This window comes from Melopsittacus undulatus, chromosome 5, assembly GCF_012275295.1.
Source record: "Melopsittacus undulatus isolate bMelUnd1 chromosome 5, bMelUnd1.mat.Z, whole genome shotgun sequence".
NCBI lineage: Eukaryota > Metazoa > Chordata > Aves > Psittaciformes > Psittaculidae > Melopsittacus > Melopsittacus undulatus.
Window position 1 is genome coordinate 68,438,260 of NC_047531.1, and position 256,459 is coordinate 68,694,718.

The 256,459-nt window shown below is 38.5% G+C and overlaps 1 protein-coding gene across 2 annotated transcripts; it reads left to right on the top strand.

Annotated features, from left to right (window-relative positions):
• The first annotated feature begins 111,717 nt into the window (after positions 1–111,717).
• On the top strand, positions 111,718–243,472 carry SYT1 (synaptotagmin 1). 2 transcript variants are annotated; one of them, XM_005147910.3, is made up of 8 exons: positions 111,718–111,904; positions 145,078–145,262; positions 158,290–158,412; positions 161,600–161,767; positions 165,437–165,604; positions 188,544–188,661; positions 235,961–236,094; positions 240,375–243,472. In XM_005147910.3, the coding sequence occupies exons 1-8, from the start codon at positions 111,733–111,735 to the stop codon at positions 240,579–240,581; spliced, it is 1,275 nt and encodes a 424-aa protein (XP_005147967.1). In that variant the 5' UTR covers positions 111,718–111,732; the 3' UTR covers positions 240,582–243,472. The 2 variants fall into 2 exon arrangements, with proteins under 2 accessions (XP_005147967.1, XP_012984185.1); XM_013128731.3 differs by having other exon boundaries at positions 158,299–158,412.
• The last annotated feature ends 12,987 nt before the right edge of the window (positions 243,473–256,459 follow it).

Sequence of the window (256,459 nt, forward strand, 5' to 3'; positions counted from 1 at the left end):
AGTCTGCAAATAGCTAGAGAATTGTGAAAGGAAGAAGAGAGCTGTTGGTGCTGAACCAACGATGTTGCTTGGTGGGCACAGAGCAAGAAGCATTAAAATGAAAGTGAGAGATATGGGTAGCAGCTTCAGAAATTGATATGCCTTTTTTAATAGGTTCTGTTTTGCTGCTTGCCAGAAATCTGAGCAGTATGTAAGCTGCCACTTCTTGGATTAGTAAAGCAAGAGATAGGCAGTAATTTGGTTTTGTCTGTATTTAAACATGCTAGAATGTCATATTTCTTTTTAATAATTCTCTTTAGGAGAATTAAAAGAGCAGCATGAATAAAAATTACAGTATGCTGGATCTCCAGGATGCTGGAGAGAGACTCTTTCTTCATCAGGGACTACACTGCTAGGATAAGAGGCAACAGGTTTAAGCTTAAACAGTGGAAGTTCATGTTAGATACAAGGAAGAAGTTCTTCACTGTAAGGGTGGTGAGGCAGTGGACCAGGCTACCCAAAGAAGTGTTAATTGGTCCATCCCTGGCAGTGTTCAAGGCCAGGTTGGACAGAGCCTTGGGTGACATAATTGAATGTGAGGCATCCCTGCCTGGGGCAAGGCTGTTTGAACTAGATGATCTTAAGGTCGTTTCTAACCCTGATCATTCTATGATTATATATGAGAGAAAATGTGGTCTGATATACCAAGGGTGAATTATCATCTTTTAGCATACATATCCATGTAAACCTCAGAATAAGTCTGTTTAGGTTTTTCTCTTACTCTCTACAAGGTTAACTTTGAAGGGATGCATTTAAATGCCCAGCAAATATTGAAGTTGTTGACAGTATGAGTTTAGCATAATATAAAAAGGTTATCAGAACATCTTGTCTACAGATTACACTGCTTCATCTGCTGAAGGGCTGATACTCAGCGTCAGGTTTTATGGGTGAATTGCTTGCTCAGATTACTGCATTTTTGTAAGGTAGAATTGAGAAATAAATTTTAAAAACCCTCACGCCAGACTTGCAGAACAAAAAGACCAGCAGTGTTATATAACGTATAATCACTTCCTGCAGTGTCTGTTGCAGCAGGTTCTTTCGTCCTGTGATAAAAGCAATTAGATTTTGAATCTCCAAACACTGGAATGCAGCCGAGTGTGTATCGAAGGTTCTGAAGTTCTTCAAAGTGTTTGCAGTTAGATGGCTTGTGTTAGTTTCATAAAATACTCCAGCTATTAATGTAAAGATCTGTGTTATCTTTCTAGGAAGGACCTGGAGACTGATTAAAAGCCTTCACTGTGCTTCTAAATAAGTCTTGGTCTATAGCTGTAACAAGAAACCTAAATATGACTTCTGAAACCAATTTTGCTACAAAATGTTTTCTTAGCATTTCACATAAGCCAAGAAATCTTTTCTAAATAGTGTTATAAAGCAACTCATGGAAAACTGGATTAATTTTTTTTTTCCTAAAATGACTTAGAAAATGATGGTAGTTTTCTATCTGTTTTTGTAGAAAGCCTGAAAATATTTGGAATTAAATCTGGTAAAATGCCATGTCAGCAGTGTTGGTTGTTTCATTTGAAGCCTTGACAACTTTCACTTATGAAAATTAAGTTACACTCTGGTGTTAAAAGTTTTTAGGGTTTTTTATTGCCAACAAAACTTAGTTGTATTTTCATGTGTTCATAGTTGCAAATGTAGGCTTCATGTAAAGTTTAAAAGTTCTACTGTTTTGTAAGATAATAACAGAAACATACCCAGCAGTCACAAAGCAGGAATGGCAAGCCCTGCACTGTGAAGATTCTTCCCAGAACAGTTCCTGTGTGGCAGATGCGGTAAAGTGGTTAAGTGTCCCTATATAGTGTGAATACTTTCAGCTTGTCTACTTTAACCATCTGTTATAAGTGGAGTCTCTGCAACATTTGATGTTCATCCACATCTCTGTTGCATCTCTCATCTCATTTATACAGTAGAACCACAGTAATTTCACTGTGAAATGGGTGTTGGTAGAGGAAGAGCCATACATTGTCAGTGGTAGATATAGGGAAAGATGTTAGTGCTGCCAAAGAGTCTGATGATCATTTGTCATTCCTGCCTTTGGTAAAGAGTTGTCATAAGAACAGAAGCTTGGGTTGATTCAGATAACAATTTGTGACTGTATTGTCACTGGCCCTATTACCACCGTTAATAGAGTTTCTTTCATGAAAAGAGAATCTTTTAGTGCCCACTGTTTCATGTGATTATTTATTGATCACAAAGTTATGATACTGACCTAAGTGGGGTTGATTGAAATATCAAAGTGGATGGCTCTTTTGGCATTAAGCCAAGTGTAAGGGCAAAGCAGAAGCTGGAGAAAGCTGTTGTTGAGCAACAGGAGAAGTTAATCCATCAGGACTGAGAACCAAGAAGGGCAGCAAGACAAGTTTTGTGCAGTGCTAATAGAAACAGAAGCTGAGAGTGTGTGAAGCATTATGTAGCTGCTAGAGAGATGTAGGGGTGCTTGAGCAGCAGCTAGCACTTATGAGCGTTAGTAGCTGTTCTTCAGCCTGTGTATAAGTTGGGTGTAGCAGAAACACAGTATGTCAGATGAAGGTGTGGAGCATAAGCAAGAAAAGACTAGTCAATTTTCTGATGGAAAAAGGACCACAGAGCCTCTGTAGAGTTGAAACCCTTGGATCTTTAATCTGTCAAGAACTGAAATTTTGAGGAAGCCACAGCTGAGCAGCACCTTTGAACATTAGACAACAGGTAGCTATATACAAGAGAACAGAGGCCAGAAAAAAACAGCTTAACTGCTAGTATTGTAAAAAAGACTACCAGAATCAGATTCTGCAGTAAGTAGAGTCCTTCACTTAGTAGAGAAATCCCTAGAGCTGAAGACTCTGTTTGCCTTTAACCATAAGGATCACATGGTGGGGATGGCTGAGCCACAGACTGAGGATGCACACAGGGTCTAAATACTCGTTTTTGGCAATAGTGGCCAAAGTAACACTGCAATACTGAACATTGAAATAATTAAATACTGTCTGTCAAGACCTAAGAAAAGGTTGCAATCTACTTAATAACTGTAAACATCTGTCCAAATGGCAGCTTCCTTATATACGTACTCTGTCTTTACATACCGTGCTGAATAAATGCTCATGTGTATGAATAAAGATGAGAGAGTATCTCCTGCCCCACCAGGAAGTGTGTGGTACAGCCAGTATCTTTTTCATTATGTTGGTCTAAATTTCTCCCTTTTTATAAAAAATGGCTCATTATCTTCATTTATATTTTCTTTTTCATTTCCTGTTTCAGTAGTTGTTTCCTTTCCCTTAAGAAAACCAGAGGCATGTATCATTTCCCACAAACTTACTCCCTGTCCTGTTTTTTCCTCCAAGGTTTTAGAGGACACATCTGAGATCTATTTTTTTCTTAAAGCCTTAGATTGTTTTAAAGCCTACTAGACTGTTACAGTCCAAAATGTGAGTGCTGGTGGGTATATTTTTGTGTGGTGCTCACCATGTTACCTGCATTCTCTACACAGTCTGAGAGGATTTCCAGAAAAGAGGGTTGATAGAAATACTTACCTTCCCTACCACTCTATGTTCTCTTAACAGACTTTTAATGAAATTTGCAGTAAAGATGCCTATAAGTACTGTTTTAGGTTTGTTTTCTTTTTTTTTTATTTATTAGAGAAATTTTTATTCTGGATTTTGATTTGCAGACTATAAAGAACTTCTGAGCCTCCTTTCATTCATATTTTGTAACTCACTTGTCTCTTCACAATCACTTCTGCCGTGATATGTGTACTTCTTTATCGTGTAATACATATTGGTTTTACTCTTCTGCACTGTTCCCCATCATTTCGTACTGGCAGGAAGGCAGGGTATTGGGTGTGAGGGGAAGAATGCTGTCATATAGTATATGGTAATGTAAAAGAGTGCTATTTAGGAGGTTGGGGTTTTTTATATATATGGAGGTGTATTTAAAATTAGTTTCTGTTTTGTTATAGTACAGGCCTGAATTCAGCTAGTAATGACCTCAATAGCGCCTGTTTTAATGTAATCCCTGCTTGCTGACTGCTGTTCCAAGAATAAAAATTTAAGCCAAAAGATTTAATGAAATCCTTTGGGATTAGTGCTCACTGGGCTGGGGAAATTGCATATCAACCTTTTCTCTGTAATCTAACCGTATGACTTGGTATTTGAATAGGAGGGTGTCCAAGAGAGACAACTCTGAGTTCATCAATAATTTACATTTTTGTAAGTTACAACCTTGATATTTGGGATTCTGTTGCCATAGCAATCCATCTGGGCCTGAAGGGATAGTGTTCTAAGTGGTGGTTGTATAGGGATTCACAGTGTGTGCTTTAAATCCCTTCCAAACTAATCCTCAGATTTGTTTTGTGACTTATTTGAGGTTTTGTCAAAATCAGTGTTACAGTAAAAAGTTTATGCTGAGCAAATTCAGCCCATAAAATATTAGGCTATGCATATCATTAAGGACTGTAAAGTTCATAGCGTATTGCATTTTCTGTTTCAATAAGTGAAGCAATTAATAAATGCCCACAACTCCATTTTTTTTCAAAATACATTTAAACTTTTGTACATTATGCAACTAGAAATTATCCACGCACTGTACTAGTTATTAGCTAATCTGAACTTCTTAATCGAATGCTAGCCTCATTTTCCCAGATGTCAGTTCTGTTGTTTTACAGGATATCTGTCTATTCATAATACTTTATAACTTCCACTTTCAATTAATCTGATTTTCTCTCTTATCACAGAATCACAGAATGGTTTGGCTTGAAAAGGACCTTAAGATCATCTAATTCTAACCCCCCTGCCATGGGCTGGGACGCCTCACACTAGACCATGTTGTCCAAGGCTCTGTCCAACCTGGCCTTGAACATTACCAGGGATGGAGCATTTATCACTTCTTTGTCAACTCGTTCCAGTGCCTCACCACCACCCTTCCTTTTATCTAACCTGAACTTCCCCTGTTTAAGTTTAAACCAATTACCCCTTGTTCTGTCCCTCCAGTCCTTGTGGACCCCCTTCAGATACTGGAAGGCTGCTATGAGGTCTTCACTCATCCTTCTCTTTTCTAAAGCAGAGGATAAGCTCTTCAGTTTCCATTTTCATCTCTAACACTACTGGAGTTAGGTTTTGAGGCAGAGCTGTGAAATTCAGCAGGCTGAACACCAGCTGCTTCTTTTCTGAAGCTGGGTTTATATTTTCTTATTTTGCCACCCAAAATTATTATTCAAAATCTCCTATATAGTCCACGTAAATAAATGTTCTCAGGTTTGAAAGATGATCAATAAAGTCCCCAGCAAACCAGCAAACCTAGGCTGTTTCAGCTCTTTCAAAACCAAAGCCCTTCTGAAACTGATTTCTAGAGCTTTTAGTTCTGTTAACAAAAACATTGTCCACCTGTGCTCCCAAACTGTCACTAACCATAATGACAATGTATTAGCAGCTCTTTATTATTCCAAAGTAAAAAGATTCAGTTTTCAAAATTATTCCTCAGTGTTTGAAAAGAGAAATACTCAAATAGCAGCCATATGCTCTACTAATGACTGTTTAGCCCATGATCCTGAACAGACAAAAATTGTTTCTTCATGGAGCCTGTGGAAGATCATACAGTTCTTTCTAGCTGTAAAATTAGTAATAGACCAAAGCAACTGCAGATGGCCTAAGAGATCTTGAGAAATCTTTAATTACCATGCAGCTTAGCTTTCGTCTTCTCCATTGCAGTCCACAATGAATAGTGAAGCTTGTAATAGAAGGGACTAATTTTTGCCATGATTCTGTGATGCTAAAAACGTTCTTTGTCACCTTTAATAAATGTAAATTTACTCTAAATTAAACAGGAGTTTCCTGAGAAAAACAGCGAAGAATCCATTCCTTGCAGTGCAGCAGGGTTTTGTACTGTGAGCAAAGACATGGATGTATATTCTTAAATTCAGTGTGGTCGACTGCACTTTGTTTATTTTAGAGGTCCAGTTCTTCTACCCCAGCTTAATGGGACTGTTTTCATAACTAGTTACTGGTAAGGGTGACTGTAAAGGAACAGGCAGCTTAGAATTAACTAAGAAAGCTTTGTTTTGATTGCTTTTGCATGTCCTTACAACTAACCGAAGTTCAAGCTGATCATTTACATGATTACTTACCCTAAAATTACATGCCTTAAAGTATCTTCTGTAGATACCATTTGTTAAATATGGATTATGCTTCAAAGGGATATTACAAAATGTATCCAGGCATATCAAAATGTGTCTCTGTTGGTATTTCCAATGGCTTCATTAGGAAAAGTCTTCCCTTGTAAATATTACTGAAATGAAAATGAAGCTTTGGAAGATACTAGTGGTATGACAGATGCTATTTGTAGCTGTGGAAATATAATTGTCACTGCAGGGGCTCTCCTGCACTGAAGACCCACAGGAGTCTATAACCAAGGGTAAATGAATTAATCTTCCAACACATCTCATAAAAAATAGCCTGTGTTTAATAGTAAGTGATAGAAACATAGTTTAATTTCTCTGGTCATTTTTTGATCTTTCTCTAGAAATGCAAATCTCTCCTGTTTATTTCTCTTTATATATTTTTAGCTCTGCAGATCCTTGAAAAGAGTGCTGCTATTCAGTCTCCTAGATAACTGTTAATTTTTATAGATTGGGTTTTACTCACTTATTCCAGATCTGCATTATGCTTTTCATATGTTTTAGAAATTCCATCTGTCAACTTCAAGGGAGCAGGCGGGCTGACTCTGCACTTAATGAAGCACCACACTTATTCATGGTTTCACTTACACTTGTTTCTCTAGCACATAATCTATATTTTTGTTCAGTTATTCCCAATTAATACTCAAGTAAACATCTGTCTGTCCTCTCCTCTCTTCTCCCTGTTCCTTCCTTTCCCTCCCCTTCCTTCTCTTCTGTTTTCTTTTTTTTCTCTCTTTGCAGCAGAAGGAAATAGTTAAATCTTCTGAAAGGCTAAGTAATAATATGACACAGCTTGATACAGACAGCTTAGAGAAACAGGGGAAGATTGAGACAGTGTACCGCAGAGGAGGTGTGACTCTGAGTGTTAATTTCTCTAAGGCACTTTCAGCTAGCTACCTCTATTCAAATGCAAGATGTACACAGAGACCTGAACCAAAACCCTGGCTCTCAACCCTAGGAGAAGGTTGGGATTAGAGCTTTTAATTGAAGCCTATCTCTGAGTATGTCTGAATTTCAGATCCTTCAGTTTAGGAAGGCTTGAATGACAGGGGGAGGCAAAGTTTTGGTTGAACCAATTCAAGTGGTATTTGAGTACAGAAGTTGAGATTAGGTCAGTCATAACCTTCACCAGGATATTGATACAGCTAGTAAGGAACACTAAGCTATGTAGTGCCTGTTAAGACTACTGTCAGATGTATTACAAGCTCTGGGATAGAAATTAGTTGATCCCACAGCTGTGTTTTACACCAGCATCTGAATTATTCTAAACCTTTTGGAATTAGGGTTTCATGTATCATCCATCTAGCTTTGCATTGGTCAGGTGCTCCAGAACCCATCACCAGTGTCTAGGACATAACAAAATAGGCTATAAGATAGAAGAGTTCAAAAAGATTTAAAACTTAATAACAACATAATATTGTATGCTTAGGACACATGGACTATGGAGCCCCCAGCTCCATAGCTTTGTTACCTAATGGGTTTGTTCAGCAGAGTGACATGCCAAGTGAGTGATGTCTGGGACAGAACTATACAGAAGGCAATATGATTTTTTTTCTACAAAGAAGGGAAATTTTGTTTTTTTTTAATCAGTTATGTTCTGAATCCTTTATTATTTGGGTCTTGAAGGATGGTTAATTTAGAGTGAGATGCTGAATGGAACAGTGATTGCCTTTTTAAAGACTACAGTATGGCTTGATGTGATGTAGTCTGACAATTTTAGGTACCAGCAGTTTCATGTTCCTCTGAAAAAGTGGATGTAAAATTAAAAATGCATTTACCTGTCTCGGTAACTATACATTTGGATCTATTTTTCAACTGCATCAGAATTGGTCATCTTCCCACTTAAGTGCCTTCAGTTTCATCCTGCCTATTTTCATGGTGGTGTTGCCCTTACTGCCCATGAGTCCCAATTTTCTTCCTTCTTTCATGCAACCTTTATTCATGAAAATTGTTAATAGCAAAAAAAAAAAAAAATACAAAGCTGGTATGCTGTTTTCCTTCAAATCCTGCCTTAAACCTTACCTCCATTTGGATGCCTGTAAACTGCCCAAGAAAGGCTAAGCAGCTGGTGTGCTGTGATCAGTGCTTCTTATGCTAATTGTCTGCATGAAACTGAGTGAGGCATCGAGCACCCCTCTGCAGCAGGTCCCACTTTCCTCCAGAAGCAATATGGAGAGGCTGTGGCTGTTGTTGGATGTACGCATTATTTCATCCTAAACACGTCAGTGTAATGAGGTAATCCAGCCAAGATGCAATACAGCATGAGAATATAAATTTGACCAGAGGATTGCCAGCCTCACAGGCGTGAAATCCTGCCACCTTCCCCGAGTGGAGAGCTGGAGGTGCCCAGATGCAGTTCAGATGCCCAGAATTTGCTATGAGGTTTCAAAAGAGATTTGTCCCCTGAGTCTATGGCTTTCCTATCTCTGCTGCTATTGTAATACCTAGGACTGGAAACTGCTTTTTCAGGAAAAGGAGCGATATGGATTTTCTCCTCTGGACACTTTCACAAAAAACCTGAGGCTTTAAATCTTGGAGTAAACCAAAACTAAATGTGAAATTGTCAAACTTCTTTGACACAAATGAAATGAGGTACTTTTGTATAGATGATAAATGCATGTGTTTGTTTTTCTTACAGAAACGTGGAGTCCTGAATAAACAGAGAGAAGAGAGTTAAGCACATACTCTGTATTGCGAACAGTAAGTGACCAGATTACAAACTCTGAAACCGAACACTCTTACTACTTCCATTTCATTTTTGCTTGTTTGGGTTGTTTGGTTTTTTTTTTTTGTTCACAGTTCTTCTAACACACATAATAAATCAGTGCAGTGAGCATTTCTGCCTCTTATCCAACTCACTTTCATTTCACAGGGCTAGACGTTTATTAATCCTATAATCATTTTAGGTAAGAGGCACAGATAATCCACACAATGTGTCTACAGCACTGCCTGTACTGAGAATAGTTTTCTTCTTAGTTAAAGTGAATCATAATACTAGAATGTACCAAGCTAAAAACAATATTGCTGTTATTATTATCACATTTGTTCACACCTGAGATTTTGCAGAAAAACAGGTTTATCAGTGTAATCAAATCTTGTGGGGTCAGCACACAAATAAGAGAGTTTTATGGGTTTGTATTAACCACTTAATCACTGTCTAATTGTGCTGAACTACCCTGGTCAGAGCTGTGCTGTTCACTGCACAGTATCTTCAATCACAGTGCACATCAGGAGATCAAGACTACTCAGTGAGACAAGAAAATGAGCCATGGTTGTGTTGTGGACGATATTTCTGTCGTTCTTTGAAAGAAATCTCAGATTGCTGGTTAACTACCAGTCGTGATACAGTACAGAGCAGACACTGCTTTTGTTGCCAATCCTAAGCCATATGCCCTGAGTAACATAGCAGGTTATATGGGTGTGCTGCATTGCTGGGTATTAAAGCTAGCAATATAGTTGGAGAACCAAAGCAGGTGAATGTATGTGAAAGCATTTCTATTAACAGTTTTAACAAAACAGTTCATCTGTGCTAGGTGTTAATAGAGCTTGCCTTTTTGTGGAAGAACACTGTGGACAGTAAGTTATGTGCAGAGAATATGTGCTCTTCAGCACCATTCTGCTTCTAGAATGTACATTTGACAGTATGTAATGCAGCAGAACTGAAGGAATTTTATTGCCACGTATGAAATCTCTCTTCATGTAGCTAAACTGGTGTATGGAACAGACCAGGTTTTGATAAAAATAAATCTTGAATATTCTTGGCAAACAGTAAAAATAAAATTTTGGTGGAAAAGAATATGTATAAACTTCTTAGAATCTTCACGATCCTTGGCAAAGTTTGAGCTTGCTGTTTCTAGTACCAAATAGGTGGTCTGCAGACCAAGAACATTGCTGGTGTTGTTGGGTAATAATGCATAGAATAATGCTATATGCCTGTATCTGAGGAATTTGTGAAGGGTTGCAGCATAGTGTAACAGGGGTCAGCTCTTGCAATTTTTATTTGACATATGGAAAGATATGGTGGAACTTTTGGGAGTTGTTATTTAGCTCATGGGGATACCTTCAACTAAATCAGTTATGCTTTTCCCCCAGACCTTATGTTTTGGCAGCAGATGACTGATAGTTACATGCATAAATATTAGCAATTCCATGCAATTTGTATAACTCAACTAGTGTATGTATACAAAAACCAGTAGTTGTTGTAGACCTGTTTGTGGAAAGTAGATTTCACTACTGCAGACACTCCAAAACTTTCTCCTCACTTGTATTCCTGTGCCAAGTGGCCAGAACCAACAGGCGGCTATTTCAGAATAGTGTGGATTTATTTGTGTATAGTGAGAAAAAATTAATCAACTAATATTGGTACTCCATCACATAAAATTTTTCTCTCCCCTGCTGGCAGAATAGGTTGACAGAACCTTTTCATAGAGTATCCATCAGTTAATTTTATCAGTCATGCTATTATGATTATAAACTACAAATGATCTAACAATGAATATATAATTACAGAAATGAAACTGTACAGTGGTTATTTAACATTTACAATGTGTAATTTATTTAATACTCTCTTTGGAATATACATGGGAATTAGAATAATAAAACAGAAATAAGATTACATTTATCTCTCATCCGTCATCAGTGAGGAGCAGCTTGATCAGGCTATACATTCAATCATTTAGGGAAGTTCACGTAGGCTACCTCTGGGATCGGTTAAAACACCCATGTGAACTGTATGTTATTCATATGCTAACCAACAAGTCATTCTTCTGACACTAGTACAAAGATATTTTGGATTTTTACTTTAAAATTCTTTTTTTCTCCCAACCTTAATTAAAACCTAAATTTTAAAATGCCCAGTGCTGAGAGGCAAAAAATATTGGATTCCAGATACAGGAAGAAGATAAAATTAATATTGTTCTTATTAAGAACAGAATAAAATAAAAATCATAATATGTACCGTATTTTGTGGGATTTAATTGTTCTCAGGTTTAAATAGAAAGGCCTATATCATTTGGCTTTGATGTTGCAAAAGATTGATGTCATCTTTTGTGGAGGAGGGAAAAAATCTTGAAGCATGTGTTCCAAAAAGAGGTGCCCATTGACCTCCACATAGTCATCAACAATCAGATTTCATCTGCCACATGTTGTATTTTACCAGATAATCGACATATCTGGTGGCTGCTGGTTAATAACAGTTTTTTCATTTTTGTTTAATAAAGGCAAATGGCATAAATTAGGGTGCTGCACAAATGAAGCACTAATACAGGAGGATGGTGACCAGACTGTGTTCTACTGTGAGCAGATGAGGGAAAGCTTGCCCTGCTGAAAATCATTGTATGGGCAGTTTGACTCCATTATATATAGGAGAACTAAATTTATGCACATGAGCACACAATGTTACCATTTTTTAATATCTATTTCAAAAGCTACCATGGTTTATATTTTGCTATTTACTGTAGTATATCTAGACGTGTGTAATGTACCCAAAAAGAAGTAGCTAAATGAAGGGTTCCTTGGTTTGGAAGACAGTTTTGTAAAAGTTGATTTTATGAGCCTTCAAAAAGAAATGACCCTGTGGTTTCTGAATGTTCGCTGCTAATAACAATAATCTTCCCTTGCATTACGATTTCAATCTTTCATTGCAATATAGTAATCTAGAAGCAGCATGGAAGTGCCCTCATTCCCTGTGCTCCCAGGTTTTGTCCTTGCCCATTAAAATTCATGTGCGTGTACTGCAGGCTTGCATAAACCAGTTCATTTGAGTGTTCACACTACCTGAATTCTTTAATGAGGTCTTCCCCTAAATTAGTTTCACTTTTTTTCCCCTAAATTAGTTTCTTTTTTCTCCCTGGGTGGAAGCATGAACTTCTAGTGAATTATACAGCGACACTGGCATAGTGCAAAGGTTTTTTATTTTAGCTGTTTTGGTTATCATGTTGAGACTATTCAGAGTAATATATTCTCTGTAACTCATATGCTTACAGAATTCTGTGCCTCAAAACCTCATTTTTCTTTCCTTTTTTTTAATCGATCTTGTATTACAGGCACAGCTTTTCATTTTTAAATGTGAGATCTCTGACACGGATTTAGATTCTGTACTGCTTTGAGGTATGCTAGTTATGCAACCTAATTTTACAAAATGGCTCTGTGTTTGTACTTCCCTGGGGCTTCAGTTTAGATGTCATCTATCATTTTAGCACTGTGATTGATTACTCTCTACTATTTAATCTATCTGCTGCAGCTTCTCAGATTTTTCTTCAATTGGTAAACACATACTTTTCTGAACACATTTTCAAATGATATGTTTTCCAAGTGCCCCAGAAGTCATGTAATCATATTTTTCTCAGCTAGGATTTTAACTATTTAAGCCATTCAATGGTTTTAATAAATTTATTGGCTGATATTTTATCCATTACTTTTTAGTTTTGCACTGGAAATCTGTGTTGTATTTTCCATTTTTCAATGTCATTGCACATATATATTCTGAAATACAAGCGTTTCTATCAACTGCTTCCTTGTTCAGCAAAAAACAGTAAAAGAAATGAGCATGCTTTTTAAGCATAGGAGTCAAATGCAGGGGTTGCTGCTGCATTAGACTTTAACAGCCTTTACACATTAGGATTCAAAAACAAAATACTTACTAGATTAATTTGCTGGTTGCAATTTCACAAGCCAGCTTCAGTCAGTAGGGTCAGCATGTGCTTGTTTTCTTGTCTTGTATACTGTGTCCCTGTACTGTAATTTGGTATTTTTAGACTTTACATTGAATATCAACTTGGCTATGGCTGTAAATCAGACTTTCAGAATAACACCAAGTTTCCACTTAAAAAAGGATTGTGTTTTTCTGCATTAAGTCATATTATATATACAAATGGCAGCATTTTTACACAGTTACTGGGGAAACTTCCAGGAAGCTACTATAATGAACTGTTTCTATGATCCACATATCAAGGAGATTTTAATACCAAAATGTCTTTTCCCCCACAGTTTTTATTATGGACCTATGTTATCTGTGTTTATGAATGGGGAGGTTGGTAATTTGTTTGGATTTTTTTACTTTTTAGTTACTGACTGCATTTAATATTAGTGATTAAAATCTCTCAGTAAGAAAAATTATACTGTATCATCATAATGCAGCTTTGCTGACGTTAGTAGCTGCTATTGCAGTCCTGTCTCTAAATACAATCAGACAAAATGAATAGACATCTGCAGTGCTGCGTGCTTTTTGGAGGTGGTTTGGTGTTCTTTAAAGTTTTATGAGAGCAGGCTTTAATCAGCACTTACCTTTGTTTTGAAATTCTTAATCTCTTTGCACAATCCTCTTTTAGAGACTGCCAAGTTAGCTTTGGATATATATCTTTGTAATTCCTGGTAGGTGGATTCCAGCCCACATTTTGTTAGAGAATTGGAGACAGCCAGTTCTGTCACTGTTCTGTTACTGTCCTTGTAATGACTCACACTTCAATTAGGAACTTCGAGGACAGAATTTCTTGTCAACTCTGCTATTTTTCATTTATGGTGCATGAAGGTTAACTCAAAAGATAGCTAATGTGATACAAGTGATTACATATAGGCAGGTTAAGGTGACTCCTCAGTATGGAGCTGGTGGAAGCTAAGGAACATTATTTGGCAGTTTTGGATCCTCTCCAAGTATGAGTTTGTTGAGTAATGATTTTCTGTTGCCTTCTTTCAATGTTTTGCACTATAAATCATATTTTGAAGACATATAGCCATCATAAATGTCACATCTTGACAGCTTTTCTTATGAGAATGGAACTCATTCAAATTGGTACTCAGAAATAAGAAAAGATGCATCTTTAAGTTATGAGTGTATTGACATTTCCAAAATACAAAGAAAATAGGAAATTCCATTATTCACTTCTCCATGTAAATAAAAACGTTTTGCAAAGCCATTACTAAAGATATCACATAAAAATATGTTTTATGATATTAGTGTTCCTATTGATATCTGAAGTGCATGAAAATAAGCACTGTAGAATTTTTTGTGCAATAAATAATTTTGAAAATGCAAAATTCATAAGTATGTTAGAAAAAAAAGATCTCTTAGATTAGGATTTTGGAATGGAGGGGGTGTATACTTTTAGAACAGCTAGAAATTAGGAGTGATTAGGGATGCTCTGGAATATATCAAATATATTAGCAGTGTGTCTGCAGTGTGTTTCTGATTCTGTACCTTCAGTTCTGTACTGCAAGATAAAGAGGCAAAGACATGGTTTTGCTGTGAGAGAAGCCTCAGCACAAGTGTTCTCACAGCAGTAGTAACTGATGTATTTCATACTTGTGACTCTTGTAGCTATGCTAATAAATGGAACAACAGTCATCTGTGCTGAAGGCACAAGTTGTTGAACATGGTGGTCATAAAGCTTGTAACAAATAGGCCATATTTACAGTCTCTCCAGTAAAAAAAAACTTTAGTTAAGCCATTGAAGATACTAAGATTGTGTTTTTTTTCCACGAGCCATGGGTCTGAGGTTTTTTCTTAGTTTTCCCCACTTTCCATAACTGCCTCAGTACGTCCACAATCTCGAGGTTTAGAAGGGTATTTTTTCTAATTGAAAGGAGAGGTTTTCATGCAGTCACATGGATCCAGGAGCTGGAGCTTCCAATGATAACTCCCAAACATTTATTGCAAAGTCTGGCAATACTGTGTAAAATGCGTGATAGCCTAGAGGTCTCTGTTAGTTCTGTGCAGCAGTACACTTTGATCTTTCATATAATAGGTCTCACAATACCTTTTCATTTCTAAGAGAAAGAGTGCCTAGGCTGCTCTTACACCATAAGCCTATTTCACTCATCCTTACAAGTTGTGATGCCAAGTGAGAACATTTGGTTTAGGAAGAAGGATGAGAAAAAAGAAATGTCATTTAGACTGTGCAACATTAAACATTTTTTATGGGATTTTGCTCTTGGAAGTGAGTCTCAGCATTTGCAAATTTAGTTTAAATGAAACGCTTAAGACCAACAGAATTTATTTAAAGATCTAATTTTACTTCAGGGATAATAATTTTAAGAACTTTAAAACTGCATTAAACCATTAGTTAATAAACCTCTAGCTATTAAACTGTTAATAGTTTATCCTGTAGATAACAGTGATCCCTTTTGGAGAGTTATGGTCTATTGGGCAAATATGCATTTAGGGAGGTTTTAAAAAGGAAATTACATCTAAACTTTATAATTATATACTTAAACATTTCTAAAGGAAAATAGAATCAGTAGCTTTTTATATATGAAGCCATATGCTCCTCAAAAAGATCTAAATGTTTGCAGTCTATAGATATGCTTGCAATAAGGAATTGTTACATCTCAGTTGCTATTTTATTGTAATTTTTATATTTTCTGTGCAGTTTGATTATTTACAAGCCTCATTGTCTGAAGCTGTGACCTATCAGTGCAGACACTCCAGGTATGCTCTGGAAAACCAATCCACATCCCAATCCTTGTGGGCTAGCTCCATATCCATTTGAAAATAATGAAAGAATTGGAAACCTGACTTGCTTTAAAAAAAAGTTGTTCAAAAAATGGTAGGTTATATCTATAACTTATGTGAAACCATTGTTAATGCGTATATCTTCATATAATGTTTTGCAAGCCTTCTTTATGTTTGTTCTATTTTCACATGTATTTTAAAGACTGTTTCCTCCAGAAGGAATAATTGTAATTTTTATTAATAATCTGCTGAGTGGACTCATTATATCAAATCATAACTAGAATTCTACTTACACTAACTGTGATTTGAAGCATGTGAAAGTGGTGCCATGCTATCCAACTCCATCACAGATCATACACAGTGGCTTTCAGAGCCTTCTGGCATTCACAAGAGTGTGACAGCTGTACCTTTCCATTCATATGTGGGCTGTCCTTCATGGCTGATCAATACCAAGACTTCATTTCCTCCAGTCTCTTTGTGGCACGTACTACCAAGGATCACACTGTTAAGCAGTATCCTGAGTTAGAGTGAAGTTTTTCCTGTTTTTGTCAACTATTTTTAGTGTTATTATTGGAAGTCCTTTTTTCATTAATGTGTATCTCTTGTGTATCTCTAGCACATTTTCACTGTGCTATTCCAAAATCAACTTTACTTAACTAACTTTACTTTTAATTGATTTGGGGATTCTTTTTCCTGTTAAATTGTGCTTCACAGCTTGAGGAGTGCTTACTTAAACCCACTATCCAAATCAAAGAAAAAAAATAGAAGAGAGGCAAAAAAGAAAGTCATGGAAGAAATACGGATATCTGATACTGAAATTTTCCAAGGATATGTTAGTGGACATAAGCAACTTGCTTTAAACCCTCTTGAATAGCTTTCCTTTTAAAAAAGGGCATGGTGGTACATAACTTTCCAGGGGGCTGGAATTCATTCCTGTGGTGAAATTGGTCATATTGTTACTGGCATGAAAAGAATTAGCTGATGCTATCCCAGTGTTGCAAAGACTTGTTAGATAAATGTGTTCATCAGTACCTAATTATTTTTTATATGTGCTAAAAGAAGCTGAGATTATATCTGTTGTTAACCATGGCTTAAAAAAAACAAAGCAAAACAAAAACAAAAAAAACCCTTCCTCGGTGTTTCCTAATCTTCTGATCTTGAAAATGCCTGTATAACACTGAACAAATCCTGCAAACATCAAACTGAGTTTCTTGATATCTTTTTTACCAATATAAACTCTCCTTCCCTCCCCTGTTCATTCTCCTGGGGAAAAACAGCAGACTTTATAAGCCTGAATAATGAGATGGGGCCAGGGAAGAGGAAAGCTCTGGTATAATTATCCTAATCTGCTACATATTATTATGACATCTAGCCCTTTATTGCTTCTCATTCTCCTTTCATTTTTTTGTTTATATTTCTACGTTTCTCCCTTTGCTACTGTTTTATTGGCAGCTCTACCTAAATTTAGCTTCTCTTCTAGAGCTATTGTGACCATACCCTTCTGGTAAAGATCCCTCATTCCCTAGGGTCACCTAATTTGTTTTCTTGTAGCTTCCATAGTTCCTGATCTTCTTAATACCTTTGTTTTCAAAAATATAATAACAGGGATAAAATACATCTTTCACTTACATCTGCTGGAGTTCTGTAACCAGGTTGTGACTGACCTTTCAGAGAGCTACTTGAGCTGGGATGGAACCTGTTCATGTGATCAGCAACGTGTGTAGACACAGAGAAAGTACTTTTTTTTATATGTACATTGCCTCTTCCCAGTGCCTAGGCATCTTACTGTTATACTATAGAACAGTGAGGAAACCTGAGGTTTGTACCTGTTCCATCTGCAAGTATTTGTTTCCTTGACATAAGCTCAGAGCAATTTGGGCATCTTTTCACCCCAGTCGGCAAACTGTCTTTATAGCTTTGCTTCTTCTTTTTCTTCCTATTCTACGTACTGTGGGCATAGGGATATAAAGTTACATTGCTTCAAGTAGAACACACTAAATTTGCTTATACATGATACATGAATACTTTATCTCTGTGCCTTTTTGTTGGCTGTTAAACCCTTAGCTTTAGCATATAGTGAATTCTCCAAATTATCTGCCTATAGCACGATATGTCTGTTCTGTTTGAAGAGCTTCTGTTTTCTGCTGATTAGATATTTTATGAAGAGCTCCAAAATAACTCCTGTATTTGTGTTTCTTTCATTTCTCCTTGCATGCATGCCTGCATGCTCTCGCTTTTGCTCTGTGTCTCTCTGTTGCTTTTTTCCTCTGTTTGCTGGAACATTATGTCCTCAGTTGTCAAATAGCGTTCTCTCAGCTGAAATTCCAATGCTGAATTGAAAGAAATCAACCAGAAGCTCTGGAAAATGTTCCATTTTTACAGTGATACTGAATTTTATGAGTTTCAAATAAAGAAAAGTCTGTTATTAAAAATGCAGTATTAGGCTTGTGAAAAGGAATCTCTCAGATTTAACATATAAACCCAGGAACCTCATGATAACATTACAAAACCTCGAGAGGTTATTTGAATGATCTCCTTATTTCTAGAGACTAAATAAAGCTTTGTTTTATTAATCTGATTGTCATTTTGTTTGCTACAGTATATATCAGATTTACAGCATCTCTTCAACATCAGCTTCCCAGTAACAATGGCACCAAAGTGCAACTATCAGTCAGCTGAGTGATACAGATACAATGCCAAAAATAAATATGGATGATTAAGCAAGTTGTTACTCTTCAGAAACAGCACATCCATTTCTGTGCAGTAGCAATGGGAGATTTGCTGTTGAACAGTCTGACTAATAAACTGGTTTTGTGAGTTAATCTGTTGGTCAGTCAATGAGAAAGAGACAGGTTATGAGTTACAGACTATCATGAAATGCATGGTAGGAGGAAGGCTGTTAACAACAGAACTGTATGACAGTTGCGAATCGTTGCAGCTTAAAAACATCAGGGCTACAGAGGCACATTAAAGCCTTCTCTAAGGATGCTCTGTAAAGTTGATGATTGAGATATGAGTAAAGGCATTTCTATAGTACTCAACACTGCTGCGCTGCCAAGCAGTATGTGGCTTTCAGGAGGTGAATCAGCATACAGCATATGTGTCCCTGTTTAGCCTTGCCTATTCCTAGACATATATTCTGGTTACCTTCTGGTTACCAAAATGTTGCTTTATCATTTTTATTTTCCAGCCTAGGAATATGGTATAAGTGCTGTCACAACTTCTTAGAAGAAAATTGTGATAGGGTAGTTGGACAATTCATTAACAACTCGAAACTCAGTGATTTAGAGTGACCAGAGGTATGCTAATTGATTATATACTGTGGTGCAACCCACCTTATGGAAGTTATCTCAAACTAGGGGTTTAGAAATAACTTTCAGGAGATTCCGATGATATTTGTATGTAAGATCTTTTCAAGTTAATTGAAGTATAGTTAGTACTTCCCATGGAAATTAACAGGAAGAGCAGACAAACCCTGGGTTACAGTAGCAATTTTAGGTGTCACAAACAATCAAACACTCGACTAATACCAAGAAAAAACCCCACCAAAATTAGAGAAGACAAGATATCAAATTGCTTCTAAAAGAAGCATTCATCAGCTGTCATGCTGCTGACTTCTTAAGCTCAGTAATCGTGTTTGGACTTGGTGTAGTGCCAATAGAAAGGATTTGCTTGTTTATTTTTCAGGGACTAGAATATTTTTTAGGCCACATCTAGAAACTGTTATCCTCAGAAAAGATAGTACGCTGCACTGGGTAGAAAGGGAAAATTTTAAGGACTCGCAGTGATAATACCAAAGAGTAAGGATGAAACATCACTGTTGTTTAGATCTAAAAGGGATCTCTGTAGTAGCTTCATTCATTTAACATACCTAATACATGTATTACTACCTTTTACTCCTCTGACTGGGTGCAATCTTTTTGTTCACCTAGAATTTCATGTGATTTGTACCATCGATTTCTCTCAGAAAGGGCAACAGACTGAAATTAAAGAAATAAGGGTGAGCAAGTTGAAATAAGGATGATGTTCCTCAGTAAGTTATGAGTTAATATCAGTATAAAGAAGGAAGAGGCCCAGGAATTGATTCTGAAGGGTAAATATTTATTTACATCTGAAAGGTGTAAAAAACGTGTAATGGAAAAGATATTAATTACAGGTATATTACCTATGTTGGTAAACAAGAGCAATGACAAATTAGAGCTGGAAGAATGAAAGTACAGATTTTGTCAAAATACTGGTAAGTTCCTCCAGATGGCCTAATGAAAAATAGCCCCTAGTTGATTTTCTCTTGTGATTGTCTTGACCTCCAGTATATCTTCTGTAGAACTTCTGTCATTTTCACCCAAAATATGAGTAACCATTCAGAGAGCTTTCCATTTTTCTTCTAGTTTGTGCCTGGTTAGAAAAAAAAAAAAAAGAAATATTTGGCAGTGATACATGGTGTCTGATCAGTAGGCAACAGTTACTGTACTCTGAAATGATGTTGAATGCTGTCTCAGATGTTTTCACAGTTAGGTGTCTGTGGTTTATATCAATGCTTGTTCACAGATTAAATGGTTTCGAGTGTGTTTTGGATGTCTATTTTATTTTTCTTTGTACACCATTAATGAACACCTGTAATTGAGTTGGTGTTCTGGGAAGCTAATAATGGTACGTGCACAGTGCTCAGTTTCAGTACCCTTACTAGAGCATGCCAATGCAGTTTGACTGTGTAAGATAGTGTATGCATTTCTGTGTGTTAGGACTTGATTGTCTCTATTTTATACAAATACCTTTTGTTGGTAAGCACAACCTTCTATCCCTTTTAAATTTTTTTGATAAGAGCTTATTGACAGTTTGGTTGACTGGTCATTTTCTGATGCTGTTGGGTCAGTGATGCTTCTTTGCCGAGTGAAATTTACTGCCACATCACTTTTTTTTTCCACTGGAACAATGAGTTGCAAGACTTTCTTCAGAAGAAAAGTGAAATGGGTTTTGTTGCTTTGCTTTTGGATGGAGTTTCCTATGTCAGTATTGCTAATTATCACCTTGTGAGAGAATAACTAATAAAATACTGTACAGTCCATAGAAAATTCACAATAATTTACACAGTTACTCTAAACTTCACATGTACTCTACTTTGAAGTTCTCACCTTCTATGCTTGTTTATGCCTGGTGCCTTAGTAACTCATATGAATAAGGTGGTCTTCACATTAGCATTTGTAAAAGATAATTAGTTACAGTCTTGTACAGAAATGTCAAATGCTTAAGATTGGTGCCCAGCTGTGCTTCTCATGTATGGAGGAGAATCTGGCAGATACCTGCTGATGAAACAGTGGGATCTGTGGCAAGGGTGTAATCCTGTGCAGAACATACCTGCTGACACAGATCATGGTTGACAGACATGTCCACTGGAAAAATGCTGGCTGGTATAGGGAAGTTTTGTGGGGAAAGAGTCCAATTCTGTTTACTTTTCATGAAACACTTAATTTTCCAAAAGAAATTTCTCTCCTTCAGTGGAGAATAAAGCACATTTCTACTATAGTTCATAATTGTTGCTAGGTAAGATATGACTTCTAGCTAGGTAAACCTTGCTAATAAAGAAGATGAGTCAGTTCTAAAGGGTCTGAGGATCTTTCCTCTGTTATGATACGTGGTTTTTTCCTCCTTGTTTGTTTTTGGTATTTTTTCTTTTATCTCCTGTGCCCCCCCCCCCCCCCCCCCCCCCCCCAATTACTTATGCTTGATACCACAGCATTTTTTGGTGTTATGCTGCTTATTCTGTATGTTCTTTGCAGTTAGTGTTGTATTCTGTGTTTGTTTATTGCATTTGGATGTGCAGGTGGCTGGTTAATATTTGTTAGTGTTTATATTCGCTAACCTTATGAGCCTTGAAACTTGAGAGCTTGAAAAATAAGTTCAAGAACTTTTCATGATCATTGTATGTGTTCCTGGTACCTTTAAGAAGCTGGCTTTCCGTTTCTCAGTCACCACTATAAGATAGGCAGTTGCCAAAGCTGTCACATCCAGGGAACAAAGTCAGGTAACATGTGCTCTACTTCTGTATAGTTGTGCACTCCTCTCCCACTTATGTTTTATTCTTGTGCCTGGCTGTGGAAACTCACCTCTTTCTCTAGCGCTTACAGTGAATAACACTTGTTATCAGGACAAGCAATCAGTTCACCCCCAAGTTACAGTAATGCTACTTTTTAAACCAGCAGCAGAGTGTTGCAGGAGAGCCCATTAGATGGCAATTCCCCAGAGACAGAGCTTATCTGATTCAAAGCACTGTGTGGTGCCTTTGAAATGTAATTACTAAAATGCCACCCATTTACTCCAGTAGAGCTGTCAGGATACACAGGTACATGTTTTTAGCTTTTTAATTAAAAGATGCATATCTGAAGTAACCTAGCAAAAGTAGTTTGCCTAATTAACTCCCTTAGTTCACCATTCTGTCAGTTGCTGGCATTAGTAAATATCTGGTTTCTTTAAGCTTGATTTCTGTAGATGGGTGATTTAGATGTTTATAATTATGGAAGAAGAGATTACTTAATTTCCATGTCTTTTCCCATGATATCTTTTGGGACTTTTCAAGTCGCAGTTCAGCTTAAACAAAAATATTGAAAGAATAAAGAGCAGTTCACACATCAATATGTGAAACTTTGATTTTTTTTCCCAAGATAATGTTTCAGCTACCGACTAAGGGAATCAAAAATGTGAAATAGTATATTCTGTAGCTCTTTTGTCTTCTGCAGGTGACACTTGAAAAGAGGGGGTTATTTCTTAAATTTACAACTATGCTTTTAGAAGTCTACTGTAAGGCATGTTCATGGTCTCTTGAAATTTCAGTACATAAAAGGCAGTCAGTAATGGTCTTTAATAGAATTGGGAATAATATGTAATAGCCCTATGTCAAAAGTCATTATATAGAGTAGTTCTCTGCACTGTGTATAATTATCCCAATTTCAGTGGGGTAACACAGCTGGTTGACATTGACATTGACAGAATGGTCAATTCTTATTGCTTACACTGTTATTTTCTGTTCCACAGTAAAAGTTAAGATCATTCTTTATACCTAAATTAATATTTAATGTCAAAGCTTGAGGAACAAAGGAAATGCTTTGGTGGGGAGGAGACAAAGTTTATATGTATAATTGAAAGCTGCACTGAAGAGGACATTTTGTTTAATGCCAGTTCCCATGGTTACTTGCAAATAATCCCGCAGTTTTAAATACACAAAACTTTTTTTGCAGTCTTACTTCCAGGCAGATAAGTGTCCAGCAGTTGGTTATAATTAGCTATGTAAGAAGTAAATTGTCAGCCTTGATCTTCAAAATTCATCCAAGCCTACATGTTTTACGCCTGTGCATACTGAATTTTTATTGCTTTCACTAAGATTAGATTTCCAGGTTAGGCAATTCTGTCTGGCTTGACTAATCTTATCAGATCACTCTCATAGCTTGTTCTTACCTCCACAAGTTTTATGGGAGGCTGAGAAAGCCTTTAAAAAAAGAAAAAAACAGCTATTGTTTTCTAAAGCAGCATCTATTTTATATTTGAGAGGTTTGCTCTTTTCTCTCAGAGCCTTTTTTTACTGTGTACCTAGTTTTACTAAAACCATTCAGATCATGGAAACCACAGTGATGAAATTGCAGCCTGCCATGAAGGCTGGCCATAAGAGACCACTGTTCTTTTGTGCTTCAGTAATAAAAGCCGTAAATTTATCTCATTAATAATAGTAGCAATATGATTATTTTATTTGTAATACCATACAAGCATGATGTGATAAATAAACAGATAACTTTGACTGCCCAGGTTTTTCTCAATTAAACTCTACCACTGTTTTGTTTGTGAAGCTGCCCTACATTGGAACTGTGCAGTACGTGTCATTGCAGAATGAGGGAAGCACAGCACATAGCTTAAAATTCACAGTGATCACAATTCTGAGCTTCTGTTCTGAAAAAAATCTGACACTTGTGTGTGAAGCATTTTCAGATAACTCTTTCTGTTTAGATATGTGTGGATTTTTTCATGTTTGCACCGTTATTTTTTACAATTTGTCAGAAATAGGCATAACGAGATATCTCATTTCATATTACCCCTATTCATTTCCTGTTCATCTTTCTTGTCCTTTTGTCATCAAGGCATTGTGGTACTGGGACAAAAAATCACCGTTCTTTTTCTTTTTAATTAATACCAGTCATTAAAATATTCTATTTAATAATTTTGTATAATTTTGGTTTTAGAGCTTGATAAGCACTTGATTTATAATTAAATTAACTGCTCTTTTCTCTTTTGCACAAAAGAGAGATCTGAAATAAGTAATTTTTCACACAACACTTTGATTATTTTATTTCTTGATTCAAAAGTCTTAGTATCAGACTTGCTTATTGCCATGAGTTGTGATGTTTTTAGGATGAGGATAAGCTATAAAACAATGAATACTGCTTGGTCACAATACTTGTTCCTCATTTTGCACACTGAGAGAGGAGCTGGTATCAGCAGGTATCTCTGGCAAAGGAAGCAAAAGAAACAATTTGATTGACTCTGAAACTATAGTATCACATAATCATTCACATTGGAAGGGACCTTGAGAGGTGTCTAGCCTGGCCTTCTGCTCAAAGCAGGATCAGTACTTGAGTTTAGCAAGGTTGCTCAGCATTTTCTCCAGGCAAGTCTTCAAAACCTCCAAGGATGGAGTTTCTGCAACCTCTCTGGGCAGCCTGTACCAACACTTAATTGTCCTTTTGTGGAAATGTTTATTCTCACATTCAGTTAGAACTTTCAAGATACAATTTATCATCATTGTCTCTTGCTCTCTCACAGAGCACTTTGTGTACAAACAAATGTCATTATGATCCATAAATGCAACTTAAGTTAGTATTATATGCAATCAAAATGAAAAAAACAGTATGTCATATCATATTTTTACATGAATCCATATACAGAATATATAAATTGAGGTGTGTAATGTATAAAATTAAAAACAGCATTTAAGATAAAGTCCAGACATTTTCTCAATTGTCCTGGTTTGAGCAGTAGCAGTCATTTTTCTCCTTGGTAGCTGGTGCAGTGCTGTGTTTTGACTTTTGGGCTGAGAACGGTTGCTGCTGGCAAGTATGTTTTGAGTTACTGCTCGAGTATTTGGTTTGTCCAAGGCCTTTTCTGAGCTCATGATCTGCCAGGGAAGGAGGGAGGCCAGGAGGAAGGAGAGACAGGACACCTGACCCAGGCTAGCCAAAGAAGTATTCCATACCATAGCACGTCATACCCAGCCTGTAACTGGGAGAGACCCGGAAGGGCTGGAGCTCTGGGGGGATGGAGGAGGTATTGGTCGGTGCTCGGTTGGGCAGGGTGGGGTGAGTTATGGGTCGGTGGCTGGTGAGGTGTTGTATTCTCTTCACTTATTATTGGCTTTATCATTATTATTTGTAGTAGTAGTAGCAGGATTGATTTGTGTTGTGCCTTAGATATTAAACTGTGCTTATCTCAACCCATGGGGGCTACATTCTTTGGATTCTCCTTCCTAACTCTCCGGGAGTCGGGGGAGCAAAGGGGGGGGGGTGAGTGAACAAGCTATGTGTGGACTTGGTTTAAACCACTACATCAATATAAACCTTTAAAGAATGATACTTAAATTTTGTATTTTCCTTTTTTAATTTTAAAGTCTATTTAATTTGGGACTTTATCATGGTCAGTAATTTCACAAGCACGTGTTTTTTCCTCTCCAGTGGAAGAGATTAAAATGTGCACAGATTCTTAGCAAGATGCTTCTGTTACAGCTTCTCAGAGCTGCTGCTTTATGAAAGCTCAACATCTGGCCTGTATTATGAAAAGTATATTTGGAATATTCATTCAAGCAAAATAGAAGTTCTTTATCACCAACAGATCCTTTATCTGTCTGGAAATCTTCCATTCTGAAACCCTGGAAAAACAGACTTAAAGCATGTCTGGATTTTAGTCATATTAGTGAATTAATCAAAGGAGATTGTAAACTTTGCTATCTTGTCTGTTCTTCAAGTAGGGGATAATAAGATTGACCACACAATATGCAGAGTCAGTTCTGGGGGAGGATTATATCATCCTTTCTCTGTCAAAACTCATCAGTCTTCAGATGCATTTGTTACTAAGAGTAGCTAGCTTCTTAGTAAGTCTTAATTTAAAAAGCTAGACAGGGCATCTTCCTCTAAAGAAAAAAAAAATCACTTTCCCTATTCTGCCTTTGTTTTTCTACATCATTCTGTTCCTCTTCACGTCACATTTTTTGTCCCCTTTTAAGTATTTTCTTAGCGGGCTCCCCTTTTTCCTTTTTTATACTTTTTCTTACTTCCTAAGGCTGAAATGAAAATAAGTTTACCACCTTATTTCTCTTGTAAATGCTATTGCGTGTTTAAAGCCCAGGCTTTGTGCGGCTAACTAGTTGCTCTACTGTAAATTCATATTGTCCTCTCTATATGTAATCTGTTCCTGGGTTTACCTTGGAAAGAAGAGTATCTCAGTGTCTTTGGTTTCCCCTAGGTTTTTCAATGCTTCTTACTTCTTTGCGTGTATCAGGAAAGCCCAAGCAAGCTGGAAACTCTCTTTTTCATCTACCCCTTCAACGCATGTCAAAATACTCATAACTTGAAGACTAAGGCCAGTTCACTCTCAAAAGACTCACAAAGAAGCACAGTGTTCTTTGATTAAGTATCCATGATTTGATTTGGAGTTGTTTAGGTTGAAATTACTTAGACAAATTAAATATTTATTAGGAGCTAACAGGTTGCACACCAATACATTTTAAATGGCTTGAAAAACCTAGCCTTCAGGTTATTATTCACATGTCTGAAGAAATGAAATAATAGTCTAATGCGGTAACTGCTAAAGGTGAGAAAACACATGAAGCAGTCTCCAAAAAAATCTGAATACATGAGTTCAGTAATGTCTAAAAATAATCCAAGTGCATTATGTGCTGTCATAACTTATTGTGAAGTAGTGACATTCTTCATATATGAGTCACAACAAAACAGAATGGAAGATTATTGAATATATAAAAAAATTTGAAAAGGCCACCAGTACAGATAAGAAACTTATTTTTTGCAAAGTATTATTTGTGTTGCTGGATTTTTAAATATCCGTACTGAATTCTGCAGTGATATTAGAAACAGGAGACCTCAGGCCTGGGTCTGACATGTCATAGCAGACTTCATTATCAAGTAATCTTCTATGGATGATTCAAGGTGTTATCATAAATAATGCTGTCATCATATTGTTATGTTTCATTATTCATTATGTATCCGACAAGTATGATCAAAGAAAAGGACAATGTTTTTTTAACACAGGAAGCAAAATGCTTTTTCAGTGTTGTGTAGTAATATACAGTGTTCAGAGACTTTCACTTGTCCTCAGAAAAAGATTAAATTGGGACTGTCACTGGTGCTGTCAACCAAATGCACTCTTTTTCCCATTGAGATGCGTTCATATAAAATTGTGGCTTGCAGGAGAGACAGAGAGAGGAGTTACTGCACATTTATTTTTGTGTTTATGAAAAGGCGTGTGTGTATATTAAATAATACATATGTATCTTTACATTTGTCTGTATTTATATGTGTAGGTTCCTGCCCATGAGAAGAAGCGCTTTCTCTTGTTTTGATATTAAAATGCCAAAATCATACACTATAGGTATGCAGTGGTAACAATACTAAAAGAAGTAGTTCTTAATATTTAATGCCCAAAAGCCAAAGTCCAGAATGAAATAATTTACTTCAGGTTTTAAGTCAGACATTAGAAGATAGGAATTGCTAGTAATAAACAAGCCTTTCCACTGGCTTCAACATACTCAATTTAGTTGCATCAGATCCTAAAATAACTGAGGCAGAGGATTCCAGCAAAATGCAGACTACTCAGGGAAACAGCAGATACTCAGACTTCCATTTTGTCCTCATTCCTTAGTGAGATATTTACATGTGCTGTTTGCATCCTTCTCTGAGAATGGGATTGTTGTTATTTTCTGTGGGCTTTTCTGTGATACTTAATATTATTATCTAATAAAAGTAATGGTATGGTACTTGGATATTAAAAAACTTGCAGCAAGCAGCTGAAAAGAGGAAAAGGTTTTAGTTCATTTTATGTATGGGTCAGTAAGGCACATAATGCACAGGGGTGTCCATTCATTTTGCATGTCCTATTAGCACAAGACCTTTAACATTTTGATTCTGTCAGATTGCTGCATTTTTTTGTAGCATACAATGCGTGGAAAACCTCCTTTGGAAGCCCTTAAAACTAGAAGGAGGAAAGACACACTTAACAAATTTCACAGTTATTTCTGGAAGGGAGAAGAGTATTAAGAAACTGAGTACAAAACCAGGTACTAGAAGGGGAGTGCTTGTATAGAACATTGTCTTTGCTTCTGTCTCTACAACTGCAGATACTTTTCTCTGGATTTCTTCCACCTATAAAAGGTCTTGTCTTCACCACACACATAGTCTTCCCTGAGTAATTCATGCTAGGTTGCCACATCCATGTGTACTGTTTTCTAGTCTGTCCACCTGTTTGCTTCATGCGTCCGTCCCATTCTCTTCCTGCCTTCTGTCTTCTCTCCCTTCTCTGGCTCATCTCCCTCCCTGGGCTGTTGGGCTGGGCATCTGCATTTGCACTACTCCAGTTTCTATCCCTTCTCCCTTCCCAGACTCCCTGCCCAGTGTTTGTACTAGGGCATACAAACATATACACTCTGACCAGCCATCCCTTTAGTAGGTGAGACTTATCTTTATCTCTTCCTTTCTTTTTGATTGAAAGCCAAGCAACTCTAAGTCTTTCTTGCTTTTTCACACTGTAAAGCTTTATCTAAAGAAGATGCTTCTATTATTCTGAGTTCCTGGATGTAGTGCTGTGGCTATATTCCTGATTTTTTTTTTATGTTCTACAGTAGAAATCTTTGGTCTTTCCAGTTCTTGGCTGGAACAAGTTGATTGAAAGTGGAAATTTGGTGATAGGGATGTAGCTGCAGATCTTTAGTCTCTACTGCAAATAGATGAACTGAGGATTTGTTTTTTTCTGATAGGCCCATTGATTAGACAGGTTTAGACACTTCACAGAAATCACAGAACCACCCTTGCTGGTGCCAGGGTCAATCTTCTACCTGACCGGAAACACGCAGTGGAGTAAAACTTCTTAAAAGAACTGTGATTCCCCACCCCAAAAAAAAAAAAAGTATTTTTTTCCCACCCCAGTATTATATTTATAATCAATTTGAGGAAGATGTGCTGTGTAGGGATTTCAATAGCTCGCAGGTTTGGCACAGTAAACAGACTCACATAATCGGAAGTACTGACAGCTCTAAAGTATAGGCTTGAGATTGTTGCCTGTCACATAGTGTTTAAAATAGATTCTTGTATATTTCTCCATATGCGAGATTCATTAGCTGTGGATAAAAGATAGACACTTTTTACAGTAAACTTCTGAATTTACTGCTTTATTAAAATCAATATATAAATCATACTCATTAAGCTGGAGGACAAAACAAGAAAAAATTCAATTACAGGATCTAATAGAGCATTATGTTGAGATTTAAATGGCTGCCATGAAAGGATAAATGAAGTATTTGTTAGATTTTCAGTAAGTGACAGTTTACTTCTACTGAAGAACTTAAGCCTATTTTCATAAACTCATTTAATATTGTGCCATCTTTCTTTCTCAAGAAATCTGGTTAGTATGTGTTTACAGCAGGCTGTTTTCTGTTTTGATTGTCAGAACCTTGGAAAATATCAAGGTCAAATATAGAATTGCAAATTAATGCAAAAATGTGTTTAATATACTGATAGATGATCTACTCAAATGCTCCTATTTTTACACTTATAATTTTTTAATTGTAAAAGAGATGAGTGAATTTAATGAGCTGAAAATGATAGCATAGTGTTATTAGTTGGAGTTGGAACAATTTACTTGGGTGATATGCAGGTTTTCTCACAGAACTCTGCCAATATAATTCACTTCAGAACTGGAAAAAATATTATCAACCAAACTGATGTTTAACAGGCCTAGTCCAGTAGTGGCTCAACAGAGGACACCATTCACTGAACATCATAGCAGCATTGTAGGGAAGGAAGAGAATGAGGAAGTCATAATTTAATATAGCTCTTAACACTGACTAGTGGGTATTTTTATAAGGCTGAATTTAGAAAGTATTTTTTTAGTGGTAGATAGTAGCTCTAACAACTTTCTCTATTCTAAGGAAAAAAAGCTTTTTCCTTCATTTTCCAAATCTCCTCTTGAAATTTCACTGTCATGTAGAAGTGTGAACACTGTGTTGACTTGTTACACACACACACACACGTAGACACACACTGTGTATTTTAAGGCATGTTTCAGTTGAGAATGTCTTTTCTATTGAGATTAAAGTGTTTGAGCCCATATGCATGAGTTTTTCTTCTTTCCATATTTGAAGATAGAAATTAAATTTGTAGTTAATTATGTGGTGTCTTAAAATCAAATTATGATGTCTTTCTATATAAAATATCAAGATTATGAACCTATGGGAGTACCAAGCTATTTTCCTTTATTAATTTTTGAAACATAAACCCACAATATTCATTAGAAAGTAACTTGCAATATGTTATCCTACAGTCGCAATTTTGTTGAAGGCTTGGATAGTATAACAGCAAAGGCAATGAGGAGGTAAACGTAAACAGACATGAGTTTGGGATTGTTTTAGTAAAAAATCTTTTTGGAAATTACTGACTTAAATCCTTCCGCCGTCTGAAGGCTGGATGCAGGGCAGTGGGAAGTGACAAAACTGCTGATCCACATATTACAGAACAGTGGGAGGTTAGAAATCAGGACTCGATACCAAACTTTGAACAAAGTTGACAACATTTTGCTCCTTGTATTAGCCCCTCCTTCTCTCTCTTGCACTCTTATTCCTGGAGGAGGAAAATAATCACTTCCTGTGATGAGCTGTTGGACTTGTGAAAACAATTGTCATAAATGAAACCCTGTAACTAGTTTATCAATTTACATTGGTGATTTTAGGTTTTCTTTGACTGTGGGCTCTGAAACTCAGCAAGATGAACAGCTCACAAAAATTCCAAACAGTTAATCAGTGCAGTGCTTTTTATTTTCATCTCATCTACATCCTGTTTGCCATATGTGACAGTGAAGCTGGGATGGAGAACTGTGTGAGAGCATCCTTGTAATGACTGTCTGAAAGTATGGGCTGGTCCCAGCCAGCAGACAGAATGAGGCTGGGCTGTCAAGTCTAATTTTAAGTTAGGGACAGGATAAGTTCAGACAAAATGGAGAGCAGAATCACTTGTACACAGGTGTCTTTTCCTGCTTCCCCCTCAAATAATATGTAATTTCAATTTCCAGGCATACCTGGGTCTCATCCCTCTCCTGTCTTTCCTGAATACTTCCTTCTCACCCATAGTCTTTCATACTATTTCAATAGGAGAAGCTACACAACTGGAATAATCTTAACCCACCATAAACTTAAAACAGTTATGGAGGAAACACCTAGTCAGTCTGTTCTTCACTTTAGATATACAAATTTTACGGAAAGACCTGTTTCCGGGAATACTGTGAGCCTTTGATCTCTGTCATCAACCAAGCTAGCAAGCAAAAACCCAAAGGTGATTTTCTTTGACTGTTTCAGGTCACGGTTAAGCTGGTTAGACCTTGGGGAAGAAGTTAGGCCCAAATTTCCATAGTCCTCATTCTCATGCATGATGCAGCATTCTAAAATGAGAGTTCCACTTGCATGAAAATTATATGATGTGACTGTTAAAATTTCGTGAATTTGTCATAGTATTAATTATCTGATACCATTTTCGTAGTAAGTAAACAGAATTGATTGTAACTTCCCAGGGGTGGTCTGAAAGGATACAGTGTGGTAACTTAATGCTGGTTATCAGTTATTAAAACACAGGTTTGAAGGGACTGCATATGGTACAATGCTGCTTTGTGTCCATGTGTGAAGAAACAAAGATGAGCAGGAAGGAAGAGGGGAGATGAAATCTGCAATTTGGTACACCCCATAAAATATAGCTGGGTGCTCTTTTGCTCCACATTTTACCCAGAGCTAGCACAAGACGAGAGTTTTCGCCCAGTCGGATTTGAGAGCCACTGCTGCTTTCTGGAGTTGCAGGGTGGGAGCAGAAGAATAGGATTCCCAGGGGGCTGGAGCAGAAGAGTTGGAAGTATCTGTATCATGAGGTGTCACTACATTGCTTAAAAAGGTTTGCTCTGTCCTTTCTTCCCTCACCTTTCAGGAGGACACTAGCTACTGCTAAGAGAGGAAGGAGCAACAGAAGAGATGGGAAAATACTGATTTACAGGATATTTAGAAATAAGTTGTACTTCTGAACAGTGAGCACCTCAAGCAGTGCATGAACTTGGTGGGTCATGGTGGGCTGCATGGTGGAGCAGTTTACACTAGATACAGGCTCCTGAATTCTCTATTTCCCTGGCTGAATGGTTAGTCACATAGTCTTTGTCATTGGTGTGTTTTTGAGGATCGTGAGAAGCTACAAGTGAATTCTTGGAGCTTGGCTACTGTTGAAGTCTGGGCTAACTAAAGCTAAGGCTCAAGTCAGAGGGGTCTCATGTAGCCTGGAGCTACATGGGCAGTGCTATGCAGTTGAAGAAGGGCTTGTGAGTGTGAAGGCTTTCCCAGGCTCCAATTATGGTAGTGCAAGTGAAGGTGGATAAAGATTCTGGAAAGTAATTATCAATTCTGAGAGCAGTTTAAGCCTCTCTCAGTTTGATTTGCTCTGAAGTGGTATAGGAGAGCTTACATATCGTCACTATACCCACGCAATAACAGAGGCATTATAACTTTTTTAAGTTCAACCATTATTTCTCAAAGGAATATATAAGCTCCTGCAGCTCTTTGTTGATATGTTTGTTAGGAAGAAGCGCAGTCTCTGCCCAGAGCAGTAGAGCTGTGGTTTCCTGACTTGCCTTTCCTGGCTAGGCTAAATGATATCTTAACAGCTCAGTCCAGGCCCTTTGGCATGGGTAGGGACAGTGCCTCTGGGCTGAAGCCCTGCTCAAACATCCACTGTCTCCATGCTCTGCCACTGACTCCAGAAGAAAGAAAATGTGAAATAAGGTATGGAAACTAAACTGTACTGTTGCTCTAGTGAGAAGTACTTTTGGTGAAAATAAACCAATTTATGTTGTGGCTGTGAATGTGGTGGAAAGAGCCTGGCCCTTCTTCACTTCTGCATACATCAGTCTCATAATGCATATTCATTCTTACCAACAATTAGGAAAATGCAGCTACCAAACAGACGTATCAGATGTATCTGCTTTTGATTGTCCAGTGTAAGACATTTTTATTCAAACCTCTGTTCAGATGCAGGATCTATGCTTAATAGATGCTGCGGGTTGTAAAAGTGCATTGGAAGCACTGTTGAAGAAAAATAAGTGCTTACTGGACATAAAAATTGAATGTCAAGCTAACTGCTGGTACTTTTATTTACAAATAATGCCTTTTTGGTGACCTGAGGCTTGTAGATTTCTCTTTTTTCCCTTTCTTGTTTTCTCATCAGTTCCAACCTGAAATGTGAAGTATGTTTATTATGAAACCGATGTAGTCATTGCTTTGAAAGGAGGATGCTGACAGTGTAACTCCTTATAAACTTATTTGTGTGTTGCTTTGCTGGGAATTTGGACAAGCTAGCCACTGAAGCAGAAAAAGCACAGCCAGTGTTGTCAAATATTATTGGTGCAATGTGCCTTTATATGTGCCTGGCTGAGCAGCATCAAATGGCATTTGACATGGTTCTTTCCCGAGGCCATAGCTTGCTGCATACAGCAAGCTCTCAGTTAAATAATTATGTTTTATATTTATACACACACATGCATCGTGTTTATAATCCATCAGGGTGATTTGCAGCAATTTGTAAAATATTTCTCCACCTTTCCTACCTAATTTTTTCATTCCGTATTAATAAACCACTTTGAAAAAACTGTGGTATCTGTCCTAAAATAGTATCCTTGAGTTAAATAAGCCTTAATGCATCTAACTACGATATACAGCAGTCACAAATATATTTTCGGAAGTACGAAAAAAATCCCTAAAATTAGTGATTTAGCAGCTGTTAAATTATAGAAGTGTTTGGGTTTTTTTTCCCCCAGTTATTTCTTGGATGAAGAGTTTCAGGCCTTTGAGTTTTTTATGAAGCACTGAAGTCTTTCTGTTAGCTATAGTTATGAAGAAATATAAAGGGTATTTGTTGTCTCTGCCCTCAAGGCAAATAGAAATCCAGCTCTGTTATGTAACGTTGCACACAGAAAATGTGGGGAAATGCCACAGTGTATTTAAGTAGAATTATTTTTGAACATGTTGATGCTTTAACTGCATTTATTTTTTTTAATACTGCTTTCTTGTTAGGATTCTTCTGTTGAATGTTTGTTTTGCAATTCGGACAGTATTACAGAGGTGCAATAACGTTGATGTCCTAGATGTGTAAATTTAAAATGAAGTAGATGTTTGCTTCTCATACTTTACTTTTTGTGCATGTCTCCTTCTGTCTCACTAAGTGATGTAAAGAACAGATGTCAGCAATGAAAACAGACATCTGGTACAGGTGTGAAGATTCAGTCACTATTGTAGCTGAATTTTGACTAATCCAGGCCAAATAATGGTGGCACCTTTTCTGCATGCTGTTTTTATTTTTCTGTTCACTTTAGGCTGAGAGGAAAAACACCTACCAATCCATATTGAAACGTTTGTGTTTCATTGATCGCTACCTGCAGGGACTATCCCTGTAATGACTGCTCACCAGCTTGGGGGTGAAAATGATCTCTTTGTCTAGTCTTGTGTGAGATGACACCCCACAGAGGAGTCACTGGTCAAAGCCTCACTGCTACTTTGACTTAGACTTGCCTCTTCAGTAAAATTTTGTTCACCATACCTCCTGCTTGGTGCTGGCAGCAAACAAGGAGATTTTTTACCCCGGCTTATGAAATTGTGGTTTCATTAAAGCTTGTGTATTATGTGTTAACTTGGTAAGAAAAAGCTCCACATTAACTTTAAATTCAGGTGATAGCCTAGCATATTTTATTTTTTTTTTTTAATTCTTCCAAAATCAAATTCTAAAGGAAGGAATATATAATAGATTTTTTTTTTCTTTTTGCAGCTAGAAATAAGTTTAGTGTGGTCACCTTGTCAGAGTATTTAGGGTTTATCATCTTGTCACCTGTCAGCTCAACTGAATTACAAGCTCATAATGGTAGGTGTGCTAGTAGTATATCATATGTTGCCTGTTTAATGATTTGCATTTTCAAGTAGTTTCAGTAACACCGCTGCTACTTGTGTTTCCCTCCTAGTCTATGTAATTGTTTCAGTGTTACCTTTCTTCCCTTGAAGAGTGAAAGATGTAAGGTAAGGGGGACCGGAGGGAAGAGGAGGAAAGAGGAAAGGGTTTGTGGCAGAGAAACTATTCATCATCTCTTTTCAAATGCACAAAATAAAACAGCTGGATCAGAAACAAGAGAAGAAGCCTATAATCTTTTCTAGTTATAACAATATTGGAACCTCAGTTCTAGAATTAGTTAAAAATATTTCAGATGTGAACTTAGTGTTCTCTTGAAAACACTGTATATCCTGATAATTTTTAAAACAGAAAAAAATTATTTTGTAGCCACACTTACTGTGACTCAACATTGTCTGGGAATAGCACTTACAAATGGTGCCACCACTCAGGTTTTATATACAATGCTTGTTTAAAGAGGCGGCAGTGCATTATACTGTCCAGAAGATACCAGAATTTTCAGACAATCTTTATTCCTATCTTCATCTGCCTACCTTCACACCATTGTTGCAGAGTCTGTACCATGAGATTTAATTTTCTTTGTTTTCTAATCACTTAAGAGTTAGGGATGCTTGTGAAGTTGTTCAGAAGATGTAGTGATTTTTGAATATATTACTTCTGAGGGTTTAAAGGAGTATGAATGTCAGTGCACACCGAACATGAGTTTTATGAAATATAACTCTTTAACATGAGCTAAATGGTGCCAACAGTCATCAGTTGAGAAAGTTGTGGATCTAGTACATTCGTTATCATCCAGGTGGAGACCTACAGCTTGTCGGTTGTGGCTTCTTAATGATTTTGTAATTGTATTGAGTTCTTCTGTTCTTTTCTGAGCTAGCAGGCATTTTCCTAAGATGGATCTGATTTAAGTAAAACAAGGCTTTTCATGATCTCAGAATTGATTGATGGCTTGCCACAAATGATTTCAGAGCATGTGAGCAGCACACTAAACAAGATATTCTAGAGAACAATTTTGAGTTGGTCCACTATATTCATATTGATGATTTTTTTTTTGTCCTTTCAAGCTTTTCTGATATAAATGTGGAAATAACTGCATGAAGCACAAACCAGAAGCCACTGTCTGTCTAAGCGCACTACTTAGTGGTGGTCTGCTTATGTTTAACACTTGTTTGATATCTAGACAGCAGTAAGATTAAATCAGGGTTAGTATTCAGTCCAGCTTAAAGCTCCATTGATTGCAGGCTGTCAAATATAACCAGAGTATTGAAAATTGCTTGCTTTAACGGTGTAAACATTTTTCTTTCATTTCAGTAAAACAGTTTACACTAGACAGCATGTAATGGGAAATTTTCTAGTACTTCGTTCAAATATTGTCTCCCATCCAAATCCTCCGATGTGCTTTAAACTGAAAATTGGAAATAATTTCCCAAAACAACCAACATCTTTGCAAATGTGCTTTTTTGAGGATAAGAAAAATATATGAAGTTAATGGTTTGTTTTCTTCTATAGGAACAAAAGCTTTGAGTGTGACTTCCAGGTCTGGAAATTCCTTTCAGACTTGACCTTTTAAGTGCATAGAAATCTTAAGTAATCACTCACCCAATAATGCATCTTGGGGAAATATAGATGTTATATTTATTATAGTAAGTAATTTCTAGTGTCTGAAAAATAAGTTTGGAGTGACTTCCTTTCTATTTTAATTTCAGTCATCAAATTTGCTAGGACTCTAGAATACCTTTTATGAAATACCTTAGAGAAATACATCAGAAGTGTAGAAATACACTGGAGAGGAATGTATTTTTACGATTAAATTTGGGGTTTGTTTTAATAATTCAGGCCAAACAAATTTGGGTAAAGTAAACATCACTCTTTTTATATAACCACTGAATTTATTTTAATATTTGTGAAATTGTAAGATGTGTAATTCTTCATTACATCTAAATATTGCAAAGCTTTTCCATCCCTACATGGATCGACCACGCTTAAGCTCCCTGTTTGTACATCACTCTGAAATAAAAGGTAAAAATACAAGAATGTAACTACCTGAAATACTCTCATGGTAGTGTTACTGTTTGCTATTATTGAAATACATAAATGAATGGAAGAATGTAAAAACCAGTCAGTAAGGACATGCAGTTCTTGAAAGGAAGTAAAAATACCTTGCATGTTCTTTCCATTCAGGGCTGACTTGGGTGCTGGACAGGCCATTGAGTTTTCTTCTATTGCATTGCTTCAGGGTCTGTGAACTTGGGCGTTTAGAGGACTTACAGGACTTCAGAAGCATTTCACACATTCATTAGGGCACCTTCATATTCCTTAAAAGGATGCATGAGAGAATTTAATAGCAATTAGCTTTAGAGATCTCAGCATGCATCTGTAGATTTTGTTAATGCTTGTAAACCTTAAAAACAAAAAGGAAAAGATCACTGCAACTGAATAAGATTAGCTGGCTTATAGGGCCTTCACCTGTGTGAAGTTCATTGTTTGATCATGACTCAGAAGTACTCTGAAACAAAATGGTCTGGCTAGTGATCTCCTTTCAAATAATTACATGTATTTTCTCTAGTGATCAACAGATGATCCCATCACTGTTATTTTTGAGTTCCTAAGCCTTTTCATGTGTTTTGGGATTGTATTGTGTGTTTGCAAATACCAAGGAAATATCTTTGTGACAGGAAATTGTTCTGGACTAAGTGGATCTGGATGCTATGCTATAGTTTGTTACCTGTCTCATAATCCACACTGCATCCATGAACAGACCAAAAAGGAGAACCAGGATTGACAACAGTAAAAGAGATGGCAAGAGAAAGGGTTAAAGCCAATCAAACATTGTGAGCTAAATCTGTTTGGTTTGGAAATCTTCTATACTGTACCATATACTTCTTGTGTGAGGATTAGACAAGTTTCTTGTAGGAAAAAAATGAAAAACCTGAAGAGAAAATAGCCCCACAGAATATTGAAATTTTACTGTACGGACAGTAGGTGGATTTGTAAAGAGACTAAGAGCAAGTTGACTCATAAAATCCTCTACCAATTAATCATTTAAAAACATTAAAATGCTGAAACATGTATGAACACTAAATTGCAGCATCTTATCCAAATTATTAATTTAACAACTTTTCTTAGGTTAAGCCTGGTTTTGATGAACTGATTTAATATTTCAGTACATATATTTATTGCAGTATTACTCAGGTACCCCATTCAAATTTAAAATAAGTATTTCTTTCTTTTTCTTTTCTTTTTTTCTTTTCTTTCAGACTTAAAAAGCAAGTACTAATGGAGCTGTCCATACAGTTATTATAGTAATACTAGATGCTAATTGACAGAGGATTTGGGGAGTGCATATTGAACAGTGAGACACTCTTTAATGGAATTGAACAATATGAAACTGCTTTGATTTAAATTGTTCTAGATAGAGTTTTTTGGGTATTTGCATTTTCTGATTATATTGCACACCATAAAATATTACTTAAAATAAACTGTAATTAAACAGTATAGAAGGGAGTGATGAAAGAAATCTTAAATATTCCTGATGGAAAAAAAAAGGCCTAACATGAAATGTGGAGCAGTTGGCAAGAAATGATTTCTGAATGAATCTATGGTCATTTTAAGCATGTCATGATATTCACCATTATTACCATTATAAATTATATCCCATTTCACAGTAAGAGGAAGGTGGAGGTCTAAGGCTGCAACTTTTAGTATTACAGAAGAAAATCATGTTAGCTTAAATCCAACCATTGTCCTGCACTCTGTATTTTCAGAGGGTTCAGGTAAATAATCTTATACCAAAATCACAATTCTGGAAAAAACTTAGTTTATCAAAGCCAGGTAGAGCTGGTCCTCCGCCCTCTTTCTCTCATTCAGGGAGCAATAGCTGGACCGTTCATGAGTTTCTACTGTTAAATTTGAACAAGAAAATAGGAACTGTAGAAAATGTGCTATTTCTAGTACTATTTCTAGTAAATTGCAGTAATCCACAATACTGTGGCAGTCTTCCTGAAACTCATGTTGGGAGCGCTCTGTGTGCGTATTTCATATGGCAAAATCCATTTGAAATGGGGATCTTTGTCCTTACGCTTTCATTTTGGAGTGAGTTATAGATGAGTGTAATGCTGAGCTCTCATTAAACATGATGCTTCTTTATTTACTTGGAACCCCCACTATAAAAAGGTGGAAGTCACACGCATCAAGCTAGTTTTTGAAGTTTGCACTTTGGTGTGTTGATAACTAAATAACAGATCACCTGGTGGGAGACTTTGATTGCCTGTCAAGGCCAATCAGGAGTCATCGGCAGAGAAAACACTTATTCCAGCAAAGTATTCCTACTATAGATATGGTCAAGTAATAACAAAGACCCTGTGAGATGAAAACAGCCTCCATGCAGGGTGCTGTAGTTGTTAGCAGCATGGAGAGAGTGCTTTTGCTATGAGTTGACTTATCTACTGTTCTGGGAGCACGTTACTCAAAGGCTGAAGTTGGACCTTAATCCTATTCTGCGTCTTACTCAGTTGAAGGTAGGGCAAAAAAAAAGTGTTTATAAATCGAGTTTACCTAGAAAATAATGGTGATAATTGTAATAAATTCTCAGGAGGAGGTAAACATCTGTCTTCCCTATAAGCAATGCAGAAAGGTCATGAAGACAGTGAACATGGAAGGAAGTCACTGCTTGCAAGTTTCTTCAATCAGCATTAAAAGCAAGGTTACCTTTGAGTGTACAACATAGCATTCTGGATCTCCAGCTAAGTCTCCAAGTCAGATGCCTGGCGTTTCATACACTTATTACTCCAGGGTTGCAGGGATACCGAATTCTGTGCTTTGTAACATATGAATAGGAAAGTTTTCTCCTGAATGAAAAGCATTTCTTTGTGATCTTTGTTCCCTACTGAAATTTAAAGTAAAAGTGATTTAAGGTTCTTACAATGACGCTGTGCTTTCTTTTTGTTCTGAGCCTGTTGTAAAACCAGCATAAATGTCTTTCAGCAGAAATTCAATAGCTGAGTGAATTTTGCCTCCACTACTGCTTAATGGAATTTGATTCCTATTGTGATAGTAAGCAAAGAAGTCATTATAGACCAAGACCCAACATATTCAAGGACTATAGAAACTTGAAACAAAAAATGCGGTGCCTATCTGAAAGAATTTGCTGCTGAATTCCACAAGTTACAGACAAACAAGTCTTGCAGGAGTGTGTAGAGAAACAGTGAACTGATTCATCTGTAAGGGTTCCCAGATCACAGGCAGCACTGTGAAAGAAAGGATGACTTCAGTTCTGCCAAGTTGCTGCAACAATTTGTAAAGTTATAGGCAGAAACAAATGGACATCATATGGATCAAGGTTGGCCTGCTGGCACTTTGGGCAGCCAGCACTGCAGTGCTAGTATACATTTGTAATGCCATTATCTAGACCCATATAAATAGCATGTAACAGCATTTGGTTCCTTTGATGCAGTCATTAGGAACTTTGTTATTTTGTTGTCATTTTAAGACAGGTAATCAAGCAAAGCTTAGTTACCATATTTTTCTACAGGGCGGCTGCCATGCATGAAAGTTATAGCTATGTATGATTACTGAAAACTACCTTTTTCTATTAAAAGAGAAGCAAGTACAAGAAAGCCACAGGATGCTGTTGCCTTGAGCAATTATTTGTTTGAGCTGTCCAGGTGGAAAATTGCCTAGAGACTTCATGGTCATTTTTACAGACTGTGGCAGCGTAAAGGTGAAGTTGTGAGATGTCTTAGACTTTGTCACTGTTCCAATGCCTGTTTGCTACTGAGGACAGTTTCTTTCTTGGTGAGAAGGTAAATGTAATGGAAAAATCTGTAAAGTATTCTCATCAATAGGGGGGTGGTGGTAGCTATCGGTTTTTTTAGTGTATAGACACTACCCTGCACATACTGTCATCAAGTGAGAGGGGAATAGTCTGCTTATGCAGTGGATTTCAAAATCTTTTCTCTAGGTTAGTTATTTTTCTCTGACTTCTGTATTAGTTTCAGAACTGTTTGCATAATGTGGGTTTGTCTTCCTGGATTAATAAAAATTAAGATATAAGCATTAACTTTAAATTACTTTTGTGGCAAAAATAAAATCTGGTTTTTTGGAGAGTAAATTAAAAGAACCATGTAAAGAAGGGAAACGGAAAAAATGTAGATGGGGAGACAAACAACTTGGACTAAAAGAAAGAGTTCTATTATGAAAAGTGAATGAGGTCAGTCTATTTTAACTTAAACTTTGTGTCAAATTCAACCAGCTTTCACCCACTGTAATAAAATTTGGAAGGACGTCTGTCCTGAGCTAGAGAAACCTTTTTGGTTTCCTGGAAAGAAAAGTATTTCAGAAAAACAGACTGTTCCTTGTTCCAGTTCTCTTATGTAATATAGTACATAACAACCTCAACTTATGACAACTGAAATTATATACTATCTGCAGAACAATTAACTATAAACAGTATTAATACAAGCATCTGCTGATTGCCATAGCAGTATATGTCATCTTTGCTCTTTAGGTTTAGCTCTTGATGTGAAAATAGGTCAGTTTTTGTTCTCTCCTATCTATCAGAATGTGTGTCAATCAAGCAGGTGATGAACATACGCCTGTTAGGGGTTATATTTAAGATCATCAACTCATTTCATGTGGGCTTCTAAACAGATGGTTTCTCTCGGTCCCCAGAAGAATTATCTGGATTTGAACCACTGAAATAAGTGTGGAAGAATCTGTTTATATTCACCAATCTCCTCAGTCTAACTTCCAACTATAAAAATTTTAAAGGCACAGATTATATTCTCTATGAACAAAGCATATGAAAAATTGCTGTACTGGATTAATAAATAACTAGTGGAATTTCCTTCAATTAAAACTCAACACACAGGCCTGCAGCCTTGCATATTGAGTACATTGTTTAAACCAAAATAGGCACCAGTATAACTTGAGACAAAGCTGTGATATAAAGCTTTCCAGCATATATTAGTGTGATAAATTTTGAAGGTGATTTGCTTTTTATGCCCTTCTTTTCCCGATAGTTTCTTTTAAGCTTTTCTACATTGTTTTTCCATTGGATTTTATGAAGTTTCTCAGCCATTTGGCAAATAAGGAAATAGCGTTACACTCAGAACAGAAATATATTGCCTAAATTATTTCTGGTAATGCAAATAAAATACCAAATTAATCTCATGGATTTTGCTGTAAATGAGAAAGCTCTTCTTTTGATTATGAATACTTCTACTATCCAATGACAGGTATAAATTACACACTGTGATCCACAGATTTTGTTTCCTGATTTAATTTTCTCTTTTGCCTCTCCACTAGCAATGCAATACTCTTGAATCTTATTACTAGGGTTTGATTTGCTGTACCTCTTAAAAGCCATTCTCAGAATCAGAATGCATAGTCACTTTATATAGCTGGATACAGTGTAATATAGACACCAGAGCTAGATTTACATGAGTTATTGAGGGTGCTGGGAGCAATCTTATGAAGAGAAGCATAGGTCTTACTCTCTAGTTGTTTATCCCCTTTAGCTTGATATAGACATGCTATCAATACAATTCCTGTGAGACAACCTTATCGTTTACTGTTATGTGCATTACACATACATTAATGCAAAAGTGTTTCTAAATTGTGTAATCTACATGTATTTATTTCATTGTACATTTATTGTAATATAATAAAGCATCTTATCTTGATTGTTTACGTAAGATCTATCCTATCTAAGCATCAGCTCTGAATATCTGAACTTCTCAAGCATTCAAAGTAGCAGACACTACTGTTGCTGCTGTTCTAATGGAAATCAAATCTTGTGATGGAAAGTAGCTAACAATGACCACAAAATCATTATGCAACAGTGCATATACTTGGAACTGAAGGAAAGAGAAATTCAGTGTATGCTTCTAACTTTAGCACTGATTTAGCCCTTTGTGAGAAGTGTGGATACTATGTTGAAATCTAAATGATAAATCAGGGTATACAAATAAGGGATCAAATACACTACAGTATTCAATGTGCAGAGTGTTCTAGGTTGATTCTGGCAAGAAAAGAACATGGGATTATCCCCTCAGATGACTAGGTCAGATGAAAATGCTTGTGTTGATGACATCCGTGGGGAAGGCAGGGACTTGCAGATTGAATTAATCACCCCATCTTAGATGTATTCCTTATTTACAGTGAAATCAGTTGTGCTCTAGGCACTGTTAAATATATTGATTAAGCTTCTGTTAGTCACAGTGGTGGCTAGTTCAGCTGTAGATGTCTATATGACAGGCGTCTAAAATTAAGAAAGACAAATTGATTCTTCTATTGTATGCTTACATCCTTTTGGCTTCTTTGAAAATATTAATTTATTTACCGTAAGGCTTTCTAAGAATAGCATGTAACTTAAATGTCTTCATCCATTACAAAATACTGTGGCTATTGTAGCCACTGTTACTTCAGAATTCAGGGTACAATTCTTGTGTTTATGTATATTGCTGTAAATCTATATTTTTAACTCACTTGTAGCTAAATTTCCTTTCTTCTTGGTTTGTCTTGACACTGCTTCAGTAACATATGCTGCAATGCTATGTCCAGCACTTAGCTTGCTTTTAAAATCCGATGTCTACCACACCACAAGTGGGCATGCTTTGGACATGGCAAGTATCAAGAAGATTATGACATAAATTGCCCTGTTCCTTTGCATATTCACAACATATCTCTTCTCTCCATCTTCTGCAAGCTGAGAATTTTTTTTTCCTTTCTTTTATTTTGTTCTAAAGCATAAAACATTGATTCTTTAGTCACACCCAGAGGACCTGTTTGCTATGGTGATCACTTCCTTTCTTTCCTCCAAATCTGACTCTTTCCTCATTATTCTTTTTTCTTTCACAGAAGAATTCTATGGTTTAAGGGCTCTGGGCCACAGATGTTCAGTTGTTAATTTTGACACACTAGGCAAAATAACTTGGCCTGATAGACTAGACCTGGCTGTCTGGTTTTTACTGTGAGTTATGCTAAGGTTCACGTTATTGAACAAAACATTTTTTTCAGTATGAAAGGAATCAAGAACTGCTCCCTCCTTAATTCTTAGTTAACTTGGAACATGAAGGTGCTAATGCCTTTTCAGTGTCAATCTAGCTAGTATCACTCATCAGAGTGATCAAGAATATGCTGCTGCCTCTGGAGTAATATAAGTAATTGAGCTGACCTCCAAACTGAACATTACTGGTTGTCTTTGTTTTAAATTCCTCTGTATGCCACTCAGTATTGTTAAGCATGTGTGGTTCTTTAAGATGCTACAAGAAGCAGTACAAAGGTACTGCTCGTGTCAGTAATTGTATAGTACTGGCGATTGTAGTTGAGGATGTCTTTATCTACCCTTTTAAAAAATGCATTCTGCTTGGCAATCTATTTCATTCCCATAAAAGACATGAAATAGACTTGAGAGTCTTTCTTTTAATGAGTTTTCTGGGCTGTAAAGAATGGCCATTAAGATGAAAAAACTGTGACTTAGGTTAAATTAGATTTCTTACTACTCACAACTGAACTCCCTTATGGTAGCTAGACTGAGCTGTAGGAGAAGAAAAAAACAGACCATGATGCATACAGCAATTTTTCATTGTTATTACAGGTGACATATCTAATCTGGCAATATGCAGGCATGGGAAGTTCATATAAATTAGACCAAAAGAATTTCTTTAGACTTTTTCAAAAGCATCAACAAAAGTAAGAGAAGGAACAAACTTCAGTGGGATTTGTGAACGAACATCTTCATCATCTTTACCTAGCAATCATTCAATGCCAGAAGGGGAAAAAAAAGTGTATTGGAGAAAAAAGTAGTTTTGGACCTTTGTTCTGCAGTGAGTCAAAAAACAAATATGACATTCAAGGAAGATTTGTACTAACTTGCCTTAGTTCCTAATATCGTGTGCATATTACAGTCATTTTTCATTTTGAAAAGAATGAAATTACTAACGACTAGTTCAAAGAAGACATTTTTCATGGTGAGCTGGATCTTTCTGGAACAGAGGTGTTTCTAAGAAACTGTGAATTTCCTGCCATCTAAAGTTTAAGTAACACTAGAAAAAGAATTAAAGTTTGTTGGATGCTAAGAACTACTACGTTCTGCTGAACTGAGCCAGTACAGGAGCTACATTTTCAAAGCCCTTCTCTCCCAATTGCCTTTTCTCTGGATCATAAATCTGCCACAGGTGAACATGAAAGTTTCACAGTAATAGCAGTAGGGTGAGAACAGGAAACCTTGTCTCAGGCAGCCTGCCTCTGCAGCGTAACAGGGCAGCTGCAGACTTCTGCCTGTCACTGTCCCTGCATCACAGAGCACTCATGGACCTGGCATGCAGACATCCATCTGCAGCTGTCAAATGATCTCCAACACCTTCCACCCACACACCCTACACCTGATGCTGTCATGGTGTACTGCGGGGCTGAGTCTGTGCCAGTGACAGACAAACTCTTGCTTAATTTGAGTTGTTTTATTAACTCATATTAGTAGGAGAATTATATCTCCACACAGTTGTCACAGTTGTTGGGAGGCTGTTGCTTTAGGGTGTTCAGATGATCATCCATACATACCTCGTGGTCTCATGCACATGCTATTTCCTGTCCCATGCTGTGTTTAGATCACCAACTTCCTAGTCTAAGCATGTCATGGTTCGCTGAATCAAATATCCCATCATTACCCCTTTCCTCTCACACTGCTGGTTTCTCCCCCATGTTAATTCTGAGTAGTGATTTCCAGATAGAGTTTACTGCTTCACATTACTATTTGGTCTCTGCTACCATCAGGCTCAAGGCAAACATGAGTTATTTCCTTCCACCAGCTGCACATCAAGTCAGGCTTAGTTCTGTCTTTTTACAACTCAGTGCTGTGAGGATTAAGGAGTCCCCTCCACACAAAGCCCTGGGTGAGCTTGTCAGGAGGCACCCATGCCCCAGGCTGCAGGGTATTCTGGGAGTGAAGCACTGGGAGTGAAGTAAAGGTTGTGTCTATTGGGCTTAACATCTTAATGTCTTTCCCATAAAGATGGGAAGTTGAGAATGTGGATGAAATGGTTCAAAAGTGGGTTTGTGCCACGTAACAGCCTAATGATGGTGGAAGAGGTGTCAGCAATTAACCTTACTGGACAAAATCCAATACATCAGTCAGTTTTTACCCTTAAAACAGTATATAGCCTCAAAGGAGAATTAGCCAAAGTTTCTGCTAAGTTCTGCAACTTGAAATCAACATGATAGTTAGGTCTTGTTCTAACTTTTTCTATTAATACTATTTGTTTACAAAGTAATCCATCAATCCACGTAGCATCGTAGTTGTAGCATCAAATTGTAGTCCTTGTGTTCTCATCTGCTGTTTCATCAACACAAATGTAAAAGAGCCTGATAAGATTAAATAATATCACGCTGCTAAGAGACTGCTGCTTCCTAAGAAGAATGGAATAAAAAGGACTGGCAATTGCATCCATTTTGGTGGGGTGAAGGACGTTTAAACTTGCAATGAAATGCATCATAAGCAGATTTTTCCCTGCCAAATACTTGCAGCATAGTGGCAGATTGGCTGTCGATATACAAAATATTTTTACCCAGTTTATTTTAAAATAGAACCATAATTTTTTTCCTGTTGAGTGGCACTAAAGCAATATTACATGATGTACGCAATTAGAAATAACTGCAAAGGCTTGAAAGCTAAATGCTAACATGTAATGGCCAAATTCTAAAGCTTTTGCTTCACTTCCGTTAGACAAAGTCACTACTTGTTTCATTGCAGTTTTCATCTTGCAGTTGTAGATTTAAAGCACACACAGGACCCAATTAATAGAACAGATAATTATGTTTTGTCTGCCAAATCTGCATCTTCCATTGCATGTGGTCATCTGTGCCCCAGATAAGTTTTATTTGTAAAATAGCCAAGTGTGAGCATACAGTGTTGGTGTGTGACTCCATATTTTGTGTTTTTTCCATTTACCTTGTCTGGATACAGCATCAGCCCACGTCAGACTTCTCCCTGATGTGATTAAGTTCTTTTATTAGCAGTATTAATTAATTAGTGATGTATATTTTTGATAGATTTGAAACTTACTTTGTCAGTGCAATATGTTACAAGAATGTTCTGTCCCTTCTCCAACACCATCACTTTCTAGGACATTTATACATCTTTGTGATGTTTTTCCAATGTATTTTCACCCTTTTTTTTTTCAGTTAGGTTAGCTTCAGTTGTATCACACCACACTTCTGTAGCTCACTGATATCAGAACATGGATATGATCAGATAACAGGGCTGGCTTAACGTCTTATAATATATGAAGCGTGAAGGTGAAAACTGCAGTCAGCAGCGTCAGTCGAATGGATTAATACTGTTGCTGAAACTGGGAAAAAAATACTAGGGCAGGGTAAACTGATCATTTGCAGTATTTTTTTTAAATAGTTGTTCTCTCTCATCTTAATTTCAGTGATCTGAGAACTAAGGACTGGGATTCATTTTATTCAGTTATAGATACCTTTAAGTCAGGTATGTAAGTTTACAGTACAGACCTCAGCTGGTTTTACAGCCAGTGGAAGGGCAATTCATCTTATTTTATTTCAACCTCTATTATAGGATGGGATGACTCATCTTCCAAAGGAGCTGTTTCTCACTATGAAGGAACATAGTGTCTGTCAGTTAAATTGGGGCAGATGAACTTGCCATTCAGCTTACAGTGTCCACCTCCTGGAAATATAAATCATATCTGAAACTCAAAATACTTAGGAGAAATGCACTGTTAGTTTGCAGAAGTCGAAAGACAAAGTATTTTGGTGGAGTTGTATGTGCACTGATAGTGAACTAAAATTTTTCGCTAATATTTATAGTTCAAGATTTTATTTTTTATGGCTATCTGTTTTTCCCTATGTTTTTTATATCAGGAGGAAGGGAAGATACTTTTCTTCAGTTAAGCAGAGGGTTCAGTGAATGGGTCAGACAAGCTTTTACCCCATGGATGTATGTTATTCTGAAAAAGATATATGGGAAAATGTCAGAAAAGTATAAAATACTTTTGCTTGGTGCTGACATATGATGCCTTCATCTACTGTAAATATTAAGTACTTTGGCCAAGCCAAAGGGAGGTGTTACTTTAAGAAAAGGTATTAGAAGCAAAAAACCATGAAAATTTGATCAGGTGTTTGATGAAGTTTAATATATAGATCATGTTGTTCAGTTTCCTAAAAACTAGTGCCCAATAATTTCTTAAAATGGTATCCCTGAGGGCATGGCTTTATATGTATATTAGATCAGTGTCATCATTAGAGAAAAAACATTCCACAATCTGACATATCTTAAATCTTTCAAAGTATTTTGTGGGCAGTCAGGGTTCACTAATTATTTGGTTTCTCAACCATTTCTTCTCTGTGGAATTTTGATAAGGGAAGTTAATGAAATAATAATTAAAAAGAGTACTAGGATTTGTGTATGACAATAGGAATAAGGACAAAACAAGGGTTACTAGCACTTTGTTTCTGAAATCAATCATATTTATAATTTGATTTTTTTTCTCATGCCTTCTCAGAATAATTTTGCAGTCTCCCTTTGTTTTGGTTTTACAAACCTTCCCCCTTTGTTTTGTTATCACTGAACATTTTTCTCCTTCCCCTTTTCTGCTTTCTTTTCAATTTCCTAAACAGATTATGAATCCAGTTAGAATGAGGGTGAACTTCTGAACTTAGTCTTCTTCAGCTGATTAGAAAATGGGCATAATAGGGAATCTCATTTTTAACAATGGTTTCAGGAGAGTAATTGAATAGCATCTTTCAGCTGGAGATCCCAAGGTACTTTGTAAATGCAAGGCAGTATTATTATTGTTCAACAAATAATAGAAAAAGTGGGACAGATAAATTTAGGCATGCTTTAAAAAATATTCAGCTTTGAAGTAGAGTTCTGAGCCCTTTAGGCACTCAAATTCTAGGTCAAGCTTTACCAAGGTAACTATCTTGAAGCTCCCTCTGAACATGCTGAGAGCTGTAGGAAGTCAGTATCAGGAAAAAAAGGAGGAGGAGAGAATAATCACACATTTGTGGAACAAACAGATGAACTCAATACATAGAAAACCTTCATCTTCCTGATGATTGCATTTGACTTACCAGCTAACTTTTTCATGATACCTCTACCCTCAGATGCTTAACTGTGACATTAGAATGATATTTCAGACACTTCCCTGTTAAGGTCTTGATCAAAGTAGTTTTTCTCAGGTCCCAGAGACCTCAGACACCCAGGAACATTTCATCTCTGCTTCTCTTTAAAGGCATAATGTACAGACCATCCTGTAGATTTTGATGAGCGGAAGGAAGAATAGGGTTTATAACTTAGTCATGAACATTTCACTTTGCAAGAAAGAGAGCTGGATGATTTAAGAATTTAGGTAATCCTGTTATACTTGTATTGGAGCTGTGATGATGCAACAAGTTTGGGGTCCTACAAAAGCCTGAAGCTATGCCTGTGCCCATTCAGCTCAGCCTCTGTTGGGATCATTCAGAGATTATTGTGGTTTCAGATGGGCCAGAAATAGAGACAATTTTAGTATTATCTTGTTTTGTCTTATCACATAAAGTACAGTATGATTTTACAGTGCAGAGTATTTATAGCAACGATAATGTCTCCCTCTTTATGCTTAGAGCACTCAGACAGTTGCAATGCACCAGGTCCTATAAATCTACCATTTATCACGTCATAACTTACAAAATACATTTACATTCTACCCAGAGCAGATGTTGTGTATATAAAGAAGTAGAGCATGCACATACCCAAAACCTTTGCAGAAAGGTTTATCTTTGGTGTAAGAGAGGAAATTTTGAAGTGGTAGACAAACTAGGCTTTATGTGTGTGAAAAGTAATTTCAATATTTTTGATTATTAAAGAACTCTTCACTTGAGGAGAGAGAGCATTTACAAAGATACCAGACAAGCTAAATTAGCCAGTAATGAAATCTTCTCCTTCCATATAATTTGTGTTCTATATGTTTACTCAGCATTTTCAGGTGACTTGTCCAGTGTGAAAAATCATTAACTTTTGGTTCCTGTGTCCCTAGCTAACATCTAAAAGCATGCAATTACTTTTCTTTCCAGATGATGAGAGGAAACACCCTCTTCTTTTAAGCAGTTTTTGGCTTTGAAGGTATTAGAGAATATTTGAATAATTAGAGAATACTTTTTAAAATATGGGGTGCTAAACAGGGAGTCTGACCTGTGTTCAGTCCTGTGTCATGAGGCTGTCACAAAAAGGACTTTCTTCTTAAAGACTAGTATTGCAGAAACTGTTAAATATTCTTTGTTAATATATCAGCATTTGTATGTCATGCCCTTGAATTTGTCAGGACATGTGCCATTGACTGCAGCATGTTCCTCAAATAGTATATGTTTGATGTAAAGAATATATATAGATGTCTTTAGCGTGGTGTGTCTAGCAAAAAAAATAAGAAATAGATTTGATTTTCCCCACCCATATATTGTCCTCCTTTGCTTATGATTTTTTTTGTATGCTTACTTGTTTTGCCTATACATAGCCATGAAACTCAGCTCAACTACTACAAAGGATGTCCTTTAAGATTTAATCTGCATACAAAAATAATCCTATCAGAGAATCAGGTCTGAGTTGAAAAAGTATAACTTGCTGGTGTGTTTCAGAATGAAAGTTAGTTTCATCTGGTTAAAAAACGGTGCATGTGTTGTATGTTGAATATTGGTGAATTTCTTTTTGCATTCTCTAGTTTCTCAAGAAATTAGGGCAGTCATTTAGGGGAAGTATATCCATAAATAGTGATAAAACCTTTTTGTTTCAGTTAGCAACTAAAACTAATGGAATATGAAAATATGCTTCTAATTTTTCTGGACAGCATGAAACAACATTGTATAGGTTCAGCACTTCCAGTCTAATTGCAGAGTGAGATCTCATATCTATATTTCTACTGCAGCATGGTCTTCATTGTCTTCCCAATGTGTACTCTCTTGAACCTAAGTGTTCACACAAGTCATTTACTGAGATGGATGCTTCTGCCCACATCTTTAGGTGGTGTCTCATGCTGCTGTTCCTCTTGTCTAGCAGATCTTGCCAATTTCAGTTTGATAATTCAAGTGTAAATAGCCACATAAAAGCATTTGGTTTTAAGAAAATTTTTGGAGTATAACTTCAAAGTTTACATTATTTCATTTAAAAGAAAACTGTTTGGGTTTCTTTACTTGTTTCCTTCAGATAAGATATTGAAAAAGAATGAAAGTACATATTTTCCCTGAAGACTTTGTAAGACACAGCTAATTTTTATAAATTCCTGTTTTTTCTTATGCAAGAAAAAAAAGTTTTGAATACTTTAATCTAAATCAGTAATGTGATACTAAATCTGACTGAAATCTCCTGGTGGTAATACTTCTTTTTTTTCCACATGGTATTCTTAGTCAATAGAAAATACTCCCTTGTCTGTCCTGGTTGGTTTTTGTTTTGAACTGCTGCTAGCTGTGTGCTTCTGAGTGTTTGTGTTTGCAAATATCTTTGTGTAGAACATCCCTTCAAAGGGATGATGTGTCACTCAAAGCCAAGTGCATGCAGGTGCACCTAGAAGAAGGTGTTTACTGATGTGTCTGCCTCATCATTCACAGTTGAGGCTCACATTGTGAGATTAAAAGTTTAGCAGCTTAAACCTCAAAAATAACGCATCATCAGATAAATTGGCTGGAACTTGAATAGTTCTCTAAATGTTATTATCTTACTGTTGCTGATGATTATGTTAGCAAGTTTTCTGCTGCAGTACTCTGTTTCTAGGTAATAACTAAGGGGTCAAAACTTAAAGGCAGGCAGTATCATGTCTTAATATTGCCAGAATTGCAATGAGTAAAGAAATCATTAATTTAAGCAGTTGAAATCTTCCTGTATTAAAATGGAATAGGATAATGCAAAAGGTTAGAAAGTAATGTCAGCAAATTTGTCTAAGGTTATTTGTAGAGATTGCACATGCTCTACGTTTGATTTCCAGGGAATACTGAGGTAGGGGGGTGCTTGAAATAGCAGAATAATAGAATAATGCTCTGTTCTTAGGAAATATAATTTTGTACTTTTATGCATGGTTCTAATTCTGCAGTCTGGGGTAGGAATCTCTTCAGCTGCCACTTCCGGTGAAAATTGAGATTTTTCAGGATCCATTAAAAAGATTTTTGAACATCATAGAATTAGCCTATTGCAGCTTTTTTTTTTCCCTATGGAATGCTTGGTTTGTGGGTTGGGGGTGTCCACTTTTTAATAAATTCTTTACCATTTGTATAATAAAAAAAATGAAATATATGATTGATAAACTTGCCATTCCTACTTCACGTTCTGGGTGTGGATGTTAGTTTAACCAGCTATTCATTCAGAGGTCTGTGTATTAAACATCCCTGCCGCTTGGAAATGTCACAAATTCCACACAAATTATTTCCATGGTACTACATCTCTGCTATAAAAGCTTTAACCTGACCATGCATTTTGAATTTACAGAAAGGAAAAACATATGGATTGTTATTTAAAGAGTTTTCTTTTATAACACATTCTCTCCAGCTGTTTATTGCCAGAGTTTCTTGAGTTTTTAAGTGCTTTCCATGTCTCTGGGACCCCTTCACTTACCATTTCTCAATATTAAAGGTCCAATATGACTTTTTTGTTTTTTTGAACCTACTATATTACTTGGCTGTATCTTTGCAATAAATTTACTGCTGTTCTGCTAGGTAGAATCTCAACGTATTTGTGCTTTTTTGCTTTTGTAGATAATTAGACAGGAGTTTAGCTCTTGGGAAAGAAGAGTGTAGTATTCTGCAGATGTAAAAAATGAGCATAGAAGTGCCTGAACTTCAGAGTTCTTGAGGAAAAGCTTCTTGCATATTGATTTTTGTCATGAGGAGTCTCTCTTCTCAGTGTTTCTTCTCCCTTAAAAATATCTTTGATTATGGCTCTCTGTGTCTAACCCCTACCACTTGAATGTTAGCACACACACATAGATGTTTACAGTTTATTATATTTGATCTGCTTTGGTGCCATTTCTGAAGGATACCAAGCAATAATAATTCAGCCAGCTTTATAAAATTGGTGGCTCTGACTGACCAAATAAAAAGTCTGTGGCAGACAAAGAGAAGCTAAAGCAAAGAGTGTTCATAAATACCTCTATTCTGCATGTGAAGATAAGCAGATTGCCATACTCATAGTGTATTGTGATCATGAAATTCTTTTTACTTCACAGTCAACTTGTATCTAAATATTTGTAAAGGATTGGTAGAAGAACTGTCTGGATTTTTAATAACGGTTTTCATTATAGCTTGGAGCACTAGGAATGTTCCAGAAGCCTGTGGGATTTAAGGTTGTGCTAACATTTTTTTTTTAAATGGGTGAGATAACCTAGGTAATTATAAGCCTGTCAGTCTGACATCAGTCTCAGGCAAAATAATGGAAATGCAGGTGTGGGACTTGAATAATAAAGTTTGCCTCTGCTGAGAAAAACATATTTTATAAGCATAACTGTTGAGGTACATGAAAAGCAGCTCAAGTTACAGAACATGGGGGCTACCCAAAAAAAACATTTTGGTTTCGTAACGTGTAATAGTAATGGATAGAGCTTAAGTTTTTCATGAACAACAGCAGCCAACAAGAGCTAATGTAATCACTGAATTTATAAACAGGGTAATATAGAATAATACTAAGGAGATCGTTTAGTTTCTTCTGCTCTGTGCAGCTAGAGAATACAAAACATAATCTTATTTTCTCACTATTCAGCAAGGATGCTGGAAACCTGAAGAAGGCTTGAAGAGCCACAAAACTCTTTAGAAAATGTGTAGTCATATATTATCTCAAGGAGTTTTATCCAATTCACTTAGCAAAAGAAATCATTAAGGGAAGGCTTGATATTAGTCTATAGCCGCATATGTGGAGAACAGAAAACAGAAAGCTTAAAACATAGTAGACAGAGATGTGAACAGTTTAACAACTGACAGTAGCTGCATTCACACTGTAAATAAAGAACCATTTTCACCTGAAAATAGCGATGCTGAGTTCTTTAAGACAAGTAGTTTATAAATTGAAGTCATGATTTTCTAAGACATAATCTCTGCTACAAATAGGAATTTCTTCTGGGAATTCCCAAGCCCTTTCTAATACTGCAGGTCAGACAATGTGACAGCAATAGTTCATTCTGGCTTTCTAATCTCTCTCTGTGTCAGCAGAGCAGGTATGGCTTTGAGTTGTGCTGCCAGTCATGTGTGGCTGTAATTTGTACTCAAAGCATATGGTGGTGTGATAGAATAGGCCTCCCTACCCAGTGGCCCATGGAGTGATACCATCCAATTGATTTTTGATCATGAGAATAATACTGAAAAATCAAATGGTTTTAGCACTGACAATAAAGACAGTATTTTAAGTAGTTTAGTTTAATTTAGTTTAGTATTTGCAGGTAATTTCCCATCAAACCTTTCCCTGTCCTGTGAAAGGAGTACTGTGTCATTTTACAAGACCCATTTGATACTAGTTACCAGGCTGTGGTATTAGAATATGACATTTTCACTCCTTTTTACTTCCATGACTTCCAGAAAATTATATAGAAGTTATTGATCACAGTATAAAATTAGTCAAAAGTGTTACAAAGAGAAAAACTAAACGCATTTTACTTTTCTCACAGAAATATTTTATATTATCAGAATTAACACAAGATACTTTAGTTGATTTTTTTTCATTTTTAACCTAATACTTTAGTACTCTTATTTTACAAAGGTGTTTTAAATAGAACCATTGAAAGTATCTGTGTAAATATCTGAAAGTATGTGTATAAAAACAGAAAGATTAAGAACTCACAGCAGCATTAAGAACAAACTACCCCTTATCTTTCATGGTGCAGAGATAATGCAACCATTTGCTTAAACTACAGACTTCAAATACAGGGTTTGTATATCTCCTTCATCTAAAAAATACTGATATGTTTCATTTAATTTACTGTATGGCAAAAATAGATATGTACAATGTAATACTTGATTGTGCCTGTCTCTTTATATTGCAGTACCTTCTAAATGAATCAGAATATAGTCCAAGTTATGAGTTAGTATTTTTAGGAATTTTCTTTTGCCCCATCCAATTTTAGATCATAGAATCATAGAATGGTTTGGGTTGGAAGGGACCTTTAAAGCTCATCTAGTTCCAACCCCCTGCCATGGGGTTTGTATTTGGGGATTGGAACCTTGGTCAACCTTCCACTAGACCAAGTTGCTCGAAACCCTGTCCAACCTGGCCTTGGAACACTGCCAGGGATGGGGCAGCCACAGCACCTCTGGTCAACCTGTGCCAATGCCTCACTACCCTCACAGTGAAGAATTTCTTCCTGATATTTAATCTAAATCGCCCATCTGTCAGTTTTAAGCCATTTCTCTTTGTCCTGTCACTGCATGCCCTTGTAAAATGTCCCTCTCCAGATTTCCTGTAGGCTGCCTTTAAGTATTGGAAGAATGTTCTAAGGTCTCCCTGGAGCCTTCTTTGTAAGAATTCTGCAAGTGGTTGAATGAGTTTGATCTCGAAAAGAACGTGGTAAGTAAATGCACTGAAGTGAGAAAAAAATCAAGAATGTTTAAAATTTATATGGGCTTTATTTTTCAGTCACTTTCTTGGCTCATAAGAAAGGGTAGTTAAATTACTTGTAGTATTAATGTGGCATACTAATTAAAATGTATTTGAGCAATCTGCAGATGAGTTTTAGCCTGGAGGCAAGAAAATCCATCCGGTGGCACACTTGATTATCATTAATAGAATGACACTTTTTATTATCTGAGTTAACTTTTTTTTTCTGTGTAAAAACCTGCCACAATTAAGACTTCGCTCTATTCATGTCACTGGTATAATGACAGCATGGTAGCTCTGGGGCAGATCGAGGCTGTGCTGAAGCTGAGTGCAGGTTTGAGTATCAAGGGGACTGTATTAATCCATACTACTTGGCCCTAATGTCATCACATACATGCAAACTGGTGTGAAGTTTGCTTTGGCTGCTCTGCTGGTATTAACAGACAGAAGCTGTATGAGAGTGAGGAATGTGAAGAGAATTCGCACTTGTCCATGTCTGGTTGCTTTTCAGCATTTGTATACTGCTCAAGTAGGTGGACCTTATGCTTGGGCAGTTGCTGTATTAAGTATAAAAATTACATCTAATCATGTGTGAGACCACTGGCATATTTATCTACTTTGTGTACTCTGTTTACCAAACAAGAACTTAATGAAGAAGGAGCATTAAAGGAAAAACAGAGACCCTGAAAAGGAACAGAAGAGAAGAAGATAATAATTCTGCAATTTCTTGAGGGCTTTATTGTCATTATCATTCCTGAATATTCCCTCCTTGATTTCAGGTTCTGCAGAAGACATGCAAATGTACATCTCAAGCAGGCGTCTCTGACTGGTTAAAAAAACTCTCAAAACAAACGATAAAACCCAGAACAATCCACATTACTATTGTAATATCCATAGCATAGTAAAAAGCATCACCCATTCACCTAACTAATCTCTAAGTAGCAGATTCTCTGTGGCACAAAATGTGATCGTATGAGTGACTATCAGAATTTGATATTTATTGCCTCAGTATGCAAGAATTTTTCTAGGTTCTTCAGCTCTTGTTAGCGCTTCTTCTGTGAAGGGGACAGAAACAGTGTAAAGTAACAGTATTTTTGATGGTATTGTCCTGATTCCATTTATTGATGTTGTTCGTTGAGAGAGAAAAGGGCAGGGGGTTAATGTTAACATCACCAGTCACAGCTGTAGGTCTGGTGCAGGAACTATGAAAGCCATGACAACTTGCAGTAGCTGAATTGTTACAGAACCCATGGAGCTGTGGAACATGCTGTAGGGCCCTGTGTTTTCCCTTCAGGTACTTGGCTTTTTTCATTAATTCTCACAAAAGCACTATCTGAGCATGGAGCTCATGGACAAAGCATTCAAGGGGATATAAATGGATACCTTATGTATAAAACACTAAGGAAGAGAACAGTAAATTTTTAAGATCTCATGATAGCTGTTGATAAAACACCAAAATCTTTGCCATAGGCTGTGATTTGAAGCTACTGGAATGATTCAGACGTCTATTATACAGCAAACATGAAAGGAAAACAGTTTTTCAGCTAAAAACAAACTTATCCATATCAGTACCACAAGAACAGCCCTTCTCTGAAGCTCTCTGAATCACCTCAGTTTGCTGAAAAGTCATGGAGGGACAGGTTCAGTTGTGGCTCTTCTTGCTTTGGGATGAATAGGTCAGGTGACTTCATCTCCGGTCTCCTCCACATCTCTATCTGTAGAAGATACAGACTGAATTCCTGACTCCTCACCAGATATGTTTTATCTATAAATGCATGGTACAGAGACTGCTTTGTTTGCTTGAGCTACAGCATGCTTCTCTTTTTTGAAGCCCCAACTTCTGTGATACCTGTGCTGTGCAAATAATGATATTCTTAATCATCACATTTTACTGTATTAATTATTTTTAAAGAGTAGTTACTATAGTAAGTGACTTCTTAGGCTTTATTAAAAATGAGAACATTTGTTAGAAAAGGCTACCTGAAAATAATAAAATGGAGGAAACAAAATGCAACATGGTAAAGGCTAAAAGGTAAGAAGAGACAAGCTTGAACACTGCAAACTACAATCTAAGTTACTTACAATGCATCTCTGATTCACAGTGGTGAATGTTTTGAATGAGCTGTAGGAAAAGAATTGGGATTGTGTAAATTGACACAAAATTTCAGCTGTGGTGTGAACGTAATGTACATCACAGGTGTGGAAATAAACACACAGCTTACCTTTCAAATGGAGCAGCAGGCAGCAACTTGCAGCATGCTGCTCTCGTGCAAAGTAGACATGTTTGCTTTGTACACCTCATCACCATGTGGTAAATCCTGATGCAGTGTCATGACATTGTAGCTCACTGAAACCAGGCTTGTCAGCACGGCCCTGGGAGTGCATGGCTCTGAATGAAGTGTCTGGCTTCTCGTATCTTTTCATTCTCCTTCCTGCCTGAATAAAAGGGAACAAAGAGACTTTGCTGCGTCTGTATCTCATGTTTGTAGCCTGGCAGGATAGTCAAAGCCATTCATCTGTTTCCCTGAAGGAATGCTGTGGAATTGCTGAGAATAACATGCCTCTAGAGAGCTCAGGTTAACTCTGCAGGTAGCTACAGTGTAACGGCTGGGGAGGTTTACAAGGCCTGAATCAGAGGCAAATAATCCAAAGACATTTTGACATCACTAGGTAATGTCCTCAATACCAAAAAAAAAAACCCAAGAAAAGGCCTAGATCCTCATCGTTCCCTCAGTCAAACATTTGCTAATAGATACAGAAGTTATTAAGATCAGTTGGTAGTGTTATTTGCCTGTTTATTTGTCCTTCATTGTTTCTGTCTGTGATCTAACAGCTCCCTGCCACCAAAGTCAGGAGTATCTATTTTCCCTGTATGTGCACTGATGAGATCTCATAACTCTCGGACTTCCTGTGAGCCAGTACATTTTACTAATCCAGCAAAAATATATGCTATCAGAAGAAGATGGGTAATTTACAGCTGTACTGATAAGGAGAATTACTTCACAGCAAGGGGCTGCTGAACATTGAGGAGAGTGGAAAGAGTTTGTAGAGCCACATAGCCAGGAAAAGGCAAAGGATTAAAGAGGAATGAAGGCAAAACATACTCTTTTCAGAATCAATAAGCCCTTAAATCAGGTCAGTTCATTACAACCCTCCATTTTGATCTTATATATCCAAAGTCATGTTCTTTTCTCTGTTAACTCAAGTTTGTCTCATGAAAGTTATATCCTCTCAATGCAGCATTTTCCTAAACCAAGGAGTCACAGCTTTGGTACTGCCTTACACACTGAAGGTCAAGACAGGCATGACAGTAGAGTCCACATATTTCCCTCTAGCAATCATTAACATTTTTTCATTCATAACCAGATATCTGGAAAACAGTAAAATCATTAGGAAGACAAAGCTTTAGATTCTACCAGATAAAAAATAATTGTTCCTTGTTCTGGTGTCAGCTATGGGATTGCTAGTTAGAGAGTACATTTTTTACACTTGACCATAGGGTGAATGCTTTGCATGCAAATGACCTGTGCTGCATCACTGAAGGAACGGGCTTGGTTTCCACAAGTTCTCTAAGGAGTCCTTACATTGCTTTGTAATTTCCTACCTTTGTCTTGCATGGTTTGCTAACCCTACAGCTTACAAGTTTTTTACCTGCAGACTGGAATGTGTAGTTTCCTGGAGAAAATTTAACAAACTTTTTCCTGTTATGCTGGGGTTTAACTAAGCACTGCACAGCTGCTCGCTCAGGTCCTACACCCGCCACATGGGATGGGGAGGAGAACTGGAAAAAGGTGAAACCCATGCGTTGAGATAAGAATGACTTAACAATTGAAATAAATAATAACAATAATAATAGGGGGCAAACAAAGGGAAATAAAACCCAAGACAGACAAATGATGCACAGTACAATTGTTCACCACTCAATGACTACACCCCAGGTAGTGATTGGTCCCTTTGGGTCACTCAGTGTGTTATCAATGCTATTCTCATACAAATCTGAAGCAGCACTGTACCACATACTAGGAAAAAAACCCCTTCTATCCCAGCCAAAACCAGGACACATTATAAAGTGCCTTGGTTTTACTATTCCTTGTGTTTGTGCATATTCGTACCACTTCAAGAGTGTTCAGCTAGTGTTAATATAAAATATAGGTGAGCCTAAATATGAAATATAGAGACAAGCTCCAGAGGAGAATAAAACCATCCAAAAATAGGTGGATGCTTTACCTTAGTATGAATATTTAGGAATTATAAATTTGTTGCAAGACTGTAGTAAAACTTTTAGATTAATATGGGGGCGGGGGCTCTTTTATAATGGTAACATTTGAAAGTTTTATAGCTTAGACAGAAGTTGTGCATAAGAAGTGAATGGACTGAAATCAAATCTATACTAATTTGTAATCTATCGTATAGTCTTTGAGACAATTTTACTTACTCAGCAATATATAAAATTTCCACATGTGTATGTTAGGCTAATATATGTGATATTATAATATGGTAATATTACCTTGCTAGTATAGTTCATTATGTCATAGTCTGTATCATCAATTTTAGTTTCCCTTTTTGATGTATTCAGATGTGCACCAGGACCCACCTTAGAGATACAGAATTACCATATTGTTTCTTGGAGAATGCCCTTGAGTGTGCTTGAGGAGCTGTCTTGTGTGAGACGTGAGCAGCATTGCTTGCAGAAAGGGTGAAAGTTTGTTTCCAAGAGTATGTAGTAATCCTGTGTTGCAGTGCATAGTTTAAATCCCCAGGAAAGCTCTTCCAACTGTCAGAATCATTGTTCAATGAGTAGCAAGCAGCAGAGATGGGCAGGTTTGTCACCTGGAAGGTTGGTGCTATGTCACTTTACTAAGCATTTTGGTAGAGCTTCAAAGAGGATTTGTGTGGGAGGCCAGGTAAGTATCTAATCTCACTTTCTGGCCTCATGATAACACCAAGGAATGAAAAGCCTTCTATTGCTTCTGGACAGAAGGTGAGGGCAGGGTGTGACATGCTGCAGGGAGACATGCAATGTAAATTACCTAAATTTGGCTGTTTTTTCACAGATGTGTTTATTTTTATAAGTTTATTTCAAGTTTAAATAGGGATGTGGCTGACAATCTAATTGAATATTAAATTCTACAGAAAAATTTTACTGGGTGATCAACCAGGAGAGACAGGCAACATAGCTTTTTATTAATATTGCATGCCAAGGAACATTGTGTCACTTGCTGAAATGAACGGAACAAAATGTTGCTTTCTGGCACAAAACTTAGAAATGGAGAAAATTGCAATCAATCAAATACAGCAACATTAGTGAAACTTGTGTGAAAAATCTAGTCAAAACCTAGGAACGTAACTGTGTAACTGTCTTCCATTATTGCTCATTCAGCTCATGTGCAATCCCATTGTGAGATTTAAGTTTTATTCTCATCACACTTTTAATCAAGACTTTATTGTGAGAAGAATTCCACTGAAATATCCATGAACTGTTGCTTGAGGGCTTTTTTCTTTTTTTCCAGTGATTTTTCTCTCATTTAAATTTGAGAATGTCTGCATGTGCCTACAATGTAGTGCATTTTAATGTATTTACTTATGGTACTCATGTTAGACATAGAAGGAAGTATAAAAATTTTCTTTAAACTTGGTAATAAAGGATAACATACTGCAAAGTTGCAACCCACATTCCGTATCAACAAATGCCTTTTTACACCTCAGGTAAACCCAGCCAATGACAACAGATTTGGGTACAATAGAATTAGGGACACAAAAGAAGAAGCTAATCATAGAAATTATTTATATGCTTACTTCTCAGCTGATGAGTTATTTTGTTGTTGTGGAAGTTACTTGAAATGCATTTTGCTGTATTTACAATTATATGCGGCATTCTCCTAAATAAGTTTAGCTTTATGAATTTGGTAGTAAATAATATTGCCAGGGGCTTTATAGTTCCCATATAAGGAACAGCAGCTGTACGTGCATGCATGCTTTTCTGTGTGTTCAGCTGAATGGACGTTTTTTGACACTATCTTGTATGGTGTATTTTCAGTGTTTCTTCCTGTATAAAAAATTTGCATCACACCTGAGAGGAAAAGAAGAGCTGATATTAGATAAAACTTACAAACAATTCATGCTATATTATTTACTTTTATTTTTTCTTCTTACTTTAATACAGTAACTGTCTGTTGATCATAATTTTACTTTTCATAGAATCATGGAATAGTTAGGGTTGGAAAGGACCTTTAGATCATCTAGTTCCAACCCCCCTGCCGTGCGTAGGGACACCTCACACTAAACCGTATCACCCAAGGCTTCATCCAGCCTGGCTTTGAACACCGCCAGGGATGGAGCAACCAATCCCTGGGGATGCAGCAACCAATTTCTTCATAATGAAGTAAACATCTCTGCCATTTGTAATCTATTTATGGTCAATAGGCTTGGACAGAAATCAAAGCAGTTCATAGAATCATACAAAACTAGGTTGGAAGGGACCTCAAGGGTCCAACCTTTCTGGGTAAGCATGGCCTAGACTAGATGTCCCAGCACCCTGTCCAGCCCAGTCTTAAAAGTGCCCACTGCCTGGGAATCCACCAGTTCACCGGAGAAATTATTCCAATGGCCGCTTGTTCTCATTGTGAAAAATTTTCCTTCTGTGTCCAAATGGAATCTCCCCAGGAGAAATTTGTGCACATCATCCCTTGTCCTTTCCATGTGACTTCTTGTGAAAAAAGGAATCTCCATCTTCTTTGTAACCACCCTTTAAATACTGGAGCATAAGGTCTCTCCTAAACGTTCTTTGCTCAAGGGTAAACCCAGCTCATTCAGCCTTTCCTCATACACAGACTTCCCAGTTTTTGATCATCTTTGTGGCTCTTCTCTGGACCCTCTCCAGCCTGTCCACATCTTTTTTCACATAGCAGGATGCAAAACAGAATGCAGTATTCTAGGTGTGGCCTGACAAGAGCCGAAGGTAGTTGTCACTGTTGAAACTGCAGCCACTTTTTCGGCTATTTGGTCTTGAAAATCAAGAGGACTTAACATCACTTCCCTTTATCCCTGTCTGCAAAAATGTAAGAACAACCATCGTAAGAACAGGGAAAACTGAAATTAAACTGATGAAGAAAAGGTATTAAAGCTGAGTCTCACAAGGCATATCTAAGCCTAGATTCAGTAGATTTTAATAATTCCTGAAGGCCTATGAAAATAAATATGGTTTATAATGCTCTAGGAAAAAACAAAATCACATTTCTACTAAAAGACATCTTGCTAATTGCTGTGGAACAAGTGCTGGTCTCCATGTCACCAGAAGAATCCAAAATAACCATCCTGACTTCATTGTTTTTTACTTGGGATTTTTTCTTAGGGTGAATAGGGACAGCTTATGATCTTACACTAATGAAAGTTATTGCATTGATTACTGATTTTAATTACTCTTCAAAAAGAATACAGTATTACAGTAAGTCATTCAAATACAGAGGAAGTTCTGAGTCTCCATCAGACAATATGTAATATACTGGGATAATTTTTGCTCTGAGTTATGTAAATTTAATATGTATTAGCTCTAATGAAATCAATGTATTTTTTTCAGTTTGTGTGTTTTAGTAGTATTTCAGAGAATACAATATGGCTTGCATGTTTTTAGATTACAAATGTAAAAGGGGACTCTAGAAACAGAACCTATTATTTGCTTCCTCATAATGTCACTTGGTTAAATTAAGTAAAGTTAGGGGTTTATTGCTTTTAAGTAGCTACTTTCATTGCTGTTAAGCTGGTTTTACAAGCACTGAGACAAAAAAAAAACATACTAGTTTACTTCTTTATATTGTACAGAATCCCATAGGACTTTATTGTCCTACAAAATTTTTCTCTCGTTTGAAAGATTATGTTTTATTTGTATAGTCGTTTTATTTGCCAGCTTATCATTGCTGAATAACTCATAGTAGTCTTTCAATTAATTTCTTGTGTGACATACAGGTCCAAGCCTCTACCTCCAAATCAAAGTATTTCCATTAATTTCCATCACTGTTTTGTTCATTCTTTTATGAAACAGCAGGAATCCTTGATTATGGGAAAAACCTATATTAAAACAATACTTTTTTATTTTCATTCTTTGCCATCTCTTTCCATGCAAATTCTACATTACTTTGGTCATATCCTGTTGTTTGCTTATAACTTTAGTTATAAGCTATGTGTGAAGTGGGTGTGTATGTATACATGTTTAGTGTGGCTTCCAGTGATTTCCACTACCTCACCAAATGAGACATAGAGTTTTGAGCTGCGTCAGTCTGGCCAAGTTTAAAACAGATCCATGCATGAAAGTTTATGGAGAACTTTTGCCCCTTGTTTACAACATTAGTAAACACAGATTTTAACAGATGTATTCTTGGATTTTTTTAGATTAATGATGTGTAAAATAAATATAGATATTGAAGTTTTTATTAGATATTTATTAGATATATATAAATTTATTTTTATATATATTCCTTTGCCTTCAAGTAAGATACTTTCACCCACAGTTTACTGTAGCCTTCCCAGAAGTCCATATGTAGCTGAAAGATCGCGAGGTACTAGACTCAGTGATGTGAACACTGTGGCAACAAAAAGTTGAGGTATTTTAGACATGTATCACCAGTCTGCAGGGACCTTTGAGTACTGCTATATACTTTATTGTCTGTCTCATTTAATCATCCCCTTAATGGTTATAGTTTATTGTTCTCACTTTAAAGACCATTAAGTCTGAAACAAATCAATTTTGCATTTTATAATGCACCATATTTTTTTGAAGGTTTCATATTGAAAGATAAATTTGAAGAAAACTATAACAATAAAATTTATTGCTCTAAATTATACTTAATCTTTTGCTATGTATAAGCTGTAATAAATAACACTGTTATTAAAGGTTTAGGGAGGAAAGGTAGGAAAATTGTAAGAAAACAGTAAATATTAAAGTAAAATATATTGGTGTTCATCCTTTTCTTTAAAGGACTAGATGACCATGAATTCTGAAATTTCTTTCCAAATTTTGAATGGCAGCAGGTGAAAGGGTCTTAAAGTCTCTTTTGAAAGATCATTTGTTGGTTAAACTGAGTCATAAAAGCATATGTTTAAATATTTTGTAAACCAGAGGGAAGGCACTCAAAAACATTTAGACAAATTATAGTGAACCTGTCTGCTTATGGCTGGTACTGTTTTATGTTGAAGAAAAGCAACACAATTGTTATTCAAAATATGACATTCTGTCTAGTGATATAATGAAAAATCAATGAAATATATGCTAAATTGTCATCAGATTTTTTTTTTTCATCTTACACAAGGTTTTTTTGGGAAAAGAGTAAGATATGAAGTTCATATGTAAAGTAAGGCAGTCCTACTCAGCAAAAGCAATGCACAATATCAACATTCTGTGCACACTGTGGGAAGGACTAGAAGAAAAGTTCTCCCTCTGGGAAGATCCATATGAACTCTTTTTTGGAGGAGGAGGAAAGATTAACATCAATATTAAAGTTCAGTTGGCTTGGATCAGAAGTCTTGATGATGCATCTGGGAGCAGAATAATGTAAATCACTGCAGGTATAATTATGAAGGTAATTGCAGTGAGGTTTAAGGAGTACCAAAAAAATGAAATTAAAAAATTGCAAAGCAAATAAAATCACGAGCAGCCAAAAGACAGAAGTTTGTGATAAATGGTTCATTTAGACCTGCAGAGCTGTGTGGGCAAAAGTGGATTGCAATCATAGCCATTTAAAAAATGAAAACATTAAGAGAAAAGGAAATTGGACAGAAATGGCATGGAAATTACAGCCTTTGATCTGTTTTGAAGAACCTTTTATGAAACATCATTGTGAGTGGGCAGCCAGTTCTTTCCAATCTCCACTTAAAGCACTTGTGAAAGCTTGGAGACCATGAGGCTGAAATAAATGATTTAGCATGGATTGTGGGAGCACATCTCACTCTGCTGACCTTTTTTTCACTTTCAAAGGAGCACAAAATTGCACTGAATGTTTAGTACAACAATATACAATGTATGTAATATGTGTAATATAGAACATAGCTTATCACAAAGATGTGGAACAGAAACTATTTTCTGTAGTAGCACTGGCCTTTCATTTTCTGTAAGATTGGGGAGTATAGGTGAGGATACACTGCATGTTGGTTTTAGAGATGTGTTATATAGAAGTGCAAACAGGGTTTGCAGCTTATGCTTTTGAGGGCTCATTTAGTCTGAGCTGAGTAAGTCTCTGTCTAAACTTGCCACAAGTTCATTCCTGAGGAAGACTGTTTCTTTTTTCTGTATAACAGTGCATCATTTTGAACCTTCTGAGCTGTCCTGCTGTCTTGAGAGAATTCAGTGTCTCAAGGTGGAAATCTGGTGTATATACAGAAAAAAGAGTTAAATTGTTAACATGAGTAATACACTGTAATTGCCAAAGCATAGCCCAGCTCTGAACTAGCTAAAATTATATTAAGCTCTGGGGCTATGAAATAAAGATCATCATGAACTTGTTCAATCACTATTAAAATATCTGTAATTCTGTTGTAAAACATTAATGTATGGATGTATTTGGCAGTGCTTCTTATTAAATGCCAGTAATCAAAATCAAAATATATTTGGTTAGCTGTCCCATTCTGTAAAGTTTGAGTAATTAGCTTTCAGGTAATTGGTCAGATTAGTAATTGTACATAAAATGATTATCGTCGATGGGAAGAAGTATGTTACATCCTGATTTGAGGGATCATGATTGCTGTCACATAAAAGTATAAGCACACTATTTTACATTTCAGTAAACAACAGCTGGATTCTTCCAAGAATGCCGCATAAATCAGATTCAAGCTGCCTGAAGCAAAATCCCTGTTTATTTTTGTATTTTATTTGTCTTGACTGGGTTCTGTTTTCATTAACATTTTCTATCTGAACTTCTGAATCAGAGAACCTTCTCATTCTGCAGGAAAAGTCAAGTTTTCTTGTAATTTGCAAAATTTTGGGTCTCTTTTTAACATTATCATTATTACGGTGGAAAATAAGATTATACTCTCCATTACACCTAAATAAAGATTGTAGGAAAAATTAATATAAAAATAGTGAAAATGTTTACTCATTTGTAGACTAATTGATGTTTTAATTTTGAATTATCAGGTTATTAAATGGGTTTTGGAGACAGAGCTGTATTTTGCCATTGTGCTGCAGCTGTTGTTGTAATTATTAATCATTTATGGAGTTTAGGTATAGCTGCTGTTTACATCTTAGGCAAATAAAAAATTTCATCCATGCCCTGAAGTGTTCTCAATCTAAAATTAGACAAAAGAATAACAAAGGAGGGAGCTGATTATAGTAGCTCTAAGAGTGGAAGGTTGGAAAGAATAGGTTATTGTTTACCTGCTGTCCCCTTACCCTTTTCCATTTGAAGTGTTTGCTTTTAACAAATTGCAGACTTTTACTGCCCCATCATTCAGACCATTAATAAAGATGTTAAAACAGGGCTGGACCCAGAAGTGACCCCTGTGTTGCAACCACTAGTTACTGGCCTCCAACTAGACTGTGTACCACTGATCACCACCTTCTGTGCCTAGCTGTTCAGCCAGTTTTCAAGCCACCTCACTGCCGCTAATCTGTCTCATATTTATCAGCTTCTCTATGAGGTTTTTATGGGAAACAGGGACAAAAGCCTTACTGAAGTCAAAGTTAGCACTCCTTTCCCCTCATCTACAAAGCCAGGAGTTCCGTCATAGATGGTTGTCAGGGTGGTTAATAATGACTTCCCCATGCTGATTACTCCCAGTCACCTTGTTCCTCATGTGCTTGAAAATTCTGGGATTTCCTGCTTCATCAAGCCTCTCAGGGATTCAGGTGGGGCTGACCAGCCTCTTGTTCCCTGGGTCCTCCTTCCTGCCCTTCTTGAAGTCTGAAGTGACATTTGCTTTCCTCCAGCCTTTGGACACTTCTCAATTGCTGCAGTTGTTCAAAGATTATCAAGAGCAGCCTTGAAAAGGCAGCGGGCAGCCCCCTCAGCACTTGTGGGTGCATTCCATAAGGGAGCATGGTCTTGTGTATGTACAGTTTACTTGATTATTCCCTGACCTGATGTTTTTCCACCAAGGTTACATTGGTACATAACAAGGTTACAAGGTCTCCAGGGCATTGGATTTCTGAATGCTGGGCTTTCTTGCTAGTAGAGACTGATGTGAAGAAGGTATTCAGTTTCTCAGACCTTTTCTATGTCCTGTGTCACCAAGTCCCCTGCCACATTCAGCACTGGCCTAGCCTTACTTTTGTCACCTATATACTTGTGGAAGCTTTTGTTGTCTTTATCATGCCTTGCCAGGTTCGATTCCAGTTAGGCTTTGGATTTCCTAACTGCATCTCTGCATGCTCAGCCAGTATCCTCTCAGGTTGCCTCTTCCTGTTTCATGCTTCTGCATGTTTCATTTTTTGTGTTTGAGTTTTCTTCAGAGCAACTTTTTCATTCATGTAAGCCTTTAGGTTTTTTGTCTTGGTTTTCCCCTTGTTGGGATGGAGCAGTTAAGCTCTTGCAGGGAACAATCCCGGCTCTTGCAACCTCTCCTCATATAACAATGCTCCAGTCCCTTAATGATCTTTGGGGCTCTTCATGAGACACACTGCAGTATGTCCATGTCTCTCTTGAACCAGACACAGCACTCCAGATGCATTTTCATCAGTGCTTTTTTTTTTTACAGATGGTCATAGCAAAGTTTTCAAGTAATGGATGTGTAGAAGGAGATTGTGATTTACATGTGACTAGCACTTTCACAAGTGTAGAGGAGTAAAGTTTGGAAGAAAGACAAGCGAATAAAAAAATAAGTCTGAAGAGTCAACAGAGGAAAGTCAGTGGGGTAGAAAGCACAACTAATTGGAAGCAGCGAAATAGAGCAGAAGGATGAGATACATATATTGGGAAGGTGAGTGGGAGGGTGAGGATGTAGCTAAGGCTTGATAAAAAGTTAATTGAAGGCAATTTTATGTTTATTTCAGCAAATTCTGGTTAGGGAACAGGTTGTAGAAGTGGCAGGTTGTTAGATATAAGATACACCCTATCTAGACTTCAAGATTCCTAAAGTTCAGCCATAGAAAGTGCCTCTAGGGCTTTTAAACCTGCTTTCTTGGGTTGGTGGCTAATTGCTTTGGTACCTCAGTGAGATTCACTTAGAAGAGGGACTGAGTCTAATGACAGCTGTTTCAGAAGGGCAGTTTATAAAGGTTGTTCTTTCAGTGGAATAAACTCTGCTAGTTGTGGCTGAAGTATATTACACAGATGTTCTAAAGAGTGAGTATATTAGTATATCTATCTCTTCAGAACATGGAAAAGATGCACAAAATGAAAACAGGGCCAAAGGGATATTTTAAATTACCAGGTCCTCATGGGGAAGATAAAAGCCAAACTTTGATTTGCTGCTTAAATTATACGTATTTTTATACTGAGCCATTGAACTGTTGAGAAGCTTAAATGGTCCTAATAAGGGTAGCATGAGATTTGAGAAGCTTTATTGTGTAAGAACAGCATCATGTATTTTGTGTGAGCCCTAAACCCTGGTAGGACCACCCTTTATCCTAACTTTCTGGGGGATGGTTGGTTTGTTTTTCAAGTATTTCTATATCTTTTTTCTTGTTACTCTTTTATAACTAACTTGAGAGTAAACTCGAATGTGCTAAACCCATGCCAGTTATTTAGTTCTGCTGCTGTAAGCTTCTTCAACCCTAAATCTCCAAAAAGTGTTTTGGGTCCCTACTGAAATCTCCTCGTTAACAAGTATTACTGCTATGATCATCTCCAGGTAGCAAATGACTAACTTAATAGAATGTCCAGTGCTAGCATGTCTGTTTTGTCTTTGTGAAATGCTGTGGTACCTATTCTGTTGAATTTACAGAATCCACCAACCCCTGCATAATCTTTGGTATCCAGATCGTTAAAAGAGTATTCTACATTAAAAAAAAAAAAAAGAAAAAGAAAGTTCCTCAAAGTTCTGTTTCCAAATGCTACAAACTCTTGTATATTTAGGAATTTTGTGTAATGTGCCCAAATAATTGGCAGGTTAGGTCCCCTACATACTGGAGAGGTGAATTCCAAAGTCTAGAACCAGTAGAATACTTGCTAGTAGTCTCTTGGCTTCCTTTCCTTCCAAAGAGTTGTTATACCATTTATACTGAACAATAATTGCAGTCCTGTAAGTACAGGCATCCATGGTATCTCCAGGGTGAAGTACTTTCTTCTAGAATGTATGTTTGTGTAATAGGTATTAACATATCTTCTGATAGCAAGTAATAGGTAAGTGGAAAAAGATTCACAGATGACAGATTGATAACTAAGGCAATACGGTTCAGCCAAGGATTTCATATAGTTGCATAGGATTATGGGCCGATAGGGAATGAGGTGGATTTCTAAGCCAATTCTTAGTTGCTTATATCTGGCGCTATATGAAAGCATTACAGCTTCTGAATGGAAAATGGAGAATTGCTTTCCCAGTAGCCAAAGACTCACTGTATTTTATTTGTTTTGGTTTTGGGGTGTGATAGAGGAAATGGAAGACTAGGGTCAAACGTTTTTACCCATTCTTACTAAAGTATTGGTTTATGTTAGGGCATTTCATCTTCTTTTCAAACTTCAAGAAGAAAATATGAAAAATAACCTTTATTACCGTTCAGTGATATTTATAGGGATGGTGAAGGAATAGGTCATGAAAAGATATTTCTCAAGCTTTAACATACTGACTTTTTCATTACCATAGCAGGTGGTCATTTTCATATAAATGAAACTTGTAAATAGCAACCCACCTTTTCACATGGATTCAATTACAGTGAATGCTTCCAAAAGCCAAATATGTGGGGGAAATAAAAAAACCTCTTCCATTTCATTCTTTCTCTATCCAAATAAAATGAATCTTTAAATCTTTTTTTTTTTAATATATACTGGTGATAGTCTAAATGCAATGATGTATAAAATAATACTGAACTGCTTTTTTCAGGTCTTTTTTTCTTCCCCTTACTTAATACTGAAGTTATACATAAAATAAGTCCAAGTGAAATTTACTTTTTTCTGTTTATATGTTTCTAAAATATCATTCAGGTTTCTCGCAGACTCATATTGAACTCTGCTGTGCTTTTCCCCTTTCATCACTTAATAGTCTTATAAAACTCCCATCTTCTGGGATGGTCATTGTTTCCCAGGCTGCTGTCTTCTGGAAAACTACAGTTCAATGCGTGGCACTTCATAAACTTGCTGAGAGTTGGATATATCTTACCTAATTTTAGATCCATAAAGGTTTTACATAATATAAATACATTTAAAAAAAAAAAAAAAAAGATAAAATCATTTAAACTTTCTTCTGTAGGTGTCTCCAGTCTGTTTTTTCTCCTAGTCTGCTGTTAGCTCAGACTCAGTACCTAAAATCAAGTGAGACAAATCCCACTCTTAAAGTGCTCAGTGCCTAAGAGGTCTGGCTAAAATAGTAATCTAAGTATTATTGAAGTTACATGAAAAAGAGGCAACACAGTGCTGATTAATAATGATGTCATTATCATGTGTTGAAAATGTCCTGGAAAAGTCCATAGTATTTTATGGGGTCCATAAAAGTTTAAATAAAATATTTCCAAGTAAAATGAAGTGCATCTTGGAAAAGTCTTCTAAGATGCCTGAACAACGTTATAAATAACAATTCTTAAGCACAGCTTAAGGGCTGAGAAGTACACTTTTTCATAGACGTACAGCTTTTAACCTGCATGCCCCTAAGAGCAACAAATGGAAACAAATACTGCTTCTAGTGAGATTCCCTAGCTGAGGGGCATTTAAAAAAATTATTCCACCAGATGAATTTCCAAAGACATTATTCTTCTAGGCAAGTGGAAGCAATGTCTTGACACAGTGCTGTAGCTTCTGTCTTCAACTCATTAGGTTCTGCTGTAAAAACCAGGTAAAATAACATGAAGAGTTTACACAAAATTGGTCAATTTAACTGAAGGTCCTTGAAATTCTTTATATCTGTCTTTCTGTCCAGCAACCTGCTGGCAGACAAAGGTGGCAGTTTAAATCCTTGGCATTTCAAGATCCTTTCAGTCATGTCTATTCTGTTGTATTTATTGTGGTGAAGAAGGATTCTAAAGAATTGTGTATCTGTGGTACTTTGGCAAAGGTGATTCCCAAGATAACCAATATATGTAGTGATTAGATTTCAGTTTCCCTACCAAAAGCATTGCGATTTAAATTGCTGTGCTAGGAACTACCAAATTCTATCTTGCAAGTCAAGCAGATTTGCAATAGTACGAATGCTGGAATGCATAAAGAAAGAGTTCACGATGGCTTAGTGATTACTTTGACGTGCAGTTTGTATCTTTTTTAAATTACTGTCACTAAGCTCAACTGCTGATGGAAAATATGTATGCATTAATTAGTACAAGGACCAATAAGCATATTAAATCAGGCACATTATTTTTTGCATATAAATTATGATATTATGGAGGAAAGGTTGTTGAGCTGGACATAAAAGTGCTAATAGTGATTTGTAAAACAGTTTTTATAATGAAAAGATATTGAAGTTGATGATAAAAGGGAGTCTCAGAAGGCAGCATTTAATATTAGAACTAAAGAACTTCTCTTTCCTCACCCTACACCATAGCACTCCCTTTTTTTCAGCTTCTTTCTTTGTACTATTATAAGCACAAGAGTTTCCCTCCAAGTCCTTCACGCTGGCTCTATATAAAGATTCTGGAGTTTCATTCCAGATTTTTTGGGGGTCCAAATTTCTTGTCTTCAGATGCATGAATGAGCTTAAGTTCCTGTGGTAGGGACAGTTGATATTATTCTATTTTGCAGATTCTCAATACAAACAGAACATGTAAATCTATTGTACTTTCCAGTTAAATAACCCATAAACTGCTACTTGAACTACAGAGATAACTCTAAGTTTCTTATTCATGTTGCATAAAGATTTACTGAAAACTAAGCCATAGGCAGTTTTTAATATTACATTAACTACACTTCACATAATTCTTACCTAACATCTTTCAAACCTTTCTTGGGTAGTGTAAAACAACAATGACTTTGTCGCTAAAGAACAGTATCAATAATATATATGAAGTGTATTATGAGTGGATATGGTTATATTAAGACTAATAGCCAAAGATGTCTATTTGTATTATTTATATGTATATACAATTTTCAATTCAAACCACATCTAGAGCATTTTGCAAGAAGCACGTGACTGTCCTGGAGATTATGTCTGTGTAAAAATTGCTGATTTGCACTCTCCATACTCATCACGTGCTACTTAAATAAAGATTACTTTTCTGAGTTCTTAAAGCTAAGCACACAGAAGCTACCCAAATGGGAAACCTCATTTGGAGTAATGGTGAGAACCCAAAGCATCTGTTCATCTGAAAGACCTGGATGTGTGCAGCATTTCTGAATATTACATTGTTCATTTAACTCCTTGCTCTTTGGCAGTCAATTTGAAAATTAAACCATTTTTAAGATACCATTTTACCCTTGTGTTTCATGAACACAGCTCCTTAATAAACATCATGAAATGACAAACTGGTGAAAGCCAAAGAATGCTGTAGTATAGAAATTCCTCATCTGAGGACCATCTCTGTATTTCTGCCTATAGAAGGATTATATTAAAAATAAATAATAATTCCCTGGAAAAGCAAGGTTAAAGATTAGCTGGGTTTTATTTTCTGATTCTTTCTTGGTTTAAAATCCATTTTAATAAGTACAATAAAATAATTGTAATTGCTTTAAAATAATCTGAATAATGAACATTGTTAATTGCTGTAAGTTTTCAGAAATTACAACATATTGAGGTATTCTTTGTTTTTGTTTTGATTTTATCCTCCCTATTTTCATTTCCTATTGCCTGTGGTTTTTCAAGAACTGTAAATAATTTAGAGATGTTCTAGATTTAGAAAATGATGTTTTAAAAATCTATGATTTAAAGTGTGCCTGGAAAAAGAACATTATTGTACACAAAAATCATTTTCTTGCTTTTGTATTAAAGGATTATTCAGTCAATGATAGACCGTTAGTCTGATCTCAGTAATATACAAGGTTTTAAAAGATATTTTAGTGAAACAGTAATTACGGGCATGGAGGTAATGGAAGCCCACATGGAATTACCAGACATAGTTCATGCCAGATTAAATTGACCACATTCTTTGATGATATAGCTGCTGTTGCTTGAGAGATGAAGCTCGGTAAATTTCATCTATATGGACTTTCTAACATTTAATGTAGAAGCACATTTAAAAAGAGGTCTTAGTTGTGTTGTAAATGTGTTTAAAGCTGTAAAGTGATTAACAAACGGTCAGAAGGGGTAAATATTACAGTGAGCTGTATTTAAAGTTACTGGGTAGCTTTTAGCATGATTGTTAAATGAACATCGTTCTTGAATCAGTATTTTTTTAACAACTGATCCTGGGCAGTCAGAAAATTTAAATTTGCTTCTGGTACATATTGGGGCTTGTAGAAGGAATAATAACTCTAGGGATAAGGAAAACTGAAAGATTTCTGGGAATTATTGGCAATAAAAAAAAGACAGATGTGTTAATTTAGACAGACACAGGTTAAATTCCACTTGAAATGCTATATACAATTTTTGTCATCACTCTTCCAGGGTGGTAAATCCATAGTAGAGCAGATGAAGAGAAGGGTTATTAAAATGGTAAGGAAAAGTGGAAAGCTCATTGCATCAGCAAAATCAGTTAATGATCAAATTCCCATCACAGTTGTCTTAAAAATCAAGGGCTGAAGAGGGACCCTGGAGATCAGCACAGGCTGGAAAATTAATTCCAGTAGATCTCAAAAGAAAACATTCATGCAGTGTTTGAACCCATATGCTATGTTCTCTATGTGCCTTACTATTCCATATAAGAAATTATATGGTGCCAGCTTTGACAATTTCTTTAATCTTAGATTTGTGAAAGCTTTTTATAAACCCATTAAACTTCATGCTTTTGTGTGTCATTAAACAGAATCCTATAATTATAAAATCATAGAACGGTTTGGGTTGGAAGGGACCTTAAAGATCATCCAGTCCTAAGCCTGCTTCCGTGGACAGAGACACCTTTCACTAGACTAGGTTGATCAAAGCCCCAGAGTGGTCTGTCATTTCAGTAGCTCATAGCAGCAAACAGATTTCTTTACACAGTGATGTACCAAGATATTCAGCATCTACTAAAACATACTTAGGAAGTCAATCCTTTAATGACCCATCAAGTTCATACAAATTCTCTGCAATAGATCATTTCTGTAACAGAACAGAATCCAAAGTTCAAGGCTAGCATTTTCACTGCTGGATGATTTGCCTTCTGATTGCATTTGTACAACTTGATTAGTGAAAAGATAGCCGTAGAAAACCGCAGGGAGTTGTCTTCTTGTCATGGTTTGAGCATGTTTTGAGGGTGTTTTTGTTCAAGGTTTTTTCCAGCCAGGGGGAGTCCGGGAGGAAGGAGAGACAGGACACCTGACCCAGGCTAGTCAATGAGGTATTCCATACCATAGCACGTGATGCCCAGGATGCATACTGGGAAAGAGAAGGCTGGGGGGTAGAGCTGTGGAGGAAAATGGAGGAGGGAGCACATGGTGCTCGGCCGGGCAGGGTGGAGTGAGTTATGGGTCGGTGGCTGGTGGGGTGTTGTATTCTTTTCACTTGCTGTTTGCTGTATCATTAGTATTTGTAGTAGTAAATGGCAGTAGGGGTTTTGTGTTATGTCTTAGCAATTAAACCGTTCTTATCTCAATCCGTGGGGGCTACATTCTTTGGATTTTCCTTCCGAACTCTCCGGGAGTAGGGGGACTTAGTTTAAACTACGACATTTTTGGCGCCCAACGTGGGGCCCGAGGGATTGAGATAAGAACAGATCTGAGCGGATTTATGGTCTCTTGTCACAATGCTGATTTATTGGCTCTTAGAGGTTTTTCTCTGGATCTCGCTGTTTCGGGATTTTACCGGGTACTTGGTGTATGGATTGGATGTGTTTGTGTTTGTGTCGGAGGCTTGTAATACGGTGGGGCTCTGGCAGCAGGGGGGGATGGACGTGGCCGTGGACTTGAACTTGTACCAGGCCGTCCCGCTGCTCTTCGCCGTCCTTGTCCTTATCCTCGTCGTCGTCTGTGTGGAGCTGCGTGAAGCCAGGAAGGAGCGGCCCCGGGAGCTGCCGGCAGCTGAGGCTGCCAGGGAGAGCGGCACGGGGAGCCAAACGGCTGTGGCAGAGCAGCGGGAGCAGGCGGGGGAGGAGCAGAGCAGGGCGGTAGCTGAGCAGCGGGATCAGGCGGGGGGGGTGAGTCCTGCGGCCGTTCCCGACCCTCCGACGGCCGAGAGTGTCCCCCGGAAGTCGCCCGCCGACCCCCAGCAGGATGCAGGAGACCACGCAGCACTTCCCAGCAAGGCAGAGGAGGAAGATCTGGACTCGGGAGAAGAGAAGCTGATAGTAGGAGAGCTGGCAAGCAGGGCAGCTACATCAGCCCCAGTGACAAGTGCAGCAGCATCATTTGAGAGTTCTGATGGTTTTGAATGGCTTTTGGGTGCCCTTGGGACCTGCCTGCTGATTGTGATGGTTTTCGGCATGGTGGCACACACACAGAGTGTGTTCCATCCACAACCATTTTGTCTGATCCCAAAAGTTAAGCAGAGTCAGGTCTGGGTCTTGTCTAAGTTTAGACAAGTACATAGGTGCACCAGTAGACTGTTCCCAAGGCTGGACAGTCATGAGTGGCAGGGCATGTGGGACAGTATGGCCAGGTATCTGATCCACTGGGCCCCTCCAGTGCTTTGGAAGCATTGGAGGTGGAAGGCAGCTGTATGGAGTCCCCAGCAGCAAGCTGTAGAACTGCTGAAGGGGACAGTGAATGATTTTGAGCCTGGTGGGCCCAGATACTTCAGGCCATCAGTCCAGAAATGCAACATAGAGATGTCTCATGATCGAGGGGTGGACTTAAGAGTGATGGTGTATTGGAAATGTGAGATCTGGGCATGACGTGAATGGTATGGAATAAGGGGTGGATAATGTCATGGTTTGAGCATGTTTTGAGGGTGTTTTTGTTCAAGGTTTTTTCCAGCCAGGGGGAGTCCGGGAGGAAGGAGAGACAGGACACCTGACCCAGGCTAGTCAATGAGGTATTCCATACCATAGCACGTGATGCCCAGGATGCATACTGGGAAAGAGAAGGCTGGGGGGTAGAGCTGTGGAGGAAAATGGAGGAGGGAGCACATGGTGCTCGGCCGGGCAGGGTGGAGTGAGTTATGGGTCGGTGGCTGGTGGGGTGTTGTATTCTTTTCACTTGCTGTTTGCTGTATCATTAGTATTTGTAGTAGTAAATGGCAGTAGGGGTTTTGTGTTATGTCTTAGCAATTAAACCGTTCTTATCTCAATCCGTGGGGGCTACATTCTTTGGATTTTCCTTCCGAACTCTCCGGGAGTAGGGGGACTTAGTTTAAACTACGACACTTCTCCTTTTGAAATTCCAAGTTCTGTGTTGCTTAACAGTACTATTTCAATGTATTTGTAAGGGGCTGATCAGTACAGCACTTAGCTAAGTGATAAAGAGAAAAAAAGCATTATGACTTATTGGAAGAATACCATAATTATATTTCAGAATACTAGGCTACGCTTACATTTAGAGACAGATTCTTTATTAAGATGTAGTCTGGTAATTTATTTATTTACATTGAGCTGGGCCTCCTACATGTTATTTGTTATCGAGGCTTGCTTCAGAACTACAGACTCCGTATGAATCATATTATGAAATTTGGAAATGCCAGATATAAGTCAATATTTGTGGTGTTTATCTGTACAACTTGAGCCAAATCTTCTTCCAGAATGACAAATACATCTGAAAAAAAGATTGCAATTCAGTTGGCATAAAAAGTTATATTAGACTGAAGCGTTTAAGCCTGGCATTTCTGGGGAGATTGCAGCTGCATGAAGAACAACAAAACCCAGAAGAATAAATAATTTCACACAGATTACCAACCCTATTACAATGCTTATTTATAGGAAAGGGCTTGTGCTTCCTAATGTGCTTTCCATCATCTGGTAGTTTCAGTTTGTTTCACAAATCTTAGAAAGTGGTGTTAGCTGGGGAGCTTGCCCAGTGTTAAGTGCGTTAAGGTTTTCAGAGTCATACATAATAGCGTAGTATTGTTAATGTGTGCATCATGTGAAATACATGGGGTATTCAGACATGGAACTAAAATTTCAGCAGGTGTTTAAGTCACTGAAAATTATGAATTTGGACATGACTGCTGATATAAAAGAAAAACAACCAAAACCATGTTTAAAGACTTGCTGGAGAGCTTTTTTTCTGTTTTGAAAACACTCAGGATACTTGGTTTACCTAATCAGTTCTTCTCTTGTCCTGAAGATTGTGAAGGTTTTATTGTCATTGCATTGTTCAGGGAATGAAGTATGTATGGATGATTATCTGTCTTTATCTAGGCATGCACTGGTATCTGAGATCGCTTGATATTTTCCTACTTGTCTTGAAATTTCATTCCTTCCAATTTTGCTTCTAAAACATCAAATACAAGTTTCAAACCTGAAAAAAAAATATTTCTGAGATGATCACTGTTGTGAGTCTTTCTAAATGCTTCATTTCCCTTCAGAACTGTGTTTCTTCATTTGTTCTTTCTGTCCTGTGAGTTCCCAGGCAAAGTTATTTTATTGAGCTTTCAGTATTGAATTTAATAGCAGCTCAGGCCTTCTGCCAAGTCAGTGTTTTGGGAATGAAATTGTCATTGTTTTTCTTTGTTGCTGAAAAAAAAATATGATGCTGAAGCTTGAAGCCAAAGTCCTTTTATGTAGAATAAATAATTATCCTGACATAATTTGCCATTTGTACATGTGGCATAAATTTTGCGAGAACAGAGCAAGATGGGTTACAGCCTAAAGAATCCTGGTTCTGTTTTCATGGTTTACTTCAGCAGTCATTCTCCTGGTCTTTAACTGAGAATTCCTTGTGGGGAATGAGGTTTCTATGTTATGAACTTACTAGTCTGATGCCATATTTATGCTGGCAAGAAGCCTCATGCTTCCAGTGTTGGACGCTTTAATTGCTGGAAGCAAAATCTTTACCCTTGATAAAATGGTATCCTGGGTTTCTATAAATATAAGGACTTCTTTTCCTCATTTTTCTCCATTTCACTCTACTATCTGGAGGACTGACTATGGAAAAAGCAGCATCACACCCCTGTGTTCTAGCTAACTGGCTGTATATTAATGTCTCATTTAATCATTAAACCCATGTTTACTTCCACGTTATGAAGATGTTGTGCTACACTGCTAGCCATTGTAGAAAACTGAAACATTGGAGATGCTGAAATGTGAAGCAGAGGAAATGAGCTTGCTGGGAAGTGCATCAGGCAGCATTTTAAGATTAATCTGTTTCACTGTGCTGCTGATTTTGCATATTTGTTTTTATGTTCTGACTTTATCTTTCAATATAACATTTTTGGTTTATATTGGCACCTAGAGAGCTATAGATGGCAGCATATTTGTATTATTTTGATGTAAAGATACTGGAATGGGAAATTTGGGAATAAGGTTTTCCATAACACTGTGTGCAAGCCTGACAAAGTCCTTCAATTTCTCTGTGCTTCAGTTACCCACATACAAAAAATTATACATTTCCCAGCTATACAATTCTTCCACTCCCTACAGCAAGCGACTGCTCTGAATAGTTAGGTAAGGGAACTTAAAACATTTGTATTTAGAGGTTTGGAAGAGGGTAATCCTCTTAATATAGACTTTTCAGAAAAGGGAACATTTGTGACTTGTTTATAACTGATTTGTTGCCGATACGTGCAATGACAGTTTGAAAAAATCCCTAGCTTGGTTTGCTTCGCATTTGGGTGGATATATTGCAGTATGAAATATTGAGGGCAAATTTAGATAGGTCTCTGATTGTGCACAGTTGGACTAAAGGTACTGATGCAGTCATTTCTTGATTTGCCTGAGGAAATTTAACTAGGTAGGATTCACTTGTCATGTGCATATACACCAATAATCAGAGTTGGCAAGTAAGAATAGATCTGTACTTTGACAGAAAACTATTTTTGCTGTAAAATGGAAATCATACTTACATGTGGATTAAGCATATTTGATGTGGGTTAAAAATATATGTTCCTCAGATAATTACATTTGTTGTTGAAAGTTTGCTCTAGTTCTGACACAGAACCAAAATATTCTGAAATTTCAAGAGACACTTTACTGCAGATGAGAAATACCTATTGTGAGTTGTTGCCTTGACAATACGAGTGAGAAAAAACAAGGAATCCATGTAAGAAAATCAATTAGAAAAAGATTAGAAATCAAAAAGAAAGACTGATAAATGTACTTGAAAATATGGGTTTCAGTATGTCCTATAACACAGTGAAAACCAGTTGTATCATCTACCCATTTTTCCCTACCCCATCCATTCCCTCCGAAAACTCAGCCCTTTCCCACAAAATCAAGCATCTTTTCAGTTCTACAGGTAGCACCTGCAGATTGAGAATAGTCGGTAGGAATGTACACACTGCTTTGAGAGGACTGAGGAAGAAACAGAGGAGAGTGTTTCAGGGGTGGGAGGGAAACCCGCTGTCACATCTTTTGGCTTCTCATTCGTCCCCGGTGTGTTTTTGGATCACTGGTTGTGGGAGCAGCAAGTGGAAGTGTTTCAGACTTAGCTGAAAAGGACTTTGAGGTTTGTCAAATTCATCTCAGTATGGAAGAGGGGAAAAAAAATCAGCTTGAATCATTTTTACATGAGGAGAGAATTGCTTCCTGCTCAGCACTAGGCAATTTCAGATTGTGGGTCTTAAAAACATACAAACACATTTTCATGGTGTTTAACTGCAGGGTTTGGGTTGCAACTGGTTCAGAGGAATATTTGAACATTCCCATTGGATGTTTGAATAACACAGGATTCATATTTTTGTCTATAGTATATGTACATATGTATATTTTTACAGCTTCAGTTTTACCATAAAGATAACTGAAAAACTTCCTTTGTAAGAACTGTTCAATGTAACAAATCTGCTGAATATAAATCACGGTGATCCTTTTACATCTAGCTGTGATATCTAATGCATCTGTCTCTTAATTAATAGAAGCAGCTGGGAGGAGTCAGGTTGAGCAGAGGGGTCGGAAGAGGGTTAAAGCTGTGTCAGCTGTCTTTCCCCTCATGGCTTTGAACAATTTTGCTTTCCTCGCTGCCTTGGTGCCAACCCTCTGTAATCCTGAGCCATACCTACAGCAAAAGGATTTGCTGTCTGAACACAAATGCCTGTACTTGCCTACTTGCTTCTTACACTGTTCTCTGAAGATGCATGCATACCTGCTGTTGGGTCTGTTCCTTATTGTCTTATTATATTGTCCAATGAAACAACTAAAATATGCAGGAGTAATTAACAAAAGAAAACAAATTTTCTTTATTTTTTTTCTCTCTCAGCCTGCTGGGAGCATACACACAGCCACAGGCTGTAGCTGACCCACTTCTTGATAAATCGCACAGCAAAAATGACACTGAGGCAGCTAATGCCATCTACTGACTAAAATAACACTACCACCAGGATAGTCAGCTTCAAAAGAAGCTGGCAGGGCTGGTACCATTAAAAATAATCAGGACGTTATGTACACCCATGATTAAAGGTAATTTGAGCTTGTGAAGTAAAACCAGATGCTTCAAAATTCAGGATTCATTTGTCTTAAGCTTGTTCTGCAGCAAGAAAGCTAAAATAATCTGTTGTTAGAAAAGCCTTTCAATAACCTGTTTTCAAAACTGCTGAGTACCTTCTCTCCTCTCCCATTGTCTTCAGTGAGATTTATGTCTCCTCAGAATCTCTGAAAATCCATGCTGATACTGGTTTGCTAAAGATACTTTATATGGTGGGACTAATTTAAAACTGAAAAAAGTTGCCCTTTCTCATCCGCATTTGTTGTTGCAGTGAGTTACACCCAAGTGTGTTATAAACCTGATTGCTTTCACTTCAGAGGTGAGACCAAGCTTTCAATTTTAAATACTTCAATATGGAGACATAATCAGTGTTAGGTATGGCTCTGCTTTATGATAACCTGCAAATAACCACTTAATTTAAATATCTTTTGCTGTGTTTGTATTAGCAAATGTATTGCTTCGATGCAATATGCAGTGAAATTTGCATTTGAAGTAAGAGCCATGTTTCCTACTAAAAATCATTCACTGAGCAAGGTGGATTACATAGAAGATATTAGAATCCTTCAGGTTAATAACAAAGAACATTCTCTCTAATAATGGATAATCACCTCTACCCAGTAAAGCAAATCAGTGTGCTCAACTCTTTTCTTAGACAATTAAATTATAAATCAAAGTTTCGTTAAAACAGACAAAAAACTTCAGTATGTAAGTGGGGTGGCGTCACTTTAACTGGTGTCACTTTCCTGTGTGCTGAAATTTTAACGCTTCTGAGGCAAACCCCTACTGATCCTGTGGAGCATACTAAGAGAGGCTGCCTCTAGACAAAGTGTATCTGTGCTAGCTCCCTTTCACCAGACAAAATCCTGACTGGATCACTATTTATTTGACATTTTTTGGTCTATTTTTGTACACCAGATATCCAAAGCTGACGTTTGGGACAGCAACAACATCGCAGCAACTTTGTACATTCCCTCTTATTCCATAGTGGACCTGCATACTTTATTCATGGCCTCTGGGCCGCTGCTTCACTCTATAGCTTTAATACAGGGGCAGTTTAAAATTTTATGTAACTTTCCACAATGTAACCACTTTTTCAGATGAAAAGGAGTTTTGATCATTTTGAGGAAACAAGGTCTTTCGCTGAAAAGGAACGGGATAAAGGAGGTGTCATAATGTAATAGGATATGGACAGGTGTACAAGATCTGATATTTATAGATGAAGTTGTTCAGGTCATCTACAGATAGTAAAGTTCAAAAAATGAATAGAATAGAATTAACTCACAATTTCCACTTCCACATCAGTTTACTTTTCTGTGCCAGAATAGTTTTCATTCCACTGTATTAAATCTGTATAACATTATACCAAGCAGTCTTCATTCCCAGCTTTGTGTAACATTTGCCAAGCTACCTACTACATTAGATCAGAATAATTCTTAGGTTGACTAAAATGCCTTCATGGCCTAATTTAATTACTCTTTTAAATTTTTTCTTCATTGTATCTATCCTAATTAATCCAAGTTTCAAGTCATTATATAATCTTTAACAGTTTTAAAGATATCTCACACTACTTACAGGTGAGTTTTTTCGCTTAACTCTGTTGGATAGTAGGCATTTAAAGACTCATGGAACCTCTTTACAGTTCTCTATTTTATTACAGATTTTTTATTCTGCTTATTTTTATTTACAGTCATTGTAGATGAGAACAAGTTGAAAAGATATGTAAATTTGTATTAAAACATTCTGTAGTTATTGTTAAGATGTTTTTCACCTCTCAAGATTTAACTGCTAATTACCTTTAAAATCAAAAATACATTTTGTGCACAGTACATCTCAGCAGTAAACATGTTGAGTGGCAGAATAATAACTCCCATTTCCGCTTTTAATAGCTTTCAATCCACCTCCGTATAGGGGAGATATGATTTGTATTCAAAATGTCATGGACTGTGCTATTTCACAGGTGTTTACAGAATATCAACGCAGATAGTCTTGCATCGGGCTTCACTTTGTATGAGCAATCTGCTTCTGTTGATCTTGGATTAAGATCTCCAGGGCCTGTGAATAAGTCAGGTTTACCTAAGGCCAGCTAGGACAGTTACAGTGTTACTGCAGTTTGCCTCGAATATCCTATAAAAGTGATAATTTCTTTTTTCATCATAATTTTTGAACAATTCAAATGATCATATAATGTATTATTATGTGGTATCTAGGGTGGTTCTGAAACTCCATGTTTATTGTCTTTAGGAGGGGACTCCTTGGTTTCAGTTGTAGTCACTGGATCCAAAGAGCAATTTCTGTAGAATATACTGTTAATTTTATTCCTTCTATGTTTGAGTGGACCTTTTTATTTTAGAGATCATGGATGAATTTATTTTGAAGCTTTATAAAGAAATATATCTAGCTACATATATAAAAATTAATTACCAACATACTGTGTTAAATGGGATTTTTCCTAAACAGAAAGCATTTTTTTCAGACAAATGTACAACATTTTTGGTTGCTTTTGTGTGAAGTTAAAATGTTGTTTAGTGTTTGCTATGGCTAACATGAAGTTTTGTGTTTCTGGCAAAGGTGAGATTTGATCCACGTTGCTTTAGTAGTCAAAAACAATAGTATGTGGATGGTTATATTGTTTTCTTTATTTTATAAAGTCATTTAGAGTCTCTAGTCAAGTTAGTTATATTCAGAACATTTTGTGGTACTCACAGAGGACATACAGGAGAAAATATTGAAGGTCTCATGGCAGCAATATCTGCAATAGACAACTCCCTGTTGTTTGCTGTATCTAGGAATTTTTAAACAGCTCCATTACAAACTGTGCAGCATGTACAAGCATGGGTGTTTTATTAGCTGTTATAAACTGGAGTACTGGTTTCAGAAAAAAATGCTTGATGTTACATGGTATTGGCTGACTGAAGGATGAAGATTATGCAAAGAGTATTAGTAAAGAATTTGTATTTATAAATAGAATAGAAAGCCCATTTTATATTGCTTCATAAAATTTGATGGCTTTAAATGAAACTTTATGCAGAACAAGCGTAGATGCCATGGAGTGGATAGAGCAAGATTACTCAGTGGGTAGGAGGCACAGACCTGAAGTGGGTCATAAAGATCATGAAGCAGCTAATGGACAGAATCCAGCAAAAATCCCCCAATCTCTGGGACAGAGCAGAAGCCTGGAATGGGGTTTTTTACCCCATGAAGGCTGCGCACCCTTCATAGCTGTCCTTCTCGTCACTGCTTCTACTGCTTCTCCTGCTGTAAGCTGGCACTTGTGTGGTGCCTTCAGTACCTAACCTGCTTGTGTGTGGGGCCCATTTCTGCCAGTTTTCATCCATGCTGAGATGATTACCCAAACCTGCCTCCTATAGCCACTTCAGGTTAGCATGAAAACTAGGGAGAGACTAACAGGATGGGTTTTGTTTAGAGCCCATGAGCCAAAGCCATGTCGGATTGAAGTGAGAACCCAGGAGACCAATGTGGGCTTGAGCGCCTTACCCTCAATGTCACTGCATGACAATGGAAATGGAGAGATGCTGTTTCAGGAAGATTAAAAGGAGCCCCTGAACAACCAGGAGCATGCTATCCCTTCTTCTCTGCTCTCCCTTCTTCCTGGCCCTGTTTCTTTTCCAAGAGAAAATCTGATGCCCAGCACCCCAGGGAGGAGAAAGATGCTCAATGAGAAGCCATAAAGTGACTTCACATAGTTTTAAGGTGACCAGTCCAAAGGCTATTCTCTTTGCCAGAAGATGTCAAAATGTTAAAATTAATTATGATTTCTCTTTCTTCTTCTTTCACTATTTAAATATGTATGCCAGCATATTCAACAATATTGTGCAATAGCAAGAATCAAAACAACACTTCACACTAAACTGCAATAATCAGTAGAATGTATTCTAAGGATGGTGATTAAAATATATAGCCTACATGAGAGAGCCTCAGTTTTTATTTATTCATTCCTTGCAGTTTTTACTTTCCTTCCTGTAACCTTTTATAGAACTTGTGATTCATTCTTTTGTTGCATTGTTTTCCTCTCTTCCATATTTCACCTTTTCTCTTAGAATGTTCTCTCACTTTGTTCTTTTGTTTTGCTGTTCTGTCTCCTGAATTGCTCTCAAGAATCACACCTCTCTGTCTGTCACCTTATTCCATGACTGTTTTACTACTTCTAGCACTTTTAAAGTGCTTTGTTGTTTGGTTTTATCCCTTGATACTTGCCCCTTTCCAGGATTTCCTTTTCTTTTCCATCATAAGTCTTTTTAGATTAGCATTTTCCCTGCAGGTTTTTCTGCTCCATCAGCAGTAGTACTGAATTCCCTCTGCAGTAGGAGGAACAGGAGTGGGCAGATTCTAATTCTGTCCTGAGGAAGCATCACCTGTAAAGAGGCAAGGAAAACCGGCATCTGAATTCAGCTCAGACTTTCCTTTCTCCTGTTGGTGCTGCCAGTGTCAAGGGAAGACCCTGATTTCAGAAGATTGAAATGCAAGTCTGAAACATCAGTTAAGGTCAAAGAGGAATACAACACCAGTCCTTTTAAATGTTCACTGAGTTTAAATGCTAATATTGAGCTTTGTGCGATACAAGGTTGGAGGATTTGATTCCATGCCCATTACTATTTAATTAGTTATTTCTCTTATGAGAAGTTGAATTCTGGTTTCGCTTTTTTTAGCATTTGATCACTGCACGCCACATCTTCTTGTCCAAAGTCTCCTAATAAGTAAATATTGCATAACAACAGAAGATGATGGGAAAAGTTGTGTTCCAGTGGGGTGCACCAAATTTTGGAATATTGCATTAACTGCTTAGCCATTACTTAGTCAAGTCTCCATTGATTTTATATGTTTTAGGTGAATTCTTTGTATGCCTCTTCTTTCTTCTCCAGTGGAGGAAGGGAACAGTAGATAAAAATATCTCTGCCTAGTCAGAGCAGATATGGCTGAAAAGGTGTTTTTTGGGAAGACCACTTCTAAATAATACCAGCCCTCATAAGCAGTTGTTCAGATGCATCCATCTTCATATACAAACCTAAACTGACTTCTCTGTTTGTGTTTATTTTGTTGGGGTTTTGTTTGTTTGTTTTTTAATAAAGCTGTCATCAAATGTCAGAAAATGTTTAGCTTTAGGCAATAAAGTTATTCTTCAGCTTTTAATGGTTATTTTCTGTTCCATCTCTTCTGTGCCTTAGAAACATTTCACAAAGCAAGGCTTCTAAGGTGCCAGCAGCAGACACTGGCAAGGGGTTCAGCAAGCAGGATGTAAAATAACACTTAAATGTAGGTTCATAATGAAGAGAGGATAAAGATGATCGTAGGTAGCAGCTGTATAAGGTGAAACTACATTTCAGTTTAAATGTAGTGACCTACTTATGTCATCATAGGTTCGTTGCCATCCATGCTCTCCACTTCCTTTTGAGGCTTTGTTTCTCTATCAGTCTTCTGGCAATGACAGCAGATACTCTTAGGACTGTTATGATGTGTCCAGGTTAAGAAGGGAATGCTAAAAAAATAGGGAAATATCAAATAAGATCACCATGGAACTAGATAACCTGAATTTTACAGAAGAAACAGGTTGTTCACTCTAGCAAAGGAAGAATAAGATACATATTGAAGAATATTGATGATATAAATACCAGTGGGGGAAAATTAGTATTGAAGATAAAAGACAACTATGACCATGAATAAATGTAGACTGGAGCTTAAAGGAAGCTTGTCAACCATGAGAACTATGAGGTTCAGGAACAAACTTCCTGTAAATGTAGGAAGAGAAATATCCTGAACTGAAGAAGATTTTAAAAGATGTCTAGAAAGAACTACATGGCATTGTCAATTACTGGTATATCACTTCAATTGCCTCATCTCCTAGCTTTTCCTTTGGACTACGTTCTACAAAAATTGAAGAGTTTTTAATGATTAGATAATATTTGAGAGCATTTTTTTTAAATGTTTGTTTACATACAAATGCATTATCTCTTATAAGAGGTCTCCTGGGAAGCATTTTTTGTAAAAGTCTGTCTATGGAAACATCCATTTAACCATCTGCATGTCCTCAAAGATACTTTCACATATTTCTTTTAGTTTCTCTTATGGATAAGTGGGAGATGCTCTGTTGCAACAGTTGGAATTATTTTGGAATCTGTACAAAACCTGAAAATTTTCTCTAAACATCAAAAAAAAAAATTCTCAGTTGTAGGATCTTGCCCATCTGACACAATTCAGCTGAGTTCTTTTAAAGTTGGAACAGTGAACTAAGCTTCACAACTCTCTGAATCAGTCATTCTCAATAATAGCAGTTTTCAGAAACTTTATTCTTTCCCCCTTACTTGTTTTTCAGTGCAATTAGGATGAGCATTGTTTAAGCTTATCCACATGCTCTGATAAGATGTTATGTTTCAGAAAGTGAGTACTTCACTTTTAGGCTGCGGCTCTAATGGTCTCCAGTCTGAAACTCTAGTGCATGAGTTTTTGTGCAAACTGGTCTGCCATTGTGAATGGGTTGCCCTTAATTGTATTGATCTATTCAAAGATTTCCCATATGTAAAAAACTAAAATGCTGCATCATATTTTGCTAGTTTGTTTTCCCTTCCATTTACATTTCTTAAAATGCCTTGGAATTTTGTCACAGTGCCTTCATACATATGCATGACATGCCACTGCAGAAGACAGAACTCTTTATCTTTAGAACTTATGAAAAATGCATTCAGACTTCAAAGATAAATTAGAAATCAAAATTTCTGATTAGATATTTTGGGATTCAAATCATATGAGACCACTAGAATGCAGACAATAAAAAGGTGCTTCTAATGTGTCTTTAGAGAGAGAAAATATCTTGCATAAATCTCAAGCAGCCTTCTAACCATTTGGGAGGCAGGAAATACAAAACATAAGCCAAAATGACACTTTTGCTGCCTACAGTTTGTGGCTTGTGGTAGTTTTAATATTATTGCATATTGTTTCTTTTCTGCAACATCACTGAAGATCTGAAGTATCCTGGAGTAGTCCATGTTCTATACATCATGATTCACTGAAATACAGACAGAAACAAAATATGACATAGCATCATGATTTAAAATGTCTATAAGCATTATATGCTGACATAAATAAATGTTAGCATCAAACTTTGTTTTATTAATACATTTCTAATAAATGTGACATTGTTACCTGCTTTTTCCTGGAAATACTGGTTTTGTTAGCAGGGGGAAACCACTAGCAGTTTTTGTAAAGCTGGAAACTTTTTGTTAACTTTCAACCCTCACAGGTGTACCAATTTAAATTCTTTACAAATTAATGACTTTAATTAGGAATTAAAAATGTAAATCAAATACCACAGCCCATTGCTAATCTGTGCTTACTAAAATTTGCAATAATTTATATTAAAACTATTTTACCTAGCTTCCCAAAAAACAACAACAAAAAAAGAGCATCTTCTATTGTGAAACCTATTATGCTGATAGATTTATTAAACTGCAGTAGTGGGCTACCTGGAGCTATTCATATAAAACAAAAAAAAGTACTGACAGAAATTATTCTAACTTTTGAACCATAAGCATCTTGAGATGAACAAGTAGAAATGTCAGAGCTGCATACCCAAACTTAGAATCTGCAAACAAGTATTAGCATTTTTAGTCTTATTCTTGGTACCCTTAAGTCTTATTTTATTATTTCATTTTCCTGCTTTCAAGGGGAAAATACAAAGTTGTTAAATTTATTAAAGTTGCAAGATCTTTGAACTATGCCTATTCCAGTGCCTGCAGCTTGTGGTATTCATATGCTTCACCATTAAAAAGTGATTCACCAGTTTGCTCTTTCAGTGATTATATAGTAGTCCAGGGAAAGTCTCTCTTCTGTAATTAGACACTGAACCCACAAAAAAACCCACCTTGCTCTGCAGCAGAACAACAATGTCAAAACAGAATCTGCTTCTTGTTTTTAACAATAACAAAAACGTTGTCTGTGTTCAAAACTGTCCTCTCTACTGGGCCAGTTCATTAACAGATAATGGGCTATAGAACTGATGGACAGGGGTAGAGCAGTTGTTGTCATCTAACCGGACTTGTGCACAGCTTTCAACACTGTCCCACACGACATCCTCGTCTCTAAATTGGAGAGACATCAATTTGATAGGTGCACCACTGGGTGGATAAAGAACTGGCTGGATGGCTGCACGCAAAGAGTTGTGGTCAATGGCTCAATGTCCTGCTGCAGACCAGTAATGAGTGGTGTCCCTCAGGGATCGGTGTTGGGACCGGTCTTGTTCAACATCTTTGTTGGTGACATGGACAGTGGGATTGAGTGCGCCCTCAGCAAGTTTGCTGATGACACCAAGCTGTGTGGTTCGGTTGATACACTGGAGGGAAGGAATGCCATCCAGAGGGACCTTGACACGCTTGTGAGGTGGACTGATGCCAACCTCATGAAGTTTAAACATGCCAAGTGCAAGGTCCTACACCTGGGTCAGAGCAATCCCAGGCACAGCTACAGGTTGGGCAGAGAAGAGATTCAGAGCAGCCCTGTGGAGAAGGACTTGGGGGTGTTGATTGATGAGAAAATGAACATGAGTCGGCTTCAGTGTGCACTTACAGCCCAGAAAGCCAACTGTATCCTGGGCTGCATCAAAAGAAGTGTGACCAGCAAGTCAAAGGAGGTGATCCTGCCCCTCTACTCTGCTCTCGTGAGACCTTACTTGGAGTATTGTGTGCAGTTCTGGTGTCCTCAACATAAAAAGGACACGGAACTGTTGGAACAAGTCCAGAGGAGGGCCATGAGGATGATCAGGGGACTGGAGCACCTCCCGTATGAAGACAGGCTGAGAAAGTTGGGTCTGTTCAGCCTGGAGAAGAGAAGGCTGCATGGAGACCTCATAGCAGCCTTCCAATATCTGAAGGGGACCTACAGGGATGCTGGTGAGGGACTCTTCATTAGGGACTGTAGTGATAGGACAAGGGGTGATGAGGTAAAACTTAAACAGGGGAAGTTTAGGTTGGAAATAAGGAAAAAGTTCTTTACTGTTAGGTTGGTGAGGTACTGGAATGGGTTGCCCAGGGAGGTTATGAATGTTTCATCCCTTGCGGTGTTCAAGGCCAGGCTGGACAGAGCCTTGAATGACATGGTTTAGTGTGAGGTGTCCTTGCCCATGGCAGGGGGGTTGGAACTGATGATCTTAAGATCCTTTCCAACCTTAACTATTCTATGATTCTATGATTCTGATTCTATAATGTTTGCTACTCAGAGCTCTGCTTATTTACAAAATCTGTATATTAACTATAGTATTTACTTAGTTCTCTCTTACAGTGCTCATAGCTCCTCCTAAGACAAAGAAGGTGATTACTGCATACAAGTATCCCATTTTTAGCTACTTATAGTTTATTCTCTTTAAACAGCAAAACATTTCAATCATATCTATGTGAAACAACAAATTTGCTATCATCTGCAGTTTTAGATGTGCTCAGAAAATGCTGTCTTCAGGCATTCAAAACAAGAACTGTGATTATTATTGAGTGGCTAATGTGAAAAGATTATTCCAAACATTAACTCTTCTTTTTTCCTCTGCTTTATATCCCTGCCTTACTCAATAAAAATAAAGTAAAACAAACAAACAAAAAATCCCATAGGCAATAAATGTGGAAAGTTTCATTTAAAGGAGGGGATGATAGGCAGGAGCATACAAAACCTGATACGGCTAGCCTTGAATCTACCGAGCAGTATTTGGTAATGATAAAAATGCTTCAAAGTAATATGTAATACATTTACTATAGGGTGAAAGAAGCATTATTCTAACATCAGAAGTGAATTGGGTTGTTTAACTTCTCAGCTTCTTGAATGTCATAGACATTTTAGTATAATTGAATGAAGATTACTTGGATGACTATTACTTTCCCATATTTACAGGGCCTAACTATTATTCACACTCTGTATATTAAGTATGCAATAAAAATGTAGTAGACCTTGGAATATAGCCAAGCGTTGTTTATAATACAGAGATTTACTATACTAGATTAAACCTTTAAGCCTATATTCAGTCTAGTTTAATACAGGTTAGTACCCATCCAATATAGCATACAATGTCTGGTAGTGTTTGGAATCAGATGCTTCAAATGGCATGCAAGAAATCCTAAACCAGCTTGTTGTGGAGCAATCTGTCATATAGGAAATTTCTCCTAACCTTTTACTGCTGACAGTTTGAAAGCACACAAAGAAATGAGACTGTGCAGCTTTCCAAGGGGAGTGAAGGTAGTTTCCAGAGTGAGTGTGGAAGAAGACTCTTTAGGTGAGCTTGCAATTCACTTCCCTAAGGATATATCCAATACCTCTCTGTTTACATAAAATACTTTTTTTTTCTCACTGTCTCAGAAGAGAGGGGTTCTTGGTTGTATATGCCTAGAAACTAATCAAAGAAACTTCTTAAAATATAAACCCAAAAGAGTATATTAACAAAAGTTAAAAATTGTTCCTGGTAGATTTCCAAGACATGATTTCCTTTTACCTTTTCAGTTCTAGTTTCCATTACGAGTGGAAGTCATGAGCTCAGAATATAGCCAATTAAATTTGGTACAGCATCATTAAGCTGCAATACAAAATGAGAGGAATAGGTTCGCTCAAAAGAAACAACAGTCCTTTATTTTCTATGCTGTTATAATGAATTTTCTTACACAAATCTTTAAACAGTCCTGTGTTCAACAAGACAGCCATTTTAGATTAAAATTTCCATCAATCCTAAACAATGGTGCCTTTTGAAAATAACCTGAAAAGAATTGGTTATTATTCACTCCATCTAGACTAAATGAATAGATTTATTTGCTTCTGCTGAAGTGTGAGCAGTTGAAGTTATATTCTGCCAAGTGAACCACTTCCTTAGTCCATTGGATAGACACAGAATATCAAGATCTACAAATGCATTCTAGAGAATATTTATTTTGCACCATAATTAAAATTCTTTGTTGCTTTTTCATTGTTGTTCTTCCAAAAGGACAGTCTCTGCATCAAACACTGTCTCTGTAACTGTGCTGACCCATTCTCACATGTAGGTAGAATGAGTGCTGAAGAGGCATGTTTGCTGGTGAAGTTGCGCTGTCTTCTGAAACTGGGTAATGCAGGCTGACAAAAGCTGTTTCTATTAAGGTAACAACATACTTAGGAGCTTTGCTGACATGTCTTCACTGCAGAGATCTGCTGCATTGCCATGGCCTCAGTTAGATAAGCAAAACTGAATAGAAAAAACAGAGAAAGGCAGGCAGGAAGGAAGGGACTGTTGGAGGCAGGCAGGAAGGAAGGGACGGTTGGAGGAAGGCAGGAAGGAAGGAAGAGACAGTTGAGGAGAACAAGGGGAGTTAAAAGTAAGATAGGGTTTTGCTGCATAGCAAGAGGATTCTGAAGGTGGAGGAGGAGATTTGTCAAAGGCTGTCTAAATTTCACTTTCTGCTTCTGGGACTTATTACACAGAGACTGAGGTAAGATAGAGGGAAAGAATAGAGAACAGGAGAGGGAATGTGTGGAGGAGGGATCTAAAGAGATAAGCTAAAGATAGTCAATGAAGCAGAGAAATGTGATTCTTGGAGTAGCATGGTTGCACACCGGGGTAAGGAAAAGGAGAGCAAAATGACAGCCATGAGCAAAACGAAGAAAAGAGGCTAAAAACACCAAATCACAGAATCACAGAATCCCAAGGCTTGGAAGGGACCTCGAATGATCATCTAGTCCAACCCCCCTGCAAGAGCAGGGTAACCTAGAGTACATCACACAGGAACTTGTCCAGGCAGGCCTTGAATATCTCCAACGTACGAGACTCTACAGCCTCCCTGGGCAACCTGTTCCAGTGCTCTGTCACTCTTACAGTAAAGAAGTTCTTCCTGATGTTAACGTGGAACCTCCTATGCTCCAGTTTACACCCATTGCCCCTTGTCCTATCACTGGATATCACTGAAAAAAGCCTAGCTCCATCATCCTGACACCCACTCTTTACATATTTGTAAACACTGATGAGGTCACCCCTCAGACTCCTCCAAGCTAAAGAGACCCAGCTCCCTCAGCCTCTCCTCATAAGGAAGGTGTTCCACTCCCTTAATCATCTTTGTGGCTCTGCGCTGGACTCTTTCAAGCAATTCCCTGTCTTTCTTGAACTGAAGGGCCCAGAACCGGACGCAATATTCCAGATGCGGCCTCACCAAGGCAGAGTAGAGGGGGAGGAGAACCTCTCTTGCCCTACTAACCACACCCTTTCTAATGCACCCTAGGATGCCATTTGCCTTCTTGGCCACAAGGGCACATTGCTGGCTCATGGTCATCCTCCTATCAGCCAGGACCCCCAGGTCCCTTTCCCCTTCACTCCTTTCCAGCAGGTCAACCCCCAACCTGTACTGGTACATGGGGTTGTTCTTCCCCAGATGCAAGACTCTACACTTGCCCTTGTTGAATTTCATCAGGTTTCTCCCTGCCCAACTCTCCAGCCTGTCCAGGTCTCGCTGAATGGCAACACAGCCTTCTGGTGTGTCAGCCACTCCTCCCAATTTAGTGTCATCAGTGAATTTGCTGAGGGTACACTCAGTTCCCTGATCCAGGTCATTGATGAAAATATTAAACAGCACTGGTCTAGCACCGACCCCTGAGGGACTCCACCAGTCGCAGACCCCCAGCTAGATTCTGTGCCACTGACCACAACTCTCTGCCTTCTTCCTTTCAACCAGTTCTTGATCCACCTCACTACCTGATCGTCAAGCCCACACTTCCTTAGCTTATCTATGAGAATGCTGTGGGAGACAGTATCAAATGCCTTACTGAAATCAAGAAAAACCACATCTACTGCTCTACCATCATCCCTCCACCTAGTCACTTCCTCATAGAAGGCTATAAGGTTGGTCAAACATGACTTCCCCCTCATAAAACCATGTTGGCTGTTCTTAATAACCCTCTCATCCTTGATATGCCTAGAGATGGAGTCAAGAATAAGTTGTTCCATCACCTTTCCAGGGACGGAGGTAAGGCTGACCGGTCTATAATTACCCGGGTCCTCCTTCTTGCCTTTCTTATAGACTGGTGTGACATTTGCCATCCTCCAATCCTCAGACACCTCTCCCGTTTCCCATGATTTACCAAAGATTATGGAGAGTGGCCTAGCAATGACCTCCACCAGCTCCCTCAGCACCCGTGGGTGCATTCCATCAGGACCCATTGATTTAGAGATGTCCAGATTGCATAGCTGATCCCTAACCCAATCCTCATCTACCAAAGCAAACTCATCCTTTGTCCTGACTCCTTCTGGGGCTAGAGGAATCTGGGGCCTCTGGGGAGAGTCTGCAGGAGTAAAGACAGAGGCAAAGAAAGCATTCAGCACTTCTGCCTTCTTTGTATCCTCTGTCTCCAGGGCACCCACCTCGTTCAACAGTGGGCCTATATTGCCTCTTGTGTTAGTTTTATTTGCTATGTATTTGAAGAAGCCCTTTCTATTGTCCTTAATCCGACTAGCAAGATTAATTTCCAAGGAGGCCTTAGCTGTCCTAATTGCCTCCCTACATCCTCTAACAATTGTCCTATATTCCTCCCAAGTGGTCAGCCCCTCTTTCCATAATCCATAGATTCTCCTTTTCCACTTGAGTTTGCCCAGCAGCTCCTTGTTTAACCACGCTGGTCTCCTCGATCCCTTACTTGATTTCCTACTCATTGGGATGCTCTGATCCTGAGCTTGGAAGAAGTGGTCCTTGAATGCTGACCAACTGTCATGAGCCCCTTTACCGCCTAGTACCCTTTCCCATGGGACTTCCCTTAGCAGTTGATTGAACAGGCCAAAGTTGGCCCTTCGGAAATCCAGAACTGTGGCCTTGCTAGGTATTCTATTCCTCCCACACAGGATCCTAAACTCCACCATCTCATGGTCACTGCAGCCAAGGCTGCCATTGACCATCACCACTTCAACCAAACCCTCCTTGTTGGTGAGTACTAAATATAGCAGCGCTCCTCTCCTAGTTGGTTTGTCCACCATTTGCATTAAGAAGTTATCATCAATGCACTGGAGGAACCTCCTAGACTGTGAATGATTGGCTGTGTGAGTCTTCCAACAAATATCAGGGTAGTTAAAATCCCCCATGAGGACTAAGGCATGTAGTCGTGAGGCTACTTCCAGTTGCCTGTAGAAAGCCTCATCAAATCCTTCGTCCTGATCAGGGGGTCTATAATAGACTCCCACAACTGTATCACCTGTACCAGCCTGTCCCTTAATTCGTACCCACAGACATTCCACTTTCTCCTCATCTGCCCCTGGACAGAACTCAATACATTCTAGTCGCTCTCTCACATAAAGAGCAACTCCACCACCTCACTTTGCTGACCTATCTTTCTTAAAAAGGACATAGCCATCCATGAGCACATTCCAGTCATGTGAGCTGTCCCACCATGTCTCTGTAATTGCCACTAGGTCATAACCTTTAGACCGCACACAGACTTCTAACTCCTCCTGTTTATTCCCCATGCTGTGTGCATTGGTGTACAGGCATTTCAGGGAGCGAGCAGAGCACGCTGATGCCACCCTTGGGAGGTGGGAGGCCTTTTGGTCTTCATTAATAGTAGAACAATGCCTCACTAGTTCAGCTACAACCCCCTAGCACTTTAAATCTAACCTGAAGCTCTGGGAGTTAGCTCTGCTAACTCTTGTCCTAGTACCCTTTTTCACCTGCGGGACAGGGTCTAAACTATCCTTTCCCACAAATGAAACAATAGATTGATAGTCCTCCCTAGTCCACCATCCTTCAAGCACTAGCATGTTTCTCTTGGGCTTGTCCCTAACAGGCCCAGTTAAATCCCTTCCCCCCTTCATATCTAGTTTAAAGCCCTGTCAATAAGCCCTGCTAACCCCTGCCCCAAAACCCTTTTCCCCCTCTGGGACTGGTGTATCCCACCTGCCACCAGCAAACCAGGTGTCTCATACAGCAGCCCATGATTGAAAAATCCAAAACCCTGCCTATGGCATTAGTGACGTAGCTATACATTAATCTGCAGAATCTTCCTATTTATCTCTTCACCCTTGCTTGTAACAGGTATGGAGGCAAACACCACTTGCGCTCCAGACCCTTTACCCAGCAGTCCCAGGGCCCTGAAGTCTCTCTTCATTGTCCTTGCCCTCCTTGTAATAATTTCATCACCGCCAACCTGAAAAACCAGCAGCGGATAGTAGTCAGAGGGCTGCACCAGATCAGAGAGTTTCTTTTTAACATCTCTAATACAAGCCCCAGGTAGGCAGCTGACTTCCCTGTGGGATGGATCCGGTCGAGAAATGGGCCCTTCTGTTCCTCTCAGAAGGGAGTCACCCACCACAATTACTCTTCTTGGTTGGGGAGGTTCTAAGGCATGGGGGTGAGTGACAAGCCCTAGGTGACTCACTAGATAGATGCACCTCTCCATCTCCATTTACCTGGCCCTTTAGTTCCAAGACCTCATACCTGTTATTCAAGGGCAACTGGGAGGGAGGAAGGTATATATTCTTCAAATAGAAGAAAGTTATCCTTGAAAGAAGGTATAGTACTTTATTTAATAAGAAACAGATATTAATGCAGATTGGGCTGGGATATCAGGTGATAACAAGGAGTGTATGTGCCTGAGCTCGCCTGCATGTCGATGCTGCTGCAATGCACCACAAGGTGCTGGTTCTGATAATCCACACGGAAGGCCTGTAACAGCAGGTCATGGCTTCCAGTAAGTCAACACATGTACATGTCAGGTGGAAATGCAGCCATGAATGCCTTTTAGGCATTTTGACATATTTATTTTGACATATTTCACAACCTTTGTTATTGACCAGATTCTCAGTTTACAAGCAAGTATCACCCATTTTGTCACAAGACGGCTTGCCATAAGAAATGTGAGTAGGCTTCAGCAGAAAGAAGGAAACTTCACTTACACTACCACCATTTCAGAAATTACTGCTGCTGATACTACACTGAGCTGGATAGTGTCTGTACTATAAATCTAAAAAGTCTTGATTCAAGTATTGCAAAGGACTCAGTAAAATACATAATGATCATGTAACTAGAGGTTCTTGTTATGCTAGGTAAAAAAGTAGAACTACAAAGGCTTCAGGAGTATCTTTTGAGAATTTGAAATGGTAACTTCAGTGTTCCTGTGGCACAGCCATAGATAAGGTCCCTCTGAAGTGAGCTCTGACCAGGGGTCTTGATGCTGTAGGGCAGTTCTCATCTGCTGTAGTGTCTCACCTCGTTAGGTCCCCACTTTGAATCCAGTCCACTCTGTCAGCAGAAAAGGCTGTTGTGTTGAACTCTTCCAATGTCACAGGCAACATGATGTGTGTGGCATCACAGCTTGCTCGGTGAAGTTGCACTAAAGGGCTACATCACCTCCCTGAGTTTTATTCTTTAAACTGTCCCCTGCTTATGATAAATTCATGGGGCTGGAATGGGGATAAACAAATAGCTAGTGAAGGAATCATCAAACTTTAAGTCAGGAATCTGCAAACACAAAAAATAAGAAATGTTTGAGTAAGAGAGGTAAAGAACACCCGTTCAGTCTAAACTAACCAAAAAAGCATACCTTTACACTACATAATTTTGACTAAAGTGCCACCTTGTGTGAAGGCAAAGGCACCCCAGTGCTTCAGGCCTCCTGATCCTCTCCTGCTGCTGCTTCTATTAAAGTCACAGCCTCTAATTTTTTCCCATTGGTAACACTGTCAGCCAGTGCCTGGCTGATACTTTGCTCTTTAGCATTTCTTCTACAAGAGTCGACAGCGTTTCAGAGATGCCACTCTCCCTCTTTGGAGACAACCAGCTGTCACTATATTTTCTTCTCTCCCAATGGTGTATTTTGGCAGTAGTTTTCCTTTGCAGCTGTGAATACAATTTGCATTTGGAGAGTATTGGTTTAGAAAGAGAAGGTATTTAACAGAACTAACAATTATTGTTTTCAAATGGTTAGAAAGGTGATGAAAATTCCTGTCGGTGCTTGTGCTTGTGGATTAAAAACAAATATCACTCGGTGCTATAAATGCTGCTTCTCTCTCCTACTGTGACAGCTGATAATGGCTAACACACAGATGCCACATTAGCCCAGGTTTCAATAGGAAGGGACTTTCAGTGGGGACTTCTCAATGTGGCTCTGGGTTTTTTAAACTATTTAAGGAAAGCTGTCCCTCACGTGTGCAGGGCAAGGCAGCTGCACTTGTTCCTAACTTCTGAGGAGATGCCATGGCTTGTTCTTCAGGTGCTCTGTGAACTTAAAACTGTTGGCTTTATAAAGGGCAGAAGACAAGAAAAAGTGCTACTTTGTGCATGTTAAAAGAATTAGATAACATGCTTTTACATTTGCAGAAATCTTTTTTGTCTAAGTTTAAACAGTTTTAAATTATCCTATTTGGGTTTTGGCAGCAAAAAGTATGAACAGAATGAAGTTCAAATCTATGTTGTTTCAAGCTTTTATTTCATTTTTTTTCCTGACAACTAATAATAAACAAACCAGAATTACAGGCTTATAGCTAAAGGTTTAGTAGTTGCTGCCTGTTTCAAAATGACCTTGAAGCGGTATTCTTCTTTTCATCTTTCTTTTCTCTTTGCTAATGTACTTTCCAGCAGGGCTAATTCCTCTTTTCTTCTCCACGGGCTTTGTTGAACTGAAGGCAAAACTTTTACTTTCATCTCTTCATATTTATGGCAATCTTTTTCTTGTCACACTCAAGACTTTACTGCATCCACTTGCATTCCACTGTGAATGTGCCTTGTGCTCTAAATCACATTTTCTGCTTTTACATCAGAGTGCTTAAATTATCTATTCTATTCTGTTTTCATCAAGTATCAGCCCTTAGCAACTAGATAACAGCCTGATACTGAAGATTTCTTCCTTCACACACTATAATACATCTTTTCTCTTCCAAAGAAATTTCTGGAGCTCATCAAATGGTCATGCTACAGAACAATACATCCGTGTGCTTTCTGTGAAATATCTTTTCTATTCACAGAACTTTGAAATGCTAACTTATTTATTACTGTCTTCTAAAGAGAGAGCAAACAGTTGCATCAATCATGTTGAATCCTTTTGTATTCCCTTTATATAATGTTGGTATAGTCTCTGGAAAGCTTTTTTTTTTGGCTGCATGTTTTTTTAGAGAAAGACAAGGATTTCTTTAATAATTAGTGCTACATTCATTATAGAGGACCAAATTCTTATGAGTAGTTGCTGGCTTTTGATTTCATTCCTGTGTTTACATGTTTTCATGAAGACAAAATGCCATGCCACAAAGCAGAAACTCATATATTGAAAGGGTCTTAAAGGTCATGTTAGGCTCCCTACATCCTGCTTCAGGTTTTACACAGTATCCTCATGCTTTTCCAGAGCAATACACTTTGATTTACAGGTTGCAGAGGGGAAGAAACAGCTACCAGAGGACGGAAATAAAGTTATCACTTGTCTATCCTGGCCACTCTTTCCTCTTGAGCATATGGAGCAGTGGAGAACATGAACCTCTGTCTTACGTCATCCTCCTTGCTGGCTAGGTTTACCAGCCAAGCAGTGATAGCATACAGCCTTGGAGGATGTGTATCATTAGTGCTAAAGCTCCCCAGCCGCAGGTCTGCAATGCCGCACAGTGCTCAGCAGACCACAGATCACATAACAGCAAAACTAATATTGTTTTCTGCTAAAAGTTTGATAAATGTATATTATACACCAGCTATGGTGACCTAAAAATGAGGGAACTGAATGCATAACTGTTTGTCTTTGTTCTCTCCTCTGTGACTAGAGATAATTGCATTTTCTTATGCACATATGATCAGTAAGATTTTTGTTTTAGTTTTTAAATGGATCATGGTTGCAGGTTAGGGTTTGTGACCAATGAATGGTTATAATACGATAGCTGTATATAGAGCTTTGCAATAAACAAAGAGAGAAAAAAGGAAACTGAACAAACACACACACAAAAAAAGCATTATCACATTGAAGCATTCAATTAGACAACATGATCATCCAAGAAAATAAGATCTAAAACAGAACAGATTTTTACCTGCAGCCCTTCTTTTGATGTCTCAGTTGGACAATTAGCTCAATCACCTAAATTTACAGGAAAATTTGGGGTGTGTGAAAATGTGCTATAAGGCATTTAACTCCTAGAGATCTAACTGCAAGAGCAGTACCTGTGAACTGGGTTAAAAAACAATGTTCCTGCAACCATCCTGAAACCAATGAGGTGTTCAGAGTGGTCCAGGTTTAATTATCAGTAGGTTAAGTAACATTTGCTAGAGTTTCCATCCACAAACTTGAAAAACTGAATTATCCTACTTACATGCTTTTGATGAACAGCACATTCCCTCCAACAAGCACTGAGTCAATGGTTTAAAACCAAGAGCACTGTACTGGGCAGAAGGAAGAACAAAATTGGGAAAGCCAGCAGTAGCAATAAATCAGCCATGCCTATTAAGTAGGATTTCTATCTCCCTCAGGTTGTTTTGGCAATAGTGCTAACCTTAGTTGCCCTCCTGCAGCAGTAAGTGGCTAATGAGGCAGAATGGTCTATCAATCACTGCCTCAGTCAGAATGCTACTGCAGACTGTTGTCCAAATTTAAGGTAGATCCATCCCTCAGTCTAAAAGGGCATGATGCTCTGGGGCTTTACCATCCTAGATGAGGCACTCAGGAGGACATGTTTCAGAATTCAGCCCAGGCATCTCAGTTGGCCTCAGTACACCAAGTTTCTTTCAAAGCTATGCTGAACTTCCAGATGGAAGTAGGGAATATGCATGATCTAGAAGGGTCATACCATCAGACAGAGACACCAGACTGCTTTTGTCATCCTATTTGTACAAGCAGAGTGAATCTAGGTTGTGGATTTGATTAGAGGATCCCTGATGCTGTGCATATAAATAGCCCTACTCTTTGCAGCCTTGGGCTGTATCATAGCTTTAGATCAAGCTTCCCATATAATATCTGCGAGATGCCAGTACTTCAGAGTGGGTTGTTCAGCAGCCAGCAAGCTGAGTGAGAAGCTGCCTAATCAGCAGGGTATGCTAAAAGCAGGAGTGACTCATAAATTCTACTCCCCCTCTGAACTGTCGCCAGCACCTTATTCCAGGTGATGTTTGTCCCCTTTCCTGAAGGTGGGCTTGCGAGTACTATATTAAAAAAGCTGAACAATGATGACTCTTCCCTTTTAGAGAAACACAAATGGAGGCAGCAGCTGTAGGATAAGGGCTATCGTTTGCCCAAAGAAATTCAAAGCTACTTCATGTGGGATTTCTCTGGTCTATAGAAGAGATGGGCACATGGCCACACCAAGCATTTCCATGTACAAAAAGCCTGAAAGCTTTAAATTTATGAAAATTCTAGATTATCATTCAGCACTTAACTTTATTTAAACAAAAGATATCCAAGTAGTTTACTTTTTTTCCTTTTGTTTTGTTACTTCCTCATCTTTATTCTGAAGGTTTTTTTCTCTAGTATTGCTCATGCATGAGTTGGAGACAACATTCTTGTGAATGAGATCCTTGCTAAATTGTTCATATACAGAAATAATTCATTGTCCTGGGTTCAGCAGTAGCAGTATTTTTTTCTCCTTCTTGGTAGCTGGTGCAGTGCTGTGTTTTGACTTTCAGGCTGGGAACAGTGCTGATAACACCGATGTTTTTAGTTACTGTTCAAATGTTTGGTTTGTCCAAGGACTTTCTGAGTCTCATGCTCTGCCAGGGAGGAGGTGAGGCCGGGAGGAAGGAGAGACAGGACACCTGATCCAAACTAGCCAAAGAGGTATTCCATACCACAGCACGTCATGCCCCGGATGTAACCGAGAGTTACCTGGAAGGGTTGGAGGAGGTATCGGTCAGTGCTCAGTTGGGCAGGGTGGGGTGAATTATCAGTCGGCTGTTGAGGTGTCGTATTCTCTTCACTTGTTATTTGCTTTATCATTATTATTACTATTGGTAGTAGCAGTTGTGGTTTGTGTTATACCTTAGTTATTAAACTGTTCTTATCTCAACCCATGGTAGCTACATTCTTTGGATTCTCCTCCCCAGCTCTCTGGGAGTTGGGGGAGAAAGGGGAGGAGTGAGTGCATGAGCTGAGTGGGTGGGTTTAAACCATGACATTCATAGAGACATGGTTTGAGTTGGAAGGGACCTCAATGACTATCCAGTTCCAACCCTCTGCCATGGGAAGAGACACCTTACACTAGACCAAGTTGCTTCAAGCCCCATCCAGGCTGGCCTTGAACTCTGCCAGGGATGGGACACTCAAAGCTTCTCTGGGCAACCTGTGCCAGTGCCTCACCACCCTCATAGTAAAGAGCTTTTTCCTAATGTCTAATCTAAATCTACCTTCTTTCAGTTTAATACTATTGCTGCTTGTCCTGTCACTCCATGACCTTGTAAAAAGTTCCTCTCCAGATTTCTGGTAGGCCCCTTTAGATACTGGAAGACTGCTATAAGGTATCCCCTGAGCCTTCTTCTCTAGGTTGAACAAGGCCAGAAATATTTGTACTAACAGTATAAATCAATGCTTCTACTAATACTTTATAAACTGCCCCAGTTTACAGTTTTCAGTTGTTAAAATAATTTCAGATATGCAAAAAGGCATCTTTTAAAAGGATGACAAGACACTGTAGGGGACACGTGGATACTAATCTCAAATTAGGAGCTTTTTCTTTTCAGTAGAAAAATGCTACAAGTTAAGAATTAATTGTCATGTAATTGATTGATAATTTTCCCTCCTGCTGTGTGCAGAAAGCTATGGGGTGATGGCATATCATTCTCAACAGGGGGAAAAAGTATCAGTCATTATGGGACAATTAGTTTCAATTTCCAGTATTCTTCTTCCATATGCTGATAAGATTGCCTTCAAAATGTAAGTACAGTAATTAATGATAAATAGAAAATTATTTTATTTTCTTTTTAACTCCAAATAAACAAATCTAAATGCAGATGCTTCCTATGCCCCCCATGCTTTTCTTTCCTGGACTGGTGACATTCATGAAACAATAATTTTCATGTAGCTGCAATTAACAGAACCTGTCACAGTCAATCAGTTTACATTCATGATTTTGCAGCGTTGTTCCCGATTTCAATGCTGATATTAAATGGCTGAAGAATACCCTGAAAAATCTTTTTCTCAGTATCACAATTTATGGAAGATGTGTATTTCCTCACAAACCCACCATCTGTTTACAAGAAAATTCTTGGACTCAAACCGTCATTGTTTGCTTTATTGACGGGGAAATCACAATACTTGTTTAGTCACCTTATAGCAAGCATAGTAACATATCATTAATGCACATATGGGAGGAGTATACCTATGGTGTATACATACAGAGAGATATATTTGTGTATGCTGAGGTACTTTGCATGTGCCTGATTGATGCCTGTGTGATGAACTACTGGGATTTTTTAACACTTCTGCACCTACAATGCATCTACCTGAAAAGTCTGAATCTTTTATTGCACAGAATTTGCAAATTTTGATCTACAAAATTCACTCACATGTATTTTTAACCTTAGGAGACTTGAGTGATGCATCTTAAAGCTTCAATGCCAAAGACCAACTGTTTACATTTTTCTAAATGCCATCTATATGGTCTTGTCACAGGATCTGAAAAACTAGCTGAACTACTTCCTTCTCCCACCTACAGCCAAGGAATGGAGCCCAAATTTCATGTGCTTGCCTACAAGGATGTAACTCCATGACTTCAGCTGTAACTGTGGAATCTGCAGTAGGTTTCAAAAACATAATTAACTGGTCTTTAAATTTTGTTTATAATCGCATTCATGATGCAGAGAAGGAATGCAGTCTTACTGTGTTCTCCTTGTTTTCTTACCTTTTTGATACTGCAGATCTAATGGAAAAAACCACTTGGTGGTTAAAGTTGGAATGTGGTACTCATTAAATTCAGCATATATGACTGAATATACAGAGCAGATCTTTTTCAGAAACAAGGTGGCATTTTTATATAGTCACTTGTCAGAGTAGAATCACACTCTAAGGTGCCAATTATTTCACAACCTATGACCAAAGCTTAAGTCATGTGTGAGGTAGCACGGAATTGCACATCTCAACTCCCCATGTTTGGTTCCTTAGTGCACATACCATTCTGCTTGTTCCTATTTAATTTTACTAACCCCATGCTTACTGAGTGCAGAAATTGGGACACAGTAGAAGGAAATAGAAGGAAAAAGGGGAAATAGGGAATTTAGAGCTATGACCTACAGATACCAGAACAATATTAATAGCATTCTCCAACACAATTTCTGTTGTGTTACTCCTTATGAATTCTACTACATTATAGTTAATCTCTATGACACTTTTCTAGTTTATAGGCTTTATTAGAGCCATTGATTGGATAGTAACCAAATATGTGAATATAAATTGATTTTATGTAATGTACACAAGGAATTAATTGATATAAAGGGCTTAATAATTTGTAGGGTTGCTCTAAAACTATTTTGGAACAGCAAGAATTCTCTATGGACTGAATTAGAATATCATGCTTAAATGCAGTTGAATGCTAATTTTTTGTATGAATTCTTTTGTCTTATACTGTTGTATAAAGAAAGTCTGTAACCAAATACCAGAGGAATAGAAATGCAGATTACAACTTCAGGAAGCGAGATGTAAGCATAGAAGATGGCAGAATGATCATGTGGGAGGAAATTACTGTAGTTTCTTTCTTTCCCTTATTCCTATTCATAACTAGCTATTATCAGTCATTTTGAAGTGGTGTTTACAGTAGTAGAGGAAGACAGAGGGGTTAAATTATCCATATTCTGATGCTTTGACAAGAAAACATGAAATGTGACAATGTCGGCATCCAGAGAGACAGAGCTGTCTCTATCCCCATCACCTCTAAAAAAGCAGAAGAAACACATGACTAAGAAATATTGTATACTTTGGGGAAAAAAAAGCATTTTCAGAACATGGGCATGGAAACAGAAATTTATGTAGAGAATCTATGCAAGAGATTCATAACTGTTGACTTACTGCAGTGCTCTTTGCTTTTAATTTTTATGTTTCTCTGTAGGCTGCTCTGACTCCTTTGGATCCGGTATGCTCTTCTGCAGTGCAGGAGCAGAAGTTTGAAGTGCAGTCAGAAAATTACAGTTTTTAGCTGGAAAGAGCATAGTGTTGACTTCACTGTTCTCAGTTAAATTAACAGTGGTTTTATCAATAGCTTAAAGGAGTGAATCTGAAAATATAATTTTAAATAGCTTGGTACTGCAAAATATACAGTGATTAGCTGTTCATAGATAACGTATCAGACTGAAGTTCTTTCTGAAAATGCAAGACAAATATTCTCTTGCACAGACTCTGCAGCATATGATATTTTGGACCCCTATATGTTAAACACTTCTGTCATATTTAATAACGTGTGACCAGGAAGCTGAAAGAGAAGTATGTAGATTGTGCCATTTATATAGGGATTTATCCTTTTCCAATGTTCACAGTGTCTATATCCCTTCCAGAACACTCTGATGTTTTGTTGTTGGCTGGGCAGGTAATTTCCTGTGTCATTATATGGTTAGCATTGAAACATGCTCATTGCAGGGGGGTTAGTCTAGATGATCTTTAGAGGTCCCTTCCAACCTAAACTATTCTGTGTGTACGTTGTAACGATACCAATTTACTAAAATGTATTTAATGTGACAGGGAACTAAAAGAGATGCAGGGGGTAATTCGAGGACGGAGGGATTGCTGGGACACTTGTTACGCCTCTGCGGAAGCAGAGACAGGACACCTGGATTGCCCTACCAGATTCTTCATCAGAACATTTTTCCCCATGAAATGTTGGGCCTTTTCTAAAGCAGTATTAAATCTGGATTGCATTGTCAGCCTTTGTAGTAGTGGTGAAAAGGCTGGTTTGATATGACATCTTAACCGTGACCTTCTATTCTTCTGAAAATGTAGTTACAGACCCCTTTTTGTAAAAAGCCAAGGAAGTCTCTTTTCTGAGCTTGTCTTTTAAAATGAATGTCTGTTACTGAAGCTAGAAAGATAGTTTGTTTCAGTAATGGGAAGATGAATGAGTAAAAAATGTATTATTAACATCCCCGAATACTCAAATCTGGGAAGAGGTCATTTATTGTAGATATCTTTAGACATCTGATAATGTTCTCGTCTTCTTAATGATGAATTAATTTCATCAAAAACAGTCTAATGGAATAGGGTAAATTTTCAATGTGTTGTCAAACCTTTCTGTGGTAACACTGCATGCTTATCCTGGATGTATCAGCACTGAAAGCTAGTAGTTTCTTTCTCTTTCAGTGCACAGGAGCTGTAAACAAAAATAACAGAGGAAAACCCCTGTTGTTAACATGTTATATTTTTTCTTTCTTTCTTGGGTACGTTTTGTGAGTACATTCCAAACTAGATACAACTGCTGCGGTGAACACATCTGGGATGCTGAAAAGTTAAGGTTCCAGGAAATGCCATTTAACAATACACATCCCAATTTAATACCTTGCAGGCTTATTGAGGTACAGTGACTAGTTCTATTACAGTTACAGTATAAAGTATTGAAGGAATGGTGAGAGTTACCTCTGAAAACTTGCAGTTCATCACAGTAGCACTATATGTGTACGCTTTGATTGATTTCATTAGTTTTAAGTTTTAGTATGGTAGAAAACTTGAAAGGCAGCAAGGTAAAAGGATATTTTCTGGAAATTTTCTCACTTGGAGGGAATGATTTAGTCAGCATGTGATGTCTGACCTATTTGCTGTCTCACTCCATGCAGTTTATATTCAGCAGTTAAGAGGAGGAATGAGTAAAATTAAATTGTCTGAAATCCGCCATGCAGAAGGAATGTCACTCAGCTTTATTTCCATTAGATTAAGTATTTACTAAGTAATTTTAGCTACTATGGTATACCCACAGGGAAACAATACTGGTTTTGGTTGTGTGTTGTTTTGTTTTCTCCTGGTTGGTTTTTTTTGTTTTATTTTTTGTTTGTTTGGAGAAGTCTATCATAAATCTCCCCATGATTTGCTAGAAGAGGATACACTACCCCGAGTTTTGCTCTCATTCCAAATCCTGAAAATCACCCTGTCACATGAGTCACTCTGAACATGCCACAGGGTTCGCATTAATTTCTGACTCTTCAGTTTATATTTAAAGTTAGGAGTGTTTGGGGGGGTTGGGGGATTTTTTTGTTTTGTTTTTTTTGTTTGTTTGTTTTGTTGGTGGTCATGGTGGGGTTTTTTTGGGGGGTAGTTTTTTTTTGGGGGAATCTTTTTTTTAATAATTTAACCAAGAAAAAAAATCCCATGGGATTAATCCCCCCAAGCTGTCTACATCTTACTTTCTATATGCCAAAATGTTTGCAAAGAGTCTGTTGCCCTTGGAACATATCCTTTAAACTCTGATTTCCAGAGTCTACTCCATGTAATGCAATCATCCATGTCTGAAATCTTAGTCTCCTTTACTCCTCTCTTAAGAGTAGTTGCTACTTTACTACACTCTTAAGTGATGCTTTCCAGCAGGACTCTCACCATCAAGATCAGTACCAGTATACAGTCAGCTAATACTTTGTATGTCTTGCTTCTTACAAATCTCCAGCTTGCACTTGGAAATTATGTGGGTGCCTCAATTTCAGAGGAAATTCCATAGAAATTACATTGAAGTTTGAGCTGATATAGTATTTTTGTTAGTGTTTCTTGCATAGGTAACGGAAGGTTCTAAACCCCTGACCTCCTCAAGGGTTCAAATCATCCTCATCTCTGGATTTTCAGTCAACACTTGCTTATTTCTCTATGGAGACAACAAGCATTACTTCAAAGTATTCCACATATTTGCTCATTGTTTTGTTTCACATGCCTTACAATGATTATATGGCACTAGTATGGATGGGCAGTGGTACACCAAAGAATTGCCATGCTTAGGGAATTTAGTCTACTCTTTTATAGAAGCATGTAAATGAAATTGTACTTTTATGACTACAAATGTACGCTTATTTATGGGTGCATGTTGCACATGAAACATGCAATGTTTCCTATGTAGCACTATAATCATTTTAGTGAACACTGAACTAGAAATCATAATTGAATTCTATGACATTTCATTTTTCAGCCTACAAGAAATTTGTGTTTGCAACTACCATTTCATAAATGGCAGATAATCTGCTAGTATTTTGTAGATCTTTACCTTCAGCAATCACTATGGCATTAAAGTAACCCATTTTGTTGTAAAACGACAATTTGCGTCCAATTATTCAGTATTCTGCAGTCTCTAATAATACCATAATGTTTATACCATTATTGTGGAAAGCAGCAGGGTTACAATAATAGAAGCCATCAGATGTTACCTTTTTAAGGGAGCGGGCATGTGCTCTTCAGAAAATTCTTTACTGCAGAAAGCTTTTTCGGAGACAGGATTCTTTTTCAGCCCATTCACGCCTATTTAAAATATCAGGACAGTGTCATTAGGGTACCGAGGTCAAAGGTTCTGTGGAAAGCCTCAAAGCATTCGTGCATGCCTCATTAGATGTAGTGATCTCTAAGGGCACTGGGATTCTGCAAGGGTTGTTCATAGAGATCAGAGGAATAATCTGTTTTGTTATTTTTCTCCATTTTTTTTTAAATAAATGAAAGTGTAATGCTTCAAATTTGTACTCCTAATATATTTTCAAAATACAGCTTCAAAACTGGAAGCAAATAAATTACATTTTCCTTAATTTTTAATTAGCTGAAAGTCATCACTGCAAATTGTGTCTTCCATTACAAAATAAAATAGTCAACTGCCAGGCCTGAAATAATTAAGCAATATATTATAATTAAGCAATTTAATTTTGATTTAATTATGATATATCATGCAACTTGTCTTCTGATTTAACTGACATTCATTGACAAAATGCTATAATATAAACCAGCACTAATGTTTAAAGCTGATGGCTCTGCATGTTTTGCTTCATAATATTTGGCATTCATCAGAGCATATGGAAAAAGTCTTCTAGGCTAGGGGAGATAGCATTTTATTCCATACTACCCAAATTATGCTCTAGATGTTTTTCCCGATTGTTATTTTGGGAGGCAAGTGGGAAAGTCTGCAGATATCAGACTTGAGCCAGAGTTTATGGATATGAACTGGAATCTTTCCATCGATTTCTGTCTGCTTCAAATGGTGAACTGCTCCCATGTTGTTACAGGCAAATAGATAAGGCTGCATGCTTATGAAATATTTATGGAGCTGCATCATATACATATTCTGTGTCAACATGAACATGATTTTATATTAGTCTAGAGATTGTGAGGGCAAAGGCAGAAGTGATGGGCAGGCAGGGAATACTGCTTCATTCAGTGCTGTATCAATAAAATTGCTGTAAAATATCCACCAAACAGTTTCTTCAGAACAAGGACACCCCCTTATTTAGTTAAAATCTCTTTCATTGTATGGCAGTGTTAGAGAATAGCTTGTATTCCAGACGATGTGTGCAGCCGGCTTGTGTTGCAGACAATGTGTGCAAACCCGTTTAATGGCAAGAATGGTGATGGTGATATAAAAAGATTCATTCTGCCTGCAGTCAGGTCTGCATCTGCTGGTCTTCATGACTGTGGGCTCATGAAAGTAAAGCTGAAGGACAAAAAGTCAATTCCTTTTTTGATTTGGTGATTTGAACACTCTCAGCAACATCCATGAAAACAGTCACAAGGCATGAAAGCTCAATTTTGATTCATTGTATTGCATGAAGTCAGACACTCTTATGCCCCTTTAATTTTGATGTGTTGCCTTTTTCTCCTATGGTGATGTTTAAATTTCTCAGCAAAAGATCAAAGGCCAAATGTTTATGTCTGGGCTGAGAGCAATTGTACACTCAGAGCAGTAATGAATGTTTGTTATCTCTCAAACCCTTTCACCCTCTGGTTTTCTGAAGAAAAACAATGATTATTCAGAGCAATGATAGGATGCTGCAGAATATCAGAACAATGTGTTCAAAAACAATATATACATTTCAGCCAACCTTCTTTCGCTAGCAAAATCACTTTGTGCATGTCACATCATCTCACCTTCACCGAACTGGCCCAAAACTCTTTGCTTTGTAATTGTGGTATGTTGACCCTGGCTGGACACCAGGCGCCCAGCAAAGGCACTCCATCATTCCTCCTCAAGTGGACACAGAAGATTAAATGTAACTTAGAACTTACGGGTCAAGATATGGTCAGGGAGAGAGCACTAATTACCATCATGGGCAAAACAGATTCAACTAGGGGAAATCAGTGTAATTTATTGACAAATAGAGTAGGATAATGAGAAATAAAACCAAATCTTAAAAACACCTTCACCCCATCCTCCCTTTTTCCTGAGCTTAACTTTACTCCCAATTTTCTGTCTCCTCCCCACCAGCAGAGACGGTATGGGGAATGGGAGTTGTGATCAGTTCATCGTACATGGTCTCTGCTGCTCCTTCCTCCTAAGGGGAGCACTCCTCACACTTTTCCGTTGCTCCGGCTTGGGGTCCTCCTTAGGCTGCAGGTGGATATTGGCTCCCCTGTGGGCGTCTATGGGCTGCAAGAGGAGATTCACTCCACTGTGGACCTCCATGGGCTGCAGGGTCACAGCCTGCCTCACCAGCACCACAGGCTGCAGAGGAATCTGTGCTCTGGCACCTGCAGCTCCTCCTTCCCTCCTGCACTGACCTGGGTGTCTGCAGGGCTGTTGCTCTCACATATTCTCCTTCCTCTCTTCCAGTTGCAATTGCTGTCATGCAGGTTTTCCCCCACCACCACCACCATCACTTACTGATGGGCTCAGCCCTGTCCAGCAGCGGCTCCATCTTGTAGTCAGCTGGCATTGGCCCGTTTGGACATGGGGAAAGCTTCTGGCCCTGTACCCAACCACTACACAAACCTTGCTGTGAAAACCTGTTAGAGTAATTTGCACTCAAGGTTTTGAAAAATGCCCTTTAAACAGCATGAAATTAAAAATATGCTGATGCAGGATTATGTTTGTGACAGCCTCTCAGGTATTTCAATATGGCTGCATTTAGATACCCTACAGATGTTCTAGTTTCATGAATACACTGAGACATCTGAATAATTTAAGAGAATATTGTCAGTAGCAAATGTCACACAAAATAACTGGAGGGAAAATTGCCTTCAATAAGTGTAGATAAACATGGATGGAAGTCAATTTCTGTTTAATATACAACCTACTTAAATAGGAATAGGGTTTTACTTTGAGAAGAAATCTTGAACTGTTTTTATCATATCCTTATCACTTTATCTGATATAGAAATTTTGGCTATGATCCACACCTCTGTAGCACTCATAGGAAAATAATTCTGTAAATACACTGTGAAATTTGCATGTGGGAAGTGGTTATTACCCGATTTGATTACACGTTCACACTTGAAGGGGAAAAGGTAAATCTGCATGAGAGCTTTGCAGGAATTTTGAAGTTTTAGATTCTACAGTTCAAAATGCAACACCATTGGAGAAGAACTCAAAGAAATAAAATAATCTTGGCTGAAATCAGCCCTGCAAAAGACTTCATGTCTTTTCTTATAAGTATTTTATGAAGAACATGAAGCAATATGCTGGTACAGTGGTATTTACCCAGTAAGCATGAGCACCAGGTGATATTCTGCCTATTTAGTCGTTTGTTGATGACAGATCCATTCCAGTGACTTTAATATCCTTTTTTCTTTTTCTTTTTCTTTTTTTTTTTTAATTTATTCATTCCAACAGCTTACCCTGGGGTTAAAATGGTGAGTGAAAGCCATCATGAGGCCCTGGCAGCACCGCCAGCTACCACAGTAGCAGCAGCCCCTCCAAGCAATGTCACTGAGCCAGCCAGTCCCGGAGGAGGGGGAGGAAAGGAAGATGCATTTTCTAAGTTAAAAGAGAAGTTCATGAATGAACTGAACAAAATTCCATGTAAGTAAAACTTGATTGATTAAGAAGCTTGTGTTTGCAGATGAGATTTAGCTTGAGATTTTCTTCTTTGTCATTTCTTTAGACGGCATGCTAAATGTTTTCTAGTCAAAACTAGGAAAATCAGAAGCCAAACCTGGTTCAGTAAGCTACTCAGAATTAGCTGGAGAACAGAAAGGGTCAAACTCATTCAATCTGCGTCAATTCTTGATATGTGAGATTGTTTTGGTAATTTTTACTGATGATTTGTTGCTGAATCATCAAAACTGGAATGGCAGAACTTCACAGTGGCCATTGGACCAATAAGTAAATATTTCCTAACTTTGGGTTTCATGTTTATGACAAATGTGTGTGGGCATATTACTTTAAAGCAAAATTTGGCCAGAACTCAAAAATACTTGGAAAATAAGGGAACTGTGTATCTCTGGGGATTAGAAAATGTAAAAGTGTGAAAATGTCTTTTAAACAAGGAAATAGCTCTAATACATCAGTAATATATGATGATAGCCATGTTTTTCCCACTCAAAATTCTGTTAGATTCAACCATAATGTTGTTTGCATGAGTTCCTTTACTGTTCAGAACAGTTTAAAAGTATCAATGTGTATTTCTGTGAAATCAATAGGGTTAAAGTCAGCAGTGTTCTTTTGGTCTTTAATAGAAAGCATTGATTTAAAGTTGAATCCTCAATTTGTTCACATTTATAAAAAAAAATAAGCATTAGCTTATTGCTCTTCTCTATGATAATTCTAAGGTTCTTGAATCTGTTTGGTATGCATTAGTCTGCATACACTGGTATTAAATATACAACTAATTCAACATTGGCAGTGTTGTTTCATCTAATAAAGAAAAAACCTTTTTGCTGCTGACAGAAAAATTACCTAATGATGCAAGCAGATAATTTTGCCACTTTTGTAGACATGATGGTGAAGGCTGTGTGTGCATGTGTGGTTTAACAGCAGGTATTACAGAGTCATTCAATCTGTAATAGTTTTTACATCAGAAGAATAAGTAAATGTAAAATATTTTCAGGGAAGTATTTTAACATATGTAAGAGCTTTCATTTTTAGAAGGTTATAATTTGTGTAACAAAATGTTGTGTGAGTGATTAAAGACAGATAACAAATTAGAATTTTAATCAATTTTTTTATCTCTGAAATGTATCTCAGCAATCTGGCAGATGCGGTTTTTGCAAAATGGAGAGCAAACAGCTTTGCTCTGTCACTCGAAATTCTCACTTGCAAGAATACAGGTGTTACAGTGGTAAGAAGTCCATATGTCATTAGATAGGTAATCTGCACTGTCCAGTGCAGACCGAACTGAAATGAAATCGCACAGTGATACCATGGGAAAAACAAAACCACTAGAAGAAAAAATAATAATAATAATAAAAAAAGACAAGACACTGAGGGAGAAACAGCACTTGAAACATTTGTCTTTTAATTTTTATCTCACTATGCTGTGTAAATGATGGAGATGAAACTTTTATGTAAATATTTTTTTATTTTTAAACTTTGATTTTAACCTAACAAAGGCATGAATGGTTTCCTGTAGGAGAAACGCTGTAATTGGCAAGTCTAGGTAAAGGTCTGTAGATAGAGAGGAACTTCAAATGCACTGCCACATACTTTCTAAAACAACAGTGAAACAAGTGGAAGGTCTAGTCTGGCAGATCTTTCCAGCTAGAAAAGGATAAAACTTTTTCTTTTTTCTGTTAATAAAAAAACAAAAAAAAAGAAAATAACTTAATGCTTGTTGACAAACATGTACAAGGCTTTAAGACAAGTCTTATTTATTATGAAATGAATTGTAATGTATATAAAATATGGTACCTTGTGTTGATAGTGAGACCAGAACATACTGTCCCCATTTCAGAAATCTAGACTCTTATCCAAGATCATGCAGTAATTTTTTGGACAAATAGACCTGGGGTAGTCACAAATCCCATGACAATTGTCTAATCTCCTTCTAGAGGCTGCAGATGTGTTTGTATCTTCCCAGCATCTCCATCCCCAATACTGGGACTGTTTAACATGGCATTCTGTTGTATATATTTATTTTTTCTGATTTTGCAATTTCAAAAAGAAAGATAAATGTTCATTGTGTGGGTTTTCTTAAATACTTACAATCATTTATAAGCTAACACTAACAGATCACCAAATAAATTTATAGGCTACCTCCAAAACATTTGGGGCAGAGGAGAGAGGAGACCTCATTTTCCTTTTGGAATATTGTAACATTTCCTTAATATTTGTTTGGTTTATACCAGTAAGGAGTTGTCAACAAGGTCTTGTTAGCCCATTGCAAAGCTGAGGATTTGTCGTAGAAAAGCTTCAGAACCTTATCTCCTACAACTGGTTGTAATTTTTTGGTGAATCTCTCTTAAAACAGAGCAGAATGTAATTTTTTTCCAACCAAATAATTTTTATAGTGCTTTTCTAGGGATTTCTTTCTGTGTGAGAGAGAATAAGCAGACCCCATTGGGACAGCACAGATGTTTGGGTGTAAGAACACTACCAAGACCATGGAGCATGGTCAAAGTGAAGAGCTGACCCCAAATCTTACACATGGCAGAGGAATGCCATAGTCGGCAAGTTCTCTAACCTGTGCACATCAGTCACAAGCCTGTTTTGTAGTTCATGTACTTTCTCATTTTAAATTTCCGAAGGTCTTGGTTCATCTCCACGTGACAGGGAAGGCTTTGAAAGTTTAGTAGTTACTGTGAAAGGATTTTTTTTTCAGTGCTCTGTTGTCTGTATACAAGGGAGAAGTCGGTTGCCTCTGTCTACAGTGTCTGCAGATGGAAAATAAATCATGATGCTTTAATGGATATATAACAGGATAGCACAATACATACCTATATTGTGATAAAGCTCACCTGCAATCAGCTTGGCTGGAGTGATAGAAAAAATGAGCCATAGTGGGGGCTGATTTACATATAGTCTCCTCTTTCTGTTTTGGGTTGGTTGGTTTGTTTGTTTTTCACTGAAATTGCATAGTCATGCTTATATTAAAAAACACATTCAAATAGCGGAATACATGACAAAAATAAAGGTACAGCAAACTACACCCAACTGAATGAATACTGTTCCTGTTACATGGCTTACAATAAAATAGTAACCTTTTCAGAGTAATATGTTTTGTAGAACACACAGAACTCAGAAGTTAGTCTAATAGTATACACATAGTTAACTAAATAAAAATATCAGGATTCATATAAAGAATTCACTTTGCAAAACTGTAAGATAAGGTCTGTGAAATTTAAATTATACTGATGTTTCCTTCAATAATACATGTACCAGAGAATTCTTATTTTGTCAAAAACTGCTGAATTCAATAGTTTCAAGAAATAAGAAATTCCAGCAAGGGGGCCCATTTGTATTAGTATGCATTTATTTCAAGAGCAGTGATGCAGTATGAAAATCCAGTTAAAATTTTGATCGATGCAAGAAGAAATATTGGCTTTTTCCATTGACTTGTATCTCTTTAAAATAGAACATGCTCCACATTTTTCTGGTGGGAGAGTGTAGGCTTCCAAATCGTTCAGAACGGTTATGTCATAACATGTGTTTCACTTGAATAAAGAAAGTGGGATCATTCTATTACGAGTCAGACAATTAAAGCACAAGAATCCTGTGCATTACTGGGGCATAACTCTGAAGAATTCTTTTCTCCATTATGTAAATCCCTGCATTTTGGTTATGAGGGGCTGATTTGCATAGTCACAGTACAGTTATTTTTTTATAAATACACTGTGTATAAGAGTCACTCTGTCTTTGTTGGTCCTTATACTTTCTCTCCTAATTTATCTCTAATCTACAGAAATTTTAAGCTATTTAGCAGGACGGAAAGGCACCATTTCTGATTTTACACTTTGCATTTTAAACACAGTAATTCCAACACCTGAAGAAAGGAATAAAATGAAGCAGATAAAATGGCACTTACACATCTGAAAACTGTTAAAAGAGTTTGTAAGATACATTGATTCTTTCCTTCCTCCCTCTCACTGCTCTTCCATCTGGGTCTTTGTCTGCAGTCTAGGAAAATGTCTGCCATACCTTTACATTTACATAGCAAGACTATGGGAGTACAAGACCAGGAACAGCTTTTGGCAAGAGGCTTTAAATGTCAGGATACTGATACTGACCAAACACAAATACAACAATGTCAATCAACATTACTTAATAAGCATCTTTGTAGAAGAAAAATGTTGTGTTTCCTTACATGTCAAGAACACGTTCCTGTATGAACAGAAGGCCTCATTCGGCCAGCAAAGTAAATAAAATAGAAAAAGACCAATAAAATTCCAGCATACATCTGACTGAGTAATGATATGCCATTAATGTTTATGGTTCAATATTGAATAGCCGTAATAGCTGAACACACTGAATCCACGGTACCATCATTACCTCGATAATAGAAAGTTATTGCATATTTTTAATGCTGCTTTCTTACATTGTAATTGGATGAGAAGTTACATGTCTATACCAACCTTATTCTGAAATGTTCAGCTGTCTTGCTGCTCTATTTGTCCTCAGCAGCTGGTGCTTAAAAACCCTGAATTTGATTCATTGTGTACCAACTGACTGATAATCCCCCAGACCAGGAGCTCAAAACTGTGTGATGATTCAGGCTAAACCCTGATGTTCTGTGCAGACTTGCTTCATGTTCTGTTTGCAGATACTCAGAGAACAGTTTATTTCCCTCTCCTTGGCTTAGTGAATAACTGTCAAAATAAAATGGGACTGGCAGCTATAGAGGGAACTGTAATAGAAAATGTAAAAGTAACTGTAAGGCTCAGGTCTGATTACATTCTAAATAACAGCTTAGTAAGCTGAGGAACAGAGTTGTAGATATTTCAGTAAATAAGCAAATAAAATAATTCTGGATTTATATATTTACCCATTTAAGTTAGTGTTTCAACATTCAGTAGTCATCCTAGACCCACTTTGTCATTTCTTTTTCCCTCCTGCTCTCTGCTGTTCTGCCCTTTTGCCTTTCTTGATTGACCAGCTGAAGTTTTTTAAAGAGTTCTTAATATCTGCTCTAAATGGCACTAAAGTTTATTTCATCATTTTTCATTCTTATTTGGCATCAAGATTATCAAGAAGATACTTTGTTTGAAATTTGAGGAAAATTGATAAATTCTTGCATAGGGCTTTTCTGAAACTTAGTTTTTATGGTGCTGCCAGCTCGAGCATTTGCAGAAAATAAATTCAGGCTGCTCATTGCACTGCTTCTCCTAATGGTTCCCGGAGTACAAGTGTCACTGGCACAGGGAGCAGAGGGGACATTCTTCTCTAAGTTCATAAAAAAGAAGCAAAATGCTGACAATAAAATGTTTTCAGATTTCAAAACTGGATTAATAGAGAAACATACCATAAAACAGAATAAAGTTCTCAGCAATAGCTATTATTTATATTTCTATGGCACATACCAGTGTTAGTCATCGCCTAAGATCTTCTTAGGTTAGCTGGGAAATAATTGACTCTCTCCCTCAGAGACCTTTCTGTCTAAATATAAGGCAAGTAATAGCTGCCTGTCTGCAGTAAATGAGGACTATGTATATGTTTGTTCATATATATGTAAGTGCACACATATATTTGTCAATACAAAAAGCACTGATCTCAGTGTAGGAGCAGTCTGACATTGACAAACTCTATTTAGGTATCCTGGCAAAGAGGACTTGGAAGGAGCGATTTAGAGGAGAATAAAGAAGTTTTTTTGATGTTCAGGAAAGTCTGAAGAACAGTTCTGGAGGAAGTGGGAAGACAGAAATTGAAGTCTTCTTGTTTTGCTTCCTATCATCAAATCATTGACAGTTGCTCATGCCAAGCAAATACATGCGGCTTTAGACGGGGGAAAGAACAGGGGAAATCAGAAATAAAGATTTATTTTGGAACACAGAATGAGTACAGGAGAGAACTATTACAGTACAGTAAGAGAGGGAGAAAAAAATCATTATTTCTAAATATAGCAATTTAAATGCAAATCTCAGATCACTTTGTTTTTTCCCTGAACCCCCTAGACCCAGAGTTCAGTGATTACATGAAAACCTTTTTTTTTTTCCGTTAAATAGAAGTTTCTAGATCACCTGCTGGTAGGGAAACGCTTGAAGATACTGCCCACACACACCCAGAAGACACAAAAATTGTGAGACAAAACCAACTCAACCCTGTTATTTTATAAACTTAGAATATGAAAATTCCTTCATTATTTTTAGGTGTGCGTCATATTTTGAGTGCTTGAAATTAGGAGTCCTGAAAATACAGCTTTTAAATCCAAAGGATACTGAGTGGTAGAAGAAAGGAATTGAAAACTCATGAAGCAGAACATGGATGAAAATCCTTGTCTGTAAGAATTAGCATGTGGTTTGAGATTCTACTGAATTTCAGTCTGTTGATATTCTAATGATTGATTCTGTCATGAAGAAAAATTTTACAATCCATGATTTATTTTCATATGCCTTCCGATAGGCTCCCCTTAACATGTCCTGTACTTAAACTTTTGCCAGCGTGATCCTCATACAGGACTGAGGTAGAACCCTCAGTCTGTTAGAAGTACGAGCTGCTCTAGCTTGGTGATCCAGAAGTGCTGCTGAAGACTGGACCTGGATTCAGCACCAGCAAGCACATATGTTTGTCAGGACATTGCATATCTCCTCTGATCAAAGCAAGCTGAGCCCACCCATCTAACACACATAGGTCTGAGGGAAGACCCTATTCCTATGCTAAACATTATCTTTGCTCTTTGGACGAGCCAAGGAGGAAAGGAGAAATCACAAGAGCAGACTTCTACAATTTGAACCAGAGTACAGCACCCTCCATCTCCAGCATAGGGGAGCCTGTTACATTCTAAACCCATGTTCTCTTCTGTACACCTTGAGAATGCAGTCTTCTGTCTGACAGAAGATGCTGTCTCTCAGCCAGAAGCACATTGGGAATGTAACCTCAGTGTCAAGTAGAAATATACATTATTGATTACATGTGTCTGAAACATAGTTTTCAGAAACAGCGGTTGGTTTTGAGTTGTATAATATGAAAGAAGGGGACGGAGCAGCCAGTTCTCCTGGAAATTACATGACGCTGAGAACACTTCAGCAAAATATAAGAAAACAAAGAACCCCACTCAGATTAACTTTTACAGCTATGGCAATGAAATCCATCTATAGTAGAAACAGGGGTGAGCACCTTTGATTTGGTGACAGGGTTTTAACAAGGGGTGCCAGAGTACCCCAAGGGTTTCCTCCAGCACATCACTGTGATTATTGTTTTATATGCTACAACAGCTCTGGTAGGTATTTTATTGCACTATAGATATGTCAAGTTGTGCCAGTGCCTTATAAATCGAGTAGAGAATTCAATTTACAAGCAGAAAACTGAACATGGTTGCTGACTTCCTTTCAGTACTGGGAATGTATCTTAAAATTTCATTACTTTGTGTGAGGGAAAGTGCAAGGAAATTATGTTTACATGCATAAAATAAACATAATCTTTGCTAGTCTTTTTCGAACTTACCTGCAGATGAAGTGTCTACAGAAATTGCACATTATCTGTTATAATTCAGTTTGTAATCTTGCTTTGAAAATGAGACTTCATGGAACGATTGTTCTGAACTTAAAATTGAGAATACATTTAAAGATTGATTCTCAGCAGTCTACTGCATAAAAGGAAAAAAAAAAGAAAGCACTTGGGACTATGGTTAATAGATTTGCTTTTTAAAAGTATGGAATAAATGGGCAAGGAAATATAGGGATTATTGTTAAGATTTATTTTTCACCTTTACTTCAGCTACTTGTATCTAGGCACTGTGGCAAGCCAGAAGATATTCTCCTGCATTTTTATAAGAACCAAGAGTAGATAATGAAGCCTCTGTTATTCTGAGACACTAAGTTAGCGTAGCTGAAGAATTGAATGTCATATTTTGTTGTTATTGCTCACTATTCCACTTACAGCTGGGTGAGTTTGCTGCTGAAAATTATCCAAACTAAAGCCTTCCCTGGAGGATTATAAATATATGATACCATCCTTATTTGGTTCACATGGTTTTTTAAAGTATTTAAACTTGTTTAAAGAGAAAAGAATTAATTTACTGATGTATGAAGTGTTTAAGAAACGTGATTATCGATGCCAGACTGCCGATGTGGGTGAAATACTAAGCCACTGACCACCAACAGGAGCTTTCAAGAATGCTGTAGGCCCAAAGCATCCTTTATTGTGTTCCGTTTATCTTTTTAGTCTTGCTTTGTATTTTAAAGGCAAGATCTTGAACCAGTCCAGATCTGAAAATCTCTACTGCTCCCAGAACACACAGCTATTTTGTAAGAGCTGTGGAGGTGGCCTCAAGTCTTCAGAAGGATCTTGGTATGGGTAGACTCTGCTCTGACTCCACAGAAGGAAGCTGTGCTGCTGAACTTGAATGACTGCCTTGTGAAGGCTAAGTTCCAGCTGGCAGCTGAGCAAGCCATCTGCCTACTCCTGTGCAGGTTTCTGAATCTGAAGCTAATCTTAATTATCAACTGCAGCAAGAGCTCCCTAATTTGCTCACAGCCCTATATCATCTGGGGGCATGTTTCAGTACTGTGGCTGGCACTGTTTCCTTATTGCCCTGAGAGCCGCCAAATTGAAAGATGAGGTTTGTCCTTTCAGATGGGGAAGGCATTTCAACCCACATCAAAAAAGGAAGGAGCTTCAGAGATGCTCAGGATTTCTACACTTATGTTTTAGGAATCAGACTCTGGGAGTCAAATTCACAAATCTGAGCTACATGTCTTGATTCTTTTCAAAATGCCACAGAAACAGGAGGCCCAGGTGTATCCTGAAGGAAAAACTGGAGGGAGATGTGTATGAAATGGCACTGATCTCAGACTTCGATATCTAGGGAGAGCTCTAGGTTAGGCTTTTGTAACAGACAGATTCACAGCCTGTAAGCAGTTTCCCCGGACTTAGAGACCTGATTTCTCTCACTTTGAGAGCAACTGTGTCACTATCTTCTGTCAGTGTACAATCTGATGAAGGGCAAGGTAGCTCACTGGAGCAGAGACCAGGCTGAAGGACAGCACGTGTATTTTACTGTGAAATGCCATTGGACAAAATAATCAAATAACACTGGGTATTTAGGGCTTCTTACACTTAAACAGATGTCCCACACTAGGCTACAGCATATGATCCCATGAATCCTGCATTTCTTTCCTAGCTGTACCTGGAGGAAAGGCAGATCCAAGTTACTTTTCCATCTTGATACCTTGATTTCCTTTAGTGTCAGGAAGATCAGGAACTGGGGTGTTTTAGGCTGAAGCCTGAATGATACTCCTCAGCCTTTGCTGGCAGCTCCCAGTTGTCAGTTTAAAGCAGCCACACAAACCATTTGTGTGACACAGTGGAGTAGGGGTGGCAGTTCCTTGAAGAGAAAGAGAGGAGAGTAGACATCACTGTCCCAGTCTTGGAGGGTTTTTCTAACTGGAAACAGCTGATAGAGGGGCAATACATTCTTTACAATGTGGATAATTTTTATACCTTTCTTATAGATAATCAAAGAACTTTACCAGAGTTCATGGTATCTTTGACTTTCTTTCTATATAATTTCACTTGCTAGGAGAAAACTGTTAACAATAATGTGACTTCTGGCTAGGAAAAAATTAGCAATTTTATCAATTAGAAATTAACACGATTCACAATACTGTAAGGGTGGTGAGGCACTGAAATGGGTTGCTCAGGGAAGTTGTGAATGCTCCATCCCTGGCGGTGTTCAAGGCCACATTGGACAAAGCCTTGGGTGACATGGTTTAGTGTGAGGTGTCCCTGCCCATGGCAGGGGGGTTGGAACTAGATGATCTTAAGGTCCTTTCCAACCCAAACTATTCTATGATTCTGTGGCTCTACAATAGAACTGGCACAAGCAGTTTTCTTGCTAACCCAACATTCAGACTTGTTTCTTCCGTAGGTTTCCAACCGCTCTTCTCTTCCAAAGCCAGCTATTTTGTCATGTTTTCTAAGACCTCAGTACCCAATTTTCAGCAAACGTGCTCTAATCTGGAATATAGGATTTCAGGTCTCAACTCTGGAGTCGGTTACTGCTTGTAATATGCCATGGGTGCAGATTTACTTGCAGCATGAGCAAGGGAAGGAAGACAAAGGAAGATAAGGCAAGTTTACTATTTAAAAATTTCAGTCTAGCATGACATTTTAGATTACAACTTGGTGATGGCAATCACTTTATAGGAAACTGTTCCAGAATACTGGTTTCTAAATTCTTTTGTCTCCTGAAATATTTATTGATGAGTTTGAAGTCCTAGGGCAGTGACATGGCTAAGATGACAGTCAACTGAAGAGGACCAGTAGACAAACAAGAAAGCTTAATGTTACCTGAACTCAAAGCATAACATTAATTATGATTACAAAGCATGAAGAAATGTCAAAATTGGCTGATTATTCTGAAAAAGCCATGCATTTATTTCACAGTGATTATATTATACCAAAATATTTATTCACTCTGCTTTTCTTGATAAAAATATAAGTATGTAGGAAGAGACAAAATGGAAGAGGAAAACTACTTGCAAAAATATTCTTTCTATTCAGTTAGTGCATTAACTGAAGTGTTTAAACTGTGCAACATCCTTGGTTTGCAGCAGCTCATTTTTGTTAGGAGCCCACTGACAGCTGGGCTTTGATTCTACAAAGCTCATGGATCTGTCCAGCATTGATACTACTTCTCACTACCATCTAAAATAAGAAAACTAGCAATAATTTTATAATGATAATGACAGGAAGCATTTTTATTCTGTGGAACTGAACATTTATCCCAGTAATTCCTGATAAAAAAGGAAAAGGCAAGATATCCTCTTTATAAGCAACCAACCAATCCCCTAAATTGCACTACATCAGTAGAATAATTTGTGATACCAAATCCCTGAGGGCATAGCAACGCTAGCTGAACCCTGCAGTGCAGGATAAGTGCAAATTGGTGAACAAGTTTATTCTTGTTTTCAAGTCTTTTTCTTGACTGACCTACAGCACTCCTGTAAATAACCTAAAAGGCAACAGAAGTACATTCCTACTTGATAACAACCATGAACACATGGGTGTGCAGTCTGAGTTCAGGTATGGAAATGATACACGGCAGATTTGGGAATTTCAGAAGGTTTAATCCGGTATTTAAATATGTACTAACCTTTAAGCTCCTGAATAGTGCATAAAATTAAATTAGATACGCACAAGCAGTTTGGAGGGTCAAGACTGTAAACATGTTCCTAATATATGCTGCGATATACCTGATGAACTGCTACGTTAATTCATATTTTAATGTAAATTAATTTTAATTCAGCTATGGTCATTTTAAAAGTTTGCAACATGTACCACAAACACATATAATGGTAGTAACAAATTTCTTTTCAGACCTTCATAAATACCAGTGTAATATTTTTACCTTCCATTTCATTTTAGTAGGCTGCTTGCTGAGAGTTTTACCCTCTTTTAGCACATGGCTTATTATCACAACACACATTTTCATGATCATTGTCGAAAAAAAGACAGCAGTTAGGGCAGTTGTTTAGTTTAAATGATCAGTAGGGTGCTACTTTGTGATCATTTGGGATGGTGGGGATTGAAATTTTCCAATGGAAGCAGTTGGAAGATATAATTACCTCACTTGGGATTTGAGCCAACCCTGAAACATCCAGTTTCCACAGCCGTGATTGAGGTTCTTTCCATTTAGTTTAATGACAGTTGGATGAATCTGCAAGGCATTACAATCCTTTTGGGAAAATCCCAGGGGGTCTTTCATCACCACAAAAGCTGAGGACATTGGTTTAATGCTTCCTCCCAAAGTACAGCAGCCCTTGTATCAGCATGTCTCCACTGCTGTTCCCCACCATTACTGGCTCAGGAGGAAGCAGGCCACCATGGTGCTGCTTTCTATGCTTGAGAGGGATCCAGGATAATGGAAGATGATGTTGTTTAGCTTTCTTCTGGGTTTAGGTCATCCATGAGCCTTAGTGAAATATTCAGCTGTTTGGTTGGGGTACTCAAGTGCTGTAGCAACGAGCAGGAAGTGAATTGGATGCCTCACTAAATCCTCCATTCTTTCAGCTTTAGCACTCAGAAGAATATGAAAGACAGCATCAGACTATCACAGGGTTCAAGATATTTTCAGTGGCTGGATCCCAGCAGTACTTTAATCCTTGCAGACAAAATTATAGGGTTACCTCCAATGCTAATAATAGTTCTCTGTTTGGGCTGACTTCTTTAATCTTTCCCTTGGTATCAAGTGGAATTACAAAGTGCTAGGAGCATATATAGTATCAGTCATGTATGATAAGATAGATCACCTTTAATGGATCTGTAAAGGCTGTGATGCCTCTCTGTTTAAAAGTTGATTTTGTTTTGGTTTGGGTTTTGTAAAAGGTAAAGATGAGCTGTAATACCCTTAGGTCAACATAAAACTAAGAAATTCTGTCCATACTTCTAGTTGCTGGGGAGTGTACTTACCATCCAGTTCTCAGACTTAATGAGACTGTACCCAAATTGTGAGGTTGTTGAGTTCCAGCAACCTGTTACTCCATCAGCATTGTCAGAATGAGGATTGCGAGCCACTAGGAGACTGAAGGATCAGTGAGGATTCTTGATGTAGTAAAGCAATACTGACATTCCTTGTTCCCACAATATTTTATGGAGCAAGGAAAATAAAGGGGGGTTGTATCACTACTGTGTATTGACATTTGGGAAGTGGAGAACAGAGAGCTGCAAAATATCTGTGTTCCTGTCCTCGTGCTAGGTGAACTGAAAATTGCCTTTTTGAAGGTAGAAGGAACAGCAATAATCAGTGATTCTGTCTCCAAGAAGGTGCAACATTTGCTTCCACCAGACAGATGACCATTAAAGGCAGTATATGTCTTCACAGCCTCCATGTCAATAGGTTTGAAGTTCTGAGAACTACTGTTACAGAGCATGTTGATGAGATGTATGGCTTGTAGGCATTAGAGGTCACATCTGTGAACTGAAGGTAAATGACAACCATTTGTGACTTACAACTCCAGTTCTTCTCATCATTTTTCGTCTACTGCCTCTTTTCCTTACTTTTTCCTGGTTCCCTCATCATACAGAACTTTCTCCTCTCATTTACACTTCCTAGTTCTCAAGAAAAAATGAAGAAAAAAAAAACCAACACCCCACAGTTTTGCTATGCTAAGACTTTCACAGAGAATATAGTTACAGATGGAAACAGGAAAGTTGAAGTCGCTGGAAGTTTTTTACATATAGCTGAAAGGCATAAGGCTCCCTGCCAGTGCTAGTCTCTGCTCAGTTCTCCAGGCTGTCTGTCTGCTATAGGTTACTTCTGATGAAAAAGAATAAATATAAACCAGTATTCCTCTACTTTTCCCTATACTTCACACAAAGCTTGCTAAGAAGGAGTGAAAAGCTAACATTTTTGCAAAGGAAATTGAATACTGATATTTATTTTTTAGTAACTTCAAGACTAATGTACAATTTTTTCTTGTCACGGTGGCAGAAGTCATGAGAGTAAGACAGCTTAGGACTAACAGCACTCCTGTTAGTAGTAGTTCTTTATCCCATGAATGAGTTGAGTGTTCCTGCACTGAACCAAGAACTGGGAACCTCATATCACTGCTCAAGTGTTTTCTAACTGCTGCTAGCAATGCTACTGGTTGAGCAAGAAACACTGTTGGAAGGAGAGTCAGAAGAGAAGGGTGTTGCATATAATGCTGTGATGTCAGTGGCAGTCAGCAAAACTGTTCATGACCTCAGATAAGCATAAAAAATTGAGACAAACCAGGGTAAATCACAGCATTGCCAAGTTCAGAGACAAGCCAAAGGAAATTTTTTACAGTGCTGACTTCCAGAAGGTTGTTTCCTGACATGAGCTGGCTCAACTTGGAGGCATGTGAGGCCAAGTACTAGCCACTTACAAGGCATATGCCTATCAGAAACTACTTTCATAAAGAGATAAAAGGGCTATCAATCAAAATATAGGCTACATGTTGGCTATAATTAAAATACTTTGACTGCAGAGCAGTTTAATAGTGTTTATTTTGGGGTGGTATTTGTAACACTTCAGTAGTTGAATCTGTGGAAGCCACAACAGAAATACTGGATTTCGAAGCTGTGAGAAGTGACATAAATGACATGAGTTTTGCTCTGGGGAAGGCTTTCTTCTTTTATCAAATGTCATCTGTACCATGATATGCCTGAATGAATATATCTAGCTTCACTTACCTTGGTGGAATCTCCTAGGACAAGACTGCCAACATAAGTTATTTATGATTTGGGATGGGTTGAATACCAGCCGCAGCACAAATATATTACCTTCTAAGTTTACTGCAAATTGCAGGTGATAGAGACAAAAACTTAAATAACAATAAAATTTATTGGCCCATTTTTACAAACTGCCAACTGCATTTCTCATATCCTGTAGTATTCCTGTATGTAGCCATAACTTTGGCTCTGAATCTGCACTGAAAAGAGGTATTGATGTGGTCTTCATTTTCCTCATCTCATCACCTAATAGATCCAGGAATTTGTGACAAGTCTGATTAGAAACGATCAAACTGTCATATCAAAATAAACAAAAGTTACCTACTTTTTGATATTTCACCAAGTAAGTCCTAATTTTCGCTATATTGCAAAGTAATATGCTAGTATCAGTGATCAGAAAGACAAATGTTCACAGATCTATTTCTGAGAAATTTGGCCAAGTCCATATAATGGTGCTGAATTCCTTGATTATTGAAAGTATCATAAAGGCACCACAGGGTTAAGATTCAAATTCTATTAAGTGTTGTGCTCTCCAGTATAGTTGACTTTTAAGGCTTCTTTTTCTCTAGAAGTTAGAAACTTTTCATCATATGTCCTATGCTGTTTGAAAAGTAATTTCTATCTTACTGATCTTATCTAGTTTTTACCATATATAAATTACCATGCTATATTTATGGTGGCTTAAAACTCTGTGCTGATTTAAAGACAATTCACAGGTGCCTGAGTCATAATAAGGCCCTAATACATGATAAAAGTGGTTTGTCATACGAGTACTACATATTGAGCAAACATGGGAGAAACATATGAAGGTAATACAGGAGTAGTGCTAAAGATAATTAAATCAAATTAAATTAAAAAATAAAGAAGTAGTAAAGATAATAAAATAATAAAGAATTACTAATTAGCAAATTAAACAACACATAATAAAGAGTAAAACAAGTAAATGCAATGTCCTTAATACAATGTATATACAGCCACATGTTTGTACCACACCCTAGAAGCTCCAGACTGCACTGAAATAAAAATATTATCTAAAAATAATAACATATTTGACAGTTCCCTTTTCATTCCTTAGGAAATATATGATACCATGACAAAATACAATATCAAGAATCTAGATCTGTATAAAATTTCCCTTCTAAAAAGTTAAATGCTTTTCATTTTAGACTTTTCTTTGTGTTACATATTTAGGAGAAAGAAAACACTATTTTTTTCAAGTCTCTGTTACCCTAAGGCTTTTAGTGTAATGCACAGTACTGTTAACCATCAGTGCACATACTCACAGAAGGGAATATTCATTCTGCTGCATGGGCTTCTGTGACAGCCTGTGCAGGCATAAACCTTGCCTTAATGTAGGGTTTGAATGATGAAAGATGCCTTTTGCAAGCTTCTACAATGAAGTAAATTTCATACTAGCATATAGAAAAATACATGAAAATTACTATATGATTAGCAATTTCACACTGACATTTCATTTGAAAATTAGTTACAACTTACTAAAATATCTTTTTCTATGAATCACTGCACTTACCTTTCCTAGGTTAAAGGAATGCTGTCAAAACCACACAATGTTTTTTTCCTGTGTATTAGTAAATTCACCTCAAGACATAATCCTGCAGACATTGTTCAGCATAGTTTTGCTGAAATTAATGGAACTATTTACAACTGAAAGAATTCAAAGTGGAGCTCTGCCTGTCTAGAAACACCAGGCAGCAAAGAAAATTACTTTAATGGGGCAATTTTGATATTTTTTGTCATTTATGATGTCTTTCTGATAACAGAGCCATCTACGTATATTTTTTCAAACAGCAGACCCAACTTTCACTAAGAGATTATCTATCTTACCTATTGCTCTTTTACTTCGATGTTGTATTTTCATTCTTGGAAGCAGTGGGGCTAAAGAAGGAAAGGGGGATGCTGGTAGTGTTGCTGCCAATTGTATTTTGTAATTGAATCAGAGAGAGTTAGGGTTGGAAAGAACCTTAAGATCATCCAGTTCCAATCCCCATGCCATGGTCACATTAGAACATGTCACCCAAGACTTTGTCCAGTCTGGCCTTGAACATGCCAGGGATGAAGCATTTGCCACTTCTCTGAGCAATCTGAATTCTTTATCCACTGGGTGTCCACCCATAAATCTATGTCTCTCCAGGCTAGAGATAAGGTACCAACCAAGAAAACAGAAGTCTCCAGAATTCTTCTCTCTTTTTCATATACTGAATATTTCATCTAAGATCATAGAATAGTTAGGGTTGGAAAGGACTTTAATATCATCCAGTTCCAACCCCCCAGCCGTGGGCAGGGAAACCTCACACTGAACCATGTCACCCAAGGCTCTGTCCAACCTGGCCTTCAACACTGCCAGGGGTGGAGCATTCACTACCTCCCTGGGCAACCCATTCCAGTGCCTCACCACCCTCACAGTAAAGAATTTCTTCCTTATATGCAATCTAAACTTCCCCTGTTTAAGTTTGAACCCGTTACCCCTTGTCCTGTCACTACAGCCGCTAATGAATAGTCCATCCCCAGCATCCCTGAAGCCCCCCTTCAGATACTGGAATGCTGCTATGAGGTCTCCATGCAGCCTTCTCTTCTCCAGGCTGAACAGCCCCAACTTTCTCAGCCTGTCTTCATATGGGAGGTGCTCCAGTCCCCTGTTCATCCTCGTGGCCCTCCTCTGGACTTGTTCCAACAGTTCCATGTCCTTTTTATGCTGAGGACACCAGAACTGCACACAATACTCCAAGTGAGATCTCATGAGAGCAGAGTAGAGGGGCAGGATCACCTCCTTTGACCTGCTGGTCATGCTTCTTTTGATGCAGCCCAGAATACGGTTGGCTTTCTGGGCTGAGAGCACAAACGGAAGCCGGCTCATGTTCAGTTTCTCACCGACCAGCACCCCCAAGTCCTTCTCCACAGGGCTAGTCTGAATCTATTCTTTGCCCACCCAGGTGTAGGAGCTTGCACTTGACATGGTTAAACTTCATAAAGTTATAAACTTCATAAGGTTCATAAGATGGTAGGAAGAGTCAGTTTGCCTGCTGCCTAGAAGAGTGTCATATCTGCAGTATAGTTCTGGCATGCTCTCATTCCATGAATTTTCTGTAACACAGAGTGTGGCCTGATGTGGAGAATTTTCCAGGAATATAGAGCCATGCCTGTCCCACAGTCAGGGACATAATGGGATTCAACATTTTAGCAATCTGGATGTTACTAAATTCAACATTTTAGCAATCTGGTGAACCATAAGAAAGGGAGAAAGAAGAGAAATTATGAGATGTGGAGAGTCTCTTTACCCTGCATGAATTCAGACTCCTGCCAAGAGCCCTGCCTTTTTATCTTTGGCTTTCTACAAACAGTTATTTTAGGTTGCATCAGGATCAAGACAGTTCAGACTGTTTCTCTAAGGTGGGAATATGCAGTTTATCTTTGTCTAATGCCTTATGGAAGGATGTTGTGATGAACTTTTCATCAAGATCTGTCCTTCTTTGACCTTCTTTCATCTGAGAATAGCTGATTTAAGCACGTTAAGACAGTTTTCCAAGATTAAGTTTCTTATATGAGTTTTCGAGACGGAAATTAAAAAAAATAAAACACTGGGATATATTATTTTACATTGGTGTCACAGCCTGTGGCCAGTATGCTGGGTATAGGCCTCTACATGTTATTTTATTACCTTGTGCCCATTTCAGTTGTCAGTGCTAAAATCGCTTATAGCACAATTTCAGTTGAGAGCAGTAAGCTTTCCCACTGAATATAATGTCTGTGGAATGTTTATTTGCCAGAAAAGAAAAGAGATCCTATAATAAGAATATTTTAAAAGAAATCCCTCAACAAAACAAGGTTTTGATCATGCCTGATTTTGCTGTGGACAGCTCTTGTCAGTAACGTAACACATTTGCAGAAGTGTTTTTTTGTAGTTGAGTTCTGCCTTAATAAATGAGGCTGAAGGATGACTTATGGCTTCAAGCTTTTTTCTTTTTTCCAACTATATCATTTTGCCTAATGAAATTACATTACCTTCCCCAGTCGACGTGGCCTTTGTTGCTGTTGTAATGTATCTGTGGAAACATTATCACTACTTCTGCTTCTGCGAATGAACAATTCAAAAGCAGCTACAGAAAATTTATTTCCTGATTACTCACCTGCTATTAAAGTGGTTCCAAATAAAGGGAAATGGCAGACACACTGGCTCTTGGAAGCTCTTTCCAACTGTAAAAAGAATAGTAAAGCTGAAGCTGCTTTACAGATGCACTATATTTAATTAGATTAGTTTTAATTAGACTGCAGATGCAAAGTTGCATCTGTGTATCACTGCTAGTCTGTTTCAAGGAACATTCAGCCAATAACAAACCACTCCCTCATTTACATTCATTTAAATGTGTTAACCTTTTGCTTGCTGAAAGAATCACTGTGGAATAACATATATATAACTTGGAGATTAATGTGTTGTTGTTATTGTCATGTGGCACCATATGCAGAAAGTAAAGTAGTCTAAGGGACAGTCATGCAAGGGAAGGAAAAAGGAAATTGCGCTAAAGAATTAATTCACTCTTAAATAAATCTTTCTGAGAATTCCATTTATACTTATTTAAATTCCTTTAGAGTACCTATTTTCCAAAACAATCTTTGCAAGCGCTGGCCTTTATTGATTGTGCTTCTACCCCTAATGTTTGCTTATGATCTTTTCATTTGTTCATGCTTCACAGAGCCCATTTTCTTTTTCTGCCTCTCTGTTTTGAGCTTAGCTGATTTCTGAGGAGATGGAGAATTAATTGTTCGTTACTGGTGATGATACAGGTTTGAAAGAATTGTTGATTAGCTACTACAAACTTTTTATTAGGAGAAAGCACAGCTGCCTCTTTAGTTAAGAGCAAAGTACTTGCAAAACGAATTGGGAACCTGGGGTGGGAACCTCATGGGACACAAGTCATCAGGACCATGGTCATTTGTTTCAGCAGACAGACAAGTAATTCCAGAAGTGATTATTCTTCCTATGCTTAGTTACAGTGTTCCCTTTTAATTTTTATTTCTGTTCTGGCCAAACTTGGGGATAATCACTTCAAGTTCAATTGTATTTATATAGCGACAGAAGCAAGAACTCTGCTATGTACTTTAAAATTTGATCATTTTTTTCAGCCTCTTGGATCAGTAGCAATTTAATTAATCCAGTGAGAAGAATGGGGTTTAATTAAATTATTTTAATAAGTGGGATGCAATTTTGATCAATAGGGTATGCAGTGGTTGTTAAATAGCAGTAAGAAAATGTGTGCATGCAGAGAAGCTGCTAAGTTTAACTGTAAATACAGGAGCAAAATATAACTGGAGTGTAAATATGTTAGTCTCAGGAGAGAAGTTTACATGGGGCATGGGGTTAGATTGACCACTAGCAAACTTTAGTGAATATTCTTTGTCATCCTGAAGTCACAGATCATCCTCTCCTGACTTTCCTTCTTTAAAGGGAGAATAATCCTTTGCTTGGACTATGCCAATTATCAAACTGTCATTTAGAAAGCAGTTCAAAGAGAAAAAGCAGTGAACATGGAGTGGTGTCAACCAGAGGGCTGTAGATCAAAGTCAAGTATAGAACTTTTGAGTCAGACCCTGATGACCATTTACAGCAGCAAAGTTAAACAAGAATGTCTAATAATTGATTTTCAGAGCTCGCATAAGGTTCCACTTCTTTTTCTCTTCCCAGTGAGCTGAAGAAGCCAGTGACATTTCAGCACTGAGTTTTCAATATTCCCTTCCAGGAGTGTTTCACTTAGTAGAGAAAGTCTGGCCTGAACATACCTGTAGGATCAATCTGTGCTGAGTGCACTCAGTGTCAATAGAATGCTACAGAAGGAGATGAAGGAAAAGGGTGCTCTTTCTGTGAACTGAGCTCATACAATGAGATTCCATAAGGGATGTAAGTGTCTAGAACATGCCTGTTTTTCATTTGAGCAGAGTAAGGCAAAACTCATACCTACTGCAGGTAATCAAAGGTGAGAGGGGATTCATTTCCTCTCATATCCAGGAAAAAGGACTGACATCATAATTTGAGAAATCTTGCAGCCTGCATTCAGAGTTACATTCCTGGACTTAAAACTCAGCACAGGTGGGAGTCAAGGGGTCTCAGCATGATGAAAAGCTTCCCAGGCTGGCTGTCCAGCAGCAAGCCAGATATAGGGGTTTGAAATTGTAGGTTTTCACCTGAAACCATTAGCACATGCCTCAGAGCAGCAAACTGGTTCACCTGTCCACCTAACATTGGGGAATGAAAATTCCCTCTTCAAAAGACAGATGCCTACAGCCCTTCTTTTCAGGTAATAGGGGTAGGATTAGAACAAGGCTGGATCTTCTGATACTACACTAGTAGCACAGCTCTCCACTTTTTATATATTAATCTGAAAGTTGGACTGCTCCTCCAGGAAATTGAGAGACTTAGATTAAATTCCTTCATCAAGCTGGAAGCTTTAATGTATGACATCACTTGTAACTCATCTGAAGCCATGACATTGTGTAGAAAATAATTCAAACTATAGGCAAAAATGAGGAAGGAGAACAGATTTCTGCTTCCAGTTCTCAGCATTTCGGAATTTTAGAATAAGCACCAATCGCCAAATAAAATAGAGAAGTTGATGAAGGCTCTCCTTTTTCACGGTTCCTCCTCTGTCCCAAAGTTTGCAAAGTCATACTTCACCTCTACTTTGTCAGGTTTATAAAAAACAGGAGATGAAAGTACTAGATGAGATTTTTAGGGAGAGCTGCTGTCTTAAGAGACAAACTGATAGTAGCTGCTTTTGCTGATGGCAAATAAGATCAACAGGACAGAGAAAACATTGGACAAACTACCTGCATTAATCCACACCAGAGGAGAACATTTTTGCTGTCCTTCAGGATGACATGTGTGCTTATAAAACCATTATTTCCAGGATTCTTTCAGATCCACATCATCCCCTAAACTAAAGCTATCAGCTTTGTGTTGCAGGTGGAACACGTGCTTGTGGCCTAGCAGAATACAGGGCCTGACTTGAGCTTGTTTAAAAAGACTGAAGCACAACATGAGAAAAAACATATTGCAGGCATGCTAAATTAATAACTTCTTAAATTGCTACATAGGCAAAGTGAGAGGCACAGCAACAGTGAGGAGTGTGTTATACTTGTACCTTAGAGACATAAAGATGAAGGAAGTAAGAAAAAAATTACAGGTAGTATGTAGGAAATGTGGATTAAGAGATCAAATGCAGTCTGCAGCTTTTTCAGACCTGAAAAGCTGTATCCATACATCAACCATATAATTTTGATATAGATTTCAACATACTAACATAAAATGCCAGACATGTGTCCGTAAGGGTTTTGGTTTTTGTGCCTTCAGCAAGCTGATCACTTTTCCAATAACACAGCTTTCTTAGTCTTTTAGGGATAGCTTTTAATGCCTACTAGGAGCGGTTTTAACTTCTTCCAGCCTGAACAAAAAGTAAGGAAAACTTCAGTGCATAGAAATTGCACAGAATGTTTTGAGGAGAATTGTGACCTTACCTCAAGAATGAAATTTCAACTTTTATATTTATGGAGACCAGAGAAAAGCGTAGGAGTTCTTGTCCTAAAAAGGATAGTCTTCCTTCTTAGGGAGTACAGCTCCAGATTTGATTAGATCTATTAATGAGGTCAAATGATGCTCTTAGGCTGGTAGCTAATGTAAACCAAATCTATCACTTTGGCAGTGGTTTCTGCAACAAAGTTAATGACCATTACAGCATTTACACTTAGCCAGTCAGGAATGTGCAAAAAGGCAGTAGTTAGTAATCAATCATCATCATCCTCATCATAATAGTGTTGCTAAATGATCTTCTGTAAAAGAAGAGCAACATGGCTATTAACCTTAACCATACCTTGAAAATAGATTTCTTCCTCCAAAGGCCACTACTGATAGGTGGTTGCAGCCTTGATAGATTCTTGCAGAATAAAAGAAGTTGAAATGCTGGACAAGGGCACAACCCAGATTTAGATTCTTTGCTTCAGTCTTTTAAAAGAAAACTGGATGCTTAAAAAGATAAATGTCAAAGCTTGCTATATTTTAAATAGCAGATGAAAATAACATTTTGTCCAAGGGACTAGATTTGTATACAGTGAATAATCAATTAAATTTCTTTTTTCTGTATTAGCAGTGCAAATATCTAATAACATACAGATTCCTCAAAACTGTATCTTTATAATATCTACTGATACACATCATAGTGGCAGCCATGTGCTGGTGGAACAGAGCAGACAGCTGCAAAAGCTGCTGTCCATATTTGTGCCTGTGGTGCTTTCTTGGGAAGTTTGGCTTGGCAGGGAAGGAACACAGGGAGTTACATCGTGTGATGCTTGTTGAGGCAGAGGTGAGACATACAGTGCGAATGGGTCTCTCTTTCCATCACAGCACCTGGATGAGGCTTGGGATAGCTGGGCTGTTAATACATACTCCCTTGAAATTTGCAAAGCTGATACCTGACCTGACAAGCAAATATCGTGACCTGGTACAAATATCCTGACAAGCACCTCTGAGTAACAGATAGAAGACATGAAAATGCTTTAGTTTGAATGCCTGGGGCAGGCCTGGGACTATTCCATCCTTCAGCACACACCCCTCAGGCAGACTGCACACTGCAGAACAGCTCGCCTGGCTTCTCTGGCCTGACAGGCATGTGGCATATACCAGTGCAGCAGAGCCCACATCATTATGCCCCCAGTCCCCTAAACCAGTATCATGCATATAATGTTGTCAAAACACCTACAGCATGGATATGGTTTACTGCCCTTTACTGAGCTGAGCATACCCCTGCACAACTGAACCAGTACAGAATTTAAGATCCCTTGGGGAAGTGCACATGTACAGCCACAACCGGCCTCGCTTAGTCCCAGCAAGGCAAGCAGAGTCACCCCAAGGTGAAGTAGCACAGCTGCAAGTCCTGTACCCTGCTCTACACTCTGCAGTTCACACATGGTATGAGCCCTTGCCTGAATACAGTGCACTCATCACGCATTGCTGGCCATGCACCACAGCAGGATCCACTTGCATCCAGATTTGAGAGGACACTGGACCAACACAGTGAATCTTATTGATGATTTCTGTGAACATGCAGTGGCTCGTGCTGGTTGTGCCTGCCAACAACTGCATGTAAGTATTATAGGGCCATTTTTGGTGTTATGGACACCCAAGAAACAAAGGTAATGGACCATGTGGGATTATTTCTATTGTAGCTGCTAGAGATAGGGAATTTAATCTCATGCTGAGGGTTCGGCATGAAAGTGCTCCCCATACAACCATTTATGCGAAAAGTAGACAAGACATGGCTTGAAGAATTACTATTGGAAGCTATCACCTGGAACATCAGAGTAAATCATGGCTGAAATCTGGTTTTTCCGGGGCTAACTGCTATCACCTCAATAATACAGCTCAGGCACTCCTTTTGGATGGTCCTGGCCAAAGAGAGTCTTCTGGTTCTCTGTGCCCTTTGTTTCAAGGCTTGGCCATGGCTATAACCTTGGCTACTGGTTGTTGAGATGCCAGGCTGGTTGTCTGGGTTCTCTCAAAAAAGAAGATGTTCAGGGTCTCAAGAGGGCCTTGGTGAGGTGATAGAAGGGGTATTTAGCAAGGGGCATACACAAGGGAGTGCTAGGCAATGTGCTTGGACAGACTGGACCTGGTAGTGTACAAGCCTGGTGGATTGCTGTAGGATGATGATTGGACAAGGGTACAGCTCTCGTAAGGAGTCATTTAGACCAAGATGGGCATGTACCTACAACGCAGGCTTGGGACTTTGTGCTGTAAAACCTCTCAGACAAAACTGTCTATTTATTTCATCTGTGTGCAGTCTAATCTAGTAAGGCATTTCTTCTGAGTCAGTGCCTTTAGGCACTACCCACACACAAATAAATGTCTATTAATAATGATAATATTTAATGAAAGAATCTTGTTCAAAGTATGTCTATACATTTTAAAATAACAGATCAAGAAATGCAGATATTCAGTTGGTTTCACTGAGTATACACTGTTACCCAGCAAAAGAAATACACATTTTTAGATACATTCCTGTCACAGAAAGAAATACAGCTTCTCATATGAGGAATTACTGCTCACATAATGCAGCTGGCCTACTATACAGTAAAAATTTGAAAACAAAACTTTAATTCTAGCTGGAAGAAGATTTTTTACTTGCTCCTTGATTGTTTTGTAATTGATTTATCACTGCTACAGCTATGCGGTTAATTTTGGTTTTAGTCGTTCTGGACACTGAAGATGCAAAAAAGTTCCCAAACCTATTAGAAATTATCCTTTCTCACTGCTTATCATACTGAAGTGCTGGGACCCAGGGCACCTCTGGACCTTCAACGCTGGTGTTTTAGTGTGCCACAGGGGTTCCTTCTGCATGTGTCTTTGTGTTGCTGAACACACGGAGCTACGCAGCATACACACATCCCAGAGTGGCACTTGGAGTGCTTCCTCTGGTGGGATCCGAGGTTGAAGCTGCACCCCAGGCTGCTGTCTGGTACACTTGCTTGCAACGTGCACATGGCATGCTCCAGCACTTAGCTCACTACACTTGCAGGGTGCATGTCGAGGATCTGCAGCTGACATGAACTTTGCTGCTGGCAAAGACGCAGAAGGGACTTGTGGTCTTGGAAACATTCTGGCAGCAGATGAAGCCCCTGTTGCTTTCTGTGCACTCTACCAGTCAGTAATGTAGACCAGTGCTCCCATGGTGTCTTCTATATGATGCTAACCAAAGTCATTATGTATGTACTGATGTCTGCATCTCTGCAGTTCAGATACTATTACCTACCTCCTTTGTAAGACACTTTGTGATCTACTGATGAAATGTACTATACATGAGCCATTTTTGTTTGAGACTTTCTAAATAAATATTAGATCTCAGTAAGGAATAAAACTGGTTATTACTTTCAATGGGAGCTTGGTGTATTACTCCAATGGTTGTTAATTATTTTAACAAGCCTTTAAACCCAAAACCATCATGCGAACAGCATCCTGTGTTAAGTTTGTATATGTTAACAGACCATTGGCTTACAGACAGATACAGTTTCTGTAGGTTCATCTTGATCACAAATCAGTTCCTTTTTAAAAAGAACTTTATCCCTGCATAATATCTTACTTTAAAATGTGCCAAATAAGCTTTTTCTTCCTTGGCAGTGGAGGTTTTACCTAGTTCTGGAACTTAAAGCATTCAACATACACTATGTACGTCTGACTCTGGTATGTAAGAAATGTGTTTACCGTTTTGAAAATTGAAATACAACAACCTTGGCCCTCATATTTGCAGGGCAAACCTTGAAAATAAGACACAAATAACATTTCCAAATGTTCAAAAACTGAGAAGGAAGATAAAACCAGGGTTCATTGGATATAGTGAATGAGATCAGCTAAGAAAATCAAATATATATAGGCATAATAGTTTTTTTCCCATCAATTCCATTACCCTTGTGTCTTATTCTCTTGATTCCTGACTCCTGGGATCGGTGAGAGTGGAGTATTTTGTCCCTTTGAAAATTCTAGTTCCAAGTCAGAGGGAGTGCATGACTTTTTTACTGGTTTATTTCTTTTTTTCCTTCAGACTGTCAATCCAAGTTTGAAATGCAGCATGCTGTGTGTGTCACAGGGAAAGTGAAGTGTGTTTTAACTAAAAAATACAAGACAAAAGCAGTCATCTCAAGTCTCTACAGATTTGTTTGTCAGAGTTGAGTATTAACTCCATGGATTGTTTTGTCCCTCCTCAGAAAGTACTTGGCCTCAGCTGGTGCTGGTACATACAGTATTTGGAAAGCCTTCAGCAAACCTGTCTGGCTTCCAGGTCTGGTTGGAGGCTCCAGCTTTCTTCATCTTCCCCAGCTGCTCAGTGTGCCCAGTGCTTTCTCTGGCAATTATTTAGAGCCTGAATTAATTTATTTAGTTTTCAAAGCTATATGGCAGCAGATCCATGAACCAATAGGAAACATCAGTCTAAAAATATTTTCTACTTGATTTGAAAGTATCTTTCATCAAAGTCTTTCCTTTCCCTGCACTGTTTTCTGTAGAAAGTGACCAAGAGGTTTTGCTGGAAAGGGGAGGCTGCTGTAGTTGTCACACTTTCCAGTGCTGGTGTCCTTTGCAAGGGATGTGCTGTGCAATAGGGAGCTGGGTTCATGGTTCCTCCTCTGAGGCATTGCAGAGTCACAGAATCACAGAATGGTTAGGGTTGGAAAAGACTTGAAGATCATAAAGTTCTGATCCCCCTGCCATAGACCGGGACACATGCCACTAAACCATGTCACCCAAGGCTCTGTCCAACCTGGCCTTGAACACCACCATGGATGGAGCATTCACAACTTCCCTGGGCAACCCATTCCAGTGCCTCACCACCCTTACAGTAAAGAACTTCCTCCTTATATGTAACCTGAAGTTCCCCTGTTTAAGTCTGAACCTGTTACCCCTTTTCCTATCACTACAGTCCCTGGTGAAGATACTGCATGCCAAGTGGGGGAGAAAACAGCTGCATTTGCTGTAGGAAGGGGGAGGCAGGAGCAGGCAGGACAGATGGGGGCTATGAGAGTATGAGAGGAGAGCCAGCAGCCCCACAAAAGCATGGCACTGCTGGGAAAAGCAGCCACATGCCAGAGACTACAGGAGGGGCCTTTCCAAGGAGCCAGGTGGCCACCAAGAAGGCTATGCAGTGGTGTTTGAGTTGAAAATGAGCCCGAGAGCAGCCGTGACCTGGGGCCTGACACAGCCAGCAGAGGGGAGATCTGTGTTAACTCTCTTTTGCTCATATTCCATTTCATTTTGATTCAGGGGGAATGGACAGGTAAAAAGAAGAGATAATTTCATTTTAGTATTTATACAGATGAAACCAAACATTTGAGCTTGAAGGCTTTTGCAATCTCCTTTCTTCAACAAAACACCTCAGCAGCTTCGCTTCCTCACTTTGGCTGCCTCACCATCCTACCTCACCTGGAAACATCCCTGCCTTGCTTTCTCCCCCATGTGCCTCTAGAGACAAGGGGCAGAGGAGCTGATGAGACTGAGCAGTGAAGAGCTGGGGGAGGGAGGGAGCAAAATATGTTGGAAAGGAGAGAGATACAGCAATGGAGTCAGAAATAGTTCTGTTCTGCAGAAAAAAGATACGCTGTTGGGTAGATGTGTTTTACCATGACAGAGTACCTATCACATGCCCTGAAATGTGAATTAATACAACAGTAAACATAAACAACCTGCAAATTCAAATAGGAGGTATGGGTTTGCCTTCAGGTAAATATTTTAGTCATTTTAAGCATTTTAATTTCCAGCTTTGCGTGCACACAGGCACATCAGATTCTCGTGCAGCCCAAACACCTCAGCTGTATTTGTAGCCATATCTAGTATTACTGCTAAACTCAATGTCAGTTTATTTGCAAAAGCTAGAATGCTCAGCTGTACAAAGTTCACATAATTTTGCATGATAATGTCTAACAAAGAACCTACAGGCAGGAATATATGCAGTGAGTGAAGCCATCTGATCAGTGCGCTTTCACAGACTGTTTTGCATGTGGGGAACTTTCACTGTCAGAACACACATCTCAGCTCAGTTAAAGCTTCAGTAACTTCCATAAAGTATTCATAGAAATAGTCTTATGCAACTGCACATGCTCAAAATGTAGAGGGGGGGAGGGAAATGTCAGCATAAAAAGCATTCATTAAAATACTTCATAATGGTTTCTTCTAGTGATGGGTCTAAGGTAGCATCATTAACTTGAACTACATTAAAAAGATCTGTGGTGGATGTGAGAAAGTGAAAATGATATTTTGCAAACATATAATTAAAGTAAGAGATCATTTGTAACAGTGTTTGGTGTGGAAGTGTAGCATTAAATGGCTGGAGGCTACTATTTAAATAATCACCGTTTGTAATGATGTATTTGCTGGGTTTATCTTCCTCTTTTACAAGTAATTTTACCATGTATCAGCATTTCCTTTTCTTTGCCTTGATCACCTTTGTATTCCTTCTGCTGGGAATAATGGTATATATTACCTGAGTCCTTGCTCTCAGTACATTTTCTTTAAGTAACTTCTAATGAAAGTCAAATTGATTCCCAGAATGTGGCCCCTGGGGAGTTTCTATACAAAAAGCCTGAATATGGCTATATATGGGGTTTGCTTCCTGATAAGAAGCTGTAAGTGCAAAAGCTAAGATAAAAATATGGTTTAGTAAATACAAAATGCTAGTGCTCTCATATTCAGGCTTCCATAACTTCAGATTAATGCAATGCCCTTCACACACAATTATTTGTCAGTTGACTCTTCCTGTTACACGTCATGCCCCTTCCAAAACATAGATTATTAATATTTATCAATTCTGACATGCCGTGGGGCTTCTTTGCACAATAGTATGGAAGCTGCCATTGACTGATAGTCCTTTGCTGTCACAGTTTAAATGGGGCTGCTTAATTGTTTAATTGGGAGTTGTCAGTGGACAGCATTTTTGTTATGGAAGCTTTCACTTTTTAATTCAGCCCCTCTTTTCAATTCTTCCTTAACTTTTCCTCTCTTTGGGTTCTAAGTTAATAAAGTTTCCTCTTACACTGCACACAGAAAGGGAAGAAAATTATTAGCGTAAAGGATTTTATTCTCTTTTACGGACTGCAGCACTTTGATGCTGTTACATGTTTTGTGACTTCCCTCTTACTGTCTTTCCTCTGGAATCAAATGTCCTCTAAGGCACTTGATAATTTTAGATCACCTAACGGGAATGTCAGTTTTAGACCCAAGGTCTGTGCTACTCCAAGCATTTTGTGTAAGGCCAAGTAAGGATATCTTTATATAAAGTCATCATTTGTAGCTCTTACACTGAATAACTCAGTAATACATCCTTTCCTTTGAGTCTAGCATATTCAGTTGAACAATACTTACTGACAGATTGAGACATAAGCTATATTTAGTGCAGTGCAGTACAAGCAAGTCAGTGAAGTGAAGCAGTTGGTCCTGAAGACCCAGCTCCATACTGCTAATTTTGTGAAGGTAATGGTTTGGTTTAGGTTTGCTCCCACGGGTCAATCACCTTTTGTAGTTGCAGTACTGTTAGGTGAGCTCTGGGAGCATATATTCCCATTTGGTCCATTGTGCCCTCCCAGGTCACTGCGTAACATGAGTCCAAGCACGGTATACAGGTATGGTCTGGAGATATGCCTCATAAATGCACTCCTAAGCCTGAACTTATAATGTAAGTGCATTGCAGCTGCTGCATTTGTGATGCTACAAATGCATCAAATGACCTGCAGTATGCGCATGACCCTGGCTAGCATTAGTAGAAGGAAGCAACAAAGAGGGATGAGAGAGCTGACAATTCCTTACCTGCAGCCATGTCTGACTGATGTTCAGCATGAGTGAAGGATGCAAAATAGGTACCCAAAATTCTTTGATCACCAACACAATCCTAGAGCTTGCTTTTTTCAGGACCCTCTTATTGCTTAGAAGTAACCTATATGTTTAATTTTCTGTATATCCTCCTTTTACAATAGGCTTCATTCCTGCATTTCTGAGTAAGTGCTAGAGCATACCCTGTTTGGATTAGATCAATAAGACTAATTCAAGACCTTATTTGTTAACTATTCTACTCAGTAGATCCCCTCATATAGATTTGTCTTTAAGAGCCTTGTAGAATCACTGAATTACATAGCAATTCATAACAGCTTCTTCAAAATAAGTATTCTGTATTTGCCCATAGCAGCAGAGCAAAGGAAATAGCATTGAAATACCAGAAAATTTACACACATATTAATTATCCTTAAACCAATAGCTTTTCCTTGATCACATAGGTGAGTATTGCTTGTTTCAAAGCACCCCCTTGTGCAAGCACTGGGTAAGACAAGTTGTGCAAGAAACTTCTGGCTCTGTCACCTTGGTCACTTGGTCAGGATCTTGTCGTGATCACCCAAGCTGCTTCATTTACCACAGAGGTCTTTTGTTCAGCGGTTCGTGTCAAAGATCTCCTGAGGTTTCAAACTGCGCTACTGAACTTAATCAAACTGTTTTAATACAGATGGAGGTAGTCTTCAAACTGTAGATTCCTTTTGTTGGGCACTTAAACACTGGAAAAATGAAATTCTCTGAAAATCTAGCAGAAGTGTGGGTAGAGTCCAATTAGAATTAACTAATATGCATCTCCAGAGTGAGCCACTGTGCAGAACAAAGAAAGTGCATATACTGTTGGTAAAGTCTTTATAGATATTCACAGTTGGTTAAAGGCTGAAAAATTAGAGACTGTACATGTGAGTCTTCTGACGTGACTAGTGACTGCAGTCATTTCATTCTGGCCTGTCCACCTTGAGATGACTTTACAGAAAACTAGTTTTAAAAACTTACCTGTTTCTGAAATTCAGGCTGCTCGGGCAGCAGCGTGAACTGGGAAGCACAGATATCAAAACTCTCCAAGTCTTTAGAATTTTAGAAAATCCTGTCTGTACTATGTAAAATTAATAACATGTCAAATTATATAAGTAAAGTTTTTGAAAGGAAACAAACAGTGCTTCAAAGACAGTGATAACTGTATGTTTCACTTGTCTTCAGTCTAACAATTACTTTCACTGATTGGGCAATCTGTCAAAGGCAGTGTTCACTGAGCCATCTCCTTGATAGAAACAGTGTGCTTAGATTGGGGAAAAAAATCCATCCTTTTTTTGCTTTTTCAGACTTATATATTTAATTTGACTTGGAAATGTCCAGATTTTGGGTTACTCCATTTTTTTTCCTAAATTCCTTATGCTTTGTTTAATAAAAAGGGAAGTGTATTTGTTCTGAAGAGATAAATAAGGAATTCTGCATAATTCTTGGTGTCTCAGATATTAATTTGATAATCATATAATTGCATCACAAGAGCTATTGGTTGAAATTAAATTACAAACAGATGAGAGTAGACAATGCATTATAAAGAAGAAGCTGAGGTATCTGCAAGTGTTTCAAATGCTCCCCAAGCTACCCTACATTGTTCATGCTCCAGAGAACCAAGGCAGCAGTGCCAGAATACCGCTTCTCACCACAGTTTCAGCAAAAAGGCACCTGACCTCACTGCCTACACAAGCTTTTCATCCATAGGATGAATATGTATATATCCTATTAAACACCCACATTCCCTGTCTCCTCAGTTCCTTGTTTCTCCAAATTTACCTGCATTTGGCGTGTCCCTCCTCTCTTTCCTCCTACAGTGCCATCCTGCTGGCAGAACCCCTTTTCATATTCTTGCTGCTCCCCCTATTTGATGGCATCATGCTTCAAGCGCTGCTGACAAGGCAGCAAACCGACTAGCTGATAAACTTGTGCAGCAGCATTCATTTCTTATCAACACAATTCCTGTTCAGATATAAGTATAGTGTTACTTGTAGGAGAGTCAGTTGTGCTACAAAGTGTTACCATGTCAGCTTTGAAGACAAAACGAAATCATTAATGCGTGAAATAGAGATTTTAAGTTGTGATAAGTGAAGATCTAATGCAACTTTAACTGCAGAGTTGCTGCTGATGACTCCATAAAATACACCCCATAAACAGCTGTTAATCTGTTCTCTGTTTATCTATTAACATTCATTTAGTAATCAGTTCTCATTTGTTCTACATATGGTACAGCTTCCCTTTTACAGCAGCTGCACTCAATGAACATTTGGAAGAACAAAAGTATTACAAAAAATATTGTTTAAATATTCTCCTGCATTATTTTTGTATCTGTCACCAAGGACATTTAAATAAAAGATAGAAAACATGGTCATTAATTCTAGAGTAAGGAAGGTGTAGGTGCTTTTCCTGAACTGGTATTTTGTAGTGGAAGCTCCTGTGACCGTGCTTCACACTCAGCTTATCTCCTTTTTGCAATTAATTTTCTCTGTTTATTCCCTTCTGTGATTCACTGATGTCAACATGTCAAATTTGATTCACTCTTTGGTTTCTCTCAGTATCATATTAGAGACCTTCAGGTAATGCAGTGAGAGCATCTTACAGACCTGATAGATGAGTGCATCTGGAGGTGTTTAGAAAATGTTTACAAGGTCTGAAGGTTTGTCAGGTGTTCTGGTTAAATGTGGGGATCAGTGGTCATTAAAGCCGGTTTGTATGAAGATAATTCCGTTACGGAGTACTTGTGTGTAACTGTTGCTGTAATTCCTTTTGCTTCCAAAAATTCTGATCCTTAACAAGACCATTTTATCATTGCAAGTGTTCTCTGTTACTTATTGATGCTTCAGCCATGGCCAGCATCCTGGACTGAATAAATAAAAGGCATATACACTTTCTTTATAGGAAAGTATAGCTGAGACTATAGCTTTGTACTGAAACTTTGCTAGTGTTAGGGCACAATGACGAATAAGACAAATGCCCTTGGACTGGACACTGCTTTGTCCTTAGTCAGTCTTTGCTGGTGACTTTGACCTGCATCTGTTATGAGGAGTCTGCAAGTCTCTCAGGTACAACAGTGGGCGGAGGAGAAGGGCTAGTCATTAGAACTGACTGCTTGGATCAGATGTCTTTCTAGCAAAGGGAAATTTCAAGTCAGTGCCACCCAGTTCAGCCATAATGGCAGGTAGGTTGGCAAGATGGTTAAAGAAAGTAGCAAGTAATTGCCTAAATGTGCTGAGCATTTTACAGATTTGCAGTGTTCAAAATTGGTTTTAGATGGTTGACTGATCAAAATAGCTGCAAGTGGATTTGATACGTGTCACCAGGCATTGTAAATAGATAGATGCGTTAAATGGGCATTGTGTGTGCAAATGCTCGACTGGGAGGAAGGTGACAGAATATTTTAGAAAGGTGTTTCTGCAAGGCACTCTCATTGAAAAAGGCCTAACTGTGAGAGAAATGTGCTTGTTTCTAAATCTAACCCTACTAACAGTTTACCACCTTCTTTTTGTGTGTGTTTCTCTTTCTCTTCCAGTGCCACCTTGGGCCTTAATAGCCATAGCCATAGTTGCAGTCCTATTAATCCTTACCTGCTGCTTTTGTCTCTGTAAGAAATGCTTGTTCAAAAAGAAGAACAAGAAGAAGGGAAAGGAGAAGGGAGGAAAAAATGCTATTAACATGAAAGATGTTAAAGATTTAGGGAAAACCATGAAAGACCAGGTAAAGTACCTCTGCTTTTCTTGAACTCTTTGGATTACATTTAAAGGTTTCTGTTTGCTGTGTCTAGAAAAAGTTCTTCATGTTGCCTCAGTAGTGGCTCTGTGAAGAGAGGGCTGGTTGGCAGCATCTTCTGAATCTCCTGGTATCACAAAAGATGGATCTGGGTGTCGTATCACTGTGAAAACAATCAGCCAGTTTCCTGCTCTGCTAAAAAAAAAAAATGAGCAGGCATATAATGACTCATCTGGAAGGGGTAAATTTATTGAGAGTATCTTAGTTGTCCCAAAAATAACAGTTTTCTCTGTCCTTTTTCAAAAACTTGACCAGGGCCTAGTACAATGTTTGTATCTTTCTAGCAGTATTTCTGAGCTTACATGATAAACAAAAATAGCTCTGATCTCTAAATCTCTCTTTATACAAAAGCAGAAGTTCTTCAGAGAATGAAACAACAGTATAGAATTACAAATGAGAAGTGTAGGAACAAGGGAAAACAACAAAAAATGAAGAGCACAGGGGCATTCAACACAATGATGTTGGGAGAATTCATTTTGTACTAGAGAGCAGGAGACTAAAGATACTAGTAGCTGTAGGTCAACTGAGTAACTTGGAGGAAAAGATTAGCATAATGCCCTTTGAGCAGCATCATTTTCATAAAGGCAGAAAACCTTGTCCTTCAGATTTGTTTCATTCAAGAGAATGAAGGTTGCAGGACCTGATTTTCAGGGCCATAGACTTGACTAATATGGTCCTGAAAGAAAATAAAGCTTTTTTGACTGGATTTCAGTACTGTTCTGCCTGAAGCAAACTGTTGGGAATAAGCAGGAGTATAGCGAAATAAATGTGAAGTATCTATGTGTCCTCACTGCATTGCCAGATTTCTTAAGGTAAGAAGAGAAAAAGCTATGTTTTTCAAACTAAAAATGCTGAAGAAATTTAGAGGATTGCTTTGCAAAACTTCTTCAGTAGGAGCCAGTAACCGTAAAGATATTGCATGGTCAAGTCTGTGCTCCCAAGACCCCTGATAAGGTTGAGCCAGAGCAGTCCAGGAGTGCTTATCCAGCCACAGAGAAAGGATAAAAGCATGATCAGGAATAAGTAGTTCCTTCCACAAGTTGGGATCTAGTGCAGAAGAAAGCTGGGCTGAAGGCATGTTGATTAGAAGTACAAGCCAACGTTGGGAGCCCAAGGAATAAGGCCACATGATCAAGATTCAATAAGAGAAACCTAAAGCACAAGAGTTAAGAGGCCCATGGAGCAGTCCAGAACAAGTGGTGGGATGCCATTGTACAGTGATGGAGCGGTCACCAGTCTGGTTCATAAGCCAGACTTAAGAGCCCTGGAACAGGTTAGGATGCTTCTCCAAGCACATAAGATCTGATAGGGGAAGAGCAAATCAGGAGAGTGGATGAGGAAGCCTTAAAAGTCTAATGACTAGCTGAAGCTGGGCTGTATGAGTGGAGTCTGAAAGGAGCTCAGATAAGAGGAGGAAATTAATGGATAATCTTCACAGGTACAGAGCCATCAGAGCTATTTCCAGTTTCCATTATCAGACAAGAGGCGAGGTTTTGTTGTTCTTGCTCAGTAGAGTGTGGAAAGAAAATAACTGAAGATGCAGTTTTGTTCCTGTTCATGCTACTTAATTGCAATAATCACTACTAAAATGTCAATTCATTAGACAGTTGTTAACTTTCCTAGTCTACACTACAGTAATAAAGTAAACCTTGGCAAAATTCATTACTTTCAAGGTATATATCAGCATTTTATAGAGACCACTGTGCATACTGTCATGTGAGTTATGAAGGAAAGGGTAAGGATTGATCTGACACCGTCGGTTTTGATTCTCAGACCATAAGTACACATGGCATGCTTACATCTATTTCCCCCTCAGCAATGCATGGAAAATCAGATCATCATTTGTTGTGTTACCCTGGGCTACTCTTGGCCAACTCCTCCCACTGAACCAAGAATAATTTGGAAGAACTGATTATGATCATGGGAAGATTATGGAGAGATGTTTTTTTACATTCTACCAATGATAACCAACCTAATACTTTGTTATAGAACAAATAATGTGCAATTTGATGATTGATATTTATGTGGAATTTGTTCCATATCATGAAGGCTGTTGTTGTATTTACAATATATTATCGTTTTTAATTATATTCATTAGGACGTGGATAAATGACCATGGGAAATATTCTTGGAAAATAAGTATTTAAAATGCAGAATTATGTTATGCAATTAATATTGAGTTTAATTTCTACCTTTTTCATGGGAAAATTTGATAAAAAAATTAATCATGTGTCTCCTGCCTACAAGAAGCTCCATCTTTGAAATATTGCACATATATATATTTTAAAATAATTCCTTTCAAAATATTATGAATAGGTTTTTAAACATATTTTTTTCCCAGATAGTTTGGATTTAACTAGTATGTTTTGTTTTACACAGTTAAACCTAGGGAGGGTAGATTCTCAGTTGATGTAAATGTCAGACCTTTAATAACAGGATCATCAACTCTACCTCCAAGCTTCCTCTTCACTTCTGGGATTTCAAAACCAGGCTATTTAAATTGCCCCCTTAAATTCATACATAGGAGTCTGATAGCGTACAGATTTAAAGTCCTTGGTATTCAGTAACTTTTACCAACTGTGTTACTAATTTCCAAAATTCTATGGTTTTGGTTTTTTATTCTGTATGACTGTTTATTCTAACAGTTAAATCTTGAATTATCAGTGCAAATTTTAATAAACTTCACTGAGCTCAATGTAATGTTAAATGTAGAATATTTCAGTTAAGTGAATTGAACCACTTTAGAGGTTCTGGCATAAAATGGAAAGGGGAATAACAAGAATGCCTTTTTGCTCTTTAAAGGGGTAAATTTTAAAGTTATTTAAAAAAAATGTAATGGAAGATCAAGATGTCTATCTAATGCCATTATAAAGGGCAACATAACGTAACGAAGATCTAAAATATTATCAAAACCCCAAAAAGGTTAGTTCAGTCATTGTTAGGCCTGAACCTGCAAGTGCTAATTATCTTCTGCCTTCATCTGAGAGTATATAATAGGTGATAGGCACTAGGCATCTTTCAAGGCACACAAAACTTGAAAAGAAATAGCCTTTGGTAAATTGAAAGGATCAGCTTTTGGAAATGTAATTTCCATCTTAGTCTGGTTTTGTTTGTTAAAGAGAACTTCTGACCTACGTGTATTAATGCTGACATGGACATCCATGCCAAATCATTATAGACCCATATAACTCGATGCAGTTGAAGATCCTTTTGACTTAGAGACTCAGTTTAACAGTCATATGTGATAACTGGATATTACAGAAAGTGGAATAAAATTTTGTTCTCCATTAGAATATTTGTGTTTCAACATGTCCATTTTCCTGAATATAACTTCAAATGAGAAACTGTTTATAAAATAATACAGATGATGAGCAAATACAGTTGAGGCAAAGTGGGAGATGAGTTGAAAATAAGATTAGGTTTTCAGTCTTGAAACCCATTTGTATTGCAGGCAATGCTTACTTTTTCAGGTAGAGTATACAACTCCAAGGGCCACTGGGAGGATTAGATTCCTTCTAGGGGAGATAAATTGTTAATTAATGCATTACTGTAAAAAGGTCATTTCTCCATGGTTTTTACTAATGTTTGTGTGTGGATGTTTTAATTTTTATTTCTTCCTTCTATGTCCTCCTTGTCTATGTTGTGTCTCATGACTGTTCTGGATTGTCACTTGCGGTAGGTTTATTTTGCTATTTGGACACAACTAGTCTAAAGCTCTGATACATATAGTCTTCTGACAGCTCTGGCTCCTTAGTTGAGATTTATATGTAGTAGCTTTGATACACACATCAAGAGGCTGAACTAAATTGATTTGGGGTTTTTTTGGTTGGGTATGTATTTGGGGGGAGGCAGAAGAAAACAGGTTGTCATTCTTTCTGTAGTTAAAATATTAAATCAAACTGTACTAGAAAGCTCAAGTTTAAAATTGATAGGCACATAAAAATAACTCGCCTATTTTATTTCCCTTTTGTATAAATGTCACCATATCAAAAGTAGTGTGTATTTTTAATGTCTTCATTTCTGAGTGTTGCTAAAATGATTGGTACCTCATAAAACTTGCTGTGGGCTCTTGCATCATCTCAGTACAGTGCCCATGGTTTAAGTTCTTAGTGCTCCACACCAAACTCCTTTAAGTGGTTTTACTCCAGATTTCAGTTGGTGCAACTGAATGACAACTAGCACCAGTGTTTTTATGAGATCTTCCCATCACAGTTTTCATCTTTATAACTTGCCAGTCTCTGCTAATGCCTCTGTTGGGCTCCCACTGCTTTTTTCTTTGGAAAACTCTTGCTTAAGGTCAGCCTGTGGGCTGAGGAAAGGAAAGTAAAGGAATAGACATGATTATTTCAGTTATGAACAGTGGTGTTGAAAACTTACTAAAATTTAGCTCTATTGCTTTGGAAAATAATTATTGTGGTGATTTGAACATTTTATTAGGTAACAAAGCATCTGTGGAGAAGGAGATTTTTTAGCTCAGTCCTCTCTCATTCCATCATGCTAACACACTAGTGAAAGATTTTTGACTTACAATGGATGTGTCTAGTAGATGAAATAGGAAATCTGGGATCAGCTATATGTTCTACATTCTGGAATGAGGAGTATATTCCTGGTTCTGCTACTAACTTCAGTCAGCCACCTGACTTGTCTGAATGTTTGGTTTTCCTTTATATAGGCTTTTCTTTTACATGAGGGTTTATGTGCTAACTTCATCAGAATATTCTGGTTAATGTTCATCTGTTAATGGCTGAACCCAGAACAGGTGCTATAAAGTAACATGATATTGACAGCTGCAACTGCACCCAACCAAACTTCAGCATATAGGGGTTTTTTAGACTATTTCACGTTATGATTTTAGCTATTGAACAGTGAACACTCTTACCCTCATAGAGATAAAACAGTGAAGGAACAATTTTTTTTAATGTCAGGTGCCCTGAAATGTGTCAAAGTAGTATGTGTTGACCTGGCAGAATGAAGACAATACCCAAAATGAAGTCAGTAAAATCCACACTGACATTCAGAGAGCCTGGATTTCACTTGTAGAACCCAAGCCTTTATTGCCAGAAATAATCCAAGACAATTTTTTTGAGGGACAGGAGCTCTGTTGCTGACAGTGGTCTTTTTTATGCAATGTTTGCTCATGTGCTTGCTTGTTTTCCCAGTTGAATGCAGAGAGAATAGTGAGTGTATTTATTCCACAGTGCCACCTTAGTCTTAGCATGCCAACTCCTATTTGTTTGCATCATCAGCCCATGGTGACATTAATGCTCATTATGGCTTATTCACAATGCGGTGAGATCCTAATCCACACTCAGAAAGACACCATGTGCTGCAGAGCCATTGCAGTGTAGAAAATTAGTCAGAAAAATTGGGGCATGTCTTTCTTCTACTATGGCAATCAAAATGGATTGATTGTCCAGATGACAGTCCAATGCATTGGAGTCCCATTGGTACATGAAAGACCTCAGTCTTGACCAATCAATCATCCTGCTTTTTCATCTGCCTCAGAAGACGTCTGTGCAGGGTGCATAAAGCTTCCTGAAAAATGTGAAAATAAGATGTTTATGAGGATACAAAGTTACAGGTGTTTCTGTTCTGCAGGGTTTTCCGCAAAACCCTTTTGTTTTAGATTTAGGTCAGACTTCAGAACCCTGAAAATACGGAAGCAACAGCTGTGAGCTGTAAGGCAGGGCTTATTTGCATTCCTGTCTCTTCCTCTCAGGCAGACCCAAGAAGCTTGCTTCACATGCTTCCTGAGTTTTTCTCCTCCTTTTAAAAAACACTTCTCCTGTCAAATTAATTTATTACTCTTATTGTAACCTATTGTACCATTAGGATGATATGAAGATACAGATCCTACACATTTTCTTACATGTCTTGTTTTCTATACTGAAGGTCTTGCCACTGGAAGCTTCCACTGTCAAGGATGTTTGTCATAGAATAATAGAATGGTTTGAACTGGAAGGAACCTTAAAGCTCATCCAGTACCAACCCTTTCTGCAGCAGGCAGGGACACCTTCCACTAGACCAGGTTGCTCCAAGCCCTGTCCAACCTGGCCTTGAACACTGCCAGGGATGGGGCAGCCACAACTTCTCTGGGCAGCCTGTGCCAGTGCCTCACCACCCTCACAGGGGAAAACTTCCTAATATCTAATCTAAATCTACCATCTTTCAGTTTTCACTCTTTACAGCCATTCCTCCTTGTCCTGTCACTTCATGTCCTTGTAAAAAGCTCCTCTCCAGATTTCCTGTAGTCCCCTTTGGGTACTGAAAGGCTGCTACTATGTCTCCCTGGAGCCTTCTCCAGGCTGAACAACCCCAGCTCTCTCAGGCTGTCTCCATAGGAGAGGTACTCCAATGCTCTGATCATCTTTGTGGCCATCCTTAGGACCTACTCCAAAAGATCCATGTCTTTATGTTCTTTCTTGTGTTATTTTGATTAACAAACCAAATCCTGAATTCTTTATTCAAGACCAGAGTCTACAGGTTCCTAATGAGTGGTGTCTAGGAAGTATGCAATTATTCCTTAAATGAAGTGATTTAAATCACGCTCTAGAGACATTTACCTGTAACCACTGATTATATGGAGAGCTAAACTCTTATACTAAGTGCTTGAAGTTAGTGGGTACGAATAACATACACCAGGAACAGCAGTTCTTATCAATGAGGTATAAACTCCAAGCCACACTGGAAATATTTGTTTACTTTTTAAGCAAAGGCATTTATTCTTTACAAAATGATGAGCAATAAATATGAATACCAAAATAACCTTCAAGGATGAGAATATCAGATAGTTGATAAATTTCTATTTATAGGATGGTCAGAGGATGATCTTATCTCTTTTTAAGCAACTGAGCCAAAAGAAACAGGTCTTTGCCAACTTTTTCTCCATAGATCAATGTGGCACCCAGTAAATCATGTCTGGCTATATTTAGATTAATTTTTCACTGTTAAGTAGATGTAGGCCATGCAGCAATTATATAGCATGAAAAAATTTTCAAACAGAAATAGATGTAGCACTTGGAGTGGTCCTCCCATGTTGAGAAGCCAGCTCTGTCCTCCAGTATGCTTCCATCTGGCCTGCTGCCATTCACTTGTGGAGGCTGAAGAACAATTGATTGAGCAGCATGCACTGGCCAAGCAGCCTAAAACTACATCCTACTCACAGCCTGCTGCTTAGCACAACCAAGCACTGCCATATGGGAAGTGGGGGCAGAACACACCAGCGAACTTGCAAGAGTGCTTACTTCTTTTAGTTCATGCACATGGTCCCTGCATTCAAAGCAGAGCCTTGACCCACATGCTGAACTTCCAAAATAGGCCCCTGGCTGAGATCAGTTACATCTTTTCCCAGGAAATAAGCACTGACTACAAGAAAAACAGATTGATTTGGGGGCTTAACAGCTCCAACTTCAATGTATGTATTCCTATTTTACACTGAATACCTCCAGCATTTGCTGTATATCTTCTGTTGTGCCAGAATAAGTTGGTATTTTAGTATTCAAACAATTCAGTGAGCTGTTAAGCTGAACATGATGACCTCCTATCATAGAGCTCCTAAAGAAAGAAAGCCATTTGAATAACACAACAGACCATTTAAAACCTGGATAACAAGCAATGAAGTAATGTCAATGCCTCACATGCTGAACACAGCAGGGTCATGCTCATCCTGTGCATCAGTGTGGGCCACTGCTGGTGTGTGTGAGGCCAACACTCCTACAGCAGTAATGGCAAAGTAGATTTCACAATGACCAAAGCCTGGCTCAGCCACTGGAAACCCATGCGCAACATGCACTTCAAATTAATTCATGGAGAGAAAGCAGATGCTGAATGAATTAAATGTTGCCTTTCCTTCTGAGGGACTCTGGTAGAGAATGTGTTACAATCACAGGCTTTTCTGCTTCGTGATACAGAATCAGCCAGGAATTTTTAAAGACTTTTGTTTTCTCCTGGGATGAAAATTGGCCAGGTCAAGATTACAGCATTCCTGAATGTGAAAGAAATTGATAAGAGATGCACTACCATTAGTGGAAATGCAGCCATTCCTAGGTGTGGAGGAAAATTTGCCTTTCTGATAAATTCATTGTTGGACATGGCACAGAACATTCTCACTGCAAAATCATATTGTTTTCTTCCATTCAGCTCAGCAGGCATTGCACAAGCCTGAGGACTGGGCATCATTCACATGTTTAAAAATTATCCCATTCACAATGTGAACAAAGGAAATGATTGATGGCGCAAGGCAGAGATGGAACTTGGGATGGCAGCATGCACTGTGAAGCAAATAAATGTACAGGCTGCAATGAATGTTTCCCTTCCTAACGTCTCTTCATGATAATTGGTAACTTGTTTCCTTTAAAGTGAAGCTAGGCCACCCCATGAGTGGAAGGAACCCTAAAAACACTGTTAGTGAAAGCATTTCTTTGCATATGACATTGAAAGACACTTGCAGTCTTAAATAGCTTGTGACATGAACTAGGCATTAATGTTGAGATATGAGGGTAACTGAGACTGGAATCAAAGTGCAGAATACACCTTCATGGGTCTTTGCATCCTCCTGGTGACTCAGACATGATTGCAGCCTCTGCCTCTCTGTACAGGAGACAAGGAAGGACAATTGTTTTGCCAGCAGCTTTATTATCTGAGTCTTGTCTCAGTTCACTTTCCTCTAGCTTCTGCACATGTGCAACCAGCAGACCAGCTGTGCTAAATACCTTGCAAACCCTCTTGATTTCTACACATAGTTTTGGAAGGGATTAAATGAAAGTGTACATAAAGCTGTTTTAATCCCCAGAACCTCTTTTGTGGTTTGTGGTGGGAAGTAATGGGGTAAACCCAGTGACGAGGTACAGGGCTTTTGGAGAAACAGCTGGAAGCAAGGGATGTTCTTAGTATCTGGAGGCAACACCACTGGAGGGAGGCTTTGGCAATTAGGGGAATAAAAAGGGGAGGAAGCCCAGGAAATGTAAAAACCCACTGCAAGATGTAGAATTTGCAGAGCTGCAATTACAAGCAGGTTTGGTTTTTCTTTCATTTTGTAATGCAAAAGATGCAACATCAAAAAAAAAAAAATGAAGTGTTTTCTTTAACAAAAGATGAGACTGTGAAACCATTCTTAATTATGTTATGGAAGTAAAGAAACAATGGGCAGATTCAGCTGTGGATCCCAGATCGCTGTGATTAACACTGTTGTAGTAACCACTACAAAGCAGATGAAACGTAGGTGAGAGTAAAAAATGATTAACATGTTACAGAAAAGGAAATCCTGATGATATAAGTAAATTTATGTCCCTTGGTTCTAGAACTAATTACAGAACTCATTCAAATATGGATTAAATGAGAGATTGCTCAAAAGTTCATTTTGTCTTCCAGGTCTAAGAAAACGTGTATCTTGTGTGGCCCTGTTAAGGGCCCTGGCACAAAGTAACTTTTCCCACTTGCTGATTTCTTTAGCTTTGGATGTATCACCCTGTAATGCATGCATTGGATAAGCCCCTTTTTTTTTGTACATTCCTACCCCTGCTTACATATAAGCCTTCATTTTTCAGATACTTTACGTATGCAGGAGGATCTAGGGGTTTCATTGTTGTGTGTTTCTGCATCTGTTGTGCAGAAATGAAGAAAGCACTTGAGTGAAATTCACAATATCCCAAACTAGAAAAAAATAAATCTGATCTCTGGCACAGTGTAATAAGGCATTTCTGTGTTGCATATTTCACAGAAAAAGCATTTTAAATGTCACAGATTTAAAAGGAATATTAGGAAAAGCAAGGCTTATATTCCTCTGCACTTAAAACCAGGCTTTCTGATTACAGTTGTGTCAGTTGAGGAGGCTTGAGGAAAAAGCTAGCTTATAATTAAAAATATTTTATTGTTTCTAAACCCAGTAAAATATAGCTGCTTGTTTTAATTGATTGTAACAATACAACAGTAGGATCCAATATAGTGTGATACAGTGTGCTATAAATTGAGGGTTGCAATACTGTTCCATTAAATATTGATCTTTCAGAGAATCTCAATACAAAATGAAAATCCCTGCGGGGTGTTTCAAGTACTTTGAAGCAGTCCAATTCTTTTTCCTCTTTGGAATTCAGCAGCTGCATCAAACACGAAACTTCTGGCTTCCTTGACTCAGCTTCTTGTACCTTTGGCCTCTAGTTTGAAAGCAAATTCTTTTCTTGGCAGTATAAACTGTTATGTACAGACTGCTGTAGACATAATAATTTGTCATTTCTTCCCTCCCCCGTGCCATGACCTTGGCCAAATCTAAACACCGCCACTCTTAATGTTTCTTAGTGCTTCAGTGTTTCTGAGTCATGGCCAAGAAGAATCATAGCTCCTCAGCTGATGTCAGTAACATGCAAGGTTTTCCTTCTCCCCAGGAGATAACTCCCACCTTCCAACAGGCCTTTCATAACCTGTAAAGAGTAACCAAGTGCAGGTAAAGTTTTCTGCCTGCTTTTCAAAATTCCCTTGCAAGAAGGATGTTAGTTTCCCATTGTACTTTCAATATAAGAATCTTTTCACATTGAGTTAGCTACAGCTCTGGCATCTCCTAGATTGATCAGCTGTGCAGAAGAGTATATCATTTTCCTAGCAATGGTTATGTCACGAGTGCCTTAGTGCAATAGTCACAAATTCACCATACTGAGAAATTAGCATATAATGTTCTTTTTGTATTCTGCCTTGTATCCCTGAGGAATGGCTGTAGGATATTTCCTCTCAAACAAAATACAGGTCAAAAGTAGATTAAACAGCAGAAATCCAGCAACTACCGCAGAAATAGTGATATACTGGAGTTGTTTATCACTTTTCTGTCATGGAAGTCCTCTATTAAGGCAGTACTGGGATGAATCAGAGCAGTGGGTCTTGGAGTTAACATCCCACTCTGAGTTATTGCTTCCTGTTTTCTCCAGGCTCTGATAAATGTGGTTGCTTCGGTTGGATTGAGTCACTTTTTTTTTTTCATGATCACAAAACCTCAAGCTTATTTTTACTGCCAATGAAAGCAAGGTGTTTGGCTAATCACATCACCCCATGTACTGAAAAGCCCACATGTGATTCCGCAGGGGCTGTGTTTCTTGCCATGGAGCCTGTCGGTTTTGAAGTGTCACCTTTGTTGTTGTGCTAACAAAAAAGTTGTGCTACAGCCAGGGAACTCACTAGCAACTCAGCAACTTAAATATCTTAAAAGAATTTTCCTTTCCAGGCAGCTCAGCACCTTGAAATAGAAGTGGTTTAGTTCAAGAAGTATTACTCTTCCAATATCACAGGTGATTCTTATTCACTGCTGACTTTTCCCACCAACCTCATCCAGGTACACTGTAATTTATGTCCCTAGTAAAGAGTTCATCATTCACTAACATTCAGATATTTAACTCAAACCCAGCTCTCAGGCTTGCATAAATCAATGTTGTTGCATTGATTTCAGTTGAGCTATGCCAGCTGAATTTCTAGCTTATTTTTGAAAGCAGAGAAATAATTGCTTAATACTGTACAGTTCTATATCTGACCTTCTGAGTTGAGATCCCGATTCTGAAAAATAACATTTTCTACTTCAGAGATCAATCTTTCTTCTTACCACACCCCCACAATTGTTGTGTGACCCCCACTGCGTTCATGGCTGAATGAGAATGTTAATGCTTTCATGTTCAATCTTTCACCAACCACCATCAGCTGTGGATATAGTGACTTTCCAGCCTTGCTCTGTCTGCAGATAAAGAGCTCCCGCTGCAACCCATTTATAAATACTGTAGGTTCCTTCAGACCACCTCACATTGTGAAAAAAGAGAATAACAAATCTTACTCTTCTACTTAAAAGTTCTGTGCAAGCAGAAGTTCCATACAGAATGAACTTTTGTCCAGACAGGGCTTTCATAGATAATAAGCATACTGTTTACTCTAACATGCAAATAACAATTCTGGATGAATGCTCAGTATTGATTCCTTGGTTTCACACTCTCAACTTTATTTTCACATTTTCCACAGTTTTTCACTATTTGTCTCACCACTTTTGCCCATTTTTCAGTTCTTACTTAGGTAGGAATCTGCTGGAATATGATCTACATAGTTAGTTCTTGTTCATACAGTTTAATAATTGTATGGTTCCCTTTTTCACGGTGCAAATACTTCTGCTTTCTGGTACAGTAAAAAATGATTACATCATTTAGTATTTTAATTATGTATAAAATCTCAGGTAACTGCTGTGTCCTTTAAAAATAACAGGGTTTATGCAATAGAAAAAGCTGTAAGCAGTTCTGTATTTCTTTATTTGTGTGTTTCCTCCTAAGCAAACTAAAATAAACTTGCAATCAATTTGGTTCAGCCAAGCTTTATAGTGAGAATGAATAAAAAGGAAATTGGTCTCGGGGGGGAGAGAAATGGAGAAACATGCATTTGCTAATGGCATGGTGAAAACTTTGCTTCCATATTCATTCTAAATAAACATGAAAAATGTTTGGCATATGATTGTAGGAAGAACTCATCCACGGCACATGCTCTTAATCATAGTAATCCTACAGAAATGTGTTGCCAATTGCAAACAATTCACAGCATGCACAACCAGGTTTGACATTGCCAAGATATTCTTAAGTTGAATGAATGTATGACTTTGCTTATTTAATAGCATGTTTGCCTCCTTGTGCCTCTTTAAGAGCCAGTCTGAACCCAGAAGAATTTTTCCATATTGAGCTGGTGGTTTGTTTCTACTTTCAGGTTTTATAACAATGGTTGCTTGTAATAGTCGAAGAAGCTTTCGTCCTACTTCCATTGCTTGCTTGCTGATTTACAATATCTTCCTGAGCAACCTAAATAGTATACAAATATATGTAAATTGCATATTTGGACTTCTGCTGTCATGCTTGCTTTTAATGGCTTTTACATAGATTTTAGGACAGTGTCTATTCTAAACCGGTCCTGAAGAGTTTACTTTATTTATGAATATATTCCTTCTTTCTAGGCTCTTAAGGATGATGATGCTGAGACTGGGCTGACTGATGGGGAAGAGAAAGAAGAACCCAAAGAAGTGGAGAAGTTAGGGAAAATCCAATATTCTTTGGATTATGACTTCCAGAACAATCAGGTTTGAAACGACCAACCTGTAACATTTCATTTCTGTGTGTGCAAAGAATGAAGTAATAGATGTAATATGGTAGATATTTCTGAAATCCTTACTGCTTGTACAGAGTAAAAGGAGAAAGCATGACTGAAGATTCATGACAGAGGTACTAGTAAATTGGAATTCAGTGTACTCAGAGTTTATATTGCATCTTTAATCAAAATTGAACGCAGTTTTATCTAATAGTTATTAATAACTTTTTATATTGAGACATCACCAATCAATGTCAAACCGCATTATGTTATGGAGGTTGCATGCAGACAGTAAAAGATAGCTTCAGCCTTCAAGTATTTCAAATGTAAGCAAACAGAAGATGGGAGGTAGAAGATAGGGACATAGAAGTAAGTTAATTCATCATGGATCTTTTAGCAAATTGATAAGATTGCCAGGAGTAACTTTCTCTCACTTCAAGTGTGCACTTTGCCTTATTAGCTGCACCAGGTTGTGTTGCTCTCCATTAGAGTGTATCTACTAGTCAGGAAAACTTTTTTTAAAGAAAGGGTAAATTTGGACTAGAGGAATCTCTCCAGTCATGGACTGATATTCCTTCAGTACCCTACTCTGAAACTGGTAAGACCAAACTTTCACATACTGAGCCAAGTTTTCAGTAGGAATAGGCACCATAATGTGATATAGACCTAGAATCAACCTGCTTAGCAGTTCTGACCGTATCCTAAACTAGCTCATATTTAATTGCCTCCCTGGCATTCTGCTGTGGTTGGGATCATTTTGTCAATTATATCAATTCACAGCCTCACATTAAAACTAGCTTAACTTTGGACTTCTTCACTTTTACTGCATGACTTTCAGTGAATTTGAGAATACATACCCTTCTTTTCATTTTTTGACAGCTTAAGTCAAAACCAAATCATTCTTCTCTATTTATGGAAAGAAATGTTACTAAACCTAAATCTCTGTTTATTCCTATTCTTCATCTGAACTGACTTTTACATATACTTGTGGTTTATTTCCACAGTCAATTTCGTTGTTTTTGCTGTTCACAGAATGCAGTACACTTACTTGTTGCAAGACAAAGAAAATAAGAGAAATAAAGAATATTTTCTGTGTCAGCAGCAGGGTATTCACACACAGCTATGACCTGGCATAATACATAGTATTTTGCTGTTTTCAACTATCTTCTGACTACCAATGTTTATTTGCAATGCAAGAGCCAAAAATCATTCTGAAGCCTTTAAAGAGCCTGTAGCTAAAGGAGCTTTTCTTCAACTGCCAGAAGACTGGCCATGTGCTGAGTCACATTCATCCCCCTTGAAATCAGTATGAAATCAGTTTGAAGCGTTGGACCCTTCAGAAGCAGAAGGTCTAAAGAGAGGGAAAGGAAAAGCTGCAAATGTGTTCTGATGGATTTCAGTTTTGTTAGAATACGAAAATAAACTCTGTGTGAATTTTATTAAGGGAAATGTTGATTTGTGAATTATATTTTACAAAGGAAAATAGGATGTGAGAGCAACCAATCTGTAAAAATGTGTAGTATTTAATTAAAGTAATAAATTGAGTCACGGATGCCTATTTTGTTTTGCTGCTTAAAAATATGTTGCAGCTTGGAATTTGTCAGGGGATAGATGATATAAAAGAGCAGAAGAGGGGATTCAGTTAGGTTAGTATAGTGCAGTGGCATGAAACTACAGACCAAAAATCTGGCTAATATATTGCGCAAGGCTGAGAATGGAGACAAGATGACCAATGTACTCTCCAGAGTATGATACTTCAGTTTTAGAGAAAGTAATTTTTTAAAGCAATTCAATTGCTTTTCCATTCTGTAAGTAGAAGTCATAGGCTTGTTTTTCACTCTTAGATGTGAAAGACTGGATGTAGATCCTGAACCTATCCATGTATTTATGAACTGTTATGCATCTAGGAAAACAATGAGATAGAAGTGTGTCTTACAGCTAAAGGAAAATGTTTCATGTATCTTAAGAGTCCTAATTTTATATAGCACATATCAAATTATAGCTTAATTTTAATTTAAAGAGTCCTTAGAAGCTTAAGAGGGAAAATTTCCCAGGAATTTTCCATTGGAAAATATACAAGCCATACTGGGAATTTAAAACTGGTAAAAGTAAGTCCACCTTTGACAAATCTCTCAGAAGCTTCTTTTCTAGATTATGTTGTTTGAGCTTCTGTTTTCAATTTTGAACAATTCATCTATAAGAGAAATAAATATATTGGGACTGAAGCACTGATTTTTTAGAAATATTCTCAGATTTCATCCCCAGTTCTTAAAATCTTGCCTCCACATTGACCTTGAAGAGTCACTTGAATGTTTACCTTAGTTCTGACGTGAAGCCAGATTAAAAGTATTTCTTTGTCTCAACTCCCTTCTGCTGATGAGGCCTAATACAGGCTGGTATGTCTACATAACATAACTAACATAACATAACCCTTTGTTTATAAGACTTAAAAAATTACCAAGGTATTTAGAAGTTTCAAATGTTATTCAGTTTGACTTTTAAAAGTACAGAAGAGATTTAAGAAACTGATTTTTCTGGTTTGCAATGAGATTACAAATTGTTATTAGGGTTTAGTTACCAAAGGTTAGTTTTTATGTGGTATTCTTTGAAAATGTTGTCCTTACTTTACTATCTAAACCCATTTGTATACATAGCAAGAGAAGTTAAATACAAAGAAAACTGCAAAAGCCATTTCATTTCAGCAAAGCTCTGCTTGAGGATTTGCATTTGATATATCACCTTTTTGTGTTTGGTTAGGGGGAAGGTTACATGCTGGGGATTTAGAATACAAATTTTGTAGTCAAAATTAGACATTCTTGATTGTTTAATAATGTGATTTCTATTCATGGTGCCCAGCATAGAAATATAATGCACAAGAGGAGAGAGCAATTGAAAGTTATTTGATTGCAGTCTTTAAAAAGATGAAGTCTGTATTTAGCTGTAATCAGCTGCCCTTTGAAAACCTGTTTTCTGCTTAAAAACAGCCTTTGTAGAGTCTGCATCTGCCATAATTGGTTTTCCAAAGTCTATAGTGTTGCTTCATTTGCCTTCCTTGAAGGGGGGGAATAGTTTTTGTAGACCAGAAATAGAGTCTCCATGTTTATTTCTCTGTTACAGTTCAAGGTTTTTTTATAAATATCTATTTGAAATTTCGTTCTGCTGTTTTTCTCTCTTTTCAGCTTCTGGTTGGAATTATTCAAGCAGCTGAGCTGCCTGCATTAGATATGGGTGGTACATCTGATCCCTATGTGAAAGTTTTCCTGCTGCCTGACAAGAAGAAGAAATATGAGACAAAAGTCCACAGAAAGACCCTTAACCCTGTTTTCAATGAGCAATTTACATTCAAGGTATTTTTTTGATAATTATTGAAACTTTTTTTAACTAACTACTATCTCATGTTTGGCTACCGTGTTAAATGTATTAGTTAATTGGTAGCTGAGCATAGTGTTTCTTCATGTTGTAGAAACCTCTGATACTCAATCTTCTTATGATGGAATGGTATAAAACAGGGTCAGACCTCAGTAGGTGTAAAAGGCACATTTTGATTTTAGGTGCTCTGGTTAGCTGATGTATGACAATACGATCCATATTTTATGGCTGGATAAAACTTACGAGAAAGTCAGAAAACTGATTTATATCAACTTGACAAATGTCGGGTAAATTTCACTAGACCAGCATTTTCTTTAAATATCTTTTAGTCTGATTTATGAATTTCAGTATACCATTTCTTTTCCCCTCAAAAAGGTAAACAGTTGAAGGACAATATGGCAGATTAATCTCGCTGGACTTTGTCATAGCAATTTTTTGCTATGCTACTTTACATATGAAAAGAAATTGTGTCTCAGGTTTAATGACATATGAGTTAAATAAATGTAGCTAAGCCTCAAGTTGAAATATTGAAGTCATTCCAATAATATCTATCAACAGTGCTTTTCTAAACCTGTAGCTCTACCTAGATGCCAGTTAAATACGATAAAGGAATGGTATAAAGTACGTTTCATAGGGCTTCTCCTAATATACATTCCTCTGCTGTTCCTTTAGGCCTTTCTCTCTGTGCCCAACCTTATAATGACAGCTACAGATTGAAAACAGGAACAGTGAAAGACTCAGGCTATGTAATCATTCAATGAGAAAGTTATCCCTGGAGGCCAGAACCACTACTGCATATATAAGCTTATTTTTTCCCTTGAAGATGTTCATAAAAGTAATCTTTTGTGGGGAGTTATTTTTTCCTTGAGCTTCCCTAAGAGAGTATTTAAAACAAAACAGAGTTCTAAATTACAGATTCCCATGAAGCTCACAAAAGAAAAAAGAACCAAAGATACAAATTACAAATCCAGTCTTCCATTCCTGGGCTGTAATGTCCACTGTTTTAAGTCACATCTTTAATATTCAAATTTTATACTCCAGAAGAAAGTTTGCTTTCAGCACAATACCTGACGATGTTTAGGTGCATCCCAGTATGGAACTGATCAGCCCCTTGATACTGTGGTCTGTACTCAGAAAACCCATGGGGCATGCTAAATACCATCATTATTCTGGGGATAACCCTAACTATTCTATGATTCTGGGGACTCCAGGGAAAAAGAAAAGTGACCATTTAACTAGTGCTGCAACTATAATAAATAATTTCGGTGGGAACCATTGACACTGTAGTTGGGCAGAGGCTTACTTCTGTGACCCACTTGAGGTAGTGCACAACTTCTGTTGGCATCCTTACCATCTCTCGCTTTGGCAGAGCTGCCCACCAGGCAGTCCAGGCCTATTTTATTACCTTCTCCCAGAGCACAGTTGTGGGCTGCCAGTCTTCCTCCTAAAGAAAGGCTAATGGGAGTGAGTGTGTTATGTTTTTTATGTATTGCAGAAACATAACACAGCCCTGGACCTCAATCCTTCTTTTCTTTGGGTGGTTCCCTATGTTAGTCCCCTTTCCAGTTCTGTTTCCCAGACATCCGTGGTGCTGTTCCAGGGTGCATATGTTAATCAGGCTCGAGCTGCCTGAATTGTATAGCTGCACCACACTGCCAGAAGGGAACTGAGGAATCCTAGATGGCCAACACCAGTTTGGCAGAGGGAGGTTTTCCTTCTCAGCTCCAAAGCAGAAAGAGGGTTCATGTCTTAAAGAAGGCCTACAAGAAATCTGAAGAGAGGAGCTTTTTACAAGGGCGATGTAGTGACAGGCCAAGGGGGAATGGCTGTAAACTGAAAGAGGGTAGATTTAGATTAGACATTAGGAAGAAGTTTTCCCCTGTGAGGGTGGTGAGACACTGGAAGAGAATGCCCCAAGAAGCTGTGGCTGCCCCATCCCTGGAAGTATTCAAGGCCAGGTTGGACAGGGCTTGGAGCAACCTGGTCTAGTGGGAGTTGTCCCTGCCCGTGGCAAGGGAGGTTGGAACTGGATGATCTTTAAGGTTTCTTCCAACCCAAAGCATGCTATGATTCTATGACATGTCCATGCCAGAAAAACATTCATCTACCAGGGTATTACCTGAATTATGTCAAGATACTGGGTATCTCTGAGCAGAGCAGAAAGCAGAGAGAGGGAGCAATCCTTCACAAGAGCTGAGGACATCCTTAGTAGTCCTAAACAAACCTGAAGGCTGAGCCTACTTTAGAGGTTATGAAGGGAGGAAACATTTAAAAAGGAAGGTAGCTAAAATAAGCTTTAGTGAGGTCAAGCTACAAAAATAAATACCACAACTAAATAATGTTAGACATAGTCCTTCCATGCATTCGAAATGACCAGGATCCATTAAGTGGCACTGTAAACTGATGGAGAAGGAAACTTTAGAACATTTTTCTTCTCCTGTTTTTGAGTCTGTGTAAAAATAAAAGTGAAATTATTTAGTATTTTGCCTTCCACATATACTTGTCTTCTATAGCTTTTTAAAAGTTACACAGAATTTGCAGAATCAAAATAGATTTTGCTATAGTATTTATTACAATACATAACCCTCTGCCCACTGGAACTAATTTACTCAGCAATGGAAGCTGGAGCTGGCTCTCAACTTGAAAAGATTCTTTTAAACATTATATAATATGTTAGGAAAGAAAGAAAAGTCCTTGTGTTATTAGTAAATATTTTAAAAAGCAAGAAGGCAGACAGGAGCAGAAGACAACAGTCCTTGGGTTTAAACAGACCGGAACATACAGAAATTAACAAGACCAACAATAATGCCACACTTTCTTTTCTGGTTTTATATAGACATTTAATAACAAAATGTTTACTGAAGCCCATGGAAACCATTTATACTTGCAGAATATATGCAAATTGATCGAGTGTTCAGTATAAGTCCAAACAATCCCTAAATTAGACCTCTCCAGACAGCCACTCAAATGTAGCTTACCTGAGCTGCACATCTTCGTCTGAATATATTAAAGTTGTGACTCATAAGCATCCTAACTCACAGCATCTGTCTGAAACATCAAAACAGCTGGAGAGTTAGTCAGAACTTGGCCTTCTGCCACCACAGTTTCTAACTGTACACTGTGACTTGGAAAGCACTTTAGTGTCTACAGTGTGAAAGGTATAATAATGACAAATATGCCCTGGTCAGTAATAGGCAGTGGTACTGTAAGAGAACTATTTAGTGTCTAATTACTCTGTGTCAGATCAGTAAGCCAGTTGTGGTTTTTTCATCAGTCTGGGAGCTATCCATTTCTGAGTCATGACAGTTGATCTATTGAGGAAAAGACACCATTGTGTGAAAAGTTCATGTGTCTTCACTGCAAATAATTGGGCTTTCTGTTTGAGTTTCATCACCCACAAAACAATTTGAAGTAGAATGAGAAAAACGCGGGGAGTGATAAGTGAGCTGCCACATTGTTCTATTGAGTGCCAGAGCCTGGCCTCAAAAAATACTGCATCTGGTGACTCTGAAACAAATACAACTCATAATTTTCTCTGCAGCTCAATTTACCTGAGATGACAGCTGATAAACCAAAGAAATAGATTTGCATTGTAGTGGACTGATCTTTATTGTCTCAGAGAGTTTGTCATTTTCTCGTCTTTGCAGGTGCCATACTCCGAGCTGGGTGGAAAAACTTTAGTGATGGCAGTTTATGACTTTGATCGTTTCTCCAAACATGATATCATTGGGGAGTATAAGGTTGCAATGAACACAGTGGACTTCGGTCATGTCACTGAGGAATGGAGGGACTTGCAAAGTGCAGAGAAGGAAGAGGTAAGAAAAATCAACCTTTTTTCTTTTCCCCCAGAATACTTTTATCCTCAGCCAGAGAAACAGTCAAACTAGCAACATTTTTTTTACCAAGACAGCTCCCATCTGTTATCAGCATTTCTCAGACTTACTTCACCTGATAAATTTTTGATAAACATCTTTTCCAATGCTCACTGAATGGTGCATTCTCCTTTGCTAATCCTATTTTCAATCTTTCTGATACTTTATGCAACATATTAAGAAAGTTTTTGTGAATTTGACTTTTTCTTGAATTGATGCAGTTTGGGTACATAGAATCTACATTTGAATTGTAAGAAAGAGCTCTGTGTATTTAGACTTCTTTGTGGCCCTAATCATTCTCAACGTTTATATCTCAAGGCATCTTATTGTGCATGAAGTTAATGGTAGGTATTCACTGAAATACCTTACAGTTCTATTGAGCTGTTATGCAATAATATCAATTGATTGAATTATGCATTTGACAAAGACCTTGGAATGGCATCTCACTCAAATATTAATCGTCTTTTCTATTTTCCTCTCTGTGCCAATGTCCTGAGTTCATTATTTAGTAGGTATGGTGCTACATTTACATTGCATCCTGTGAAGTTATTCATACTGGCACATCACCTTTTTGCTTATTGTAAGAGCATTTTGCACTCAGTTTTACATTACTTTTCCTTTTGGTTGCTAGATAATATCTGCCCACTCATAATAGAGTGCACAGCATGCTTCAGTTCTCTGGTGGGAGAAGAAATCTGAGTCTGAGCTCCTTGTTGTCTAATTTAGCTAATAAGCTGCTTTGGATTCAAACCTTAGTTTCTGTAATTAAAGGGACAGTTGCTGGATTAAATCCTTAATAGGAGTGACAAAACCCTGAATATCGGATATAGGTTACAAGCTGTGAAAAACTCATCACAAACTGAGCCATGAAGCCTTCTCAGGCTTTCAAAAATGGTAGATTTTGTCTTGCCTTTTTTTCTGTGATTTCAAAGACTGTATTTTCAGATGTTTTTCTTCACTGCTTATTGATTTGAAAGCCACTGCTACATTGAGACTATTCTGCATGCAATTGTTTCATAGTGACTGCATTTGCAGGACGCTCTTACTGCATATGCAATGGTACCCATGCTATATGGGGCACTTTCTTTCCACTCTTATAGCTAAGGATGAAAATAAAAAAAAGAGAAAAAGTTTGCAGTTCAAGGGCCCTGTTCCTTTAAGGCCTCAGCATATCGGAAGGCTGGAAACGTGAAACTGCAGTGTATTAATCTTGGCAAACTTTATTAAGTATGAAATTGGACTTTTATTGCACTATTGTGTGTGATCTTAAAGTGTTTCATATTTTTCTGTTTCTAAACATGTAAAATAAACCAAATACTACACAACAAGAGATTGAAAATTTACCTTTTTGGTATAACTTTAAGCTTCTAGCATTTAAGAAATGATATACCCATATGCAACTGACTGATAACATGGTATAAATCAGTGTACGGTTTCATCTGTCTTATGAAATAGAACATATGCCTGTTGAGTTTTCTAGCTCACATCAACAGTAGGACCTGACTCAGTCGCTAGGTTGCATCATAAGGTTCTTATCCTGCTAATAGAAAACAATGATAACATTGCTTGAAATAGATAATGAACAGTGTGAGCTACTTCCAGAAATGCATTCTGACTTGCAAGTAAGTCTTTATTAGAACAGAATAGGGTAATAAAAGTAAATTATTCTTAAAGTATTTGGATCTTAGAACAGTATTACAGGTGCTTTAAATAGTTTGCGGTAGAAATAAAATCTGGGTTATACAGAATTTGTGTTTTCAGAGCCCAAGTGAACTGACAGATGTATATTTTTATATCCGTTTGTCATTTGTCAATTCTAATATATTTGCATGAGAGTCATGTCAGCTACAAGAAAGTAGCTTTTCTTAGTTCCCGTTTGAGCCTCTGCCCTCACTTTTCTCCAAATTTCAGATACTTCATATGCAGAAAAAACACTGTCGTATTTATGGGATATTTATAGAACGTTTTTGAAGTTGATACCTATGTGTGGCTTTTTTATTTCTTTTCTTATTATATATTATATAATAACCTAGGCAATATCATCCTGTGAATACATCATGGAAAACTGTGCTTACACGATCTCTTTAGATATTTTATTCGTAATACAGGAGGTCTCCTGTTTCATTTTTGCATCTCTGTGCTCATAAGTATGCAAGGTATCCAATAAATATGAGAATATATCATAATTCAGGTTAGTTGGACTCTTTGTTAATCTTATTTTTCTATATACTAGATGTAGCTTTTCTACAACAGCTCCTGAGCTCACTGTACAAATAACAAGTGACCTCACAGAAACCAGTTACTATCTACAGATGTAGGTAGGCTCAGCATTTCTAATTGAAAAGGTCTTCACTTATATTTGCTCTGTTATGGAAACTCTACTTTCATCATATATATGGTGATCCTAATTCAGAGAATTGCTTAGTCCACTTTAGAAAATAAATCTCTATAAAGAACCAAGAGTCTGTCAGTAGTTTGGGAGCTGTTTCACACAAAATGTCTGTCATTTTTCCATACTTGACTACTGCCAGGTACCTCATCATCTTTGGTGTTCCAGCCCCTGTTCTGCAGCATAGATGCCAAACAAATTCTAGTGCATAGAATAGAGGACAGAGAGGGATGAGAAAGGTCCTGTCTCCATAAACCTGTTATCAGCTGACTTTGCAGAATTCACAGCAAATACAGCTGCAACCACGAAGTACCCTGGCTTCAGAATTAGCAAATACAGTACTGCATGTACAGAGGCTAACATGATTTGCCTATGCCAGGTGTGTAGCAACAAACACATGCCTGTCTCTTGGTAATGGTCACAAACACAGTATGGTGTTCTGGCTTACTGTTTGTAAGAAAACATGGTTAAAAAAAAACAAACTAAAACCTAAGCAACTGCTTTTCCTCCAAAAATGCATGACAAACATCATTCTATTGCCACAAAAGTAGCTTTTGTAGACTATTCTGTGTGTTACAATTGCATAATGAATTTATCATTGAAGAAGGCATCTGTATGTGGTCTACAATATTTGAAGAATGACATGGTCTATTTCCTTCAGCACTTGGGTAAGTTTCTCAGTTCTTAACAACCTAGTGCTAACTAAAATTCTAAATATGTCTCTAATTAAGTGTCATATGCCAGACTATCCTTTATGTTTTCATTATGACCCCTAAACAAGATGTATATCAGAGCACATCAGTGGCAGTTGTCACCAGTCTCTTTGAAAGAATCGTCTAGATGGCAACAGTCGAACTGAGTATAAAAATCTTATTTTTATATCACTTTGTTTTGAATTCAGTTGATGCACATCACAGAATATACAATTTAATTAACACTGCAATCATAGAGGGCAAAACTGTTTTACAAGCAGTTACTTTTCTTTCTGCTCATAAAGTTCCATTGTACTTTCCATCCTTTTTTCTGAACGGGCTTGACATTGGTGGCAGTAGATGGAGGTTTAATGAAATATTTGAAGCTCTACCTCTAAAAGCCCAGCCACTTGAATGGCATCTCTCTGACACTGCATTCTCTCCTCGGAAAGGTCTTATTAATATATTTATGCTGGTGAAACACTTTGAAGGTACCAGGCTTTATGTAAGCATTTGTTATGTCTGTGAGAATGCTTTCAGAATGTGTAAGTCTGTACAATGACTGCTAGATGTTGGGGAGGCCAATACTCTGAATCCTTTTTCCCTGGTGGCTTTTAGCTCTGCTGTCTTTGTGAACATATGAAGGTGATTTATGTAGCAGTCCCTCAGTCTCATATGACTGAGAGCATGGGAGGGAAGAGAGGTAGATACCGAAATGTTATTCACTCCTACCAGGTCTGACATATAATGGTTTGGGCAGAGGGTTTTAAAAATCAGATGATAGGAGTTTACTCTTCTGTATCATCTACCAGATGTCACTGCCATTAACTTTATCTGAGTAACACTGCATCCAGTATCTGTTATCATTCCAGTACAGAAGGCCAGACAGTCCTCTTCTTTGCTCACAGCACTGTGAATCATATTGAGAGTCATCTTCTGAATACTTCAACTGATTTCCCTCCAGACATTTGGTTATATCGGCACTTAAATTGAAAACCTGTTACAGCAAATATTCCGAGACATTTTAGGGAGTATAAGGAAAAGCAGAAGCAATTCTTTCTCATTAAACTGATGGAGGGGCAGAGCCTTATTCCATAAGGAGGAGGATCTTCAACCTGTCAGTATCGACCACCAAGAGTTCTGCAGAACTCTGGTGTCTTCAACATAAAAAGGACATGGAACTGTTAGAACAAGTGCAAAGGAGGGCCACAAGGATGATCAGGGGACTGGAGCACCTCCCATATGAAGACAGGCTGAGAAAGTTGGGGCTGTTCAGCCTGGAGAAGAGAAGGCTGCGTGGAGACCTCATAGCAGCCTTCCAGTATCTGAAGGGCGCCTACAGGGATGCTGGGGAGGGACTATTCATTAGGGACTGTAGTGATAGGACAAGGGGTAACGGTTTGAAACTTAAACAGCAGAGGTTTAGACTGGATATAAGGAAGAAATTCTTTACTGTTAGGGTGTTGAGGTACTGGAATGGGTTGCCCAGGGAGGTGGTGAATGCTCCATCCCTGGCAGTGTTCAAGACCAGGTTGGATGAAGCCTTGGGTGATATGGTTTAGTGTGAGGTTTCCCTGCCCATGGCAGGGGGGCTGGAACTAGATGATCTTAAGGTCCTTTCCAATCCTAACTATTCTATGATTCTATGACTGCCAGCATGTAAGACTCTATGCATTATCTGATCAGGCATCCACTTTATATAGGCTATGTGATTTATCGTGCTCATATCACAATGCATTGTGGTGGGCATATTGTGATAGCTTCTGAGTTAGAAGTCTGCTGGAAAACACCAGCAAGGTGCGCAACAGCTTCTCTCCTACATGATGCACAATCCCAAGCAGGAAGGATGCTGCATTACTGCCTTGCAAAGGGGTGAGATACAAGTGGTCTGCACCTGGGGAGTGTACCAGTTCTGTAAAGCTTGACCTGCTGTGTTTACGAGGATTGTTCTTTCCTTCTTCTTCAAAAAATAAAAGTCAAAGGAAGAAGATGGAAATGTGGGCCTGAAATGGATGTATTTAATATCTCAGTATGCTTCGTATAAGTGGAGACTGACAAAGTTAGTAAGCTGTCTAGCCTATTGAATTCTCAGCACTGAAACTTACAGAGAGTTAAGAAAAAAGGACATTTTTACAAATGCCACTGTCAAATCACAGCAGCAAATCACTGTCATTTTCTGTTACATCAGAGATGGATAGATGATCTAATAAGCCTTTTCCATCTCTAATAATAATATTTAGTTTCTATATTGCTTTGCAGATAGCATAGATAGTACTTTGCAAACGAAAGTATTATTATCCCTGTGAAGATGCTGTCAATGTCAGACAACTTTTAAAAAGTGAGGTCTCCTTTATTTAGCTGTTTATTATGTTGGATCAATATGTTTTCTGCATGGTGTTCAAGTTTTCTCAAGTTCACCAAATTAAAACTTGAAGGTGATAAATCTAAGGAGGGGTTAATTTTCAGGTTTGGGGGCAGAATTCCACACAGTAAATGCTCAATGTTGAACTCATATTCAGTTTTGTAAGAGCAGCATCCATCTTGCAAAGGAGCTGAATTTGATAGTGAGACAGGGAACAACAGAGGAGTTCTTAAGTTTGAGAATAAGCAAGCCTGATTTGAAATTCATCAGCAGTTAATTAGATGCATTCTATCTTGAATTGGAAGACGTTAAACTGTTGTAATTTTAAAGATAAAACCATCTGACTCAAATAGAGCAGTTACAGTACTGTTTCAAGCTATTAGAATTAGCCATTTCTTTTCTCACCTTTCATACTCAGACTGCTGACATTCCATTATATACCTTTGTTGAGAATTCGCTTTCTTAGCTCCCCCTCTGGAAGAGACTCTTACCTTAGGAGGTCAGAAACATTCTTGTGTTATAACAAAAAAAATTTAATTGGCTGACCTGAAATCAAAAGGGAACTTGCCTTCATTCATCTCAGACTGTCTGACTTTACAGATATTGAATTCAAATACAGAGGACAGTAGACAATAATTTGTTCAGTGATAGTGTTAAATTCAGTCTCTGCTGGGGCCCTTCTGTTTCTGGACAACATTCATTCTGAGATCAGAAAAAAATTGTATTGCTTGTTTGTCAGAAATATAGTTACTGGTCTTTCAAGTGCGGAAGGGTGTCTTGAGGTTAAATTGTGCTGACAAGGTAGATTCTATGTTTGGTGGTAAGGCTCTAATGATCCATACAGGAAATAATAATAATTATATTAATGTTTATTCTAGACAAGGCATATTGTAAGTTATATTCTTATAGACCTTGTAGAAAGCTATAAGGCTGAAGGGATTCCTCACCTCTGCATCTTACTATTATTGTGTTTGGGGTTATTGCTCAAGTATAGGGTATTTTGCAGTGCTTAAGAGAGGAGAGAGACCAGACCAACCAAGAAGTTCAAAATACTGGATTTGGATGCAAAACACAGTGGCATTTGGAAAGCGATGTTCTGAATGGTGTTTTTAATTTAAAGGTTTCTGAGAAAGACGCTAAGGGGGATCAAAATCATCTTAGACTTCTTCTTAAGAAGGCTTCAGCAGAATTATATCACTTAGATGCTGAAAGCATTTTCCATGTAACTGCAGGTGATTAGGTCAGGTAGCTGATGTATCAGTCATTTGCATGGGTTAAAGTATATTCCAACTGGAAGGCACTAAAGCTACAGTACAAAGAGATGTTTCGGATAAAAACTACAGAAAGAATTCCAGGAAATACAGCCATAATCTTGCAATACTTGCAGTTATAAAACTCCGTAATATGGAGGGATAGCAAATTCATCTTCAGAATCAGCTGGTTAGTGTGGAAGAGCCACAGAACATGCTATATATGAAATATTCCTCAATTGTTCTCCACCCAGGCTCTGCAATACTTACTTACTTTTCTGACTACAGGCATCAGTGAATGTATCATCCAAAGGCAGAAATTATATTTCTCACTGGGATTCTAGGCAGAAGGTTTGCAGTAGTATAGGGAAATACCTATTTCCCTTTCTTCCCTCCCTTTGCAAACCAACAGTGACAAAAATTGTTATCTGATTGCTGTTACAAACCAGGATCAGGAGCTAAAGGAAGCTGTAAGATGGCTGTATGGGAATACTCCATCATAAGTGTCGTTAGAGGGACCTTCAGAACAGAGACCAGCTTTTTAACAGTCATAAGGAAAGAGCAGCTCTCACAAAGAAGAAAACAGCTTTTTCACTAAAAGGTTGAAGCATAGTCTGCCTCTGGTCTCACTTTGTTGTGCCTACTCCATGTAGAACTAAAAGATCTTGGTTTACAGAAGCATCAGAAAAAGATGTATTTTTTGAAAAAGATAAAGATTTAGGAATAGTGGTTGGAGAAAGAAAGGGATTAGCCATTTTCCTCAATTTTTTTCCTCTGTCAGCTTTTAAACACCAATTTAGTCCATGTCGAGGATTACCATAGTAACCATTTAACCTCTTTTCAGAGCCTGTTGTGTTTCAGTATAGTTCAACAATGAGCTTAACTGGCATTTGAAGCACTTTGTGTTGTACATGTGACAGAAACTAGTGCCAAATACCTTTCTTTTAAAGAAATCACAGTTAGACTCTAGAATATAATAATGTATTTTTAGTTTGGTGGTTTAGTTAGGCTTTTATTTTTTATGCTAATATTTTAAAAGGTAGAGTACGTGAATTTAGGATGTATTACCGGGTCTTATTTCCAGGCTTAATGGATGACAGACAGTGATAGCTCTTTCATACAGTTAGCTGTTTAAATGTGTCATGAAACTCAGCCTTCCACCAGCGAGCAAAGAAACTCTTTACATTGACTGGTATGTTTGTTGGTGTGTTACAGGTGATGCAGGTGAATGGTTTCAGTGCAATCAACCCTGTACTTCTTTCCTCTTTCTTTTCCATGGTCTTCTGCAGCTTACTCTGTAACTGTTATCATCCTGACTAGAGAAACGTGATGATTTAAATTAGATTCTAAAAACCTGTGAAATAGCATAGCCTTTTTCTCTTGTACATGTCTAATTCTGTCTGAGCAGGATGCTGTTGTACAAAATGATAACTTGCAGGAAAAAACCCTTTTCACAGAATATCTCTGTTTCTGGATTTTATGTCTTCTTCTCTTGTAAGTTAATGGAGAGGTGACATTTCCAGTTTTTAAGATCGTACAGCCTACACACAGTTCTTTTTGAAGGACTAATTGTGGCTAGTATTTCACTTTCAATCACACAGATCAGAGCAAATATTAATATTATTGGATGTTTATAGGTAATGATATCCACCTAAGATTTTAAGAGATTAACAAGATAGATGCAGATGTTTTTCTGTACTTATCTCAGCATGAACATTTATAATGCTTGGGCTATACAATTCAGATTTTTCTAACCTCTCTGCCATCTAGAATGCCAATAGCAAGGAATTTTACTCCCAGAATGGTGCCAGTGTCTAAAAAATTAAACCATTTCTCTCCTCTCTCTCTCTCTGTTCAGATTTTCATAGCACTGGCCATGCAAACGGAGAAAATCATAAAATGTTGACTGATCTCTCAGTTTCTTACTCTTTTATTTTTGGGTGTTTTCTTTTTTCAACTTCTACCATCATTCGATACATCTGAGTCAGTTAATTATTAAGTTACACTTTTTAGCCTCCAGTCTAAAGTTCCTTTTGCTTTTTAATATTCGTGTTGACCAGAAGTCAGACTTTTGTGAGTCATTCCATCTCCTCACTTCTCAGAATGTTCTTACTCTGTGTGTATGTGCATATATGACATGTAGACCTGAATATAGACCAGAAATGCCTGGGCTTTCTGGAATCCAGTTATTTTACCTTTGTTTTTCCATATCTTCTTCAGTAACTGTGAAAATTAACAGGAAGTTCTCTGATGACAAGTCCATCTCAGTCTTCAGAACAGGTAGCAGCTCATCTTCATGTGAGTGCCCCAAGGTCTGCAGCTGACATCCCCTGTCTGTTAATTCCCAGCCCAGCATTAGATAGCAGAAGATTATGCTGAAAGTGGTTTTACTCATTCAGGCATTCACATTAATCAGTCAGGCCAAACATTAATTTTCTGTGATGTTTTAGGGCGAGCAAGTTTTACAGGAAATGTGGGTCATTTGAATTAATTTTGATTACTCTGATTTTTTTGCTCCTACTTATTGTACAGAAAATAGGTACAAGTATTGCAGGTCCATGACACAAAGTAAGAGTGGCAGCTCTTCCACAGCACATCTCTAACCTGCTATTTTTCTTGTCATAGTAGATTTCCATCCCTGCATTTTCTATCATTCTTAAACATTAACTTGTTTTTGATAATGCATTAAAGCCCTCCAAAAACTGCACATGTACCTACCTGTACCATCCAAATATGTACATGCATTCCCATTCTTGCATTTTTTTACAATGAGGAACTATTTATCTCATTGCAGCTTGATATAGTAAATGATGATGTTTCTCTAGGTATAGAATCATACTTTTCTACGTTCCCTTTAAATTGTTAAATCATATAAAATCTCTTAAATGACAGGATTATTTCTTTAGAATCACAGAATCCCAAGGCTTGGAAGGGACCTCGAAAGATCATCTAGTCCAACCCCCCTGCAAGAGCAGGGTAACCTAGAGTACATCACACAGGAACTTGTCCAGGCCAGCCTTGAATATCTCCAACGTAGGAGACTCCGCAGCCTCCCTGGACAACCTGTTCCAGTGCTCTGTCACTCTTACAGTAAAGAAGTTCTTCCTGATGTTAACGTGGAACCTCCTATGCTCCAGTTTACACCCATTGCCCCTTGTCCTATCACTGGATATCACTGAAAAAAGCCTAGCTCCATCATCCTGACACCCACCCTTTACATATCTGTAAACACTGATGAGGTCACCCCTCAGTCTCCTCTTCTCTAAGCTAAAGAGACCCAGCTCCCTCAGCCTCTCCTCATAAGGGAGGTGTTCCACTCCCCTGATCATCTTTGTGGCTCTGCACTGGACTCTTTCAAGCAATTCCCTGTCCTTCTTGAACTGAGGGGCCCAGAACTGGATGCAATATTCCAGATGTGGCCTCACCAAGGCAGAGTAGAGGGGGCGGAGAACCTCTCTTGCCCTACTAACCACACCCTTTCTAATGCACCCTAGGATGCCATTTGCCTTCTTGGCCACAAGGCACATTGCTGGCTCATGGTCATTCTCCTATCCACCAGGACCCCCAGGTCCCTTTCCCCTTCACTCCTTTCCAGCAGGTCAACCCCCAACCTGTACTGGTACATGGGGTTGTTCTTCCCCAGATGCAAGACTCTACACTTGCCCTTGTTGAATTTCATCAAGTTTCTCCCTGCCCAACTCTCCAGCCTGTCCAGGTCTCGCTGAATGGCAACACAGCCTTCTGGTGTGTCAGCCACTCCTCCCAGTTTAGTGTCATCAGCAAAATTCCTGAGGGCACACTCAGTTCCCTCATCCAGGTCATTGATGAAAATATTAAACAGCATTGGTCACTGAATGTTTGTCTGTGATACTAAACTGTTGGGCATTTTCTTAGTGGAGAGTGGTATGCTTTTAGTTTTATCCATCAGCCTAAAGGAAAAATATGCACAATTGAAAGATACAGCTTCTATGATTAAAAAATACACAATCAAAAATTATTATTTTCCAACATATGATAATTGTAAACGAGACCAGATTGTAAATATGCTGCAGCAATCATATGTTCCAGAATGACTTGAGAATATTGGCTTCCTGCTTGGATTTCAGCTGTAGAGTTCTACAATTGGCATAAGTTCCTGTGAGCACAAACACTGGTCACATTATGTGAGAATTTAAGGCTCTGAAACTTTCCTGTTTATATGTTCCCTCTCATGAAAACTAGCTGTTAATCAGCCTTCAAGCACAATCACTACATATAAAACTGTGAATAGCTTGTGTATAAACACTGGGACATGCCACCTAGTCTTTTTAGCCCACCTGTTTGTGGATTTCTTAAGTTTGTTGCCAGAAGGCACCACTAAATGAGCTCTTACAACTCACTGAGGATGACAGCTTTTTAAATCTGATCTGTTTTGTTTGCAGTGAGCTTAGACTAGCTAACATTAACTTTTTCTTTCTGGGGTAAAAGGTTGCATTTCAAAAACCTTTGTTTTGTTTAGAAATACTTCTATTTCCTATAAAAAATAGAAATGCTTCTTGATATTTTTTATTTCTTGATATATCCTATCAAATTGGGTATTTTTCTAACTGAGGTGAGGTAGTCTGCCCTAAATCTGGATGACTCAGATGAAACTCAGTCCAGAGAACAGGCAGCATCCAGGAGACAGTAGTGTTCCCTCTGTGCCAAGCTGGGAGAAAGGTGGCATAAAGGAAACCCCCTAACAAGCTTGAAAGTTAGATCTTGCTTGATTTTAGAGCAAGGAGCTAGAAACCCTCTGATTCTCAGGCCATGGCATCTTGTCCTGGCCACATGGCCATAGACTACAAACTCTGAAAGCTCAGATTTCCTCATGGTATCCTGATTTTCAGTATTATCCTGCATGGGTTTAGTATAAATTCACCAAAACCAAGTCTCCCATGACATTTTAATACCATCTAATCAGAATTTTGTGGAAATTCCACATTCCAAATTTTTGTGTAAGACCTTAATGACAAAGGATACAAAGAGGAGGCTGCTGGCATTCATTACAGGCAGCTTTGTACCTCACCTAGAAAACTCTTAGAAGGTCTTCAAACCCAAAGAGTTTGCAAGTTAGTGATTTTAAGACATCAGTAGATGGAGAAAATAACACATCCCTTATAACTTCAGCAGTTACTCTACCTCTCTGTTAAAAAAGTGTACTTTATTTGTGATTTGAACATTACTGGATTCTACTCCAAGTAATTGATTCTTTTTATGGCCTTCTTCAGTAGATTCAAGCCATTTAATACACCATGCTTCCTCTACAGTACTTATGTAGCACAATCAAGTAACTTCCTCTCCTCTTTTCAAAAAGCTGCAGAAATTTATCTTCTATGTTTTTTACAATCAGGCTTCTTCTCCATTATTTCAAATGGGACTTGCATCTTTTTACCTCCTTTGTAGTTTTCAGCATCTTAAAAAAATGGATGTACACAAGAACTGTGTGCAGTATACTTTACATCTTTGCAAGACAGGCAATGTCACCAGCTACTTCTGCTCACCTCTGATACTGAATGTTTTGTGCAGCATGACACTAGCAGTTCATGGTCTGTAGCTTGTAGCTTATGACCCTAAATCCTCAGCAGGAGACACTGCCTTGTAAAATACATGTCCTGATGAGGATATACTTGAAATAGTCTTGAGTTCTTTGTCTTAGGATATAGATTTTTTTGCTTTAGGCTATATGAAAATGTACTCTGTGTGATTGGTTGCAGCAAAGTGATTTATCACTTTCCCTCTGACCAACCTGTTGCATTATTATTTACCATTATGGTAATTTTTGTATCACCTGCTTACTTTATCAGCACAAATGTCTTCCAGATCTATAAAAACAGAAGTAGACCTTCAACAGAAAAGCAAAAATATTTGTCTGTTTCCCTTCATCGATCAAATTTACAATGTCATTAAAAAGTGAATCTGATTTTAGTTGAAAAGACCTGTTTTACATGAAACCATGTGACTTCACATTAATTATATTTCATATCCTTTAAATCAACATCAGCACAAACTTTTGTGAGTTCTTCTTTTGTTTCCTCTCAGTCTGATAGATGGCAAATGTCTGATAGGTATTGCCTTCATCCCATTTGGCCTTTTTTTAATAAGATGGGCATAACATTAGCACTGTTCCAGTCTCCTGGAATTTCCCTTGTGGTCTAAGATTTATTAAAAATGAGCATCATTGAGCCAGAGATCTCATGATAAGTGCAGTCTATTTTCCTAGATTTTTATAGATGACTGCAGTGACCTCTTCCTTTATACTGAAGAGATTAATGAAATTCAATGTGTGGTGCTGATTGCTATGGTGACCTTTGATAAGCTGTCTTGTCTTCCCAAAGAATGTCTTAAGAGTATTTTTCAAAGTGAAATAGCCTTCACTTTGGAAGGAAGTGGAGTAATAGAAGAGGGCTTTGCTAGTATGTATTTGTCTATAAGCTTGAATATGTTTCAGTAGTTTCATAAAAATAGATTTTTGAATTCTTAGTTTAAGAAGTTGATAAGAGCCTGGTAAGGAAAATTAAAGATTTCAATACATAGCACAAGTTAGAAGGAACTCTTCTCAAACTGAGCACAAATGTTTAATGAGTTGAACTGAAAACTTGTAATGCAAGGTGTTGCAGAGGGAGGCATGTATTAGCTTCTTCATTTCAACTGGAACCAAAGACAAAAATATTGAAATTATCTGAGAGAGTGTTTTACATATTTCTGACTTCCCTGAAACTAGGAAGCACAAAAACAAGAGTGGCTTTGAGCTTTCCTGAGGGTTTTCAGCTTGCCACTTTTCCAGCTGCATATCCTTTACTCCATCTCATATTTTTAGGCAGTTTTGATACTCCGGAAAAATCTCCAGTACACAAATTAGTAAAAGAGGACAATATAAAAAACTTTCCAAATGGAGAGCAATGATATGGAAATGGATTTCAAATCTTGCCTGTGCTTGTAGGACAGAAACAGTGGATAGAAATAAAAGGTGACATTGACTTGTGTGATATTATACATGAAGGAAAGTCCTCTTCATTTTGATGAATTACAGGTGAAGAACTATCTTGTTACAAGACTTCATCTGTCAACTGTTAGCTTACATCAGCTGTCTGTGATTTTCCCATTAGCAAACCCAGTTCCTTTTCGTTTTGCTATGCAGTCACCTCATCTGCAGTTTTTTCCAGGTCATCACTGTGGTTGCAGGGCAGTGAGGATCTTGATCTGCTTCTTTCACAAGAAGTTGTCTTCTTGTGAAAGTAAAGGTATGAGATGATTTTCACACAGAATTGTGTTGTATGCTGCCCTGGAAGCTGGGGAGCATGGTAAGAAGGTTCTTGTAAATTTAATGGAGAATTCTGCCTTAAAGAGGCAAATTCTTGCCCTGTTCATTGGAAACAGAACCAGATCCTCATGTGTTCTGATGGCCTGCCTTTAGCTAACCAGCAGGTCTCTAGTTTTAAAACAGCTATGTCATATGCTGCCTAATTGCCAATTTAGGACATTCTGAAGGAGGCTGCTGTACTGTGTGGGGTCTGCAATTGGGGTCATGGAAGGGAGCTGGGGGATAAGATGGAGGAACATGAAAGCTGGACTGGTTTTGCAGCATTAAGAAGCAAGAGAAAGGAGGACATCTATCTGCAGGTGTTGAGTGAATCAGGCTGTGCTAGTGTCACTGCAGAAAGAGCCATTTATATATAATGTATCTGGGACTGGTACAAGGTGCAAGTTGTTTTTGTCTTGTTACAGAGGAAAGGGAAGACGATAACTGGCTACAAAGGTAACCCATAAATTTCCCTGAGTTTCTCTTTGTGGCTCTTGCAGAACGAATAGAAATAGACAGTATGGCTTCAGTAATGGAGGCACTGATTTCACCTCATAGTCTTTGCCTGGGGTTGCTGAATTTCAGCAGCTATTATGTCAACCATTCCCACCCACTGGTTTGTTTAATCTGTTCCGGCTTTCATCAACCAATAATGTATGGTCATTGTAGCAAGGACTCTGTTCATGTCAGGTTTTTAATACAGTACCACATTCAGTGGTACATCTTACAAGTAAGGAAACACTAAGTGATTTGCTTTTTAGTTACTATTCTTTTCTGCCTATCAATCCTGTATATTTTCGGATGTATGCTGCAATTCCAGTCTCAGACTTTGGAGTCAATTGCTTTTTGAAACTAAGACACCCTTAGTAGTAGAAACTACATTAAGTAAGCATTAAGGCTCCCATACTTATTACAAGAGGTGTTTTCAAATCAAGTAAGGGTACTGTATTGTAGCTTCCTGTACCCTATCACAGGAGAAGGACTTTCTGTAGAGTGACTACAATGCAGGTATAATACTCTAGTAATTATGGGAAAGCTTCATGATTTGACTTCTCATGGTGTCTGATAAGCCAAAAAAAAAAAAAGAAAAAAAGAGTAAAAAAATCATTCAAATGTATTACATTTCCTTTCAATGTTGTACTGGGGCTACTCACTGGAAGACTAGCCTTGTGACAATGCTATAGTTAATAAGTTTTCCATGCTGTCAAAAGTAATAATATTAATGTGCCATTCAGTTAAATTAATTTTGGTTTGTGCACTGGCCTGTATAAATATGAGTGACATTTCGAAATATGATCGGGCAGGAGCTGAGGAGAAGCCAAGTGGCAAAAGATGCACTCATTAAAGCAGAACAGCCAGCTTTGAGCATTTGTGGGTAGGCAGAATTACAGAAAACCAGGCATGTACATTTCTTTTAATTCATTCCTTCCTTTCTCATTTATTTCAGAAATTCATTTTCTTGTTTAATTAAGAACTTGGTATGTTTGCTAGCATAGTCTCTTGTCTGGAAATCAAAGAGTGCATTTCTGTTAATCTTTGATTTCAAGTGCCTTCAGCCACAGGGTTTCTCATTTTGCAAGTGGCAGCTGATTGTAATGCTTTTAAACTGATGACCGTGAAGTGTCATTTTCTACTAATAACAACAAGGATCTTTTTCCATGTCCTCTGCTTTTTATAAAGCAGTAATCGAAATGCTTTCTCTAAACAGTTAAAAATGTAATGAAAAGGACTAAAAGGAGGAAGCTGACAAAACCTGACTTGTTAATTTTTTAATAACATTGGCTGGTTCAAAATACTGCCCATTTACTTTCAAGTCTGATTTACCATTGTGTTGGAGAATATTACATAATTAGGGCAGTAAAAAGAAACGTGATTTACTACAGTTCTCTATACACATTGCAATAAGAAGACAGATTTCTGAAGAATATCTGTGCCAAGTAGTGCTGTTCAGAGGGATGAGCAGAAAGAAAAAGAAAATGATAGATTTTTATTTCAACAGGAAGATCCTGCTAGGTCTGTTCTCTTTAAGCAAAGGTAAAAAGTGGTGCTGGCATACGGAGTTGTATCACAAAGGAGTCAGAGAGTAGGATTGTAGTAGGGAAATCGGTCAAAAGGGATGTGCAATTAAACTGTTTCTTTTGGCTTTTCCTCACTCCTACTTTATACCATGACTGCATCCTGACAGATACCACCTCCTGATACCTTTAATAAATTCTCTTCATTTGAAAGATAGCTCCCTGTCTGCCCTAAAACTAGTCCCTTTTAAAAATTAACACATCGACCTTTGCTTCTATTTCTGTTCTGTTCACCCAGTGTCAGTCTCCTTACCATCTGTTCTTAAGCCTGTTAGCACTGCTAGTCCCTTTTTTATGGCGTCCAAAATGAGCTCTCTGGATCTTTGCCTCCAAAACCCTCTGTTTCTTCCAAGATTTCCTGCTGTAACCTATTTTAGTTTGCTTTGCTTCTTAATTTACTTATTATGTGGCTTGTAACCCAACACTTGACAGGATTTTCCTTTTATGGCCAAGTTTACACATTTGGAGAGGGTATAACCTATGCATACACTTCTGAAATAATGTTAATAAAAGCAAACTGGAGAGACTTTTGATCATAGACATTCTGTATTTCCATTTTATAAAACAAGTAGATTGTTCCTGTGAATAAAGAAACATGCAGTAGGAGTGACCTTGTCTGTTCATATTTTATTGGTTTAAAATATTTTCTTCAAAATCGCAGTAGGTATAATCATGAAGAAGGTTCTTCCTTCTCTCCAGAAGCATTGAGAACCTCTTTACTGCTAGCTGTGTAACAGTATGGCTGCTCTGTTAATGGGCATTAAATACTTTTAGACAGCAAAGGAATTACTCTGCTTGTCAGATTAATGGCTTAGTTGTTAAAGTCCTTAAGTTTATATTGACTGGGTTTATAGTTAACATTTTGAAAGTCTGAAATAGCTACTTCTGTAATCAGCCTTTTGATTGAAATTGCTGGGGAGAGCTCTGCCTGTCCTATTTGCTCTCAGTACTTTGTTCCAAAAGTAGTTCATGGACTTTGGGGGGTACAGTGGTAGTTCGTGTGAAGACATAATCACGTGATAGTCACCAAAAGTGCTATAATAATGGGACACATTAGCTCCAGCTTGACTTTCTCTTTCTGGTTCTTCCTTATCTTTCTCTGCTGCACCATCTATTTTTAGCCTATTTTTGCAAACTGAGTTTTAGGAGCTTCTTGTTCTCTTCCCACTCTTTTGCCTAACTGTGGCAGAACTGTTTTTCTGTTGTGAGGTCATCTGGTCCCTGATTTGCAAGTGTAAAACATTGTCTTTTATGACTATACCTATTGCAGGTCTGAAATTTTCTGCCTTGCTCTTTAACCATGTATTTATCAAAAGTGCGGTGCCTTGGAAGTTGGTAACGTTGAAGACAGCTGTTGTGGCAATAAAATTTCAGGTTTAAAGAAGAAAAGGAAGCCCAGCAAACCAGTATTTCTTTTTCCCAATATGATCTCTATTTGTCCTAGGTGACTGGAAGAGCAATACTTTCCCAGTTGTAGATCCCAGCTATGTGTATGGTTTGCTAATTCTGCACATTTGCAGTGGTACTTTAATTGAAGTTGTGGCCAGTCTATGTCAGCCGTCTCCACATCCATGCTATTCTGCTGCTGTTACTATTGTGACACCTTTGTGAATTAGTGTATTTATGGCTTGTGTGCCTAGAAAATAAATTTGTTGGATTTGAGATCTCTGTGTGTAGACAGAATACAATGGTGTCAGAAATGTCTGAAGCCCATGGATGTGAAAATTGGGACTGGAGATTCTGTCATTACATTTTATGCGGGTTTCCTGAAAGACTCCTCATTTACCTTATAACCCACCTTTATGGTGTACCTATTCTCTCTGCAGAGTTTAAAAACATTTGATTGGTGCAAAAACTATACAATGAACATTATAAGTTTCCACTGTAAATATTGATTGGTGAAAAAATTGTATTTTGGGTTGTCACTTATAAACCACATCCTGTTGTGTATCTCTTGGCCGTATGCAAATATCCACAATCAAAACCAGGTACTGAAGTTGGAAACCCACTTCTCTGTGTTTATATACTTCCTCCACTGACTATTTTGGAGCCATAGTTCCAATTAGGAAAAGCATAAGGTTCTGTGGCTCATTATTTTGGTATTGTTTTACCAAGACAGCTGCAAAGATCAGCTTTCTCATATCTTCCACAAAAATGTGGAGAATGTTTATATTACGAAGATGGATATCTCTGTTAAAGATTCTGTAGGGTGAATGAGAGTAACCTGCAGAAATAGCATTTTTCTCTGAAGCTCATTAGGAGAATGTACTGTAGAGGCAAAAATGACTACTGACAAATACAAGAAGAAAAATGAGACAAGCAGGAGCCACTTAGAGTCACCTTTAATAAGTCTAGTTTCTCAACAGGGCTTCAGATAGCCTTTTCTAAGCTGAATAAATGTTAGCAGCACTGTGTTATTTATGTTCTGCTCCATTGCATCCTCTTTAAATGTAGTAAAATTACGAAGTTGCTTAGATGGAGTCTTTTGATTGGTGTTTAGGCATTATACATTAATAGGGTAATGTCTGTGAACCTCCCAGTTGGAAGTTTCCAACACCAACCTACAGTTTCCATCAGAGATCAAAGTAATTTACTAACATAAATTACTTACACATAGGACTGAAATTAATAATAACAATAAGGCACCTTCATGAGATAATCACCACCCCAAAACCACTCATCTGTACCTTGTAGCCCTGCAGGGGTTTGTAATTATCTCCTGCAAACCACACCTCTGGTAATTGCTTTTTGTTGCCTCATTTCAGCGCTGCCACCTGGATTATTTTGCCTGACATATATTTAAAAAAAAAAAAGGCTTAGAAACGGAAAACTTTGGCAGTCATGCAAAGAGAAAATGTTAAAAGTACAAGAAATACTGAAGAAATGCAGCTAATACAGATTTTAGTAGCAACAAAAAAAAGTACTAAATGTGATTCTGTAGGCATTTAAAGAGGCACTTCTGCTTTTTCTTCAAGTCATTCACTGGAATGAGCCCATCATCTGCTGCATTTCTCATGGCTTGCTGGTGATCTATGGAAAACTGGCTGTTTACATGATTCTCGCTTCTCCAAGCTTCCTGCAGCTAAAATTGGCATTAAAAGAGCCTAAAATGCATTACATTTCGCCATAAAATTACTCTTCTGTGTAGACAATTGCAGTATTTGCACAGAAGCATAACATGATTACAGATGGAAAAAGGCTGGTGAGAGGTGATGGTCTTCATGGCAAAACTGACACAAAGAATTTACATACATATTTGTAAAGAACCTCCTCCAGCCTCTACTGAAGCACTCGGATCAGAAACAACAATCCTAACATCATTTTATGCTTATTAAACATGCTCTAGTCTTAGCACAAGTTAAAAAAAAAAGGAAAAATAAAAGAAAAAAAATCCACTCAAAGGATTAGAAGCATGGTATTGATTTTAAAAGTACCTTAAAAAATAGATGTTTAGATATTCTGTCAGTGACGTACATCTCTGATGAATACAAGGGAATAAAAGTTCCTGTGCTGCTACAACCAAAGCTCTGTCTAGTGAATTTAGAGGTGAGCGCAGAGCCCTTAAATACTGGGTGATACATGAGTACAAAGGTCTCTAAGATGGACTACTAAAACAAGCTTTCAAGTATACCCTGTTTCAGCCTTATTCAGAGCCCTGTGAATCAACCAGGCTATTTTTAAACCAAGAATACCAGGTAATAATGTCCGTGGAGAACACTGGGCGGCTGGGTGAGCTGTGATCATAACACAAATCAATAAGCAATTGATTTCTTCCATTCTGAACAAGCTGCAAGTGATAAATCAACTTCACCATTAGCCTGGCCAACATGGACTTCCAGATCCGACTACCTGGGGATACAGGAGCATGTTTTGCTGTCACGCATGAGCTATGCAGATTGCACAGCCGAAATCCGTATTTCCATGATCTAAGTCTACACTGGAGTTTATAACAGTATACACAGACAGGGAAGAACAGTAAGTTATTCCACAACAGTGCAGTCCCTACTGTGAAAGATATCTTCTGTTAGATACAAGTTAAAAATGTAAATTTTCTGATAATAGGATGTGTTCTTATAGCCCTCCTGGATCAGATAGAGATCTCTAAGATACTGCTTCCCAACAGCCCTTTTGCAGCCTGCTGAATCCTAATCCTCTTAGCCATTCCTTCTGCAGAAGCTATGTCATATCTTTGATAGTTCCTGCTGCTTTTCTTGGAATCTTTCCCAATTCTACCATACCCTTTTTGAGGTGGAAAGGGCACTGTAAGTTTTCAAAATAGCACATGTGCATTCTGACAGCGTTTTTATGTGATACACATTTAAAAGCATGAGCTATTTTGTTGTGTTCTCCCTGAGCATTTCCTAACTATTTGTGTTATGTATGCTTCCTGACTGCTGGTGATCACTGAGCTGAAAAACATCTATTACAATGCCTGGGTCTCATTCCCAACTTATAATAGTCAATCCAGAGTCTGTCACTTTATAGGTGTTGTGTTATTGTTGCAGTTTTTAAGTTGTTTAAAACTAAAAGGAAAGGTAACTTCATGGTACTATTCTTAATACATACTGTGCCTGTTCATTGTTGGGAACAACAAGGAATTTTGCATCCCCAAGGATGTCTTCTAAGACAAGCTCACACACCTTTTGATAAAGGAGGAAGATGTAAACTCTGAAGTATAGCTAAGTATCTGGCATGCATGCTTCAAATGGGTATAATGCAGAAGCTTATCCAAACCTGGATAAGAAGTGATTATGTGGAAGAGTTCTTGAGAGAACTGCCTCTGACGCTGAAAACTTGGTTTAGTGGATGAAGTTTAGTTTCTCTTAAATTACTTGGAAGCTCGAGCTCCCAGTTGGAAAGGAATATTCAGGTTCCTTTTACATGGATGGTGAAGTTGTTAGGACATGGGCTGTCTTTTCTCTAGGAAATACCCACTGCGTCCATGAATATGTGAGCTAGTTGCCCTCAGGAGGGCTTCCTCAGCATTTTAGGTAAGGTTCTAACTTCACCTCTTTCAGGTTGGCTCTTCAGACCTGGCAAATTGCCAGATTCTTTTTGCATTTGTAGAATGGGGAAAACATGCATACTTCCTGCAAAAAAATTATCTAGTGTTTTAACAAAAAGCTTGGATACAGCCCCAAAACTTTTCAGTAACCAACCTTCCAGTTTATTCAAAACCAAAGAGATACATCTTTATGGGAATGTACTTCACTGCCAGGATGAATTGTAGAAACAGACACGCCAGAACTACTGTCTTTGAAAGGGGAACATTGCTGTCTGAAATGCTTTATTGGACTGTTCAGTGTAACCTTACTCTTGTCTCAAAAGCAACCTTGTTACTCCCCTAGAGATACCATTGTACCTGAAAGGAAGGAGAAAAGCAGCTTGGATCATCCTGGTGATTGTTTCTAAGTAGTATTCTCCTCTTATTCTCTCTTTTGTGTCTGCAAGTTCAGATCTATTTTCCTCCTTTTAAAACAAAGTTCCTTTAATTCTGAACATAATTCAGCCTTTTCCTCTTTGTCAGGGCTGTTAGGAATGTACTAAGAAATGAATAGTGAAAGATTGTGTTTTGCAGGAGCCCTGATGTTGGGCTACAAGGCTGAAGGCAAAACCAAATCCTTCCAGCTGTTCCTGATATGAGGAGGGATGCACTGTGTGCTTTCCTGGTCTGTGTCTGCCCTTTTATTTATTTTTCCCCGTTAGACAGGAGACAAGTCTTTTTTATATGTGTATTGAACAGTTTGAGCTTTGTGTTTTTAAGACTTTTTGCTTCTGTGACAAAGTGTGGTGAGTCCTGGGTTCAGCAGTAGCAGTCATTTTTTTCTCCTTCTTGGTAGCTGGTGCAGTGCTGTGTTTTGACTTTCGGGCTGGGAACGGTGCTGATAGCAAGTATGTTTTGAGTTACTGCTCAAATGTTTACCCTGGCCAAGGACTTTGTGAGCCTCATGCTCTGCCAGGGAGGAGGGGAGGCTGGGAGGAAGCAGAGACAGGACACCTGACCCAGGCTAGCCAAAGAGGTATTCCATACCTCAGCACATCATGCCCAGAACGTAAGGGAGAATGATCCAGAAGGGCTAGTGCTCTCTGGGAGGATGAAGGAGGTATCAATCAGTGCTTGGTTGGGCAGGGTGGAGTGAGTTATCGGTCGGTGGGTGGTGAGGTCTTGTATTCTCTTCACTTGTTATTTCCTTTATCATTATTATTACTATTGGTGGTAACAGTTGTGGTTTGTATATACCTTAGTTATTATACTGTTCTTATCTCAACCCATGGGAGCTACATTCTGGATTCTCCTCCCCAGCTCTCCGGGAGTTGGGGGAACAAGGGGGGGAGTGAGTGCATGAGCTGTGTGGCTTGGTTTAAAACACAACACCACGTTACTGTTTTGTCCCGTAGTGGTCTCTGCATATGTGTTAATTGATTTCTGCTGAAACACAACCTGGGAAAAAAATAGTCATGACTTTATTTAAAGTCAGACAGTATTTGTGGAACCCTGACTATCAGGGATGAAATGCTGAGCAGTATAAGTTATTTTGCAGCCAGCATGTATCTTGTCATTTATCTCCATGCAGGGTAGTTGCTGTGGACTCCAGTTGCTGCTTGAAGTTATCAAGGATTTAAGCTGGCAACTTGTGTCTGATATCTCATATTGTCCATTTGAATGTTTTGTTAAACAGTAGGAGTTTGAGATGTAATCCTGCTCATCTTCTGTGGAACTTTCAAAACTGCATTTTTAAAAGATACCAGAAGACTACAAAAGTATAACACCATGCCTTGTTTGCTTTCACAGCAAGAAAAACTGGGTGATATTTGCTTCTCCCTCCGTTATGTGCCTACTGCTGGCAAACTGACTGTCGTCATTCTGGAGGCAAAGAACCTGAAGAAGATGGATGTGGGTGGACTATCAGGTATGTGCATGAAAATCTGTTTGTAGATTTTGCAGGCTTGTAAAGACATAAAGTAAACTCGCTTGCTACTGAAGAACTCTCAGTTGAGAAGGTAGCGACTCTTGTTCACTGCCTGAAAAATGGAGTTTGTGTTTTCTGAAAGTTAGGGCATGACTGAGTATATCCGAACTCATTCTAGCTTAAAAAAAAAAAAAAAAAGGATTTTCTTTATACATGGCATTCCTTTCCAAGGCAAGGGCTGAAGAATTAAACATTCAGATCACAGTGCAAGCCCTCGGTACTCTCCTTCTCTCCTGTTGCCTGGAGATAAATACAGACTATTCAAGCAAGAGGAAAAAAAATCTGACTACAGTTCCTATTGTCTGTCTGATCTCAGAAAACATGAGCATTTTCCTGCAGTGTTACTCATACATAATAGAGGATGTCATGACCGGTCACCATGTTGACTGTTGGTTGAGGTGATAGGATAATTGTCTCTGCATTTGAAGGGCTCAGGTATGATTGCTTCCATGCACAGAGTTGGGACTGCTCTACATTTGCTTGTACGCCTGCAATCAAAATTACAGTCTTGCCATTGTGGTAGTCAGTGAGGTTGATATCTCCAACATAGCTACAAATATTCCTTGTAGTCTTTCCTCATACTAGGGCTGTACACAGCATGAGTGAGATGATGTATGCCATCTCTAAAGCATGGTGCAGTCAGCACATGTGACATCAGGGCTGTGTCCTAGGGTCCTGGTGGGGCTCCATGTTGGCTTCTGTTCTCTGCTGTGTCTGGAATTTGTAACCAGAATACACAAAGAAATGGGAACCTGCTAAAAGCGAGCCTGAAGATCTTATTTGCCACTTGAACAGTAACAGGAGGGCCTTCACAAAGTGAGACAAAGTTTCTTACCAGTAACCAGTTATCTTTTTTTTTATTTTACTTGCTTCTAAAGTCTTCTACTGTACAGCAACAGACATCAAAATATTGTAGTCATTGCCTAAATCCAATCTAGCTTTTTCTTGTCTAAAATGTATGCTGGATTAGGACACACAACTGATAGTTTCCCTAATGCTCATATTCAACCAATTGCAAATTAATGTTCTTAAGTACATTTGCTTCCTAATTGAAATCTTAGATTCTAATAGTAAAGAAGAGTATGGGTCCTTTGAAAGAAGTGTAGCTCTGAGAGCCATAGCCTCTATATTCTTTTCCAAGCTTTGAAAGAAATGTGATGGAAAATAGATACTCATAGGAAAAAAAGGAAAGGGGCAGGAAAGCATTAATGAACTGAAGACCTTCTACAGACTCCAGATGGAAAATACAATGCATTGTGTTGGAAATAACTGTGAGGAAGTGAATGGGCTTACTCTCCTCTATGATGAAGCACATAGAGGACATTGAAATATATTTCTAGGGGATGACAGGTTTTGTCCTCCTTTTTTAGGGCCGTGCCAAACTAGAAACATCATGTTCTCTGAGACAAACAAACCCAATGGGGTACTGTGGTTATAGCAGGAATTCAAAAGTCACTGACAGTGATAAATGGCAGTTAGTACGGTATTCCTGAGGCAGTAATTATAGATTAAATAATGTTGGTTTAAAGTGGATCCAGTATCTTTCATTAGGGAATTTATCTTTTGAATAAATTATGCAGAAATAACATCTGAAATCAAGCTGAGATTCTGTTGTCATTATTCACACTAAATAATACCTGCTCTCAAAGTACGGTAACGTTAAGTGGTAATGAAGGTGACAGGATTTTATCTTGATTAGTGAATGCTTTCTCCACCAGTTTTGTTATTTTCTCTAGGTACTAAATTGGCTTTTTGTTTTGCAAAACCCCAAGTTTTGTGTTGCAGTGGAGGTGGAAAATGTTAACAATCAAATGTGATCTCCAACTGAATGATACCTATAGACTCAACAGCCCTTACTGTCACCAAGGGAAAGCCATTAGCAAGAGGTGAAAATTATGTAGTTGAGATGGGGAAAACTTAGACAAAGTTTCTGGGTTTTGAGTTTAGAATATGTCTTTTCATTGTTCTGTCATATTTTGGAGAAGATGCTGGAAAAGCAAAACACAGACATTTTCTTCTTTCTCTTGTATCATAGAACCATAGCATAATTAGGGTTGGAAAGGTCCTTAAGATCATCTAGTTCCATCCAGACAGTTCTTTATCCACTGAGTGGTCCACCTATCAAATTGATGTCTTTCCAATTTAGATACAAGGGTATTGTGTGGGACAGTGTTGAATGCTTTGCACAAGTCCAGGTAGATGATTTCAACTGCTCCACCCCTGTCCATCAGTTCCATAGCCCCATCATAAAAGGCCACCAAATTGGTCAGGCAGGATTTCCCCTTGCCTGTTTTTCATGTGCCTTGCTGTTTTCCATGTGCCCTAGCATGCCTTCCAGGAGAATCTGCTCCCAGATTTTGCCAGGCACAGAGGTGAGACTGACTGGTCTGTAGTTCCCCGGGTCATCCATTTTCCCCTTCTTGAAAATGGGGGTTATATTTCCCTTTTTCCAGTCATTGGGAACTTCACCTGACTGCCATGATTTTTCAAATATGATGGCCAGTGGCTTTGCAACTTCATTCGCCAGCTCCTTCAAGACCCAAGGGTGAATTTCATCAGGTCCCATGGACTTGTGTATGTTCAGGTTCTTAAGATGGTCTTGAACCGGATCCTCTCCTACAGTGGGCCCAAGGTCTTCATTCTCACAATCCCATGCGTCTGCCTTCCAAGACTTGGGTGGTGTGGTCAGAGCCTTTGCCAGTGAAGACTGAGCCAAAGAAGTCATTAAGAACTTCAGCCTTCTCCAAATCCAGGGCAGCCAGTTCTCCCAATAGCTTCCGGAGAGGGCCCAGATTGTCCCTAGTCTGTCTTTTATTTTCAATGTACCTATAGAATCCCTTCCTGTTATCGTTCATATCTCTAGCCAAGTTTAATTCTAACTGGACCTTAGCTTTCCTAACCTGGTCCCTAGCTTCCCAAACAGCATTCCTGTATTCTTCCCAGGCCACCTGTCATTGCTTCCACCTTTTATAAGCCTCCTTTTTTCTTCATATTTTCCTCAGCAGCTCCTTATCCATCCAAGGGGATCTCCTGGCCCTCCTGCTGCACTTCCTTCTGGTCAGGATGCAACACTCCTGAGCTTGTAGCAGGTGATCCTTGAATGTTAACCAAGAGTCTTGGCCCCCCTGCTCTCTAGGGCTATATCCTATGGAACCTTACTAAGCAGGTTACTGAAGAGCCCAAAGTCTGCTCTCTTGAAGTCCAGGGCAGTGAGCTTACTGCACGCTCTTCTCACTGTCTTGAGGACCTCAAATTCGACCATCTCGTGATCGCTGCAACCAAGACTTCCCTGGAGAGTCACATTTCCCACGAGCCCTTCCCTGTTGGTGAGCACGAGGTTAAGCAGGACACCTCTCCTCATCGGCTCCTTTATTGCTTGCAGAAGGAAGTTGTCTTCCACACAATCAAGAAACCTCCTGGATTGCTTGTGCCGGGCCATACCGTCACCCCAACAGATGTCAGGGTGATTGAAGCCCCCATGAGAACAAGGGCCTGTGAGCGTGAGGCTGTTCTATTTGTCTATAGAGTGCTTCATACACAGGTTCCTCTTGATCAGGTGGTCTGTAACAGATCCCCACACTAATGTCCCCCATTTCTGTTTTCCCTTTAACCCTGACCCACAAACTCTCTGTTGGCTGCTCACCTGTCCCCAGACAGAGTTCCATACTCTCCAGCCTATCCCTAACATAAAGGGCAACTCCCCCTCCCCTCCTACCGGGCCTGTCCTTTCTAAAGAGCCTGTAACCTTCCATTCCAGTCAAAGGAGCCATCCCACTATGTTTCTGTGATGCCTATTATGTCATAGCCCCGTAGATGTGCCCACATCTCTAATTCTTGTTTGTTCCCCATGCTACGGGCATTTGTGTAGAGGCATCTGATCCAAGCTCCAGATGAAGCCGGCTCATTGGCTGGAGCGGTTGGAATATTTCTACATTGCTCCAAGCATTTATTATAGGTGCTGGCAACTGACTGGGTGTGTTGGGGTGGAATGATGCCCCCATCCTCCAACACATCTAAAGTTTTCTTGACCAGTCTGACAAGCATTCTTACCAAAACCGCTCTTCCCCTTCTTTGTCAGACCAGTTCCACCAGCCCCCAGTAGACCTGGTCTCCTAAACTGAGACCCATGTTCTAGATACCCAAATCCCTGGATATAGCACCACACTTCTAACCATTTATTAACCTGGCCAATCCTCCTAGCCTTTTTAAGGTCCTCCCCTTTATCCTGGAGTACTGCTGAAAAGACTATCTGAGCTCCAGAGCCCCTAGCCACCTCTCCAAGGGTGTTCTCCGGAACATAATCCAGCCTTTATGCCTCTCTGTGGAGTTTATCTGCCTTGCAGAAAAGAGGAGCAAGGCCATGGCTCCTACAAGAGGTCTGACATAGTACTGTCAAGTGTTCTCAGCACAGCAGCAGACAGTCTTGCAGCTTCCTTCTGGCTCCTTCTCTTCACATCTCAAGTATTACTGCTGCTAGTAAATATCTTCTATAAATTTGTACCTCGGTCATGTGGAAACCTTTAGCATTTCTGTTATCTTTGGTCCCAATAGAAAGAACCAGTCACTGCAGTCTTCTAAACTTATACTTTCATAATTGAATTTCATAATTCATAATTGTGGTCAATCAGACTTAAATGCATACTTGATTTTTAACACGTATGTTTATGTTGTACTGATAGAAAGCCCAGTTACAGAAATACTTATCAATAGCAGTTGATTGATCAAACTACATTGAGAGTACTATCTTTCCTGGCATTTCTGCAGGGCTTCTACTGGTGAAACCTTAATCCTACTAATCAGTATATATATCCTATCTGATTGTTACTACAGTTGCAAAAAATGAAAGGCTTTGTCTCCAGCATTTTGAACTTTTCCATAAGTCTTACTAGCAGTCAAAAGCCAATCACATGTTACTTCAGAAACCAACAATAAAAAAACACAGACTAATGATGAAATTCATTAGACTCCTTGTAACAAAACTCAGATCACCCATCTGAGCAATAAGGTCCCAGGTCTTAAACTTAATTGCAACATCAGACTGTGACTAAAGCAAACTTTGGCTCCAGCGCTGGAACTATTCAGCCTGAGCTCATCAAGTGTCCACAAGTGGAAACTATTATTTCTGGCAAACAATTATGGATGTTTTAAAATGGAATTTTAATTATTTAAATTATATTCAAATGCATTTTTAATGAATTGGACATCTGGCAGGTAATATATAGGAAGGTAATTTATAAAGAGATTATTTTTATTTGTCTGAATGTGTTAATTTGGGTTATATGGCTTTATAGATTGATATCCTTCACCAAGCATGTTTGCAAGACTTAGAAACTTAGATCTTACCGCAAATCAAAGGAACTTAGACCCGAAGACACTCTGCTGTTTGGTTTTTGTTTGTTTGCTTGTTTGTTTTTATTTTAAATTCATGTAGATGATTTGCAAAACTGGAAGATTTTGAAACCAATTTGCCATATTGTCTCTCCAAACAGACCATAGAGACATAGTCAGGCTAATCCCTCAATAACAGCACGACGCAGCTCAGCAATGCCATTTGTTTCACAAGAGTTGTCTATGAATTATGATACGTTAGTCAAGCTTACAATCCCTTCTTCTCCAGAAAGAGAGCAGGAGTTATCTGCAGCTTCCCTATGAGAGATTTGTTTAAATCAAACTGGTAGTTATTTTATATAGGGATCTAAATGAGTATGAAATCTTGATTTGTATTTGTAGTTTTTACTTTCTAAAGAATAATACTTGTTTAACAATAAATTCAGGACACCTGACTAGCAGCTAAATGTGATCTCTGCAATAAACATGGTGCTTCTGTTTATTACATAGGAAGATTCCCAGTATTAATACACATTTATGCAGGCAGTTCTATACCCTCCATTCGTATTCATTTTTGTTCCTAGCATGAAATAAAAGCTTTCATTTGAACTTCCAGCAGCTTTCCCTATTTTGACAAAGGCAATTGTTGAAATAAATTACCTGAATACATTGAAAAGCATTTTCTCTCTGCCCCTTTGGAAGAGACTAGGGCTACTACCTGAACAGACTGCTATTACAGGTGTTTACCTACCCAGGCCCTTCAGATTAAATGCTTTTTCTCTTAAGAACTTCAGTGGCTGTATGCATTACCGGCAGAATACTTTTTTGTATCAAAATGTCATCTCTTAGTAGCTGATAATAAGTATAAGCCTAAATATAGTTTATCATCTTTTTGAGATTAATTTTAGTATGGGTTATTCCTTCTAAAAATATTCCAAAGCTAATGTGGTTTTGTTAATATGGGTATATCTAGCCCAGCCAGGTTGGATGGGGCTTTGAGCAACCTGGTCTAGTGGAAGGTTAGTGGAACCCACAGCAGGGGGTTGCAACTAGATGATCTTCAAGGTCCTTTCCAACCCAAACTGTTTATGATTCTATATTAGTATGCTTAGCTTTTAGTGAAACCAATTACCATTAATGTATCCTAGTAGCAATGTACTCTGCCCTTATTCCCTCAGCACCACTGCCTCTCACCACTCCCCCTGATCAGACCCAGACCCAGTGGCGAGGAGAATCCCCTAGTTGGCATGGGCTCAGGTATTGCCTTAGAAACTGTTGCCAAGTTTCAAATATTATAGCAGACCCTAAACTGTACCTATTTATGCCAAATAAATGCTTAGGAAGAGCTGGAAGGAGAAGTTTGTTATTGTATCTGTGTGCTTTTCCTTCTGCAGAATGCTGCAGACATGGCTGTAGAGAAAAACCGGCCCATAATCCAGTCCATTATGTGTGAAAGCTAATCTCAATATTTATGAGTTATAAATAGAAAATGCACAGCACCTCTGTATCTGCCAAGCAAGTACTATAATTCAGAACCATCTCTGCGGACCAAATGGCACTATAGCAGAAATAAAGCTAGTTTTCTACAGTTAGACATTTATTTTAAAAACTGCATTCAAATTCAGAAGGCTTGGTTGGATGTCTTAGAAAAAAACAGAAAAATTAAAAATTGTTTAGAGACCAGCTCTTTGAAGACAGAAAGAATGCTCATGAATTATGCGGTCAGAGCATTCACTTTAATAACTTCATTAAAACATAAGAAACCTTAAAAGCTAGCTAACACAAACACAATATTATGGGAAGAGAAATGCACCATTAGTGCCATGGCTTTGCTATAAGCCATATTGTAAGCATAACTCAGTGAATATTAAGGGAAAGAAAACTGCCTTATTAAAAGACAAAAGTAAAAATAAACAACAAACAGCACCACTGAAACAGCTGCATTTGCAACTAGCCTAATCCTAAAGAATCCAACAGAGATCAGTACCAGCAAATATTTTATGATCTCTACTTAGTGGAAGATTTCTACATCTACTATCTCAGTGTTTCTGCTGTAATAAACTGGCATAACTTTCAACAGGAGATGGCTGCAGCTATACATCTTTCTAATGCTTGCTAAGTGGTCACACAGCATCACAGTAAATTCACTATGGGCTCCTACAGTGGTGATGGGGTCAGTCACCAAAGCTCCACTATGTTAAAATCTTTCTCTTGCCTGGAAGAACATCCCATTGGTGACATCTTCCCTAAGACAGGGCAATAGGGAAGGTGGGTCTTGTCTGAAATTGTCCTCTTTCAGTAGGTAGATAAGGTCTTATGGACTTGTTTCTTCTAATCCCAACTCAAGCCTTCAACATTAGACCACTTTCTTCCTCAAGTTAAAAGCTGAAGAAGGCAATTCCAAAATCAAATTATATTCCAAATTATAATGTATTCATCATGGAAGCCATGTTAAAGGTTACATAGACTCTCATATTCCAGGACATTCTGGAGAGTCTTATGAAGAAGCTGTCAGGTAATTGTCTGTTTTGGAATGAGTACACAATTTCCACTGAATCATATGCTACAGGCTATTGCACACAATAATATATTGTATTAGATGAATCACCAAATGTGGCGATTCTTACAAAGAAGCAGAGTCAGATTGTTCTGTTCCTTTTTTTCCTCTTATGCTTAAAATGAGGAAAAAGATTGTGCCTGCTGATTACCACTGAGGTGGTACAAAGCCTGTAGGCATCGCTGTGAGGAACCTTAGGAAAAACACTGTGTCAAAAACGTGCCTGGGCTCAGGAGGTGTTTGAACAGCTTCTGAAAAGGAAACAAAGCTTATTGTATGTGTACATCTCCTTAGTTGAATGTTACCTGCTGTACCTTTGGTCAGCACCCATCTGTGTGGACTCTGCCAGCCAATAGTCACAATTTTATCTCCTTTATGCATTTCCCCCCAGCCTCCCTTCTCCAAAACAGAGGGCAGGAAGACTTCTTATTTTTTGTATTTGAATAGGCACATCTAAATAATGCATTTTGTGTGTATTTGTATGCATGCTTCTTCCTGATTAAGTTATAGTATGTTTTCATTTGATAATGCAGTCCCAAAGCAAGCGTGAAGATGTGTGTGTTAATTACTTATATGAAAATGAGTTGGTTAATATTTTAGGTTTTTAAGCCCTACAAGAATTTCATAGCAGTGTGAGTGGCTGTAAAATGGATGTAGGAATACTGTAGATAGATTCTGGAGCCCATAGGGAAATTAGTCAGTTCTCTTACAAGTAAGTTTAATTTATTTTTACTCTCTGAAAATTGCAGCCTATATCTTTTCTTTTAATGAGTTTGCAGCAAAAAAAAAATGAACTCAAAAGAAAATGTCCTTTTTCACCTTTATAAATACAGTTTAGATCAGTGCTTAAATGTTCAGAGAAAATAAAGAAAATATAACAAAAGGTATATCCTTTTCAGGACTATGTAGCCATGCGGGTTCTTAAGACAGCACGATGAGCATTTTATTAGTACTGTTAACATGACTGAGGTTTGATGAAGTTTGTAGGACTTTCTGAAGAAATAGAAATGTCTCTAAATTCAAGTTTTTACAGTACTTTGTATCTCACATGTATTTTTTTTTTGCTTAATCCCATGTGGCCAAAAAAGATTATTAGTTTCTGCTAGATCTTTATGTGATTACGTCTTATAGACCTCCTGCTGCTGTTTAAAAAGTGTAATTCCTGTGTGTGCACATCTCAACGGAAAGAGACACTTCACAAATTAGACCCCTGATCCTGAATTATCCCTGAAGGGAGCAGGGGGTGCATGCTGAGAAGGGAACTGCACATCTCCCCCAGTACACAGTGCTGAAAATACATCTCAGGTGACAGAGAAAGCATTTACTCGAGTGTAAGGATAGTGATAGGAAAACAGGTGTTTCTAGTTTTGTCGTTATCATTACTTTACGTGTATGCTTTATGGACGATAGCTGTTCAAATCTGCTCATGCATTTGGCAAGTGAAGCTCTCCACTGGCAGCTGTGAGATGCTTGTCGTTCAACACACATGAAAATTTTTTCCCCTTGCCATTTCCAAAATATGTTTTCCAAAACCTTTGTAACTGAAGGTGGAAGTGAAGTCCTGCACTCTTTTGTATCGATGCATCTGAAGGTCCCATTACCCTTCTTGAAGAACCAGGAAAGAAATGCAGTTTTGTTGCTAATTAAGATTGAGGTGCCAGCGTTCAGTTAATTGTCATTGTGCCTTTTGACATGAATCTCAGTGGGATTCTCTTCCCAAATATTTTATCCCTCACTTTACTTTCACCATTGTAAGGTGGAAAAGCCAGCACCTGGGCTATGTTTCTTCCCACCAGCACAGGCCATACTGCCATGGAACCACCTTGTTCTAGTTGAGTCAGTCATGGGGTTTTAACTGCAAAATACCTGCCAACAAGGTGGAAGTATAAATCCCAAAAATACCACTTTTCCCCTGTAAAAAAGTTTGTATGTGGTGGAGGTGAGAACGTGTCTGGATTTAATTCCTGTGCTTTTGTTTATTAGCTGTGAAAGTCAGCACAGTGGGTGGCCTGACTTCATGAGGGTCTTCAGTATCATCATTAAGATGTCTATAAATCTTTTATAATAAACTGAATAACTGAGCTCTTCAGGCATAGTTTTGTAAGGTCACTTGTGTGAAATTTCCAGATGTATTCAAGGGGAAGACAGAGCTGTGTATAAATGAATTATCTACATAAGCAACACCTTTATTTAGATCTTTAGTTTAGTGGGGACACCTGAAGTGCTAAGCAGTTGTTTTAGAAAGCTAAAGAGAGGAATCTTGGGGGCTTTTTTCTCCCTTAACAGTATGATTGGTTTTAAGTTAAAAACTGTGGGGTTTCTTTTTTTTTCCTCTATTATACCAGTCTTGTTGGTAAGATGGTAGAAGATGTGCTTTGCCTAACTGATGCAACTATCACTAATGTAATGCAATAGTAAACCTGGAAATATGGAGGGAACACAACCTTACATTTTATGTGGTTAGTGCCGTGACGCTAGTCATAGGAGGAGATTAAGTTTTTCTTACTCTTGTGTTTATTAAGCTATCTTTTTTTCTGTCTTGTTGATGAATATGTTATTGCTCATTCCCTACATGAATTCCTTTTGTTTCTGCTGAGCTGTCTTCAAGTTTACAAATAGCAACATCTTTAACTTTCTTTAAATCAAAGTAATTTGTGTGCAGGAGTTTCTTTGCTGCATCCCATCACGTTAGATATTAATGTAATAATTATTGAACAGTAGTATAGATAACTCTCATTAAGGAAACACAGAAATAGAGCACAGATCACATAGCATCTGTCCACTATGTGTGCCAACAGTCAAACTTCTTTATTTGACTGCAAAATTCAAATGCTATATAACAAAATTGACCAATGTGCAGTGGGTAACATTTAGAGGTTTTCTTGCAAAACATGCCTAAAAAGAAAGTTGTTATAAAGAATCCCACCCACAGCAAACCTCTGCTGTTTTCTACCTTATTTTTGTGTGTAGCGGAAAGGAGGATGTGCAAGCTCTGTATTGTGAGCTTTGTCACAACATCATCTCTCTCAGATTTAAGTTTGTCAAAAACCACATAAAGGTGCAGATAAACATTATAAAACTGTGGGTGATCTCTTAGCAGGCAGAACCAAATTTTAATTTCTGTCCTGTAAGCAGTGACACACAAGGATTTCAGGATTCAAATGTAATCTCTGCAGCTCAACAGCATCTCTGTAGGAACTGCTTCAGGTCAGAGAAGTAAGAGGTTCTGTTATCAAACCCAATCTGTGGGACCCAATTTTCTTAAGATTCCCAGTGGTATCACAGAATTCTACATATACAGGTCTGCAGGTTAAATCCACCTTTCCAGTGAAGAGAATATGGTAATATCCTGATTGAGCCATAGTGGGAGAGCATCTTAAATTCTCTTTGAGTCTCTTCAGAAATCTTAGCAGTACAGCTGGCTCCAGGGCCAGTCTCATTACAGCACTGCTGTGAGAGGATGTGCTCTGCAGTAAGTTCCAGGAAGCTGAGCTGAAGTACTCAACTACAGTACTTGCTTCCCATCAGCAAACCATCACATGCTTGTCAACATTTGAGGAATGCTAAAAGTAGTGATTAAGAGAGCATGCAACATAACGGGTTTTTTAAGTTCAGGAGCCCTGGCTATGTGGGATGTGAAGAAATGCTTATGTAAGGATGTGACAGCATCAGCAAGTCTTGTGCTGCAAATTGTTTCAGCTGGTTGGGAGTGAAGTAAATTCAGGCTGCTCCCTCACGGATAAAAAAATAGAGGAGGGGAATGTTTCATTAAAAAGAAATGCATGTCACTTTCCAAATAACATACTTAGCATCTGAATCTGGAAAGATGTTAGGAGTTAAGGTGTTTCTGGGAGAGGTTTCTGTTGGTTTTCAAGTCACTATCACTGGGGCTAAGCAAGCTTAAAGAATATCAGATCAAACTTCCTGGACGTGGAAGTCAGGAACTGGAACAGCCATTCCTGGAGACTATCCATAGTGCCACATTGCGGAGGAACACCTACTTCAGGAAGTTACTGTCTGTCTTCTGGGAAACCAGAAACCAGCACTTAGCAAGAACAATTTTTCCATCTGCTGCTCTGCTCAGTCTTTGTGTCTGGTATTCTCTGTGAGAAAGAAAGTGAATGATTTCCTAAACTGATAGAGTTCTTTGACCTGAATTATTCAGGAAATAGACTCAAGTATGAGATAGATATTTCTTTTGTCTAATTTGGGCATGGATTAATGATCAGGGTTTGAATTCTTCTCACAGCAAAATGAAGTAGGGTAAGGGAATCCACAGCAAAGCATAGCTGATCTATTTTTATAGATGAAATTACTCAGACGAGCACGTCGTCTGTATAGACAACTGCACACTTTTCTTTGTGTACCTAATATGCCAGTGATACTATGAAATACCAATTGCTCTAGTGTCTAGGTATTATGGCCCTCAGCTTCAAATTCCATGATGTAGCAGGGAGATGGACTCCATAGCTTTTTAACCTTCAGGTAGGTATTGCACTGATGAAATGTTTTCATTGCATTAAGTGTTGGCAAAAGCCCAAGGCAGACATTAGTCCTCTAGTAATTTAAAATAGGGTTCTGTGAGCAGTGGAATTAGAAAGCATGGTTTCCTTTAGATTTCAGAGTGTGAGCAGGTATTCTGATGTCCAATAAAATACGTGCTTCAATTGAAACTTTTTTCACAGTTGAACATCCATAGTATCTCTTTCACACATGTATTTTCTGGTGTGCAATAAGAGGTGAGAACTCGTTGCAGCTTTTACATATAGGGGTACTTAGTAGGCTCTCTCTCTTCCACCTGGCTGCTGACTTTCACAAAGCTTGTAAGAATTCAGTATTTTGACAGGCCTGTGATCCTGTGAAGTGTGACTGACACTGGCCAAGATACTAAAAAAGGGGTGGAAAAGGGGGCAGTCAGTTACCAGGCTGGTGCTTACACACAGGGAACAGAATCATTACCTACACTGTTCTTCCTTTGGATCACCCTCACCACTTCACTCTCACCCCAAAAAAAGTACTTTGTTTTATTGCAAATCCAGTTACAAACATACTTTGATTCATATTCAAATCTAGTCTCATTTTTTCTTGCCATGTGGGTTGGGGTTTTTCCCCCTCTTTTTGTGATCTCTGGATAAAGCAAATAAATACCTTTTCTTATAAATAAATAAATAAATAAATCTAGATACCTGCTCCAAATCATTCCATTACTTCCCCTCTAGTTTTAATGGCTTTCCATATATAGGAGACCCTGAATCTCAATAACCTAAGCCATACCTCAATTTTAGAAAGCAGATTTTGGTTGTTGACATTGTACTTCAGCAGAGAGCGCAATCCCCAGGTGTATTCCATTGCTGTGCATCTGCATGCAGGTTTATTTTCTGCAGAGTGTTCACAGAATAAGCACTTTGGCCTTTCTTGTTTACATGCTGCTTGCTGTATTTTTAATTTGTTTACAATCCCAGTGTATTTGAATCTTGATAGGTTAAATGGAAGGGAAGACTGGCATCAGCGAGAATGCTGCTGCCTGACCTACCCAGCACACACATCTTGCTTTCAGAAAAGCCCAGTCATTTTTCACCATCACTTTGAGGTACCTTCAAATCTGCTTTGGCATCTGTCCAGCCCTGCGTAGTGTCAAGCAGGGGACATCTTGTCTGAGAGAACAGATTGTTAGTTCAATTATATTCCTGAAATTGAGTTAAATTTCCATGAAATCTGTTTCAAATATGAAGAACCCTGGGGGAATGGTGATTTTTTTGTTTGTTTGACTTACATTACAGCAATCAGGCACACTGAATGAGATGTATTGTATAAGCACATGTTCTGTGTGCTGTTTATAGCTGTTTGTCATGTGTTTGATAACAGGATGAAGTAAATTAATAGTGCTGCCATCTATAGACATAATAAAATTATTGTACTCGGCTTGATGAGAGAGGTGGAGGAGCTTGGGCTTCTTGTCTAAAGATTTATTAATGATATTATATTGCAACTGAAGAAAAGAGAAGAGAGGAGGGTTCTCAGCTGCTTCTTAATATGATTAATAGTGATGAAATTTTATGTCACCAGCTTGGGTTTCCAAAGTATGACACAGTAATTAAAGAGTCCTTCAGTATCTTTGGGTTAGTCTTGGTTACAAGTACTGTCTCAGGACCACTGCTGATCTTACTGGACTGAGAAGTGTATTTTGATAGTCAGGATTGTGTCTGATATATTGAAAAGAATAGTAGTTTTCCTGTAACGCATAGTATTTCAGTCAATTTTTTGGTAAAAGGACGGATGGTGCAATTTTTTATGGCAGAGGCAGAAACATCCATGTGGTACAATAGTGCTCTGTATAAATTCCAGCTTTGTTTCATTGAAAGATAACATTCTGGTGAAAGGCAAAACTTTCATGCACGGTTTTATATTTTTACCTTTTTTTTTCTCTGTTACTTTTTATTTATTCCCAGAAGCATAAAAGCCATCTTCTCCATCTGCCAGTTTTACCTTTCCATGTACATCAATTGTTTATTTTCCTCCTGTTGCTCTAATTTCACACACTTCTTAAGAGGTGAAAACTGTCTATAATACAGAGTTAGATTCTGCTATTCTACAACATACCAGTAAGACATATTTTCACATTGTCCCACTGATTTCTGCCAGGTGAAGTTTCTATTTTGTCATGTAAATGGTGATAAAACTCAGATTTTGATGGGTTTTTTTAGTGCTGTTTTGTTGAAACATGTACATGGCCACAGAATCAGTAAAGGCTGTTGCTGGGGTAGTCTGTGTTGACTAGATGCTTGTTCTGCTTGTGCATAAATGGATGCCACCTTTTTGCCTCTAGGAAACAAGCAATGCCTTTATTGTCTGTGGTTTTTGTTCCTTGTCAACAATTTCTATGTGAATTTTATATGGGGATAATAAAATAGTCTAAATAGTACATATTTCTAAATGATCTGCAAGCCATATAAAAGAGAAAAAACCCACAGCAATTAGAGAGTATCTCACAAACTAATCAGAATGGAAGAAATAGTGCATATGAGAAACAGTAACTCACTTAATGATTTAATCACATTAGCTTGATAAAGATACTTGATGAGATGGGGAAGAAAAAGAAATAAATTATTACAGTGAAAAGTATTTGAAAGAAATCATGTGCAAGCTGCCAGGAAGGTGAAAAAAATGGGGCTTGTAAAAGACAGAGAGCTGCCATCTGTGCATCCCCAAAGACCAGGAAAGCTAACACAGACACATCATGTCTTGGCAATGGTCATAAAACACAAACAGCTGTAAAGCAGCATGAGATTTTTCAGTGGCCACCCTAAATCCGTGAAAAGCCTGCCTTTTCCTTTCCAAAGTCCTGCTAAGCTGAAGCATTATAATTGGTTCAAATGCATGTTTTCAGACTTTACATCAACAGACTTGACAGCATGTGCTGGCATCAGATGCTCAGTTCTACTCTGTTACAGGCATGAAGCTCAGTAGATAACATACTAAAGCAGTGAAGGTCAAGGCAAGCCTTACTAAAACTGTCAGGAACTTCTGCTAGCATTTTTTCAAATAAGAACAATTCATTAGTTTGATGACAGGAGGTTTGGATGTCTTTCTTTTCCAAGCACAAATAGACCATTAGTTCATCTTTATTTAGCCTCTTGATATGCAAAAAAAAAAGTGACATTTAAATAATCTTATGAGGCAGATGATTTTTAATAGACAAAATGAATAGCTTACACAAACAACTTCACAATTAAGTGTGGAAGAAAGTTACTAAGTAAAAGAGTGGTTTTTACCATGATCTTTAAAAACAGAAGAGTAGAAATTTGGCCCCATTTTTCAATGTGTTTTGAGATACAGAGTTAGAAGTCAGGCGGGATTTTCATTAGTTTTCTCAAAGGTTCTTAGCTATGTACTTTTGAAAATCCTAGCCATACTTAGGCTTTTAAAGACATTCTAATCTGTACTTTTATCGGCTTCTCCTGATTCAGTCAGCCATAGAGACCAAGTTTTCACAGCAGTTCAGCACCAAGCCTTGATGAACTGAAAAGCAGAACATTGGTGTCTGTATACCAAAAATCTTTTACACAGCTCTGACAGCACAGAGAAACTGGGGGGGGGGGGTGGGGGAGTTTGAGGTGTTAATGAATTAGAGGACTTAAATCCAAAAAATACTTTCTAATACTTGAGGATTCATAACTATTTTAGGGCTTAAGCTAAGGCTTACCTGAGTGTCTTAGAAATGCAGTCAGTAGGGAAATGACAGAGTACTTGTGGATTTAACCATCTGCTGGGTGGCTTCAATAGCCAAATCTGAAAAGGAACACTCAGAAGAAAAATCCGCACATTATTCATTCCCTTGAGCTCTCTTGTCCAAAAGTTGATTCCTGGATGTCAGTGAACCATATAGTGATAAAACTATTTAAAGGAGAGCTTAGAATAGTAAATACTCTTGGCTTTCTAAGGCAGCAAAACAAAGCCAAATCAGAAGAAAGTTCAGCTGTATTTACCTTAGAAGTACCTCTATAATTTTGCAGGGAGTCTCTAAATATTAGTATTCCAGATGGCTCTGCAAGTGCAGTTGCATGAGGCAGTGGAGATATGGGTGGCATGGGAACGTAACTTATTTAGCAGTAGCATCTGCACTGAACCTTCAGAGAAATCTTATTTTCTGGTTCCCACTTCAGTGTATGCATTGTGAGTGGGCTTTAACTCATAACTCCCTAATGTAAGGTGTATGATCCAGCAAATAAAACGTTGTAAACTAGAAAACTTCTTCTGGCTTCATTCACTTAAGTGTCCTAACCGGTGGTTTGCTAAGTCATTTCATGCAACAAGTCCTTCTTTTCCTATGACCCTTTCCTTCCCATTTACTTGTGCCCAGATTTGAGAAAAAGGTTTAATTTCCTAACCAGCAGCTGAGACTATACCCTGGTGGATAGCAAATGCTCAGAGGAGGTGGAGGTTTTAATTTCCTCATGTTGAGTAAGAAGAGGACTAGAAGTTGTTAAAAAAGTTCCTGCTGCCCTGGCGCATGATCTGCTCATGAAGACCCAGTCCTCAGAACCACCTTGTCTGTTTCCAGGGACAGATATTCTTTTTCACCAAGCATGCAAAGGCTGTGCTTTGTGCAGAGCTTGGTCACAACCTCCCAGTCCGTCTCTGTGCTATATGTGAGCTGCACCAACCACAGTGCACCCTAGAGGGATCTGAAGTGTGCAGTTTTCCAGATCCCTAAATGTGCAGGGAGTGAGGGCATCTCCACGTGTCGAGTGACCAAATGAACATGGTCTGTGGGAGGTGCAGTGTTGTCATGTTGGACACTCAGAAAATTTTCCTCAGGAAACATTGACAGCTATGTCCTCTCACAAACCTGTGTAAGGTCTCTTTACGTTTACTTTTTTTGGTACTCAAGATACGCCAGTGTTGTTCTGTATGTGCCTAAATGCTTCTTTGAGCCTTAAGGTTAATTCTTCCCATATTTACTAGTAATTTGTTGTTTGACCACATGTAAAGGTGTTTTGCCAAGTTAGACCTAGAAGAGTTTTTCTTTGTGTCTTTATTTGCACTCATATCATCTCCAGTGGGGGACAGGACTGCCTCTTCCCTTACAGAGCCAATGCCCAGCTGAAAGAGGCCTCTTGAATGCTACTGTTGCAGTAATAACAGCAGCAAATCTTGACTTTTGTGGTACTTCCCTCCTCCTTCCATCTCGCATCTCTTTCTTCCCTGAGACTGTTGTATGTTACTTGTATTGTGACTGTACTGAAGTTCTCCAGTCAGTTTGATCATGTTTGCTGTGCCCTTAAAAACATTATTGCAAAAGCCACATAGCAGTCACAGGTATTCTTCTTCCTTGCTATCACCTGAGCATGAATCAGGAATACAGTGGATGAACAGGAAACGGTAAGCACTCTGTATGAAATGCATAGAGTTGGGTATTTTTCTGAGTGGGATTAATTTGTTTACAGCCACTGCTTGTGATACACCAGCCTGAAAATCAACAACACAGTTTAAAAACACAACTAAAATCTATTCTGCATTTTTCTATAGAAATTGAGGTACACAGTTCTCCAGTACAAATTTGTAACAAATTTGTTTTCAACTTATCTACATACTCGGTCTCACTGACTGGATGGAGGAGAATCTGTACATTTGGGTACATCTGTAGCTGAAACTGTCTCAAGTTCACACTGAATCAGATAATTCTTATCAGATATTCTTGATGATGATAAGAGGATCGATGCTGTCAGCAAGTGCAAAGTAGCACAAAAACACAGTTCAATGAAAAGCAGCTTCATTGTAATGCAAAAAACGTCTCAGCATTCCAGCCGTTCTGGGAGTGCATGTGCAAGAGTTTGAGTGATTTGAATACAGGATTCCTGAAAACAATAATTTCTGCCTCACATGAGACCCAGAATACTTACTTGTCCCTGTAGGGTAAATGGACCTGCTCATCATGCAGGTCTTCATACAGATAATGTATACACCTGTTGGGAAGATTTAATAGTTGTGGTTGAAATACCAGGTTTGAAGCTTAAGGGTTTGAAAGGATGGTTAAGCTTTAAAATCACTTGGAAGCAGCTGATTTTAAGTTGCCATGGTAAAGGATTTTCAGACAATGAGAAGCTTTTACATTAATATATCTCTAAGCCTTGTTGTGATAGAATTGTCTCTGTGAAGAGCAGTTTCTTTCTTGCTCCTGCTGACACACACACTGGTAAAATCATGAAGCAATTATATAATGCTATAATGATTTTGGGGTTTCTTCTCTGATGGATTTTTTATAATAGGGAATGGTATTCAACATTTTATTATCAAAAAGCATCAAGATAACCCATATGCTTGCAAAAAAAAAAATACCAAATGGCAGTGATTTTCAATTGTGTTAGTCTAATTTTGAAAAACAACTGAATAAAACCTATCTGTGCTTTACTTTGGTTGCTCTTTTTTGTTGCTGTTTTTTGTTTTACCTTTGTGGCTAACATGGCTTGACTTTTTGAAGCATGTATTTTGCAGTTAGTTTCCTGTCTTCCTCCTTAGTAGCCAAAACTTGGGTCTGAGAAAGTGTGTCCCATCTGAGATTAGGGTAAGGTAAAAAAAGAAGCTTATTGGTGAGGGTAATATGTGGAGAATTTTGCAGGGATTTAGTCTGTTTACCTTTCAGGAGGAGAGACTGTAGTCTCCTCTCTTCTCAAGACAGCTTGGAGTTGTCTTGGTTGTTTCTGGTTAAACTTAAGGTTGCTCTCGTTTTGATCGGGAGCAGAACCAGGGTCTGTTTTCATGGTCAGCCTGAGGTGGTTGGTTACTCATGTGCACATTGAATCTCAATGCAGAGAGGACTGAAGGCAAGTATTACTATTCTTACAATTGTAGAATGGTTTGGGTTGGAAGGGACCTCAGAGATCATCCAGTTTCAACCCCCCCTGCCACAAGCAGGGTCATGTTCCACTCAGCCACGTTGCTCAAAGCCCCATCCAGCCTGGCCTTGAACACTGCCAGGGACGGGGTGTCCAGAGCTCCTCTGGGCAACCTGTGCCAGTATCTCACCACCTTCATGATAAAGAGCTTCTTCCTTGTATCTAAGCTAAATCTACCTTCTTTCAGTTTAAACTATTAGCCCTTGTCTTATTGCTACATGTCCATGTAAAAGTCCAGCTTTCCTCTAGGTCCCCTTTAGGTGTTGGAAGGCTGCTATGGCGTCTACTCGGAGCCTTCTCTTCTCCAGATATTGCTGTTGATCTTTGCCAGCTGCCCAGAAAGTTCACAGTTGAAGCAAATGGTGCTGGTAGCACATTCTGTATGTCAGGAGCTGGGAACAAGAAACCCCTGTGTATCTTGGCTCTAGCTTCCCAGAAGCTAGCTGTGGTCTTGGATGTTTCAGAGAGAAGCTTTCTGAGATGCCACTTTTCCTGCCAGCTGCAGAGACAGTTAGGATGCAAAAGGGGAAGTTTACAGGACACAAAATGGCTCTGGGGAAAGCAGAGCACTGAATCTGTAGCAGCACTAAATCTCAGTGGCACTTTGTCATATTGAAATTTAATGGGCTTCGGGACATAAAGTGCAGTGTATTTGTTCTGTCACACTTTTAATTAAGGTTTTTATCAAATTCTTTTTAATTTAGTTTTTACTTGACATTGACCATTCCTTGTTCGCCATTCTGCGGGTCTAGAAAGCTTTCAGATAGGGCTTTAATTGGAGGCTTTTCAATGTAATTATTAGTTGTGTATTACATGGGAATGAAGCCAATTCTTTTAAGTTAGCACAGTATAAATGCTTCATATACTCAGCTTCTATGCTAATGCACAGGACTGGGATCTGCATTACAATATATTGTCTCTGTACTGCAACACAAATGGGCTATTTACTCAGTTTAGTGACAGCAGCAGCACACAAGTAATTGGGGCCTGACGATTCTCTCTGGGTATCTTTAGTTTAGTGCTTGATTTTAGTCATTGGAGGTGCCCAAATGCCATAACAACATGCAAACTTATTTAAAGATAAACAGATTGACTGGATTATATAAATAGATCGGTCAGATTAATCTCAAATGCATATATTTTTTGACATGTGTTATTAGCTCTGCAGAGGCAAACAGATGCACCTGTATGGAAAAGAGTACTTTGTACAGCCATGTGAGCTATTAATTGTTAAGCCTTTGAAATCAGCCAAAATATTTAAGCTAAGTAAGATGAATAATATAGGAAAGCTTTAGAGAAAACTGAAATATTTCACAAGATTACTGATTTATTTGAAGGTCCCTGAAATAAAATAGCCCAAAATTACAAAACATGACAAAACTGTTGAGAGAAGATTTAGCAATAAGTGGGGGAACAAAACAGAGATGAAATTAAGGGTGCTGAGTAGTAGGTGGGAATAAGTTCGTTTTATGTAACGAGATAATTTAGAAAGTGAAATGCAAAAATAGATAGGAAACTAAGAAATAACTGCATTGCAGCTTTTGCATATTCACAGCTCTTTCAAAAAGCTTGAAGTCTGTAATTTAAAGCTGCAATAAGGAATTATTCACCTTGTATGGGAGAGCAGCAGGGTTTAAACTCTCCAACCTTTCTCCCATCATGCAACTGAAAATATGCTCACCACACGAGCAAAGAGCTGGTCCTGCCTATCTGTTCTCATGCTGGGGACCAAAACCGTTGCAGTCATACAATGAATATACTTGTAGTCTAGCAGTTAATAGGAGCTCTGTAAGACTGCAGGAAAACAAATATAAGAAGGATGGCATGCAGTCCCTGCAGCCCTTGCTCCACTCTTCCCTCCTAGAGGACATGTACAGAAGATCTTGCAGTCCTGGAGGGTTTAATTCAGATACTCCCCAAACTGCAGAATGGGTTTCTAGCTTTCTGATTGATTTTTATTCTGTAAAGCCACAGTCCTGTCTAAAGACCTTGGCTGCTTTGAGCTGGAAGCATTGGAGTTGCTATTAATCTGAATATGCAAGACGGCCATTTATTTGGGGGAGGGAGTCCTTTGTCTTAGGTTAAGTTTAGATTTGAAATAACTATATCCTTTTAAGAGTAGATGCTGCCACTGCTTTTTGAAATCGTGTAAATTGGGTTTGCATTTTCAAGATAAATGAGTTGCAGTCCTCTCTCTGTGATAGAGAAAAGCAACGGCAATTTCTGCTGAATAGATTCTCAGAGTTAGGAAGCTATGAATCACCCAGGTAGCAGTAAAGCACATCAGCCAAACAGGCACCTAGCCAAATGACTAGAAAATAATTTGCAAAACCTTTTCAGTTGGCCAGATGTCACTGAATCACAGTTGGTATATCTAAAGAAATCTGCAGTGCCGGGCCAGAGTTTTGGTCTGTCATGGGTACCTGAGAATACAACATCTTCATGTAGGTAATAGGAACAATATTGTTGTTGCGGTTTAAGCTTAAACCATAACAATTGTGAAGCTGAGCATTTAATGATTTAAATGATTAATTGTGTCATGTATATTTTGGAATGCGTATATAGCAGCATGCCTGTTGTAATAATGGAAGTGAACATAAAAGAGTCAGTGTGGGAGAAAAATAATGCTAGAACTGCAACTGGAATTCATAGTTATGACAAACGAGGACGTGAGCAGAGACATGGTTTCCAATTTGTTACACTCGGTGCTTTGGTCAATAGTCTATAGTGTAAAGCTATTGATGTAGTAAATAAAAACCTGCAAATACTGCTTTTCTATTACTATGCAAATCTCTTGCGTAGGAGTAATGCTCCTTCGGGAATGGTACTGAACAGGTGTCATCCTCCCTCACTCCCACACTGTTTCCAAATCAGAATAATTTGTAGTTCTTATAACCTCAAAGAAATGAATAAACATTCCACCTGTATGATATTAAACTAGCATTCTGCATCATACATGGACAATCCTACAAGGCATATGCATGGGATCACTGTATGTATACATCAAATTAATAAAGCATAGGTGCAGAGTTTTTGTTAAGTTTGTCGAGTATCAATGGTTATTTCAAATGAACAACTGAAATTTGTGATTTAGGATTAAAAATAAATAAAACTGTGACTATTTCTAGAACACAAAAAGATTGAGGTGAGATTTGTGTCATACTTTATGTTCATAAATCCAAAGTGTCACTAGTCCATGGATGCTTGGGGTTTATGAGTTGGAGACAAACAGTACCAAAAACCACATCTATATCTGTGTACTTGGTATCATACCATACCATTATATGACAAGAAAAAAAATCATTCCAAATGATTGCCTCTCGTGTGATAAACAGTAGGATTAGGTTGGAGGTAGGGAAAATTAAATGGCTCCATAACTCAGTGTTCGGTTTATACAGGAAACATACCACTTCTTTGAGCAACAGTAACTTGAATCTGGTAGAAACTTGCACCGTGGCTGATTTCAGGTATTTATAGACATACTAAGCTGACTGTTGCCTATTGCTGGAAACCACAAATACTTTCCCATCTATTTTGGCTAGGTGGCATGCTTTATGAAAATTTGTGCAAACCATTGTTCTAATGTTTTTTGCAGGTTTTCCTCCTTTCCTCATTTTTATGGCTTCTCCAATAACAATGCCAGCTTATATGTAATTCAGTTATTTTGCATTAATCCCGTTTTTATCACTGCACAAATCACCTTGTGAATGAAAGAATAAAACAGCATTTTTACATAGAAATACTTTTATTTTAGGGAAATCTATATCCAACTTTTATAGTGCTAGTTTAGCATACCCTGCTGTACAGTACTGTCACAGAACTGGACGAGTGACAAATACCTTCATCAAGTTTATTCTGTTTTCACAGCATGTGTGAAAGAAATGTGTTACTTTTTACCTGATACACTTAAATGACATTACCCTGACTTATGCAGACAATATTTTTATTATTTTGTTTACATGAAGGGTGTTCAGTATCAAAATTCTGAAATACTGTTTGGCTGTTCTTTTACAACTGATTCTTATCCTGAAAGTGATTTATGGACATCCTGAAATATGGATATTGCATGCCCAAGTTTGATTAAGCTCAGCATAACTCTTGAGATCTGTTAATGAAAGCTTTTGTTCAGGAATGGAAAGTAAAACACCTTGTCTTTTGTGTACAAAAAGAACAAAATCTGCAATGCAATAGTAGTCCATATTATTCTGACATGCTTTAGCCTATAATTCTTCAATACAGCAATCGTGTTGTTACTGTTTATTTGTGCACAGTAATCTTGGTCATGGATCAGGCTCTAACTTGGTTAGGCTGTGTAAAGAGACAGTTTACAATGGTAAACTAGCAGTGTTGTGAATACTAGCCTCCAGCTGTGAATAAATTCTGACTTTTATGTCATGTAAATACTGCCGTGCTAGTACAAGTATCAATCAGATTAAAAAAAGGCAGTATGAATGCTCTTGTTTGCTTTAAAGAAAGAGGACTGCTTACCTCAAATTTGTCCCTGTTACCTACCTGTTTCACTTGCGGTAAAGTGCTGCTAATGACTAGATTTATTTATTCTATCACTGAAGAAAAAATTGCATATTGTTGAATGTTTTCAGAGCTTATCTAAACTGATATTCTGATTGTAGCTTGTGCAATAGAAGAGAAATTATATATACATAAAACATTCATAGTCTTGGGCAGTGTTTGTATTGCTGGCTGTTTGGGAAAGGGAGTATCTCTTACTCTGTTTGTATGTGCATAGAAAATGAAATCTATTGAAAGAAAACTGATGAAAAAGACATTTCTCTATATGAATGACTAACGCTAAAATATATTCAGTCCCTTTCTGGAATTGTATTGATCTCAGAATAAGACTCCAAGCAAATTTCTGAACATCAGTTTGAATAGAGCATTATTACAGATATCATAGGCTGCAAAAGAATCTTGAAAACAAGGGGAAACATTTTTCTAGTCCCATGTAAAGAAAACTTTAGAGCTTGGTGCTAGTAATTTGAAAAGGAGAAAAAGTAGAAAAAGGCAAAATAATAGAATCATAGACTATACCAGGTTGGAAGGAAGCTCAAGGATCATCTGGTCCAACTATCTTGGCAAAAGCATGGACTAGACTAGATGTCCCAGCACTCTGGGACAAAGTGTTAAATGTTCATCTTCTGTCCAATTGGAATCTCCCTGGGAGAAAACACTTGTGCCCATTGTCCCTCTTCTTCTCCACATGACTCCTTGCAAAAAGTATCCATTATCTTCATGGCCGCTCTTTAAATATTGGAACATGATGATAAGATCTCCCCTAAGCCTCTCTGCTCAAGGCTGAACAAACCCAGTTCTCTCAGCCTTTCCTCACATGGCTTCCCAGTCCTTTGATCACCTTTGTGACCCTTTTCTGGACGCTCTCCAGCCTGTCCACATTTGGTTTGTATAGCAGGGTCCAAAACTGAAGACTGTATTCCAGGTGTGGCCTGTCAAGCTCTGAGCAGAGTGGACAATGACACCTTTAACTCTGATGGTGATGCTCTAGTTGATGTAACCCAACATCCTGTTGGCTTTCTTTGCCACAGCAGCTCACTGTTCACTCATATTGAGCTTGTTTTCCACCAGCACCCCAGGTCCCTTTCCATAGAGCTGCTGCCCAGCTGGTGAATCCCAGCCTGTACTGTACTCTTGGGTTGTGTTTACCCGGGTGCAAGACCTTACACATGTCCTTGTTGAACTTCATAAGGTTCTTGTTTGCCCCTTCTTCCATCCTATCCAGGTCTCTGCCTTCAGAACTGTCCACTTCCCCACTCAGTTTGGTATCATTGCAAACTTGGGCAGGGTAGGCTTGCTTGATCCCATCTTCCAAATCATGAAGATTTTAAACAATGTTGGGCCCAACACTGATCCCACCTGCGACAGGTCCCCAGTTTGAAGAGGAGCAATTCACCACCACTGTCAGGGTGCAGCCGGTCAGCCAGTTCCACACCCACCACACAGACCAATGGTCTAGACCATAATGGGTCAGTTTCTCTAGGAGACATGGGAACCCTCATGAACTAATAAATATTTTAACCTTTTGGAGAATACTATCGTATCTGCCCCATTTAAGCATTTTAAATGGCTATAAAAGTGCTCATTTTGCTGTAACCAGTGCATTGTGGAGGTACAGAAAATAACCAGCAATAAATTTTTTGTTTCTTCCTTTCTGCTAAAGGCAAGGGTTCTTCTGAATATTGTGATAAAGTTCAATTTCAACATCCTTAAGTGTTCAAATTGAAGACAAATGAAACAATGTTCGCAGAACATATTTTACTAATTTATTATTTTATGTTCATAGTCATATGAGCATTACTTCTGATAGATTTTTGTGCTAAAAAATTAGATCAGTATAAAATCTAGGCAGTAACATATTAGCAGATGCCTTTACAAAAATAAGATGCCATAAAACTTTCAAAAACCATGAACCAAGGCAGAGTGCCTTTCTCTATGGATAGTGTGCATTTGCAAAGTATTTTACATAATATAAGATGATATATCCACAGGTTATATTCTGCTGGTACTGACTTCAGACCTAGACAACCTTCTTACAGATTTGAGGCTGATGCTGTAAGGGTCTGAAAAGTGTTTGCAGCATCTAAAACACTTAATGAGCATGAGCAGTAGATTGCAAAAAGAGGTTAAAATCTCAGCAGTAAATTACTTCCATGGTGCAAGATAAGGTAACGACTGCAGATGCCAGAGGGGGACACGGACTATCCTCAAGAAAGAAAGAAGAACAAGCAAAGAGTTATTCACATATAAATGAAGACAGTACATTCCTAACATATATTTTATTTATGTTTAGGTGTGAAGGAGACAAATTCTCATGAGGGAAAAGATAGTTTTCATTGTTCCTCAGTCCTTAAATTGAACTTCAGATTGTGAGATGGAAAGATCATTATTAGGGAATTGGTCTAGGAATGAGCATGAACCTGATTTTCTAGTTCAACAAAAGACTTGTTCAATCATGTAGCTGTGTGTGAAAGATGATGTAGAGAGCTTCCAGACTGTAGAGGCATTGCTGTATACTGATTCAGCACAGATGTAAATAATTCAGCCAGATGAAAAGCATTGAGACCAGGTCTAAAAAAAAAGGTAATCCCATTATTTTGAACAACCAAGCATGTCATGTCTTTTGTTCAAAGAGTGTTTCTGATATTTCAGATGTTGGATGGTGTGTTTAGGGTTGACTTTCCAAGTTTTGACAAGTATGCCTTTTCACTCGCTGGTCTTAACATGTCTAGTGGACCTGACTATTGATCTGAATTGAAACAGGCAGAATGATTCAAAAATAAATTGAGATGTCACTACAGCTTTTATCAAAGAGGAAAATACTATTATTGGTTTTGCTTAGCTTAGGAAGCTGAGAGCAAAGAAAATGAACAAGGAACAAAATAAAAATTATAGGGAAAAAAGACAAAGTGTGTCAGAATTATCCTAATGCAGCAGGTAGTTGTTCTGGTCTGGTGAGTATACTGTGCTACAATATCTGAAGCAGTGCTCCTGTTGTGATTCATTATCATCATATAGCACTATTGGAATTAGTAATAATGAAAGACAGTCATAAACTGGTGATAGAAATTGTGGTGTTCCTGCATGGTTTTATAACTAAGAGTGGCTAAGTAACTGTTTTTGAGGAGATAATTCCATTATAAAGAAAACAAAGGTAACCTTTACAGATAACGACCTACATAATTTAGTCTCCTAGGACATTATTGGCCTAATTCTCTGCTTATCTGAACAGATAAAATTTCACCAATGATGATGACGGTGACGTGCCCATTTATTCTAGCAGGGAGCCCTGTGCAGTTTAAATTATCCGATATTGTCAGAAGTGCTTCCTTGTCTTTGCTTTGTTAGAATCAATTTCTCACTGTTTCCTCACTGGGGTTGCTTCAAAGGCATCTTTGGGCAGCACAATTGTTTTTTGTGGCACAGGAACTGAGCCTGGGATCAGGACCCAGGCCAGCATCTAAATATGTATCACAGTGTGGTCCTTACTCTTTTTTACTGGGGGAGAGCCATATAATATTCACTGATCAGCAGTCTTTGTTGAGTTGTAGCTGGGGAATTGTGTTTCTGTGACCATAAATGCTGTAATTGTGACTGCCTTTATTCTGTGTGTCACTCAGCACTGTTACTCAAACAAAAATCCCACTGACTCACCTGTCACGCACTGACTGTGTGCTTGCTCTGCCATAACTCGGCAGTCTGCAGCACTCAGCCAATTCTTATTTCTCTCTTTATCTAAGTTTTTGTATGCAGTGGTTTTGATTGCCAGTAAATCCAATCTGGGATGCCTTGTTTGTGCAAAACAGTTACTTTATCATGCCAGAGGAGGACTGACAAACACTGTGGGAAGTAAATTTTTATTTCCATTATATGAGAGAATGGCATGAAAATAGCTATGTTTGCTGAAGCGTTTAGGATATTAAGTCAACAGGTTTCAAAAAGGGGCTAGTTTTAGACTCCTCTTTAAGTTCCTTAAAACTTGACCCTATCATGCTTTCTACTCCTGGGAATGAACACAGCCAGGAGGATTTCCCAACTTGGCATTTGGAGAAGGTAAAACCTATTCAGAGCAGGAAGCCAGATCTCCTTCCTAGCAGAGTCCTCCTCTGCAGCAGATTATCAGCTACTAGAGTGCACCATGCCCAAATTATTCCACTCTTATAGATGTGGAATATTAATTGGAGAAGAGACTTCAACCCCTTTCACCTTTTCACCTTTTAAGTAAACTTATTAACCCTTAGGTTCAATGCTCCTTCTTTACTTCCTTTTTCTGTCTCTCGCTCTGGGTTGTTTGGGTTTTTTTTTTGTCAGAAAAGGCCAAACAGGTTTTGGAACCCAACTCCATAACTCCATGGCCCCTTTAAATGATTAAAAAATAAATAAATCAAGGAGGAATAATGATGTGAAGACTAGCTGGCTAGCACCTTGCAGTTCTTAAACATCACATTTGAAACCAGTCAACTGCTTTTGTTGACTCTTTGCCTGGATGTGAATGGGTTGCTGTTCTTCCAGTTGTATTTGATTAATTCTGCCAGTATTTAAATCATGTTTTCATCCAATCCTTTTGAAGACCTATAGAGAGACACAAAGATAGAGGGACCCTTTTCAGTTCTTCTCCTAATTACTGTTTTGCAAAAGTTACTGCAATCAACAGATGAGAGAATTTACCTTCTTTAAACAAGCTGAACATATTCAGTACTGTCATTGTACCTACCTGAATCCATGGTGACATGAGTAGTTGTAACAGCTGTGAGTACTTCTCAAAGGTGCTACTTTATGCACTTTAACTGTATAATTGTTCCCAATTACTGAATCAACTTTTTGGATTCTGCAGTAGCTGTGTTACTGTGCTAATTTCAATTCTTATATGAAACCTAAGTCATTAGTGAATGCTACTACATAAGCTAAAACTTCCAGAATCAATATATGAAGAAAGAAAAGACTGTATCCATTTCAGAGATACTCATAGCTATTAAAAGATTTTTGAGTTTGATGGATTTCTTTAAATTCTGTCAAAGCACCTCAGAGCATTGAGGATGGTTGATAATTTAAGTAATAAGAGAGTCATCCCATGAGACTTCATATGAAACCAACTTAAAGGCAGAGAATATGAACTAATGGAGCAGCATGAAGTCTGTAAATCTGGTTTGGCATCTTTCTAAAAGATCATCCTTAGCTTGGCCAGAAGACACTATCTTGATGAAGTCATCATTTGATGAAGCAGTGCACATGTATGCTAAAGTTCAGATTGACTGGTAACAGTGCTCCTGCTTTCTTTTTGCATGTACAAATGAAAATAAGTGAAAAATAAACAACAGGGGAGCTTGTCCACTGAATTCTGAAAGGAAAGATCTTCATTCAGGTTGCAGTCATGGGCAACTATTCGTGGAAGTCAGATGTCCTGTGCTATGAATCAAGATGATGTGGATATTTGGGTATGATCCCTCAAAGTCTGTTTAAGAGATGGATCCAGTTTTTATTAACAGATAGAAGATAGTTACCTTCTACAGGCAGAACATAAAGAGTAAGCAGGAGAAATGTGGGTAAAGTGTTCCAAGTCTTTAATTCCACATTAACAACCCAGAGCAAGAAACCTGGTGTTTTTAATTGAGCATGATAAAATACAGAGGTCCCATGAGTGCTGCATGTCAGGATGAGGGATACCAGACTTGCCAGTAATCTTTAGGATAATAGTTAAGCTGTAGGCAGAGCTTTATTCCCCCCCCCCCCCCCGCCTTTGTCTCCCTTTCTAAGCAGCAGAGAAGACCAGATTCTTTTTGAGTGATTCAGAGGGAGAGCATAAGTCAGATAATGCTCTCCTCATGACTGTGTGAGACCAGCTGCATGAGGAGCTATCAGTCATGCACCATGTGTCAGTACTCTCTCCTATATCTGTTTCTCTTGCTTGCCACCCTCTTTCATGCTTGCCAAAGCTGAAAGTTTGATTTTCTGCAAAACCAAAGCAAAGCAAAATAAATAGGCACCATCTGAGAGTTATGTGGTACAGCTGTTTTGTTGTGGGAACTGCAGGGAGGGTTTTTCAAAACTCTACTTTTGTCTGATTAGTCTTCTAAATTGCTTTATTTTCTCCCCAGGAGAGAACCTAAATAATAATTGAGAAAGCAGCCTTCTATCACACTTGAAGATGGATGGGAGCTATAGGAAATTTAGTGGTAAAAAATTACAGTAAAAACAGTGTAACACAGACTACAGTAGTTAGAAAGATATTTACCAAAGTGGTGAGAACACCTGTGTGGGTGAGTTCGTGCTGACCTGATAGAGAGTCAGCCAGTACAGATCTGGTTGTTTTTCCACATCTGTTTTGGTGATTTATTCAGTTCGGTGTGTTAGTGATGCCCCATCCTAGCTCTGAGGAAAACACCAACAAGAACTTTGCAAGACTTTATTTTAACTGATTCTGACTTCACTTAATCCTGAACATTTCCCAAAAGAAATATCAAGGAAAACTGCAAGTAAAAGGCCTTCCTGACAATGCGTTCAAGGCTTTTAGCACTGCATGTTGACAGTGGTTGAAATGGGAACTAAGGCAGAGTAAGTAGGGGGCAGGAGTGATATTGCCAAACCCAGGTTTCCAAATTTTTGCTCTTGGCTTGAAAAATAAATGCATTTTAAGTAGTAATAAATAAATTATTCCTGATTTGAAGCTTTGGATTCTGTACTTTCAGGTTTATTTCTAGCCATGATGGTTAAGGAAGTTAATTTTTTATTTGAAATGCAAGCTGTTTATCTCTCTTGATAACATAATCTCTCTCCATAACATTTTATGCTTGATAAAACATAAGGGTTTGGGAAGTGTATTCTATATCAGGGATTGTGACAAAATCACAAGAATTGGCATCTGTGTATATTCCTAAAGTTTGCATACTGTTGGTTTTGCAGTTTCACTTACCTAATGATACAGTACTTACAGGAACTGGTTGCTGGCTTGAATATCAGAGTTCTTCATGGGTTATCCTGGTCAGTAAACAGACTGATGCCTTTAGAATAAGGTCCGGATTCTCATGCATACTGAAAGAGAAGACAAATGAATCATAAGCAAGTAGAAAGATTTTAAAAATACATTTTATATATACATATATATATATGTATGCTACCATTTTTATATGGTTGTTTTGCAGAGTTCTTAGCACCTAGTGTTTAATATCAGCCTTTACGTCTGACTTTCTAGTTTGTGAATGCCACAATGCTCTTGCAGGAGCCTGTCGGGAGGAAAGGATTCTGCCTGCATTTTGCTGGAAGCCCCTAACATTAAGATCGAGTGCATCTTTGAGCCTCAGGACAAAACACTCATTCACTCTCATTGAAGCAACAGTTTTTAAAAATTACCTTTGCCTTCTGCTATATGTATTTCTTAAATAAAAGACCTTATCATTGATGGCAGCTAAAACTCTCCCAGAGCATCTTTCATCCTGGTGCGTAAAGTAATTTAAGACATCCAAAAACTTTCAGACTGTTGTAGCAATGCATCAGAAAATGGGTTGTTACCTAAAGTGCCTCCAACAATTTTTCCCTGAAATGTGTTAGGTGTTTGGATAATAGTAACAACCTCTTTGAAGTTAGACTGCTTGCTTTCCTTCACTTTGGAGATCAGCCATTTCTCAAAGCAAAGAAGTTTTAGCTAAAAGTTTCCAAGGTACCTAATACTGTATTCTGGCCCAGTCGATAACTGCAAATGATAAAAGGCTTTCTCTTAGCCTTTGTACTCTCTGGCAGCATTAAAAACTGAATGAAGATATATGAGATGACACAGTAGGCTTTTTAATCCTTTAGAAATGGTTGGCAAAGTCACCTCTTTACTTACAAAACGTAAAATATATAAAGTTGGGATATATGGGTATTTCTTTAAATAAATGTCAAATCTTTTGGTAATCTACTTGATTTTCACAGTCTGGGGTTGGGTGAAGGATAATACTTTAACATGGTGTGATGTGTTTATGGCAAGTTCAAAAGTTTACAAAACAAAGATGCTGGTAATTCCAGAAGTGGGGGAAAATGCAGAGCCTTTGAAAAGCATCCCTGGGATTAGCTTACAGCCCTGTCTGGAATTTTCTGTGGTTAGAATGAGGGGGATGCTATAAAAAATGAATCTGAAATGCTGCCATGCAGTGCATAACATGTTGTAGGCAAATTTATATAACAGAGCTCACTTTAAAGCTTTAAAGACACTTTAAGTCTTTATTTTGTGGAATTCTAATAGAGAAACCAAATGTGTGCAAGTAAGACTCAGAGTTTGTGTTCTACCTATTTTGAGGAAAAGCTAATTGACAGAAAAATGTAGCGGTACGGCAGCAATATTTTAACATCTTTTCCCTGTTCTTTGCAACTTGCAACTTTTGCTGCAAACATTGCAGCAAACCTTCTTAGACACTAACTCTGAATTGAATTAACAATATTTTTCTGTAGGTTGAGCAGTATCTGTGATAAAACATGTAGTAACTGTCTTGCAAAGGAAAAACTAATGAACTTACTGCAGTTAGGTCTTCTGTAAATACTCTGCCCTGCTTGTGTCTTTTCAGTCAGTAGTATAGATAGCATATGGAATGGAAAGGAACAGGGATTCAAACCCCACTGTTCTCTACTCCCCTTAAATACCCATACAGCACACCAGCTTTTCTTATCAGCCACAAACATAATTGAGAAACCAGGATGCAACCTCCAGCTGAAAAAAAGAAAAATGAACTCAAATTAGCAGCAAGATGGCTGTAGGCTGTTACCCAGTTGCATCCTCCGGGTGCCACCACATTGCCTTTCAGAGTGAATCAGTCTGAATTTAGCTTTCACCAGAGGGCTCTTCCAGTGTCCAGTTTCCAGGCTCCCACTGGTGATGAGTGCTTAGCAGTGTGATGCCTTGTGAAAGTATGTGACTCCACTGCTGTTTGGTATCACAGCCTGTAAGCTCCTATTTTTCCTTCTCTTGACTTGGGGGTGTTGATAGAAGTATCTTGATGCGATTTCAACTGCATTATGTATAATTTTTATATGTTAATATTCATATGTTTGTAGATAGTTAAGACTAGCTTTCAGAAAATCACCATGTTTGGAGCTGACAAGAGCATGCAACTACAATGTCTTAGCAAGAAAGGAGGAAAGATAACAATGACATTGGTATGCTAGAGGGTGAACACTATATAATTAGGCAACTGCAGCTTTATTCTTGTCTCAAAAGCTATAGAAAGCCATGACTACCATCCTATTCCTGCATTTCCTCAGCCATTGCTTATTTTTATACAGAGAAGACATGCTGGTTGACAGAATCCTACTGATTTTCTTCTCCTGAACAGATACAAGACACATGCAATATTCTTTTATATTGTTAGTCTATCACCTTCCACAAACCACCTCTCCTAGCAGAAGTGATAGTATTTCCATGGGCAAAATATGATTTGTGCTACTATGTTTGTACCCTTTGAATTAAATTCTGTGGGGGAATCACTCCATTCATTTTGATTGTGTGAGACAAGGTATGCCATGGGAGCCTAATGGCTGAGGGTTAGTAAAACATTGTATATGACAGTTCACTACCCATTGCAACCAGAGACAACCATCATGAGTGACATGCAAGGTTACAAGGGCTGAAATACTGTTGTTGCTCAACAATATATCCATCTACCTATTTTTTCTTACTGTCCAGACTTTTCTTTCCATGAAATAGCAGATGCTAAAAACAAAGCTCACCTGGATTTCAGAACAGAAACCCAAACCTTACCTATTCCTTGATTTTGTTAATTGTGATGATATGCAGGGGAGTGAGTACTTGTGCCATGTGAGAGGAGGTGAAGTGGTTGCCCTGTGGGCTGCTGAGGGGCAGGAAGGGATATGGCACATCACTGTATATGAGTCTGATCCAGGGCCCCAAACCCCAGTGGTCCTTTGTCATATCTGGAGCGCCTGCATCTTATTGCACCCTTCAATGGCATAATGGATTAGTTATCTTACAGACCATCTCTAATAAATGTTTCTCACATCCATACACACACAAGGAAATGTATTAGCAAGTCCTGTGTTCTGCCCTCACACACAGAGAGCTGCATCATTAGCAAAGCTTGTACTTCAGGAGAAATTTCCTATGGACTACAAGGCTGACCACCTTGTTAAAGAGTGACTACATCTGTGACTATGGGAAATCTTGGTGGAAGGGCCATGCTGGCTGTAAACTGAAGGTTATGTCAGTTGAGTGAGAACAGTTTACACTGGCTCCACCACAGTATAATGAAGTTTTTCCAGCCAAAAAGAATGCATTAAAAATATTTGAAGCTGATCACTGATATGTATCTTGGGATTATTTCACTCTGCAGCAAAAAAAGAAATGTAAGGAACATGGTTTGCTTATATCTGTGAATCTGCTTTCGAGCTCTACTTCAGTCGGCAGCATGATAAAAGTAAAAACAGATAAAGCAGCAGTCAGTTCTACTGCTTAGGATTTGTTTTTTAATTATTATTTATTTTGTCTCCTCACTGGCTTTGCTTTTCTCATTTGGCTGGAAGGCAGACACGTTCCCTGTCGATTTATCTCTGCTCAGCCAGGGGCTTTAGCTACTTGGTTTGATGCCTAATATGGTAGCGACAGCAGCTCCTCTCAGCTCCTGGAATGCAGTAGGGAAAGAGCCCTGCAGAGACCAACAAAGTCAATTGTTGCACTAATGCTAATAAACACCAGAAAATGGGCTTCCCCACATGTGCTGAAATCCCTGCTTTCACTGTTCTCTAAATCACTGCTTTTGTCTTACTTTACCGTAAGGCTACGAATTGTTTCCCGTTACCCAGCTGAATGGCCTTTCTTGATCACATCAGAAAACATATTTTTCAATATGTTTGGGAAACACTTTCTCCATCAAAAAGTTTATACTAATGTGTAATTGAAAGCATGGTGGCACAATATCAATGGATTAATTATAGCACAGAGGAGGAATAGTATGCTATGGGAATTAAAAAACTTGTGATTTCCCCTCTTATTTTGTTTTTCTTACCTGTTTTATTAAACACACTGAGTGCTCTGAAATGCTTGCTGCCCATTATGGAAGGAAAACTATTTTCCTTCCTCCTCCCCCTACACCCTCTGCCCCTTTAATAAAGTGTTCTTCAGGTAATAGGCTGTCAAACTTGCCAAATCTAGAAATGGCCTTTGCTGGTGACATACCAGAATCCAAAGGATTAAATTCTTCCATCAAGCAGGGTCTCCAAAAGGTTAATATGGGGTTGGAAATTAATTTCATTCCAAATACAGAACAATAGTGTGCAGTGACATGACTTTGTGATAAGCATTTGTTAAAGCTAAATCCTCCCTAAGCCCTGCAGTTGTTTTCCTTTGTGCTAATGGCAAGCTAACCACAGGCACTCCCTCTCTCTCTCCGTTTCTCTCTCCCTCAGTCTCTCCTGAGGGTATCCAAAAGGCAAGTTTATTGTTTGCTAAATCTGTCTTTTCTCATTTTATAATGAAAACCTCAGTTCTCCTTAGGTCATTCTTTTCAACATTTGTGATCTTCATTTCTGCCAGGAGAACTTCCTGTCTTCCTGAAAACCACACATTTAGTATTACTGGTTGCTGATTGCCATTACTGGCATGTACATTAAACAGTGAAAATCTAAATTCTTTCTTATTGCTGATGAGTGACTGCCTGGACTTTATTCCCCCCTTCCCACCCCTGTCCCCTCCTGTGAACAATAAAAGAGGCCTATTGTCACTTAGGTACTGACTAGTGCCGGAAAATACCCCATAGGAGTTTCCAGAGGAAGGCTGAAGCCTGGGACTGCAGGGGAATTGATTGTTCACATTCTTACCAGTGATTTTTAACTGGAGTTAGATACTTTTGAAAATGTACCCATCTACAACTCCAAATACTTGATACCTTTGAACAGCTACTCGAGTTTGGCGTGCATTGCTTAAAAAGAGCGTTGCTTTTCAAGCTTAGTTTCACTGAAATTGTTTATATTCTCTATTAGACACAACAATTACTGCCTTGAAAGTGGTGTCAGCCACCTTTCCTTTACAACGGTTTCAATCTATTGATTTCAAATAAAAACACTTGGCAATTTCACTCCTCTGTCATCCTCCTGCTCCTCCTCATCTAATAACCACAGACACTCAGGCTTGTCTTTTCAGATATTCCTACCTGCAATTCTGAAGAGCCAAAGGGTTTCTGAAATTCATATGTGCTCTCTGGATTCCTGAGTTCTTTGATTTTACTACAGATCGTGATCCCTTGACAAGACTACATCAAGATCTTGTTTCAATGAAGTAGAATACAGAAGTATGCTGACCTGCCCAGATTCAACATGGTTTGTCAGTGAAGCACAAGATCAGATTGCTCTACCACTCTTGTACCAAATTGGATATCTGCTATATAAATTTATTGAAGGTATCCAAGCTGAAAACTGTCATGTACCTTTGGATTTCTGATAGGTTGTGTCATATTTGACTGCTTTTTAAGCTAAAGTTGTGTACAGTAAGTAGTGAACATGTCAGTCAAATATCCATTTGTGCCATTAAATTGCTGGGACAATTTGAAGAAGAATTTGAGTACACTGGGGCATGAGCTAATGGTCATGTTATCAGAAATACTTCCATCTTTCACCATTTATCAAGTTGTCTGTCCTCTTATCTTATTGCAGGACTAATGTTCTCAACAGCAGAGCATTCTTACTTCAGATGCTGTTGGCCTTGAATACTTGTTCTTCAGTCTACCTTGTATGGTAGCCCTTGATACCTCCTGGTCATGTTCTTTCTTTCAGCCTCTGGCATAAACAAACAAGGTAACCTGCTTGTTCTACCAAGGACTTGAGCACTTCTATAATTCTTCAGGGGCCATAATCTAGATGTTACTCTCATCTGAGTAAAAATTTACCTTAAGTTTCAGGTCACTGCTTCTCATTATGTGGAATGCGAGCAGGCATGCAGCCTCCCAGCCCTTCCTCTGCAAGCAGCCAAGTTGAAAATCTGACCTTCAGGCTTTTCAACACTATTTGTGTGTGTGTGACACTGCAAAAGGGGTTTCCACTCAGCTGTCATTTTCGAAAAACAGATACAACTTAGCTGAACTCAGCTGATAAATTCAGCCTACATTGCAACTTCTTGTGCTGGGATTGAGATGAAGATGTTGCCCATCCCAAGGAAACCTGCTTTTGTCCCTTACTGTGGTTAAATTTAATCCAAAGCAAAGCCAGTCTTTGCAACAGCATTAGGAAACACCATTCATAATGGCCCTTTCTACTCCCTGAGCAGATGCAGTTCTTGCCCTGCAGTATTTCAGGAGTCTTCTCCTCACCCTCAGGAAGCACCTCAATAGGATGTGTCCTTAGCCTTTGCTCTCGGCAGAGAGTAGGGAAACGTTTCATGTGTCTCTGTATCTGAACAGGCATGTATAAATATATCATGGGTTGCTTTAGGTTTCATATATGAGGTTGATGCCACAAATAGCCTATATGAATACCCAAAATACTTTCAAAATCCTGTTTAACAGACACTGGATGTGTTGGGAAGCAGGCAACTGAGGGAGAGGGCTGTAAAGTATTTTCTCTGAATAATTCTGAATGCATTCATGTTTTGTGGGCTGAAAGCAGGACTGCAGTCCTGCTTCCATTTACATTTTTTCCTTAAAGCACAAATCTAACAAAAATAATGAAAATGGAATGAGAATTGGTACTTATATAAATATAAACTCATCGGAAAAAAAGTAGTAGGAGTATTTTCAAATTGAGACTGAAAATCAGATGCTAATGGACTCCCTTTATATGCAGCCACTGATGAATGAAATGTAGTTTGAAAGTCTTGATAGGCTCCTAAAATAAATACCAACTTTGATAAAGCATAGCTAGGGTTGGCTTCACAGCTGTGAAGAAGTCAGATCAGGCTGCTTTACCGGTAGTCACTGATGTTGTAAGACTTTTTTTAATTCCTTCTGTACTGCAGCATTCCTGCATTACTAACTCTCAGTGCTGCTTCTAGTTTAATCATCTGAATCAAAAATCATTTCTTTCACGCTAAGACTGAAAGCTTACCTCTATAAGAAAAGCCCATTTATAAAGTCGAAGCAATAAGTTTTTATTAAAAACATCAGAAGTATTTTGCAGTATATTGGTTTGCATTTTTCTGGTGACTCATTTATATGAGCTAAGGTGATTGGGTGTTTTCTGCTCTCATACATAGATAAAACATCCTGTTGCTTTGCTATTTTATTTTTTCTGTCCTATGCTTCTCCTCCCAACTCACCCAACATTATTTCTGACTGTGAGGGTTTGGAATATGTGGCCTTTCGCCTTGAGTGTGTTGCTTTTAACCTTCTGTGGGAGAGGATGCAGATTACCCTTAAGCAGGGTATATTCACTTTTTTCCATGTAAAGGCTATCACAACACAGTAGTACCATGCTGATGTGTAGTCAAGCTATAAAACCTTGTGACGATGTTGACACGAAGTCTGTAGCACAAAACATGGTTTTTCTACAGTAAATACACTAGTTAGACCAAGTTTGGGCTTTAATAGAGTTTCTCTGTGTTTCAGGGTTGAGTAATTCCTCTGAATGAATACTGCCGCTCACTCCAATGTGGCTTTTTTTATTACCCAGTAATACTGGAACTCCTGTCTGCCCTCAGTGCAGTTTGAAATTAGGACTTCTTCTCCTCACAGCTCCCAGGTTTGGGTTTTGGGGGTTTTGTGATGAGTAGGTTTTAGGGGGGAGGGGAGTAACCAAAAGAGGAATATGTTTGTTCTCAGTCACCAGTTTATAAAGGGGAAAAAAAGTGTCAACTGTTTTTGGAGAAAGAAAACAGACACACATGAAAGGTGGCTCCCTACCACACTGCAGTGTCCGTAACGTTGTCCTAAGTAAAGGTGTCTCAGTGCTTGGCTGTGGCAAAACATTATTTTTGAATAGACATCATCTACCCTTTTTTCTGAGTGACCTGACTTCCTGTCAGCCAGTTCTTTCTATGAGCAGAGCCTTTTACTACATGCTTTTTCCCTGTTATTTTTGGGTGCCTGTCCTCTCCCATGTCTCTGTGTAGCACAGAACCTTTCCTCTGGGCAGTCTGTTTAAACCTGGAAAGACAGAGAATTATTGCCATGCAAACAGAAGTTCTTGACTAACCCAAACTTATAAATCCCCCTGTGTTTCTTTCAGTCAAGCCCCATAAAGTCTTGATAGTTGCAGCATTACCTACTGGGATTCCTAAAGTAGGTGCCTTTCCACCACCATTCAGGACACAGGCAAATAGCTATATGCAGTAAATATCCTCAAGAGCAGAGGCCCAAAGGTGATGGTCACACAGGCAGGGAAGACAAGGGTAGTTGAGGAAAGAAGACCTGGTACCAGCCTTCACGCCACTGAAGTAATTGAAAGGAGCACAAAAAATACCGATTGAGAATCTGTTTCACATAGCTTACAACCATGTCTCACTCTCTCCAGAGGTGGGAAATGTAAGTTCAGGGTCCTTCAGCTGACAGAGAGGTCTGGAGAGCATTTCCTAAATTAGCAATTAGCAGTTTAACCTCTTTGCTATCAGCAAGAGAGGGGTGGAAGGACAAAGCCAGTTTAATTGCTTTCCTTTTGTAAGACAAAATGGATAAGCCCAAAACCCCTAAGGTAGCACAGCTGTAAGAAAACAGCAGAGACCCAAAAAGAGGAAGTGTGATTCGTCTCCATCATGCTTTCTCCAGGCCTGTTGAGGCAGCTCTCCACCCAGGTGTCTGGCCCTTTCAAACCCCAGCCTTTGCCTCCTGATATTCTTCATGTGCTTGCCTTTTCAGCCTGATGCTTGAATTGTGGCCTCTACCTGGCAGCATGCACTTCAGAGGGAGGTAGGGTAGTTCTGCCCCCATCCTGAAGTATGGATAAACCCACGCATGGCCTTGTTAGGTAGCCAACACAGATCTGGAGGACTTCAAGGTATTTCCTAACACTCCAGCGCGATACCTCATTATGTACCCAGATCCTGTTGTTTTCTGCTAAAACATCCCACTTGGTCTGCTCTTTAACCTTGGGTTGTTTGCATTTTTCTACATTATGTGCTTCTGCTTCTCTCTCCACTATTCTGCCTATTGTTATTCCTCAGTTGATGTGTATTTCCCCTTTCCTGCTCCCCAGTTCACTTGAGGACAGCGTTTTGAATCTCAAGCCTCTGTGTATCATCTTTGGGCATTTTCAGTGCCACCAATTTAATATATATAAATGTAATTAATTTTTTCTCTGTATCATCCAAAGGCATTACATAAATTCAGACTCAGCAATCTGCCAGAGTTTGGTGCACATACAGGGAGCAAGGTTGACTGCTTTGATGCTTGTAGTTCCTCTGTAATCATATTTATGAAGTGCTTGGTTGAGTTACTTTGCTTTTCCACAAGAGTGTTCTGTGTTTACCACAGCCAGAACTCAAGGTGCATTTTCCTGTTGGTTCAACCCACATTTGCTGTGCTTTATAAAACTATTTATTTGACTGTGTGTAACTACGCTGAAATGATCTGCTTGGTTGCGAGAGACAAATCAGCTGCCCTTGCTCTGGCAGTAAACTTAATCATAAGCTCGTAAGCACTAATTTGTGCTGGTTTTAAATAAGAGTTTTGGCTGCTTTTTTTTCTACAGTCTTCTGCTCTTTTCCCCATCTGGTGCTGTAACATTTGTTGTTATGTTCCAGTTGGAAGCACTGTGGGTGGAATTGCAGACTCAAGTGCTGGCTGAGTAGCCCTAAGGCCAGTGTGAACATTTCTGTTTCCACTGTCAGCTCTACATGTTCTGCAGCCTCAGTTTGGGATTCTCGGGTGAGGGAATCATTGACACGCTGTCGGGTTTACAGCACCTCCTTCTTCCCAAGGCTCCCTGGTTCTCTCAGTTAAGCATTTCAGTAGCAAGCTGATGTTCATCTAACTGCACAGCAGCAGTGAAGAGTTGTTATTTTGAGACTGCTTTGAGACTCTTCATTTGACATTTTTCATTATAGGCAGGCTGTTAGTTTTTATAAATACCAACTCTTTTTTCCCCACTGTAAATGGATTATTTGACTCCATTATTCCTATGATAATGGGTCTGATGTTATTGAACATGAAATCGCAAATATTTTCAATAATAAATTACCCAGTGTTACAGAATTTTCTTTTAAGGGTGCTGATGGAAACATGTAATCCTAACTCATCTACCTTGTTATACTGTGACATATAACGTGAGAAGGAAAGGGCCTGGTGGCCAGTCTACTCTCTGTGTGTGCGTGTACGGCATCTGGAGCAGCCTCCATGGGGCATAGATAGACTTAACAAGTACAATATGAGCAACAATCCTCTTTTCAAGGAAACATGGTGAGAAAAAACTCACAAATCCCACATTTCATGCTCAGAGAATTGTTTCTAATAAGAACATTTTCCAGTATTTCCTTTGAGATGTTGTCTTCTCCTTAAAAATAATGTTCCAACTTTAATTTGCTCATTTGTGAAGGAGGGTAGAAGGCCCAACAGCTTGTGTCAATAAGTATAAACTATAACTTTCATTAATCTAGAATATGCCATAGCACTCCTTCTTAGTAATTGTACCTCATATTGCTACTTCCCCAGATAATACGTTTTCCCCCTCTGGCTTTCCTTCCCATTACAAGCTTTCTATTCATCGGAAAAAAAATACTGGCACAATATCACTCTAAACTCATTATTTCAGAGACTTTAATGATCCACTGTCATCCATACATGAATAACCAGAAGAAAAAAAGTCAGGTCAAACTATCCATGGCCTGGACACCACAGGCATTATGTGAATCATCCCCCTCTAGGGAGAGGATTTATATGCCCGTGGAGGGAGCATGTTCCATGATCCTTGGGAAAAATCAGGACATCTGTGGGAACTCCAGAGAAAGTTCATCCTGATTTGCTCTGCATTTAGAGCCCTGCTGCTTCCCATAGCACAGCTCTGGCAACTGCAGCAGTTGCTCTCCAAAGGCAGAAGCAAGTATGCAAGTATTGCTGATGCTGTCAGCCTTCATCTGTAGAAAATAAAGTTGTTTGCCATATAAAATTGCTGTTCTCCCTGCTGCCCATTCCCACAAGCTAAGAAAACTTCATCTGAAGGGCATTTGCACAGAGTAGGAACAGTGTAAGAGTGCAGTGTTGCATCTACTAGCACTCCTCCAGCTACAGTCTAAGGCTCTGGCTTGGCCCTTCCTCAGCTTTCCACCCCACTGCACTCTGCAGCTCATGCATGCTGCATGATGAGAGTAATTATAGCTTTTCAGCATAGAACTAATGATCGGCCCTACTAGTACCTCTGTCCTAATCATGTTGTCAGAGGCATTTATAAGGCTGCATTTCCAAACCTGATTTTCTTCTTGCATCAGTTTCCACGCTCTTCAGGAATCCATTCTGCTTCCCAGAACTGTCTGCTGATACCTTTGCTGTAGACGTCGGTGATGTGTGCTTTGACACTGCTTTGGCATAAATTTTCCTCTAATGGGGAAAAACGTGCTAATTAGAACCCTGTTACCCCAAGCATTTTGAAGACAGAAATATAGCTAAAGGCAATTCTGGCACTGTATTTCTTCTTTCTCTCTACATTTCAGCTGAGAACCTCTTATTACAATGTTTCATCATATGAAACTTTATTTGGCTCTATCCATAGCTGGTTTGTTTGAGCTTGATTTTTTTTTCCTATCAATCATGTTAGGCTTTACTCAGGGCTTGTGGAGAGTTTTCTCTGATCCCACCTCACAGAGCTGTGTGGGACTTTTTTTCCTTAAACCTGCACATATGCTCGGGATTGTAATTGCACACGCACTCAATTCCAGTGTTATCCCCATAGCATCTTTCAAATTTGTTAACTTTCTAAGTGATTTCTTTCATATTTTGATTAGATTACAGAAGCCTTTAAAATGTTTAACAAACATGGGTACCATCTTTCTGTTTGCATTCAGAATAAATCACTGTAGTTAAACCATGCCAACCTGAGTACGTTGTTGAGAGTTTTCTGCTGAAGGTCCGTACTGCTGGAAGTCTGTGTGCTGAATTCTCTCCTACCTAGGTGGAAAAGGACTCTTCATTGACTTCTGATCCCTATAACAAATTTTTCCTCTTAATATCCACTGAGAAGCAGTCATTCTCAAGTCCCACCTTTTCCTCAGACATTGTCATTAGCCACAATTTTCTTCTTTAGAGTTGTGGGTGTTTTTTCAGCTGTAAAGTCTGCTTTTGTAAAATCTCTAATAATGAAGTGCATCTTGTCTACAATGTGGTGATGATAATGAACTAGTGGTTACTTTAAGAGGGTTCTAATTGTGTGTAAAAGTTTCATGGTCCAGTTGATGGTCCAGTTGACTCCAGAAGTCTTTATGTGATGTTACATACCATTTCTATTGCCTTTTAAATAATGTATTGGCATCTTACTACAAAATCCAGGGAAAGACATACTGCAGACTTCAGGAAAACAAACTGTGTCAGCTGGTCCCCCAGTGCTTTAAAAGCTGTTCAGCAGCCTCCCTTGAGACATTGCTTTAAAGTTTACAATGCACAATTGGTTATAAATTGTGCATCTTTTTAGCATTCATGGGTAGACCGTTAATGAGGGAATAAACAGCAGAATTTTATTTAATCCCACGCATTGCTTAAATGAATTATTAGGCAAAGGGTACAGAGCCATTTTGTCTCCTTCAGCAGCAGGACATCTGTGGTGTTCTAGATGCAACATCCCTTCTTCCAGATAGATGGCAAGGTCCATCCACAGATATCTGTGGATGTAATGTGGACCCAAATCCCCATTTAAGTGAAAGGAATAAAACTGGAGGGAAAAACAGAGTGATGTTCCTCTCTTCTAACTTGAAATCCCTCCAAGTGTAACTGTTTATATGAACGCACATAGGCTGTCTCCTATCAGTGGAGAGAAATAAATAAATAGTTTGACCAAAGACAGATATTTACTGTGGAATAACTATGCACAGTACATAAAGAGAAATGCTTATTTATTTTCCTTGACATCAGATGCAGACATTCCTACTTGGTCAAAAGAATTCTGCACTTTATACCCAGCCTCTGCACTTAACAGACGATTTATCATTGCTGGGTTGTAATATCAGTTCTGTCATCTTTACTAGTCTCACTTATTCAGTGAGACTATTTACATATTAAAGTATTACTCAGCATGAGTAATGGTGCCAGCACTGAGGTTGTGTTGCAAGTAGAGAGAAAAGATGGTTCCATTAGCACTAAACCTTATCTCAGAAAAATCACTGGAGACTGGCACTTCCCAGGGCTTCTGCTTTCTTTTGATTATCCTCCCTTCTTCCAGTAATTGACTCCAAGCAGTTCAGCCTCTGTTACTTGGTGCAAGAGAATCTCTTTCTGAGATTTATTCATGAAGTTGCAAGAAAGTCTGTTCTTAGGTATCCGGTTGTCTGTGTAGGTCACAGGCAGATTTCTGGAGAGTTGAGGGAGTTGGGGTTAATGTCCTGGGATATAAGAGAGTGTAACTGGAGATAATGCAGTGGTGAAGGGACAGACATATGATACACAGAAGAATGAGGAGAGGGGAGAATGAGGTAAGACCAGGACATTTCCAAGAAGTAGAAAATGGATATAGAGTCTGTCGAGGATAGACTTAGTTAAAATCTCTTGTGGCCCATACACTTACTTGAGCTGGACACCCTGTTCTGATTTGAAACACTTATGTGATGTGTAAAATTATTTAATACCTTCCTCTGAAACTAGAAAGGAAGGAACATGATTTCAATCAAGTGGCATTCAATTTGTATTTGGATTAGGACAATTCTACTCTTGGATGAAGAAAGGTAAGGATATTGTCACGTGTTATGCCCCCTTCTGTGCTCTGTTTGGGACCTCTGCCACTGGAAACTCTGCAGTATAGTATCAGTCTGATACCACTTGTATCTTTCATAGTAAACAACTGGCATTTGACTAACTCAGCCCCCAGAGAGACAAAATGAAGAAGGTGATCAGGACATGAAAAAGAAACCACAGAAAACTAGCTTCCGGGCCTTGTATTGTGGCCATGAGTTATCCGTGGTCAGATTTTGCTTTAATACTAGCATAAAGATAGAAAATCTAGAAAATGAGTAGAAGCAAATCACTTAAAGTGAACGTACACATAGACTCCAAACATTCACACACACTACAGTTCTAAGTTAAAAATATTATTCTCCAGAATGGAATGTTTATTGAGATAGGAATGTATCTGCATCACTGTAAGAATCATTGTTTTACAGTTCCTTACTGGCATGTGAGTAATTGTCAAATCTGTGTATATTGTGCATGTACAAGTACAGGTCAGTAAAGGATTGGCTTATATTGAATGCATTTATTTTAATAGAATTCTTCCTTTCTAATCGACTTAATAATAATATGTTACTGTACTGTTTAGCCTCCCAGCTTGTTCTACTTAGATTATGTTTTAGCAGTTTCTTCCCTCATTTCCATATCCTAACATCATACCTCCTTGACTACTAAACTTTTTTACCCTATATTGGTTATACCTAAAACATCATTTTCATGTTAAACAATTGTGCATTCAGCACGGAGCCTCAGCAAAAGTAATTAGATAGGTGAGTTTTTCTCAAGTATCAACTAATGTTGAAGGAGTCCAGATTTGCCTCTTTTCCAGCTTCAAAACCCTGTGTTCAGTGATGTTGAGCTCAGTACTCAAAACCAAAAAAAATACTTCTGTTGGTTTTTTGCTAGCATTTCTGCTCTTCACACGATATTCCTGAATCCAGAAGGAACCCTTGCAATCCCCCTTCTAGCCTTGAGTCTAAGTCTACCCAGATTTGATATCTATTTTGAATTTGAGTGTTTTGAGGGAGAAGGAATCTTAACCCTCTGTAAGAGTTCATCACATTCACTGAGAAGCTCTTCCAGCTGTTTCAGTCTTAGTACTAAAGTACATTACTATTTCTAAGTTAGAATTTGTCTTGTTTCTCACTGCAATTGTATCTTATTATACCCTTGTCTGCTGGCTTCAAAAGCCCACTACCAAAACTATGTTCCCTTCAGAAGTACTTTAGACTGTGATCAAGTCACTCCAGTAACTTAACAATCTCAAATATCTCAGTCTTTCACAGTAGGGCATATTTTGACTCTAGCAGAATGCAATTACTCTTCCGAACATGAATTTCCTTGCAGTCATAAAGCATGGTTAGCTCATAATGATATGATTTAAGTTCAGCGTTCATTTCTCATTCTTCTTCTATAGCCCGATCCTTTTCTCAGAAGGGAAAGAAGCCTTTTCCCTTGATAATTTGCATGCAGGCTCTCTTTATGTATCCCACAGATGACTTGTGGCTGGCTGGCACTTTGTATAGCTCCTACCAGCTCATTAGAGGGAAGGAAGTCTTGCCTTGACCTACGTCACAGTTAAGTTGCATAAAGCCAAGAGAGGTGCCTACCCAAATTTTTGTGAGAGTACCATGCAGGTTGTTGAAAAGGGTGAGCTTGGGATGCTTTAAGTAGTGCTTCACAGTAGACCTAAACAGGAAAATACCTGCGCTCAGTGAAGGTACTGACAATTAACACTGCCATTAAGAACTTCTAGTTCATTCTGTAAATGAGAACATTAACTCTTGTAACAGATTAAGGCCTGACAGCACTAATTTTTTTAAGCAGGCAAAACTTCCATTGAAAGGATAGCCACCGAGATATCACTTCACAGCAATAACATCTGTAAGAGTTGTGTTTGCATGAGGAACACCTGATTAGGAACTGGATTGGTTCTGTTAATTCACCACCAGAAATTGTGCAAAACAACCACTGAAATCCAATACAGAGTGGCAAAACCAGTTCATAATATATACCGATACAGTGGCTTGCACATTACCTGGCTGCAGGCAGCACTGAGGTAGGAAACAAGCATTTAATGGGCAAAGTCCCTTCCTTCCATACAATTGGTCACACACCAGACCCATGGATGTTGCACTATGTCAGTCGCAGCCCAACGGGGAGGTCAGAGGATGGAAAAACCATGGTGCAGCTCCTGCCCAAGGAGCGATGTGAAGAGCTGCTGTGTGGTTTCAGAGCGGCCAGCCACCCAAGCACTGTGCCCACCATGTGTGCATTTGGCCATGCTCACAGGTCTTGGGAAAACCACTCCATAGTCCTGCTGCTAAGAAATGTTTTCTGTAAGTAAATAATGTTGAAGTAAAAACACTTCCAGGATGGTTAATGAGCCATGGAGTAAAGTTAGGCATGAATTTGCCCCTCCATTGTGATGTTAAGAAGATAATGCAATAAATGTTTTGTACCTTTTTCCATCAGGAACACTTCACAGTTGTACAGGCGTTTTTCTATAGTGGAAATTAGGACTTTGTTTAAATACAAGCTGTTTGTTGCTAAAGGATTTTATTGCTTTTTTTATCTCATCAACTCGAGTGTGTGGGATTAAGGTCTGTAGAAAACACATTGAACTACCCTGCTTAGCTCTACCTCTTCTCTTGACTACTTAGATCCCTATGTGAAAATCCATCTGATGCAGAATGGTAAGAGGCTGAAGAAGAAAAAGACTACAATTAAAAAGAACACTCTGAATCCCTACTACAATGAGTCTTTCAGCTTTGAAGTACCATTCGAGCAAATTCAGGTAATGTCAGTGTTTTGTTTTCCCTCTGCATTCCATTTCTCAGCCCTTATAAATATTTAACAGGAATCTGGTTAATTATCACGTGTGCATGCCTTCATTAGCACCTAGGTGCCAGCCCCATGCTACGTTAGATGAGTGTGACTGCTTCAAGAGGGAAATGATAAAATGCACAGTACTTAGAAGCTTTGATTCATCAGTTAAAAATGGATAACTGACATTTTCTGTTAACATAAAATGGATTCTGGAAAAAAAAAATCTACAGGGAGATACTGAATGAATGTGCCAGGAAAAAAAGCACAGGGCTAAAGGAACAGGTGGATATATAGCAATTCCCCCCAAACTATTTGAAATAATAAATTGGCATCATCAGTTAAATTTGTGTTCCCTCTGCATTTATCAGTCCTGTTTACTAAAAGCACTGCAGCGTCTCTCCTAAGTAAAACACATGATTTACATCATTTATTTAATCACAACTTTTTTTCAGTTATTCACCACACCATGAAAACTTTTTCACTGATGCCTATGTCCATTGGAAACAGGCCTTTGAGAATCTCAGGGGTCAGTACTACAGGACTTGCTCTCTTAGCACCGCAGGGTATAACAGCAGTTGCCCAGGTACTACTGCTGGAGAGTTCAGTGACTAAAATTAGGGGCCTCAGAAGTGACCACAATGAGCTGGAAGTCACCTACATTAGTAGTGGGTAATACCAGGACAAGGCATTGTGTCAGTTTTTTCAGGGACTTAGTTACCTGCCTTTGGAATAGTGGGAAGTAAAGCACCTCTCACTTATCAGAGTGAGATTTAACAACTTCTGATGTTAGCTAGCCTCTTCTCACAAGAGATAAGCTCTTCTTAACAATCTCAGGAGGCATGTGGGAAACCTGCATCCAATTCACTCTCCTCCCTAAAGGAATTTAAACTTGTATCTAACATCAATGTCATAAGCAAATACTCTTGTCCGTAAATAAAATGGCAGGGGCACACGCCCTTTAGTGGCTTTAGAGAAGTGTAGGTATGAGTTAGGTGCCATGCTACTTGTAGTTTAAATGGATTTAAATGGCCTCTAGCAAATTGGGGTCCCCTTCTTGATTAGATGAGAGTATGTTTTGAGATGAGAGACTTTTGAGACTCTTATCTTGGATTTTGATAGCAACCATACTAGAGAAATGCCCAGGAGCCAAGGCCTACATTTAAGCTGTGTGCTTGTTTTTTGTTGAGTTGGTACCAATAAAGACAGTAAAACTAGACAACGTGAGCAGTAGGACTTGAATGCATGACTAGCCTGTTTAGAGTTTCTACATGCCCCACATCATGTACAGCTGCCTCTGGACTCTAGGAATCAAAAAGTGGGAAATCCAGTGGGGCCTAATTGCTGTTGATTTTAAAGAAAGCTGGTCTGAGTGCATGTGAAAGGTCTCATAACAAGCATCAGAGACCCAGAGGCAAAAAAAGGTTAAACAAATTGAGCCTCTCTGTCAATTCAGACAATGAATGCTTTGATTTCCAAATAGGGAGAGGCCTGGGGAGTACAATGGGAACCTCCAAGTTATCAGATCAGAGCTTTGGCATGGTTAGGTGCATTCTGTACGTCCTTGCCCATTTTGCCTTCAAAGTCAGTTTTGTAAGGTGGATATAGACCCTTTAAAAAGCATTGCAGTTTAGTTGTTTAAATTTTTGCTTCTTTAGAGGGAGGGATAAGTTTATTACAATGACTTTATAGCTATTTATTTCAGTATATAGCCTCAATTTCAAATCTTTAATTGTGGACTTTGGTCGTACGCCAGTCTATTTTGGAGTTGAGTTATTCTGGAGTTAAGATTATATTTAGAAGTTATTTCATTATGGCTACTGAAGTGATTTCATCATTAGAAAAACATATTTTAAATGTTATTTAGACTTAATATGGTAAGAATGGCTGTGAATTTTGTGTAATTCATGTAAAAGCCGTTATGCAAACTTTTACAGTCAAATAAAAACTAATGGCTATACAAGTTCCTTGATTCTTGGAGAGCAAAGACAAGGGAGTTCTTGGAGGGAAAGTAGCTCAGTAGCAGTACATCTGTGTAATCTAAAATGGGCCAAACATGAACTTTTTCAACAATTAAATAGTGACTATGGATTCTGGCTCTTGAGAGATGGAAAGTGATAGTCTTTAAGTGGAATGTGAGAACACCACTTAGGAAGTCAATCCTGTTGCTACAAGGTAGATCAAGCCCGTGTTTTGCCACAGGTAAGACAGACCACCTCTCTAGGCAGCAACATCTCTAGGCCCTCTCAGTCTAAAGAATGCTTAATCACAGTGAGAGAACTGCTAATCCAAGTGTTTGTTAGCAGAGGTAGTGCTTTCTGCTAGCACCTCTTGGGTTTTGCAGTGCAGTTGTGCCTTTAATACATGATACAAAGGCAAAGACATGCTCACATATTTCTGTAGATTAAAGCCAGAGACCATGAAGTGGAAATCATCTCAGAGTTAATAACCTGAGCTAGCAGTTTTTACATCTTTATAGAGCAAGGAAAAAGGTCTTTTGTTTACAGTGCTCATTGTTGTAAAAAAAAAAAAATCCAGTAGAAGCTAGCCCCCAGGCTTCTAGATACAGCTGGCAACGTTTTCGTTGTACCGTAAAATAATAGTCTCATGCTTACCTTTTATATCTGTGATTGTACCATGCATCTAAAACATAAATGCTCATTTTGGGAGGTACCATCAACATTAGAAGTGAACGTATTGGAAACAGCAGCACTGAAACATGATTTTGGCATCTAGAAATATTTGCTTCAGGATATTGCCTTTTATCATGAGTGCTCTGGGGAGAGAGAATCTTGAGTTTGATGTACACTTTTGTCATCAGCAACTATATAAATACTTTAGTGTCTGTTGAAATCATCTTTCTCTGGCTCAGTGAATTGTACAATCTTGTAAGGGAATGGCCTTTATAAAATAGACCTCATGGGCCTGGTCTTGCAGATATACTTAAAATAGTTAAAGATATTCCTATTGCAAGCACTGAGGTTAATCATTCTAGTAAGAAATCCAGACTATATATGTATTTAAAGCCTTAAATTTAAAAACCCGATGCTTGGAAAAAAATATCTAGAAGAAATGTGTTTCAGGGCATTTCTTTGTCCACAACATTCACACTACAATAAGTAGCTGTGTTTGTTTACCATGAGATAGAAAGGAATCAGGAAAAGAAACTGTATGTTCATCTTTAAAAATAAAGCTTCCTATAAAGAGTCATTTATAAATTAGTAAAATCAGCCCAAGGCTGTTAATATTTTAGGTGCTGCTGGGGATGAGCACCACTCCACTGAAGGAACTGCTGTTTGTGCTCTTTCAGCAAGTATTAATGGCCTGAAGGAGAGGAATGTGTGCTTGTGCACGCAAATGTGTACACAGAAGCCTGGCTTGAACCTCACCTGCCAGTGTGCTGCAGTCTAAGTGAAGGGAAAATTGTCTATCAGCTGTGACAGATGGGCTCATGTGGATTCTATGGGACTAGTTTAACCTTGTTTGCCAGAGGTCACTGTTCCTACAGCAGAAGTGGCACTCCAGCACCAGCTCAATCAGAGGCAGAGCCAATATGTCAGAGCTGGAAGACAGTGGGCTTTATACTTCTTCCCAGCTCCCCTGAGCATGTAGTCTGTTTTCTAGACAATGTTATAAATAAAGGTGTACACATGCATTTAGACTTGTGCACATGCACACACAGAGATAAATGTGTGTATGTATGTAGTAGCCATAAGGGCTGTTTTCTGAATTTATCTGAACGTAAGCAATTGTCATGCTGGATGAATGAGTAAGAGCTGTTTAGAAGCAGAAAAACAATTAACAGAATAGAGTACAACATTGCAAACGTTAACTTGGGGTACAGCCATTTCTGAATTTTGGCTGGCTTATTTACTGAAACAGTAATGTGTTAAATTGCTCTACTTTTGAGAAGCTTATCTCCATTTTAGCCCTACAGACTTCTAGCAGTCTAAGTCCTCAACAACAGCAACAAAAAAAATCTGGTAATCTGTCAAAGGAAAAAATCAACCTCAATTCCCGTATGAAGCTCTTTGATGCAAGGGGGCAAGTTTCAAGTTAACAGGGAGGTTGTGAATGTAATTTTATTTGGAAATCTCATAAGAAGCAAAGAGAAAAGTTTGAATTTGTTTCTTGCAGGAAGAATCTTGCCCTTCTTCATCGTCTCCCATTGCCATTGGCTGTCCCAAGAGTCATCTCTGCCCACCTTCCCCTTATTGTCATGTTAACTGGTCTTTCTCTATCTCATTGTAGAAAGTGCAGATTGTTGTGACTGTTTTGGACTATGACAAGATTGGCAAGAACGATGCCATCGGGAAAGTCTTTGTGGGCTACAACAGCACCGGAGCGGAGCTGCGGCATTGGTCAGACATGTTGGCCAACCCCCGGCGGCCCATTGCACAGTGGCATACCTTACAGCCTGAGGAGGAGGTAGATGCCATGCTGGCAGTCAAGAAGTAAATTAAATTAAATGAAATTAAATTAAATTATAGTAGGAAGAAGAAAATGAAGAAGAAGCCTTTCTGCATTTGCCCACATAGTGCTCTTTAGCCAGTATCTGTAAATACCTCAGTAATATGGGTCCTTTCATTTCCAGCCATGTGTTCCTGACACAGATCAGTTGTACTTTTAAATGCCCGTTTTAATTTGCACAAATTTAAATGTAGAGAGCCCTCTACAGGCGCTTCATTTCACCACTGCCCCCCAGATCTACTCTTCTTTTAAGCAATATGATGTGTAGATAGAGCATGACAGAAATTATTTATTGTATCACACAGTTGTATATATACACCAGTATGCTGAGAATTTATTTCTAGTTTGTGTATTTGTATGTTGTAAGCGTTTCCTAATCTGTGTATATCTAGATGTTTTTAATAAGATGTTCTATTTTAAATTATGTAAATTGACTGAGATATAGGAGAGCTGATAATATATTATAGGGTAACTACTGTATCGTCTGCATTCCAGAAAAAAAACAAAAATCCAACTTGTAAGGCACTAGTAGTGTTACAATGACATCTTAAAGGACAACTTAAATCTGAGCTTTCAACTGGACCATCCTAATAACACGCTATGCGTCCACAGTGAATCTTGGAGGGGCAAATCCAATTGAGTAGACTTCTTTCACAGGCAACTTAGCATGATCTGAGCAGCTCCATGGCTGACCTCAAGAAGATGTAGCCAGGATATGATTCCTTTGTATATATTCCAAAGCAAACACATAACAGACTGGAATGGCTTTAGAGTGAAAGCTGAGGAAGCAGTTCCACAGGAGGCAATGACTTCGTCTATCATACAAAGTTAAGACCATTGCAGGGAAGGGAAGAAGGGAGGAGGGAGACACAGCAGTAGCAAAATGCTGCCATGAAAACAAGAGTAGCTCTCCGTTATCACCTTTATACAAAATTTGCATACTGTGAATTCCATCCACAATTTCACATTATAATGAGTTTGCACATTAGACTTTGTAACAAAATATTTTATTATACTAACTCAGATTAGAAGGAATGCAGAATATTTTTTAGACACAGCCGTGTGAGTTTATTATACAAAATAGTTTCATGGTAAACAGACAGTATTGTAATCCCATCAGAAGATGACAAAATTTAGCCATAGTTCTAAATGCACTTCAAAGTAAGCCAAAAGAGAACAGCTAGTGACCTTTTATATACTATTTATACTTAAGTTTTAATTTGTCCTTTAAAAAAAAGTGAAAACAAAGAACAAGTTCTAGAAAACTGAAGCAACCTCTTCTGTATACTAGATGCTCGTTTCAGGAGGAGTTTTTAAATGTTTTCAATGTTATTATGTAGTAAATGGCACTATTATGAAGCTATTAGTCATTCCATAAGAGTCTTGAAAGACTGCTCTGTGTATCACTGTGACTGCCGTGTGTGCTTAGAAATGTAGTTTTCTCAGTGGATAGCAACCAATTTATTCCGTAGTGATATTGTAATAATACTGCCATTCCCTTCTACTGCACTGCCGAAGGAACGCATAGCACAAGCAGTTCTAGTTATTACGGACCAATTTAGAACTGGAGAGCTATGCAGGGGACAAGGATGCTATATTGAATGGGTTGACCACGCAGCATTTTGTCAAGCCCTGTGCAATACTCTACATTTCCAATCACCTTCGCCCCCCCGCCCCCCGCTTTACTGTTGATAGTCATCTCAGCTTGTACCATCTCATCAAGTCATTTAGGGCATCACTTCTATCTCGTGTACCGTCCTTTGAGGCCCCTTGCTTATCTTTCCAAGCTGTGAATATATTTATAATGCTTTGAAGAGTTCATTATTTTCAGCAATGCAAACTACCCCAGAAATATGGAAATGCTGTTGCCTTTTGGAGGGAGGCACAAGAATTAACTGTTAATGTTCTTACCAACTGAATCCAACAGAAATTATTGCAAACAAAGGACAAAGATGAACGTAATCAGAGAACTGTGTACTGAAAACTAGACTCCAGCCTCCCTCAAGGCTCTGCTTCTGGGAGGGGTGGGACAGTCTGAGAGGTCGGTGCAGTGATGGGCAAGCACCAATGTTTTCGGTACACTGAGGGTAAAAGAACAAGCAAAGAAGTGGAAGAATAAAAGGGGATCTCTCCCCACCTCCAAAAGTGAGAAAAGCAAGACCCATTTTCTTTATTTTTTTACATGAAACACAGAAAAAACACAAGCGAGACATTTTTTAATAGGAACAGGCGCATACATGCAAAGCATCAAGCTGGAATACTTTAAAATCTGAACCTTAAGGACCAAACCCCACCAAAGAGACGAAATAGACAGTCAGCTTCCCAGCATAAGAGCTTCATGGTCTCCAACTTTCAGTTATTCATTCAGGATAGCCGCAGGTTCAAACTGCCAGGACTGACTCATTGTGTTAAGGTGTTCTTAAGGCTTTCTCTTCCTACACTGCCAGACTGAATGTCACCATAGAACTGGTTTGTAAGGTACAATGATTCTCGGAGACTGAACCTGCCATGTGACCAAGATGACATTTTCATCCTCAAAGAAGCCACATGTACCTTTCTGACAAAGCTGTGTGAAGTTTTAGAATCTGATGCTGTAGAAAGATCCTAGTTGCCTTTGTGTATATTTACTGCCTGCTTGAGTGTTTCTCTGTGTGGGTTTTCTCTGTATCTTGTAGAAATGTTTGGGGTGTTTTATCCTGCCATATCGCTCGTGGCCCGCGAGCTGACAACTTTAGCCGTATTTTACCTTCATTTTTGATGAGGTGGTTTATATTTTGTTTCACTTTGTGTAGTGACTTCCCACAGTAGTTTTCCAATTGTCGTTAAAATAACATACATATTACACAGATATTCAATAAAAATGTTTTATTTCCTGTTGATGTTCTAGCAGTTCTCTTTCTTTTGATCTAAACTCTTCAAAAGGCATTTATTTCAATCTAGGAACTTTAGCACTATTGTAAACTTCGAAGCACCACAAGTGTAATAGTGCAGCTACTTTTCAAGGGGCTGTGAAAAGCTGCATTCATCAGTGTGGTCTATTCTAGGATAGTCACAGCAAGCAGACCTCCAGTAGATGAATTTTCTGCCTTGCCACCTCTATTGCAGATGAACTATTACCTTGCTTTCCCATAAATGTGATTATTTGCCTCCAAAAACATTCGTCTCTAGCAAAACACAGATTAGATTCTACACCACAGCAGAAACTCCAAGTAGTTACCTGAGCATCAGTCCACTTCAAGGCAGTTGTGTTAGAGCAGTGTTTAAGGCTTTCATCTGGAAAGAGATGGTGTATTTTAACCTACATTCAGGAGCTACTGCTAAGCTGGCCATAATAATCAAGTTTCTTGTAGACTAATGATCATTAAATAAGAGCTAAATCTGTAGAGGAGGTGGGAATAAGGTGTGGGAGGAAGTGAATCCACAAGGGAAAAACTGAAAAACATTGTGCTATGAAACAATTCAGTTCCCTGAGCCTGTCAAGAGAAACAGCTAAAAATCAAACAAAACACAAAAAACCCATCACATTTCCATTGCCATTTTCCACAGCAACCCCTCCTCAACAGAATTATGCTCAATCCTCCCAGCAACTATGCAGTGGTTTACTGATACACTCCACCGTAACCTCGGCTGTTGTTACACAAGACCTTACTACGAGTTGGGCATTGTCAATATTTTCAGTGTTGATCCTTTTCCCTATTCCACTGCTCAGAAAGTGCCCTCTTTTCTCACAGCTATTTTGGGTGTTTTTCAGCCTCTAGAGTCAATGAGCACCAAACGGTTTTATGCTGCTCCTGGCAAGTGAGAGCTAACTGACCTCTCCTGGTGGACCTGATGATTTGAAGAGCAGTTATTCTTCCAAAACTGAGTAACTGGAGTCTGTGGCTTCACAGATCAGCTGTGAGGTGATGCCTGCAGGGTCTGCAGGAGCTGAGATAACACTCCTGTGGTGCAGTACCATTCCCCATAGATACAGGCAGGTACATGTGATGGAGGTATGAGATGCTGCTGTTCCCTTCAAAGCTGGTGATTGAATACTTCGCTAAAAGGAGCAGTTTGCTTAAGAGCAGGCCCAGATCTATCAAAGTCAATATGTAAAAATACTTTGATTGAGGTTCTATACGCATCAGCCATTTTTGCAGATCTTGTGCATACCAAAATTACATCTTTGTCAATCAAAACCAGTTCTTCCAATAAGGCTGATCAGCTAAAGCCAGTCATTACAACTAATGTCAGGAAAATGCTTCATATAATAGCCGTTATACTAAGTGGGAAAAGCAGCAAAAATTACATCTTTTATTCAGTTCATTTAACCCCTAATCAACTGTCAAGAAAAACATTCTTCCCAACTGACACTTACCAAAGCAAAGAGTCTACATCTCTCGATCACTTTTCACATCGTGAGTCAATGGAGGTTAATTGCCCGTTAGTTATGCAAAGCAAGAATTAGAACATTATATTTTCTGATTAGCAGTCAATTCCCTTATTTACTTATGCACTAACACTTTCACCCCAGGCTGCTAGTTCAGTGTCTTATACTGACCTGCTTTTCAGAACATACATCTACCGAATTCATGACCCTATTTTCAGTGTCGGTTCAGACACTGCTACTCATCCAGGCATTAAAGAAGTATGGAAAAGGGGTTTTCTATACACACCACAAGAACATTTACCCTGTCTTAGTTATCTTACATGTAGTAAAAGTTTTTATATTCAATATAGAGAATACTCTTTACTATTGCACCAAAAACCCAAATGTATGTGACAGACTAGTACAGAAACGACTTTATGTGGTACTTTGTGACCAACACCTGCATTAGGATTTTCAGACACAAGAAGCATACAGAGATTTATTTCAAGGTTATCCTGTATTTAACATTAAAATGAAAAGTTCTGCAAACTAGGGAATGATCTAAATGTCCTTAACAGAGCTTATGAAGAGGCCAAGTAGGTGGGGAAGTGAAGACAGTTCTTCCAGGCTTCGGGGTAGAGGTGGAAGGGTCAGGTAGCACATGAACTCTGCAATAACATACTAGATCTTGAACAGCTATTTAGACCAAAAAAAAACCCAACAAACCAAAATACTCATCTTCTGACAGATCCAGTCTCATCAGGCTGACAGCTCACATTCAGTTTCAGCTGACAGTTTCATATCTTTGTGCATTCCCCTATTACTTACAGCAAGGAAAGCACACAGTAGAGATGCACTGCTGTTACCAAATAGAGCTGACGTTGGGCTTTGCTGTAAACAAAAGACCAATGCACAAAAGTGGCAGAATATTCCCTGCTCAGCTAATCAAGATTATCCCACAATCCTGCACAAACCTCCCTAATTTTAATCACATTCTCCCAAAGCCCAGGGCCAGTTCTCTCCTTGTATTGTATTCACATACACGTACCTTAGCCTAGAAGATTTCGTGACTCTTTCCTATGAAGCAGCAGCACCCACTGGTACCAAGAGGTTGTTTCAAACGCTGACACAGATCTGTCATCGAAGAATTCCAGGTTGGTCTTAGGCTATATTTGTCTTCTCCCTTGGACTATTCATCACAGAAGGAGGATCTCTGGCTGTAAATCCTGACTGAAAGCCTGACAGGTTGGAATCTGGAATGCAACACTGAGTCAATATAGTCAGAAACATTATCATCCACATGTTCTGGCAGAAGATGGACAGAGGCTCAGAAACTTGCACCCTGCTCAAGGTGGTTTCTTTCTTCATGAAACTGCCCACATCAATAAACTTTTGCTTTTTGGAGATTGCTTCTGTGACATTCACAGAATCAAAATGGCTTTCATTTGTTTTCTTTCGTTCAAATACAAGGTTGCCTCTATTGTTTGACTTAGTTGTTTTTAAGCTAACTCTTCATGGTTAATAAGGGGCCAAATTGTTTAATTGGCTTTAACTCCTTGCTTCATCACAAAGTTTCACTCACACCTCCCCACTGACACTGATACACAAACATGCTGATGGAAGGCTACCAAGGAACTTAAGTGATCAGAATGACTGTCAGAGTCCTTTTCATAGATAAATGAAGATTAAATGGTCAAATTCCAGCAGAGTGAAAGATTCAGAGTGGGATGCTGAGAGGTTCATTGTTGCAGATGAACATTTATTAATGATCTAGAAAACAGACAAATGAGTTGACAAAATTTACCTGTGGCGTAAAATTGTTCCAGCTGGAACAGATCTAACTTATGAGGGCATCTCTAATTTCATATGTTAAGAATCACATACCCAGACAGGCACTTCAACTCAAGTGTTACCTAACACCCAAATAGGCTGCAGAGATTTGTGAACAGTAGTGCAAAAATATCTGTAAAGATGATCTCAGACAGAGGAGAAGGCAGGAGAGCTGGTTGATGGGAAAATGAAGGCAGAACCCCCTTTTTTTACAGGAGTTGCTGACAGAAAAATAGATTCATCTTCTCAATTATCTCTAGAATGTAAGGAAAGCTCAGGATGAACCAGGAGTTCACAAAGGATGCTCAAATTACTATCGTCATACACATATTTAGACTTAATATAAGTTATTTGGAATATGCTTATTTGTAGACATAATACACACACCTCCAGGTCCCAGCACAGAGCTGTGTCAGGTAAGTCTTTGTAGCACAAACACGGGGTATGAAAAGGAATCTAGAGAGAGCTTGGCAGAAGTTGTGAAAAGTAAATCTAAAAAGAGCCTATCTTGCTGTAAACGTAAGACATTTATGGAGGTTATATAAAAGAACAGAAAAATAAATGTGAGGCAAATGAATAAATATGTATACTAGCTACAGATTTCTGCTATATATAAAAAGTATCTAGCTACAGATTTGTACCAGAGAGAAGAGTCCTACCTAGGCCACATACTGCCTTTGTTTGAGCTTTCCAAGTCTCCAGAATAAAAACCTGAGAAGATTCAGGTTTTCACTGTTGCTTTGCTCCATGCTGCCAGAAAGAGCCTTTTTCCCCACACAAAGAATTACATTTCCCACTCCAGCCCAGCCATGAGGAGAACTGGTTAATGCTTTCACTCCTTGGATTTAGCACAAACAAATGGCTGCCTGAAAGGTTTGAGCACCGTGACCATAATTAAATCTGCAGTAATTAGTAATGCAACAACAGCAAGCGAGAAAAGCGAGCAAGCTGCTCCAGCTGACATTTTGTAAAGTACAGATAACACAGAGGAATAAACTGGCAAAAATGCAGAAAGAAAAAGGAATCCCTTGAAGATCAGGGGAGCAGATCTTTGCCTTTCGCCATACTGCACAGCCCACGCGGTCTTACTTCATTTTGCGCTTCCCCATGGTGCTGTTATATCAATAGAGCCACCAGACCTCTTCTCACGAAACTTTTGATCCCATGTTTGCTACTGTTTGTGTTGTATTTACTGTGTTCCCTAATCTGGCTGAGTACAGGCTGTCCTATTGTTGATTCTTCTTACGCTTCCCTTGCTCCACTTCCTTGTAGCCACCTTTCCTTTCTAAAGTTTATTCAACCCCTCCGCAACAATGAGTGCCCAGCGATCCCTCAGGAACATGGGTTCAGGGAGAAAAACTGAGTTGCAAAAACCTTTGCAACCAGTAAATAATTGTTTCATACTGCAAATTTCAAAGGTGCTGCAGTGTTTGATCACTTCCTACAGTATAATACCTTTCTGTATGGTTCACTTCTTTCATGAGCTTACTCTGCACCTATTAGCAATGGTGAATCATATCAGCACTTCAAAGAAGCATAGTAGCACTTTTGACAGAGAAAGAATGCAATGGACTGGGAGACACTGGGGACTTTTTTCTTCCCTGCACCAGAAATTCTGTATCAGGTCCCACCATGACTTTCATCATCTCAAGTGCCTTCATTAAATCTCCTATAACCCTTTCCCTAAGACAGAATGAACAAACTCTCTGCCTAGCACCATAATGCAAGCCCATTTCATTATAACTAAGGAGCTGGACAATCAATATGAAGTGCACATTACCCTCAGCCGGTCTCCTCCCAGCCTTGTTTGAAGTTGACAGCACAAAAGCTTCTCTGATCACACACTAGGAAGACCATCTCTGCTCTTGAGCTGACCTAGATTGGTTAGACTCACGCTCCTCTCATGGGGAGCAAACTTTTGGTCACACCACTCCCAGGTATCTTAAAAAACAAAATCTACATGGTACAGAGCAGACAGCAAACATAACATAGAATGTCAATACAGGTGAAATAAAGGTAAACTTCACTGGAATATAGATTTTAAAATGCATTGAAGGAATTAGTAAGTTAAAATCATGAACTATCAGAGAGCTCCATTTTCCCACTAGCCAGCCTAACGGCTTTAGAGTGTCTTCACTTTCTTTTGTATGTGTGTGCATTCATTATCTCCTGGGTGACGGCTCCATAAATCCTCTCACACTCTTGATGTGTTCAAGGATAGATGAGGAGCTCCTTCACGACAGAATATTTCATGTCCCCTTACAACTGCACAGCCTGTTTCTTGACTACAGCTGTTAAGCATGCTCTTGGCACACTGTATTCCTCAGCGCCTCAAAAACAGTTGTCTCCTCCACACGTAAGCAGTAACTCACCATTCCTTGCTTAGTCTATTACAGGGCATACACTGCACTTTCCTACTTTGTTTACATTCACATTGCTGCTGTGTTCACTTTTCCTAACTGTAGCACACAGATTTCTGGTCCACACTTTGGGCATCTGGGCATTACTGTACTGCAAAAGCTTAGCTATTATTCCCAAGCCACAGTAAAGGGCTGAAAGATCCCTAGCTTTTAACACAGCAAATATGATATAACCATTGGCACAATCTGCTATATTATCATCAGCCAAATCATCGTACTCAAAAGCTGTCTGGATTCTCATATCCTTAAAGATTGCTGTACTCTTCCTTAAATAAAATAAAAGAGGGAGAGAAAGGGGAAAACTAATGCCATTTCCTGATCATCTCATTAATGATCTATTTCCCACATTGTAGAACAGGCACACAGTGTGACAGGGATTTGCAGAACTGGATCATTTTCAAAATCCTGCAAGAATTGCATCCTTTTCATCTGAACTACTTAGAACATATGAAAACATTTGATCTGGTAATTATATACAACAGTTTTCCATGGAGTGGATTTGGTCTTATTAGCAGCAATGTGGTCTCTTCCTTGCCATGCAGCATGATTCAACACATGCCTGATAACAGAGCCACAGGGCACTCATCAGAGGGGAAAATAAAAAGCCCACGCACATTGGAAATTACCAATCTGGATAATGCCATGAAATAACTGATTCCAAACACATGGCTCCCAGACTGTCTGGAAAATAAAGTACAGAATTAGCCTAAGGTGTACTGACAGCAACCACGGACTTGGGAGGCAAGAGAGAGCTAATTGCTTAGTTTGTAGATACAGACAGGCAGTTTTGCCATGTTGAAGCAGCACAGTGTGTGTAGCAAAGGCATGAGTTCAGGTCATCCCCTTCACCAGAACTGCAGGGTGAGACGAGGAAGGTTCTGCCAAGGAGCAGCTGAAGACTTCAAATTAAGTAGAACTGGGTTTTGAACTAGTCCCTTTTGCAACCCCTTCTTCCCTACTTGGCCTAAAAGGCACACAAGAGAGTCAGGCCTCTGGTAAACATAACAGCAAGGAGCCAGAATATCTGTACTTCAAGGATACCCAGCTACCTTCTCTCTAAATTGGAGAGATGTAAAGTTGATGGATGAACTTCTCAATGGATGAGGAATTGGCCTGATAGTTGCATACAGAGGGCAGTGCTCAAAAGCTCAGTGTCCAGATGGAGCTCAGTGATGAGTAGTGTCCATCAGGGGTCTGTATTTGGCCTATGACAGCTTAGTATCCTTGTCAATAACATAGACATAGTGGGATCCCTCAGCAAGTTTGTAGATGACATCAAGTGACACAGTTGACACACCTGAGGGACATGGTGCCATCCAGAGGGGCTTGGATGAGCTCAAGAAGTGGGCCCATGTGAATCTCATCAGGTTCAACAAGGTCAAGTGCAAAGTCCTTAACCTGAGTCATCAACACAGGCTGGCGGATGAAGGGATTGAGAGCAGTCCTGCAGAGAAGGACCCTGGGAGTACTGATAGACTGAAAGCTGGACATGAGTTGGTAGTGTGTTCTCACATCCAAGAAAGCCAACCGTATCCCATCTCTCAAAAGGAGCATGACCAGCAGGTCAAAGGAGGTGATCCTGCCTTTCTACTCTGCTCTTGTGAGACCTCACTTGGAGTACTGTGTGCAGTTCTGGTGTCCTCAACATAAAAAGGACATGGAACTGTTGGAACAAGTCCAGAGGAGGGCCACGAGGATGATCGGGGGACTGGAGCACCTCCAATATGAAGACAGGCTGAGAAAGTTGGGGCTGTTCAGCCTGGAGAAGAGAAGGCACCAGAGAGACCTTATTGCAGTCTTTCAGTACTTAACAGGGGCTTATAGGAAAAATTACAGCAGACTTACTAGCAGAGCCTGTTGTGATAGGACAAGGGGCAATGGTTTTAAACCAAAAGAGGAGAGATTCAAACTATATATAATGAAGAAATATTTTATGATGAGGGTGTTGAGGCACTGGTACAGGTTGCCCAGAGATGCTGTAGCTGCCCCATCCCTGGCAGTGTTCAAGGCCAGGCTGAACAGGGATTTCAGCAATCCAGTCTAGTGGAAGGTGTCCATGCCCATGGCATGGGATTGGAACTAAGTGATCTTTAAAAGTTGTTTCCAGTCCAAACCATTCTAGGATTCATCCCATCAGCCCCACAATCATATCAGCCACCATCTCCCACTGTTCAAACTTCTCACCTTCACATCAGTGAGCATCAGTTCATGCACAGCTATAGCTGATCCATCTTCCACGCTGATTCTGTCAATAAAAATTGGATGAAACATTGTCTTTGTATGCACCCTATATTGTCTTTTCTGCTCTACATTCCAGGGTTATGTTTTCCCAGCCTTCTCCCATTCCAAGCACAGCTGCTACTAGGGTTTTCTCAGGTTTACCATATTTGTTAATTGAACTTCTTGTGTGCTTAGGAGTTAATTAAGTACTTGGCGATCTGACTCGTGGACTGTTGCACTGTGATGATCAGGTTTCATTCCTGACTGGGGTTTTTTGAGGGAATCTCATGTAATTTACTTCACTTGTCTGCTACCTCTGTTTCCACATATGTAACTAGGAACTAAAATATCCTTTCCTCTTTGAGAATCTGAGGGAGTTTTGCAGGTGTTACGTAGCAGAGCTATATTTTAACAATACCATTAATCCCATAATTAGGAACTTACATAACTCTTTTTCAATGTGCTGTATAAACCTTGCCCATTATGTCTAAAGAATTATTTCAGTGATGAGTTGGTAAGCATTACCAACTACCTACTATTAAAGTAGGTAGAAACTGAATGCTACTTGTCTGACCTGTGACGCCACACAGGGCTGCAGCAGTTATTACAGTTCTGGGCCTGACACAACTCAAACCTCAAGAGTAGCTGGACAGTCCCACTCAGCTGCATTCAGAAGCATTTTTAGGGGTTTCAAAATGCTGTTTATGCCATCATTTGTGGGAAGTCATAGTAGAAACCAGTTGCTGCAACTCAGTGGTGTGGTACATGCCACCACGTGTTTCTACCTGTAAATGAAACCTCTGTTTTGAAACCCAACCATTGTCTCCCACAGGAAACACATCCCACCACAACCCAGTAGGGTTTGTGCCAAGGTAAAGAAAGGGTATACCATGTGCAAGAAGCAAATATGTTCATTACTCAAGATGGATTAAGATGAAAAGCCTCTATAATTTCTGGATTTAAAGCCTTGCAAAGCTAGACAGATGAATTATCTCTCCTTCACTTTCAGCTGTCAAGCTGCAGCTTTGTTTCAGTGCAGAAGCTGTTATTTCCTTATGCTTCAATCGTTTTTCCACTCCTTTCTCTCAGTGCAGCTGTAGCTCCACTTTGTGGAGGGTGAGGAAAGTGGAGAGTGCATTAACTGCAGGACTGTGCAGAGCTGCTGAACCTGTCAGGTGTGAAACGATGCAGGTCTTCAGAGTCAGCCAACAATGACCACTCAGGCCTAAGACCATTTCTCCTTCTTTTTCAACTTAAAAAGGGCTCAAATCAACCCTTTGCTGTATTTCTTCCTCCTACCTAGTTGTAAATATGCAAAAAAAAAAAAAACAAACCAAAAACCAGCTGTAAAATACAGCATGAGAAGAACCGAAGGGAAATGTATTTCCTACCTATCTGCACACACAGCCATTGAAACTGCCTGATCAGTTTCATTTTTCGTAAAGGAGGAGGAAGATATTTCAACATTTTCAACACCCTGTTGAATATTTTGACACAAATTAATGTATGCCATCTCTCCGGGTATTCTCTGGTTCTAGGGTTAACACTGGAGCTAAAGTGACACGGGTTTGAGTCTCCAGAGTGACAGTTATGAATGCTTTTAAAGGTATTAATTATTTAATAAGAATACTTAAGCTATATTTACAAATTCCTTCATAAATCTGTTTTCCATACATGGAAGACGACTGGATTGCAGACAGGTTTATCTACTGACTGCACAGACCTGAAATGATTTTTTAAGGAAAGTGAATAGATTTGCTTTAAAAAATGCTTCTGGATGCTGCAAAATCAGCATCACTTTGTAATAATAGTGGGGCTTTAGTTTAAGACATCTGACTATAGGTATAGACATACAAGTGTTTACAAATGTACCTGATGCTTAATTCCAAATACAGACAATAGAGATCTGGGCAATGAAAGAGCAATTTCATGCACACGACAGTGGGTGCCTGCATCTGGGAGCACCATAGGGCTCTGAGCTCCAGTGACTGCACTGGGCATTCAGGCACCCAGCCCCATGCAGAGACCTGTAAGTGGGCACCTGTTTAATGCCAGTTTCAAAACAAATCTCTCCCAAGTCATCCAAAGCTGCCCTCTGACAAGTTGGCTCTGCATAAGACAAAGCACTGTTCTGGCACTCAGCTCTGAAGAGTGTGAAGTGGTTTAGGAACCTTTCTCAGTACTGTCCCTGTTCTGTGCTTCAGCAGAGTATGCTCTCTTAATTGCAAGTTCACGTCATGTCAGACTGTGGTAAGAGATGTAAAGCCTCACTAAGTGCTGGTCACACCAATTTGATCAAAACCACATTGGGATAATAGGAAGAGAAAGGATCTGTATTATCCTTTTAGTAGGATTTCAGGGCCAATGCTTTCCATGCTTTGTAGGCTGTACTCGAACCAGACTTGGCACAAAAAGAGTGAAAGCAGCTGAGGTGCTCTGAAATGCTCACCCATGTCTCTGCTGTCTCAGTAATTTCATTTCAGGGATGACCTTGTCTGAGGAGAAAGCCTCAGGTCTCCGTGAGAAGCAAGAGACAGGTATGTTATGAACAACCATCACAAGGCATTTGAGGACATTTCAGGAAGGCAAACAGTAAGGGGAAAATGTAATAAGATTTTTGACACAACATGGAAAATGCTGAGGAGGGTACTGCAGCTGTTACTATATATGAAGCTCTGAAGACTGTATGTAACCTCAAGAGGTGAGTTACGCCTTGCAGCAGTGTAACACACAGCTCTGCCCACACCGGCTAGTGCACATGAGGATGAAAAATCAGTGGTGGCCCAAAGGAAGAACATGAGGTTGGTACTTCACTTATGTACATACAGTCTAAGGAAAACTGTTGAAGACAGTGCAAGCAGGCCTGAAACCTTCTCGCTGAGGTCCATACTGCAGGACAGCAGTGGTGCTGATGGAAAGGGAAGGAAACCCACACAAAGCTCTGGCTGGGGCTGCCTGCTCAGGAAGTCAGAGTGGGGAGGAGGAAGCTTTGGAAAAGATTGTGTTTACTTTAAAGAAGTTCAAGGAACAAGCACAGCTAGTAAGTGACTACAGCCCATCCCAGGCCCAAGGAAACCATATCCTGAACCACGCTAAGAAGTCATGAGGCACTGAGAGCATGAGCAGCAGCCCTCGTTTCAGGTCTGCTGCCAAACACCCCACGCTAATGCTGACAGTTCTGGACTTTACATTTGCACCAGCTCTCCCCACAGACCATTCATCAGGGGGCAGTTTCCCAAGCAGGCTTCTTTGGAGAAATCATCTTCCTTTCCAGGGTTTAGCCTAATGCCAGGGAAGTGGACCATGTAAACAGTCTGAGCCTCTGAATGAAAGGAATGCAGAGAGGAATGGAGATGAAGGACTAGAATGTAAGTCCTGTAAACAAAACCACAGGCTTCTTTTAAATTAAACACATACCTATCTTCCCACTGCTTCATATATGAACACACAGCAGCTCAGTAAGTTCCTGGGAAACATGAAAGGCACTGGTCTAGCATCCAAAACAAATTGCTTTAAGCAAGGAAATGAAATTTATGAGTCTAAAGCCTGTACTGTCATGAGAGTTTGCTGTTACATGACAGTAGTCCCAAAGCTGCAAGTCAGACACCAAATGCATTTAAAAATTCATTAGACTTGACAATACAGTTAAAATGCATCTTACTTAGTTGATACTTGTTTTAAAGCAATGTTCCTCCTCTCCTTTATTTTTTTTTATGTCATCAAAATCAAGACTTCTGCAAAGGAAACCTAGAGAAATAACTGCAAACACAGAATTTGTGTGAGATGCTCTAAATCTCAATAAGCTGATGAAGCAGAAGACAATGACAGTGATTCTGAGGGCTATGACACCTTAGCATGACAATTTCACTAAAGCAGATTTCTGGTGGTTTAAACTGCAGGGCCCTGTAATGTTCCTCGTCCCTGCCGTACCCGTTACCGTGTAGTACGGAAGTGCCACCAGGAGATGTCAGGCACGGACCGTGAGGAACGCACGGCAAGGGAGCATCCTCAACAAGCCAAAGCCACAGAAACACAGCTGCTGCAAAGCACTTGACAGGCACAGATGTCATTGCTAACACTGTGCCCTTGCTTCAAGCTTAATGAAAATGACAATTTTGGAAAAAATAGGAAAAAAGAAACAGTTTCTGATGGACGCTGTTATATCTTGAAATTAAAAATCTCTCATCTACTCCTACCAGCACACTTCAGAAGGGCAATTCTGCTAAAATCCAAATGTTGGTTCGAACTAACATACCTGCAAGCATGCCTGTATATGCAACCACACACAACCACCCCATAGTGCTGGGATCAAGCAGGACATCTGCTTGATACGTGCTACAAAAGCCTCCTGGAGCTAAGATTTGTGTACTAGGTATTACAAAGTTTGTACTGACTGAATGGGTTTTAATGGAATTCACTAGAACAGTTTTATCCAAGAAACACAGGGTGAATTGTACTTGACTGTTGCACTTTTTATGTCTGCAGGTTCCCTCTCAGGGTACACAAGAGAAGATATTGATTACTAAGAACAGAACTGAGGTCAGTATATTGCAAACCTGAAGGTTTACAACATTTACAATTACAGTATTTATCTACTGTGGCTTTTGCACTTATTGTCGAAGACTATACTCTGGTAGATTTTTATGACTTCTTTCATATTTCCTCATACCCATCCATAATCTTTACTGAGTACTGGGATGACACAACATCCCACTTGTGTGGATTCATTTCTGGTCAATGCCTATTGCTAGGCTAGTAGCTGAACATGTTACCTGCTAATTTTCAGATACCAGATTGCAAGTCACTTTTTCTACATTTCAGATCGCAAGTGGTCCTGCAGAAACAGCAAGTGCCTCACCATGTTTAGCCCCCTATAGACTTGAGAATGTGTGATGGGACAGACTGTCTTGCCTTCTAACTGAAAATCCCCAAATGGTTCAGGTTCACATAAGCCAAGGAACAGAACAGTTTGAATTTCAAATGAAGAGCCAGTGTCCTTTTTCAGTTCCCCAGGACAGAAGGGTTTTGCTGTCCCAGCCTTCAGCAAA

What these genes read in the sequence shown, in the direction of transcription:
- SYT1 (XM_005147910.3), top strand. Translation starts at nt 111,733, where the DNA reads ATGGTGAGTGAAAGCCATCATGAGGCCCTGGCAGCACCGCCAGCTACC. An exon ending in TGAACTGAACAAAATTCCAT is followed by an intron (nt 111,905 to 145,077) that starts GTAAGTAAAACT and finishes TTTCTCTTCCAG; the next exon opens with TGCCACCTTGGGCCTTAATA. An exon ending in TACCATTCGAGCAAATTCAG is followed by an intron (nt 236,095 to 240,374) that starts GTAATGTCAGTG and finishes ATCTCATTGTAG; the next exon opens with AAAGTGCAGATTGTTGTGAC.